The sequence below is a fragment of the Micrasema longulum genome, unplaced genomic scaffold, assembly GCF_059751315.1.
Source record: "Micrasema longulum isolate JH-2025_06_02 unplaced genomic scaffold, ASM5975131v1 h1tg000440l, whole genome shotgun sequence".
Taxonomy (NCBI): Eukaryota; Metazoa; Arthropoda; class Insecta; order Trichoptera; family Brachycentridae; genus Micrasema; species Micrasema longulum.
The window spans coordinates 93,662-365,853 of NW_028277639.1; the positions used below are offsets into that span (position 1 = coordinate 93,662).

The following is a 272,192-nucleotide window of genomic DNA, read 5'->3' on the forward strand; positions in this document are numbered from 1 at the left end:
CATAAATATTTCAGAAGCTTTTTCAAAAGCAGAAAATGAAGCGTTTCCTTTCAGAAATTTGAATAACAAATGGCATCTGAAACGTTTTGTTTTTGAAAATTACGTACTTCTTGAACAAAACTAAAATTTTCCATTCATTTCAATTCCTTTTCATTATCCGAAATTCATTTTTGAAATTATTGTGCGTAAAATTTACGCAAATTCCTGTTGAAGTTTTTTACACAATTTTAGACGGCGGTAGTTATGAATTTAACACGGTATACGATAAATATATATTTTATGAGCTTTACACCCTGAGACACGTAAATAAAAAATTAACCATTTTCGAGATATTTATTTCGGACTGCTAATTCCTGATATTTTTTTAGTGTATAAATATATATTTTATTTTTTCATTATTAATAAAAGAGACCGTTAATATACCGGCAATAGAGGCGATGTCACCGATCCTTCTTTTCTGTGGCCTTCCAACCCTTATTTTGTTTGCCCATGGTCTCCATTTTATTATGCTGAGTGTCTACCTGCCATCATTTTGCCTCGCCAAGTGTCCTGCCAACTGCCATTTCAATTTCGCTGCACGATCCGTGATATCCACGACTCGTTCTTACTCTGTCTCTTAGACATACACTGAGCATCTGTCTTTTCATGGATCGTTGCGTGCATTTGAACTTCTGGCTACTTTTTTGTATTACAGACATGGTTTCTAGTCCGTATGTTATCGCAGGCAATATATTTCTTACTCTGTCTCTTAGACATACACCGATCATCTGTCTTTCTATGGATCGTTGGATGGCATCCACGTGGAAATTTTTTTTCTACCAAAAAGTTTAGTTCATTCATTCATTATTCCCTTTTTACATCTAATGGCCCATAGCACATGCATTTCTACATCAACCGCTGGGTACCTTGTTAATTTTTGTTACATGAAGGTAAGTTTATTATCCTTACCCTTCGGATGCCATTTCAGTGATTATGAAATATTTTAGTTTAAAACATTAAAAAATATATATATTACATGTCAACCATGTTGGAAATTGAACTTTGTTGAATTGAAACATGTTGAAAAAAGACCCCTCGCATGGTAGGCGGACAAAAAAATATTTACACGTCTTTAATAGCTCTCTTTAAAAGTTGATGTTTTCAACATACGCTAGTTAACGTAGTTGTGGTGATTTTAAATCATCAAACTTGTATATTGTGGTGCATTAAATACTGCATAAAAAAAGTCAATGCAGCGTACCTCGATTATCTGTTAAAGGAAGGTAAGATGCTCAATCTTACGTTTCAGGTACCAGTCCACGAACAACGAAATATTTCAGTTTTAAACTGACAAAATGTTTCATGGGAAACTTCCTCAGGCTGCGATACGAGCGCCATCTTTATCGATACATATCGAGGCTTTATAAAGTGAAATTTATATTTGATTACGACAATGTGAATATCTGTGTGAAAATTCTTAATATTTTATTTATTTAATCATACAAATACCAGAAGTCAAACTCAAGGATGGAGTCTAACACAAACTCTGAATTTAGGCAAAGAAGTTTCAGGTTTCTGGGCCCCAAAATATTCAATATGTTACCCGAATATTACAAAATTATGATCCGAATTCAATTAAATAAATTTGAAATAAAATAGTAACTGGATTTAAAACTTACTAAAAAACATTCTAAAATAATAAATAGTATACATATCATATTTTTTTCATAATTAATTAACTCATAAGTAGTCATGTTTTTGTTTATTTTTGCATAAAAATGTCTGCCTTAAAACAGGTTGTACCAAGTTAGGCAGACTAGACATAATCCAGAGAAATCTATTGATTAAGTATGTCTGTATTAGATAAATACATTGTAATTTTTGTTAATAAAGAATTATTATAATTATTATTAAAATACATACATATTACAAAAAAAATACTATAGTAACGTATCCCAAACTCTATGAGGCTCAGGGCCCTGCGTTGAGTTGGGATACAACATAATATAAAGTGGAAGCACGTACATAGTTGAATAATTGCGAAATATAAAAATTAAATATCATTTAATAAACATGCATATATTTCAAAGGGCATCTGGACAACACGCTTAATAGTATATGAATCTATGTAATATCTCGCAGCAGTCTCCTGCAACGGTCTATAGATTTCGTTTTCGAGAATTTAATATCTTTATCCAGAACATTGAACACTCTTGGGGCCACAAAAGAGAAATTTTCCTGAACAAACGTCGTACGTGTTTTTGGAATTAAATAATTTCAATCACGGGAAAACCTTGCACGAGAATTCTGCTGGGATCTACTCTTGTAGCCGCAGGACCAAAAATGTGTCAATGACTCTTTTTAAAAAATTGTCTGATGTCCAGTACCTTCATGAATTGGAAACAATATCTCAGATGGGAAAGTAGAAAGACAACGGAGCATCACTCTTAGAATTAATTTTTGTACGTTTATTAGGGTGTTTACGATAGACGCAGTGCAACCTCCCCATCCAACTATACCATAGGTTGCAACTGACTGGAAAAAAGCTAAATACACAATATCTTTATCGGTAACCTGTAATTAAACATGTCTAGAAAATATAAATCTGTAAATATTATATTTAAAAAAATTAAAAAATACTTTGTAGATAAAGTTGAAGATAAATTTAACTTCCGATTTAGAATACGAGCACAGGATTTGAATCCTGTACCTGAAGTATGGTATGCGTTTGCGTCAACCACTACACCACTTTTCTCGACTAGATTTTTATTTGTATTTTTACCTGAGAGCAGCTATCGAGTCGAGAACATTCGTCCATGATTCTAGTTCTATTTTTGGCAAACATGACAGGTAAGCTATTCAAAAATATCATAAATTTGTACCTATCTGAAATTTATCGGAGAGTAATCGTTGAGTCGAAAAACTCGTCTTAGGTTCTTCTTCTTTTTCACTAATCAAATTTAATTACTATACGAGCTGAACCCGGCAACGTTTTGCTATTGCTAGATTTGAGACAATTGAAAGTTTGATTTCAATTATTGTATTTAAATCAAATGAAATATGTAAACACACATGATTATTTTTGTGTTTCGGATTACATAAATTTTGAGAATATGTGAATGTCAGAGAAATTCGACAAATAGGGATTTGAACATAGTTTTTCTGTATTTTTCTGGCATATGCCTCTCCAATTTTGTGCAAAAAATAGCAACTGAACTTTTAACTGATTATGCCAAATTAAAATCAAAGTTTCGTTGTCCCGTTTTCCATCCTATTGAAATAATTTGATGTGTATTGGTACCTATTTCGTCTTTATTTAAAAAAAAATAATTCTCGTATACCGTACGTCCGGAAACTACAAAACTACAAAAAGTTAAATAAATAGTACTGAAATGCGTTTGTACGAAAAAAAATCAGATAACGTTTCCTCTTTACAGCCTTTTTTCTACTCGTAAGGGGGTCGTGTATTCAAAAAAACTTAAAAACACTGCTCAAGGGAGTTTTTTTAAAAAAAATTTTTTTAAGAAAAATAAATATTTGCGTTCTTATGATTTACCCAAATATTTAATTTTGAGGGCCATTTTCAACGAGTTGTAAATAACCCACTATTAGAAAATAGGAATTAAGTTGGGGTAGAGTAGGATTCGAACCACGGACATTTGGTCCGTGAGTCCGAGACACTGGCCACAGGACCACAACCCGAGTTTTTTCACATTCGTCGATGTTTCTATAGGGATAAAAAACTTTTTTGAAAAGGAAAGGAAAGGAAGTATAGTCATATTTTCTATTTGTTTTATTTTCTATATTTGCTGGTAGTCCTGTTTCCAATCGTAAAAGGGGGGGTTTCTAATTCAGAAGGGGTTGCTACCCCTAGCCTGCCATAAACACGTTTTATTCAAATTGCCAAAGGGACAATCATTGATGGTGAGTGCTCTTAGACTGAGATGACTTTGAGAATAATCCTTCAAAGTCATTATATTATTAGTCATTTGTAAAGCACGGCAAGTCTTCATATTTCATTATATTACTGAAATACCCGAGAGATTCAATTTGAATGTGTTTCATAATTCCGCTGGCCATTTCTTATTAAAAACTTAGATTATTATTGTTACGTGTTTATTGTATATTTAAAATGAATGTTTTTTAATAAAAGCTTTTAATCGATTCGAACAATTAACGAATGTTTTTGATTTTAAGAAGAGAGTATGGAAGTCAAGGCAATTATAATGACAGACTATAGGCCCTAAAAATGCCTAGACAATCCCTTCTCACAATTTCCAGCAAATTGAAAAAAACATCTATAACATTTATATAAGAAGTACTAACTTTAGGGTTTTTAAACAGCTTTGTTTTTATGCATTTTTTAAAAACTAGTTGAGTATACCTTGATAAAGAAGTTTGTGCAGTTTTGAAACCAATTGATAGAAAGAAATAGAATAAATAGTAAAAAGCAAAGTTGTTTTGTGAAAAAAAATCGTTTTCTGAATAGCATTTATTATGTAAATACAAATTATTGTTTTATATAAATAAAACACGAGTGATACTTCAATCCACAAATTTCCACAATGAACTTCCATCAAGAATTTTCACTTACAAACTTACTAGGGATGAAAATATTGAGAAAGATATAAAAATGAGGCTAAATCACGGAAACAGGGTGAATGGTGCAGTGAAATCAACATTGGCAAGCAAATGTTTGCCGCAGGAGGCAAAACTGGCAGTTTACAATGAAGTTCAGGTGGCAACCCTAATGAGTGGGAGCAAAGTATGGAATTTGGAAAGTATTGTTAAATTATATCAAAATGCGATCTCTCAGGCGAATGCGTGGTAAAACGATGTATGATAGGTGCACAAATGTCGAGATTTCGTGCATTATGTAAGACAGGGATTTTTGGCAAAATTGGCGGCCACCGTGGTGTAGGAGGTCAAGTCCCGGTGAGAACACAAAAATTCAATGTGATATTTCTCAAGCCTGGGTGTTCTGTTATGAAATTCACCACAGTAATTGGGTCTTCTGGCCTGTTGTGGTGTAAAAAATAATAATCAAAAAATGGATGCGCGTTGTTTTGGACATGTATGTGGACAAAAAAAACAGCTGAAAGGATCTAGGATGCGAATGTTGATTGATGCAGAAAACTAGGAAGACTGAGAAAGACATGCCACGATTGAATCCTACAAAGAATTTTTTTTATTTGTTTATTTTTCCATACATATATTATTTACATAGAAATATAATGACAAAAATACACTTTAGAAAAATACATCTTAAAATTAAGCTATAACATAAATTGGAAAAAAATGCCCACAAAGACTACAGCGTCTGAGCGTGGGCCATTCCTTTTTTAATTATTAAAAAGTTTATGGCATATAAATATGGTAGGACATGACCATGAAAAGAAAAGAAAAGAAAAATAAAAGAAAAACTTATGCTGATTAACATATGCTGATATTACGAAAACATGATTTATTTACAGTATGCAATAATTATTAATAATTATTAATTAATTTTTTTTTTTTTTTTAAAGAATGTGTCTTTCTGTTCCTTCCACGCTAATCCAAGACCTCAAGATAAGATGGTAATAAATAAGATTGCAAAAAAAATATCAATTTTGGGAAGGATCAGAAGATTTATTTATAAGGACTCCTGCAAAACTATTTACAAAGCAATTATTGAACCACACGTTAACTACTGTAGTAGCATTTTATTTTTATCAAACAAAGAAAACATAGATAAACTAACTGTATTACAAAATAAAGCCTTTAGAATCATTTTGAAAAAAAACATATATACGAGGGTAAAGTCGATGGTAAATGAAATGAAATTATTAACATATAAACAAAGAATATTTTACAATACAATGATATTTGTTCATAAAATTATAAACTCTAATAAAAAAACAGAATTTTGGAAAAAAATTGATCGGAACCAGCATGAACACGATCACAATACTAGAGAAAAGAACAAAATTAGACTTCCATTTAGGAAAAAGGCAAAGTCACAAAATTCAATTGTATTTAAAGCAATTAAAAAGTATTACGAAATGGAAAAAAATATTTATGAAGAAAAAAACATATCAAAATTTAAAATAATGGTCAAGACATATGTGATAAACAATTTATAAATTAAATATATTTTCAATGTTATTATTAGAACACACATAACAATATGTATGATATGTGTGCCCTACTTTAAGATTTAAATAAAAATAAAAAAAACCTACTTTTAACTGTACCAGTGATTTAATGTTTTGTAGTTCCTAAGTTAGAAAATTGAAGCATCTTGGACCAACATGTAAGGAGTGCCTCTGTGCAAACTTAGTTCTACATTCTGGAACTGACAGTACACTATCGGATCTATAACTGATACGATTTAAATTATTACTTAACGATTCCCTATTCAAGTAAACATATTTCAGGCAATTAATAAATATATACTTGAAGATACTATTTGTAATTTTATTTTACAAATAATAATAACAATTAAATATATGTTTTACGATCAATAATTGTTGTTATTGAATATACTCGTATATAACAGTATAATTTTTAGTTATTTTCCTTAGTTTGAAGAATTTAGACTAGTGCGATATATCCAGAGAATTATTTCAGTGTAAGCAGTACATTTTTTTTGCAAACACTGCAAGAAGCATTGGTATATTTTAAGACTCGTTAAGAGTTTTTTTTAAAGATAAGGGTTTAACAATAATTAATCTCCTAGATAATTTAAACGTAGTTATGCAGAAAGCAGTAAAAAAATAGAAAGTGGTGTTATCGGGTGCAGTTAGGTCAATTCTGTGTTCTGCTAAAAACAACCAGACCGCTTTCATACAAAAAAATTTAATAATTACCTTCTGAAAATAACGGCATTTCTCAATTTGCAGAAAACACCCAAAGCACTACAAAAATCTTACAGTACTTTAAAAATCATTAAAACTGGTAAATACGTAATTAGATTCTTGTTTGTAATATGAAAAAAAACTAATGTATTCATTGCTTATCATTTGTCAAAATCAAAAACATTCCAACTGTGTTGTAGATTTGATTATTCACTCGTTTCAAAAAGATGGTTTAATCTCAGTTTCTTTTTGTTTCTCTCAATTGTTATTTTTTTTCAGAAACGTGCTATTATTTCAGTTTCACTTTTCTATGGCTACTTACTTAAATTCGTTAATTTTTTGTATCTACCTGACTTTTTGCTGTTTAAAAAGGTTTATCCTATCCCGAAATATCGAACAATATATAAAAAAAATACTTTTCCAGTAAAATCTAATTCTCTCCTGTACCAACCGCAATTTTCTTTCAGTGTTTTTTTGGAAATAGGTCATAGACGTGAGCGTGGAATTTTTTTTGTATGTTTCGTAAGACGAATAACCTGTGTAAATATTTCTCTTTGCCCACAGAAATTCAGCGTAAAACCTGAAAATATTCCGATGGCTTTTACTAGCACAAACCGTATTACCGTACAGCACAAGATTACTGAAAGGTAAATAACAGAAAATATACATAAATATAGATACATTTAGGAAGAGAAAAATATGTAGAGTAAAATTAATTACGTGGCATTTTATTTATTTCATCAGCGTGCACGGCCCAAATGCTTTTGTAAACATAAATATTAAACATATTATAGGGTTTTTAAAATGACGTAAATATATTGTACTATATTTTAATACTATACTACACATTATACTTAAAATTAAGATAAATTAGTAAGTTAGGAATGACAAAAATAATAATTTGTCATTGTGGTATATAACTAGAGTAAGCATGAGCGTTCGAATTATGATCGGGGGATCGAGGGTGATGATGATGATGATATGATCAGGGGTGTTGCGAGCGTCTCTGGCTACTTTTGAACTTTTGTCTCCTCGTAATTACTAAAATGCCTATATGTACGCAGAGATACTGTACAAATCGTTCTGGAATAGATAGAAAAAGCAATTGTATAACCTTTTACCGGTAAGTAATGTTTTTATCTCAATAAAATACTTATGTAAAAATAGATATTTTAATGTAAAAAACTTTTTTTAATATGTTACCAGTCGTGAGTTATCTATCTCCTGTCTCTGTCCTGCTCAGTTAGTCGGGCATATAGTGAAATGATTAACAAGGGTGACGCGTATGCGGAAAAAAATGACTAGAACTTACAGTAGACCGATGTAAACAGTCCGTGCTTTCTACTGTGCTTCTTATTTTGCTTGTCAAAGTCATCTTGAAATGACGTGACGGTACTTGCTTCCTACGTCGGTCATTTATTTTCCTTTGGAGATGACTTTTAACTCGGATTTGTATGGAGTGTCATTTCTATATATTATATCTCAATTTATGAAATGGCACATTATGTCTAGTAGTCCTGTAGTGAAATGTCACGTTGGGGTCACCAATTATGTAGTGAAATCTTTTGTTAAAATGAAATAATTGGTTTTATTTACCACGGTTTCGTTGCAAGGTTGCGTGAAATTAAATGAAAGATTTACTTACATTGTTCTGAAATTTAATAGACAATACGAGTATGATGAATACAAGATATACAAAGATGTGATTAAATTAACTACGAGACTAAATCAATTAGCCCTGACACGAATTAACGTGACGTGGGTATTTTGTAAGTTTTAGAAAGAAAGAGCAAAAACCAACTGTTGTTAGTGGTAAAAGTGCGGCGAGAGTGGGTGCTTATAGTCCTAACAGGTATTTGGAATTGAACCATATTTAGTAAGTCAGGGGAGTCCAAAATGCCATGCATTCATTTGAAGAAAAACATTAAATCACTCAGATTCAGTCTTCTGGATTAACTTTTCAAATCAAGTGTATTCATTCAAAGTCATAGGAATTTTTTTTAATTAGAATAGACTTGTAATCAATAAAACGCAAGAATTTCCTCTGCATTCTCTCAAGTTTTGACGAATTAACTCTGCAAAATGGGCTCCAGATATTTAAATTGTATTCAAGTAGTATGCTTCTGACAACTGATACATACAAAGTCTTGAAAATTTATATAGATTTAAAAAATTTAATCTTTTTTATTTTGTATTTATTGATTTATTAGGTTAGGAAAAATATTCTTAGTTCATGAGTTTTGGCGCTTTTAAAACCATGTTTTCATTGTTGATTAAAACAATTCAATAAACAATGAACACTGGCATCAACAACCAGGCCCACCAATATATTAACCTAACAAGGCACCAATTGCGGTGAAACGGAAACGTAAATCAGATTCTCTCCGTTCAACGTTCATGCCGGTCGATCGACACAACACAGCCAACTACATTTATCGTGAACATAAATTTAACACGGCTAGATTTCATTCAGTATTATCTGTATCTTTTTTATTATATTAAAATTCTCGCTTTAGTAATTTATTCATTAAATTAGTAAATAAAACCCCATGTAATATGTTAATTAATCTTTTATTTCAATGCACGCAACCTTCTAACAAAACTTCTAAAAAATCTCATTTGGATTTACAGATTAGTTTATATTCTATGTATAGTAATAAAACTTACAAAATTAATAAAAAATAATTGAAAAATATCTGTCGATGAAAGATATTAAATAAAATAAAAATCATAAACAAGATTCGTGAAAATTTTGTAACAGTGCAAAGCACTTAAATACGTAGACATAATATTTATTCAGAAAACCTGTGTGATGTCATAGACGAAAAATATTATATTTCACTAAAAGTATGAACCCTCTCAATACATGTATGTATTGTCACTACTTTCCACCACATTGGTTATTTATCAAACACATTTTGGTTAAAACAACACATTATTCCCCGCAAACAAAATAAAACAAAATCAAATATACTTAACCATATTAATGTTTTATCGCAACATTCGTGACAGTAGATTTACTTTTCACATTTTTAAAAACCATTTTCATTTCTTTATGATCATTATTTTAAAAAAGGAACCTTTTATTCAGGAAACATACAGTTCGATTTACAAAAATTCTAATGGACCAGTGAAGTTTCTATGTTATATTACATGCTAAGTTTATCAATAATTTCATAACTAGAATAGGTAAATGCCAATACAAGAAAAGAAAACGATATATTTTAACTTGCCGAAAGCAGCCTAACCAAGTTCTATTCGTCGTGATGTTTCCACAGATATTTTGTGTTTAAGATAAGTAAGACTTTTCCTCAGAGACATCTCTTCTTTATCACACCGAGAGTGTTCAATATTTTGGAAGGGCGTATTAAGCTCTCAAGGACAAAAACTATTCTCAAAAGAGGAGTTAAGGACTGGATTTTCCTTGAGTGAAAAACTGATAGATGATTTTCCGAATGTTTAAGCTGGCTGTTTACCATATCAATGTGCGATAAATATTTTTTTGAAATTAATATTATGTTTCAGATTCATTAAATATTTGTGGTGATATACTCGTATGTCTGTGTTAACTAATTACTAGTCTCAACTCAAAACATGACTTTTAGTCTTACAGAGTTAGGATTAATGTCTAAAAAAATGTGCAATAAACTGTTTATAAGTAAACAAACAAATAAATAATAAATAGCCGGTTCTATTGTCAATGTCCACTACGTCATGGGTTGGACTCAGAATTTTTATTTTCCCCATATTCATTTCCAAGCCAATCTTAAAGGATGCATCATGGAGGTCATTAATCATTCCTTAAGGTTCGTGTACATCATGACTAATTACACTGGTTAACACGATTTCTGTCCCTTCAACGAAAACCGCTGATCCCGATCGAATATTTTGCGCTAATTTCAGAAACGAAAAAAAAAAACTGGCTCGTTAGGTTTTTGTGGGATTTAAATTTTTACTTAAAGCGACGACAATATCAGCATTGCGTCCAAAACGCTAATCGCCTGCAAATATATCATCATTATCTTTCCGCATCTAATAGTGCTAGGGCACTGCATCGCAGCGAATCTTGATCATTTTTGTTACATGAAGGTAAAATGATCATTATAACGCTTCAGCTACCAGTCCAGGGACTACGAAATATTCTGGAGTAAAAACACAATTTTAAATAAATATTTCATTTCAACCAGTGACGGGAATCTAACCTGAGACCTGCAAGAGATGTCAGGTTCAAACACAGGCAGTTGGCAGATAAACACGCTGACCATAACACCACAAGGTTGATTGCAAATATATGGGATGCTTTACGTCATTACACAGTAAAATGTTTGACTACAAAGTTAATGCTTTAAACATTAATAAAATTATTTTAACTGTCCAAAGACTGTGTCCAACCCCTACTTTGCCCCACTTTTACCACGCGCATGCGTAAAGTCACCGCGTAATGTTACCAGATCGTGAAAAATATAATCATCACACAAATAATAATTATATTTTTAAAAAAAGCTATTTTTCAATTTCAATAAAATTTTATTGTACAAGCGGAAAAATTGATTGACACAACACAGTAGATAAGTTAAGGGTCATTTAATAAGAGTAATTGAATTAATGAACTTTGAACTTAAAAAATTAAACAAATTTTATTTTACATAAAACAAATATTTTTATGTCATGTTTAATGATATTTGATGTTTTAAAGATAGTGTCGGTCAAATGTCCACCATGGCGTTGTTTAATCCGAGACGTTCAATTTTCGTTAGTTCTTTCATTAGATGAGCAAAGTAGCGTAAATAATTTGACTACCCTGGCAACACTAACAAAATGTTTGTTTTCTTTGACAATCTGACAGATGGAAAAATAATTCAGTTTTTAAGTAACGCATTTGCTACTTACACATGCATTTGCTACTTACACATAAAATGTGATCCCATCCTGTTTTTTTAAAATCCCAGCGGTATTTATACACTTTAAAACGACACAACACGGCATAGTTGAATTCAAATCGGGAGATGCGTTAAGAGCGACGTTTACAAAGAAACTAATGGGTCAAAACGTAAAACTACTCTTTCAAGAGTAGTTTAGTCCCCTTCTGTTTGATGCGCGTATGCGGTGTCTGGACTATTCTTAATTCTATGGTTGGGACTAGTGCTTATTAATGTAATTTTGCTCTATTATGGTTATATTGTAATGGATAAATGTAGGTAAGCTGTATTATTATAATGTAAACATTGTAATACATGTACGTTATGTATATTCACACGTGGCAAGTCGGGAATCTGCTTGATATGACTAAAACAGTAAATTAAGAGCAATAATAATAATAATGTAACTGTCCTATGGTCGATAGTGTGATAGTCAAACATTTGAGATAATACAGAAAAAAAAAAGAAATATTCTTACAAAATAAATTAATTACGAAATTTAAAATATGTGTATTAAAACTAAATATATTATTTAATTGTTTAGCTCGGTTCTAGTTTGTAACTTGTGATCTGCTCGTTAAATACTGTGAACTATTTCTATAGTAACTATTGCAACAATAACTTAGATAAAATGGTGGAAAACGAAATAGCGGGAGGCGAATCTCTAGGGATTCAACGATATTATTGAGCGCAGTAGACTGTAATTAAACAAATTGAGTATCCTCGATATAGTCGATATGCGGTATGCAGTGTCAATCAGTCACAACCCCAGCAAATGAGATGGATTATGAAAGGATGCCACTTACCAGGTTCTCGTTCTTGATGGACTTGTCGGATCCGACTTGACACTGGCTATAGTCCTTAAAATATAGCTTGATTAGAATGACAGCTGTCAAACTAATTTCATTAGTGATGGAAAATTACTGATCACTGATCAAATCGATTTTATTAGTTATTTCATGCAATCATGAAACTTTGTTTCCAAAAATTGATATAAAAACGCAAAAACAAGCCTATTATAGTGTGTTTAACACAATTATTCACCAAAAAATGAGACATTTTTACTTTTTTCATGTTCAACATCAAATTAATTATTTTTTTATTCGATCAATTTACATTGATAAATTTGTCCCATCTCTAACGTTTTTGCAAAACGATGTAACCTTGTAAGAACGTCGTTAATAATTTGTTTTTTTTTTTTTTTTTAGTTTTAAAGTTGATTTTATATATTAAGTTTAATTTATGTTTCAAGAATTGTATTAAACAAATAAATTAACACGCCACATACAAATGATTTTTCGTGTCAATATAAATAACTCCTTTAACGTTACTACAAAGTTATGTCGTCAATTTTTCTGAAAACTGTCATTCTAATCATGTTATATTTTAAGGACTATAGAGGCACTAACAAGAGGGCGGGCTCTGGGGATCTGGAGCTCAACACTGGTGGTTGGTGTAAACAAAGTTTTATAATGCGGCACATACGTTCAACGAAAAAAACGCGCGATGTACGGCACGAGGTTTTAATGTGGCGGGTGATCAAAGGATACTGAGGTGGGAAGCGAACAATAATTGTGTGTAAAAGGATGTAGAAGTTGTGACAATACTTGACCCATGCATACTCACATAATTTGCAACCACGAATAAAGGCATATTTCTCTCAAATTTTGCTGATTTGTCGAGAAAAAAAATAGTCCAATTTAATTCATTTATTCAAAAATAACAAATACACTACAAATTTTAATTCAAGGCGTATATTTTATAAAAAGAAAAAAAAATACATAGTTTTTTTATTATTTTATTTTTATAATTCAAATGCAGTTCCACCAAGAAATGTAAATAGAAAAACTTAATCTATATGTGTGTATCTTCTAATATATATTTCTGTTTTTTTAGAACAAAATTTTGACCAATCTCTTATTTTGACCAGTCTGTTTTTCGTTGGCTGGAAGATATTGTTTTTAGCCATAAGCCTGCCAAAGTAGTTATTCTTTGTACTTGAAGTTTTAAAGAAAATAAAACAAATAAATAAAAATATTTAAAAAAGTATATTGTTAAGTGTTCTCGGCACGGGTAAACCCCTGTTAGGTCGCATTTTTATAATTATTCATCTTTGTTTATAATAGAAAAAAATGAATAAATATCATAAAAAAATTAAAAATGATCACTATTTTTTATACTTTTGGTGCTTATTTTTAAATTTGAAAAAAAGACAGACACAATTTACCTAAATAAGTAAAACATTATTATAATATGCTTTTACTCGCGACTTCGCTCACGTGGTTTAAGGGAGAAATTATTTTGGTAATTAATTGTGTATGTCGTTTTTTAATGAGAGTTTTTGTTAATCAATGAGAATTTTCGCCATGAAAGAAATACGATGATTCGGTAGTCTATGGTGACGCAGCATCGTTATTTTGTTCACAATCTAAAATCCTATTACAAAACCAAAACGAAAAGAAAACCAAACTAACCATAGATAAAGCAAGTCACATACAGAAATTTAAAGAATTGAATTTCCATTTCACTATTCACTATTTTTGACAATCCACCTTACCGTTTATTTTTTTAAATAATGTTTTTCATTGTTACTATTTTTCATAATTTTTTAAGTGTGCTTATTTTATTTTCGGATAAAAACTAAGTAATTTATTGTACATTCCTTTTTTGGCTATTCCTGTGCAAAAAATCAAGTCGATCGATTGCTCCGCTAAGACGTGAAGGGCACACAAACCAACACATTTAAGTATTAATAGTATTAAGTAGATACATATAAACAAGGTGTGTTCAGAAAATAACGAGAATTTTTAAAATTCGCGGGTTTGGAGAGTCCGATTGTAATTTTTTTTTTCAATTATGTTGGTATACATGCTCCTGAAGTATGCTAATATTATCAGCTGTATTCATTGTTTACTTTTTCTGTGGCAGCCGCTAAGGTTAGACGTGTTCGGCGTGCTCGGTGATCTTGGCGATCCAGAATGCTGCAACTGAGACGATTGAGCCTTACGTCATATTTGCAAACCTATGTTTCTTTACCTGTTTAAACGTGTTTCAAAAATTCTGCATAGTCATTGACTTTATTTAGTGACACATGAGCAACTTCCATTCGCTGCTGTTTTTGTTCGAAATTTAAAAAAAAAAAAACATATTTGGCTGCCACGCGTTTCATACCCAAAACATTCGAAAAAAAATCATGATATGAGCCAATTAATATGCCAACATTATCAGTAACTTTTGTGATTGTGATAAGGCAATTGTTCATAACCATTTCATTAACTTTTTCCTCGTTTGCATCGGTTGTTGATGTGCTGGGGCGTCCGGGCCGATTGTCATCTTTAACGTCTCCACATCCATCTTGAAAACGCCTAAACCACTCGTAAACTCTTGTTTTACTCATAACAGACTCATTTTAGGTCTTTGTTAACATTTCACACATTTTGATACAAACTCAATGATCCATTTTTTTGAACAAACGAAAATTGCCGAGCTCATAAAAACACCTCGAACATTAGCGGCTACCATAGACAAAGTAAACAATGCATACACCTGAAAATTTTAGCATACTTCAAAGGCATGTACACCAACATAATAAAAAATTGACAATTGGACTCTCGAAACTAGCGAAGTTGAAAAGTTCTCCTTATTTTCTGAACAGACCTCGTATATAATTATTTTTAATACGTATTGTCTTTTTTGGGTGATGTCATGTAGGTTGGACTCGTTCGGGTTTAAGCTTTCAGTGGTTTACAAGATAAAGCTATTATTGTACGGCTTGGAAGAGATCAGTTGAAGAAATAAACTTTTTATACAATACATCACGTACAATATTAAGAATTTTTATTGCACAAAAGGAACTCAGAGAAAAAAAAGGATTATAGATGGGCAAAATGAAAATAGATTTATCACCGATCTAACAAACAAAAAAAGGGTCGTTTTACGATTTTTTAAGTTGAATATATATTATTATAATATAACATGCCTTCATAAGTTGTCTTTAAGCGCTTAAAATGTAAAAATCTCCAGTGGGTACTTGTCTACAAAAATTTATAATTCAAAATACTATTGAATGGAAGATTTGTTGGACATATTGTAAATCAATAATTTTCATTGATAATTTGGCGTTTGCGTGCTAGTAAAATATTTCTGGATACAAAAATAACATCCTTCGGCCTTTGGAAATAATTAATTTCTGATAAAGGGAGCGATTACGGGAAATGCAATTGGAGGGAGATTGTACCACTGCACTGCACCAATGCATTTATTTTAACCCGTACCTCATGGTGCAAGGGTATTGCATTATCGTCTCTAGTAATTTAACATTTATTTTGATGCATAATAAGAACATACAATGTTTACGTTACTGTATATCCTTAGAACTCAAACCACCCTTCTTTGTTTTAACTCTTAAAATAATTGGTGCATTCTTTCTTCGCGTAGCAAAGGATAAATATTTTTTGTATTAAAATCTTGCACAGTTGTACCTACAAATTTTTACTTATATTATCAGTAAAAAATGAAACGCGTCAACGCGTAAACTATTGTATATTGTAACCTTTTCCTTGTGAAGGAAATAAATTAAAGTTTAAAAGAGTTTACGCGAATTCGTCTTTTCAAACCCGCGATCCTCCATTCACAAAATCGCCACCGGTTAGGCTACAACGCTAGAACATGACAGGTCCAAATGGGCTTGAAGCTTACCATATCAATCACAGAAATGAATTTAAGAGAAAAAATGTTTCTATAAATAAATATCATATAAAAACACCGGTCCTTACAGCATATGAATTAAATTACAGTGAACATGATATATTTATTATTGCTGTTAAATTTATGAACTGATTTAAGATACCACTTAAAGTAACCTAGTTGAAAACATTAATTTAATTATTGATGTGAAACATAATCTTGCATAAAAAAATGGCGACGCGTTGAACTCGTACGTAGAAAATATCATCTTGGTCATCATCAGTGGCGCTACAGCCCGTTGTGGGCCCTGGCCTCCTCCAGAATTTGTCTTCATTCGTCCCTGCACCCCGCGGCTCTTCTCCAGTCCGTCAGGCCAATCGCTCTTATGTCACTTTCCACATTATCCAGCCATCTTAATTTTGGTCTGCCTCTGCTTCGTCTGCCTTCCGGAGTGGTATAAATAATCTTTTTCGGGGTGCGGTCATCTTGGTTTGTTGCTTCAATAATTTGTGTTCAGTGCTCCATCTAAAGACATGGGTAATATGGTTTGATTTGTCATCAGATCAAGTTGGTCAATGCTTTCATTAAAAGCATAAGTTTATAGCTCGTAAAGGTCTTTGAAATATTAATGCATTATGTGGCTATGATGACAGTTTCTTGATTCGTTCTTTTTCAAGTGACACAAAATCCATTTTTGTTTCTTTTTAAAATGTTATAATAATTATAATAAATCTTTACAAACCATAATATAAAATGAGTTAAAACAAATTCATTTTGAGACAGAACAATATTTACATAAAGGTATGGTAAAATATAGTTAAAAGACATGATATCGTGGGTATACTGACGAAAAGCTTTGACTCTCAAATCCCTGTTTTGAGAAATCAAGCATTAAAGTTTTGTTCCAATTTGATTATTTTATATCGTATTTATAGTAAGATGTTAAGTGCTTATTTAAGAACATGTTTTTGATTTTTCCGTTTCTAAGTAAATATTAAGTTATTAAAAGTCTTAAGCCTGAATAAAATACCGGGTATACGACTTAACATTAAATTAATTTTTAAAACTACAGATATAGGAAATTTATTATGAATTGGTGTATTTTGCAAGTTTGTAGAGCGTTAAAAACTGTACAAAACTGCATCATTAAGTCAAATCCGCATATTTTCGAGTTAACGTTTTTTGCCAGTATACCCTTAGAGTATATACATCTGTAGAGGGATAGCAAAACATTTTACCAATCCAATGCATGTTGACTGTTATAGCGGACTAATTTTTTACAAAATGTTCTAAATGAAAGAAGGGGAGACAAAAAAAAAATCTGTGGGTACGGTCCTCATTTTTTGTTTTGTAGTTGATTTTAGAATTTTACCATGCTCATTTTTTACGTACGCGGCCAGTATGGCTTCGAACTGTCAAACGCTCTGTCGGTATTTTGATGATTGTTTAACGTATTTAGTGATAATTTCATCAAGTTCACTATCAATTCACTGTTGTCGGCTTCGTGATGTAATGTTTAGCACGTTTACCTACCAAGCAAGAGGTCTCGGGTTCGATTGCGAGATGGTTGATTAGAAATATTTATTTAAAAGAGTATTTTCACAGCAGTATATTTAATAGTCCCTGGACTGGTACTTGAAGTGTAAGAAACAATTATCTTATCTTCATGTAACAAAAAATTATCAAGATACGCTGCGATTGGTGTACCAATGAAGTGTCCTATGCACCATGAGGTGCGGAAAAGGAATGATGATGATGTTTTAATTTAGGCTCCTTGGCCTGTTGCGATAAAAACTATTAAGTGTAAAATATATTTAAATAAATCAAATTTGCAAAATACTTAAAAACTTTTAAATATAATGTGGCTAGGGAGGTATTTATTTTTACTTGTGGGTACTGCCAATTTTTATAGTATAATGTACAATTTTATGAGTAGATTTTTTGCTTATTTGCACAGCGTTTCCATAACCTTTTATCCGTGAAGATTTGTATTGAAAAAACTACAAAATATTGGTAAAAAATCAAATAAAATATACTTTTATCGTCGAACACATTTACCCAATAAAAAACAGACACCAATATTGTATGAAACGTTTTAAAGAAAAATACAGACATGGAATGTTTTCAGCATTTTTGTAGTAATTTATCACTCTATTTAAGTATAGAAAATATTTTTATTTTGTATTTTTATAACAGTTTTATTTGAAAAAATAATTGAACGTAGTCATGCAGAGAGCAGCCAGTCCACACTTTTGGAAAAATGAGATATTAGTGTTATCGAGTGCAGTATAGGTCAATTTTATATTCTGCTAACGAGAGCCAGATCACTTTCATACAAAAAACTGTGATAATCACCTTCTGAAAATAATGTTGATCACAAAAACGGCATTTCTTAATTTGCAGAAAACACCCAGAGTACTAAAAAAATCTAACCCTACTCCAAAATTATTAAAACTGGTCAAATACAAAATATGATTCTTGTTTGAATATAAAAAAACCTAATGTATTCATTGTTTATCATTTGTCAAAGTCTAAAACATTCCAAAGGTGCTATTATTTCAGTTTTACCTTTTTATGGCTGGCCTCTTTTTGTATAACTACGTTCAATAAAAATATAAATTATATGTTATTTTGAAATACAGTATCTTTAATATGTTTGATATTAAAGAAGGTAGAAATATTTATTTCAATATAAATGAAATTTCAAAATTATCTAAAGACAGGTTTGAAAGAGCAAATTTTATTTTCATCAAAATATTTGTAAGTGTAGATGATTTCAATATTATGATACATGAAAATAAATTAAACCTAAATGCTGGTTTATACGAAAATCCCACTAAGCCACCTTTTGGTATGGTGAGATTTTTGTGGCTTGTTTAATGAATCCGAATTCAAATATCTACATATGATTAAAATCTCGTTCAGAAATTTCAGCAATTTTAATATTGTACAGAAATGTTAATTAATAATTAAATCTGTTTTACATTGTAGTATCTACGCTTGTATAAATTTCAAATGAATTATTCAATTTGAAACTGGGAGCAAGGTTACATTATTTTATTGTCAAATTATCTTATTTTCATCCCATGTTTTATAATTCATCAAGAAAGCTTCAGAAAGCTTTAACAAGTTAAGTAAATTTTAATAATAATTGAGTAACTTGTATTTTGGGCAGACAATCTTATCAGGTGAACTTCCAGGTCAAAGCTCCATCTAGAATAATAATATTATACTTAACCCAACTGAATGTATTACAAATTTTAATTATTCTTGAAGTTGATATGAGAAAAGAATTAAATGATAAAATTTTATTAAATTTAAAACCTGCAATAGTTTTAACGAACCAAGAGCGTGTTTCCCTGTTTTGAAATATCCGGAGAAAGACAGTGGCACAAAAAAAAACGCCATTTTACAAGAGAGTTTATTTTTCAGAATTTTAAAATGCAAGGGGTCTAAGAAGTTGCCATTTGAATTACTCGGAATGCAAAAAAAAAACAAAAAAATATTTGATCCTACTTTTGGTCCTCAACCAGAGCTCGAAGTTTTCGAAAAAGTCGTTTTTTTTGCGCTAAACCGGCTGTCATTTTGTATTTAAGTAAGAAAATCAATCCAATTAAATTTAATAATGAGCATTTAAGACTTATTAAATAAGCATCTAAGGGCGTGAGTTGCACTTTGTTTCGTAATAAATGAGTAGCATTGTTTTAATTAGCCATTGTTTTTATCAATATTCGCCATTAGTTCCGCAGAGTGTAAACTTTTTGCATTTTGGTAGTTTTGAAACGTGTTCGAATTTACAGTGTAATTAAGTTATATCTTTACTATCAATAAAATTATTTTATCAATATGGATAATTAACAACATGTTCAAATAGTTATAAATTTCAAACCTCCGTTAAGGGCTTAAAGTAGCATAGAATATTTTTTTAAATAATTTTTACTTTCAATGTGATCCAAAATACAAATGTTCGTAAAAAAGCTGGATCTAACTCACTAGGGAGTTATAAAGACCTTATTTTGTTGCAACAGAAGGAGAAAAAACATTATGGACGTAGTTGATATCAGACAGCAATATTTACTGAGGGCAGTGGTGGTCACTCACACTAACAGGAATACACACCACACACCCACCAGTTTCTTATCAATATGAGACTCGGAGTTTCAGAAGCAATCTGATTTCCCGACAAACGGTTAGAGTGTCTTTAGCACAGAAACAATACTCCTAAATAGGACAAAAGCCATATTATATAATGTCAGAACCATGAAAACGTTGTAATAGCCAAAAGCTAAAGAAGTTACTGACGACTTTTCTCAGTGAAATTGGTCGCAGAGATTCTGAGGGGTTGATGGTGACTGTTAAATAGCCAACACATGTTCGTATTTTAAATGTTATTATGTGTTTTTAGTTTTCTTTATTGATTGAGTTTTTGAATATCCTCATTACTTTTATCCTGTTTTACTATATTTTTAAAAATATGTTTTTTGATATGCAATTATATATTTTTTACTATGTCTTTAACTTTGTATTTTGTTTTTATTACGAATTTCATTGGGTTTTAAATATGTTTTTACTATGTCTTTTACTATGTATTATTTTCTGCGGATAGAAAATATATTCAGGAACATTTTTGCATACCCACTTAATTTTAAAAAATCCATTTTAAACATGTGCCATTTTATCGCTTAAAAGCGCTAAGCACAATGGGGATTTAGAGTAGATACATTCATGATGTTATCGATTTAATTATGTCTATCTTTATAATAACACGCCTGTGCCCACGGCCAATATAATTATAATTATAATTTATGTTTAAAATTTAAATCCAAAGATACAACTTAAACAATCTTTGTGACAACAAATTTATGCAAGGAAAAATACTTACCTTTGGCATATTTTAAATTTTTAAACATAATAAATACAAAATACAAAATTATTGCACTGTGAACACTTTAAAGGTTGAAAATTGCAACCACAATCATACGGATTAAACGGTTTTAACAACATCAACAACATAACTTCTACGAAGAAGTAAATAGTTTATTATAATTGTAGCTAAACAACGAAATAATTTTTTAAAAATTAAGTAAACCCAAATATTTAAAACCATCAACGAATGGCGTTTCAATATACTTGTGAAACGATAAAAATAATAGAAATGCTACTAGTGTGTGAATGTTCTCGCCCAAATGGATAAAGGTTTTTGCTTTTTTACTTTACAATAATCAACAAATTGAATTTTTTTATATATATATTTTTTTTAATTTGCGAGTTGCTTTATTATTTACCTTGCTTATAATAAACAAGGTTTATACTTCAAAAGTGGATTTTTCTGCTATTAAATTTCTTTAAATTGAACTAAACTGTTGAGATCAGGAGGAATATACTCATGTGGGCCAATCAGGAACTTCTCAGCATTTGCTCATGTGGAGAGGAAACTACTTAAAACTCTTCATTAGAAGCCGGCCTGTTGGCAGTAGTCAACAGGCCTTCCGTTCCACAAGAGGAGTGTTCCACATTTTCCCCACTTTTGTTTTTTTTACCAATTGCCTGCTCTATATTGACCATGTATGATACTAACTCTCGTGTGAGTTCTTTATTACATATCGCCGATGGGATGTCGCATAGACCCAAGCTTTTGCATCGCGCCTCCAGCTGTTGTCTTTGAAAGCTGAAAAAGGGGCAATGCATCAACAGATTCATATGTTTAAACATCGACAAAATGGTAAATATACCACAATTGTGCAAAGTGACTGATCATAAGTTCTGTAAATAACAAAAAATACTAGACTTGTCTTTTCATATTCTAAATGAAACCTTTTGACGCTGGGATTGATGGTCATAAAACATAATATAATAATACTTTTGATGTTTGTTTTACGACCAGCCCAATTTTTCGCTTTGTGTGATAAAAAAGAAAAGTCGTAAAAAATATTAATCAAGCCATTCAAACTTGAAATATTTTTAGAATCTATTCGTTCCACCTAGAAAACACAAAATCATTTCCTTAAAAATATGCCGGACGTTATCACTACTAGATGGGATAAAGTAAATTGAACCATTTATTTTTAAATATTTATTCATCCAAAACAGTTGAAACAGTTTCCCAAAAAAATCAACTGTTACCGTGATAAAAAATTGACAAGGCATAAACGTAAAAAACACATACTGCCACAAATTTATCTTGCTACAATAAACTTTATCGTGTTAAAAAATCTCTTGCATGAAAATCGTGAACGTAGTGTCTGAAAAATTAAATAATAAATATGATGAGAGATTTCAAACATAAGCTGCTGTATATTACATTGGAAAACTCTCGAAGACTTAAAAAAAAAATGGACCATAAAATTACGAATATCGTAGATTTTTATACAGGAGCACCTAGCATATTTTAAAATAAAATATTTATTTATTTGACGGACTTACGCAGTCCATTCTAACGATGGTAAATACAATTTCTTATAAATAAATACAGGCAATAAGAAAGTAAAGTACAATTAAATAAAATTAAAGCTAGGACAAAAAAAAATTCAACAATGTTTGAGTATATCCAAATGCTTGCAGACTGGCTGGATTTCCTCCCTAGGGAGTTTATAGTCATATTTAAATTTATTTCAGAGGAAAAATATTTTTGAGAAGGGAATATGGAAGTCTAGGCATTTACAGGGCTTATGACCTGTTATTGGCTGGTTTAAGTGACTACTTTACACACAGTGTAACATTCACCATTCTGCCCATGTTTGAACATCCACATTTCCTCAACTCTTCCATCTGTTGACTTTTGTGAAGTAAAAGTGCGGAAACCTTTATCACGTGGGTGAGATTCATCCGACTGAATTAAATCACCTACTAGGCAACGCCTGAAAACGATTTTCCAATTTTTATACTTCTTCGATTACCAGGTAGTAATTCAACAATGTTTGAGTATGTCCAAATGCTTGCTGACTGGCTGGATTTCCAATGTAAAGTGGCCACTTAAACCAGCCAATGACAGGTCATAAGCCCTGCCTAGACTTCCATATTCCCTTCTCAAAAATGTTTTCCCTCTCTGTTAAAATAAATTTAAAAAAAAAAAAACTACTACCTCAAAACAAGATCTTAGTAATCTATCTTAGTAATTTTCAAAATCTATAAAGACTAACCGCAAAAAGTCCAGATCTTGTCTCGAGTTTACAATACGACACAATCGGGACATCGGTGCATGCGAGCCATAGTTTGTGCTGTGTTGATCGAGGAACAGCACATTTTTATTTCGCAACCGGCGGATTGGAACATTGAATGCCACTTGTTCCAGTAACGATGGTACACCAATTAAGCCATTCAGTAAATTGAACAAAATCATGGAGTCAATGTTATTTCTACGTTTTTATAGACTTGAGATTTTTAACATTGATTCCATTTCTCCGTAAGTGTAGCTTTCCCTCTCAAGGCCAATCATCCATGCTACTTTTTTTAGCGAACGATGTTGATATGAGATAAAAATAAAGTAAATAGCTTTAAAAATAATTTTCATTTATTCTGAACAAAAATAAAGACTTTAAACTCAGAATACAACCCTGACCATAGCGCGACAATGAGCAAATGAATGCGTTTAAGTAATCACAATTAAATAATATATAGATTATACATTAATGATTTGTCACTGTACGATTTCAAGGGAAAAATTATTATGTATGCCGACGACATTGGACTATTCTATAAAAATTAAACAGACTTATTAATAAACAATGACATAAACAAAGACCTAACGTTGTTCACTAAATGGACAAACACAAACTTACTCGATGAAAAAAAAGCAATTTTATTCATTCTTAATCTAGAAAAAAATGTCATAAAGTAAATGCTTACATAAATAATGAATGATTTACTGAAATTGAACATGTTAAATACTTAGGACTAACAATAGACATACAATTGACATGAACAATTTATATCATCAATTTAATTAGCAAAGTGGCGACATTATTGAGTCTTTTTTTAAAAACTAAAAACTTTGTTCCAAAAACGGAAAAAAAATCTAATGTATGAAGCCTATGTAAAAACTAAAATATGTTTTACGCAACCTCTATGGGGAACAGGATATAAATATGACATAAACAGACTACAAAGACAACAAAATAAAAAATTAAAGTTAGTATATGACTTTTCCTATCTAACTGCAACTAGAGAACTTTTTAAACAAACTAAGTAATAAAATATAACTGAACTCTTTCAACTAGAATCATTAAAATTTGTCCATAAATTAGCCACTAATGTAATTTTAGACGAATAACTAAAACTTGTAAAAAAATTTAGTCAATATGAAACGAGAATATCAGAAAAATATCATAGACAACTTTCTAAAACAAGACAAGGACAATCAAGAATGAACCAGGGACTGAAATTATGCAATAAACTACCAGACAAAACTAAACAAAAGACTCAGACAAACTTTTCAAAAGATGTAAAAAATATTATTTTGAACATATATATTTGAGTATGAATGAAAAATGTTTGTATTATTTTTTGTAAAATGAATTTAATAATTCGTAAGGGTTTATCAATAAATTTTCAAATTAAAAAAATATATATACACATATATATTTGTACTTATGACTGCAATCATTAGTAAACGTGTGAATTAGTCAGACTAAAAGCGCTGAAAATGAATACACGACGGCGTTGATTACGAGCGAATTCACGAAAAATATTATTAATTTTATACCAAGATGTGTTAAAATTGTTAAAAGATGAACTAAATAATAAAAAGGATTGTTTCTACCGCCATTTTCGTCAGACACTCGCGATGGTGGGGGTAATCGTTTTTCTTCGGAGATAGCTTGCCCGTCTCTCTGGGTGTTGATGTCTCGGGACAATGTTTTTTCCTACGAATTACGGTTTACACGTGGACAATGGTCGAGTTCTTAAAATGCAAGATTTAAAAAAAGAATAGGTTCCCGATAATAAATGCGTTTCGGGCCTCAGATAAAACCTTGGCAAGCCGAATGCGGCTCGAAGACCACAGGTTGTGTATGGCTGCTAAATCAAGGAGCTGTTAATAATTCACCCAAGTCAAATCGATTCTTTGCGTGTATACTTTCATTTACACAATATTGAAAAATAAAATGTTGACATTTACAACCTTTATATTTTCATTAGGGGATGACAGCGTGAAATAATTGAATTGAAACGAACATGCAACACCACATAATAAAGTAATAAACCTTAATTTTTATTTTACTTAAGGTTTAATCAAATTAACACCGGAAACCATTGTAAGTTTTAAAACTTCTTGCTTTCGTGGTATTTATTGTTCGTAAGCTGGCGCAAACAAAAAAATAATTAAAAATTGTGTTTTATTTAACAGTAAGTTTGTAAATGGGTTAGTGTTTTAATTTTTTTTTACTACACCATTGATTGTTAAGGTATTTTTTTTAAGAATGAAAAAAATAATTGAATCACTGTCACATGATTGAGCATAATCGTTTTACTACTACTACCATAACTCAATTTTGGCAGATAATATGGAGCACCACATACGTCTATCCTGACATACATTTAAAGCTTCTTCCACGTTCATACATCTTGATCTTATCTGATCATATCACGTCTTTCTTGGTCTTTGTCTTAAGATACCGTTCGTTTTCGCCTTATAAATCTGTTTTACTATTTTTTTTATCCCTATACCAATCCCATGGCCTCTTACCTAATCTTATTAATTTTACGTGTCTCAAGTTTGCGCTCAAATGTCAAAAGGTGGAAGACTTAAGAAGTTGCAGTGATCTTTTTCATTTCCCCCTCTCTATGATTACTGAATTAAGATTCTATCTACTGTCCGTGGCCCTGTTATAGGTCCTGTCAGATACACAGATCTGGCGGCTTCCAAAAATAATTTACATGCTTTTCAAAAGTTTTGTAATTATTTCGACGAATGGATCATGTCTTATCAAATTTAATCCCAGTCAGTGATGAATTCACTTCCCTCTTTTCTCAATCTAATGAAGTGCATATTATGTACTTCTGAATTACCTCCTTTCAGCACAAAGATGCTAAAGCTACCATATTACAGAGAACTCCTTCGGGTAGCTTTATTTGGAGACTTATGTCCTTTCACATGCGGTGTACGGTATATGGTGGGCAAGTTGTATCAGATTTGCGCTCAAATGTCAAAAAATGAAAGAGTTAAGGAAGTATGGATGCTTGGATACAGGGAGAATGGTAAAAGTTGCACGGTGTGTAAATTAATCACTTAAACCAGGAATAACAGATCGTAAGGTCTGTAACTAGCTAGACCTTGAAATTCTTTAAAAAAAAATATTTTTCTGTCTATTGTCACTACCCTAGGTAATATTCAGCTATTAAAAAAATATATTTTTCTGAACATTTTATTCCTCAAATATTTTCTTTTAACATGTTGTTTTGCACGAGTAATTAATTTTAGTTTTCTGACATTTTACTGTTATGATTAATTGGTTCTAAACCAAACTAAGTCTTGCTGAAGATGTGCGGTAAGAAATGATGTGAATTGTTGTCAAGTTGTTCCAACTAACTCCCAAAGACTAACTTAGTCAAAGATAGAAAATACTTTACAGTAATGTTGGTACAAATAGTATTTAATCACCACAATACTGTAAATCCACCATCTATCTATCTATCTTTTATCTATATCTATCTCACTATCTCTATATATATATATATATATATATATATATATATATAAAAGTGAATCGTCGTTATTGGTTTCGCAAAATCTCGAAAATGGCTTGACAGATTTATGTGCGGTTTTTTGCAAAATCTTCTAATTTACGTCTTCAAGATTTATAAATAATAACATCTTTAATTATGTTGAGTGAAAAAAAAGTAAGAAGAATATATGTGTTTTTCATCGATTTTCCCGGGTTGCTTTCGACTAAAATGCATTTATTGAAAAATTCGGAGAATGTTGTTTTTTTGACTATTTTAACAGTAATGTTAACACACAACAATTATTTTTAACGGATGCTAAGTTGATAAATTTTCTTACAATTGCAATTACAATTTTTGATGATTATATAAACTTATTTTTAACGGATTTTTAGTGATTCTTTAATAATTTTAACTGAAATTTCATGCATTTTTGAAAAACGGATTCTTACCCAAATACACCACTGTTGGTAAGTAGAGCAGAGTTTGACATTTGCAAAAGCATCCTATATTTGAACAGTTACATTTACAGTTTTGCAATTCAACCGTAAACAAGTACCTATGTATCTACTGAAATTCAATATATGAAAACGAATTATTTTAACTTTTGAAATTCAAATATGAACAAGTACCTACTTACTAATGAAAAGTTACTTGGTTTTTTAACGTTTATCCGATTGGTTTTTACACATTTTCACGACACAACCAAGCATTTTGGTTTCGAATGAAATATCAAGCTTACGTCAAAACCCGGCTTGCGGTTAAATAACAATTAAATACACATAAGGCAAGACTGAGCGTTTGAGCATGAGTTAAGTGTCATAATTTTACAGGGTTCCGGGTGCGTCTTTGTGTATTAACAGGTAGATGGTTTCAATTAAAAACACCAAACCCGTTTTCATGGTTAGATTAAAGCATTTTGAAGTAAACGTATACTTAATAATGTTTAATCTTAAGAAGAAACACGGTCTGACATTTCTTCATTCGAACGTATTCTCGTATTTTCGAATTCGTATTCTCGAATTTATTTCCATATGTTTATTTTGTTATTTTTTTAATATTTTTCATACCCTTTTAATTTGTAGTGTATCGTAATTTTTATTCTGCTTTTGTAAATAATGTTATAGTTTAAAATATAAAAACGTCTTTAAATAAAAATTGTTATGTGCATGTCCCTAAATGAGTTTTTTTTAAAACTGCTTGGGAATATAGTATATAAAGTATTCTTACACTGTATATAATATTCACCAGTTTGAAGATGCCCATTAGAGGGTGAAAGCGCTAATTGGTCAAACAAATAAGTGGACGTATCCCAAGTTTTTAAAAATTAATAATTTACATGTAAATATAAGTTATAGCATCATTACGATGGAATTGCATCAAATAATTTCATTCAAATTTATTGTTTTATAACAATGTAAAGGGTCCAACAAAGACTAATAAGTGTGAGTTTTTTAAGTTATATCTGCTGATTAATTAAAATTCCATCGCTTTTATTTTTTATCCTATTTATTTCTAAAATTTCTAATCTATCTTTTTTTGAACCATTATGTCCTATATGTAAAAAAATTATGTCAAATTAATTAATAACTTATATGTAAATATAAGTTATTACATCATTACGATGAAATTCCACCAATAAATAATTTAAATCAAATTTATTAAGTTAGTTCATAACATCTTAAGAACTAATAAAAAAATTATAATGACATTAATTATTTATTGTGTATGCAGATGATTGGTAGAATTCCATATTACAATTAGTTATCGTGTCCAAAATCCTTTTTATAATAACATTACTGTGAATGTATTATTGTCAGTAATGATTATTAAGGATTTTCTCGCAAAACTTCTACAAAACGTTTCACATCTTTATTTCTTGCTTCTTTCTTGCTTCCTCCAAAAGTTCTTCGATTGGTAATACGGCTTATTCTACGACTTAAGGACCATGAGAATATATGGCGGTGAAAAAGCAAACATCTCTATAATAATGGACAGAATATTGAGAAAGTTTACAGCTTTAAATACTCGGGAGTTCACATAACTGAGGATGGAAGCATCATCAAAGAGTTCGCAATCCGCCTAGGAATTGCTGGAGCAACTTTTAACATGATGCGTGTTGTCTGGAACTCAAGTCTATACTCGGTCAAAACGAAATGCCGATTATTTAACTCTTGTATAATGCCAGTACTCCTATATGGGTGCGAATCTTTGCACCTTACCAAAGCTAAAAACACTAAACTTCTGAGTTTTGAGAGTCAGTGCTAGAGAAGAATATAAAGTATAAGGTGGTTCGGTTTTATAACTAACATTGAAGTCCGAGAACGGACGCAGCAGCCTTCTATAACGAGCGTCGGAGCGAGGATGCGGCGGTGAACCTGACTTGGACATGTGCTACGCATGCCTCAGGAGAACCAAAACCCAAGTTGCCTCTTCTTTAAACCTGCGGGCTCACGCCGTCCTGGAAGACCGTCAAAGACGATCTTTAGACTTTATTTGGCGGAATTAAGGGGGCTGGATTGACGTGGAAAGAGCCAAAAATGCTGCCAGGTGATAAGGTCTCCTGGAGAAAACTGGTGATGTCCACATGCTCCACTAAGGAGCGGATCTGAAAAAGAAGAAGAAAAAGAAAAATAAGAAGAAAAAGCAATAAAAAAAGAAGAAGAAAAAGAAAAATAAGAAGAAAAAGCAATAAAAAAAGAAAAAGAAGAAATGTGTTTTCCTCAATTTGATTTCCGAGCAGAGAAACGGAGAGCGCGTCAACGCGCTTATGATACTTAACCGGTTAAGATGAATTAATTATGAATCATAATTTTATATCATAATGAATTATGATGAATTAACTATGTATCATAAGTTATATTGTTAAGTTTGACCCCATAATGAGCATTTATTGCCATTTATATTTCCGTATCGGAGTGAAAAAATATTGGTTTTCCGTTTGTGAAAAATAACCAGAAAGCATAAGATTGATCCCGTAACTAAATGCAACAGGTGATCGAGATGCGCTGCGTTTAATGTCCCTACGCTGTGCTCTATGCTCAATTCTTCGTCTTCAAATTGTTTCGATGCGCCAGAGCGTTCTGTACCTTCAAAGCATAGAAACCAATTCTTGCATGTTGTTTCCGATAGAGTATGATCGCCGTAAGCCCCCATAAGAATTCTATGAGCTTCAACTACAGATAAAAAAAAAATAGTATTGTTGTAAAATTGTCAAAAAAATTGGCAAGAAATTTAACACGTTTAAAGCTATGAACAAGTATGTTGTTTGCACTTTGGTTGAATAACATATACTGTCGTTTCAAGCCTAATGATTGAGCTTAACGAAGAAGTAAGCTAAATTTCTTGGTGTAAAAAAGCTAAGATAACGCCATTTGTCTGTTAACAACGAGAACTTATTCAAGTCTTTTATGCTAGAGATGGTTCAGAGTCATTTCAGAGGTATCTTTACTTACGGTAGTACGAATACTATCTGTAGTTGTACCCACAATTTATTACGGCTTCAGTCGTTTGGAGAAAAGAAGAAATGCAAATTAGCTAACGTACTTTTTTCCTTTATACGTGGTATTACGATCAAGTCAGGTGTAATATAGAACTTTTTTTTTTATGTTTCTAATGTCTACCTTAGACATTTGCGTCTTAAGCTATTCTATCTTGGTAATGGTAAGGTTGTGCATTATTTAGTGTATTTGAATGACATATTTTGTAATAAACTCTTCTTTCTTAGCTTTCTTTCTCAGGGATCACATCATCTACCCATCTTTTCTGGGGTCGCCCCATTGGTCTATTGTTTGGCCACGGCCCCCATTTCACAACTCCGGCTGTCCATCTCTCGTTTTACCTGTCTCGTGACCCCCCTATTGTCATTTTAATTTAGCGATTCGGTCTGATAAGTCGGCGACCTTTGTTCGGCGTCTGTTCTCTTAATTTCTAATTTTGTCCTTCAGACTTAATGTTAACATTTGCCTTTCTATAGACCGATGTGTACGCTTAAACTTATATATTGTGTTGGCAGTTACTGTCATTGTTTCCACCCCATATGCCACAACCGGGAGGATTCGTGTGTTGAAGAGTTTTCTTTTATGTTTATTGGAACTATTTCATTTTGGAAGATGCGATCGAGTTTACCAAAGCCTGTACAGTCTAGTGCAATTCTTCCAGGTATCTCTGCTATTTGGTCCTTTTTCCTCATTTTGATTCTATGTTGAAGGTATATCTTTAACAGCCTTAATTATTTTGTTGTTTTTCTATTTTTTTTATTTATTAATATAATGAACATAAAACGCATATAATATTAAAGAAAAATTAAATACTATAATTACACGTATATTTAAATAAGAAAAGATTTCTCAAAAATGCTATGTTACTTGTAATAAACTTACAACTGTTAAACTTGTAATTAAACAAAAAAATCGACGAAAAATAATATTTTTTGAACCTAGAAACCTTTATCAATCTAAAAAATGAAAAAACGCCATTGACTCAATCATCAGAAGCCCTTAAAAATACTGTATCCATTCGTTTGAAAGCATTTATTGTATTTTAAAAGGGTAAAACCACGCTTTTGTATATTAGAAGGTTATTGAAGGGTTATAGAGAAGCCTTTCAAAAGAATGGCCTTAGGCCAAAACAATGATTTTAGTACGTAAAATATAAACAATATTGGTAAAACGACTTCAGAGTTAACGATATTAATATTTTAAATATTAAAATTTAGGTTTATCAAACGAACCCAAAGTAATTAGAAGGAGCCTTTTAATTAGGGCTTACAATTTATTAAATATTTTGCCTAGAAGGTAATGAAATTATAATGTATCCTAGAACCAAAATAATTAGTTTCATTTTGATAATACCTTTACCTTTTCAATACTTTTTAGTTTTTGATATTGTTGTTGGTATTTTTCGTCGAAATTTATGTGGTACTAGAATATAAATTTAATTATTAAAAGCTACTAAAGCGTCGACGAATATTTGCAGGACAAGAGAGCTTAGCATTAGATTCGCTATTATTTATTTTAGTTTTTTTATTTAAATTTGTTTGATATTAAATATATAAAAGTCAATTAAATATTGACTAATTATTGATATATCTTAATAATTATAATTTATTTATTGACGATTATAAGAGATTTGATGAATACCAAATAAAGAATAATAATAATCGTGTTGTAGTCCAGTGGTAGCGTCGTAAATTCCAGGTCCTAGTTTTGATATTATTTTTAATAATAATATTTGGCTAATTTACATATGGCCATTTTAGTGGAAATTCGCCTCAAGGGCGCTTTACAATTTTATACGTAAACTTACATTCTAACTAAAATAACATTACATATTATATTTTATGATTTTAAAATCGAAGGTTAGATAAACGGAAGAAGTGAAATTTTAGTTAAGATCTAAGCTGACTGAGACTGTTGATGATTCGCAAGTGTGTAGACAATTGTTTCTAGGGAAAGAGGCCGGCTATGGCAAAAACACGATCTCAGAACAAAGTGTTTGGCAGCGCCGGGTTCTTACAAGTTTGCCTCTGCCTTCGTCAAATGCTAACCTAAAAGTTGATTTTATTTGCCATGTATTTTCAATAACACGAAGGTTAAATAAGTATCTTGGAGCCATTTTATGAAGGGATTCGAATACTGTCCAGCAAAACTAACATTTTATTATCTCTGGGCAAATCTCAACGAAATATGAGAATGTATTTTTACTCCATTAAAAAGCCGTGCTGCCCCATTGCAAACAGACTGAAGTTTATAAGTTTGGTATTATGGGAGAATTGCATAAACTCCATTACAGTAATCCTGAAAGCATTCACAAGAGTTTTTAGAGGAATTTTTCTTCGTACGGAATCGATTTGTCGGAGATGGAAGAAACCTACACAAACCATTTTATTTTCCTAAAAATAAAGAGAACAAACTGAATCTAAATAAACACCCAGTATTTTAACATTAATACTAAGGATACAATCACAACGTGTGATTAAAATAAAAGATCGGTCCTAAAACTTGCTGTCACCTTTTTGTTCTTGTCAGTAAAAGCTTAGTTTTAGATGGATAAAGTTTGAATCTGTTTGATAACATCCAGTTATTGACGGTTTGGATGCATTGAGACACGCGCTTTATTAAATAGTTTATGGACAGCTTTTAAAATAGATTTGTTTATCATCTGCATAGCAGTGAAAAAGTAAACCGAATAAATAAATAATTTTGGACACATCGCTGATAAACAGTGTGAAGAGTATAGGACCAAGCACGGAACCTTGTGGAACACCAGATTTAAGGGGTGAAGATTTTTTACCTGCAACCTAAACTGATTGTTACTTCTGATCCTTGAATCCTTCTCTGCCACAAATTGATTCCAATTTTATTGATGAAGTTATTTACGGTTCAAGTCAACAAATAATGACTAAATAAATATATTTTGGTTATTTGTATGAATTTAAATATAATTTTTATATTAAAAAAATCGTTATTTAGGTAGTGGTTCCAAAGTTGTGACGTTTTGTTTTGCTTTAATTTTGTTGCTCATTTTCTTAATTTGCATGCTTTTATTCCAATTTGTAATTCTCAAGCTTCCAAAATAACACCCTTTTCATAATGAAATATAATAAATAAAAAAATACGCAATATTTTGTAAATAATAGGAAGCGTTAGGAAATTATGATAAACATTATTCACATAGAGTAATGTTTTTGTTCGCTATGATAAATGATAGATCGTCTATATTACGGGAGTATTATCTTCCCAAATCCTAATTATATCATTTCGTCGATGTAATGATTAAGATCGTTAGGAAAATTGCCGTCTTAAGAAAGCATTTCGCAAGAACGAAAATGGCTCCATTTATATGAAGTTGCTTTGTTCTAATTCAAATGAATCCATTATTTTATTAAACAATATATTTCATTGCCTAGTTATTAAGATTAAAATATTTAAATAGAGATATATACAATTTTAGGGAAGGGAACATGTATGTCTTGGCATTTATTGATTTATTTTATTTATTTAACACTTTTTAAACATATAAAGGCGAGCATATTGCCTTAAGACAATTTCTTTCTACCTACCCAAACCGTTCAGTTTGAGAAAATTACAAGTACATGGACAAATTGAATCTTGCAATTTTATACAAAAATTAAGAACAAAGATTAAGAAAATAAAAATACATAACAAATTAACACTATATTATGAAGAGCGGAAAGGGGATGGGAAGGAAAGAAGAAGGATAAAGGAACAACTTAAATATTTAGATAATGACATTTGAATCTTCACTTAAATGTAAATAAAGAAGGGGCGTCTCTAACAATAGTGGGTAGATTATTCCACAATCAAGCAGCTACTACTGAGAAAGAGAAGGCAAGAAAATTAGAGCGATGAAAGGGTATTAAAAGGGTTTTCTTGTTACTAGAACGAAGAGATAGGCCGTGTTGTGATATATGTTGGAAGAGCTCTCTCAAATAAACAGGTGAAGTGGGATTATTTAGAATATTGTGAAGAAGTGATAGAATGTGTATGTTTCTTCTACGCTTGGTACTGAGTCAGTGTAGTTGCGTGCGATATTCGGTTATGTAGTCGAATTTGCGAAGGTCAAAGATATATCGTATGCAAAAATTCGGCAATTGTTTTAATTTATCAAGTAATTCAGAGTTAGCACCTGGATAACATACATCTGCATAGTCAAGTAGTGAAAGAAATAAGCTCTGGACTAATGTTTGCTTAATATTAATTGGCAAGAAATTTTATACTATTTTAAGTGAGTGCAAACTGCCATAAAGTTTACGACTAATTTCGTTAACCTGATCGTGCCATCCTAAATGCTTATGAATGATAACACCTAAGTTTTTGATTGAAGTCATGAATGGAATATCTGTACCATCTATTTTGAAAAGAGGAGGCGTGGAAAAATTCACATTAGAAAACATTTTTTACTACCAACAAGTACAGTTTGGGTTTTTGTTGGATTTATGAGAAGTCCATGTTTTTTTGTCCATGAAGAGATATGCTCGAGTTCAATTGACATTACTTTATATGTTCCAACAATGTCACCGGGTTTAAAATGAATATATAATTGCAAATCATCGGCATACAAATGGTACGAACAGGGGAGGTTTTTTGTTATTGGATTGATAAAAAGGGAAAATAAAAGTGGAGAAAGTACTTCTCCTTGTGGCACACCGGCGGTAAGATCAATACAATCTGAAAAGACATCTGCCATTTTAACGCATTGTCGACGGCCACGTAAATATGTTGAAAACCAATTTATCGAGAATGGAGATAGATTTAAGGACTTAAATACATAGACTTCCAAATTTCCTTCTCAAAAATGTCTTCCCTCTCTATTGCAACAAATTAAGATCTATATAACCCCCTAAGGAGAAAATCCAGCTGGTTTGCGAACGTTTGGACATACTCAAAACATTTTTCTTCATTATTTTCTTATTTGTTACTTTTGGTGCATAAATCAATGAAGTTGTTACCATAAGTTACTACATACTACAAGGCCATGTACTTAAGTAATTATTTCTGGAAATTTCTGGATAACACGAATTCGGTTATGTATAATATAATTACTCTAGAATTGATTAGTTGCTTATATCCCTTATGCTCGCGCACAGGAGTTTGAGCCTTTTTATCGTGGGTATCAATGCTAAATTAGAGCAATTTTTGAGTGTTTAAACTTAATCTTCGAACAAAATAATAATTATCTCTCCATATTTGTATAAATATTTACCTTAATTTATATTTCAAAATAAACCATGAAAATGTATTTAAACAACTATTATTATCAAAATAATTTACACCTCAAAATTGTTTTCTTTAAATAAGCCGCGAGAATATATTTTTCAATATTATCTAAAAAGATTTACCTCTAAACTTTTTTATTTTTTAAAAGCCGCGAGAATACTTTTTGATCTCTTTGAATGAATTCAGATTGAATGATTCGAGAACATACTCGTATATCAATAATATTATTACTATATAATTGATTTATTGCGTCTGTCCCTAAACTCTACGTAACTGTCGGCCACAGCTGACTGTTATTTTTTTTAATAACTTATTCTTCTGTACATGTTATTACATACTTGTATATAACCACTTACCGACTGTTCTATATCTACCGTTTCGAGGACGTACCCATCTTTTCGTCAGGACACTAATTAAACCAACATGCAAAACCCACCATACACATTCACCATAGTTATTGCCAAAAAATATAAAACCAACACGACATGCGCTTTAATAAGCACATGCACTGATAAGAAATAAATTGCACTGATTAGATAATGAATATATTTTATATTGTTTGAGAAACAGTTGAAAAAAAACTCTTATTAAATATTTTCATAATCTAATCAGTGCGATTTTTGTCCTAATTAGTGCATGTGTGTCCTAATCTGTGCATGTGCTTATTAAAATGTATGACATGTTTGTTTTATATTTTTGTGACGGTAAGTGGTTACATAAAAATATTTAATAACATTTAGTAAAATTTTTGACTACAAAGTCAATGTTTTAAATATAAATATTATTATTTTCTATTTAAATTTAGTCGCTTACTAACAAATATTTTTTTAAAGATAAGAAATATTTCTCTAAATTTTGTGAGATTTTTCATTACATTTAGATAACTCCGAATAACAAAAAAAGTGAGGCCTATAGAGACGATATCTCTAAGTGGCTGAGATTCTTATCAACCGAGAGACAAAGAGAATAAAACTGAGGCCAGTAGGGCTGATAGACAATGGCCCGGAAGGCCGATTACATGAAGTCCGAAGGGCCGCATTCTCTAGCATGATATCGACGATAGCCGTCTGTTGCCGGCTAGTGACGATAATTTTTTTTTTTTTTTTCTAATTCTCTATTATTATTTCAGGAAACATCTACTATGAAGAATCATTCAGAAACGTTCGTGGATTTTGATGTATTAAAAGTGATAAAATTTTAACCCAACATTGCAGACCTTTTTTAACAACACGGGTATTAAAATGACCACGGAACAAACGTGGTTATTCCAAAACATGGAATGTCTAAATTGTTCCAACGTTAACAATACTATGGAAATAGATTGTACCGACCAATGGGTGGGTCCTGGAGTGCTCGGATCGCCATATTTTCAAGGTTTTGTGACAGTGATGTATTGCATTATATTCTTAGTGGCGTTGCTCGGAAACGGTGCAGTGTGTTTCATAGTTAGAGCTTTTCCTCGAATGCGTACTGTGACGAATTATTTCATAGCCAATTTGGCTCTGGGAGACATCTTGATGTCGGTTTTCTGCGTGCCGTTTTCGTTCATGTCCCAATTGGTGTTGAATCACTGGCCGTTCGGTGTGACGCTGTGTCGGCTGGTGAACTACTCGCAGGCGGTGTCGGTGCTGGTGAGTGCGTACACCCTGGTGGCCTTGGCCGCCGACCGGTGCAGGGCCATCACTCGCCCGCTGAGGCCCCGCCTGTCCAAGCCGGCGGCTCAGGGGGCCATCGCTGCGGTGTGGACGGGTGCCCTGGCCACGGCGGCGCCGATCCCGATAGTCTCCGCCTTAGTGCGCCCAACCCCGTGGCATGAGGCGTGTCATAGGTGAGTTAAAATTAATATATTAAAAAAAACTGTTAGTACTAATGCAAAAACATTTTTAAAAATAACGTACCTAAAGTCCTTAAAATATAGTTTGATTAGAATGACAGCTGTCAAAGTAATGTCATTAGTGATGGGAAATAACTGATCACTGATCAAATCGATTTTATCAGTTTTTTTATGCAATCATGAAACTCTGTTTCCGGAAATAGTGTATTTTACATAATTATTCACCAAAAAATAAGACATTTATACCTCTTTCATGAACAACATCAAATGAACTATTTTTTTATTCGACCAATTTACATTGATCAATTTGTCCCATCTCTAACGTTTTTGCAAAATGATATAACCTTGTAAGAACGTCGTTAATTGTTTATTTGAGTTTTAAAGCTTATTTTATATATTAATGTTGATTTATGTGTCAAACATTATATTTAAAAAAATAATTAACACGCTAGATACAAATGATTTTTTGTGTCAGTATAAATAACTCCTTAGACGTTTCTACAAAGTTATGTCGTCACTTTTTATGACAAATGTCATTCTAATCAAGCTTTATTTTAAGGACTATAATAATATATTATTTGGTTTGATTACCACATGTGTATTTTATATGTTAACGGGAACAGGAAATCAAAATGATATAAACAGACTACAAAGACAGCAAAAGAAAATATTCAAGTTAGTAAATAACTTCCCTTATCTAACAGCAACTCAAGAATTCATAAGACAAACTTCATTTAACTTTTTAAATTTATTTCAACAGAGAGAGAAAACATTTTTGAGAAGGAAATATGGAAGTCTAGGCATTTACAGGGCTTCATTATCATCATTGGCTGTATAAGTGGCCACTTTACACACATTTCCTCAACTCTTCCATCTGTTGACTTTTGTGAAGTAAAAGAGCTGAAACCTTTATCACGTGGGTGAGATTCATCCGGCTGAACCAAATCCCCCACTAGGCAACGCCTGAAAACAATTTTCCAAATTTTATACTTCTTCTTTTACCAGGTAGTTAATTCAACAGTTGAATTAACTTTTTTAAATAATTCTTAAATTAGCCACTGATGTAATTGTAGACGAAGAACTAAAACTTGAAAAAAAAACTTAGTAAACATGGACACATTTTGGGCCCTAGTGCAGTGCCACGATTTGAATCCGAAGAGGAGATTAGGTGTTATGCAGGCGTTATATCAGCGTTATTTTGGCGGCATTTGGTTTTCATTGAGTAAATATTCAATCTTCCGATAGCCTTCATACTGTTGAATGTGGCGTTTGCTTTGCCTAACCGCACAACCAGTTCTTTTTTAAAGCTGCCAGAGTTCAGATATAGTAGATGTAAAAATTGAAGTCTTCGGAGCCATTTTAGTTCTACTCATTATGTAATCTATACTCTTACATGATTTTTTGCTATTTGAAATACTTGGAAGCACATTGGTTATACTATGTTATAAAGCAAGGGTGGCCAACCCGCGCCCCGCGGGCCGCATGCGGCCCGCTGGGTGTCTGCTAATGGCCCGCGGGGCATATTATGCAAAAAAAAAAGTTATTTCGATGGATAATGTATGTAGCTCCGTTTTCGTATAAATATACACCAAGGGCAATTTAATGGTGTACATAAAACCACCAAAAGAACATTCCATTGTGCATAGTTTGTATCATATCCCATATTAAGTAGTATCTTTCTCGGCCACGTCTTTCTCGGCCTTCCTCGGCTTCTACATCCAGGCACACTTGCACTATAACTCTTTTAGCCGTTCTTTCATCACTCATCCGCTCCACACGACCAAATTATCGTAAGAGCCCTTTCTTAATTTTGTCGATAATGCTTATCTCAGCCTTGCACTCTGCTCTAATTTCGACATTTGTACACCTATCATACATAATCTTACCACATATTCGCCTGAGAGATAGCATTTCGACAACATTCACTCTACTTTCATCCTTCTTTTTTCAACACGACGCTTCACTACCATACATAAGGGTTGGTACCAGAACTCCATTATGTACTGCCAATTTTGCTTCTTCGATAAGTTCTTATTTGCCACTATATATTTTAAGGCACCATTAACTATGTTTCCGGCACTAACCCTTCTCTTCGTCTCTTGTAAACATACTTCCCAAATATACAAATTCTTCAACCTGCTTTAATCTGTCTCCATTTCCTATAATCTAACATACCTACGGTATATAAAATTTATTATATTTTGTTTATTTTTTATGATAATATTTTGGATTGCTATTTTTTGTATTGTAACTCTAATCTAATAAATATATTTGACTCTCATTTTTGTTATATATTCTTAAAAAATGTACATATTTTTTATTTGCATTGAATAATAGAAGAAATTTTGTTGTACGACCCGGTAGGAAATCTCATTTCCAAAATCTGGCCCGGCTGCTGAAAAGGTTGGCCACCCATGTTATAAAGTATACATCGCTCTTGAAATTTTGTTTGAAAGTAGTTCGTATAAGGGTAAATTTAACGATCCGAAACTAAGGGAGAAACACTCTATTCCTTGATAGAAACTTCAATAGATGGGATGTCCAATAAAAAAACAAAACCTAGTAATTAATTGCTGCGAGTACGTACTGGGTTTGGGTACCGTTTTCCTATTCCTTTTATTAATAACTCCTGTAAATTCCTGTCGAATAAAATTCTTGATCTATTGATTTATAAACTGGAAATAAAATGTTGATTTTCAAGGTTGTCAGATTGATCACTTTACTTTCTTTGTAAATAAAATTATGTCGATATGCTACAATCAGAGTACCAATGATGTGCCATAATCACCATTGGCGGTAGTTAGGAAAATGGTGATAAGCAGTGATAACAAAACTGATATTTGTGCGAGTGATGAAATTTTCTTGAAAAAAAAAAATAAAAACAAAAAAAAATGGTTTAGCGCTTTAAAACACGTGAAACAAATTTCAATTGTTCAGCGCGACGGAAAATTGGATATAAACAAAGCTGGAAAAATTAGAGGTTTCGGGTTCTATTCCCAACATTGTTGATAGACATACTTATTCTAAAGGGTGTTTTGACACTAGAATATTTCATAGTCATTTATAAAAAAAAAGAAAAAGAAATGTAAAAATAAATACATGTCAAATATTTTTATACGTCGTACAACTAGATATTTGTTTTTTTTTTTAGTTTTTAAAATTTAATTTTTATATGTATAAAAAACAAATTAATATTTAATTTCTTGGAGGGTTTATTATTTTGTTTCTTTTTATATTTATTTTTTACATTTTTAAAATGGTTGAGAACCCCTGAGCTCTTATCAGGAGACAATAAGTATTATTCCTAGGGTATTTAATATACATTGCAACAATACCAACGAATCAATGATTTATGATTTTTGCTATTTCATTATTTTTATTTTTATTATTTTTCTACCTAAGTATGTTAAGTATTAAAATTCCAAAGTTATTCTATAGAACATTTATAAAACAGCTGTGTAATAATATGTAAAGATATATTTTTATAATATTATTTCATAATTTTGTAACAGAACACTGTATGTTAATTGTATTTATGTTTATGTTTATAAAAGGCATGTGTGCCGTGTATACACTAATAAATAAATAAATAAATAGTCCTTGGACTGGCACCTGAAGCGTGAGACTGATCATATTATCTTTATGTAAAATGATCAGTCTTACCTTCGTGATACCAGCTTGCTTTGAATAGTTGATAGGGTCTCATAGAAATCGTTTATGCACACGTGTTCTTTCAATGGCTGTATAATTTGTGTTTTGTTTCAAAAGCGGCAAACACGTGCCAGTAGGACTTAAATGAGGGCGTGCGGGAACATAATAATAAACAATATATAAACATAGGAACCATTTCATTGTCGAATGATTTATCGCCAAGGTTTGCGAACAAACAACGTGATCGGAGGTCGTTGAGAAAAATGAATGAAAACACATGATTTTTTTTTTATCTCGCTGGGAATGAAACCCAAAACAAGAACAAAGGGTCAAAAGAGGAAATTTTGTTTAATTGTTCAAAACATTGTATATTTGATAGAAGGACTGATGAATTAGACTCGTATTACATGTATCAGAAAAGAATCAAGATTTTTCGCTAGATTCAAACAAATTAATATTATTATTATTTATATCACTACAGAGATGGGTAGAATTTTTGTTTCAAGATTATGGATATTCGAGCGTTTACAGGGCTTATGACCTGTCATAGGTTGGGTTCAAGTGGCCACTTTTATGTAGAATTCTACAACATTCCCCATTCCGCTTATTAGCGAATATCCATATCGGTGACATTTTTGGTTTTAGTATATATGTCATGAAACAGGGAAAGCTTTCGCTAGCGCGTTTGGAGCGCCATCTATGTATTTGATATTGAATATATTGAATATAATATAAATTAATATTATGTTATGTAATTCACTAACTGGGTGAAATCTATGGTCAAATTCATATAAATTAGTACACTTCCTATATTAAAGTATATATTTGAACCAAGATCTGTGCGCGCATCTCACATCTGTGGTACTGTTAACCGTAAACTTCAACTGTCAACGCGTATTTTTTGTTGCTTGCGACAATTTATTTACCCTTGATCTTATTTGTTTTTCTAGATTTATTCATTTCACGCTTGTCTTACTATTCTGAAAAAGCTGAATTTCAATAAGGTTTTTGATCCAAGGTATTTTAAAATCCTGATGTTGATTTTTGATCACATAATAATATAATGTGTTAATATATTATTATAATGTAAGGTGTTGATAGTCGCGACGTCACAAGATAGCTCGTTTTGCCAACCGTTACGCTGCCCGTTATCTGTCATGACACCGAAAACATTTAGGTACTACGCATGCTTACATCCAATGAGGAAAGTTCATTGCTACAGAAAATTGGATATAAAAATGATTTCTTACGTGCGGTAAAAATTTGAGAGTATTTAATTGCGGCGAAGTTTCTCGAAAATGTAAAAATTATAATAAATAAAAATGAACTGCGTCATTAGATCTCCAAAATCAACGGATGATAGATTAGTTGTGATAAATTTTCGGTAACTGGAACCAACTCACCAATCAGGACAACTCACCGAAGATTAATTTTGGTGTCACAGGCGTAGTAATTTCATATTGCTGATAATATTATGATATACAAAAATATTTTTTTTTGTATAAAGTTTATATTTGAAGCACTAACTTTGTGGTTATTCATTATAATAAAATAAATAAAACAACTTTGTTTTTAACCACTAATTTTTATTTTTCACCGACCGGTTTTAAAGCAAACAAGCTTCTTTGTCAAGGTTTACGTAACTTACGTAAACCTTGACAAAGAAGCTTGTTTGAGTTAAAACCGGTAGGTAAAAATAAAAATTAGTGGTTAAAAACAAAGTTGTTTTATTTATTTTATTTTTTATATTTTTTTTGGTTCATTTTATTATTAGTCCATTTACAAATAAAAAAAAAACACGGAACTTGTTCATTTTCAATCCTAGAAATTGCCCCGTGTAAAACGTATTTTTTTTCGTATGTACGTAGTGTCCTAGAGTTTGGTACTCCGATTTGGAATCCTCAATATAATACTTACAAAAATCGCATTGAACGCATTCAAAACTGTTTTCTTAAACAGTTAGATTTCAAAAATAATTTTTCGTTTTCTAGTAGGACTGAGTCCGCTAATTTTTACAAGGTTTAAAATCTCGGAACTCGGCGTATGAAGTTGGATATGAGCTTTTTTTATAAAATTGTTAATAACCTAAATGATAGCCCAGAAATAGTTAGAAGCATTTTATATCGATCCCTTGTTTGTAGAACTCGTCAATCTGTACTCTTCGACATTTCTAACTCAATGACTGATTATATGAAAAATAGCACTCTTCGAATAATTCAGATTACCCATAATAACAGTTTTAGTGACATCGACATATTACACTGTAAATACCATTACCATTTCTTTCAGATCTGTTAAAGACATTTTAAATTTATCTCCTGCTTAACTTTTTACTTTTAATTTTAACTTTAAATTTTATCTTTTGATTTTTACTTATTTATATGTACATCTACTACCTGCATCTAATTATTGTTGGTTGAGATTTTTTACTAAGAAATATATATGTTCATGGAAACTGAAAGAGAGAGGAGGAAGGTAGAGTTGGAGCTATACAATGTCTTTTTCCTTTTACGTACTTTTTTAATATTTTTTTTTTTATTAATTTTTTTTATTTTTTAAATTTAATTATTTTTTTCTCCTTTCCTCCTGCATTAATAATACATTTAATGTGAAATCTGTAATTGGTCTTAATTTTCTAAATTGTTATTTTTTACCCTGTATTTATATAAAAAAAGACGTATGGTGTCTTTAATAAACAAATAAATAAAATAATAAAAAATACTTTTAGAAAATTACCCAAGGTTTAGCACAATAATTATTGTGCAAGTTACTGTACTTGGGCAAGACCTTTTAACATTTTCTGACATATCTAATGCCAGGTTTACAGCGATAAAAGCTTAATGCGTATTTATTGTAAAATTCTTCATAAAAAATGTTTTTACACTACAAATATTAATGCTCTGAGTAGTTTTAGTGTCAAAAAAGGATTTGGGAATAAAATATTTCCTAGAAACATGAGTTTCGCCCTCAGGGTGAGTTGTGAGGGGTGTACACAGGTTCTCCATAACTTGGTAAGTTATTACAGGTTGTGATAACTTATATGTCAAGTCCTCACGTTTCAACGCCTTGCTTAGGTGAATGTCGCCGACGCTGACGCGACGATACTTATAGCAAAAGTTGACTGTACCATTTTTAAAGATTTAAAAAATCCAAAATTGTTTTTTTAAATAAACCATGGTTAAAATTTTAAAAAGTAGCTTGTTAACTTTGCATCCGGGCTAAATCAAAACTATTTTCCTCTGTGAAATAAGTATAACTAAGAACGTCTATTTTAGACTCAATGATAACTCTCCGGTAAAATTTCTGACAAAGGAAATCGAGAGGAAATTGATCCGGCTCGTGGTATTCCGGTAAGCACTGTTTGTAACGCATAAGTGCCTGATGTTATTATTTAAGCGACGATATTATATGAAATGGAGTCAGTATTAAAAATCTCAAGTCTACAAAAACGTTGAAATAACATTGACTCCATATTTATGTTTAATTTACTGAATTGCTTAATTGATGTACCATTGTTACTGGAACAAGTGGCATTCAATGTTCCAATAAGCTGGTTGCGAAATAATAATCTGCTGTTCCTCGATCAACACAGCACAAACTATGACTTGCATGCACCAATGTCCCGATTGTGTCGTATTGTAAACCCGAGACAAGATCTGGACTTTTATGGTGTGAGTTTTTATATATTTTAAAAATCATTAAGATAGACCGGTCTTGAGGTAGTATTTTTTTTTTTGTTCTACCTTTAATTTTATTTATTTGTTATTTATTTATTTGCGCCTGTATTTATTATAAGAAATTGTATTTGCCACTGTTAGAATATACTACATTAGTCTGTTAAATAAATAAATAACAAAGGATCAACATTTACACAAAATTTTACAAATATATTTTGAGGTAGTTTTTTCCTTTTACAGGTTTGATTTATCTGATTTTGTTTATTTGGGATAACAAAAATAAAGAAGCAAATACAAAAAGTAAAAAAAAAAAACATAAAATAAAATCCATGACTGATATCTAGTAGATATATTTAGTATTGTAAAAGAAGAGTCCATAGTTATTTGTAAACGATATAAAATTTCAAGATAAAGACATAGTCAGAATTGTTAAATCGAGAAAAGTACCTAGGAAAACATAGACAGGTTAAAATAATGGGATGGGGAAAAAAGTAATTTCATATTTCACGCTCTTTTTTTTCAACTTAGTATATCTCATTCATTATTGATTACATCTGATCACAAGGATGTAAGTATACACTACAAAAGCTTCTTTGACAGTATTGCGCTTGATTGGTTTATTCGTGAACTATCGAGCGTCGAGTATGGAGGTTTGAAAGGAAGAAATTCGCCATATTTTACATTTTTACTACCTGAAAGAGAAAAAAGCGTCAAAAGCAACCAAAAAAATTTGCGATGTATACGGGGCCGATATTCTTTTGGTTCGTGCTGCACAGCAGTGGTTCGAGCGATTTCATTCTGGTGTGGTGGAGGTGAATAATGCATCAAAATGGTGAATGATACCAAAGAACTTATATACTAGCATTTAATATTTTGTTGCGGATATATTGTGTAGGGATGCAGTGTCAATTATTGTCACAATATTATCAACGAACCCACCTTACCTACCCTACCCCAGAATTCGTTTAGCACCCCCCACAACTAGACCTAGTGTCCATCCACGCGTCATTATTTTGTTAATCGCCGCTATAACTCTCATACGCTCAAATAATTCTAGTAACTCCTTAATCGTATATCGCGATTTGATTTAATTTAACTCTACGACTTTCACTGCCCTTCTCATTGTGAGTTTGGCAAATTATATGGAGGACCTTTGTTGGATATTGTAATTCCTCACGACCATATTGCAAACACAAATGGTAGTAAAAACTCCATTTACTTATATCACAATAGTCTATGTCGATTATAGTAATTTAATAAAAGTAATAGCATTAATTAATGTTAGTAAATATTAGTATACACGTTTTTTCAGGGCCAGACCGTGAAATTTCAGAAGAACATTACTAATAAATCAAAAAGACATTAAAAAAAATTGTAATCTCAAAATGTAGAAAATCCTTAATTTTTTGGACAACCAGTCCCTTCACAAGCCCCTACCCAGAGGAGAGCCTACCCAGCCGTTTCTCTTATCGCTTCGTTGGTCAAATACGTTTTAATCCCATTTTTTTTTGTTGGGGAGGGGTAAGGGTTTGCGGAAGGGATGTTTGTCCTAGAAATGAAAAATTTACTTGATTTTGAGATAATTTCTTTTTTTACAGTGTTTTTGGAAAAAAAATATTTGGATTTTTTTAAAGCTTACCATTAGGAATGTTCCTCTGAAATTTCGCGGTCCGGACCCGAAAAACCGTGTATAATCACTTACCGATCTTTTATATCTATCGGTTTCGAGACGTACCGTTGAAAAAAAAAATTCCCTTAATAAATAATCAAATTTCTTTTTGATTAAAAAATTAAATAATCGCGTAACTTTCAACATCCTCGCCTATTTTTTTTTTCTATCATAAGAAGGTACTTCAGTTCATGTGGCCTCCAAATCATCGAGCCACTCTCGAGTCTACTTCGCACCAAGGAGTTGTAAAGAGTTCTTCGTACGCGGGTATTTTCGAAAACCCTGGCAGTACGTAGAACAAATCCTAACATCTTCAATGCATTACCACCGATTGTCTCCATGTGTTCATGAAATGTCAGTGTTCACAAATCTAACGCCTAGATTTTTAACATTCGATGTTCATATCAGATTCTGGTCATTCATTTTGTAGTGAATAAATAGAGTTTTTTGAGCCCTAGTGTAAGGACGTGACTGAACACTTGGAAACATTAAACCTAAGTTATATTAGATATATCCGCTTGGAGAAGACGAAAATCATCAAAAGTTGTCAACTTTAAGAATAGTTTGAATCATTTGAAAGTCTTAGATAGAGCAAAACGCTAACGAACTAAAGTCAACGAAGGACACGGAGATTTTGGCGTGCTTTAATCATTTTCTGATGAATATATTGCAATTTCTAACCCATACGGAAGTATAGAAATTTTTTACTGCTCGGACTTAAATGTTCATGGACAATATTTTTTTGGGTTCCCCTTTATGTTGATGTCCGATGAAGAAAAAAACTTATAACGAATACCCGGTAAAATATAATCTTTAGTTTGTCGGATCTTAAGCTTCACAATATATTTTAGGACGTCCGGCTTCCGGTTTGAATGCCTGCACTTGATGCGCAAACTCATATGATTTAAACTTGTGCAACAAAAGGACAAAGTATTATTTATTTTCATTATTCTTTTTAATTTACCCCTGCTTCATATGGAAGGCACTATTTGTTAAATTTTAAAAAAATATTTTAATTTTGTATAACCGCTCTGGTTACTGGACTGACTTTTAAAGCGTACGACTATAGGACGGGTACGCGTGAGTTGATTTGAGGTTAAATGAGAAAGATGGATTACAATTAAAGTTATTTATTAAGCAGTTACACGCGAGTTTTATCCTATTATTTTGTACAAAAGGAAGTTATCATAGCAAACACTTGGCGAGGAGCTAGTAGACGGGCGACACAAAATGCCAAGATGAAATGTTTCGAAAAAAAAAATAATTCGATGTACGACGTTAAATAACTTGTCCGAGCTGACGTTGCATTGGATTAAGCGTTGCGGGCCTAAGCGGTGTTCGGCTCTGCCAACCTCACGGCTGTTGGTGTTACCCTCCACAAGACCATCTATGTATGATGCTAATGTTGACTTCAAATCATTTTTTATAAATAAAAAAAGTCTCATTACATTTTGTTGCTTTCCTATGAAAAATATTTTTTCTTTTTGCATAATTTTGCATTTACATGTACAATTATTTATAATCCTTCGTTAATGTGTAAGTACCTTCCGGTAAACCAAGAAAACATATGAATTTAGTTTGTGTTAGCAGACAAACACAGGGTGATTAAACATTTGAACGCACTGTACATTTACGTATAAATTATGTTGGTTTTTAGAATAGGAAAATATCACTTTTATTTTTTTTACATTTTTAAAGTAATAAAGGTCTATGAAGTTCATTAAAAAAAAATATGTTGATTATTAGTAGCATAAAAAATATATTTAAATTTTGAATTTTGAATTCCCGCAAAAACGGTAATTCCATTGGCTACGCTCTTAATACGTCATGATTTATGTTTATTTGTTCCTGACCATTCAAATTTGTTCAGAACATTATCGCGAATCTTGACGTTACAACTACAGTAGTCTTGATTATCCGACCTAAATCGGCCACGGCAAAGTCGGATAACACGGAAAATGATAAAAACAACATTGAAAATGTGTTACATAATTTTATTTGCACATCGAAAACTTTTCAAATATGTACATGAAACATAAACAAACAAGGAGACAATGCGCAACACGTCCTCTCAGCGAAAAAGCGACGTAAGCACTGAGGACTAGGCATGGGTAACTCCGGACACAACTATATCTTCGGATATATATCCCAAAACGAATATATATCATTCCTTCCCTTTCCAGTAAATAAACATATTCTATATCCGAACAACTCCCAACTTCGATGAGTGGAAAGCCAACGCTTGGAGCGGCCGAAGCGAGATATATTTTTGTGAGCGAGGTGGCGCAGCGGCTGAATGGATATATGCGCATCTTGAACATATATCTTTTAATATTTTACCGTTTTTGCTTGTATATGTAGTTTTTAATACTATTTAAATGTTATTTGTGTTTTTTTTTTACTTTTATTGGCTTGTATACATAATTTTAATACGTTTTTGATAAAAAAAAATTAACCTGTATTGGGTGTGCGCATATTTTGTTAATTAAAAAAAATGATTTTATTTTGTACTAGTTCAGTATGTATATATACATACATGTAATTTTTAAACTTTTTCAATTTTCTTTCCCAGATTGCATAATGTAAACATTATGTTGAATTTATTTCCATGCCTAGTATTCTGTTTATTTTGTTATTTTCAAGTATTTTTCATACCCTTTTTAATTTGTAGTATATCATAATTTAAATTTTTCTGCTTTTGTAAATAATATTATAGTTTAAAATATAAAAACGTCTTTAAATAAATTTGTTATCTGTATGTCCCTAAATGAGTTTTTTTTTTTAAAAACTCCTTGGGAATATTGTATATAATTATGTATAATATGTTTTCAATTTAATAAAAAAAAAAAAAAATACTTTGATAAAAGAGGCATGTCAAAAGTCGAAACCGCAACTGGGAGCGTAGCATGTGTGTCGGTTAAAACCGATTCATTTACTGTTTAAATTCAGCCAAACGTTGGTAACAACAATGTTACTCATTCTTAACAATGTTACTTATATAAATATAACGATTGTAATGTAAACAAAAAAATATACTTATTATTTAAATAAATCAATAATTATTATGTATTATTTTATTTTATTTTATTTTATAAACATAAACGGCAAATCTGCACATTTATAATACTAAAATATTTGGCTTAATTTTTTATTATTTTTAAAAACATGAATTTCCTTATACCCAAGATTTATATAAAAAAAAAATAAAACATAAATTATACAAGATTTACATTAAAAAAATAACCTCAAAATTATACAGCATATTCAGAAGAAAGTTTAAATAATAAAACAATCTACAGTAAAACAACAAGAAAATCATAAATACTGTTTCACACAGCTAGGCAAAGTGAACAAAAAACTTTGAATATATATTATGAAATGCATGAATAAATAAATATAATTACCATTCACCATCTTTGAAAAAGTTCAAAAGGTTTGTTCTATAGGAACAATACCCTACACTAAATATATCAGATACGTGGGAATAACTATTGCCGAATTTATGAAGTCTATTTAATACGGCATTACAAGTATACACTGTCCGTGAATTGTTGCTACAAAACGGTGGCACCTGTCTAGTCATTCTTCCAGGCACCCTGAAGCTGATGAGAGATAATATTTCAGTGCAATCCCACATTGAATTTACAGTTTTGAATAAATTCAAAAGGTCTATAATTTTTCTTCTATCGTTAAGTTTTTACAAATTTAATGTTTTTAGTAAAAAATCGTTATTTAAAAATTCATGACTGATTCTAAGTTTAAAATTTATATACCGTAAGAATTTTTTTTGGACTCTTTTAAGAGAATTTTTGGTGACAGTTGTAGTAAAAGGAGTCCATATTGTAGAGTTATACTCTAACTGGCTTCTCACTAATGAAGTATACATCAACTCATGTAACCGTTTAGCTCAATATTTTTGCATAGTCACGAGAAATATTAAAACCGTTCAAGAAAGATATGTATTTAGACAGATAATATCCGGCCTCACTCCGCGGATAGATATATTTACAAGTCGGAGTTACCATCTCAGACATATTCTCGCTCCATAACTCCATACAACTCCCGGATATAGTAAGCGGATATGGATAAGTTAAGCGGATATATCTTATATATCTTTGCTTGGAAGGATATATTATATTTCAGATCTTTTACCGGAGCTACTTAGCCCGTGCCTACTGAGGACTGAGGACTGTTGCCTGGCGCGCGAATATAATGCGTGCAGCCGGGTAAAGGAAAGGGGCATTGCCCCGGTAGGTCGGATAACTCGGAAGGTCGGATAACCAAAGGTCAGATAACCGAGACTCTACAGTATCAAGGCCAAACAGGTTGCGTTTTTCTAGCGACGTATTTAATTTATTTTTTTTAAATCATACATGATGAAAATTCTCCACAATATCCATATTGATTATGAAATACAATTAATTATTCTAAATCCACTTAATATTTTTTTATCAGAATTTGTAGTATGTGATATTTCCCTATTATTAAAATATTTCTAGTGAATTCAATTTTTTATTTATGGTTTGATTTAGGTAGCGGTATGACTTAGTCGACTTTCCCCCAGACGTTTACCTCCCATACAAGTTTAGAGCATGTGGGTGGTATGGACGTAGCTTGAAAACTCCTTAAACGTAGGTTTAACCAGGATTCAAGATTGCAGGTACAAAGGACTTCTAAAACACGTAGGTTAACCAAAGCTTTTGGTGATTTATGGGGCTTCGTAGAAAGCCGATAGTGAATGTATGGACCAATTATATAAATATATAATATTGCTCTAGTAGACGGTTTGTGTATCTGGCCTAGTCTGTATCTAGTTACGTGAATAAATAAGATTCTGGAATTACGATAAATCAAACAGTAAGGAATCAAAAATATGTATTTAAAAAAAAACTGTAACTTTTTTTGTATTTGTGAAAAATCGAGAAAAGCAGTTTGTTATGTATATTTAGCCCGGTTTTATAACATCCGTAAGTAAGCTTGATTATTTTTTTTAAAACTTGTATTTTGTATCATCATCATAATTTACCTGTCAACACTTAGTGGTACAAAGGTGCTGTGTTGGCATTTTAATTATAGCGTATCAAGATGATTTTTGTAATCCGGAAGGTAAGATTTTCAGTCTAACGCTTCAGATACCAGTCTCGGGACAGTGAAATATTGCGGTGATGAATCATCATTTAAACAAATACTCCACGTCGACCATGCTAGGATTCGAACCCGGGACCTTAAGAAAAGTAGGCGGATGCAGGAAATATTATACTATAAAATTTTATGAACGTTCGTAGCGTTGAGTCGTTACAATATCGGTTAAATGGTTACTAATGGATTTGATGTATTACGATCAGTTATCTTTTCAAAAAAGTATTCGACACGGATAGATCCAGCGCGCAAACCGTAAGCACGGGGGAGGGGGAGGCCAGAGTTACCACCAACCTAAAAATTAGGAGCTAGGGTAGTCTGCTTTTGTGCATTAAAATTGTCAATGCTTCAAAATTTCACAAATAAAACCATTTTTTTGTTGTTATTTTACTCTCATAATGATAATTTATATTTAAATATTAGTTACCAATTGAAAAAACTAAGAAGATTTATTGATAAGGACTCTTGCAAAACAATTTACAAAGCAATTATTGAACCACACGTTAACTACTGTAGTAGCATTTTATTTTTACTGTATTACAAAATAAAGCCTTTAGAATCATTTTGAAAAAAAAACAGATACACAAGGGTAAAGTCGATGGTAAATGAAATGAAATTATTAACATATAAACAAAGAATATTTTACAATACAATGATATTTGTTCATAAAATTATAAACTCTAATCAAAAAACAGAATGTTGGAAAAAAATTGATCGGAAACAGCATGAACACGATCACAATACTAGAGAAAAGAACAAAATTGGACTTCCATCTAGGAAAAAGGCAAAGTCACAAAATTCAATTTTATTTAAAGCAATTAAAAATTATTACGAAATGGAAAAAAATATTTATGAAGAAAAAAACATATCAAAATTTAAAATAATGGTCAAGACATATGTGATTAACAATTTATAAATTAAATATATTTGCAATGTTATTATTAGAACACACATAACAATATGTATGATATGTGTGCCCTACTTTAAGATTTAAATAAAATATAAAAAAAAACTTAGCATTTTTTCACTTATTTGTTTGACCAATTAACACTTTCACCTTCTAATGGGCATCTTCAGACTGGTAAATATTATACATTGTAAGTATAATTTATATAAAACTGATAAGTAAAAATAAATAAATGTAAGTGTACCGAGTATGTTTAATTCATAACTTATATTTAAATATAAGTTAGTATATCATTCAAATAAAATTCCATTAAGAATTGTCAGTAAAAACTAAAATCAAATCTATAAGAAAATCGTTGAAAATCGGTAGAATTTCAATCGAATTCGAAAAACTGACAGGGTTGGCAACGCTGGAGAGATCTGATGTTTTGAATGATTTTTATTTTGTTTTAAATTTCGTTCTGCTCTATGAGATTATTTTTTATGCATATATTAATTACCATTATTGCTCTGGGGTATTCTAAGGCCTTCCATCCACCCCCAGCTGTTCCCGGGGAACTGTCAGCTGCGCATAGAGGAAAGTTATAAATATTCCTAAGGAATACAAACTCCATGTAGATTAGGGAGGGGGAGAAGGATATAAGAAAAACACGGAAAAAACAGAGGAAATACAATATTTACGAAAAATTCGCACAAATAACCAAAAAATAACTGTAGGAAAACAGAACAGAGTAAAAATGTTTAATTACCATTGTTTATTTATTTTACACCGTGTTGTACGAGGAAAATATTATTCACTAAGTATTGGCCATGTTTTTTTCGGACAAACGGGAGTTTTTAAATTATTATTCAATACACAGTCCACAATTTTATTTAGGCACGAATATTTTTTTTTAATGTCCCGACTTGTTCTCGGGACTCTCCTATACTAAAATCGATACAATTAAATATTATGACACATCAATATACAAGATACAGAATAACAATTTGTACATGTCAAGAAATACTATGCAGATAAGTTTTTTAATAATACATGGTAGAGCAACGTTAAGATCATGTATCTTACATTAAAATGATTTTTTTGGTAATTTTATAATTCAATTAAGTAATAAAATATAGATATACATATATATTTATATATATATATATATATATATAAATTATAATAATATGGTATAACATATAATTTCATCAACAGATTACTGTTTTTTTTACTGACCGGTTTCAAAGCAAACAAGCTTCTTCATCAAGTTGATGTTTGTGAAGTTAAAGAGATGAAATAATAAACAAACATCAACAGTTGAAATAATTGAGGGAATAAAGATGTTCAAATATAGGCAGAATGATGTATGTTACACATGTTGTAATATGTTAATAAAAACAGTTTCCCCGGGAGTCGAATCCAGTCCTTGTCTACAAAAATTTGGACAAACGTAAAACATTGTTGATAATTAGTGGTTACAAACTTAGTTGTTTTATTTATTTTATTATAATGAATAACCACCACAAAGTTAGTGCTTTAAATATAAATTTATAAAATATTTTTTTTGTTTCGATTAACAATACTTAAAATACATCATTTATTGTTTTAGCATTTACTGTGTGGAAAATAGGTAAAATAAAATTAAAATAAAACACTTTGGAATTTTTTACCCCATTATGTAAAAAACGCAATAGATAAACAAATTATATAACCTTAACTTATTCCTGTGCTCTTTGCTTCTTACCTAGATTCGATTTTGTTGTCAATTTCAACAACTCTGATCTCCAATTTTAAGTTGTTAAATTATGCTCGTATGTGATATAAAATTGCAATCTTTTTATTTTAAGTAAAGTTAAAATACATGTACAAAAATTATTAAGCATCACTATTAAGTTTATTCAAAGATGATATTTATGGCCACACTGATGATTAAACGTCAAATTACGTAAAATAAACAGTTTTATAATTAACCTATTACAACAGAGATGAAGATCATTCTATAGAAGGAAATGTAGAAGTCTAGGCATCCACAGGGATTATGACCTGTCGTTGGCTGGTTTAAGTGGCCACTGAATATTATTAAATATTTGTTAATAGGTACTTATCGACTTTTCGACGTTTAAGTGGCCACGTTATGCAGTGTGTAACATTCACCATTCTACCTGAGTTTGTATATCTAAATAAAAAAATATTGTCTCTTCCATCTGTAGGTTTTTGTGAAGTAAAGCTGAGATCAACATATATCTTTTTTGGGTGATACCGTGAAAGTTGGATTCGTTCTGATGTTTCGGCAACCATTTATTTATTTATTTATTTTTACATAAACGGCATAAATTGCCTTTAACATATATTGAACATAAATATGAAAAAAAAAAATTACATATTTAAAAACAAAACAAAAAAATTATAAAATTGCATAACTATAACAATAGTAAAAAGTACGTAAATACACATAAGCAACCAAAAATATTAACGAAATAAATACATAAATTTGAAAAAACAAAAAAAGCAAAAACATTTTTAAATATAAAGAAAAGTTTAAGAATAATATTGCGAGAGAAAAAAAGAAATCAGACTCGTTTTATAACTATCAAGTCCAGAAACAAATATATCAGCCTTGTCCTCATACTGATTGCCATGTCTATGGAGCCTAGGGATAGGCGAGTGCATGTGATAGTTGGTTCTAGAACTTGCAGAACAAAAATGAGATCTGTGGCGGGTATGTCGACCATGTACACGGAAACACACCAACTCCAGCAAATCTGGACAGTCAATTAATGAATTGATCACCTTAAAAAGTAATATTAGGTCATTGCAGGAGCATTTAGTAAAATATATTTATTTACTAGTAATTTATACCGTGTCGCAGTCGGTAGCAGGCACATTCCGTGTCATTTTTGTAATGTGCAGTGTCGGGAAGCATGTTGAGTTTAATTACCGCCCGTCGTCATTGTTTATGTTATTTTGGAGCTTATTGACGCCTTTATTATTCGTGCACTGTAATTTCTAGGTTTATGTCAAATACCCATGTCTTTGGTTCGAGGGCGAAATGGTGTCCTGTGTCCGCTATTACAGATTTTTCAGAGTGCCCTAGTTCAGACGCTTTTGTACATTCATATTTTTTTTCCTTGCTGCGCGCCCTGTTTGTCCAATGAACATTTTATCACATTTTCGGCAGTTCAGTTTATTTTTTGATCCGTGAGTCCGAGACACTAGCCGGACTGAGAGAGAGACCACAGCCCTATTGATTTACCTACTAGTGTGTAAAAAAAATTCAGCTGGATGAATCTTAATCACACAAAAGTCAACAGATGAAAGAGCTGAGGAAATGCAGATGTTCAAAAATAGGCAGAATGGTACATGTTATACAGTGAATAAAATGGGTACTAAAACCAGCTAATAACAGCTCATAAGTACTGTAAATGTTTAAAATTCAATTTTCATTTTCCATAAACGTTTTTCTCCTCACCGTCAAGTTCATAAATCATATTTATGAAAAATGTTGATATATCAGTCACACGTCTGAAAGTTTAAGAGAAAAAAACTTTATAATATAGCAGTTTGTTCGAATAAATCTTAATGGCCTTAGTTTTCTGTTCAAGTTGTTTGTTAAATCTATTTTCTTTTAGTTTTATTTATGTATTTTTACAACTTTTTACAGCGAGTTCATTAAATTTCAGTCCTTTTGAAGTAAAGTGTAGCATAGGGTACTGCAAAAAACCGATTTGATATTTATTTATTCATTCAAAATTACACTCGTTTAAATATTAATGATCTTTTAAGGCCTTTTGGGCTGTGCCCGAGTCAAGCAATAATAATTAACAATAAAAAATACGCAGTAAAATTAATAAGATTCAATTATAATGACATGTGATGCAATAGAAAAACAATAAACAAAAACAAAGTATAAGTAATGAATAAAACAATGTAAAAAAAATAATCAGATATAAGTATTAAAATCCAAATTTAAAATTGGAACAATAGTATCATTGAAATCAGTAGAAAAATAATATATGTAAAAAAAAAACATAATTGAAATGATAATTGAGTTATGGTTTCTAGAAACTCACTCTATACTTTAATAAGAAATAGGAGTAATAAATAATATGCCAAATAAGAGTGAGTACTAAATTAAATTATACAAGATATATAAAAAAAGCAAATAAAAGTATAAGTATGGAAGGAGAGCAGATTTGTCAATTTTTGCCAATTGCTAATCTCGAACTAAATTAGACATATTAAAAAAAATAATAACTTCATCTACAGTCATACACATAATGATACAACCGTATTATAATTGATACTTAATACTAGACCAAAAAATTATTTCACACTTTCACAATTTACAAATAAAAAAGATAATTCTGATTTGGTTGGCAGACATCGGCAGTAAGGAATCAAATTGTTTTAAAAAGGAATGTGGTCTAAATACTTTGCAATTCCATTGAATTATTTATAAATTTATTATATTTTTATACATTTATGTAAATTTATATATATACATATATATACATACATATATATATAAATATATATATGTACACATGCACGTGATCTGTATATATATTTTTTTCTTTTGGGCTATAATTGTTATTTCTATTTCTTCTATATTACTTTTATTTATGGGAAACATATTCCATAACCACATTTGTCGCAACAAATTGGATTCTAAGAACAGGCATTTGCTTATATAGGAACCGATTGAACCTTAGGTATACAAATATTTCTGGCATGCCGACCCTTCATATACTGAGCCTACTCCAGGTACAAGCAAAAATTGTCGGAGTGTGTTTTGTGCCATTTCGTGAAATATGATATGTTTGTATAAATAAATATATATAAATACAAATAAGACTAAATGTATGATAATAAAACAAAAAAACAAACACCCTATAAAACTTAACCTAATAATTAAAGATGAGCAAATTAAACAAACAGAAAATGTAAAGTACTTGGGTTTGGATGTGGATGAAAAATTAGCATGGACAAAACATATCAAAGCAGTTATAAAAAAACTAGGTTCAATTATTGGAATAATGAGAAGAACAGATGTCTGACAAAAGTACAAAATTAATGATATACAATGCTTTTATACTTCCGCACTTTGTATATGGATTGATAATATGGTCGCAATGTAGTAAACATATGCAAGAATCAATACAAAGAACAATGAATAAAGCACTTAAAGTAATATTTAATTTTAATAAATATACTAGAACTACAGAATTATATAGAATAACAAAAATGCTCAATCTAGAGGAATTGATCTACACCGAAAAAATAAAAATGATATTTAAGATAAAAAACAATAAAATAAAGACAAATATTTAATTTAATTTTAACTACAACATACATAAAATAAATACAAGAGCATCAAATAATTTAACTTGCGAACAACTTAGGACCAACAAAAAAAGAAACAGTTTTTTGTATACAGCAATCAATTTTTACAATTCACTTTCTAATGATCTAAAAAATACACAAAACATGTGCGTACTTAAAAAACACCTAACTAAAACAGTTCTTACAGCCCGTGTGACGAGTGATATGTGATGTTATTTTATTGATTTTTTAAAAAAACTATTGTGTTATTATCTATAATATCCCCTTATACCAGCACTTTTGCTGATTGGGAATATTTCGAACTTATAAAATATGTAATAAAATGTTATATGTAAAATTTAAAAACCTTGTATTTTGTCATAAATAAATAAATAGATAAATAAATAAATAAATAAGTTATATTACACGAGAATCGAATTTGAAAAACAAAAAAATAATGTTTGTACATACAGAATTTCAAAATTGTATTATGTATAAAATTTTGAAGACGTTGCCTTCATCCAGGTTATTTTGAGATGCGGAAGTATCGAGATGTTTTAGGGCCATGTTAACGCGAGTTAAACGTAGACGGAATGAAAAACTTGTTGAACGTTGGAAAAAATGTGTATATACTGTTTGTGACACCTGATTTTTATGATTCGAATCATTTCTATCAAACTTGTATGTTATTATTATTTATATATTATGTAGGTGCATATAATATGTATTTGTATGTTCGTTTTGAATCAACGTTCGCGTATTGTCAAACATTGTTTTATTGTTGACATAATATCGTATTTACTGCATTTTGTGATTACCTACCGTATTGTATGGGACTCGTCGCACAAATACGGTTTGGAAATTTAACATACTTTTAAAAAATACAATTTATAACATTTCTTGATTTAAATTTTAACAAAAAGGTTTCGAACTTTTTACCAAGTTCTTTCTTGTACCATTTTTAATATAATAACAAGTTTTAAACAATTATTTTTTTATACTTACGCACCCACACACACGCACCCTCTCCCTCATTCATTCACACACACACATGAATACAAACGTCACGCACATACAATTACGTAAACACTTTTCTTATATTTTATGTGTCATTGAGTGGATTTTTTTACTTGGCTGTAGTATTGTTAATATTTTTTTACTTATTTTGTTTATGTAATAGCTGTAAAAATCTCAAATAAATAAATATTATATTTTAGTTACATGAAAACTTTAAGTTTTTTTTAAATAGAAATACCTTTCAAAATAATGGTTTTTATTTAATGCGTGTTTTTTTTCTTGAATTGAGCGATTTTTAAAATACATCGTTTGAAAATAGGAAATTTGTATGATTTCCCTTTTTCCGCGTTTCAACCTTAATAATATTTTTTTTGACAGAACTGTAGTTTCATAGATGATAAACATAAAATAAAAATATATATTTTGTTTTAGCGTACTAAATAATATTCTACAGAATCGACAATTGTGTTCTTTAAATATAATAAACGTTAGTAACACTGATAATTAAGTTTATTATTTCACAATAATTTATTATCAACAAACGCTTGGTACAAAGTTTAAATATTTGATCGCGATTTTTTTATGCTTATTTTTTTAAATTTTTTTTTTAGATTAGTTTTAGGGCGCCGAAGTGTAATTTACTAATGCTGTTTTCTCTTGTCAAATGATAAATTTACGCTGCGTTCTGTGTACAGCGTTTACCGCACTTAATGTGGCGTAATCAAAACGATGTTATGAAAATAAGATAAATGCTTTTAGGTTTTTAGTCCTGGTTGGATCCTGATTTATGTTTATCGAGCTATTACGCGGCGCCGAGCCGTGCTTTATTATTTTGTGTCAGGGCATCAGACAACATTTCAGTCCATTTTCCGGGCTCAAATATACATATATTCAAATGCAAAATAATACGTTCATTCCATAATCTTCTGCTTAGCTTTTGTATAAACCTACTGCCCGTATCTACTGAATTGTTGGTGGAGAAATGTTAGTTATAAATATAGATGTTCAAGGAAAGAGAGACTGAGGAGAGGAGAGTAGGGACGGCACTAGCGTATGTCTTCTCCATTTTGTGTATTTTTTATTTATTCTGTATTTTTTTAAGTATTCTTTGATTTTTCCCCTTTCTTTCTGTATTCATAATAAATATTATTATTATTTTATTTTTTTTAATAAAAGAAATATTTGCGTTCTTATGACTTACCCAAATATTTAATTTTGAGGGCCATTTTCAACGAGTTGTAAATAACTCACTATTAGAAAATGGAATCAAGTTGGGGTAGAGTGGGATTCGAACTACGGACCTTTGGTCCGTGAGTCCGAGACACTAGCCACAGGACCACAACCCGATTTATGCTCATAGATTGTCTGGAGCGTTTGCTGAATTAATGCATCCGCTTTATTTTAAATCTCAAAAAGTATGACCATGTATCAGAATTTCGCTTCGAACTTAAGTGGCTTCATATTTAAATTTATTTCAACAGAGAGGGAAAACATTTTTTAGAAGGGAATATGGAAGTCTAGGCATTTACAGGGCTTATGGTCTGTCATTGGCTGGTTTAAGTGGCCATTTTACTCACTGTGTAACATTCACCATTCTGCCCATGTTTGAACATCCACATTTCCTCAACTTTAGATCTGTTTGACTTTTGTAAAGTAAAAGAGCTGAGCTTTAAACAACTCCCTAGGGAGGAAATCCAGCCAGTCTGCAAGCATTTGGACATAATCAAACATTGTTAAGTGGCTTCATTTTTATCAGCGCAAAAACTTTCAATCTCTCTCACTTCTTTACAATATTCTTCACAACCCTTGCGCTCCAAAATATCATACTGCGAATTTCATTTAACTTTCTGATCATGGTGTTTCGTTTTGCTCATCTCAGAAGAGAATACGTTCCATTTTTCGACATAGCACATCATTTTTCGGCTATTCCTTTTATGTTCGAGCTGCTAGACTTTAGAATGAGCTACTTCTTCATATAAAAAATGCACCTTCTTTAGCCTTCTTCAAAAAATGTCTGAAACACTATTATATATCCCCAGAATCTTAAACTCCCTGAATTTTTACTGTTTTTAAAAAATATTTTTGTCCCCTTTTCTTTCCTTGGTTCCTTTTTCTCTTTTCTTCCACACTCATTATCTGATTTCATATTCCTCAGCATTTAATATGTACATAATAAATATTATATATATATATATATAAACCATATTTATGTCTAATTTACTGAATGGCTTAATTGATGTACCATTGTTACTGGAACAAGTGGCATTCAATGTTCCAATCCGCCGGTTGTAAAATAATAATGTGCTGTTCCTTGATAAACACAGCACAAACTATGGCTTGCATGTACCAATGTCCCGATTGTGTCATATTGTAAAGTCGAGACAAGATCTGAACTTTTTTCTTTATAGATTAAACATTAAGATCGACCGGATTTTGTCTTGATGTAGTAATTTTATTTTCTTTTGTCCTAGCTTAAATTTTACTAAGTTGTGTTTAATTTTGTTAGTGCCTGTATTTTTTTATAAGAAATTGGATTAACCATCGTTAGAGTGGACTGCATAAGTCCGTCAAATAAATAAATATATAATGTACTTAAAAAAAAACGTTAATATGTGCAAACCTCATCTTTCAATAATAAAAAAATAGTCGTTGGTTGTTATTGATTACGTTATTGTTATGTTATGTACTATGTACATATTTTGTTTTAAATTTATGGTTTTTTAAAACAAAATTTCAACCATATATACCTTGTGTTTATTGAAAAGGCCGCTATATTTTCATAATAAATAAATAATAATCATACCATTACCTTATTTTGCTATTTACAAATGTTACTGTTTTCAATTGCTCTCATTAATTTTATAATATTTTTGCATTTCTAAAAATAATAAATATAATATAATCTAAGTGGAAAATCATGGTTTAAATTATAAAATCGTTTTATTCCGTCATAATCGTTTTATACACATAACATGACCTTCTGTATATAAAACGATTATGTTATTTCAAAATTTTCTCATATTTTATTTATAATAATATTACATTGTGCGCAGTATATAGTGTGATGTATGCAAACTTGATTCTACACGCCTTCTGGTATATTATAATTTTATGTACGTATGCAAAAAAAATAGTCCAGATTTATATTCTCTTCTTAAAAGGGTTGACTTCTGTTGACTAAATAAATGGTTGATTTATGAAAAGTTTTTATTTATTTATTATTTGAAAAGTGCGACTTTCACAAAAGTGGAATACATTTAACTTAAAGCTACTTAAAAAACCAATCTAAGTACCACAGTTAAGAGAGGCAACGTCTTGTGCTCGGCGTGGAATTAAATATAAACTATAATAAAATTAAAATGTTTAGCCATATAAGATGGTGAAAAGTGAAAACAACATTTAGTTTTGAGTTGCTAACTCAAATAATATAAATAAATATACACAAAATAAAGTAATAAAAAAAGAATTTTAAATTTTAAATGAAATGCTAAAATAATTTTTATTTTTATTTTTTGTGGGCTTTTACACGATAAAAACGAACTTAAAATTAAATATCCGTCTAATCGTATGTATTTAAAAAATCAAAAAAAGTTTCGAATTACTTATGCTTTATAGATATTCATAAATAAATATAAAATATATAGAAAAGAAGGTAGGTACATAATTAAACAGTTTTTGGGAAAAAAAATAGGCATACAGAAGGTATTATTTAAATGTATGTAAGCAAAATACAAAAAGTCAATTTTTGCCGCATTGAAATAATGTGTGTTATTTTGATTTTATCGCCGTAAGAATTTTTAATCTAAAAACGGACAATGGAAAACGAAACAGATCAATTTCTTTATGCCCGTTTCCGAGCCGGTTTAGTCTGAAGATTGAAGAATTAACAAAACAATTCTAGTTAAACCAGGGACGTTGATATTAATTTTAGTTAAACTTACCCTAATATAAATGAAGGAAACAAAATAAAAAGGATAGACGTTAATGTTTATGTGTCTTTAACTAATAATCTTACGGTTCTTAACAAGATCTATATTTCTGTTTAATAAAGACTGGAGAAATATATGCATACAGGGGATAAAATGTGTGTTAAATATTGGAAAAAAAGCGATCAATAAGTATTACTGAAAACCGTTTTCAATTGTGTAAAATAGTATGTGCTGTTTATATTTAACAGGTTTTTAATATTTGTAATTTTATTTTAATGTCCAAAAGGTTTGAAAACTCAAAAACGTTATATCTTAAAACTTCCTTATTGTCATTATTTATCACCCGAATCCCTCAAATATAATTGAGCGACTTCTCTTAAATACAATATTCGAAATAACGCTATATTTGTAAATAAAAACAAATGAATATACGGTTCCCTAAAGGACGATCAACTAATACGCAAAACAAATTATCACCCGCCATTATATAAACATGACCTTCATATAATTACGTATGCTTTTCTAACAAGTAAACACACTTAATTATAATTTAAATTTGTTAATTTAATTCGTAATTAAGTAGAAAATAGCGTCAAGGAAAATATTTCTAGAACATTCCAATTTAGTTCCATTAGAATCAACAATTCCATTGGAAAAGGAACGTAGATTTTTTTATTTTCATACCAGGATGAAACGTTAGCAAATGAATTTATTTTTATTTAGAAATGGACAGTTTATGCTTTTTGTAATATTATCTCCAATCATATTTTCATACAATAGAGACGCCGAGAATAGCTAAGCTTTAATGTAAATGATTCTTTTCAATATTTTGAGTAAGACATTTTTTTAGCCAATTACTGGATTTTCACGCCAATATAGAAGTCTGCCACGACCTTATTAAAATATTTTATTATATAAACGCCCATTAGGCATTTCACATTTTTTTAATATAGTAATAAGTGAAAAGTGACAAAAAATATGAAATATAGTAAATAATCTAATAAGGGAAAAAAAACAGTTTTTCTAATGACATTTCTTATTAGAACTGCATTTTAATTATAATAATAAAAAAAAACATTATGCGCAATTTTTACCAGTGACCGGGTTTTGTCAAGACTGACATGAAATTCGTTATTATGATGAATAAGAACGGTGCAAGGACGCAGCCTTGCCTCACTCCAGTGGAGACCCCGAACCAATCAGTTAAAGAGCTACCAATTCTCACACGACAATTGCTATCTATGTGGAGCGCTTTTATAACAGTATCTTGGGAGGAATACTATACGCATCGAGAATTTTCCAAAGAGATGGTCGATGCGGACTATAAAATGCTTTCTCGTAGTCAATGAAGCAACACGCAAGGTGTTTGAAACAATAGTCACGCAGAAACAATAATTAACAAGGCATTTAGAATGACTGGATATATTATGCGGCTATTTTTTTTTTTATAACTCATATACATTTATAGTGCTATATGTACGTCCCCATTCTAAATATTTTATTGCTGCTTGGTCCCTAAATTTAATATGAATAGAATTGAGAATAGGTGCGAAGGTAAGAATTGAGAATGTTCAAAATATTCCTAAAACAAGTAGAATACAAATTTTATTTGCGTTTCCCAAATTACGCAGCTTCTTTAAAATGTCATAGCCTTGATTCACTAGAACGCATAAAAAAATATCTGCGGCCTGAGTCTGCTTTACGAAAATTGCAAACAGGAAGTTTGATTCCCTAGAACTAATTAATCTACTTGCTTACCGTGTTACTCGACCAACTAGACTCTGATTTTTTCTATATTCCTAACGTTAAAACTAACCATCGGAAACATTCTATCTTATCTCGTAATACAACAGAATTTTGATAGTCAAGATATATTCAATACTCCATATGATAGTTACAGAAAAGAACGAACACGTTTGATTTGGAATAACAGAGAATAAAGGTTTTGTCTCTTTATTTGTCGTCAATAATTCAAATTCAATTTTAAACACTTCATTTTCTTCATTAATCCTACTTCACTCTTCACCGCGTTCTCTCTTTTCCCTTCTCTCTGTCTCTTTGTTTTGCATTTATTTCTCTTATTATAATGATACCAAGATTCTTTCAACTACTCATGTATTAATTGATTAAATGTTCGGTCTAAGCTAGTGGTTCCCAATTAGTTTTTCCTGCTTATCTTAACTTGAATTACTGTAATACTATTTTACGCATGTACCTAGTACCAAGCGACTCTTTCCCTAATTAAAAACCTCACCACAGGCTTCTGATAGATAAATATTTATATGAAATAAAGTTAGATGATTTATATAGAATGTATGATGTTATGCCTGGAAAGTGAATTGGTGATAAACGAAAGTAAGTCAAAAGTAATGGTATTTGAAAGGGAAAGTGAGGTTACTAACTGCAAAATAAATATAAACAACAAATGTTTTAAACAAGAAGAAGAACTCGTGTATTGGAAAGTTTGTTTTTAAGAGATAGAAAAGTAAAAAAATATATTGTAGGGAGAGTGAATGCGGGTAGCAAAATAACGGCGCACTGAGCACAGTAATTGCTAAAAAAATATGTCAATCGAAGCTAAACTGGCAGTGTACAACGGAGTTTTAGTCCTAACACTTATGTTTGGAAGTGAAACATGGAACTGGCAGAAAAAGGATGAAATCCGAGTAAACACGGTTGAAATGTGATCTCTCAGACGAACGTGTGGGAAATCAATGGATGCCAGGGTTATGAATGATGAAATTAGGCTAAGTGTAAATCCCAGGCTGGTATAATTGATAAGATTAAGAAAGGGTCTCTGAGATGGTTTGGTCACGTAGAACGAAAAGATGACGAAAGATTGATAAAACAAGTAAATATGGCAAAAAGGAACGGTAACGTGAGACAAAGACGACCAAAAAAGACGTGGCATGATCAGATAAACCAAATCCTAAAGTCTGGTCCTGTCAAAAGCAGGCAAAACCAAGGGCACGTATGACAAGATGTATAAATGTGGAAGATGTATTCCAGAAATGTATTCCAGATAGACGTGTGTGGCGATTCATTCATTTTGTCTACTCCTACGGGGAAATGGCATGATGGTAGTAGTAGTAATTTATAAAGTGCCGTTATTGTGAATACCATCTCAATTTTCATTTCGGAGCAGGTAATTACCGGTATTTGTAATAACAAAAATGAGAAAATGATAACAGAATTTTTCGGTATTTTCTTCTCTTCCTTTTTTTTTAAAAACAGCTATTTACTTTAACCTATCTTTATTTGACATATGTAAATATGCATATTTGTTACAGATGTAATATTTTTTTATAAATATTGTTTATTATTATTTATTTTGTTCGATGTTTTTGTTCTTTTTTTAAAAATGCAATCTTATTAATTATGCAATTTTTTTGATTAAGACATAATATAAAGAGATAACACTCCATGCAAATCCGAGCTAGAAAGTCGTCCCCAAAGTACAGGGATTGACTAGCGGAGATAGCAAATATCGTCACGTCGACTTTGACAAGCAAAACAAGTAGTTCAGTAAAAAGCACGGACTGTTTACATCAGTCTACTGTAAGTTCTATTCAGTATGTTGCTTCTTTCCGCATACGCGTCACCTTTGTTTGTCGTTTTGTTTTAGGCCTGACTAACTTAGCAGGACGGAGACAGGAGATAATTCGCGAATTGTAACATATTAATAAGACGTTTATTGAAATTAAAATAGCTATTTTAAACAAATATTGATTAAGATAAGAACATTACTTACCGGTGAAAGGTTATATCATCGCTTTTCCAAATCGATTTGTGCAGTATCTTAGAGTTCATAGAGGCATTTTAGTAATTTCGAGGAGAAAAGTAGCCGGCGAAGGCTCGCAACAGACTAATGTCATTTCCATCAAACATGGATCAATTGGCCGCAGATTGAAGGAACATATTCTGAACGCTTATGTCAACTCTAGTTATAAACTGCATCTGTTGTTTGGAATCCTCGATATACAATTTATATATCACAACTAGATAAAATATAGAATAGATTCCTTAAACTTCTGGATCGTAAATCTCTAAAATATTTTGACTCGTATGAAGATTCTTCTTCTTTTCATAGTTTAACTTCCCTTACTAAACGTAGAAGCATTTCTGATCTGTCTTTCCTCTTCAAAATTTTAAACAGTTTTATCGATAGTCCATATCTCTTAGAGCGTATTTTAATCAACTGTCCCGTAAAGGCAACACGACAAGTTCATTTTTTTATAATTCATTGCCCAAAAAAAATTAAAAACTCGTTTATTTATCGTTGCTGCTTCAAATTAAATTTACTTTGTCCCCATTTAGATATTTTTAATACAAACATTTGTGACTTCAAAAAAAAAAACCTTTTGAAACACTGTAAAATAAAACATTTGTCAGTGTGTAATAAGTTTATGTTCCTTTAAATATGTTTATTTTATTTTGATATCAACATTTTTAATTGGTCAAATATATTATGAAAATCCCTCTCTTCCACTCCTCCACTCTATTTCCTCATCCCTTAACCTTCTTTCGTAAGAGAGCTCGTGCTCTTTTTTTTTCTCATGTATTATATAATATATTATTTTTCTCTTTAGTGTGTAACATGTTTTCTAATTATATTTGTGAAAAACTTTAACTGGATGTAAGTACTATTTTGTTGTTTTTCATTAATAAATTAAAAAAATATATACCCCAATGATTTTTTGTTGTATTCTTTTTTTACTGATTTTATTGTAATTATGTAAAAGGTTTATGGAACCTAAAATAAATAAAAAACATTTAAAAAAAAGAAGCAGAAATAATGGATAAAATATTTACAGAGGTTGCCAGTACATTCAATAATTTGCTGAAAGCCATATTTAGTTACAAATTATCAAAAAAGGTTTCAATTCCTTCTTTCCTTACAATAAACAAAAATATTTAGAAAATGGTAGCACAAACACGTATTTTTAATTTGTTTTATCAAATAAACACAATTAAAAGTTTTAAATGAAAAAGTGGATAAGCTTTCAAACACATTTTTTTCGTTACGCAGTAGCCAATTTAAAAGGAAACGCGCCATCAATTTTTTCATACAAACGTATTCCCGTATTTCCCTCTCAATTGTGGCACTATATCAACGATTTTTTTTACACATAAGCTTGTCTCTATTGCTTTGATTTTATAAAAAAAATTGTTTCTTATAGAAACTAGGACCATCCAAATCCCCAACAAAGCGCCCAGTTTTATCTGCCGTTATCTGGCGTACGTTAAACAACTATGATATATAATAATTTTGAAAAAAGGAAAAAGTGCAGACACAATGTTTTTATTTTTATAAATCTACTTTTAAAAAATAACCAAATTGGTTTTGTTTGGGGTTGTGAAAAACGGGGCAGGGAAACGTCGGTTTTGTCAATTTTATTCAGGCAAAATCAGTCCTATGCGCAATTGTCTTTCTAGCACAGCTTTGGAAAGCCATTTGCGAGAGAGTGACGGAAAAACGATGTTCAAATACCTATTCATCAAAATTGTCCGTATCCTCTTCAAAGTTTTTTCCACGTCAGCCTCGGTCGTGATGATGTGGTTTGTGTTAATACAATTACTTTACAATGCTTTTTTGGGTATGCTGTCGAAGATTCACCGGAACCTCATGATAATCGGTTTTGATATAACACGCTATAAATGAGAAATAAAAATATTAAAAAAAACAAACAACCCGAGACCTGTTTACTAATGCGCTGACCACTGCACCTCAGGCCGAGAAAAAGTACATGTATCTTGATTATGTATTACAGAAAGATAAAGTGATCAGTCTTACGCTTCAGGCGCAAATCCAGGGTCAGTGAAATATTGCTGTGTTAAATCACCTTGAAAGCAAATATATCATACTGATCCTCCCAGTAATCGAACTCAGAACCTAGAGCACGGCAGGCGAACACTCCAATCATTACACTTCAAGACGAAGTTTTCTTTACTAGATTTTATTTTTCAGAATTTTTTCCTAAATCAAAAACACTCGTCCAGGATTTTGGTTCTGTTTCACACATATGAGTAAAACACTCATCATCATTTTATTATGGTGCATAGGGCACTGCATTGGTACACCAATCGCAGCGTATCTTGATCATTTTATTTTCTTACATGGAGGTAAGATGATCAGTCTTTCGATTCAGGTGCCAGTTCAGGGACTATGAAATATTCTAGTCTCAAAAGACCCTTTTTAAACAAATATTTCGTATCAAACATATCGGAAATCGAACTCAAGACCTCTTGGATGGTAGACAAACGCGCTGACCATTACACCACGAGGCCGCCCGGACACGCACAATATTATATGTTACATGAGAAAAAATGAAAGCACAAATAAAATACCTTAAAAACCAGAATTTATTCGATCACAAGTTTTTGGTATTTCAAATGTGAAGCATTTTGCTTTACAGGGCGTTATCATTTTTTTAAAATTGTTACTGTGGTTGGAGAATTTACAAAGCGCCATTTTTATAATTATTTCGGCGCTATTTTGTCTTTCTTGTTCAAAATCCCGAAGTAATTCCCTGACGTTGACTTTTCATCTGAGTTTTTGTTTTGAGGAAAAATTAGGAAGTTAAAATTAATGAAATCCATTATTTACAAAAAAATCTAGAAAATCCTCCTTGGCGGAAGTAATAAGAGCCTCTAGTTGAATGAACTTTAAAAGCTTAATATTTAAGGCTTACAAAAAACATCTACGTATTCATTTTGAAACTTTCATACTTATTTTTTTAAATGTCAATATTAAAGGTGTACTGATAGATTAAAAATAACACAGAATTTGTATATTTTTAAAAATGTTTACTTATTCAATAATATGAATATTGAAACCTTCAAAGTAATTAATATCGGATATAAAACAAACATTAATGCAAGCGTTTTTCCAACCCTCGAAATTTTTCAAAATCGCACTTTTTTAAATGGCATTTAATTCCTTCAGCAATTCACTTCAGTTCAGTTTTGTGTCAAAAATCGGCGTTTATTATAATAAAGAATACAGTATTTTCTGTATGTTTAACAGTGAAAAAGGGTACAATAAAGTAAAATCTGATGTATTCCAATGAGGAACTTCAGCTCTACGGGAAATTGGATACAAAAAATGTTTTAAAAATTAGAGTATTTAATCGTAAGGAAAAGTTTTTTGAAAAAGTCCCATGGAGCCAAGTCTGAAAAATACGGTGGCCGGCGGCATCAATGCGGTTTTGTTTTTTGTGTAAAAGGTCGCAAACAATCCGCAAGCGTAAGCAGGCTCCGATTATGATTTTCCCTTTGGAATAATCTTTAAAGTTCGACGAAAACACCAAAACGCGTCTTACGAGGACTACGAGTCCTAAATAGCCGAAAATAGACAGATTAATAAATGTAAACATGTGTACCAATCTAGAAAAAAAAAAATTAAAGTCAATGTATATCGAATACAAAACACAAATGAAAAATATATATACAAAGTAATCCGCAGACAAGTCTCGACTTTGCGGGAACAATAATGCAATAATATGTTTGCTAGATAAAGATATGCCACGAGAAATAAATATTTAAATAAAAATACATTCCTTGTATTTTGTTATCAAACCCCGTCTACCTGCATGTTCATGCAGACAATTTTTAGATAAAACTTGTACGTGTTTTTTATATGCGTGCGTGCTAAGGTTGATACGATGTGTGTACTTGTATTGTTTGAGTCTTGTGAATATATAATAACATAGAAAAGAAATTAAAGTTTAGGATGATTTGTATAAATCTTTACAATGTGATCATAATTAAACCATTTATTTGTTTTGACTCTTTTACTCCCTTTATTTTTTTCCTATCAAACTACAAACTTTCTCTTTATCCCCATGTCTTTGAGGAGCTCCACGTGACAATAATCACGTGTGAGAGTAACTACCAAGACGTTAAAAGGACACGCGGTCTGATTTTCCTCCATACAAGAGTAGTCACGTATTTTCTCCCTGGATTATGGGACTAGAAAAAAATTTTCTTTTTACATACTATATATAATAACCATTGGCGTGTCTCTATCGTTTTTTTTTTTTTAATATAAATAGTTAATTATGGGAACTAAGACCATCCAAAATCAATTATAATCGCCCAGTTTTATCTGTCGTCTTCCGACGTACGTAATATAAAAATGATAACTATTTTTTAAAACCACAAAATATACAAACATAGGACATTTTATTCTGATACTCTTTCTAAAAAAAAACAAGCAAATTAGTTCAGTTTTGAGGTGTGGAAAATAGGAAAGCAAAACAGTGATTTCTAGGCACAGTAAGTCAGAAATGCAGTTGTATTTTTCGTACAGTATCAGGAAGGCGTTGGCGTTGGGAAGAGAGTGACAAAAAACGATGATCAAATTCCTATTTGTCGAAATCCTCTGCCACCGCTTATCCTTTTAAACCGAACTATATAGCTATAACCTCATGGGCTTTTTCCAGTAATACAAACATAAACCTTGTTTAGAACTAACAAAATTCAATGATAAAATTATTAAATAAAAAAAAAATTACTGTCAGCCTCACGATATTCCAATATCCTTATTATATAAATCTAAAAATATTTTATCCGTTAGAGCTTTATTATGGTCCAAGATGGTTTCTCAGCAAGCGTCTCTCTCTGAATATAGAAATAAATTGGAGCTATATAATACTCGGTTCACCAGTGTAGATGGACTAGCTCTCCCTAAATTCAATAATAAATACGGGAAAAGAACACTAAAGCACAATATACTAAAAATTTATAATATGCTCCCATTGATTATTAAATAACAAATAAACTTATCAGGCTCTAGAAAAAGATTTATGTATGCTGAAAATCTGGCTTTTTGAACGTAGTTTATATATTGAAATTTTTTTGTGTTTTTCTTTTTTATTTGGACAATTTTTTTTTTCTACGTGTAACATATTTTCGATGAACATGGGTATACATTTTTTTTCCATGGTAATAAGAGTTTTTATATGTTATAGAATTTAAGAGATAAGATTATGTATATATATTTAAACTTAACTATAAGCACCTGCTGACGAACTGCATTTTATGCAGTTTAGTTGATAATTTGTTTTTTTTTTGTATTTGATAAATAAATAAAAGTACAAAATAAAGGTCTTCGGTTACGTGGAGGGAGCGCTTTCAAATTTCATTCTGCCTATTTTTAAACTGATTTTATCAATGTTTCCACCAGTTAATTTTCGTGAAGCAAAAATCGTTATGTAATTTACAAATTGAATAGTTATACAAATCTCATCTTAAATACTCAAAAGATAAAAGATTTACATGTCTGTTTTTCAATCACTTGAGTTTTTATTTTATGTATGTACAGAATCATTCAAACAAATTACACTTCAAATATAAGACTATTACAACTCAACACCAGCAGTTTTGAGTCGATATTGCAGAAATGTTTTTTTTTTAAAAATATTTACATAGTTAATGAATATCATAAAGTCATATATTGAGATTTGTCACTTTTTAGTATTTATGCTAATTTAAAAAAAAATGTTCATAAGTATGAGTTTGCTCAAAGACATCTCTCATTTATCGCACCGAGAGTGTTCAATATTTTGGAAGAGCGTTTTAAGCTCTCAGGGACAAAAACAATTTTCAAGAAAGTAGAAAGGAATGAATTTTCCTTAGTGGGAGAGGTTTGAGTAGAAAACTCCTTGACGTTGTTTGAGTTTACTATTTACAGCATTAATGTGCCACATATATATGTTTTAAAAAAAATCTTTTTGATCCTGCGTTTGTGGTGATATAAGCCTGTGCCAATTAATTAGTAGTCCCATCTCAACACATGACTTTTAGTCCCATGGAGTTTTTACTTTTGTCTCAAATAATATACAATAAACTTAATTATGTAAGTAAATAAGTAAGAACACAGTATGTCAGTGGTTTTTAAAACATTTAACATGTGTGTATCATATCCACCGTGAGTTTTTGGTTATTAATCTCTGGATATTGTGTTTGATGTTTTAGGATTGATTAGTTTTAAAGGTGTTTCTGAGCTGCAATTTTTTATTATTTCTGAACTGGAACCTAAAGCGTAAGTTTGCTTATCATACTTTTTATAAATCGAAAACAACCCAGATGTGCTGCAATGAAGATGTTCAGTGCTACGGGAAATTGGATAAAAAATGTTATCTTTTACGCGGTAAAAATTAGAGTATTTAATCTTTCGGCGAAAATTCTCAAAAATGTACGAAAAAAATGATTTGTATAAAAATGAACTACATCACAAGTTATTCTTCAGAACCAACCAATAACAGAGTATTGTGATAGATTTCTGATTTCTCGGAAGCCAACTCACTAATTAGTAGAACTCACAACAAGAACGTGTGACGTCGAGGGCTAGTACTAGGGAAATATCACGTTTTTAAAAAACATTTTTAAAGCAATAAAGCCCTTTAAAATACTGTTAATAAAAAAATTAAAAAACTCTTATCATCATTGGCATAAAAATACTTTTAAATTCCCACAAAAACGGTCATTTCACGCCCCTAATACGTGACGATTCATGTTTATTTGTTTCTTGTCATTGAAATGTGTGTAGAACAATTTCACAAATCTTGACGTCACAAAAACCAAGGCCAAACACATCGCGTTTTTCTACGAACGTATGAAAACATTTCTTCACAATATCCATATTGATTTTAAAAGTACAATTAATTATTCAAAATCCATTTCATATATTTTCATCGGTATTTGTAATATGTGATATTTCCCTATTACAAAACTTTAAAAAAATCAGAGCGTTGATAATACAATACATAAAAGTAATTTTTAATAAATAAATATCATGAACTTTTCTGCTCACACAAACTTAAAATACACATTTAATCATATTTACAATTACGATCCGCGTTTCTCAGGGAATATTCGTGTGTTTAAGTTTCGCTCAACGAAGTTTGGCAGAAGATCTAAGGAAAATATTGGCCATTCCGAATTTAATAAACTGCTAGATGAGTTAAAACATGAAAAGTCGAATAGAAAATCCAAAAGTGTTGCAATTAAAAAATATCACTTGAATCTTTTTGAAAGTAATAGCTTTTAATGTAATTTACATAGATGTTGAAAAGTACTGTGTTCAACGTTTCTTACCATTTCGGATGAATTAACTATGTATGATATTATGTTTTGTCATAAAAATGTTTCCTCTTTATGTACGGTCCCATATGAGAATTTTTTAATAACTCTTGGGAGCAAAATATGTACTTTATGTATTATATGTTTTGTTAATACGAGTAATAAAATAAAAAAATGACTTAGTTTGATAGTCTCGTAATAAATAAAAATAATATTTTGATAAAACGCCGAACTTCCTCATTGGAGTACCAAGACATGCCCTTTTCACTACTGGGTGCAATGTATTTAAAGTTATTATTAATAAATTACGAAAAACATTTACGAGAAAGGAATATGGAAATCTAGACATTTACAGGACTTTTGATCTGGCTGATATAAGTGTCCACTTTACATACCGTATACCTTTACCGATCTGCCCATGTTTGAACATTTATATTTATGAAATTTTTGCACGTGTTGAGTTCGTGAAAAAGTCATCAATAGAGACAGTTTTTGTTTGCAGGATTTAAGTCCAATTTTCCCGGTATGCCATTTTTGAGTTGAAACAGTCTCGCATTGAGTCTGCGAAAGAAAACATAAATTTGGTATCCGAGAGTTTTCATCAATCATGCTTGATTTATCTCCCGAGAAGAGATTGAAAAACACTTTATTATTTGGAAATTGCCTGTTTATGAAATCCATTGTACTTCGTTTTTTCAGGTGTTTTACTCCCTTTCTTGTAGCCAATTTATCTTACCAGATAGATTTAGGAATTTAATGTTACTTACGAGTTTTTTTCAGACATGTTAATAGGTATACAATATTTGAAGCACAAACTTTGTGGTTATTTGTTGCAATAAAATTAATGTAAAACAAGTTTTTTTAACTTTAAATAAAATTAATAATATATAAAACAATCTTGCTTTTAACGACTTTTTTTTGTTTTTTCTACCGACCATATTTAAAGCTACATGTATTTAGATTTAATATGAAGTAAACAATTTAAAAATAAAACAGGATAAGATTCATGAGTAACCTTGATAAGCTTTAAAACCTGTAGGTAGAAAAAAGTGGGACCTTAAGAATGGTAGGCGAATGCGCCTACTACTTTACAATGAGGCGGATTTATCTTTACTTGATTTCAATATTCACTTCACTCTCATACCATTTAATTTAAAAGCAGCCACCGAGTCGTAAACACTCATAAAGGGTTTTGTTTGTTTTTTACACACATATCTGTATTTTTTATCTCCCTGGACACAGAGAAAAATGGTAAAAAAGATAGTTAGTATTTTTTAAGGTTTCGGGTCTTTTAATTCAAATAAATCAACAGTAAAAGCACTCCATACACATATCCAAAAACTATTTGTAAGACCGAGGGTCTTCCTATCGGTTTCGCTAATATCAAAAACTTTTTTTTTTAAATAAACGAGTTACTTATTGAAATTTCAATCGATTAAGAATTGCTCATGTCGATATTTGAAACTATTATGAAATTAACATATTACAGCAGAGATGAAGAACATTTTAGAGAAGGTAATATAGAAGTCTAGGCATCTACAGAGTTTATGACCTGTCATTGGCTGGTTTAAGTGGCCACATTACACACTGCGTTACATTTCTGTTGTAATATGGTAATGTAAACAGCTCCCTGGGGAGTTGAAGCCAGTCCATGTCTACAAAAATTTAGACAAACTCAAAATATTGTTTATACAATCACTATCACATCAAGGTTTTAAAAAAATATAAAGGTGGGGTTCTTGAGAATAACTTTTATATTTATAAAAGAATATGGACAAAAAACAAACAATTTTATAAACGTATTATAACAGAGATGAAGAACATTTTAGGGAAGGTAATTTAGAAGTCTAGGCATCTACAGGGTTTATGATTTATTATTGGCTGGTTTAAGTGGCCACTTTACACACTGTAACATTCATAAGCCTTGTAGATGCGTTAACATCTATATTAACTTCTCTAAAATGTTCTTCATCTCTGTTATAATATGTTAATATTAACAGCGCCCCAGGGAGTTTAATCCAGTCTTTGTCTACAAAAATTTGGACAACAACAACAACAACATGTTGTTGACTATTATGAAAAATTTAAACAAAATTATCTATCTAAGATAGATGTTCATGTTGAACTTCTGAGATGCTAGATGAAATTTGAGTAACATGCGTTGAAAATCGTATTCTGATTATGTCACTATGGTTGCATCGTCTGTGTAACATGTGATGTTAACGACAATATCTCCCTTAGTCCTAGATTAACCACTTTGTTAATTCTTGAAAGCGTATTTTTTTATATTAAACTAGTGGACCCTACAAACGTTGTCCTGTCCGAACATTGGCTTACCTGCTTTTAACTGGTTCAGCAAACGTTTTTTCGATAAACTATATACTAAGTGATATTTGACATTTCAATATTTTCGTTTCGTCATTGTGTGATTTGCTGTTGCTCAAAGCAAAACCAAAAAAAGTGAGCAATACCTCGGTATCCTGCGACGATTAGCTAAGGCCCGGTTGTATGATCGTTTGTAAAAGTAAAAAATCAATAGTAATAGTCCAAAATAGAAAAAATGAGTTTTTTCATCCATAGTAACTAAAGGTGGATAGTAAAACTCTTTCAACTTTAGTTAAAAATTCAACCCGCCAATGTTGGCGAGTAAAACGTTAATAGTAGAATAATGAAGATGGTGTCATTTTTTTTATGTTTACCAGTTATCTTTATTTACTCACGTCTCTCAGTATTGTTTTTTATTGTATTTCCGAATACGGAATAGACTATGCTTAATAATGCTTAAGCAATCTCAATCGGAGAGTTCGTTCAACGATGACTTTTTTGACTTAATCGACAAAAAAACTAAAACATTTTGAAAACGATTTGACAATATTTTTACACCAAACCTCAGCCGTTCAATTTTGTGGCAATTTTTTTTCGTTTGTTTTAAATTTGTTTTATTTTTTAAGTTGAAAGTTCATTAATGAAATAACTCTTATTAAACCACCATTTACTTATTTACTCTGCTGTGACAATCAATGTTTCCGCGAGTACAATAAAATTTTAGGGAAATTGAAAATAGTTTTTTTTATCTTTTATTATCTGACATTTATTATCACAAATGTTTTTTTTATTATATTTTTCGTGATCTGGCATTACGCGGTGACTTTGCACATGCGTGCGGCGAAGGTGGGGCAAAGTGGGGGTTTTTTTTTGGACACAGTCCGATGTATTCAAATACAATTTTACGCTTCTTCTGGACTATTATTAATTCTATGATTATATTATGCCTACATTATAATATTTCAGAGCTTGTTAGATTACAGTATTTTTGTTGTCTTTTAATTTTTCTTATCATTCTTGTTTTCAAATAAGATATTAAAATATTGTTTTTCGGTTTTTTGTTTATTGTTGTATTTAGTTGTCAAACTTTATTATTATTTTAAGATTCTGTTGACAATTCAATTTCTATACTTCTTCATGGACCAGGTGGATTTATCAACAATATTTTGAGTTTGGCCAATTTTTTGTAGACAGGGACTGGATTCAACTCCCTGGGGATCTCTAACTATGCTAAAGGAATGTAGTACCATGGAATAAACTCTCTTAAAAATCGAAGAATAATGTTAGACCAGTTATTTTTATACAAATTTTTACACGAAATCTTCTGTTTTACACAGATATGGCGTCAACAAACTCTTCGAAACAATCTACATTACCTAGAATATGCGACTAATATATGACCAATATAACAATAGACTTACCGAGGCTGATATTTTTAATGACAATGTATGTAAATTGAGGTTTAAGTCATAGAATTATTGAGAGAAGCAGATATTTAATTAATTTTACCATTATAAATATATTTTTCATGTCATTTCTTATCTTTTACATTTATTGTATTAAACAGAATTTAAATTATTGTATTAAGTGTAAAAAAATTTTTTGGTGAGTGTCTTACACTAATATACAAAGAAATTGTCAATATTTGTGCACGTACTGTTTGTTTACCCAATAATATAATTAAATAAATTTATTTCTAATTAACGTTTTTCCTCTCTGCCGTAATATGTTAATATTGCTAATTTAATATGTACAAGGTCTATTTCCTCACTCAGAAGAATGAAAACAATTTAACATTTCAATCTAACTTTTTAACTTATTTTCTCAATGCGTTGGTACTGATTTATACGTGAGAGGGAGACATCTTGGGGTGGGTTTCTTCGTAAAGACATCGGATGTGGAAGTCGAGTGGGTACTTCCGCTGACTCGTTCATTTCCGGAATAAATATAAATTGGTTTCTTGATGAGCTAGGACGGGTTTAAGTTGCAATTTCTGTTGCTTTTTAAAAACTGAAACCGGTAATAGGTTCCTAAGTTGAATAAATCACCTTGATGCTGTAATTTTTCTGACAGGCAATTAAAATACATTCGTGCCTTTTTACTCCTTCAGAAATACGATTTGTTTTCATCACTGCCCATTTACTTTGAAAACATCTTCCAGCGGCTTCTCGTGTAAATATAAATCAAACGAAATAATGATAAGGTTTTCAATTATATATTTTTATTTTTTTATTAAAGAGTCTGTATTTAATAAAATTAACATGTTTTTAAATTTATTTTATTTATTGGGAGATTCCAACAGTAATATATGTAAAAAAATATAACATACAGAGGATAAAACCGATGACAGATTTCCACAAAAATACATGAAATACTCCTACAATACATGCAAGTGTATTTATTGTGTATGCATACAATTGGTAGAATTCCATATTTAATTTGGTAATGTATCCAAAATAAAACAAGTTTATTGGATTGTAATTCTACTTTATTTTTTAAAAAATATACAAAGGGTATATTGTGACGCGTTTCGTCTTGTTAGGACATTTTCAAACAAACTAACTTAAATATTTACAAAGTTTCCTTATATACTAAAAATAATTGCTATTTTATGTTTGTGGATTTCTATACAAGCCAAAATAAGTAGACTAATTAAAATTCAATTAGGGTATACTGAGTATATTAGAAGAATATTTTGGTTATATTGGGGAAAAACCTTCCATTATTTAAAAACAAATTTAAAAAACATAATTTTGACCAAATCCGTCCACGGTATACGAAGCATACTTCTGTGATATATTGGGTCACATCCTGCGTGGAGACAAGTATTAAATCCTCTAACTTATACTAACGGGCAAGATTGATTGACAACGTGGACAGTTGTTTCTAAAGCATAACATCTGTGTGTGTCATATCCACACTGAGTTTTTGTTTATAAATCTCTAGATATTATGTTGTTTAATTTTGGTAAAGGATCCAAAATAAAACATGTTTATTGGATTTTAATTCTACTTTATTTTTTTTAATATACAAGAAGGTATATTGTGACGCGTTTCGTCTTGTTAGGGTATTTTCAAACGAACTTAAATATTTACAAAGTTTCCTTATATACTAAAAATAATTGCTGTTTAATGATTGAATATTTCTACGCAAGCTAAGATAGTTTTATTTATTTGGTTTACAAACAATGAAAAAATAATACATAATACACATAATATTGAAACAATATTAAAAAATAGACACTACTTATTTTTCATCAATCACATGTAAACACTAACTTAATACAAATTTTTATAAAATGATCAAAATAAATGAATTGTATATTGAATAATTGATTGAAATATTGAATTCAAATTATTGTAAAAATTGAAATAAAATTGCAAAAATTGTACGAATTAATAATAAAATAAACATGAATAAAATACGTTTTTTGATAAAATTAACAATCAAAATCAAGTTATTTAAAAAAAAACATTCATTAATATAAAACAAATAAAAAAGAAATTAAAAATCATTTGGGGTATAATGAGTATATTTTATTAGTTACATTATGAATACATGGAAAGCCTTCCATTATTTAAAAATATATGTGAGGGTATGACTTTAAAATAAATATAATGATTATAATAATTTTTTGTTAATATTGATTTCATTTATAAGGTTGATATTGAAAAAAATGTTGTTAGAACTTTACATTGGTGATTTATCCATGACTAATAATTGTGTTGCCTTTAATTGCCAAATATCTCCTTATTGTTTTTATTTATATTTTATTTTTACTTTTTATGTTTATTTATATTTGTTTGATTTTTCTTATTATTACTAGTATTGACACATATGTTTAGTTTTTTTCTATTATAAATGGTATATTCTCTTATTTATATATGTTCTTTAATTTTTGTTATTATCGGTATGTTTTCCAATTTATAATAATTATGATTTTTCGATCTCTTTTATTTTAATTAATTAAATTTTTTTACGAAGTGAATTTGAAAAACTAATGAATGAGTCCAGGGTTCTATATGTTCCATTCCAACAAATCAAAATAGCATGGACAAATTTTGAAAATTTATGTTTTTATAATTTATTTTCTAGGTCGACCTTTAAAATTTCTCCAAGTTTCTCTGTTGTTGCCTTTAACACATCATATCTTTTTTCTTACTGAAATATTTTATTACTGCTCATTGCCATATATAAAATGAATCAAAGTTTATTAGTAAACATAACCTCATATTTAACACATTGTGTGATTTTTGTGAAATAGCTGCCTTTTTGCTTATGATGGCAGATTAAGTCGGATCCTGGGACCGAACAATATTATATTATCCGTGTACAAAAGCTGCATTCAAATTTGTAAAATGTAAATAATATTACTTAAGTGATAAAATTGAAAGCTCATGTCTTTTATTATAAACTATTTTTTAACTATGTACTTTTTGCTCCCATTAAATGAACCTACGCTTAATATACTTACAGCTTACTTTGAAATCAAACCCACTTAGTTTTCATAGTAATGGCACTCCTCAGGGAAGAAATTAAGTTATACTTGGTCTGAGTTAGTTAAATGCATGACATAGGGAATATTACTAACAAAGCTAATAAGCTTAAAGCTTAGTGGGGTGCATGGTAGGTATAATAAGATATTCACGACCGAGTGAAAACCTTCCTTTTATGGACCTCATTTTTTTTATAAAGAGAAAATGAGTTTTTTTTTCTTCATACGAACGCAGGCCCGTATTTTCTCCCTAAATTATTGCACTAGAGCAACATTTTTTTTACACGACATATATAATTATCATTGGCGTGTTTTTATCTTTATTTTTCAATAAATTGTTTTTCATGGGACATAAGACCATCCCAAAACCCAAAAAAGTGCCCAGTTTCATCTGCCGTCTTTGGACGTATGGTATACAAATATTAACAAATTACAACAGGGGTGGAGAGTACCTTAAATAAGGGAATATGGAAGTCTAGGCATTTACAGGGCTTGTGACCTGTCATTGGCTGGTTTAAGTGGCCACTTAAACCTGAAACCTTTATTGTTGTGAAGAGATTCATCTGACTGAATTATTACAAATTTTCAATTTTCAAACTTCTTCTTGGACCAGTTGGTTTTATTGGTTTCAGCTCTTTAACTTCACTTAAATCAACAAATGAAAGAATTGAAGTAATGTGGATGTTCAAACATAGGCAAAATGGTGAATGTTACACAGTGTGTAAAGTGGCCACTTAAACCAGCCAATGACAGATCACAAGCTCTGTAAATGCCCAGACTTCCATATTCCCTTATTTAAGGTATTCTCCATCCCTGTTGTAATTTGTTAATCTTAATGACTCCCGAGGGGGTGAAATCCAGTCTTTTGTCTACAAACATTTGGACAAACGCAAATATTGTAAATATGATAAATTTTATATTTGAAGCAATAACTTTGTGGTTATTTATTATAATAAAATAAATAAACATTTTGCATTCCATTCAATGATACATAAGTTAATTAACGTTCCACTAGATGATTCTAATTTGAAAAAAAACTTACTACAGTAAAAAAGATTGCTTATAATAATGGATATAATAATAACTTAATTGATTAAATATACAATTAAAAAAAAAAACGCGAACTTATGAACAAATATTTACATTTTACTCCCACAGTAAATAAAGCAAACCCACCTAAACAATGGAGTTGGATTCTTTTTATAAATGGCATTTTTTCCAAAGAATTATCTAACTCCCTTTCATCAAACATTTAACCTGCTTTCCAAACATATAATAATATAGGAATATTGTAAAAAAAATACAATGATTAAGTCCATAAATAAAATAAATCTGGAATTCACCCTTTAAATTGTAATTATCGCGATTTAATCTACATTGCAAAAGCAAAAAGAAACTTCAATATTAGAGTTAAAGAACAATTAAGGTGCTTAAATAGTGATATTTTTTTCTGAATTTGCAAACAATATGATCGAAAATAATCATAACTTTAATAAAGACACTGGATAAAAAGTGCTTCATGTTGAAAATAAAATATTAAAATAAGACAACTTAGAAATCTTTGAAATTATAAAAGCGATTCTAATAAGAAAAAAAAAATATTTCCAAAAAAACAATATTTCTTTAAGTCCACTTCTGTCTAGCTTCGAAAATATTAATATAAAATTACCACTCTTTTAGGGAAAAAAAGACTTGATTTATTGGCTCCACGTGTGGTATTTAGTGAAAATTGGAAAAAAAATTAGAAAAGAATTTATTAGTTACGTAAACCTTGACAAAGAACCTTGTTTGCTTTGAAACCGGTTATTAAAAAAAATAAAAAAAAATGTGGTTAAAAACAAAGTTGTTTTATTTATTATATTATGATAAATATTTATATTTTTATTCTCATACTCTTTTTTAATCATTATTATCGGATTGTGGTGCTGTGGCAGGTGTTGTGGACTCACGGATCGGAAGTCCGAGGTTCAAACCACACTCTACCCCATCTTGATTTCTATTTTCAGATAGTAAATTATTTACAACTCGTGAAAAATAGTAACCAAAATTGAAATATTTATTCGTGTTCAAACCATTTACATTGCGGTCAAACATTTTGATTATTGTTGAATAATATTTGTCTTTACTTACATTGTTTAAAATATTTAGTTCAATAATTATAAAAATATATAAAAACATAGACGAAGAACATTTTAAAGAAGAGAATACAGAAGTCGACGCATTTACATTAAAATTTAATACTTGTCATAAGCCGGCCCATTTCACACAGTGTAACATTTACTATTATTTATATTTAAAAGTCGTCGTTGACAAACTAAAAATATTGAACGAACTCACAATATTGTTCATATAAAATTTAAAAAAAAAAATTCAGTTTTAGGGTGCGGAAAACGAAACTACGGAACGTTGATTTCGTCAATTTATTTTTGAAAAATCAGTCCATTGTGCAGTTGTCTTTTCCACATTGTATTAGAGAGACATCTGTTTTCGTATATATAATAGAATATGAAAACACTTTTTGATTCTTAACATGTTCAATTAAAGGTTACCGATGAAGACGATTTTAATTTTTGTACAAATAAACACATTTTCACACATAAATATCGAATATATTTTATACCGTCTCAAAATGGATAGATATCAGTCCATTGTGCAGTTGTCTTTTCCACATTGTATTAGGGAGACATCTGTTTTCGTATATATAATAGAATACGAAAACACTTTTTGATTCTTAACATGTTCAATTAAAGGTTACCGACGAAGACGATTTTAATTTTTGTACAAATAAACACATTTTCACACATAAATATCGAATATATTTTATACCGTCTCAAAATGGATAGATAGCGTTTGTAATCGCGGCTCAGATATGTTTATTCCACCCGGCTAAGTTCAATTGATCCAAAACTCATATTCATTTCACTTTGAAATTAATAACGGTATAAAAGGTTTCTCGAAAATATTCTTGGTAATAAATTTTTAGATTAAACTCTATTAAATATTTAGAGCTCCGTAATCGAGAAGCTTATCTGTAATAAAATAGATATTAATTAATCAAATAAGGTTTTATGTATCCGAGTTTGTGTTCGAATTTGTGGTCTTCCTTGCCCTTCAAATTAAATTCACCTTTGGTTAGTAAATATGGCAAAAAAGTTTTAAAAAAAAGTAAATACAAATAGAGAAAAAATAACATTGTTGAAGAAACATTAACCGATAAACTGTATAATTAATTTGTTATTTTTAGTAAAAAAAAATATGTATTTTGAAATACTGGGAAATCAAATATAACAAAACAGTATAAGTATATTTTGCAATAGAGATAAGGAAAAATTAATTAAAAATAAATTGGCAAAGTGGCGACATTATTGAGCATTTTTTTTTTAAATCAAAAATTTTGTTCTGAAAAGGGAAAAAATCCTAATGTACGAAGCCCATGTAAAAACTAAAATATGTTTCATGCAACTACTATGGAGAACAGAAATATTAAAGTTAGTATATGACCAACCCTATTTAACAGCAACTAAAGAACTTTTTAAACAAACTAGGCAATTAAATATAACTAAAGTCTTTAAACAAGAATCCTTAAAGTTTATTCATAAATTTGCTACTGATGTAATTGTAGACAAAGAACTAAAACTTGAAAAAAATTGTACTAAACCTGGACACAATACGAGAATATCAGAAAAATATCATATACAATCTTCTAAAACGAGACAAGGACAGTCGAGACTAATAAACCATGGACTGAAATTATACAATAAACTGCCAGATAAAACTAAGCAAAAGACTCAGACAACCTTCACAAAAGACGTTAAAAATATTATCATTAATAGTAGAATGTGAATTTTAAAAGTAAAAATATTTTGTTAAATGTATGTAACCCGTAAGGGTTTATCAATGAAATTTTGAAAAAAAAAAAAAAACAAAAAAAAGAAAAGGGAATGTCAAAGTCAAGGCACTTACAAAGCTTATGATGCATTGGCTGGCTCAGGCAAATAGGTGGTAAAACTATGCTTGATAGGTGCACAAATGTCGAGATCCGAAAACAATGTAAGGCTGAGACAAGCGTTATCGACAGAATCAAGAAAGGGGTGCTGCGATGGTTTGATGATGGTAGATGTATGAATGTAGAGGATGCGAGGTCTATATGCAAAGACAGATTATATGGCTTTCTAATCTCTCTGCCTACTCCTACGGAGAAACGGCTTGACAGTTTGTTTGGCTGGTTTACAAACTGTGTAACATAAACATTTCTCTCTATGTTTGAACATTTATATTCCATTAGCTGAACCCGGCCATGCTTCACTGTGTCTTTGTCTGATACTAATTATTAGGGGAGTAAATTAAAATAGTCTAACAACTACACATTTACCGAGAAAATACATTGCTAAATGTAATATCTTAATTTGCGTTGCTATGACTATGGTGTAGAATATAAGACAAGAAAATTGTAACTTTAGCTAAAATTGATAAAATGACAGCACTGTGTAGAACTATCATTTAATACTTGTTAACTATGCCAAATTATAAATAAATTTAAAACACATATAATGTTCTGTTTCCATTAGAACTTCCGAATAGAAAGTAGAATATATAGAAACACATTTCTGCTAAAATGCAATGTTCTGTTAAAAAATTGAGTGAATTCATCGATTACTTGTTGACATTTGCGGGCACACATTTACGGAACCTAAATTTATATATAAATTATTAGATTTATAAGGTTTTCCATCTCCATTATTATATTTTATCTGTATTCCTCCCTCGGTGGTGAAATCCAGTCTTTGCCTACAGACATTTGGACAACCTCAAATTTATCACAGATACATTCCTTCGATAAATTAATAATATGTATTACTTTTCAATCAAATAATACGAATCTGTAGATTATATTATTGAGAGTAATGCGATTGTTTAGGTTTAAGATATGTGTACAAGATGCATTTTAAAACTTATATAATAAATAGAAGATTTATTTTTAGTCACTAACATTAATAATTTTTTATTCAACAAATCATCATGTTTGTAAAACAATGCTCCGTGTGATGTTCTTCAACTTTAAATAAGAGAATTCTTTCTGCTTGCCATATAACTTTATAATAAAGATATGAGTCTCGAAGATGTCGCAAAAGCGATGAAACAGGTAACTGGTTTTTCCAAATTTGCGAATTGAAGTATCACACGTCTTTTATTTCTATGATAAAAGACAATGAACCTTCACCAAGAATTTTCGCTTAAAAACTTGAGTGTTTTAAATAAGATAGGTTGAATTTTTTTTATGCTTAATGCCATAACTCGATAAATACTAAAGTATATCCTCGATATTTTGGATAGTTTCATATATTTCTTTTTCTAACCTGGAATATAAAGCTTTTATAAAACCTTTATTGATTTATTTAAACACTTTATATACACAAACAGTTAACATACGTATGCATAAGAGCGGGCATATTGCTCTAAGGAAATTTTTTCATACTTACCCAAACCGTCAATTTGAGAAAATCAGTGGTATATGAACATATTGCTGGTTTATTAATAATTTCTTAACAAAACAAAATATTGATAAAAATGCATATTTTTAAGAAGTAGAAATTGACCAAATATCAACACTATAATATGAAGAGAGGAAGGGGTAAAGAGGGGAGGAAACAGGGAGGCAAAAGGAAAAACTTTAATATTCAGGAAGTAACATTTCATACGTGATTTGCATGTAATTTTGATGAATCCATAACCGAGACGCTACTTCTGTGAAAGATGATAAAATATAATAATATGTGCTTACGTAATAATTAATTGAGTTTTTCTACTGACATTTCTTGGTGGAACTGCATTTTTAATTATAATAATAAAAATACATACATAGTTTAATTCCACTTTTATTTATACATTTTAACCAGTGACCGGGTTTCGTCGTGACCGACATCGTCAGACTGGTGGGAGACTAAACAAAGTTCTATGTTATACAAAAGTGCTAGTAGGGGTTGTACATCACGACTTTATATAATAATAGAAATAAAAGAGTTTAAATAAAAATCATTTAAGTATCAGGTTATAACGATTATATTATAATCAGTTTTGTTTAAATGTATATTATGAAAACTGGTGTAAATTATATAATTTTATGAAGTTTTATAGTGAAAATGTATTTGAATTAAATGTATTTTAATTTAATTAAAACTATAACAGGGCCCGCTGGTTGGTAGTTCCATCAACAGCTATGTCCCCCGGGCCCGAGGTAATTAAGTGGTTTTCTGAAAGCGAAATTCCCGGCAGTTAATTCTTATCGATTAGTTTCATTGTTTGTATTTTAATGGATACAAGAATGGGGAATGAACGTGTGTTACCTGATCGTTTGATATTATTTTATCTTTAAGCGGTTTATTTCTAAAATTTCAAGTTTATTCTATTTTTGACCTTTGCTACATTTGTGAAGGAATAGAACATTTGTATTTTTATCAACAACATGATTTGACTCAAGAAGGTGGGTTATATTTGTAAATTGAATTTTTTTGGGTATTTAATAATGTACATGCTTCCACTTTCCATTACGTTGTATCCTAAGTCAACACAGGGCTCTTGGCCTCGTAGACTTAGAAATACGTTATTATTATTGTTTGTAATATATGAATGAATTGCATGAATATATAAATAAACAGAAAGTCAAAGTCGCATTTTTCACACATCCATCCGTCGTTGTTTTATGACCAAGACAAAAGGTTATATTGTTTTTTCATTAAAATAATTTATTACACATATTTTATTAATATTTGCACGTAACTAATGGAAAATATGAAATGCCTCTTTTATATGAATATTTCTGTTTTTTATTATTATTTTTCTAACGTTTCTGTAGGTTCATTCTTCATGGTTGTGTACAAAAAAAAAAAGCATAATTTATTCGATACCTACATTGTTCTTAAGGCACTTGAGATAAAGATAAGCTTTAATTTTACCTTAGAAACTTAAGCAGAAAATATTATTTTCAATCAATTTAAGACTAAAATATCCTTCATTAGAAGAATATAAACAGGATTGGACGTAGACACCTGCGTCTTTTCTCATCGCCTCATTCATCACGTTCTTTGGTAAAATTCAAGTACTTTCACTCGAAGCTCATAAATTTCAATTTACTCAATTGAGAAAAGTCAGACCCCAAACGCGGATATCAAATGATAGCAAGTAATCAAAATCAAATGAAAGAGTGTAAATTACTGTGCGGCAGTCTATTTATTTCGTAAATGGTAAAATTCAAACACAAATTGTAAAGATCTCCAAAGCAATGAAAATTTCTTTTAAAAATTTTAAAAGAAAAATTCGACTAACAAATCAGCATGGAAAATGTTACCAAAATAACATAAAAATAAAATTGAGAGACCGGCTTGTCAGCAGGTTTTTAAATTTTGAACAGAAATGTCAAAACCAGTTACGTGAATTTAGAAATGGATAAAAATAGTATTAAAAAAATTAACTAACTAAAAATATTCATATTACACAAAAATTTACACAAAAATTGCATGTTGAAAAAACAAATAAAATGGATATAAAAGAGAAGTTCTTATACTTAGAGGATGGGGTCAGTGCTATACAAGCTCCTGACGTCACTGCGACCTGTAAAGATCTATTGCGGTGGATCCCCGTGAATAGTTGTCGCCCTCCAAGCCCAGGTTTATATAAAGCCTGGCTGGCTACTCTGTGAAAGGCGAGTTGTTACGCCACATTAACTCTATGTGCACACACCTATATACAACGGCTTGCCCACCACATACCGCACACCGCATCTGAGGACCCAAGTCTCCTTGGCGGTGCCCACATACACGGAAAATTTACTCGTTGTCAAACAAAAAAAGCTGCCCGAAGGAGCTCTCTAAAATATGGTGGCCTAAGCATCTTTGTGCTGAAATAAAGTAATCTAAAAGTACATAATACATATATACTTCATTGTATTGAGAAAAGAGAAAGGTGAATTCTTCACTGACTGGGATTAAATTGATTGGACACGATCAATTCGTCGAAATGATTACAAAACTTTTTAAAAGCCTTAAATTTTTTTTGAAGGCGACCAGATCTGTATATCTGACAGGACCTATAACAGGGCTACAAATAGTAGCGAGATTCTCCATTCGATAATCATAGAGAAGAAGAAAGGGACAAGACCACAGAATGTGTTCAGAATATTGGTTAGGATATCCGCAGCAGCATGAAGGGAGTCAACAATATTAAAAACAAATAATTTTTGATTAAATTTACCAGACCTGATCAAAACTGCGTAGTCCAGTGATCGAGGATAACTCAAAAAAATTCTAAGCGCTGACGGATTGAAGGAAGAAAAAGAAAGGTAACCCTCCCTGAAGGCGAAGATTCCCATTTACCTATGTATATACATAGCACAATTACAAGGATGAGGCGTTCAAATTTATTTCCTACCTACGGAGTCCTGGTTAAGATGTTGCATTTGCCTACCGTGGGTACCGATATTTGTCCCGGGCCAGAATAACAACTGAACTGAGCATGTGTACATGTGCTTTTTTATATTCTCACCACAATCGTAAAGAATATATTTTTCAATCAATAACAACTATTTAATCCACTATATTGTGTAATTCGTCAAGTGCCCAGCCTTCCTGACGACAAGATCGGATCTGATCCTGACTGCCACGCGACAGAAGTTCCGGACAATAAAGGTGCCAGAACCCAGAATAAGGTAGATGATTGCAGTCATTGTATTTAGGGTTCTGCAGCAAAGTAAATTAAGGATAACGCATCCCGCGAACCAGCAATTCGAGTGTTTATCTGCTAACGGGCAAATGTAAAGTGACCACTAAAACCAGCCAATGACAGATCATAAGCCCTGTAGATGTCGAGACTTCTATATTACCTTCTCTCAAACGTTCTTCATCTCTGTTATAATACGTTAATAAAATTGTATGTATTTTGGCCAAATTCAAATATAAAAGTCTTAAGAACCCTACCTACATAATTTTTTAAAGCCTTGATATGCCAGAGATATGCCCAAAATACGCTTTAATTATTCTGCTTGACAGATTTGGAGATGGACATTGTCATTCCCCTGCTCATGGACATGAATATATAATAAGGGCAAGAAATAATATCACCGTCAATATTATATATATAAATTATAAATATAAATTTACGGACAGTGTCCAATTTAATCAAATTATATAAAACAAAACAATAATAATCTTTTATTATTCTAGTAACAATATTAGAAGGATTACAACAAAGAAAAGCAAAGACGAGTTAATACATTAGACAGGCATTATGGAATCCAGGTCAATTCTACAAATATATAGTTAATTCAGTCTATTTGTTAAAAAAACTCAATTTACAATCAAAATAATTTAGATCTTGATTTTCATTTACAAATTTAATCATTCTAAGTAGAGGCGCATGGAAACCATATTTTTTTTTACTTATTCATATTTTTCTCTTACAAACTATAATAAATAATAAAAATAATGTGTCCTCACTGGGGTTATCCGTGCCGGGAACAGTTAACAATATACTTTTTTGAAATGTTTTAACATTAGAGAATAAACTTAGAAGACTAACTTAATAAACAGAGATAATTAATAAAATATTCATAGTTTTCAAAACTAGGTATATATGTATATCTATATTTTTTATTTTACAAAACGCACAATGAAAATAACAAAAACTTAACATAAGCTATACACTTGTGGAGCGGTTGATTCAATATTGGTTTGGGCAATTAGTCTTATGATGACCGAGGAACAGAAATGATAATGATGACATATACTTAACCCTTACGCTGCTACGCAGTTTTTCAAGAATCTAATCGGAAATCTTATTATTAATACATTTTAATAATATTTTATCGAATACGTTGTTTTCCAAACACACTACTGTTTTAAAAATTAAAAGCAATTCCAAGAAAAATCTTCCATTTCATAAATATCTAATTCAAGCCCAGTGGAGTGAGCAAGATAGACAACTCGTGCCGCCCGCAACACATTCTCGTACAGCGGTTGTAAACCCTTTCTTAATCGAAAATAAAAACAAACAAAAATGATCTCGCACAGCAATCTCAAGGCGCATTGTTTTAATAGTTATTATTGAAACGACAGTATTATGATGGTTTTTTTGTTGATTGCGGGGCAAAATGCCCTTATTATCAAACCTACCACTTCCATCAATGCATGCTAAACAAAATTTGAGTAAAATATATCTTGGATGATTCATATGAACAAGTGACGTCGCTCAAAGTAGTTCATTTTTATTAAAATATTTTATATTATTTTTTATTAATTTTCAAGAAACTTTGCTGTACAATTTGATGTTCGAATTTTTACCGCACGTAAGAAAACATTTTTTGTATTAAATTTTCCGTAGGGCTGAAATAGGTACGAAACTGAATAATAACCCGTCGAATAAGTAATTTTCATGTTTTGAAAATGTTTTATACCACTGACGGTTAAGTGCAACAAGCAGTTCCCGAATTCATTTACCCTTTTGGGGATTATGACGTCAGCATCAGTCTAGTTAGAACTTTATAATAGGGATTAACAACAACGATATATCGTTGCTTAGCAGTCTAAGGGTTAAATGATATTTTAAAAAAACTTGGTAATGACAAGCCATGATTTTTGTTTAATTTGTCATTTGTTTCAATCGGCTTACTTTACTTTTCTTAGGTTTTATATAAAGCACATTCGATACAATTGAATCCTTTCTCGATTACTGTAACATTGGCAGATCGCTTTAAGATGAAAGAGTTTGATGTTTTGTAGGAACCCACTCGTACAGCGTAGGTTTAAACTGAGGAAGTTGGTTAAGCTTAGACGGACGTTTAATCAATTAGTTAGAAAAGGCACTTCAATAATTTATGACATGAACCATAAAAGTTAACGCGCGCCTCGTGGAATAGTGGATAATATGTTTTTCTCATATACGCAGTTATTGGGTTTGATTTCCAATGATTAAATGAGATCATATATTTTTAATTAATTAATTTTATTTTATTAACACAAACGGCAAATCTGCCTTCTACAAACATTTATAATACTAACTTATTTGGCTTAAATTTTTATTATTTTTAAAAACATGAATTTCGTTATACCCAAATTTTATATTAAAAAAAATTAAACCTAAAAATTTTACAAGATTCATATTTAAAAAAATAAGCCAAAAATTAAACAGCATATTCAGTAGAAAATTTAAATAATAAAACCTTCTACAGTAATACAACAAGAAAATCATAAAAGTACTGTTTCAAACAGCTGAGCAAAGTGAACAAAAACTGTATATATTATGAAATGCATGAATAAGTAAATATAATTACCATTCACCATCTTTGAAAAAGTCAAAAGGTTTGTCCTTTAGGAACAATACCCTACACTAAATATCTCACATACGTGGGAATAACTATCGCCGAGTTCATGAAGTCTATTTAATACGGCATTACAAGTATACACTGTCCGTGAATTGTTGCTACAAAACGGTGGCACCTATATAGTCATTCTTTCTGGCACCCTGAAGTTGATGAGAGCTAATAGTTCAGGCCATCCCATATTGAATTTACAATTTTGAATAAATTTAAAAGGTCTATAATTTTTCTTCTTTTGTTAAATTTTAACAAATTTAATGTTATTAGTAAAAAAACGTAATTTAAAAACACATGACTGATTCTTAGTTTAAAATTTATAAACCGTAAGAATTATTTTTGTATTCTTTCAAGAGAATTTTGGTGACTGTTGTAGTAAGGAGTCCATATTGTAGAGTAATACTCTAACTGGCTTCTCACTAATGAAGTATACATCAACTTCAAAGTGCCTATGTTTTTGAATTCCTTAGTCACACGTAACATGAGGCCTAAAATTTGTAGATATTTACTAGTTATATTATTTATGTGCCTAATAAAGGATAATTTTTGATCAAAAACGATACCCAGGTTGCGCACCTCAGAAGTTGAACCTAATTGCATATTACCCATCAAATAATTAAATAAAATTGCGTTTTTTTTCTAAAAACCTCATTATGAGGCATTTTTTGACATTTAGTTGCAGTTTATTAGTTGTGCACCACTGGAACATTTTATCTAAATTACGTTGCAGAGTCACACAATCATTCAATCATAGTACACATAGTGTTAAATTATCAATGTCTTTACAATACTCAAGCTAAAGGTAAAAATATTTGTCTATCAACCTCTTTAATTAAATAATGTGTTTTTAAAACTTAAGTTTAAATTTTAAAATAAAAAAAACACGCATTTAAAAAAAAAACTTTTTCCTACAATACTTGAAGTTCCTTTGTTAAGCAACTTGAATATCTTATTTTATAGTTTTCTTTACCTTATCATAGTACGTATGTGGGTGTATGTGCGTGTGAGTGAGTGTGCATGTGCGTGTATGTGTGTGTATAATTATACATGCCTGCGCACGCATGCCCATTTGTATGCATATTTATATGAACTAATTTGTAAAATAATGTTTTTTATACTTCTATTTATTTTTTATAATATATGTATGTTTTGTCCTAAAAATATTAATTTTATAATCTCACAGCAAGCACAAGAGATTGCCTCATTTTGGTGTGTTATTTCGTTTTGTTTTTATGTCTCTGTAATTTTGCTATATTATGCATTTCTTTTTGTTAAAATGTTGTAACTTTAAATTATTTAAATGAAATAAAATGAATATATAAAAAAAAAATCAATGATAAAAAAATAAAGCCTGAGTGTCGAATGTAGTACTAAAAATCTCTTTACTGTGACTAGTTTTTTTTTTTAAAGAAATAATTGCGTACCCAAATATTTTAATGCGAGGGTTATTTTCAACGAGTTGTAAATAACTCACTGTTAGAAAATGGGAATCAAGTGGAGGTAGAGTGAGATTCAAACCACGGACCCTTGAGCCGTGAGTCCAAGACACTAGCCACGGGACCACAACCTGATTCAATTTTAATTCACAGTTTAATTGAAGTAGTTTATAACTTAAGCTGTATTAATTGAATAATTGGAATGAAGCCTTTGTTTGTATAAAGGGCGTGGGTTAAATGAAATAATCTTTTAAAACAATGATGAAAATAATCTAAATTGATGTTGTTAAATTTATATTAAGTACAATAATGTTAATAGATTTTTGTAACAAGATAATATAAATGAATAAGTTTTTGTTCGTGTAGTTAAAATTTAGTTATAAGGAAAAATGAAAATACCCGACAGAAGCCCTTCATATAATTTAAAATCACGTTTTATGAAATTGAAAGAAATAATGTTTACTTTTAATTTTAAAATGTTCATTTTTGTACAAGCGAAGCCAATAGGTAGGACCCATGGTATTTAAAACGGGTTTTGGGTATGTGAAGGGAGTTTTTTCACTACAAGCTTGAGTCTTTTTTGTTTTATTTTCTACTATAATAGGGAAATCTCACATACTACGAATAAGGATTAAAATATGTCAAATGGATTTAGAACAATTAATTGTATTTTCAAAATCAAAATGGATATTATAGAGAAATGTTTTAATACATAAATGCAAATACATATTTTTTTTAAACACGTCGTTAGAAAAACGCGACATGTTTGGCCATGACAGTTGTGACGTCAAGATTCGTGACAATGTTCTTAACAAATTAAAATGGTCAGGAACAAATAAACATGAATCGTCACATATTAGGGGCGTGGTCAATGGAATGGCCGTTTTTGCGGAAATTCGAAATGGCAAATTTAAAAATATTTTTTGTGCTACTAATAAGTAAGATTTTTTTTATTGGACAGTATTTCGTAGTCTTTTATCACTTTAAAAATGAAAAAAAAAACTATTTACGTATAGTTAATAAAACAATAAACAAGTGACCTGATTCGGGCATAATAATAATAAATAATAATAATCGTGGTTTATTAACAAAAAATAACAATTTCTTTATCTACTACATACACACTTAGGTAATATATTTCTCTGAATCATGTCTAGTCTGCCTAACTAGGTACAACCTGTTTAAAGGCAGACATTTTATGCAAAATAAACAATAACATGACTACCTACTAGTTAATTTATTATACAGTCATTAAAACTGATTTAATTTTTTCAGTTATAGTATAAAAAATATACGGAATTGGTTTCACTAAATGCGATTGAATCATTGTACCGTCACACTCAAAATGCCACATTCAGAAAAAGGTTTTATTTTGGGTATTAATAAAAAATATCATTTACATTTTGGTACAAAAACGAATAAAAATAATTTATTCAGGTCTCGTCATCCCACAATACTTCGGTTAGCAATTTCAACAAGCCAACATTGTCTGCGCAAATTCGGTTTTAATATTATTTCAGAATTTCTCTTTTGCATTTCACGGAGCGCCACTGCCTTTAGTGGTCCTGACACGTCATTAAGAATCTACACCAATCAAGGTGTATTGTCCAGTGGCGTTGCGGTATTCAGGGCTCGGGAATAGCGTAATAATTTTTTGATTGAAAATCTGTCCAATGTTCATGAGGCATAATAAATATGGTAAATTGAATTTAGCTCGTTGATAATAAATTATGGTTAGCGAAAATGCTCTATGGACATATATATGAATTATTTATTTTGTTCGAGTTCTTTTCCTGAGTGGTATTGCATTAGAAATAAGCTGGGTTAACTAGCTTTTATATTAATGGAAAATGTAACTATTTTGGTCAAATTGTCAAAGAGTTGATAACATGGGTAAATAAGTTCGTACAAAATTAATTTTTTAAGCGTATGCATTGGAACGGTTAGAATATTAATGGATCAATTTCAACATTTTTCAACTTTGAGTTTGAAGTTTATATGGGTAAATAAAACAGATTTTTATTTTGTGAGTTAATAGCAGAATAGAAACCTTTCCGTTTTCTTCTTATATTAGAGTACGTGATTGGGAATTTGATAATTGTAACAAAGCGAGAAGATTACGACACAATAGACGACAGATAGCTGACTTCGTGTTTTTATTCAAGCTTTAAATGGCATTGCTGACTGCCCTTATTTACTTAGTATAATTAATTTTAATGTACCCTCTAAATAAACAGAGATTTTCGACCTAGATATAGAAATAAAATGCAGAATTGAGACAGCAAGAGCTGCTTTTAATAAAATGAAATCCCTTTTCTGCAATGCTAATCTCAACTTGAAAATAAGGCAAATATTGGTAAAATGTTATGTGTGGTCTGTATTGTTGTATAGCTGTGAGATTTGGACTCTGAAAGTGAACACTATGAATAGGCTGGAGGCTTTTGAGATGCGGTTGCATCGCAGAATGCTTAAGATATCTTGGACAGACCTGATAACGAACTCAGAAGTCTTAAGTCGAACTAGAACGAACATAGAACTCTTAACCACCATAATATTTAAAAAAAATATATGGCACATCAGTAAACTCAAACATTCCGAAAATCATCGACGAGTTTTCCACTCAAATCCCTTCCACTAAGGAAAATCTAGCTCTTAACTCCTCTCTTGAAAATAATTATTGTCCCTGAGAGCTTAATACGCTCTTCCAAAATGTTAAACACTCTCGGTGCGATACAGAAGAGATGTCTCTGAGCAGAAGTAGTAGGGGTTTTAGGTATGACATAATTCGTGCTCTGGGAAAACCTCGTACGTACGTTTTGCTGCGATCTCTCCTATGCAGAAACATTTTTTTTTTTGTTTTTCAATTTTGATTCTCCAGTAATTTAACTTATGATACATTATATGTATTGTAAATTATAAGTTTGAAATCAATTTAATCTAGTATTAAGAATCGTTTTTATTACAACTGTATTTTAGTGTATATGACTAGATTAAAAAAAAAAAAAGCGATAAAAACGTATTTGACCTACAAAGCGATATGCGCCAGACACGGACAAGGGAAGCGGTTGGGTAGGAGAGGGGTGAGGGTTTGTGGGGGGACTGCTAGTCCAAGAAATCAAAGATTTTTTTCCATTTTGAGAATATATATATATATATATATATTTTTTTAAATAATTTTTTATTAGGATTTTTTTAAAGATTACAGCTTACCCACCACATACCGCACACCGCATCTGAGGACATAAGTCTCCTTGGCGGTGCCCACATACACGGAAAATTTGCTCGTTGTCAAACGAGAAAAGCTGCCTGAAGGAGCTCTCTGAAATCTGGTAGCCTTAGCATCTTTGTGCTGAAAGAAAGTAATCCAGAAGTACATAATATGTACTTCATTGGATTGAGAAGAGAGGGAAGTGAATTCTTCACTGACTGGGATTAAATTGATTGGACATGATCAATTCGCCGAAATGATTACAAAACTTTTTAAAAGCCTTGAAATTCTTTTTAGAAGCCACCAGATCTGTATATCCGACAGGACCTATAACAGGGCCACGGATAGTAGCGAGAAGCTCCATTCGGTAATCATAGAGAAGGGGAAAGGGACAAGACCACAGGATGTGTTCAGAAGATTGGTTGGGATATCCGCAGCAGCACGAAGGAGAGTCAACAATATTAAAAACAAATATTTTTTGATTAAATTTACCATGACCTGATAAAAACTGCGTAGTCCAGTGATCGGGGATAACCCAAGAAGATTCTAGGCGCTGACGGATCGAAGGAAAAAAAAGAAAGGTAACCCTCCCTGAACAGGAAGATTCCCATCGCGATTGCCAAGCATTAAGAAGAGCATTTAAAGTCATTTTTTTAATATTTGATTGAGACATTCGTTCAGTTGGGAGTAGACGGACGCCACCAATAACAGAGGAACGCCTTCTTTTTAGGTGGAAATTTGCAGATCGTCGCTGAACCTCCAGATCTAAAGGAAACAAGCCCGTTAGAACCGGGAGTGCATCCGTTGAGCATGTCCTATATGCTCTAGAAAGAGCCAGAAGAGGTTGCCTTTGTCCGCTTAAAATAATTCGCCTGAAATATTGCAACTCACATCGGTGTTCCCAACAGCCAGCTGCATAGCATACAATACCTAGGAAAATGGATTTATAATAGACCGTTGAAGTTTCAAAAGACAATCCCCAGCTGGCTCTGGCCAAGCGTGCAACTTTGTGGAAAGCCATCTTTCCCAAATTTACGGCTTTCCTAGCATGGGAAGTGTAAGATAAATTTCTTTCAAGGATTACACCAAGGTTTGAAACCGAATTTGACGCTCGAATAGAAGTGCCCATAAATTTGATTGAAGGAGGACACACAAAATTACCTTTTAAAAGTGAGAATTGAGTTTTTTGAGGAGCAAAACTTAGTTTATTTCGAATACCCCAATCGGATACTTTATTTAATGCATTAGCTGCGTCACCCTCCAGAGATCTGCGGCTATTGCCCTCAATCAAAATACATCCATCATCGGCAAAAGCCTGAATCATACATGATGAAGGAAGGGGAAGTTCGAGAAAATCATCAAACAATATATTCCACAAAAGTGGTCCCAAAACAGAGCCTTGAGGACAGCCACATGAAATCTCACGGGATAAAAGTGAACTGCCACCGGGATACACAACGTTTCGATTTGAAAAATAGCTTATTATAATTTTAAACAAGTTTGCAGGTATTTGTCGAAGACGTAGCTTGGAAAGAATCATTGGCCACCAAGCATGGTCGAAGGCACCTGAGATATCAAGTAAAATAATGAGAACATATTTTTTGTTTGAATTATTAACAAAATTGCTTATCGAAATTATAGCATCTTCAGTAGAAATATTGGATCTGAACCCAAATTGCTTAGCGTTTATCGGTTGAGTTACATTTAAGTGAGACTCAAGTCTGTTACATATTAGCCGTTCCAGTATTTTTACCAGAATGGGCAAAAGGGTGATTGGTCTGTACGCTTTAGGATCAGTACTTGGCCGATCGCAGCGCTTAGGAATAATTTTCATCAATCCTGTTTTCCAGCAATCTGGGAAGACACCTTCGGAAAGGGGAAGACACCTTCGGAAAGGTTTTAAAGATTACAATGAAAAATGTTCCTCTGAAATTTCGCAGTCTGGCCCTAAAAAACCGTGTATATTAAGCTGCGTTGTTACAGTATATAATTTATCCCAACTCAATGCCGGATTTTGGTTCCATGGAGTTGGAATTTCGAAAGAATTAGATATTCAACTAAATAAATAAGAAAATCTATTAGGGATATTTATACAATCACAGTATCTTTTTTTTAAAGTTTCAAACAATATTCAATTTGAAATTATTTCATTTAACTTGTGTAACTTATGGTTAGTTAGGTTTGGCTATTAGTTTTGGTTTTGTATTGGGATTTTGGATTTGTGAACAGAACAACGATAGGACGTCGCTGTAGACAAACGGATCGCCGTATTTTTTCATAGCGATAGTTGCAGGACCGGCAGTCGATACATGCTACTTTCTGTGCTGAAACAATAAACCATTTCGTTGGAAACATTATTATTTCTAAACGACAAAGCTAGTTAATTACCTAACCAATTTCTCCCTAATACCACGTGAGCGAAACAGCGGCTAAAAGTTAGTACATACATCAATGCCAGAACAGTGGATATTTTGTGAGTATACAAAGCTTAAGAGGTTATTGGCGGCTTTTCTGAAATTTATCGGGGAGGAAATGTGAGGTTAAAAATAATGAATAGACACGTGGTCTTGTTTCAATTGCTATTTTTTGTTGATTAATTTTTAATTTGAATTTGAATTTTTTTAATGTAAAAACCTTGATTTTTTAAATACAGTTTTTTGTGTTAACTTAAGTTGTATTTCCTTTTTTCAAATTAAGTGAACAAAAGAATAAAAATAAAACACAAAAAAAGTCAATAGTTGCCTATTGTTCTTTATTATTTTGCAACAAATTATTCGATAATGAGCATCTGTGCACTGCGCAAATATCGCGACCAGCTTCAACAGTTTTATTACCCTGATTGAACTTGAACGAAAAGAGGTACCGAAAATGCTTACTTTTGTCTACTCGACATTCCATTTTGAAGGCTTGTAATCAAACGAAATAATATATGTAACGTAAAAAATACACAATATCTCATAGTGCAGAAAAAAATATTTCGAATGACGTATAACTTTTACCATTTTGTTTAACTTTTGGTAATCATTTTTAAATTTTGAATAAAATGCACACAACATATTTTAAAACCCAATATACATGTTTTTTTTATTATAGAAAATAAAAGACGAGTGATACTTCAATCCACAAATTTGGATTATCCAGTATCCGGTTTTATCGCTTTCACGACATCTTCGAGACTGGTGTCTTTATCAAGAAATTAAATGTATTTATACAAAACGGAGATAAGAATAGAGAATTCAAAATTAAATAAAAATAAATTTAAAAAAATAAAATAAAATTTGAGAGTATATGAAATAAAATTATTTTTGTCATAATGATCATTTACAAAGTGTTTCAGGTTAACTAATGAGTTGAGATAATAGTTAACCCAAAACGCTTTGTAAATGATCCTTAAGACAAAATTATTTTTAAAAAAAATACTTTCATATAACTTTGAATTCTCTATCCTTACCTCTGTTTCGTGTAAATACATTGAATTTCTTAAAAAAGATACCAGTCTTGAAGATGTCACGAAAGCGATGAAACCGGATACTGGATATTCCAAATTTGTGGATTGATCTATTATTATATTATTATATCTAAAAAAAAGCAATTTGTTTATTTCTCTAAATTTTTATTGTACACGCAGAAACATTGATTGACACCTAGGTGTCAATCAATGTTTCTGCGTGGATGAATGTTCTTTTGGAGTAGATATGTAAAGGGTCATTTAATAAAAGTAATTGCATTAATGAACTTTGAACTTAAAAAATAAAATAAAAATATTTTTATGTCCGGATGATAATATTTGATGTTTTAAAAATAATCTCAGTCAAATGTCCACCGCGGCGTTGTTTAATCCGAGAAGTCCAATTTTTATTAGTTCTCTCATAAGATGAGCGAAGTAGCGTAAAAAAATTGACTAACCTTGCAACACTAACAAAATGTCCATTTTGTTTTCTTTGACAATCTGACAGATGGAAAAATAATTTAATTTTGCTACTTACCCATAAAATGTGATCCCATTCTGTTTCTTTAAGATCCCAGCAGTATTTCTCTACTTTAAAACGACACAACACGGCATAGTTGAATTCAAATCGGAAGTTACGTACTGAGCGACGTCTTCAAATAAACTAATAGGTCAAAACGTAAAACCACCCGTTTAAGAGTAGTTTAGTCGCTTTCTGTTTGATGCGCGTTTGCGGTTTCTGGACTGTTCTTAATTCTATGCACGTATGATAAGAAAATACTTAAAGGACTCACGGATCAGGGGTCCAAGGTTCAAACCGAACTCTACTAGAAAATAGTCTAGTTGAAAATGGCTTCAAAATTGAAATATTTACAATTGATATAAATAGTTAATTAAATCAGCAAATGATTTGAAAGACGTATTCATCATAGATTTACCTTTTGGTATTCAATGAATAATTTTCGTATTCTAGTGATAAATACGTTTTGAATTTCATTGGAAATAATTTTAGTGTTGCCAAGCGTTTGATAAATCTTTCCCTAGTTGATTCGGCAGTAAATTTCCCGCAAGATACAGTTGACTTCATTTACCGCCAATTTATTTAATACGCAGGGACATTTATGGAAATATTTTATATAAAAATACTCAGAATATGGAATGTTTCGTGTATGTATTTTCCTTTGAATTCTGGTTGACACGCTGAGGTAAACATTGATTTTTTTGTGAAATTATTTTGATAAATACATTTCGTAAATTCTTCGATTGATTATTCACCACGTCATTATTTTGCCATCCGCGCCTATTGGTGGATGGGGCACTGTATTGACCCTCTTTGCAGCGTATCTGATTCATTTTTGTTACATGGTAGGGAAGGGGTTCAGTCTTACGCTTCAGGTCTAGTCTAGGAACAGTGAGATATTGCAGAGTGGATCCACCTTTAGGATAACTTAAAAATGAGCACGTTAGTACATGACAGGAATGTGTTTTTTTGTCTTTGGTTTCTATAGAGTTTTAATCATAGAAAAACAAGAGTGTAATGAAAAAAACCCGTGTCGCCATAATAATTTAAAAGGGAAAAAATATGGTTGATTGGAAGAAATAATATCGTATTATGCAATAACAATATTAAATATAACAGTCCAAAAAATAATATTGAATACTTAAAAAGAATAGAGGATATTTTAAAGAGTTACAAACATAATCTAGAAAACAGAAGAGCAAATAAATATGAAATAAAAATAACAAAGAAAAAAAAGAAAAACAGCCAACAAAAAAGTAAAAATGAATATTTTAAAATATCAATTTTGATTGAACGGCTACTTACACTGTTCAATGGAAAACACATTTACCCAAATATTTCAATTTCGGTAGCCATCCCCAAAGAGTTGTAAATAAGTATAAGAAAATTTAAATCCAGTAAGGGTAGAGTGGGGTTCGATCCCGGACCTCTGATCGGTGAGTCCGCAACACTAGCTACAGGACCACAACCCGATTTATTTTCGTGACGTCATGGAGTCGCCCGAGTAGCGCCTGCTAACGTCTTTTAACAAACACATTTCAGCCACGCCATAAATTTCATATAAAATAATTTCGTGAATTCACTAACTTCATTATCATAACCATTTCATAAATAATTAATTTCTTTTGATTAATTAACAAATTTATTTAATTTAAATGGCATTAAAAAAAATATTTGCCACGAAAAAAAGCCGTATTGTTTTCGATGTATAAATTATTTACAAAATATGAAACTATTAAGTAAATTTCAACCTACTCAATAAAAAATAAATAAATAGGGGAATGAGAATACTCGGACATCGATATATATTCGAACTGCTTTTATCTTCATCTAATGCAACATACCGTGCACCTTTGGCCCGCATGGGTCGGCAATATTAAATATACTACCTAAATCAACACATTTCATGAGATTTTCCAAACTTTTGCGTATAATCTCTTAGGAAATAATTTAAGTTAGCATAAGTCTATTAGTACATGTGAACATTTTGAACAGTAAATAAATATTAAATAAAGCAAACAAATGTAATTACTTATTATCTGTAATATTATTTATATTTAAAGCTTTAGCTTTGTAATTAATATATCTAAGCCCCTCCCATTCCCAAACTCCCTCCCTACCCATTCTCCAACAAACTACTAAATATTATCAACTTCATTTAAGGGCATGTTCGGACATGGTGGTTTTTGTATCCTCTTAACTCTGCATTTAATTTATGTATTTTTAAGTAAATACTACTCGTATGTTTACTAGGGTTATAGTAAAGCTGAAAGTGTATTTTAGTATTCGCATGCTGGTGTAGTGAGTATCCTGACGAAGAGACGGGTACATCTCGAAACCGGTACACATAATAAATCGGTAAGTGGTTGTTTACCAATATTCACTTACATTAGTAATTCTATCTATTCCGGGTAGTTCTGTAATTGAATATATATTATGTATTTAGAATTGGACATACATGTATACATATCTTCACATAGTGTTTTTTTATAGTACGTAACTTTGTTGAACTACCTTATAAAATATAAATAATAAATACGTTTGACCACAATTGGGTAAAAATAATGGTTAACCTTAGGGTGAGCCTAACCCCCCATCAATATTAGGACTTAATAAACCCATTCACGTCAAAGAATTTCAACATTAATCATAATGTTTCGTTTTCGTTTTCATATTCCTAACGAAGCAAACACACTTTTTAATTCCATCGAAAAGGTCCAAATTCCATAATTCCTATTTTAAAAGTCTAATTAAAATTATTAAACTCGGTGAAATTGGTTTGTACTTGAAATAAATACAAAAAGTAATCATGGTTTGGGACGGTTTGATAATATTATTGTTATGTTTAAGTATATTTCTAACTGTAAATATTCCTCATTATCCTTCATTACTTTATCCCTTTTTTCCTAGGTCCCGATTACAAACCCTGTCTTCATCGTTTTATATCGAGACGGTATAAAGTAACATCGATATTTACGTACAAAAATGTGCACATTTGTATGAAAAATCGAAGTATCTTCTTCGGTAACCTGTAATTGAACATGTTTGTAAAAAAAAATGTAAACGCATCCTATTTTTACTTTAAATTAATTTTACTTTAGAGATAAAATTTAACTTTTCATTAGAATACGGTCATGGACGATTAAATTTGACATTAAGGTAACCCTTTTGACATTTATTTCATCTATGACATTACAATTTTATATTTACGTTCGAAAAAACTTTAAATTTTAATACCTATTATGTTTTTGAAAAATTCATTTAAAGAAAAAAACATTTATGATTTGAAACATTCTAAAATGATTGAGAGAGTTTTTTCAAATAAAATTTCTGAGGATGGGTTAAAGGCTATTAGAGTACTGCTCGTATAAGTTTATAGTTTACTCCATACTTTTCCAACACGCCCCATAATTTAATTATATCTACTTCATCATATGCTTTTAGCAAATCACAAATACGCAGAAAAGTTTCTGATATTGTGCCAAAAACTTATCCGTTAGCAAAAATTTGATCCGTGCATCCACGTCAACTCATAAAGGCTCCTTGCACGTCCCACATTTTTTATTTTATCACCTTTTTTACTCTCTCAATTATGATTTTCCCCTACAGTTTACCGACAGAACTTAGAAGACTGATCGTCTTATCCCTTTCCCTTATATAAAGGCACGACAACTGCCATTATTTAATCCAAAGGCTTATGCCCTTTCTCTACGCAAATATTGAAAAGTCTGTGTAGCCATGTGCCCCCGATCTGGCCACCACTTTTCAGATATTCCATAATACATGTTTTTTTAAAAATGGAATCCTCCCTAACTCAGCCTGAATACCTGTCTGTCTGTTTTAAATAACTTTTCTGACACTTGTTTAATTGAAATATAATGTATTGTATCTCTTTCGACTTGTTAAAAAACAAGTCGAATGTTTAAACTAAATTATACGTAAGATGATATTTAGTTTTATATCAATATTTTTGGACCCCCGTATTTAATAGCTTTACGTGTCATATAAGGCGAAGGTACTCTAAAAAAATTGATTTTGTTTGCCTTGGAAATGGGATGTTTGATCACTGATTTTGGTTTATTACCTTTATGAGTCCAATCACCATTGTTGCAAAGTTCAAGATCAATGGCGCGTGATAACTACTTTTAACTACAGTGTGGACTTTATCAATGATTTTTTCACTGTATAATATTTACCAGTCTAAAAATGTTCATTGGAGGGTAAAATCACTTATTGCTCTACTAAATAAGTGGAATTGTACCCAGTATTTTTATTTTTAAATTAATAATAAATATAAATATAAGTGTTTTTTATAAAATAACATTAATGAAGGGTTATTAAACATTCGAGAGCACTGTACGTGAATGATGTCTTCTCAGATTACAATTTTTTTCACATTACACATCACACTTCGATAAAAAACAATATAATTCAATTGGTCCAGAGTAAAATTATTTTTATTTTAAATAACTGCACATATAAGTAGTAAAGCAAGAGGTTTTTTCGAAAAATATATACATACTAATAAATGTATTACTTTGTACAATTGGTACATATGTTGTTCATATTCATAGGTAAAAAATTACTTTATTCTTGTTTATTTATAAATATATCAACGGTGGAAAAGAAAAAGTTACTAAGCAATGTGTAGCAACTCAAAAGAATAGCCAAAGAAAGTTTATTTTTTATTTTTAGTAAAAAAAATAATATAAATTAATATACTTACGGCCGTTTTGTTAAAACCAACACAAAAATACAGTAACAAATGGTATTATACGTATATTACAATAAAAAAGTAAAATTAATTGATGTAACGCTATTTTATTAAGACAAACGTTTTATACAAAAAAAGGCAGTAAAAAAATGATATTATGCGTATCTTACAATAAAAAACACAATATAAAAAATTTTTTGATCATTCTATAAACAAAAACATTTTGTGCAAAAATACGATGGCAATTATTTGTACTATACGGGATTACACGTATCTTACAGTAAAAAAATATTTATTTATTTACACACATAAGTTTATTGTACATTATTTGAGACCTAAGTCCCAACTCTATGGGACTAAGAGTCCTGTGTTGAGATGGGGCGAGCAATTATTAGTTGACACAGACACATGAGTAAATCACCACAAATAAAGTATAAGAGGAATAAAAAATAATTTTATAAAAAATACATATATGGCACATCAATATGGTAAACAGTAAACTCAAACATTCTGAAAATCATCAAAGAGTTTCCTACTCAAATCCCTCCCACTAAGTAAAATCCAGTCCTTAACTCCTTTCTTGAAAATAGTTTTTGTCCTTAAAAGCCCGCTCTTCCAAAATATTGAACACTCTCGGTGCGATAAATGAGAGATGTTTCTGAGAAAAAGTCGTACGGGTTTTGGGTATGACAAAATTCATGCTCTGGGAAAACCTCGTACGGACATTTTGCTGAGACCTCTCCGTATTGTTCGACCAGAAGTATGTAAGTGTTTCTTTTAGGTACGGTTGTCTCATATCCAGCACCTTCATGTTAACAGTATAAAATATGACAAAATTCAATCGAACGACTAAATATATTTATAGGTTTTTTAAAAAAATATTTAAGAATCATGAAAACAAACCTGCAAAAGATAAATAAAAAACAGAGAAACATTTAGCGCATTGAGTTTATTTCAATTTTGCATTTTGCAATGTTAAATAAACAACCAGGCTAAACAGTTTTCGATGCAATTTTATTCTAATTACATAAATTCAAAAAATGTACTAACTGAAATAGAAATGTCTAAAATATGCAGGTTTATTATTGACTTCTTTAAAAACGTTAATTTTAAACAAGTTGATGGATGCAAAAAACGAGGAACATCGAGAAATGTATGGTTTGACCAAATATAACAAATTCTTGAATATACACGTGTCAAAAGTTGTAATAGTTGGCGTCAGTGCATGAGAAAATGTATGAAAGTAAAGAAGGCAGGGTTTAAATGAAAAGACAAAGGGAAATGGCTTTAACATTTTTTTGTTTGAAAATGCTTTTTTTTGTGAAAAAAAACCGTCCAAATTATTCCAAATCTTTCTTGTGAACGAACACCATCATTAGGAAAAATGAACCTTTTCAAAAATATGACAAATTTCTTTTCGTTTTTCTTTAAGTTGGTTCAACGAATAACACATTATTATTTTCAGTTTCGGCTTTTCGTTAGTTCCTTATAAGTTCTTTTTAATGTGTTTTTAATACTGAAAGCATTTACCTTCCGCTGGCCGACCCAAAATAAGCATTCGTTGCTTGATGTTTGAGTATATAATTATTATTATTTGTATAGTGTTTGCGAGTTTCTGAGCAACTCGATCGTTGATTGTGTAATTTTGTGATAAAAAAACATATATGTTTAAGTAAGAAAATGGGACTGCCAAAATACACTCAGTTCGACAGTTTTTTGAGAATGTTCAAATGATTGAAAACAAGTTAGGATTTAAGGTTCACATTTGTACCCATTTCCGATAAATGTTATAAAAAACATATGTCGTTCAATTGAATGGGAAAAAAATATTTTTCGTACTGATTTCCATATTTCAACACTTTCACTTCAGAACGTTGGAAACTGGACGAAAGTTAAATTACCTATTGCATAAAATATTGTTAACGGTAAATTGGAAAACGCTTGCTGTTTGAGTAATAAAAAAAATAGTGTTTCTAATGGCAATAGTCTGCTCTGTAGTATAGTTGTCAACACTTTAGTCTACTATGCAAGAGGTCTCGGGTTCGATTCCCGACATGGTTGACATGAAATATTTATTTGAAAATGTGTTTTTACACTAGAATATTTCATAGTCCCTAGACTGCTCATCTTACCTTAATGTAACAAAAATGATCAAGATACGTCACGATTGGTGTACCAATGCAGTACCCTATGTACCATTTGGTGCGGAAATGGAATGATAATTAATTGCTATAACTTAAGAAACCTAAAAACGTTCAAGATGGATTAATTAAAGAATCTTAAAGTCAAGCAGCTGATGACATGAAAGATTGCAGATCGGGACAAAATTTTGTAACTAAATTAATTGAATTGGGTTTGTTATGGTAAATATTATTAAAAATGTATCCAAGATAGCGCAGATTGTATTTTATTTATACTGGATAACTTCTATAGCGCCATTTTCGTGAGATCACTTCAAGAGTATAAGAGTATTGATAGCCCAGAAATTAACATTTTTGAAAGTGGATTGTTTAGGTTTAAGAAGTGTTTACAAGATACGTTTTTAGATTAATGAGTTAATTTTTACAATAATTTAATTTTTTAAGCATTTACCTACGAGTAATTGGTAAAAAATATGTAGTGTCTTTTTTATTGAATATTTCTGTATTTGATTATTTTTCATTGTTTATTGAGCAAATAAACAAATAAATACAAACTATTTTTTTTGCTACTTGTACCTAGATGGTAACCTTCCATTAATTTTTTATTAAGTGAACATTTTTACACGATATTAATACTTAAAAAGTATTATTTTTTACTTTTACTATTATATTATTGAATACTTTGCACGTTTCGCATGTGTATCTATTTTCTATGGCTTTTAATTTATTTATTTAAATCTAAAAGTACAAAAAATAAGTATTTTGGCGGACTAATCGCTAAAATCAGTATCTTCCAGCTAACCGAAAAAAAAGAATGGTCAAAAGAAGAGTTGTTCATGAATATGTACTAAAAAATAAAATATGTATATCAAAATATACATACATGAAAAAACCTAATAAATTAACAAATAACACTGTATTAAGTACATTTTGTTGTACATATTCAAGGATGAGAGGTGTGGAATTAGGTAATGAGTTTGGAAGGAGGGAGAAAGTGGAACTTGGTAAAGAAAATTAATTAAAAGAAGAAAGGTCGGGGTGTTAAGGATATAATACATAAAGGTTTTGGCATTTCTTGAAGGTGGCTAAATACGAGCATTTTTAAAATGAAGAGGTAGCTCATTCCAATATCAACCTCATTTTCAGTATAAAACGAATTGCAAAATAAGCAGAAAGATAGATAGATTAATGATACAAAAAAAAAATACGTGTAAAAGAAAACAAAAATTTTAACGGTGTGGAGTTTTGTCGCAGTTTCCAGAGGAATAAGAAAAAAACTACGAAAAGGTCAGTCCATTCATTCCAATTTCTTATTATTCATTTGCGCTGTGACATTAACAAAATTTAATATATCCGCTTTCATGAACCAGCTCACGCTTCGCCAATTGTTTTAAAAGGAATATAACAGAGATTAAGAGCATTAATTTTTGTGGTGTAATATTCTCACGAGCAGTATGAATAATTATTAAACAAATACTGGATTTCGACAAAAAACTAGTAGTTCACCCCCTGTGTATCCTTTCGGAGAATTGTCGCCATAATTGTATTTATAATGAAGGTGTAATGAAATATTATGTAATCTGTATTGTTATAGATGACACAATATTACACACAAGCCGGGGAAGGGTAGCGACGGCGCGGCGCCAACGTCGAAATGGCGCCGTTTATGTCTGCGACGAATATACAATGATTTTTTGAGATTTTCCGACGAATTCACCTTTTAGTGTTTTTTCGCCTATTAAAACTCCCGTTAAAAAATATTAACTAAAATCGGTTGGAGAAAACTGCACCATAAAAAAGTTAATTTAAAGATTTTAACGTTAAATTATTGTTGCGTTTTCGTTTTTAAATTAATATTTTTTGAATAGCTCATTTTATCCATTTTAAAACATTTAAATATTGTTAACTTTTTTTGAATTAATTTGGTGCAAAAAGCCCTCAATGGATAAAATTAAAATTTGTAAACAATAATTTGAGTTTGTCAAAACGTTTGTATATAAAGACTGGATTTAACTCCCCAGGGAATAGGGAAATATCACATACTACGAATACCAAAAAAATATGTGAAATGGATGTAGAAAAATAAATTGTATTTTCAGTATCAATTGGATTTTGTAAAGAAATGGTTTCATACATAATCAAATTGTTAAATACATTTCTACCAAAACGCGACATTTGACGTCAAGATTAGTGACGATGTTCTGTATCAATTTAAATGGTCACAAGCAATGTTCAAAATTTAACCGAATCGTGACGAGTTAGGGGCGTGGCCAATGCAATGGATCGTTTTTGAGGGAATTTAAAATGATACATTTAAGAATATGTATTGTGTTCCTTAGAAATGCAAAAAAAAAAATTCTTACGCGACAGTATTTCATAAACCCTTTTTAAATTTAAAATTGGAAAAAAAATAATCGTGAAATTTTCTTTTTATTTAGATTAACATATTACAACAGTGATGGATATATCAAAGTCTAGGCATTTAGAGGTTTCAGGTCTTTAACTAGACAAAAATCAACAGATGGAAGAATTATAAAAATACAGATTTTCAAACGTAGGGAGAATTATAAATGTTACATAATGTGTAAAGTGGCCACTTAAACCAGCCAATGACATGAAATACGCCCTTTAAATACCTACACTCCTATATTCCCTTTTCTAAAATGTTCTCCATCTTTGTCGTAATACGTTCATCTTAATTTGTGAGATCACCAGCATGCTGGCACTGGGGGATAAGTGAGTAACAATATGCCTTTCATCGATCGATTTAAAGAAAACGGTACTCAAACGAAGCAAACCATCACGCCGTTTCCGCATAGGGGTAGGTAGAGATGATCGATGGCCATATAACGTTGCCTTTGCCTACAGACATCGCTTCCTCTACTGGATAAATCTTTTTATGCTCGCTCTCCGATTATTTCGACTTTTGACATATTCATCTTCAAGTATTTGATAGATTTGGTAGAACCATGTCTTTCTAGGTCATCTTCATTTTCTGCATCCATCAATATTCACACAGCAAATCCTTTTTTGGCCGTTATTTTGCTGTCCATTTGCTCTACATGTCCAAATCATTTGGTTTGCAGTATACTATATTTTGTTGTTTTATATTCTCTGTGTACTGTGAAGTACAATAAAGTATTACGTAGAGCTAATACAAAAAGATTACTATTCACCACCGTTAAGCTCCGTAAGATTTTATATTTTGGCCATGTGTTGAGAGATGATAAATATGCCATACTTCTGCTTGTCATGAACAGGAAGATCGAGGCACGTAGAGGGGTTGGAGGAAAACTGCCTTCCTGGCTTCGAAACATCCGAGCATGGACCAGGATTAGAACCGTGGAGGAGCTGTTTCGCACTGCTAAGGATAGGGAAGTTTTCTCTTTCTCCCAGGTGGTCATTAACGTCGGGAGACCCAACATGACACGTAAAGAAGAAGAAAAGCCAATATGTAAAAAGCAGAAAATGCCGCTAATTTCGATAAAAATAAAATAAAACCACTGAACTCCGTTCGCTAATCCATTACAATAGTAATATAACCGTAATATTATATTGCATTTAGGGGCTATTACGGTTTTATACGAGGCATATCCAGAAAGTAAGAGTACTCAATTTGGGTATTTTATTTTAAAAAAATATAAAAAATACAAATTAAATAAAATTCATTAATAAAATAAATAAAAGCTCAATCAACCGCCGCCTGTGTAACACTTCAAGATTTAATAATTTTATTATAAGAATTCCAGATCAAATATAGCTAAATCCTAATACGAAAGATCAATTAGTAAACGCCACCTCCCTATATGTGTTTCTGACATGCGTTTTGTACGTTTCTCGTGGAAGAATACCAAACAAATGTATGTTCTTCACATTTCCGGTCAATCTTATGGACCCTTTTGCGAAAGGAGGGCCGTATTTACAGGGATTGTAGAGACTTAAAGCTGTATTATTTGGATCAGTAAATAGGTCAGAGAATAGATCAGGTGTTGACTCGCAAATATTGTATTGTGTGATATACAATATCGTGTTTGTGTCCGGTCAGATAAAGAATACAGTGATCCACACCACCTTTCATATTTTAATCTACGACCTGAAACTACATAAAATTTATTTTTTGATGGATTATTTTTAATAGTTTTTAGTTCATTGAGAAGATTATTATAATTTTTTACACCTTTGAAGACAAAGCTATTTTGACAACGATTTGTGTGGAATTTAGGAATTTTAATATTATGTTGGTATCTAAGTGACTTATTCATCTCAAATTGTTTTATTTTTTCTTTTTTTATAAATTTGTGTAATAGAATTTATTTTATTAATAGTGTCTACTGTATGAACCTTTCATATTTTATATAGACTTTGCGTATTGAATGTTAATTAATAAAAACAGTGTAAAAATACTCCCAAACACATAAAAAAAATTTGAATATTTAATTTTTATTAAATAGGTACCTAGAATAGTTTTTTCATTGTTAAATATTAAAAGTAAAAAGTGATAGATTATAAAATTCTGATATGAAAAGTCAGCTTTATTTAAGTTAATTGTTAGTGATTTGTGAATGAATAAAAACTTTTATTCTCAATCTACCGCCCCTGAAAAGCTCTGAAATTTTAGAATGGAAAGAACCTTAATGATTTCTTATCTGGTCAAAGCTTCGAGGAAACCAATGTCGCCAAAGAGGAAATTTCTTTAGAAGCCTTTCTTTTCCCACATTTCTGTCATTATTCCGTTAATGACGGGAATTACTTTTGCCGTGGAAGCTTCCTTTTTTGTTCGAGCCACTAAACTTGTTAGAGAAAGGTTAAATTGAGTACCATTCCAGTCGGAATATTTATCCACAACTTCTGTTTGAACGCTTTAACTTTAAGTCATTTAACTAGTTTTCCACTGAGTTAAATTTGCCGGCAATTTTTATCATTGTTGTTTAATAACTTTTCTTTAGTCTCAAATCACAAAACCACCAGAGAACACCCATTTGTATTTTAACAAAATAATAAACTTAAAATTAACAAAAAAACAACAGAGATGGAGAATACCTTAAATAAGGGAATATGGAAGTCAAGGCATTTACAGGGCTTATGACCTGTCTTTGGCTGGTTTAAGTGGCCACTTTACATTCAAAATAGAGTAAAATAATACAATTAAAACTAAAGAATAGTAATTTACTTTAATATATTTTAAATATAAGAAAAAATAAATAATAGACACATATATAAATAGTGTGTGCTCATAAATGTAATCAAAACAAGATAAAAAATAAATGAAACAAAGTAAAGTAAATCGAGAATTTCAATTCATATCTACAGAAAAAAAAAAAATAATAATAAGAAAATTAAAAGTACATATTAAAATTAAGATCTAAAAAATGTAAATGAAATAAGAAAGTAATACTTGTACATTTATTTGGTATATTTATCACCTCCTCTCTATGATTTCCGAGTGGAGTTTCTCGCTTCTATCCGCGGCCCTGTTATAGGTCCTGTCGGATAAACAGATCAAGTGGCTTTCAAAAAAAATTTCAAGGCTTTTAAAAAATTTTGTAATCATTGCGGAGAATTGATCATGTCCAATCAATTTAATCCCAGTCCAAGAAGAATTGAGTCCCCCTTTTTTCAATTCAATGAAGTACATATTATGTAAATCTGGACTACCTTCTTTCAGCACAAATATGCTAAGGCTACAAGATTATAGAAAAATCCTTCGGGCGGCTTTTTTTTTTTTTTTCGCACCACAACAGGCCAGGAGGCCCAATTACAGTGGCGAATTACATATCACAGAACACCCAGGCTTGAGAAAAATCACTTTTTTTTTGTGTTCTCACCGGGAATCGAACCCGGAACCTTCCGTGCGTGAGTCAAGCGTCTTGACCGCTACACCACGGAGGCCGCCTTTTCTCGTTCAGCAACGAGCAACTTTTCCGTGTATTTGAGCGCCGCCAAGGAGTCTTATGACCTCATATACGGTGTGCGGTATGTAGTGAACAAGCTGGGATACTTATCAGTCTCATCTTCAGGAACGTCTTTTCATTCATAAAGCATTTAAAATACATCATTTTTTTAATAAACGTATTTTAAAACAACCTTTTTAAACACAATTTTCATATGTTCAATACTGTTTGTTAAAATATATCCGATTTGAATCAAATTGGGGCGGGGGCTGCGGTATGGCGTAGGCGCTCTTAGGGTCGCTTTCAGGAATTTCATGCATACCAAAACAGGAAGAATTCACTGGGGAATAAACAGTGAAATAGGAAATTCAGGCAAAGCATTCAACATTTATTTTGTTTGATCACCAAAACAAATTGCTATAAATAAATCCTAATTTAATTACATGAAATTATTGACCTACATTCCTTAATTAATTTACATGGTTTTTTTGTAAAAAATAAATATTTGCGTTTTTATGATTTACCCAAATATTAAAATTTTAAGGGACCATTTTCAACGAGTTGTACAAAACTCACGATAAGAAAATGGAAACCAGGTTGTAGTAGAGCGGGGTGCAAACCTTCGACCTATGCTTCGTGAGTCCACGACACTAGCCACTAAACCACAACCCGATTCATTAAAAAAAGCACCTTTCTTGTAATGTGAACGTAAACATCTAGTATTAAAAAAAATGGATGTTCTAAGATTGATTATTATAATTCCCCCTTTCGAACCCAGCGATGCATAGGACACTGTATTGATAAATTAAATGCAGCGTAGTTAAACCATTTTGTACATGAATGTAATGTGATCAGGCTATCTTCACCCTTTTAAGCTCTCAAAAATCAATAGTTGTCTATGTGATGACGAGACACTCCAAGATGTCCCTCATTTGTTGATGCATTGTCCCATTTTCATCTCAGAGCAAATACAGCTAGAGACGCGATGCATAAGTCTGGATGAAGATCTAGAAGATATCGTAACATTAATAAGTCATTAAGACTTATGGCATGAGGTAATATCATACACGGTAAAAATAGTAAAGGTAATTGCTGAAATAATTAAAAATAGGACCCAAAATGCCGAACGCTCTCAAAGTGGAGCGGAAGGTCTGCTGATGTCTGTCAATAGTCCGGCTTCTCCTGAATGAGTTTTCTGTGTTTTCTTATTCTTAAAGCAAATGCGGAGAAGTTCCTTAAGAAGGCCACAGCCGATTATCCCACCAGATCCTCACACTATAGTCAGAGTAATTAGAAGGAACATACCTTTTGCATTTTATGTAAGCTTTGTACATAATAGGCAAGGCAGAAAATAAGTAACTCCTGTATAAATAAAATATTCTTAAAATGTGATCAGTTTTACGCTTCAGTTACCAGTCCAGTAATAATTAAATATTGCAGACCGAGAAGCTTTATAAAATCTATATTTAACATCCATTCTATAAGGAATCGAACTCAGTAATTCAAGAATACGGCAAACAAGTCAACTACCACACAACAAAGTGGACACATCTCCACTTAATTTCTACGCATAACTGTATTCTTTATCCGCCTGAATAAATATAAATTTTGTTACCAATAGCAAAAATTGTACAGACAAAATAGTTTTTTTTTAAAAACGAATTAAATATTAATTTATCCATTAATGGACGTGGATTTTTCCTTAATTTATCATCAAATTAGCTTACCTATATACTAATATTTCTCCATTTCAATAATCAAACATGATTTTAATCTTATTAACCGTCGTAATATATTTATTTGGTCGGATATATTTGAAAACCAAAAGTACTCATACATCATTATACCGACGCGACGCTGGAAAAAAAAGTTGACAAGTGGCATGTACCAACTTTACAGAAGAGTCAATCAAAGTTTTTGTTTTTTTTTAAATTAATAAAAACATCTTATACACACGTATTATTAAGAAATGATTTCCACACAGTTAAAATACAAATTTAAAATACGAGATTCGTTATCAACTAATGAAAAATAATCTTCAATTGGCTCTTTCGTAAAGTTGCTACATGTCAAATTGATTTTAAAATAAAACATTTTGTAATTTTTTACCACCTACGAGTTTTATATAATAACTCTTCTAGTTTCAGGTATTCTAAATTGAAATTTTAAAATTATTAAACTGAAGTTTTGTTTATATTAATACCTGATGATGGGTAATTCAGAGTACCTGAAACGAGCAGTGCTATTTTATTAAACTCCTTTGTGGATTAAATTGTTTTATTTGAAATAAATTTAAAAAAAATTTCCACGACATATCGCTTGGTATTTTTTTCTTTTCCAGTGTTGATGTGTTTGAAAAATTCTAGTACAATTAATTTGTTTTAATTGAACAGTGGGTAACTTTAAAAATAACATAAATAAATCTTGATTTTCTCAAATTTACGTGTTAGGTCATCAGTGTTTACACTTAGGTGCAAATATATGCCGCCAATACAACCTCTGCATAACACCTATTTTCCTCTACGGTTGCGAATCGTGGTACTTTGCTAGGGCTCAAAACATTAAAATATTGACTTTTAAGAATAGGTGTCTCATAATAGGTCGCCATATACTACGGATACCTCCTGAGAGCTTTGACCAAGCTTGCCTACTTTACAAGGCATCAGGTTCTCGGAGTCCCGGACGTCCACTACTGACTGTTCATCGGCAGCCTTTGGCTTGAGAACTTTGGGACGAGAATCTGACTTGAGAGGACGCACATGAGCTAGCAGCCGATAGAGATGCATAAAGGCTTTCTGTGGACGCCATATGCTCCAACTAGGGAGCGGACATAGAATAATGACATATATGTAAACGTCTATAAATAGGTATTATGGTACATGTATATATTGTATATACAAAGTTAAGCTTTTTCTCTTATCGATGCATATAAGGTAATAAAGGGCAGCACCGGATGGTAAGGTAAAACCGGATACGGGATATCGTGATGAATATTTAACGTGGGTGAATTTCAGAATTCAATTTTTTGGCCATGAAAAAGGCAAGCTGAATATTTCCAAACATTAATAATGACTATGCTTACTACTTTCTTAGTTGGTAAAATAATCATACATATAACCCTTTCTTTAGTATATTTATGTGTGTTAACCAACCCTGATAGATATGTCTGATAACCCCGAAGTGTGGCACCCGTGAAAAAGTTTTCTGAAACAGTGTGATTTGTTGAATAATTACATTATTTATTTTTATTACAGTTATAAGTAGACAGTTTGCTTGCCCACCGCATTCCGCACATACACCGCACCTGAGGACATAAGTCTCCTTGGAGGAGCCACATTCACGGAAAAATTACTCGTTGAACGAGAAAAACTGCCCGAAACAGCTCTCAGTAATCTGATTGCAGTAAAGTGGTGTTTACAGTTCTGCTGTTTACCTTTATGTATATACAGCCAACTAACGAGTTTTGAGGGGCTATAGATAAAAAACGGTACAACTTAGAGAAACGCGATTTATTTCCTTCAAATTAGTGAAAAGACAAAATTTTTACCATGCTGTATTTTGAAAATTATGTCAACAAGATAGTAGTCGTTAGCAACAATGCATTGAATGAAATCTCTAAAGTTTTCGCATGATTTTTTACATTTTTGAAAATTATGAAAATGAAAATTTTGTTCATTTACAGTTCCCGAGAAATGAAAACGGGCCTCGTCGCTGAAGCATTTCATGACAGCGATATAAGTGGTTTGCGTAATCAATGACACTCAGTTCTTCGACAATTAACAGAAATATGAAACGACTAATCTGCACAAAAAACTCTCCTCAATGAGCGGTTTGACATTCCTAAAAGAACGGCGTGCTTCCAAGCTGAGCGTTTTGGTGACCGCTCAATTGCTGTTCTAACCAACTGCACATTTTTGCGAGTTCTAACCGTTCTGGTTGCTTCGCGTCCACCCTTTTTTAGGGTATTTCCAGTATCTTCCAATTGTCGAATCCAAAATTTGATCATGATAGCAGATGTTATGGAAACGGCGCGCAAAATGCCGAAGTCCTTTGCATAGCGATCACTGAATCGTTATTTTCGTAAAACGCGCGCACAACGAAACTTTGATGAACTGCAGTTTAAATCATTGTAACAGATAAAAACAAAACAATGGTGGAAACACAATTAGATCTTTTGCATCTGCCTATCCTTATCTCAGCCTAGCAGTGACCTCTTAAAACTCGTCAGTCGGCTCCGCGGCACCCCGTGCTCCAGTTTGTGGTGTGGGGGCTGATGTCCACCTACACATATACACTTGTATACAACATAATGAGCTAATAAGGGTAACCTTTTCTCCTCAGGAGTATCTGTCGCGAGGAGTGGCCTCTCCCAGAGCAGCAGTACTACTACTCCATGGCTCTCATGGCGCTCCAGTTTGTGGTGCCATTAGGTGTATTGGTATTCACCTACACACGCATAGCGATAGCAGTATGGGGTGAAAGACCACCAGGAGAAGCAGAAAACTCCAGGGATAAAAGGATGGCAAAATCGAAACGAAAGGTAAGAATCTCAATTTTTTTAAATGCAATTTCCCAATCAAAAGTGTTTTATGCGCGTTTTATGAAGAAACGTTTGATTATTCAAAATAAAAATACTGCGAATATTAAAACAGTTGTGAAAAAATAATCTTTAGTAAAATTTTTGAAACACTCATACATAAAAACAACAATAACAAATTGATAATGATATAAAAAATCCTCGTCATTTCTCTATTCGACCCCAGTGGAGCATAGAACGCTGTATTGGTACTCCGATCACAACGTATTTGAAACAGCTTTATTGCGAGGAAGGTAAGTTGATGTGTGATCTGTCTTACGCTTCATGTGCCATTCCAGAGACCACCTAATATTTCAGTGTAGAACTATATTTAAAACTTGTATATCACATATCCTACCAGGAATCAAACCCGGAGTCATAATCATGATAAACGAAAGAGTCAAGCACTACACTACAAGGTAGACTTATCTCTTGAATTCCTTTTCAGGATTTTTACATATTTAGTCAAAAACACTCGTACATCACTGCTATTCCGAACGCTCTAGCACCCGTAGAAAACTTATTTTGTATGTAAACACTTGAGATGAAAACTTTTTCTAAGGTCGCAAGAGCATTTGGAAAAGGGCATAAAGGGAATAAAAACTAAACAAATAAATATAAATCAACTTGTTCAAATGGAACCTTTAAAATTTATTCATTAGTTAGCAACTAATTTTATTGTAGGCAAAGAACTAAAACTTGAAATAAATTGTAATTAACATGCACAGGGCACCAGAATATCAGAACAATACCAAATATCCCAAAACAAGGCAAGGATAATCAAGACTAATAAATCAGGGACTGAAATTATACAATAAACTACCATATAAAACTAAACAAAAGACTCAGACTAACGTTTCAAAAAGTGTAAAAATATAATTAACAACCACTCTTTCATCGTTACTCTTTATTTTATCATTCCCAACCTTCTACCATTGCTTTTTTTGCTATAGTAGGCTGGGGAGGTTGCGGGGCGTCTATCACGAAGCCTCGAATAAATGTACAAAATGATACTTCGATGTCCTAACTTTCCCATTTGAGACATTGTTTCAATTTTTACGGGACATTAGAGATTTTTTTAAAAGAGGCATTGACACATTTCTGGTCATGAGATTACAAGAGGAGATCCCAGCAGAATGCTCGTGCGTGGTTTTCTTGTAATTTGAATTATTCAATACCAAAAACACGTACGACTTTTGCCCAGAGGAATGCCTTTTTTGTGACCCCGTGAGTGTTTTATGTCCTAGATAAATATATTAAGTTCTCCAAAACGAAAGTCATTTTAAGGAGAAATGAACAAGTTTGGAATTCGTCTAAGGGAAAAGAAAACTACTGCGAGGTAATGCATAGATTGTTTATACTGTTAGGCGCGTTGTCCGGATGTTCATGATTTAATTTTTATTTTCGCTATTGTTTAAAAATATGCATGCTTTCACTTTCCATTACGTTGTATCCCAACACAACACAGGAGTTTTGGCCTGATTGAGTTAGGGATACGTTATTTTTTTTTTTATATCCATGTATATTTTTTTTTTCAGTAATAAATTTTATGAATGGTGCTTGGTTTTTTAATTCTGCATAAATCTACTTTTATACATCTAGTAAATGTTATAAGTGTAACTCTTCAATTAAAGAGACTAACTCTTGTGCTTGGAGAGTGACTTACACTGTTGTAATTATTTATTTATTAGAGTTTATATAATTTTAAATATTCGAGTACATGAGAAAAAAAACATGGGATAAATAAAGAAAAACAGAAAATAATAAAACATTCACACTAATTAAAATTTAATGCAGTTTTTACACGTGTTTAAAATTTTTTTTTGATGTGCGTTAAATTTATTTATGGATATATTAGTTTTAATAGTTTTTAGTTCATTGAGGAGATTATTGTAATTTTTGACACCTTTAAAGACAAAGCTATTTTGACCATGACTTGTGTGGAATTTAGGGATTTTAATATTGTTTTTGTATCTGAGTGACCTTTTCATCTCAAATCCTTTTATTTTTTCTTCTTTATAAATTTGTAAAATGGAATTTATTTTATAAATAGTGTCCACTGTATGAACTTTAAATAATGAACAATTGAATTTGTATGAATAAAACAAAATAAAAAATGTTCTATCGGAGTGTGGGAATTACAGAGCTATCAGTCTTCTGAGCGCTGTCGGCAAAATGTATGGAAGAATACTGATAGAAAGAGTAAGAAACGTGACCAAGGAGAAAGTTTGGGATGTACAGAGTGGATTTATGAATGGTAGAGGATGTATGGATCAAATATTTGCATTACGCAATATGACAGAAAAGTTTTTGGCGAAAAACCAGAAGCTTTTTTGCGCTTTTGTTGATTTGCAAAAAGCATTTGATCGAGTTGATAGGAAAAAATTATGGATGGTTCTATCGGAGTATGGAGTGAGTGACAACCTTGTCCGCGCTATTGCTTCCTTGTACAAAGATAGTGTAGCGTGTGTAAGGGTAAATGGGTCATTAACTTCCTGGTTTGACATCCCTAAAGGAGTCAAACAGGGATGTGTAATGTCACCGTGGTTATTCAACATATACATGGATAAATGTATGAGAGAATTGAAAAGTATGGATGTGGGAGCGAAAATGAGTAATCTTACTGTCAGTTGCCTTCTGTACGCCGATGACGCAGTCCTCCTAGCTGACAGCGAAGAGGAACTGCAATCCTTGGTTACAAAGGTTTACGAAGTGTGCAAGGAGAGTGATTTGCTAATGAATGTGCAAAAGTCGAACGTCATGGTCTTTGAAAGAAATGTAACTATGACTGAATGTAAGATTGTAGTAAATGGAGATAGTTTGAAACAGGTCGAAGAATTTGTATATCTGGGTAGTATGTTTACTAGAGATGGAAATATGGACAAGGATATTGAAAGGAGGGTTAGTGCCGGTAACAGAGTTAATGGTGCCTTAAAGTCTGTCGTAGCAAATAAGTGTTTATCGCAAGAGGCTAAATTAGCAGTTCATAATGGAGTTCTGGTACCAACCCTAATGTATGGAAGCGAAGCTTGGAGTTGGAAAAAAAGGGACGAAAGTAGACTGAATGCTGTTGAAATGCGATCCCTCAGGCGAATGTGCGGAAAAACAATGTATGATAGGTGCCCTAATGTCGAAATTAGAGCAGAATGCAAGGCTGAGTTAAGCATTATCGACAAAATTAAGAAAGGTCTTTTGCGATGGTTCGGTCATGTGGAGCGAATGAATGATGAAAGAACGGCTAAAAAGATTTATGATGCGAATGTGTCTGGTTGTAGAAGTCGAGGAAGGCCGAGAAAGACATGGCATGATCAAGTACAACAAATTCTTGAAAGTGGTCATGTGAAAAGTCGGAATAATCGACGTGCGTGCATGAGAAGATGTATGAATGTGAAGGAAGCAAAGGAAGTGTGCCAGGACAGAGTGGTGTGGCGTTCTATCCTCTCTGCCTACCCCTCTGGGGAAATGGCGTGATGGTTAGTTAGTTAGTTAGTTAGTCTATCGTTATATTTGAGGAAAAGCGTTAAACAATTTGTAAAACATCTTTGTCTTTCCCAATGAAAATAAAACAATCTAAATATTGTTAGTTAACTTCTGAAAGAGGATTTTTTGCGTAATAATGGATTTTAATTATATTTATCACAATAATTCTAAGAAGGACAGCAAAACTCCAAAGCCGATTGTCAACTTATTGTATAAAAGTAATTAAGAATAAAGGTAAAGGTAAAGGTAAATGAACTCAAAGGTAAAATATTTATGTGTCAAGTTTTAAAGAAAAAGAAAAAAAAATCGTTGATATTTTAAAGAATATTCTTTTAAAATTTTTCATTTACCTCGCTAAATATCAAAGGGAAATTTAAGTTATTGGACATTTAAGATATTAAACATAACATACATTGAAAGAATTGTTTTCTTTTAATGAAAACTTTTGATATACCCAGATTATAAAAACAATAAAACGCTTTGCACTTACAGGCAATATACTTTTATTTTTTTTTTTTTTTTTTTTTATTTATTGGGGATATCAACAGTAATACATGTAACAAAAATATAACAAATAACATATACAGAGAATAAAACCAATGACAGATATCCACAGAAATACATTAAATACACGTACAATACATACTAGTGTGTTTGTATGAGTGTAAGTGAGTGAGAGGGTGGGTGAGTGGGTGTTATATTGGAATGAGGGTGTCAAGTGTCGAAAATATAAATATAAAATATTAAGAATTAGAGATAAAATTTAATAAAATAAAATAAGATAAAATAAGACTTTATTATTGAAACTAAATATAAGACAAAAAAGTATGTTTTAAGACGCGCATATTAAATGTTATTTTTTTACAATCAAATGGATCAATAAGAGGAAAGTTCAAATTATATTCACTAGCAAAACGTATAAGTGGAGAGTTCTGGGCATAGTTAGTACGAACTGTTGGCACATGAAATAGAGAGCTCGACGTGTGACGGGTGCGGTAGCCGGGGACATTTAATGATAACTCCGACAAAAGAGCCGGACTATCAAGGCGTCCACTGAGTATGTCATGAAGCACCCCTATGTCCAACAGTAGATGGCGATCTTCTAAAGTAAGCAAGCGGTGTTTTTTGCAGGAAGACATATAATTGAGATCGGTATACCTGCATCTCCAGTTAAGATGTCTAAGAAATGTGCATTGAATTTTCTCAAACTTTTCTTGACGTGACATATTTTGGAGACCAAACAGAAGAGGCATACTCGAGCAAACTGCGAACACGAGCAAAGTAGACCATTTTAATACACGCGATATCTTTAAATACCTGACATGAACGAAGTACAAAACCAAGGTTTCTATGTGCACGGGTCAGTATGTCATCGAAGTGATTCTCAAATGTAAGTTTGCTATCAAGAACAACACCCAGATCGCGTACGGTATCAACTCTCTGAACAGGTCTCTGAACTTAACTATAGAAGCACTATATCTGAATTATGCCATTTATATAAATTATGATAGAATAAAAATGAGTCTTTTCACTTATCTCAAAAATTAATTTTAATGTCCCTGATTTTGCGTGACAAGAAATAAATATTGATTCCATTTGCTAGTATGTAACACTAACTGTGCACAAAACTTTTTCCTCTAAAGTTCTTGCTTAAACCATAAAGATTTTTTTTCATCTATTGATATATTTAACATGCCCCTTAATTGGTTTAAAAATAAATGAAGACTCATTCAATCTGGCTGCGATACGCTTCCACTTGTTTTTGATGATGCTCACGCTTACACATAACTGAACACTTACTCCCACACAAATACACACAAACACACCCTTTTGCTGTACCATAATTTAATATTTATGATTTTTATTTAGAAACTTTCCTGGTCTGTCTTAAAACCGTGTCTTTATTATAGCATTTAATCATTGTTGACTATATGTTTCTGTAAATAAATAAATAAATAAAAACTGTTTTTAGACAAAAGAATTTTACAGTTTCCAGTATTTAGAGACAATCATCGAGGTGACAAAAGCGCATTCTACCACCCTAACCTTAAAGTTATTTATTTATTTGACTTTTTGTACATAATGTTATTTGTACATTGGCGGGCTTATTGCCAAACGGCAATTTCTTCCGACCAACCAATAAAATAAAAGTTTTATTTTTATAATTCAAGTTACAGAACATATTCAATAGAAAAAAAAAAGATTAAAAAGTTAAAAATATATAAAAATAGAAATAAACGTATTTGTTTATAAATTACCTTAAATTAAAACTATTACTCAATGGGAAAAAGGAAAAAAGAGGAAAGAGGAAAAAATAAAGGAGGAGAGATTAAGGAAGAGAAAGGAGATGTTTCTTCAGACGTGATTTAAACAGAGATAATGTAGTAACATTTTTGATGGTGGATGGAAGATGATTCCACAGTCGAGCCGCATGGACACTATATGAGTTAGAGAAGAAAGAAGATTTGTGTATCTGTATTAAGAGAGTGCCTTGAGAATGAGAACGAAGAGGTAAACCATGAACTGATAAGCGTTGAAATTTTTCACGCAGGTATATAGGAGCGTTAGGACTATGAAGTACATTGAACAGAAGTGAGAGTTATCTATTTTATAAGATAAGAAATGCGATCTCTCAGGCGAATGTGTGGTAAAACGATGCATTATCATATTGTATATACACCTATTGGTGCACAAACATCGAGATTCATGAACTATGCAAGGCTGAGACAGGCATTATCGACAGAATCAAGAAACGGGTGCTGAGTTGGTTCGGACATGTAGAGCGAATAAACAGCGAAAGAACGGCTAGAAAGGTCAACGAAGCGAATGTTGATGGAATCTTTCAAATACTTGAAGATGGACGTGTCAAGTGTAGCAATAGTCGGCGTGCGCGAGTGAGAAGATGAATGAATGTAGAGAAAGCGAGGTCTGTATTCAAAGACAGTGGGATGTGGCGTTTTATTCTCTCTGCCTACCCTTACGGGGAAACGGCGTGATGGTTTGTTAGTTGCTGTTTGTGTTACATATGTATTTCCTTCACCGTGAGTTTAATAAGTCTAGAAAAAGGATAAATATTTTTTCACAATTTTTCAGGGTTTTGTAGGGTATTTTTCATAATTTCCTCCCTATCTTATCATTCCCGCCTGCTGACAAGCCCCTAAAATAGAGGCTTAGCGAGTTGTTTCCTTAAAAATGTTTTTTCATAGCGTCGGTGAACCTAAAATAATTAATTTTTATTCCTGGAGTTTGTGGTGTATTTTTCACAACTTTGTTTCCATATCCCGTATTTCCTACCCGCTGACGAGTCTCTAAAATAGCGGTTTAGTGGGTTTTTCATTTAAATATTTTTTTTTATTTCATCGACGAGCTTAAATTTACTTATCTATATTCCTTCGTTAATTATATTTACGAAGGCTTTTCTGTCCACAGTAAATGTTTGAATATTGTTCTTATTTGCCAATATTGACCTAGCCCCTGAAGTGTAAGACTGATTACCTTACCTGCCATGTAACAAACAAACATATGATCCATAGATCCTTAGAATTGATTTGTCAATGCACGGCCCTATGCACCACTATGATTTTTGAAAGATTAAGATGATTCAAATATTGTCCTTATTTCTTACTTGTGATGTCATTTTTCCCTCCTCGTTTTTTAACTGGGTTGATCATCATAGAACTAAATAAAATAAATAAAAAACTAAAAATCTGTTTATTTTTGTGTTCAGCGCGTGTTTACGAATAATTAGTTAAATACGGTTGAATTTAAAAAATAGTGAGAACTAATTTGGGTATGTACCAAGTTAAACTAAAACTATTTGAATAACTGATTAAACTTTATAATTTGATTGTAGTTGTTGTAAAGTCTAAGGCTACTGAGTTTCTGTATCTTTGTTCTATGAAGACGCCACAAAAAGTATTGAGAAACTTAAGTTTGGTTTTTGAGAATACACAACCTTATTTTACAGCAATATCGAGTAGTCTGAGAAAGCGGTTTGGTGAGTTTATCAAAGTATCAAAGGCACTGCATCAAAGTTTCATAGAATCGATCCGTGCATTGACCAGTATAATATCAATTGTAAAAAAATTAACTTATTTCAATTCAATTAAATTCAACTAAATTCAAATAATATATTTGAAATAATAATTACAAACTAAAATTTAATTCGTCCATATTTTAAAAAGACAAAAAATATAAAAAGAGACTCTTGTCGAAATAGTAGGAGAATCCTGCTCCGGCAAACCTCTTCAGATGGAGACAGATCAAAATCTAGAGCAATGGTGTTCAGCATAGTGGTAGCCCTTCCAACGGCAGGTTGGTCTTGTATATTGGAATATGAAACAATCTATGCTGTCGCTGTTTTAGGTATAGGGAACACATAATCCAATGCTCCTCATAATCTCAAAATTATCGATCATTCCGCGAAATAATTGATAAAAATGTGTAGTCAAATACACATTCCTTCTAGTCTCGTATCTTGCGCATTTGTACAAATATACAAATAAGTCAACGTTTGAAAATTAATTATGACATTAAATAGTTGAATACGCAACTGATAAACGGATGGTATTAGGTAATGATATAATGATATGATATAATAAGCGAGAGGAAATTTCATAGACAGAAGAGCCATAAATGCGTATGGAGAGAGGACCAGGGCGTATATACTCCCTCGCATAGTAAAGAGACTCCCGGACGAAATAAAGAATAGTGATATGAATAAAAACAAAGTAAAATTGGTTTTAAAAATCTTTTTCTTAAATTCTAAGTTTAGTCTGTAAAAAAAATAAATAAAATATAAAAAAATGAGGAAACCAAACAATTTAAAACAGGGTCAAAAAAAGTGTTTGTTTATTATTTTTCATATATTTCGTTATCAAAAAAGACTTGATTTATTTGTATTTAATTTTTTTAAAACTTTTATTTTATTGTTATTTTTAAGATTTAAAAAAAAATATTTTAAGTAAACATTATTATATTGTGTTACAAAAATGTTTAAAAAGAGAAATCCCTGCAAAAAAACTGCTTTTGCAGTTTGGCGGGAATTGAAAAAAATGTTTAGAATTTAAAAAAGAAAAATAAATAAGAAAAATAAAATAAAAAAAAATATGTTAAGCTACAAAATCGAAAAAAAGAACTAGTGTCAGAATAACGTCCAAAATCATCCAAAAGTGATATTCTTACTTTGAAAATCCGTTTTTTTATTTTTTTTATTTTTTTTATTTTTTTAATATTTTTTATATGGGAGTTGCATTATTTTTTACCTTTCTTATAATATACTAGTTTTATGTCAAAAATAGGATTTTTCTTCTATTATATTACTTTATTTTAGTTAACTGTTGGTATCAGAAAGGATATTCTAATGTGGACCAATCAGATACTTTTCAGCATTTGCTCATGTGGAGAGGAAACCACTCAAAACTCTTCAAGAGAAGGCCTGTTGACAGTAGTCAATACGCCTTCCGTTCCACGAGAAGAGTGTTCGGCATTTTGTTCCCTACTTTGGTTTATTTTACCAATTGCCTGCACTATATTGATCATGTATGATACTACGTTTCGTGTGAGTTATTTGTTACCTATCACCGGTGGAATGCCACAAAAATCTTCACCCAGGCTTCTGCATCGCGCCTCCAGTTGTTGTCTTTGAAAGCTGAAAAAGGGGCAATGCATCAATAGGCAATGGACATCTTAAAGAGTTTCATCGTCGCATAGGCAGCTGTCGATTTCGGAGAGCTTGAAGCGATGCAGGTAGCTCATGAACCCACCATGACCCATAAGAATCTGGGTGAGCTCGTATCCAGCTTTCTGCATTCTCCTGAATTCGTAGGCATAAAAAATTGTAGTTGTTGAAAATATTAGACCATGCAACTAAACTAAAAACAATGTAACACTGCTTTAAGATGCTTAACGTCAATACGTATGCCAAATAAAGATCAATATGTGGCTAACGTGATTACTATTTTACAAAAATGTGTTAATCCCGCAAAAGACGCTTTCTTTCCCCAAATTGCCGACAAGTTTTGTTTATTACAAACGCAATTGACGTTTTGTAATGAAAAGATTCACTTCGGAAATAAATTCTAAGTTATATTTAACGTTTGGTCACGATCACGAAGCTTTTATTTCAATTTCATCCCTTTTTTTACTCAACATTTTTCATCACAATTAAATATATACTATTGATAATTTACACTAAAAAAATGGATTTACACAAATTTTGTTTTGAAGAAACGTTGTTTAAAGCATTTTTGCGTTATTGTTTTTATATTAAGGTGTTATGTAAACACGTGTTTTCTCACTTTTTGTTAAATTTTTATGTTATATTTTTATAAATATAAAAATTTCAGCATCCCTTTTTTGTTCTATTAAGTACTTGTTTTATATCAAATTTAAAAGCCAAGCATAAATAATCATATTTTAAAAAATGAACCTGACGTATACAATAAATTATTTCAGTTTGAGACTGGTGAGGCTTGATTTGATCTTTATCTTTTTGTCATTTAAAATGGTTGTATTTCTTTTTAAAAACAAAAAAATAGATTTCACCCCTGCCGTTCTAATTTTTAACCTTAGTTTTTATTTGAGAATCGACGTACGAAAGTTTGGCCCAAACTTTAAAATATGTAATCTGACTGTCGAAAAGTAATTATATTTTAGTTGTCTTAAACCTTTATGTATATTTTTTAAACGAAATACATTTAAAAAATATGGTTTAAAAAAAAAAAACGTTTATCTGTTTCTTTTAATCGATTTAAAATGGTAAAATCGTATAATTTCTTCATGTTTCGTGCGTTTTAAATGACTTCACGCAGTTTTAAAGCATTTTTGGATAACATTATCCAAATTAGAGAAATCAATACATGACTATTTTTCCGTACATTATTTATAAACATATCTCTAACTAGAATATGTTATTTAAAGACATAAATGACTTGCTTTTCTTGATTTTGTTGAGTGTACTCTTGCTCAGATATACTCATTTTTCGTGAGTTTTAAAAGACGTAACGCATTTTCTTCACGCAGCATTAACGCATTTTTGCATAACATCATACAAATTAGAAACATTAATGAATAACCGTTTTTCTGTTCACTATTTTCCAAAAACATATCTCTAGTTGGGATATGTTAGGTAAACACATTAATAGCTTGCCTATGTTTCAAACTAACGAATTTACGAAGCAAAACTAACTCTGTGTAACAGTTGCAAGTTGTGATGTAGTATCGCCCTGTTCACGTCATAAATAAACTAGAATAGAACAACCGACTGACCAGAATTGCATAGTTCAAACCAGTGTTTTTTAACCTTTTCGAATACGTGACCCCTTTACGAGTTATCCGGTGACTCCCTAGGACCTCAATTTTATTATAATACTCGTATTTCAGTGATTTTAACGATGACGTATTAGATTTTTTTTAACGATGACGTATTAGATAATATGAATCATTTATCTGAATGGTGAAAAATAATAAGTTATTTTATAATATTTATAAGTATTAAGTAATTAGATTCTACAGAGGTAACAATAAAATAGTGTTTAATTACACTTTACACAATGAAGCTTTCGAATCAGTAAAATAATCAGTGATTTAGAAGTAACATTCGAACTGATGAACTTTCTTAAACATATTTCAAATGTCAGAGATAAAGGTATGAGAATATTAGGTTTCGTACTGAGAATGTCCAATAATTTTGATAGTATACAAACTCTTAAAACTATTTACATAATGTTTAGTTTTATGCTTTTTTTTTACTAAAAATAAGAATACATATATGATACATTTCAATTACAATCTACTTTTATAATAGTATAACTGTAATTTTCAAAAAAAAAAGACTAGCTCTTGTGCTTAGAGAGTGACATACACTGTTATATTTATTTAGTAATTTGAAGTAACATAATTTCGAAAAAAACATGAGAAAAAAAATAATATACGAAGTAAAAAGAAAAACAGAAAATAATAATACTAATTTTAAAAAATGCTGTTTTTACTCGGGTTCAATAAATTTTCTAAAATTTACTTTGATATTTTACTGATACATCAATTGATTTTAGTTATTTTTAGTTTATTAGGGAGATTATTGTAATTTTTATTGCTTTTAAAACAAAACTATTATGACCGTGACTTATGTGGAATTAAAGAATTTAGATATTATTTTGGTATCCAAGTGACTTGTTTATCTCAAATTAATTTAATTTATTTTGTAAATAGTTTCTATTGTATGAATTTTAAATAATTTATTAGGATTTTCCGTGTTGAATGTTAAGGATTTCTTCAAAACTTAAATAATTATTTTTTGTACTGGTTTAATATATTGGCATATGTACCACCCCCCGCAACAATGTTACTGTATAAAATAGTCAACTCTATTTGGTTACTTAAAAGCTGTACAATTTATAAGGTTTCATGTACTTCTAGATGATGTAGGTTTTGCAGTGCAGATGAGGAAACACCCATTCACATTTTATGTGAATGTCATGTTTTACATCATAAAAGGAGCCTCATCCTCGGCGGACCACTGTTTAAACCCGGGGATGTAAAAGAGCTCGCCCCTTACCAAAAAAACATTTTACTTTACGGATCTGAGCTTGCAGGGGGAGATTTAGCAAAATGTAAACTCTCGCCTTCCACACAGTAGCCAGGTTCTTTATAGACCTCGGCTTGGAGGGTGAGAACTATTCACGGGAACCCATCACAATAGATATTCGCAGTTCGCAGTGACGTCATGAGCTTGCATACCACTGACCACCACCACTAAAAATAAGAATAGGACTAAGGTTTCATGTACCACAAAGGCGTACAAGGCAACAAATGTCATTTCTGGAACAAAACTGCCGAACCAACGTCAATTATAATAATGTTATTTAAATTTATAATAATGGAATATTGTTGATATTTTCGACACATGTAATTAACAAATCAAAAAATGTCTGAAATCTCACTTTTTACTTTTAATTTACGTTAATCGTATTTAGTTTTCTCCTCATATACAAGTGTCTTTTGTCCCATTTCTTTATTTTTATTTTCCATTTAAATATTTGTTCCCCAATTTTTTTTTATTTATAAAATGTAATTTGTTTGTTTTATATCACGTGTACGTATGTAGTAGGTGTATTACTGCGTACGATAAAAACAGCGGTATTCTGTATAAAAATATATATATATGGACATATATTAATTAATTAATTAAGTACAACCGAAAATCACGGGTCTATATATTTTATAAAATTTGCTGCCGATGGCTTTAGGTGGCGAAAATTTAATTCACGATAAAATCGATATAACTTTCATTATTCGAATGCTGTAAAAATCACTTTGACTTTTTTGTATTTTGCTTACACTTCAATAATAGCTAGGGTTGAATTTTTTTTTACTACAGCTGTTATAATTTTTGAAATACATTTAATGATGTACCCACGTACTTTTACATGGTGTTTTACATGTAAGCATAACGTAATTCAATACTGTAATTTTTTTAAATTAAATAAGTACCTACATATTGACTTTTTATAGAATAAAAATTTGAATGTCGATTTTGTAGGTACAAAGAGAAAAGTAAAATATTATGAATATAACAGCGTTGGAGTGGGAAGCTTTTAATTACAGGGGGTCATTTGTCGCATCGTACTTATGTTTGTAATTCACGTATGAGAATTAACGATATCTACATTATTGGACATAAAAACTAAAAAAAAAATACATAAAATTATAAAATAATATAATTAGGTAAGTATTTGCGTTTCTAAAATAGAACTATGATTTATTTGACGAATTCTCAAAAAATAATTAGGCACATCCTTCAAAAGTATTGTATTTTTATTAAAGTACAGGACCTAACTTGAATAATTGTTTTTTAATTTTAACTTACTTTCGACCGCAACCCCCCAAGTAAGGCTTTGCGCCTTCTTTGGGGGTCGCGACCGACAGGGTAAAAAACACTGGTTTAAACCGCATATCCCCAACCTTTTTAGGACAAGTATAACAAACAACCAGCTCCTTTTTTATGTAATATCTACACCAATCAGCGTCTTTTGCGTGATGCGTTAAAATAAAAACTGTAAAATCTGAGAAAAAATAAGGAAATCAGTCATATTATAACAGAGATAAAGCAAATATTAGAGAAGGAAATATAGAAGTCTAGGATAAATATCAAACGCATAAATAAAGGTTACAGCTTTTTAACTTGACAACAATCAATAGCTGTAAAAATCGAAGAAATATGGATGTTCAAACATAGGCAGAATGATCAATGTTATACATTGTAAAATGGCCACTAAACCACCCAGTGATAGGTCAAAATCACCGTTGTTATATGTTGATGTTCTAAAATGTTTTGAATACGGTTGATTTTTTATTTTTGGCGGCCGAAACATTTTTTATTTTGAATCTTAAAATAGGCACACATAAATATATTCTAATGTGTGCTCTAATAATATCAAAGAACATTTATTTTATCATTACACTAAACAGTACTGAACGTGTATTCAAGAAACATTTTTTTGTCGTGGTGAAGGAATGCACCCTCAACGTATTTACTCTCATCAGGGGCGAAATCATATTTCCTCAGTTGAGAACCAGAGCTTTCAGCTGTACATACTTTGCAGAGCGTAGAAAAACAATGGTCCTACGTGATATCATGTCTTTATGCTTCAGCGCTTGCGAGAAAAAGCTCACGTTCTCTTCGGAAGAAAAAAAAATAGATTTATTGGTCTAGTAATTTCAGTTTTGTCAGAAAATCTAAATTAGAAAAAGCAACTTCGATGGCACTTTATTGGGTTACGCAATTGAAAATAGCAATAATGATAAACATTATAAAATTCTTACTTTCAAAGGAGAAAAAATATTTTAATTTATTTAATGAAACGCAGATAAGGCTTAAACAATAAAGAGATGCCAACAAAATAAATAAAAAGGATTACGAACAATAAAAGGTTGCAGTTATTCCTCCTACACTATACATTTTTTTAACCAAGACTTAGTACGGAGGAGCAGAACAAGGAGAAGATCCTGGAGGGATCACGTCGATATAATGGACAGCTACAGAATCCCCTAAACCGTAACCCATGAAATCTCAGCTGGTCGCCGTCTGTCTCGAAGACCACCAAATAGATGGAATAACAGCTGGAACTCAACGTCTCAAAAATCACCCTCTAGCCAATAACTGATCAACCTATCTAAACAGAGAAAAAGAAGCGTGGTTAATCGGTTGTTGGTAAGTCTTGACTACTCTTGGTCTTGGCAAAATAACGTGAAAAGGTTGCTCTGTACAAACTGTTACAGGATAGCCGACATGATATTTCGTTTTTTTATTTTTATTTTTTATTATTAAGTGTTTTTTTAAACATTTTTTTTTGCACCACAACAGGCCAGGAGGCCTAATTACAGTGGTGAATTACATCACAGAGCACCCAGGCTTGAGAAAAATGACATTTTATTTTTGTGTTCTCACCGGGAATCGAACCCGGAACCTTCCGTGCGTGAGTCAAGCGTCTTGACCACTACACCACGGAGGCCGCCGAGGTCATATAGAGGTCATATGTAATGTAAATAAATAAATATATACTTTTTATAAATGAAATAAATCGCTAAACACGAGGGTGAAAAAGAGAGGATATAGAAGGAAGTTATGAAAAATAAACCACAGCACCGAAACCATTTGAGAAATAAATATTTCTTGGATTTTTATCAACTGGCGAGAATCGAACCCGTGACGCTAGTTTCACAGTTAGCCGCCTAACAAACTGCGTCAAGGGGCTTGTCTAGTTAAAAAGATATTTTAAAAAACGTACGACGAAACTTACTAATGAATTCAATTTTTACAGTCTGTTAACAGTGATCAGAATTACCCTTCAAGTGCCAGGCTAGAAAAAAAGATATAAAGCAGCTTATGGAACCTCGGAAAATTAAATTTTCAAGTCCACTCTCACAGGAATCGAACTCGAGATCTCATGTATGGTAGGCGACCGCGTCAACTTTTCTCCATTTTTTTTTCGATTTCCTTTTCAGGATTACCCGAGAGAAGGCACTGAGTCGAAATCCTATTCCAGGTTCTATTTCATTTACAAAACTTTGTTTTTCATCCATCTGGATACAGACTGACTAACCATCGATAAATATTAATGTTTTTTTTTTTTTTTTTTTAAATTTATAAATCATATAACACAAAGTATTTTACAAGTATAATACGTTGAATTACATTCCCAAGAGTTACAAAAACTCAATTTGGGACATACATAATATTAGCATTTAGAAAATAACACAAATTGAGAACAACAAAGAAACAAAGCAAGTTTAGCACCTTTATAACTAAATATAGTCTGTTGCGAGCAGTCCCCGGCTACTTTTGAACTTTTTTCTCCTCGCGATTACTAAAATGCGTATACGTACGCTAAGGTGCTGTAAAAATCGTCCTGAAAAAGCGATGGTTTAACCTTTTACGGGTAAATAATGTTTTTATCTTAATCAATACTTGTTTAAAATGGCTGTTTTGAATTTTAATGTCAAAAACGTCTGATTATTATGTTACCAATTCGTGAGTTATTTCCTGTCTCTGTCCTGCTTAGTTAGTAAGGCGTTTAGTCAAAAGCGGAAGCAATATGCGAAAGGGAGTGACAAACTGAATAAAACTTAACGTACTACGTTTTTCTTGCCAAATTCGACGTAATATGACGCGACGACACTTGCTCCCCCGCTAGTCATTCCCTTTCCTTTGAAGACGACTTTTTAGCTCGGATGATTTGTATAAAAAATATATTAATATATTATATTGGGTAAACAAGCAGTATGTACAGAAATATTGACAACTTCTTTGTATATTTGTATGGGACGCTCATGAACACACCAAAATTGTTTACACTTAAGACAACAATTTAAATTAAGTTTAATATAATGAATGTAAAAAATAATAAATATTTGTTATATTAAAGTATTGCATATGCATAAAATAATGAAATTAATTAAATATCTGCTATTCTCAATATTTCTATGATTTATGACTGAAATTTACATACATTGTCATAAAAAATATCAGCCTCGGAAAATGTATTGTTTTATTGCTCGTATATTCTAGTTATTGTATATTGTTGTAACTGTCAATTATTTATTTGTATTTTTACTTTTTTGTGCACGGCACCTGCGTACATGCTTAAAAACTGCCTTCGACTTCTACGCTTTCGGTACCTACTCTAAAGATTAATGGTGTGGATACAGCGTTCAGTATTTCTGGAGTTTCCCTTACCTCTTTAAAGGTTTTTAACGCCTTGAAATGATTAAGAGCCTTCAAACCCGAAAAGTTCAGAACGTGCTCATAATCTATGGAAACTATCGATCAAAGAGAAATTGTATTTTAAAGATTTGATAAAACGGTTCATTAGCATAATATTAATAACCTTTTTTGATAAATAATATAAAATGATTTTGAAAAAAGTAAACAGAGGCTAGAATTTTAACCACATTGTATACGTTACGTAGCTGAAATATCTTTTAAAAAAAATTTACCTTAAAAATATTTATTTTAAACACGGGAAAGTTAAATCACAATCATCCATGAGCTCTATGGAAGTAGGAGATGGTTTATGTACGAGGGCCCTAGAGGTGATTTTTACGAAAATGACTATAAAAATCACTCATAGTAATAACAATGTAATATTAAATACTGATACTAGCGGACCCGACAGACGTTGTCCTGCCCGAACGTTAGCTTGCCTGCTATTAGCTTGAACAAAGACTTTTAATTTATAAGTAGGTACCTTAGTACTTGTTTGTGATTAAATTCCAAAACTAAAAATTGTTAGTATTGAATTTAAGTAGGTACCTAGGTACTTCTTTATGGTTGAATTATTTTTTCAAATATGCCATTCTTTTTGCAAACGTCAAACTCCGGTCTTCTCACCAACAGAGTGGTGTACTTAAGTAGGAATACGATTTTTGAAAATGTATTGAATTTAATGTTATTTTAGTATTACCAAACATCCGGTAAAAAAAAAATGGGAATTGTAAGGAATTTAAGAAAAGAAACTGATTGGAATCCAAAAAAAGCGAATGTTGTTTATAAACATTAAAAAAAAAACTTTTAATTTACACAAAAAAATAACATCTTTCCATTTTTTTGTAAATGTATTCTCTTCGAATGTAACCCCGGTAGATTGATGAAAAAAACGTTTATGCTCCTAACTTCTTTTTTACACATTAGATTGGAAATTAAAAATATATACGTACCCGCACAGCGCAAAGATCTATATTTATCTGAAAACCGCACATAAATCGGTTAAGCTGTTTAAGAGGAGTTCGGTGACATCACGCGTACAGAGGAATTATATAAATAAAGATATTCCATTCTCTGTAAAATCAAAACATTATTACAATACCTCATAAACAAGTTGAAAATACTTATTTTATTTATTATCAATTTGAATTGAGAAAAAAAAAACCCAATCTAAAAGCTAAGACAAACAAACAAACAAACCACTAGGTCATTTTCGCGTTGGGGCAGGCAGAGATTATAAAATGCCATAAAACTTTGCCTTTGCACCTTGCTTCCTCGACATTTAAACATCTTCTTATGCACGCACACTTATTATCCTGACTTTTGACAAGTCCATTTTTAAGTATTTGTTGATTTAGTCATGCCATGTCTTTCTCTGTCTTCCTTGTTTTCTGTATCCACCAACTGTCGCAGCCTTTGTTTCATTTTTATGAGGCTGTTACTGTTATATAGTCAGGAATGTATTTAAAAAAGACATAAAATAAAAATAAAAAAAGTATAAATTACATCCAATATATCTGGATTAATTCAAAAGCGAAAATAACAACAAATATAAATAATGAAGACGAAGAAAAAAAAAACAAAGGGATGCATAAAATATATACATATATGGTAGTAAAGATAACAAAATCGCATTTTTTTCCTATCAATTCTTAGGTAGAATAAATAAAGATTATGGAATAAAAACTATGCATAAAATATACTGTTCATTAATTAAATGTAGAAAAGGCAAAAAATGATAAGATACATAGTAAATAATTAATAGATATTTTCATAATAAGTCAACTTCATGTATATTATAAGAGATGAAAGGATCGCTAATAAAATATTGATAATATCACTTAATATTATTTTTTGAGACTTTATAATTACAGGTAAAGAAAGATAAAATGATGTCATTATGATTGATATTAGTAGCTAAGTATTTTTAGATTCTTGGAAAACTAATAGAAGCCATAAAAGTATTACTTTATGAATGTTTAGAAGAGGAAAAAAACAGATGATTGGCAAAATACAGAAATCAAATTATTATTAAAAATAGGTGATAGCAACAATCTCAAAAATCATAGATCAATCAGTCTATTGTCACCTTTATAAATTGTCAACTAAAATTATAACAAACCAAATAACACAAACACTTGATGCCTATTAACCTGTAGAACAAGCAGGTTTTCGCAAAGGCTTTGGAACCAGAGACCATATCTCATCAATTTGATATACTTATGGAAAAGTCAACTGATTATAACATAAAACTGCATTTAGCATTTATAGACTATTGAAAATCGTTTGACTCAGTTGAAAAGTGGGAAAAAAAGTGACTAGAAATAAAAAATAATGCGTGCAACGATCCAAGGAAAGACAAATGCTTGTTATATGTCTAAGAGACGGAATAAGAAACAAAAAAGTGTGTCGTGGATATCATGGATCAAGCAGCGAAATTCAAGTGGCAGTGGGCAGGACACTTGGCGAGGTAAAATGATGGCATTTGGAGACCCAGAATAATAAAGTGAAGACCATAGGCAAACAAAAAACTGTTGGAAGGCCACATAAAAGATGGGTCGGTGACATTGCCTCGATTGCTGGTAAAACAAATATGATGAAAACGTGTGATAGGAAGGAATGCAGACGTTTGGAAGAGGTCTTTATCTAGCAGTAGAGAGATAAGGCTGAAAAATAAAGAAAGAAAGTAGTATTAATAATTTCTATAACCATGTAAAAAATTTAGAAAAATAATAAGAAAGAATACAGATATAAGTAATTAAAAGTTACTTAATTAAAATCAACATAGTAGTATTTAGATATTTCAATTTGAAATTGTTTTATTAAATATGTCTTTGTCATTTGAAAATGCGTTTTAGTCATTTCTTCATCGTCCATTTGCTCTACATGTATAAAAAAAACGCGGAACTCCTTTCTAAATTTTGTCGCGAATGCTTATTTTGTCATGATCGTAGAACAACGACGGATGTGAGAAAAATACGATATTGACTTTCTTTTATATTTAATCTTAGAAAGGTTTTATAAAGGCTTTAATTCCAGGTTTGAAAAAATGAAATATCTAAAACCCAAGTATAAAAAGATATTATTTTGTATCAATCTAGCAGTGACAAGAATTGTCAAATAATTTTTAAACCTTTAAGGCTCTCATGTAAAGTTAAAGAAAATCACATGCGTCGTTGTTTTACGATCATGATGATTTCAGCTTTCGATATAATGCACAGATCTCGACATTTTGCGCACCTACCGAATATATAGTTTTACCAAACTTTTGCCTGGGAGTTTATATTACGACAGCAGTCAGCTTACTTTCATCCTTGTTTTTCCGACTCCACATTGCACCTTCATATGTATGAATATTAACCCTTATGTACGGGTATAAAGATAAATATAGATATAATAATCTTGTACCAAACACAAATAAATAAGTTATTGACGTCCTCAGGCGAGGGATACAGACCCGCGTGTATTAATTTTGTTCAGCGAACTCTACGTATTGTTTATTTACTGGAAACTTACAGAACTTAAAACTTGTAGATATACCGACTCCTAGAATGCATTTTGGCCAAAAGGGATTATATAGTTCCCATGTAACTAATATTCAGTTGAAATTCACACTGTTTACGTAAACGATATTTCATTCTTCTTCTTCTTCACGTGTCATGTCGGGTCCCCCCGACGTTGACGATAACTTGGGAGAAAACTTCTCTATCCTGAGCAGTGCGAAACAGTTCCTCCACAGTTCTAATCCTGGTCCATGCTCGGATGTTTCCAAGCCTGGAAAGCTGTTTTCTTCCGACCCCTCTACGTTCCTCGATCTTCTCCTTCATGACAAGCTGAAGTATGGCATATTTATCACCTCTCAACACATGGCCAAAATATGAAATCTTACGGAGCTTAACAGTGGTGAATAGTTCTCTATTAGTATTGGCTCTACGTAATACTTCATTGTTGGTTATCATATCCACCTTTCAATTGCTTCAAGGCGGTTTATAATTTTGACGTTTCCGTTTCCCAGGCTCCATCTTTCTTTTTACGTAAGTCGTTCTAGGAGATATCAAGATGCAGTTGCACATTCGCAGTCAGTCGATGCAAGTCATCGAAGCTCGTGAAGATGAGACCATTGCATTGATATTTCTATAGAGCATGTTTTTATTACTAGGTCAAATATAAACATTCCTTTAAACAATCTTTACAGTCTTAGAATAACTATTCAAGAAACTATTTAAATGTACATGGTCATGGCAAGATCTTGACAGACACGGCAAGTATCTTATCTTTAATCCAGGAGTGGTAACACCGCTCGCTTCTTGAATGCTTGCCTTTGCTGTAGAAACACATCAACAGTACTGTTTAATAAGATTTTGTCAATTATTCTCAGGATTTTTGGCAGAGGTGAGAAGAATCTGACGATGGTTATAAAATTTCTTACGGCAAAGACAGCATTGGTATGCAAGTCGCGGTGAGGTACATAAGGTAGGATATCATGAGCATCTTTATAGTTGGATATTATGTTGTACAAGAATATTAAACCAGCCATAATCATTTTGAATCCTAAACAGCAAACTACGAATTTTTACTATTATAATGGAATATAAAAAAATGGGTTAAATTAAAGCATATTTTACTATTGATTAAAGGGAAATTATTTTTCAAAGCCTTCGTTATGTTAAACTTTTCCATATTTTTTTATTTTTTTTGCACAACAGGCCAGGAGGCCAAATTACAGTGGTGAATTACATCACAAAACACCCAGGCTTAAGAAAAATCACATTGAATTTTTTTGTGTTCTCACCGGGAATCGAACCCGGAACCTTCCGTGTGTAAGTCAAACGTCTTGATCACTACACCACGGAGGCCATATTTGTCATTTTAAATGTAAGATTTTAACTCTTGGATCTAAATTAAAGTCATGCTTAAAATTAACAAGCAAGTAACTGTACGTCTCGAAACCGGTAAATATAGAAAAGTCGGTAAGTGGTTATGAACAATTAATTCTAAATATTTATTAAAAAACCGTATATTAATAAGTAATCAAAATTATTTTTTGTAGTTCTGTGGTGGGCTACACCAACAGCCGTGAGGTTGGCAGGTCCGAACTCTGCTTTGGCCCGCAACGCGTAGTCCGCTGCAACGTCATCCTGGACGAGGCTCTTAAACGCCATACATCGAAAGTACTCGACACATTTTATCTTGACAATTCGTGTTGCCTGGCCATCAGTTCTCCGCCGGTGCTCGCTATTGTAAATTCCTTCTGTACGAAATAATTGGATGTAACTCGTGTGTAATTACTTAATAAATAACATCAATTGTAATCCATCTTTTTCATTTCACCTTAAATTAACTTACGCGCACACATCCTATAGTAGATTGAATAATTAAATGTTTGTTTTTTGTTCAGTTTTCAATAATGTACTATCTTAAAAAATAACAACGTCTTTTTTTTAAAGTGTAGTTACTGAAATATTTATTAAAACGGTTGAAAACGAAACAATTGAAAAAATTTAAGATGGTCCTTTCTGCCACTTGACTACCAAATTATTGTGTTACAACTTAATAATTCGTAATGAGCGCTTCTCACGTTACTTAACGTTAAAAGGATCTCTGGATTTGGAAGCTTTGTCGGGGAAATAATCTTCTTAGCTCGTTTAATCAAATAACCATTTCCATTTCCCGTCTTCCTGTTTGTTCGTCAGGTAAATTGACTTTGGGAAAAGCTCTGTATTATGGAGGAACCAACATCAATAAGTGTTATTAAAGGAATCAGAATTCCCCGTGAAACAATAATTGAGATTAGATTATTTCAACAAGATGTTCAAACACCGCCATCGTTTAACTATAACCATCCAAATGTGAATTATGTGCTATTACATAAAAACGGTTCTATAACCTACAAAGATAATATTTTTGAAAAAGGAATATGGAAGTATAGGCATTAACAGGTCTAATGATCTGTCGTCAGCTGATTTTAGTGATCCCTTTTTTCCCTGTTTAACATTTTTAAATGTTTTTCATATCTGTTTTTCAATACATGTGCCAGCCAGGATTTGTATACGGTACCACCGGTTTCATGTACCAATAAGTAAAACATCGTATGTTAAAAACCCTTTTTTCGTAGAACTTTTTCAATGTACAATACAAAATTTAAAAATATAGATTACACAAACATCACTCTGTCAGATTTAAAATTTACACTAAAAATGTATTATGTAACTTAGTAGACATTATAATAATAAATATGTACATCTCCCCTCCCCTCCTTATCCTCTCTTCAAGCATTCTTGTCCTTATCCCGCCCAATTTACAGTAACTTAATGTTCTTAAAATAAATATTCAAAAAATCTTTGATTATTGAGTACATGAAAATAACATTTTTATATGTATAAATTGTATGTATTTATTTGATATGTAATATATTTTCTTTACTAATTTTGTATATTATGTGGAAATCAGTTATTAGTTCTGAGTTTATACACTATATCTGTTTGTTTACTAAAAATATGTATGTAGAACTGTTGATTTCCCAAATAAAATAAATAAATAAAATAAAATATCCGATATATATGTCAATTCTTATAACTTTTTAAAATGTGGAATCCAGCATTTTTTTACAAACTAAACATTTTGAAAATCGGAATTTGAAAAATTTAAATCGGGTTATGGTCCCGTGGCTAGTGTTCTGGACTCACGGATCAGAGGTCCGAGGTTCGAACCCTACTCTACTCCTACTTGATTTCCATCAGTTTCTAATAGTGAGTTATTTGCAAGTCGTTGAAAATGACCACCAAAACAATATTTGGGTATATTATAAGAACTTTTGTACTTCCTTTTTTAAAAAAATATTCATATGTATATAATTTATTAAACTATAACAGTCCTAAGTCGAAATCTATGAAGTTCAAAGTAAGGATGCCATTTTTATCAGTAACTGCCACTAAGTCCGAAACCGTTAAGATTTAAAATTCCATATTTTTTCTTAAAATGCCATTGGGAATTCTTATTTTAATAAGTATTTTGAGATGGTAAATGGCAAGTGTAATTTATTGACCTAATCGCAGGACTTGAGTCTTAAATCACTTTAACATGTCATGTTATCATTTTAATGCTTAATAGCCATGACTGGTATACAGAAGTCGAGATTTCAAATAATGAAAGACAAGTTTTAAAAACTTGGTCCGACAGTAATTTACTCGCAATTAATTCAGAAAAAGCATACTTCATTTAATGTACAAAAACATAATAAAATAACACGTGAAATAAAAATATCTATCTATGATTTGTGCTCAATATTTAAAAAAACTTTGGTGAATTAATTGATCAGAAAATGGAATGGCATTATTATATATATATATATATATATATATATAAACCAATTAGTAAAAAAAATGCATATAACATATTTATGTGATTCAGAAATATATTAAATTTAGACAATATAAAAAAATGGATTCTTCTGTTCCCTTACTACTCCAGTATGGAATTATTGGGTGTGGAGGAGCATATAATAATGAACCCCAATACATTTTAAATTTTTGTATAAAGTTATAGGATTTTTATAATTTTATACAAAATAATATGTCTATGTACTTGTGATTTTCTCAAACTGAAAGGTTTGGGTAGGTTAGAGGAAATTGCCTTAAGGCAATTTGCCTACCCCTATATGTTAATAAATTGTTTATGTATTTAAAGTGTTAAATAAATAAATAAAATGAACCGACTGAACCCTTTAAAAGCAGTAGAGAGTAATAAAAAAATGAATTTTCTCAACAAAAACACTTAATTCATTTTCCCGAGTTCCTAACGTAGGCAATATTTATAAAAAAATAGATTTTTCAGTTGATCGAAGAAGAAAAAATTCAACACAAAGACATCTTTGCGAATTTCAAATAATTTCAACTTCCAAAAATGTCGTACTAAACAACTCCATTAAAATATGTTTGTTTAGGCATAAAAAGGCTTTAATAGCTTCCCTGAACAAATGAGAAAATTAAATACATAAATTAAATATAAAGGACACCTATAATGCTTCATTATATAATATAAAAAAGACTCAGGAAAAATGACAATGTTTTATATCGTGGGCATACAAAGAAAAGTGGCCAAGTCAGAATTCTTGTTTGTTGGCAAATCAAGATTGAACATAATCACAGACAAATAGTTTTGCTGTCTAGTAAACTTTCGATTTTAAATTTCTTTTGCTTTGAATAGAAAAAAAACTAGCAATGTATTGTGTAAGTGTGGAAGTATTTAATTTTGTCAATATTTTTACAACTAATAAACAAAATATTACATAAAAATAGGTCAATATTCCTAAAACTAAATAAAGAGTTAGCGCACTTAGTTGTTTTGTCAGTCTTCAAAATCTAGCAGTAAAATTTTACGAAAAAATCGCAAATTAAATGATTAAGCCATTTATTTTTTATTATATGAATTATAATCTTACACGATTAATACGATATTTTTATTAATTAAATAATTATCATATTTGTATCGATAACTCAGTGTAAGTCCCTTTCCAAACACAAAAACTTATTTCTTGGGCTAATCGAGTTAGGAAAACGTTATTATTTTTTTGTTATATGTATGATTTAATAAATAAATAAATATGGAGAAGAAAGCATAAAATAATATCTCATACTTACGTACGAAATAAATTTAACGAATGTAGCGTAATCATTCTAGTACATATTTTATTAAATAACAAAAATCCTTTTATTTATTTGAAATACGCTGTGGTTATTCATTTCAATAAAATAAATATAACAATTTTTGTTTTTAACCACTTATTTTTTTATGTTTCTACCAATCGGTTTCCAAGCTAAACAAGTTTTTTTTTCAAGGTATACGTAATTAATGAACTCTACCATATTATAAAAATGTAAAAGTTTTTCATGTTGAAAATAAAGTATTAAAATTAGACAACTTGGAAATTTTAGAAATTAAATAGCGCTACATGATAAAAAAAAAAAAATAATCAAATAAACAATATTACTTTTAGTCCACTCCTGTTTAGTTTTGTACGAATCCATCTCACATTACAAGACAAAAAGACTTGATTTATTACTTCTATACACACTAACTGATATAATAAAATAAGATATAATTCATTAGTTAAGTATACCTTAAAAAATATGCATGTGTAGCTTTAAAACCGGTCGGTAGAAAAAATTAAAATTAAGTGGTTAAATACAAAGTTGTTTTATTAAAATAAATAAACATTTTTTTACTTGACTCGTTAGAAACATACAAAATACAACTAGCATTTTTTTTTAATTTCGTTTAAGAAAAAGTAAAAGGTATTTTCGGCGTTGTCTAGTAGGTGAAATAATTCAGTCGTATAAACTCACTCGCTTCAACAAAGGGAAAAATCCTAAGGGGCTACAGCTTTCATGACAGTTGTCCTCGTGGGAGAGAGTTCCAAGTGGGGAGAGGAATTAAGGTCATTTTCAATTTCCCCTGCTGTCAGCAATTTGAGATCCGTTCTAGGCAATAAGTATTTCGGATGTTTTGATTTTTTTTTTGTTTACGTTCAGAAAATGTCCACCTTCTGCATAGTCCTTAAGACAATCGTAGGGCATGCGCAGTCGGCACTGGTTTCCAGACGAATCCGATATAATTACAAGCATTCATGCAACTTGAATCTGGTCCGCATACTATGAAAGTCAAAAGTAAAAAAACTAAAAACTAAATTATTAAAATGTCGATCGTTCAGAAACAAGTACCGATTCAATAATTACAAAAAGCGAGAAGACATAATATAATGAAAGACTCTTTGAAAAATATTCGACAGATTGTTTATTAAAATTGGAGTATTAAATTGTACGGCGAAGTTTCTAGAAAACGTATGAATTTTTTTTTATAAATATAAACGAATTACTTTGAACGACGTGACTAATTTTTCTGAATTTTATTTATTTCTTTAATGCACAAAATAGACAATTTTATCATAGACCACAATTATAATTTTTTTATGTCCCGACTTGTTAGAAAATTCCGTGTTAAGTCGGGACTTCTCTATATATAAAACAAAAACACTTATTAACATATTAAACAATTTACAAAATAATAATAGAAAAATATAAATAATTAAAATTTATACATGTCAAAAAATGGAATGCAGAAATGTTATAAAATAATACATGGCAGTGTGTCATTAATAGTTAATAGCAATTTTATAATTCAATTCAGTAATTAATTGTTATTAAAAAATAAATACAAAATAATACAATAAAGCAATAATAGTAACACATCTTCATATATGGTAAGATATGTAATTTAAAAACATAATTATAAAATGAAAACGTATATTTACAAATAATAATGCATCACTATTAAGTTTATTCAAAGATGATATACATATATACATACGTATATGGATAATAATGAAGATAGCATCGATATTATATATTTATTCCCGAAGCAATCTTATACAGTGGTCTCTACCCCTCAATAAAATCCAATTATGTATCTTTAACTTAAATATAGACATTGTTTTGGAGAACTTAATATGTCCATCCAAGACGTTGAACACTCCTGGAGCTATGTATGAAAAATGTCTCCGAGCAAACATCGTACGAGTTCTCGGTATTAAGTAGTTTAGGTTACGCGAAAACCTCGTACGGGCATTCTGTTGGGACCTCCTTCCGTAGTCGCCTCACCAGAAAATGGTCAATACTTTCTTGATATAAGTTTGACGGATATCAAGTACCTTTAATAATTGAAATAGTGATTCAGATGGGTAAATCGGAGGACACCGAAGCATAACTCTAAGAATTAGTTTTTGCGCCTTGATTGTTCATGACAATTGTCGAGCAACCTCCCCAGCCAATTATGCCGTAGGCAGCCACCGATTGGAAAAGCGCAAATGAGACATTTTTGAGAATGCTAACGTCCAGAATGTTTGGATCTTGGATTCAGGATGAGTGAGCTAAAGACGTGACACAGTTTTCTTAATTTAGATACCAGAGACTGAACCTAATTAAGCAGTTATGAGTGTAGTGATAGATTTCTGATTTACGGGAATCCAATTCACCAATCAGCAGAACTCAACGAAGAGAACTACTGACGTCGCAAGTGGAGTGATTTTAAAAATTACAAAACTTTTAAATCATAGTATCGTACGACATATACAAATATTACAAAAAATTGGCCATATTATTATAACTGTTAACAGGACACAAAAATTGTTTGATTATATTTTTAGTTTTCTATTTAAAGGAGTATTTATTAAATCAATTGTTTATCCATTATTAATAAATTAAATTTATTTTTAATGTTTAGTTTAGAAAAAGGAACATTAACTAAACGATGTAACATTGAATGGAATGCGGAATGTTTTTAGGAAGTAAGGTGGTTGGATGAGTTATCAATGACGATGTATCTCGAAACTGGTAGACATATAAAAGTCGGTAAGTTAGTATATGCAAATATTAAACAACATTTGGTAAAATGTTTGACCACAAAGGTAATGTTTTCAATATTATAAATAACTGACTAAATATACAAACTGATAATATCTACAAAATTCATTACGAAAGCACTTTGACGATGTAACCTGCCAATCTGAAATATTTTGAAAACCGAGGTTAAGATAACGTGGTATATTTGACTAAAACTAAAGTAGAGTTCCGTGTTCAACACTAAATTTAAGAACCTGACCCACATTATAATATGATGAGATATGAGCTCCCACGAGTGCCCCACACAATGCCAAAACGCTACCCACAGAGGGTGGTATCGGACGGTAAGGGATGCTTTCGTCGTGATTACCCTTCGGGGTTGAATAATTGACCTCAAAACTCTCCCAAACTTCATCGCCAGGGTTTATTTTGACCCGGCTTTCTCAGTTTTTTGTTATTAATTTCACCTATAATACTGATAATTTAGAGTGCCTGACCAACAACAAACTTTGTTTAACAAACTAAAAATCCGTTACGCTGTTTCCCCGTAAGGGTAGAAAGAGAGGATAGTGTCCTTGCTTACAGACATCGCTTCCGCTATAGTCATACATCTTCTCATGCACGTCCATCTTCAAGTATTTGTTGAATTTGGTCGTGATGAATTAGATAAGTTTTACATATCGCAGCGCCATTAAAAATAATCAACTGATATATTCTAAAAATAAATAAGGGATTTTAAAAAAATTTGACAAGAGAAAATTCTGGAGTTTCTTATTTTTATATAGTGTTTTGTATTTATATTTGTTTACATGCTATTCGTGCGTGTTGTTTTATTTTTAAATTTTTTTGATTCTTTAAATTATTTTACTTTTAATAACAACACGATTTCATATTAAAATTTATGAGGAACATATTTGTTCAGATTAATATGAAATATTTCGAGGCATTCCATTTTATTTTCTTAAAATACGTAATTGTACAGTTTAAATCCTTCGTACAACTCATTGTACAAGGGATTATAACCGTAAAACTCATTTTGAGACATCGTTTATCTCCTGATCGCTAATTTTTATTTTTTTTATTTCTAGTTTTGTATGTATGGTATTGTTGATTAAATATTATCATATTTTTTGTTCAATTAAAAACCCCAATTTCATTTGTTGCTTTAATTAACGAAACTTAGTTTTTTTTATGCATTCTTTCAACGTTAGAATGTATTTTTTTTTCATTATTATCCTCACTGCATTACTTTACTATGTAAGGGAAAACCACCATGAAAAGATTTTTTTTTATCTTATTGCTTTAAATTCTCCATACACTGTTTCGAAAACAAAGTATGAAGTTTTGTAGAATATTCATTACTTCTTTAATTCTTAAAGTGAATTTAAAATTCTCTTGTTAGATTCTAGGTTATGGATAATTTCATAAAACTTAGGAAATGTTCGCTTCAAGGGTTGTGTACAATTAAGAAAACACTGTTTCTATGAAGAGAACAGCCACATACGTTCAACTTAATGCGGAACTATATTTGTCTATCTTTACTTCATTTGACACGTTCTGGAAATAAATGACAATTTAATGAAAATACCACTTTATATCAAGAAAAAAATATTATGAAAATGAATAAGAACATGTTACATTGATAAACAAAAATATAAAAATAGGCAGCTGGCTTAAAAAACATTTATGACAAAAAAGTTAAATTTTCCCATTGACACTATTGACTGCAAATTTGATAATGGAGCCATTTTTTTCAACTGTAATAATAATCTTCATTGCAAATATGGCATACAGTGTTGCCAGTTTTATCAGGGGCGCAATCTATTAGGGTTTGAAGGGTATGGGAAGAATCTGATGAATCGTCGTGTACAGAAATTTGTCTATTTTATGACGTAGATTTTTAATATTTTTGCCGTGCGGCGCCGTATTATGTTTTTTTGCTTGATCATTTTTTACCATAAGTCCGATTGTCTGTTTTCCTTTATTTGTTTTTTTTTCCTTTTTTTTCAATATCTTTCTTGATCAACGTATCTTTTTCTGGTGTATCCGCAATAGTCGATTTTCCTTTTTGTGGTCCTCCTTTTTTCGTATTTTTTCTTGGGGGTGCTTTGGATATGGTCTAATAATATGAAGAGAAATTATTCAGAGTTGTTAACGACTCTCAGAACTGTTCGATACAACTATAGCCATTAGACTTACACTCGTACAAGATTCAACTGACCCAGGAACTAAAAGTTCTTGACCACAAACACCGCCGTTTATTCGCTGACTAGACTTCGAATCGTTTGGAAGACGACCCCAATTTTTGCCTTAAAATCATTTTTAGCGACGAGGCGTATTTTTGGATAAATGGCTGGGTTAACAAGCAAAATAGCCATATATAGAACAACACCAACCAACGCGAGGTCCACCAGGTGATAATGCATCCTCGAAAAGTTACCGTTTGGTGTGGATTTTGGTCCGGCAATAAAAGTTTCAGCTTTTTAACTTCACTAAAATCAGCAGAAAAAGAAATATGGATGTTTAAACATAAACAAAATGGCAAATGTTTAACAGAATGTAAAGTGGCCACTTGAACTAGCCAACAACTGGTCATAAGCCCTGTAAATACCTAGACTGCCACATTCCCTCCTCTAAAATGTTCTCCATCTCTTTAGTAATTTGTTATCTTAATGACTCCATAGGAGGTGAAATCCAGCCTCTTTGTCTACAAGCATTTGGACAAACTCAAAATATTGTAATAAAATAAAATGGTCCAAGAATAAGTCTAAACATTTGAAAATAGTTTTTAAGCGTTGCCTAGTATGTGAAATAATTCGATCAAAAGAATCCCTTCACAGCAATAAAGGCTTCAACTCTTTAACTTCATTAACAAATTACAACAGGGACGGAGAAACCTCACTTAAATCAACAAATGGAAGAATTAAAGAAATATGGATGTTCAAACATAGGCAAAATGGTGAATGTTACACAGTGTGTAAAGTGGCCGCTTAAACCAGCCAACGACAGGTCATAGGCATAAAAATAAAGTATATTATGAAAGTTTCAAGCATTAATTTCAAAATGATTATTCTTGACATTCCATCTACTCTTTTTTTAAATAATGTTGCTCATTGTTAATATATTATATTATATTTGTTAAATTACGCTTTTTTCATTCGGGATGAAAAATAAGTATTTTATTTTACTTCTCACCTCTCCTGCTTTGCAAAAATATATGTCGATACGTTGAGACGTGAAGGAAATGCACAATCAAACAGACTTTTGCACTTATAATGCACACTTGGCGTAATATTTATTAAGTCACTTATTTAGAGTTTTTTTTCGCATTTTTTTAGACATATTTTTTTTTTTTGCACCACAACAGGCCAGGAGGCCTAATTACAGTGGTGAATTACATCACAGAGCACCCAGGCTTGAGAAAAATCACATTTTTATTTTTTGTTTTCTCACCGGGAATCGAATCCGGAACCTTCCGTGCGTGAGTCAAGCGTCTTGACCACTGCACCACGGAGGCCGCATAATTTCCCTAATTAGTCCTAATTTCATGGAACCATAAACCCTGTGTTGAGCCAAGACGAGTAATTAGTTAATACAGACATACAAGTATATCACCACAAATATTATACAGGATCAGAAGCATAATAATAGTTTTTAAAATATATGTGGCATTTCAATATGGTAAACAGGAAACTCAAACATTTGATTCGCATTTAATAAAAAAAAAAGATTGTTTTGTATTCAGAAAATCATCAAGGAGCTTCTTACTCAAATCCCTCCCGCTTAGGAAAATCCAGTACTTAACTCCTCGCTTGAAAACAACTTTTGTCCATTTTTTTCCCTTTTTAAAAATTTATTTTTCAAAAATATTTACAAAATAGTCTTAAATTAAAGTCCTGCTGAGCTGGATACAAACAACTCGGCAGCAGGTTCTTATAAATTGCTTCGATTATTCATACTTAACCTACATTAATAATAATTTTACTTGAAAAACATTACGTATTACATTATCAAAAATTTAAAACTATCACTAATGCAAAAAAAAAAATTCTATGAACCATAATTTGAAAATATGTCTAACTTCTGTATTTAACTCAGATTTAATATTGTTTGGTGACATGTAAAATATTTTAGGTATACTGTATTGCAGTGTCCTTTTGACATATTAATTGCAATATCTAGGAACGGCTGGCCCGGCCCTTCTATACTAGTAAACCTGGTGTTGAAATCATGCACCAACTTGTGTTTATACTCGGAGTGCGACGCATGCTGACAAATTAAGTTGTACCAAAGTAGAGCCTTAACTGATAATTTATTTACAGATTTAAACATCAATACAACAACAACACAACAAACCATCACGCCGTTTCCCCGAAGAGATAGGCAGAGAGGATAGAACGCCATATCACTCTATCTTGGCATACATATCTCGCTTCCTTTACATTCATACATCTTCTCATGCACGCACGCCGATTATTCCTACTTTTGACATGTCCATCTTCAAGTATTTGATAGACTTGATCGTGCCATGTCTTTCTCGGTCTTCCTCGTTTTCTGCATCCATGAACATTCGCATCGTAGATCCTTTTAGCCGTTCTTTTGCTGTCTATTCGCTCTACATGTCCAAACCAACGCAGCACCCCTTTCTTGATTCTGTCGATAATGCACGTCTCAGCCTTACACACTTCACGGATCTCGACATTTGTGCACCTACCATACATCGTTTTACCACACATTCGCCTGAGGGATCGAAATTTGACAGCATTCAACCTACTTTCACATCTATCATTTATACATCAATGATATTTAAATATTGTGTCACTGTATATATATATATATACATCTTTATGTAGTAGCAATTTGATCATAGAATTTTGCAAAGCTTGAATAAAATTGATATTAGTTTCACTTGATTACCCTCACGAAGTTATAGCGTATCGTGTAATTGATTCAGAGAGATATAAATAAATAATTTGTAAAGTATTAACAGGGACATAATATTTTAATATCAACATTATATTACTTATTGCTCTTAATCGCTTACACAATTTTCTTATATGTACATCCCTTGAACGCTCGTCTAAAATATTGAACACTCTTGGTGCGATAAAGGAGAGATGTTTCTGAGCAAAAGTCAAACGAGGTGTGGGTATGACATAATTCGTGCTCTGGAAAATCCTCGTATGAACATTTTTTAAAGATTTCTCCTTATTGTTCGATCAGAAGTGTGTATGTGCTTATTTTAGGTACAGTTGTCTCATATCCAGCATCTTCATGTTTTGGAGCAACAGTTCTGACAGGTATGTTAGAGGGCGCCGGATTATTATTCTCAATAATCATTTCTGTGAAATTATAAGTCTTTAAGATGGAGGCCGCACTACCCCCCCAGCCAACTATTCCATACAATAAAAGCATCCACCCCTTTCCCGAAACTGTTCATAAAATCTTGAGTCTTTCTTCAGTTTCGCATATCAATTTCATTTTTTTTTTTAAACTAATTAAGCGAAAATTTAATATTTCTTTACAATCAAACCGCGAAAATAACAAAACAAATAAACTTTAAAAACTTTCATTGTACCCCTCACTGCAGTATTGTCAGTTTGTGATCAATCAAATACACATGGTCAGCACAATCACCTTTTTCTAATTTCCCAGTATTATAGTGGAGGAATACAGTGTTAGTTCCAAATTGAGACCGCGGCCGCACGCTCCAGATCCCGCATCGGAAAGGAAGAAGAACGTAGTAATACAAACAAATCAATCAAACGACATGAAACCCAAATACATATAGGAAACATCAGAATAATTTGCCCTATACAACATGAACTTAATCAACAGAAGAAAAACAATACGTATCTATAACAAATCACAGTGGAACATCAAATTATCAAGACACTACCGGCAAAATCCTAACACAGATTCTAACATGATCTCTATCGAACTCAGGCGAAATTACTTTTCGTCATAGTACTATATAGTACTAACTATTCCATAGATTGCAGTGGATTGAAACAGAGCAAAGTGCACACCTGTGAGAGAGCCAATATCAAGAATGTCTCCAAGAGAGCAAAATAGATGGCACAGTTTTCTCAACCTAGAATTCAGCGGCTGGACCTGAGCCTCCCATCGCAAACTCCTATAAATGATAACACGATGATGAGGTGTTTTATGGAATCCACCCGTTGCAGAAGTTGGTATGCTTCATCAGAGTAAATTCCTAGACGAAGCGTATTGTTTGGTAGAGTAGGTACTGTTATTTATACAAAATGCCAGGTATTTCGTTATTTTATGTATCCATTTTTATGCAAAAAATTGTTTCTTTTATCAAATTCTTTTTTCCAAATAATTACCTGAACGTGTCTGTAGACAAATCCGTTAATAATATAACCGTATTGCGGCAAACACTGGCTTAGTGATTTCAGGTCTATATAATCTCAAGCCTTTATACGTTGTACATTTTACGAGGTTGAAAAAAATAAGATCGTTCTTTATTACTTTTGCCATAAAAATGTTCTTTTACTCTGAGTCAATAGAAATCGGTACAATATGTCGTACTTTGAGTTTCCTTTTGGACATGTAATAGAAAAATACACATTTGCTGTCTTGTTTATTTGACAAAATAAAATGAAACAAAGATGTAAGAATTCATGTATATTTTTACCATCAACGCGTGTTAAGTGAAGTTATTTGAATTGTAAAATAGATTTATATTATAGTAGTCTTATTATAGTAGTTATATAGAAGTCTAGGCATCTACAGGGCTTATGACCTATCAATGGCTGGTTTATGTAGTCACTTTACACACTGTGTAACATTTACCATTCTGTCCATATTTAAACATCTATATTCCTTCAATTTTTTCATCTGTTGATGTTTGTGAAGTTAAAGAGCTGAAACCTTTATTTATGCGGGCGGAATTATTTCACCTACATACTAGGCAACGCCTGAAAATATTATTTTTTCAATTTCTATACTTCTTCATTGACCAGGTAGATTATCAACAATATTTTGAGTTTGTCCAAATTTTTTTATAGACAAAGACTGGATTCAACTCCCTGGGGAGCTGTTTATATTAACATATTACAACAGAGATGAAGAATGTTTAAGAGAAGTAGCAGTAGTAGTAATATGTATGTGTAATAATTCAATTAGATGAATTTCACCCGCATAAATAAAGGTTTCAGCTCTTTAACTTCACAAACATCAACAGATGAAAGAATTGAAGGAATATAGATGTTCAAATATAGGCAGAATGGTGAATGTTACACAGTGTGTAAAGTGGCCACTTAAACCAGCCATTGACAGGTCATATTCCTTGTAGATGACTAGACTTCTATATTACCTTCTCTTAAATGTTCTTCATCTCTGTTGTAATATTTTAATATAAACAGCTCCCCAGGGAGTTGAATCCAGTCCTTATCTACAAAAATTTGGACAAACTCAAAATATTGTTTATAAAATATATGTTCTTACAACTCTGAGACACTTTCATTTTATTTATTCTTAATTATGAAAGTCTGTGCAAAATAACTCCTGAGATTATTTCGACCTGTGTAGATCAGTAAGTCTTTTGTGACTTGTGACGCATATTGGTAAATAAATTATGGTTTTTCAAGTTTTAAAAGAGCAGGGCTGCTGTGTAGAGAGCTACTATTGCTAAATCTCCTTTTCCAAGCCCGTTGCATTTTTTTTGTTTTGTAAAAAAGTGTAACAAAATAATATAAGACATTATTATAGTCTATAAAATATAGCTTGATTAGAATGACAGCTGTCAAACTAATTTCATTAGAGATGGGAAATTACTGATCACTTATCAAATCGGTTTTATTGGCCTATCGCGGCCTCCGTGGTGTAGTGGTCAAGACGCTTGACTCACAGACGGAAGGTTCCGGGTTCGATTCCCGGTGAGAACACAAAAATTAAATGTGATTTTTCTCAAGCCTGGGTGTTTTGTGATGTAATTCACCACTGTAATTGGGCCTCCTGGCCTGTTGTGGTGCAAAAAAAAAAAAAAAAAAAAAAACATACAATTTTCTTTAAAAATATTAGTTATTTCATGCAATCATGAAACTCTGTTTCCGAAAAATGAAATAAAAAACGCAAAAACAAGCCTATAATAGTGTATTTAACACAATTATTCACCAAAAAATGTGACATTTATACTTTTTTCATGAACAACATCAAATAAATAATTCTTTTATTCGATCAATTTACATTAATCAATTTGCCCCATTTCTAACGTTTTTGCAAAATGATATAACCTTGTAAAAACGTCGTTGATAATTAGGTTTATTTTAGTTTTCTTTTAGTTTTAAAGCTGATTTGATACATTAATGTTGATTCATGTTTCAAACATTGTATAAAAAAAATAAATTAACACGCCAGATACAAATGATTTTTAGTGTCAGTATAAATAACTCCTTTGGCGTTGCTACAAAGTTATGTCGTCACTTTTTCTGACAACTGTCATTCTAATCATGTTACATTTTAAGGACTATAGGTGATGTTTCTAACTTAAATGATATGTACGGCCCGTTGTTTTGCTGTAATCTGAAGCTAACCTAATGGTCAATAATCGTAGAATATTTTTTTACGTATGGGCAACTCTATTAAGTTATTAATATCAATTATAGACTAATTCTTACTAACAATAGTTTGATGTACTTAAGTTTTGTATAAATTTCAAAAGATGTAATCTGCCGATCGAAAAGAGAGTATGGTTTGGTTACACAAGAATTGAAAGTTTATTTTATACCTTAAAAATTGTATGTTTATTTAATACTTATTTTTTTAAGAGCGCGATTTTGAAAGAACGGCGTTTTAAAATGACAAATCGTATGATTTCCTTACTTTTCATCGGTTGGAATCTTCAGCACAAGCGCTCGTTGGTCAAAAAATAAAACTTAACCAACGAATTTGATTAATTAAAAATTAGACAAAATCATTAAAAATGGAGTCTTGTTAAGTGTCCTAAGCACGGGTTGCCCCAATGAAGACATAATATTTTAATTGTTTAATATTGTAAATAATTCAACAAATTTTTTTTATTTATATCTAGACTTTCATATCCCTTCCTCAAAAATATTTTTCCTCTTTTTCGCAACAAATTTGATCTTTTTGTTTCTGAACTAACACAAAATCCATAATTATTTAATTATTAAAAAAAAAAAATACTTGTGCCTTAAGTGTATTCCACAAAAAAATAAGTAGGAAGAAGAGAGTTCGTTTTGTTTTTTTTTAATGTTTTCCTAGATTGATTACATACTTTGCCCTTTTTGAATTAGGAATCAAGATAACTCGATGTTAATCACTATTAGATTGGGAAAGGTAAACAAGAAAATTAATTTCTAAAAATACTTGAAGATCAATTTTCTGACTTAACCTGATTTCAATATCTTTAAATATAAAAATGAAATAAAAAGTATTTAATTAAATTGTTTATTAAAAACCAAAATAGATCAAGAGTGCTCGGGAAAAAACGGTGGATAGAAAACGGTAGACGGAGATGCTGACGAAGACCAAAAAAACACGTTACATTTTAGTTCATTTTTTTTTAAACGCAGACATTTTAAAACTTGGAATATTAGGCGTGCGTACATAAATGTAGAGGAAGTGAAATATATATCACTCAACAGGTAGAAAAAACATGCAATTCCAATAAAATATGAACATGAGTATCATGAGTATTCCAAAAAGGTCACTTTACATGCTGAAAAAAATGACATTTTTGAAGTCGTTTTATTTACCGCCAGAGTAGTTTTATTTATAGCATTAGGGCCAATTTTTTGCGTCATGAGTGTGCAAAAAAACATTCCACATAATTAGCATATTACAACAGAGATGAAGAACATTCAAGAGAAGGTAATATGGAAGTCTAGGCATCTACAGGGCTTATGACCTGTTAATGGCTGGTTTAAGTGGACACTTTACACACTGTGTAACATTCCCTATTCTGCCCATATTTGAACATCTATATTCCTTCAATTATTTAATCTGTTGATGTTTGTGAATTAAAAGAGCTTTATTACGAGAAGGTAATATAGAAGTCTAGGCATCTACAGGGCTTATGACCTGTCAATGGCTCTGTTGTGGGCTTATGACCTGTCAACGCCCGTCTCATCTATGTTGTAGTATGTTAATATAAACAGCTCCCCAGGGAGTTGAATCCAGTCCGTGTCCACAAAAATTTGGACAAACTTAAAATATTGTTGATTCCACATAATGTTGACAGCAATACATTGCTTCACTACAAACGATTGTCAAAACTTTGAATGCAATTTATAGTAAAAGTTGTGTTTAGCACATGCGTCATTGTTGTATTGGGTGAACGTAAAGTAAATAAAAAATTGAATGATGATTTATCCACTTTACCTACTCTCACAGGGAGACGACTGATGAGTGATCAGTAGCTAGTTAGTTAATTAGTTGAAATAAAAATAGTTTTAATGAAAATTCGAATGCTTTAATTTCCGATTCACCCTTTTCCGACGAATTTACAGAAGTTTTCAATTCCTCGAAGCTCTGAAGTTTTCATACCCTGGTTGGTTTGCTTTAATTAAACCTTTTGAAATACTAAACTGTTTACCTGAAAATTACATTTCTTTTGAAGGTAACAAGCTTAGAGGTCATCCACTTACAAAAAATTGTATCAGTTTTTTACTTTGAAACAATGCTACCCACTCTTTATACATACTCTTGCTGAGATATCTTGTGTGGAGGGACAGCTCCTTTGGTTATCCTAAATGCGGGATACTATAGAACCTTTGGATATAGACTAATAGAAATTGTATATCCAGTCCTACCTCTGCATTCATATAGAAGGTTATAGTTGGACCAAGCTCAGTTCGACAAGCAGAATCCTTTAGTTGCAGGAGGGTGTGTGTGGGTTCACAAGCACCGATGATCTCGTCAATGAGGTTTAAAAATATTAATGATGAGGTGAATTGCAAGACTTCCTCTGAACATCAAATGAAACACAAATGATTAAAATTTATTTATACACAAGTATATCAGCACAAGCCGTGAAGATTACCTTAATTAGTGAAATTTAGAATAAAAGTAGCAACACAGTAATGTGATTATTTATCGACAATAAACATCAAAGGGTTGTTGTACACATTTAACGTTTACCCAGATAAGTTGGTACTGTTATTAATAGTAAGGATTATAAATATGATCTTACTATAGGTCTTCAGAAACTTGACCATCAATTAAAGTAAAATGACCTATGGTATAATTTTAGGTATTGTAATGAACCGTGAATATTAATATAAGTTACCAGAAACTTGACCGTCAATTTAAGTAAAATGACCTATGAAATAATTAAAGGTATTGTTATGAGCCGTGAAAATTATGATTACAATCTTAATATAAGTTACTAGAAACTTGACCATCAATTTAAGTAAAATGACCTATGCTATAATTTTATGTATTGTAATGAACCGTGAATATTATGATTACAATCTTAATATCAGTTACCAGAAACTTGACCGTCAATTTAATTAAAATGACCTATGAAACAATTAAAGGTACTGTTATGAGCCATGAAAATTATGATTACAATCTTAATATAAGTTACCAGAAACTTGACCGTCAATTTTAGTAAAATGACCTATGAAACAATTAAAGGTACTGTTATGAGCCGTGAAAATTATGATTACAATCTTAATATAAAATATAAATAAAAGATTATAAGATATAAGAATAAAATAAAATATAATAATAAGATAATAAGAATAAAAGTAGCAACACAGTAATGTGATTATTTATCGACAATAAACATCGAAGGGTTGTTGTACATATTTGACGTTTACCCAGATAAGTTGGTATTGTTATTAATAGTAAGGATTATAAATATGATCTTACTATAGGTCTTCAGAAACTTGACCATCAATTAAAGTAAAATGACCTATGCTATAATTTTAGGTATTGTAATGAACCGTGAATATTATTAGTACAATATTAATATAAGTTACCAGAAACTTGACCGTCAATTTAAGTTAAACGACCCATGAAATAATTAAAGGTATTGTTATGAGCCGTGAAAATTATGATTACAATCTTAATATAAGTTACCAGAAACTTGACCATCAATTTAAGTAAAATGACCTATGCTATAATTTTATGTATTGTAATGAACCGTGAATATTATGATTACAATCTTAATATCAGTTACCAGAAACTTGACCGTCAATTTAATTAAAATGACCTATGAAACAATTAAAGGTACTGTTATGAGCCATGAAAATTATGATTACAATCTTAATATAAGTTACCAGAAACTTGACCGTCAATTTTAGTAAAATGACCTATGAAACAATTAAAGGTACTGTTATGAGCCGTGAAAATTATGATTACAATCTTAATATTAGTTACCAGAAACTTGACCGTCAATTTAAGTTAAACGACCCATGAAATAATTAAAGGAATTGTTATGAGCCGTGAAAATTATAATTATAATCTTAATATATGTAACCAGAAACTTGACAACCAATTTAAGTAAAATTACATATGCAATAATTATAAACCTATATGAAATGATACGGTTTGAGATTTCACAATTCTAAGCGTAATTTCAATTGATATGGGTATCTGCGCCAAAAGGAGACGAGTAAGTAAGACTTTGTAATTATACTCACGTGTACAGTTTTGTGCGCACTTTTATGCACGCCATTTTTTTTGTTAAAATAAATAAATCGCTAGAGAAACAGGCGTGAAGGTTGTTATGTAGTAGATTTACATAACTTTCTTACAGATCTAACCTACCTATATATATATATTAGTATAGATTTAATACGTAAAATTAAGAAATAGTTTGACTCAAGGGGAATATTAGTACAAAAATATTAAAATTATGGTCACCTTGTCTATGAAACCAGGGACATGTTTGCTGAGACAGCTTTATGGTCAAAGGAAATAATAACTCACAATGAAATATAGCTGCCAGATGTTCAAATGTACAAGAGTTTACCATAGTGAGGATCTGTTCCTTTTTGCATTCCGCCAACATCAGTCACCTCACAGGAGTTCCACGAATTATGCTCACAAATAAAGGAAGTGGGCGTAACCATAACTCAACATATTTTAAAATGGACCACAAATAGATCTTATTGGCTTACTTAGGGGTAGAATCTTAGCGGCCATTTTAAGTATGCATTATCTTGTCTCTCATTGGACATTTAATGTTACACTAAGACAGTTACAGGTCTAGCTCTTGCTATTGGCCACTCACACTGTCAAGCGTAATATGTTATTAATTAAATGCTATAAAAGCGAAAACTTTAATTTTAGAAGACATTCTTCTAGATCACGCCAAATCATTCTGCATCATTCTAAGTGATTCTAAGTCATTCTAGTTCTTTCTAAGTCGTTCTAAAGCATTCTAAGGCATTCTAAGTCCTTTTACTTCGGTTTGTGTCAGTAGATCAATCTTGTCGAATCGCGGACTTATTCCCGCTGAATAGTTCGGATTCCATCATTTTGAAGATGGACAAAATCTTATCCCTCCAAATAATTGCTAAGGGCGGAATGAATTAATTAAATATTATTTTCTCCGCCAGCAATTAATTGCCATCGATTCCGTCGCCTAGAGACGGGAGGCAGGGATCGTAGTTATCGCTGTCTAAATAAGAACCCGAGCGGTAAATTAATTTTATGGATAATTGCCGACGCGTAATTGTGCAATAAATCCGTCAACAAAGTTACGAGTGCTAGAGCCAGTGCCCAGCCGTCCCCAGACCATGGAGACTGCATAATCGACCTGGAGCCCCACTCCAGTTCTAGCCAGGAAAACTACAGTCAGCCGTGAGTCCTTTTTTGTCTTCCAAACAATTTCTTTTCGGGGCAATATGATTTGATAGTTTAGATTAGCTGTGGCAATTATTTAGCTCGCAGGGATTGACCTCCCCGGCATGTATTCGTATTTTTTATTATAACAGCTGTAATCTTAAGCCTAATTTTAGTTGGTTGCCTAAATATACATGCTCCACCAGAGCTTATCTTAAACTGAATTTTATTTCTTATTTACCACCTAATTGTTATACCTCGGACACGTGAAATCAAACCTGTGGGAAAGCAAGGCAGAATATGATGAAGGGGTCAAAAGTCACGCCCGGAGATTTATCCGACGGAGCCTAAAGCCGAGGTCCACCTCAACAAGGTACCTCGGAGTTGCTGTAGTGTGTTTCAGGTAGGGAGAAATGGAGTAGTAATGCTCGCGACGCGTAAAACAAACACGAAAAAAACATCACGCCGTTTCCCCGTAAGGGTAGGCAGAGAAGATAGAATGCCACATCACTCGACTTTTGACAATATGTCCATATTCAAGTATTTGTTAGATTTGGTCATGCCATGTCTTTCTCGGTCTTCCTCTATTTCTCCATCCATCAACATTCGCATTGTAAATATTCTTAGCCGTTCTTTCGCCGTCTATTCGTTCAACATGTCCAAACCAGCGCAGAGCTCCTTTCTTGATTTTGTCGATATTGCTTACATAATGTACGGATCTCAAAATCTGTCGTGTATAGTTTTACCACACATTCGCCCGAGAGATCACATTTCTAAAGCATTCAGCTTACTTTCATCCTCGTTTTTCCAAGCCCATACTTCGCTCCCATACACCAGGGTCGGGACCAGGACTCCATCGTGAACTGCTAATTTTGTCTCTTACGAAAAAATCAAACGAAAAGTCAGACAGTAGTAGGCAAGGAGTGAACACAACCTTGAGTGTTACCTGTATCAGGTAAATAGGTTTACCTACGTAATCATTGAAAGAAACTGCACTACTTTTAGAACATTTGAAATAATAATTATTTCTGTGACATTGATTAGTAAGCCTTATAAGACGATGACGGAAAGTCCTAAGTGACAGGCGAGGCTTGTCGCATCCTCGAGTGTTACGAGTTTCGAGTGTTACGAGTTTCGAGTGTTACGAGTTTTGAGTGTTACGAGTTTCGAGTGTTACGAGTTTTGAGTGTTACGAGTTTCGAGTGTTACGAGTTTCGAGTATTACGAGTTTCGAGTGTTACGAGCTTCGAGTGTTACGAGTTTCGAGTGTTACGAGCTTCGAGTGTTACGAGCTTCGAGTGTTACGAGCTTCGAGTGTTACGAGTTACAAGTGTTAGGGTGTGAATACCCTTGTGATTGTATTTGAGCTGATTTGTGTGTTAAATGATTGTGCTGCTCAACCCTTTTAAACTGTTTTCAATTGTGATTTATGTGACATTGCGGAATTTTGATAATCATGTTATCTTTAAGAAACTCTGTCTTTTTCCTCGTTCGAATATTACCCGAGATTGGCGAGACCATCGACGCGAGAATCCTGCACCAGCTGGCGTAAACCACCTAATAAACATTTGTTCGTCTCTACAAAACATTTGTTCGTCCCCAGGTAGAATACTGAACTCCTATTTGGTCACCTTACTATAATGTAAGTATTAATAGCCTAGAAAGGGTCCAACAAAAATTTTTTAAGCAGGTCGACTACCGGTTAAACATTAACTTTTCTAATCATGCTGAAAGTATGCAGTACCATGGAATAAACTCTCTTAAAAATCGAAGAATAATGTTGGACCAGTTATTTTTATTCAAATTAATAAATAATAAAATTGATTCTCCTAACCAGTAGGTTACTTAGAAGAAAGTAGAGTAGAAAGACTTCCATTCCGTGTGCCATCTAGACCGACAAGACAAAATCTTTTGTTTTACACTGAAAACGCGTCAACAAACTATTTTAAACAATCTACAATACCTAGAATATGCGACCAATATAACAATATATTTACCGAGGCTGATATTTTTTGTGACAATGTATGTAAATTTAGGTCAAAAATTATTGAAATTTTGAGAGAAGCAGACATTTAACATTTTATTTATATATTTTTTCATTTCGTTTCTTTTACATTTATTATACTGAACATAATTTAAATTATTGTATTAAGTGTAAACAATTTTTTTGGTGTGTGCATGAGTTTCTTACTCTAATATACAAAGAAATTGGCAATATATGTGTACATACTGTTTGTTTACCTAATAAAATAAATAAATAAATAAATAAATAAATAAATAAATAAATAAATAAATAAATAAATAAATAAATAAATAAATAAATAAATAAATAAATAAATAAATAAATAAATAAATAAATAAATAAATAAATAAATAAATAAATAAATAAATAAATAAATAAATAAATAAATAAATAAATAAATAAATAAATAAATAAATAAATAAATAAATAAATAAATAAATAAATAAATAAATAAATAAATAAATAAATAAATAAATAAATAAATAAATAAATAAATAAATAAATAAATAAATAAATAAATAAATAAATAAATAAATAAACAAATAAACAAATAAATAAAAAAATAAATAAATAAATAAAAAATTAGCAATTAATTCATGTTGACCCTCCCAGGAATCAAATCCAGGACCTCAAGCAAGGTAGGCGAACGAAACTAGTAAAGACGATACCTGAGTTTGAAATCTATTTTCCGTGACTGGAATGTTCTGGTCAGCTTCTAGCTACGACGCTGATTCTGGCCTTAATGACAATCCGGCTGCGACATAGCTATACACATTCCAGTAGCACCCCCCACACATGCCTTCACCCTAACTCTCTGTCTATTTTTCACAGTTATAAGCACTTTCTAGTTATATTAAGCTCGTATTACATGCGGCAGAAAATGGTTCAAGATCTTGCGCAAGATATTTTTCAATTTTATGTACCTAAAGGAGAACTTACACACTTCTGGTCGAACAATAAAAAGAGGACACCAAAAATAAAATAAAATACTTAAACTTATTAAAATAGCATTATATCAATTCATTAGTTAACCCATAGAAAATTTGTTGATAATGATCCTTAAGATAAAAATAACTTTATTTAATTTACTTACATATAACTTTGAATTATGTATCCTTACCTCTGTTCTGTATAAATACATTTAACTTTTTAATAAAGATACCAGTCTCGAAGATGTCGCGAAAGCGATGAAACCGGTCACTGGATATTCCAAATTTGTAAGTATCACTCGTGTTTTATTTATATAATAAATTACAATGAACTTCCATCAAGAATTTTCACTGACAAACTTAAATGTTTTAATAAAAAGAGGTCTCAGCAAAATGTCCGTACGAGGTTTTCCCAGAGCATGAATTATGTCATACCCAAAACCCGTATGACTTTAGCTCAGAAACGTTTCTCATTTATCGCACCGAGAGTGTTCAATATTTAGGAAGAGCGTATTAAGCTCTCAAGGACAAAAACTATTTTCAAGAAAGTAGTTAAGGACTGGATTTTCTTTAGTGGGAAGGATTCGAGTAGGAAACTTCTTGATGATTTTCCGAATGTTTGAGTTTACTATTTATCATATTGATGTATCATATATTTATCTATATATTATTTATGTTTCTGATCCTATATTTGTGGTGATTTACTCATGTATCTGTGTCAACTAATTGCTAGTCCCATCTCAACGCAGGACCTTTAATCCTATGGAGTAAGGACTTACGTCTCAAATAATGTACAATAAACTTATGTATGTAAATTAATAAATATTTTCTTTTGTGTGTCAAATTTTGGGTCACTCGATTTGCAGTTTTACAAGATGGAGTTTAAAATTGAAAATTGCTTGCTTAGCATTGAGAGTGGGTAATTGTTTTACAGTGAACATCACCATAGGTGTGCGATGCGCCGCAGATCTTGGTTCAAATACTTGCTGAAAAATAGGACGCGTTCCAATATTTCACCCAATTTATATATTTAATTTCATAAAACCAACACAGTCATATTAATAAACAATACATACCTACAGAATAATGAAAAAAATGACAAGACCAATTACTGGTTTCACATAGGAACAACCATAAAAAACAAAACGCACAGTTAGCTAGGAGTAAAAGGAAGTGGGATGAGGAAAAATAAGAGAAAATGGAAGAAGAAAGAGTAGGTAAATTTAAAACATTGCAAAAATAAATAAAAATGAATGTAAATATACACGTAAACATATATACGCAAATGATACAACATATATTCATGCATACATACATATACACTCATTAATATATATATGCATACACAAATAAACATACAAACATACGCGTACTTATGTATAATTAATAACAAAAGAAAGAAAACTAAAAATAAAAATAACAACTAAAAGTTTTTCTCTTGTGACGTCTCCATAGCAATTTAAAGATGTTTTTTTGAAAAAATATTTTGTTTCGTTGAAAAGATCTATCGCGCTAAAGTTAAGGTTAGGTTGTAATTACAATATTCATTGGGTCAGATCTTGCACAAGATCTTGTACCATTTTCTGACCCATGTAATACGAGCTTCACACGTGTTCCCGAAAATTGGCGATTGCCGAAAAGAAGCCATTTTTCATCACTCGTAACAATACAACCTAAAAAATGGTTCGCTTCTGTGTCGTGACGCTGACGGCCGGGACATTAGAGACGCCCACCATTGCCCAAAACTAATTTAAAATCCTCTCTTCTCTCATGCTTCATGGGATTCATTTGTTTCAGGAATTTCGATCCAAGTTGATATTTAACCTCTTCCAGTTATTGTGATGCTGTTAGGCTTAGATTGCTCTCACCCGCATAAATAAAGGTTTCAGCTCTTTAACTTCACAAACATCAACAGATGAAAGAATTGAAGGAATATAGATGTTCAAATACAGGCAGAATGGTGAATGTTACACAGTGTGTAAAGTGGCCACTTAAACCAGCCATTGACAGGTCGTAAGCCCTGTAGATGCCTGGACTTCTATATTACCTTCTTTTAAATGTTCTTCATCTCTGTTGTAATATGTTAATATAAACAGCTCCCCGGGGAGTTGAATCCAGTCCTTGTCTACAAAAATTTGGACAAACTCAAAATATCATTTATAAATTACCTGGTCCATGAAGAAGTATAGAAATTGAGAAAATAATATTTTCAGGCGTTGCCTAGTATGTAGGTGAAATAATTCAATTAGATTAATCTTACCCGCATAAATAAAGGTTTCAGCTCTTTAACTTCACAAACATCAACAGATGAAAGAATTGAAGGAATATAGATGTTCAAATACAGGCAGAATGGTGAATGTTACACAGTGTGTAAAGTGGCCACTTAAACCAGCCATTGACAGGTCATAAGCCCTGTAGATGCCTAGACTTCTATATTACCTTCTCTTATATGTTCTTCATCTCTGTTGTAATATGTTAATATAAACAGCTCCCCAGGGAGTTGAATCCAGTCCTTGTCTACAAAAATTTGGACAAACTCAAAATATTGTCTTTAATCCTACAATGCCCAATGTAGACAATCTGCTATATACCCCCTTTTTTAGTTTTCAAAGACCACAGCTGCAGGCGCGATGCAGAAGCCTGGATAAAGATCTTTGCGTCATTCTATCGGAGATAGGTAACAAAAAACTCACACGAGAGGTAGTATCATACATGAATAATATAGTGCAGGCAATTGGTAAAATAAACCAAAGTAGGGAAGAAAATGCCGAACAATCCTGTAGTGGAATGGAAGGCCTGTTGACTACTGCCAAAAGCCTCGCTTCTCTTGAAGAGTTTTACGAGAAGAGAAGGTATTCAAAATTATATTCAGAATTTTAAAGTATTAATCTAGATTGAAAATCGTTGCTATCTTTTTTGTAAAAATATAAGAATAAAAAATGCGAAAGTTATTTTTTTAAGCCTGCAGAGAACATAGGCTGGAATTTCCATTATTTTAGAGAAAGAAGAAATTTAAAATTAAACCGATTCACGATAAAAAGTGATTTTAAAAGAATTGAAGTTTTTCACACGCATAATGTGAATCTTAGATCTTTTTACCATTTCATTGAAGTCGTGTGTTGTCATCTGTGATAAACTTTTTATTACATTCCCAATATTGATCGTGAATGGAACGAAATTCAAATTCAAATTGAAATTCTACACCAAAACAAATGAGCAACAAATAATTTCAAAATTGTTATACTTCGATTGACAAATTTAATTAAAAGTGAATGTATTCAATATATTGGTTGCTACTAGAAATATATGAAAAAGACCAAAATTTAATGTTCTCAAAATACATCGCAGTAAATTTAAAAATGATATTACCAACACATTTTATTCAAATTTAATGTCTAGACAATTTAACTGATTTGAAATTTTTTGGAAATGTGAAAAAATATATTTCAAACGCGACATAGGTACTTAATACTATATTTTTATTAATATTTATTGCTAAATGTTATAAATTATTTGTAAATAACCACTTACCGACTTTTCTATGTCTACCGGTTTCGAGACGTACCCGTCTCTTCGTCAGGACACCAATTAAACCAACACGCAAACCAACATGCAAAACCCACTATACACCTTCACTATAGTTGTTGCACAAAAATATAAAAGTAACACGACATGCATTTTAATAAGTTGTATAGTGGGTGAAGGTGTATAGTGGGTTTTGCATGTTGGTTTAATTGGTGTCCTGACGAAGAGACGGGTACGTCTCGAAACCGGTAGACAGAAAAGTCGGTAAGTGGTTATATACAAATATTTAATAACATTTAGTAAAATGTTTGACCACAAAGTATAAGCTTTAAATATTCATAATAATATTTATTTTACTTAACATGGCTATCATTTCATATTAAAATCGTCTTTGTGGAAACAAATAATTATGATTACAAATTTACTTGCATTCAAGACAAGTGATTTCACAGTCAACCCCCCAAATTTGAAGTTACCAATGACCGTTTTCACCTCTTTCGCAACATCTTTCAATCTGGTTTTTTACTGTGGCGAGCAACAACCATAAGCCGTAAAGTTACCGGGCTTAAATCCTACTTTGGTCAACGACGCGTAGTTCGCTGCAACTTCAGTCTGCACGATTCTAAATAGCACCGCAAATCGACAGAATTCGTTACTTTTTATCTGGACAGTTTGTATCATCAGTGTTTGCTATTGTAAATTCCTTCTGTACAAAATATAGGATGTAACCAGTGTGTAACTTTACTTAATAAATCACTTCAGTGTAATCCGGGAATATCTTTTTTATTATCACCAAAAATTATCTTCCGCGCATTCATCCTTTAAATGGTGACCCCGACGTGATTTACGTTATTCCTTTTGTACGAAATAAATGTTACGAAGTGTGCAAAAGAGCCACTTAAACCAGCCAATGATCGGTCATAAGCCCTGTAGATGCCTAGACTTATAAATCTCCCTATTTTTTTTTTTTTGTATCTCTTTTGTTATATTTTATAATTACTGTTTTATTTTGAATTTCGTATCGTTACTGTTGCATAAATACGTTGTTTTAAACGGAAAACCCACTAAACCTCTATTATAGAGACTTGTCAGCAGGTAAGAATAAAACACGGAAAAAAGTCCTATAAAAAAACACCAAAACATCCAGACCAGTTTTTCATTTTTTTTTTTCTTTTTTTAAATAAATATTTGCGTTCATATTTATTCGCAATTTACAAAAATATATTTTGGGGGCCATTTTTAACGAGATATAAATATCGAACTATAAAAAATTGGTAATCAAGTTGCGGCAGAGTGGGATTCGAACCAAGGACCTCTGATTCATGAGTCCGCGACACTACTACGATACCACAAATCGATTCAAAATTTTTCTTGCAACTGGCGGCAATCGAGCCCGCAACACCAGTTTTACAGTTGGCCTTCTAACCAACTGCGCCACGGCGCTTGTCTTGAATTTTATAATATGATACAAGTCCCGAAGATGTCGCGGGAGCGATGAAGCCGGTTACTAGTTATTCCAAATTTGTGAGTTGAACTACTACATGTCTTTTATTTATATAAAAAAAGATTATTGCGTTGAAATTGACAGATACTTTAAAAAATAGAACATGGAAGTTTACGCATTTTTAAAATATTTTTTTTTAATTCATTTATATTTTTTGCTTCCAAAATAAAATTAATAATAAAAATAATGTGACCTCACTGGGGTTTCCCGTGCCGAGGACACTTAACAATATACTTTTTAAAAATTATATTTGAGAATAAACAGAGAAGACTAACTTTAAAAAAAACGAAGATAATTAGCAAATAATCAGACAGTTTAAAAAACAAGGTATTTATGTACATCTGTATTATTTATATTACAAAACACACAATGAAAATAACCTTCTAATGCCCAAATTTTCAAATTAAATTAAAAACATATTTTTATGTTTGTTTTTTGCAAATACTAGGAAAAATTATGAAAAAAAAGGTAATTTTTTTGAGTTTAATTTCGTATTTTAGTTTATGTGGACAATATGCTACATCGGGCATAATAATGTTAAAAAATACAAAAATGTAAGGAAAATAAGATATAACGATTCTTATGAACATTTTTTTATATAATAATAAAAGTTGCGCAAGCAATTATAACTACAAATCTTAAAAAAAAACAAACAAACGACCTTTTGAACTTTAGCTAAATTACACTTTTATTAAAATATGTGTAACTGACTTTTTGTTTAAAATTTTATTAAAAATTTTTACCCTGGTGGACTTTCAAAACATATATATAATGGATAGTATAAATTCAATAAATTGAACTAGTCGCTGAGTGATAAACATGTTTGAAATCACTTTTATACATCGATTATCGTTATATAGCAGTTTTTTTTGTACGTGGGAGTTGCTTTATTATTAACTTGTTTAAAATATACAAGGTTTAGATTTTAAAAAGTGAATTTTTCTGCAATTAAATTTAAATTGCAATTGTTGGGATCAGGAGTGATATACTTGTGTGGGCCAACCAGGAACTTCTTATCGTTTGCTAATGTGGAGAGGAAACCACTTAAAACTCTTCAGGAGAAGCGAGGCTTTTGGCAGCAGTCAACAGGCCTTGCATTCCACAAGAGGCGTGTTCGGCATTTAGTTCCCTACTTTGGTTTATTTTACCAATTGCCTGCACAATATTGATCATGTATGATACTACCTAACGTGTGAGTTTTTTTGTTACCTATCTCCGATGGAATGACGCAAAGATCTTCATCCAGGCTTCTGCATCGCGCCTGCAGCTGTGGTCTTTGAAAACTAAAAAAGGGGGTATAAAGCAGATTGTCTACATTGGGCATTGTAGGATTAAAGGGCTGATATATTTTCTTCCTAATATAAACTTTTATATTTTCGTCTTCAAGAGGTTATTCACTTATGTTGAAATAACATCCTACTGGAATAAATCTAGTATTTGTCAACTAAGATTCAACACACATTCAAAATACTCGTATGACATAATTTGTGTCAGTAAATTAATTAGGTTTTACCTCTACTATAAACAAAGAACATAATTATTTTTCTTGTGATCTTTCCATTTAAGGCAATGCTTGCCTATTAATCAAGTTTGACAAATTAGGCAATCTATCTCGAGCACCTCAAATTGATAAATGATGTGGTTTGGATACAATTTTCAGAATGATAAAGCATATCAGTTATCCACTACAATTTTAAGTCAAAACTAAAGCTAAATAAATAAGATTACACTTTTGGTTATATTTATTTCAATAAAAAAATTGATTTTCAGTAAAATAAAATGTGTAATTTGAAAAATAAAATAAAATATGTAATTTTAAAAATAAAATAATCTTCCTGTGGTCAATCATCTCAATGTAAGTAAATATTTGGCATCGAATTTTTTGACCATATTTTAATTTTGTCCAAATTTTTGTAGACAAGGACTGTTTTCAACTCCCTGGGAAGCTGTTAACATTAACATATTACAACAGAGATGAAAAACATTTTAGGGAAGGTAATATAGCCAATGACAGGTCATAAGCCCTGTAGATGGTCTAGACTTCTATATTACCTTCTCGAACTCAAAATATTATTGATAAATCCACCTGGTCCATGAAGAAGTATAGAAATTGAAAAAAAAAACAGTTTCAGGCGTTGCCTTGTATGTAGGTGAAATAATTCAATTAGATAAATCTCACCCGCATAAAAAAGGGTTCAGCTCTTTAACTTCACAAACATCAACAGATAAAAGAATTGAAGAAATGTTTATATACGGTCAGAATGGTGAATGTTACACAGTGTGTAAAGTGGCCACTTAAACCAGCCAATGACAGGTCATAAACCTTATAGACGGCTAGAATTCTATATTACCTCTTTAAAATATTGTTCATCTCTGTTGTAATATGCTAATAGAATTTTTGGGTGATTCCTACACGGAAATCCAAAATCCAAATCTACACGATTGGATTTGTTTCGACATTTTGGCTGCCGTTGAAAGAACCGTCTTCAGGGTAAACTAACAGAGTGAGTTTTATTTTATCCTGAAATTAAATGAAAATTGAGAGGAAAATATTTTTGAGAAAGGAATATATAAGTCTGGGTATTTACAGGCATTATAAACTGTCATTGGCAGGTTTAAGAGGGCACTTTTAACACTAAAAAAATCATTTTTCTGCCTAAATCTGTATTTTCTCTCTCTGTTGCAATAAATTTCAATCTTAATAACGCTGTTGAGCGAAAATCAGCAATTTTTACAAATATTTGTAGAAATTCAAAACATTAAAAAATATTTTGTAACTTCGCATGGCGGCCATTTTGGCTTAAAATGGTCAAATAAAACATAATATTGAGTCCTAGAAGTTAACCATCAGTTCAACAAATTAATGTTTACTTTATAAAATTATTAATACAAACTGTTAAGTAGTTCAGTGGGTTTTTTTTATTTTTTATATGTTATTAGACTATCAAACTAAGCCAAATAAAATAAATAAATAAAATATATATCGTACCATCACAATATGTAAATATATAAATTTTTGTAATTGCACTATCTTTGACGTCACGAGTTCAAATCAGTGACTTTACCAGGCATTTAAAAATAGAACCCCGCACCCTTCAAAACACGCTAAATATGGTAACGTGGAAATCGGAAATCTATCACAACTGTATGGACTCCGTGTAATAGTTCACACCAATATACGCTTGAAAGAGTTAAAAATATTTTTTTAAGATATGTTAATTTTAAACTTGGAATCACATGTGAGTTTATTTTAATTTATTAACTATGACTTCCTATTAAATACTTTGAACTTGTTGAAATTAACTAATAGAAGAAAAATTATAGATTTGTTGAATTAATTTGAGATTGTCAACTTTACATGGGCCTGCCCAAATCTATTAGCGCTCATTAACTTCAAAGTACCTGGACGAATGAATCGTCAAGTACCATTCGCGAACGGTATACTCGTATATTGCTACTCTGAATCGACTTCATGTACTCGGCAATAACTATTCTGATGTTGCTGATATGCACTTAGAAGGTTGCAAAAATTCTTACCCATTAATACTAAATGCACCCTTGTATAAGAATTACTACTACCCATTCTAGATTACGCTGCTGTTTCCATGACTGATTTAAGCTGTGAGCAACTAGATAAACTTGAACGACTTCAGAATACATGCATAAGGTACATTTTTGGTCTTAGGAAATATGACCACATTTCTGATTATCGTAGGCAACTGAAATGGCTCAAAATTAGACAGCGGAGAGACTATCACTTCTGTTCAATGTACTTCATAGTCCTAACGCTCCTATATACCTGCGTGAAAAATTTCAACGATTATCAGTTCATGGTTTATCTCTTCGTTCTAATTCTCAAGACACTCTCTTAATACCCATCCAGAATTCCTCTTTCTTCTCTAACTCATATAGTGTCCATGTGGCTCGACTGTGGAATCATCTCCCATCCACCATCAAAGATGTTACTACATTATCTCTGTTTAAATCACATCTGAAGAAACATCTCCTTTCTCTTCCTCCATCTCTCCTTTCCTATTTCCTCTTTTTTCCCTTTTTCCATTAAGTAATAGTTTTGATTTAAGGTAATTTATAAACAAATACGTTTATTTCTATTTTTATATATCTTTAGCTTTTTAATATTGTTTTTCTATTGGAAATGTTCTGTAACTTAAACTATAAAAATAAAGCTTTTATTTTATTGGTTGGTTGGAAGAAATTGCCATTTGGAAATAAGCCCACTAATGTACAAATAACATTATGAACAAAAAGTTAAATAAATCAATAAAATATTCAAAATAAAGTAGACTTTATATAAATCAACACTTTTTAATTATTTCAAAGATAGTGAATTTTATCTGACATTTGTCAACCTATAGTTATGTACCTTTATTATATTTTTAAAAACATAATTGCTTTCTCTTTCCTTTTTCTAGTTTTTGTATATTTTTGCGAAGATATTTCATTGAGAATTAAGTTAGCGTGTTCATTGAATGAAACCATTGTGTTATAATATGCACATATAAACTTTTTATGCTTTTTTTCCCACTGTTTATCTACTGTATATTATTTTGTGGGGACCAGAGAGTGAGAGACGAGGATGTGTTGTCTATGGTCAATTATTATAGAGAGGCTGATCAGGGTCAGGACAGGATTTGCTGCACATAATCTGAGTCTTTTTTGTATTAATATTAAGACCCAGAAGAGTTGAGTTTTCCTGCAGTGTGTCAACAATTTCCTGAAAATCACCCACAGACTTTTCAAAAAGGACTGCATCATCTGCATATTCCAAGTCGCACAACTTTAGGGGGAGTTCACTTCCATACCTCGATCAGGTGTTATTGATTTGCATAAGATAAAATCCATCAGAATGAGAAATAGTATTCACTTAAAAATATTCTTTGTTCAATCTCTGTATTTTTGTGTGTAATAAACCAAAAATTTTAAGTAACTTAAATTATTTTATTTATTTTTTCTTTGAGGTTAAATCCGTTAAATCCATTAAATCCTTTCAATCATACGTTTTACATAAACTAACAAATAGCTACTATCTAGTAGAGTATAATAAAATACCACTACAATTTGAAGTGTTTATTTCTACACAAATGTATTTTTTGTAAAGTAAAAGGCACTACGTACCGTGTATATCGATAAATAAATAAACGCACAATTGGTTGGTTATTTGAAACATGCGTTGACCCGAACCTGTGAGGTTTTAAATAAGTTCATATTTATAAACGTATTTTAATTACTTTTTGAGAAACTTTGCAATATAATTAAATGCTCTAACTTTTACCGCTCGTAAGAAAACATTTTTTATATTAAATTTTCCATAACACATAACTTCCCCATTGCTGAAAAAACGTATTAATTGTAACAAAAAACGAACATACAGAAATTTATATTTATATTAAAAAAATATATTAATATATTTTTTATCATAAAAATTTACATTTGAAGCACTAACTTTGTGGCTATTCATATCACTTCACACTAATCAATTTTAGAAGAACAACATGACAAATATATTTAACATATTACAGCAGAGATGAAGAACATATTAGAGAAGGTAATATAGAAGTCTAAGCATCTACAGAGCTTATGGCCTATCATTGGCTGGTTTAAGTGGCCACTTTACAACACTGTTTAACATTCAACTGTGCAATATCTGCCCATATTTGAACATCCATATTCCTTCAATTATTTCATCTTTTGATGTTTATGAAATCAAAGAGCTGAAAATTTTATATATGCGGGTGAGATTCATCTAATTGAATTATTTCACCTACACACTAGGCAACGCGTGAATTTTTTTTTTTTTCAATTTCTGTACTTCTTCATGGATCATCAAAATCAACAGATGAAATAATTGAAGGAATATGGATGTTCATATATGGGCAGAATGGTGAACGTTACACAATGTAAAGTGGCCACTTAAACTAGCCAATGATAGGGCATAGGCCCGGTAGATGCCTAGACTTCTATATTACCTTCTCTAAAATGTTCTTTATCTCTGTTGTAATATGTTAATGTTAACAGCTCCTCAGGGAGTTGAATCCCGTCCTTGTCTAAAAAAATTTGGACAAACTCAAAATATTGTTGTTAAATATATTTATATTATTAGCTCCATAGGTTCGATGTAATATTTACTCGATAATATTTAGTAATCACGGTTTAACATAAAATAGCTTTTGTTGCTTTGAAACCGGTCGGAAGAAAAAAAAAGTTGTTGAAAACAAAGATGTTTTAATATTTGTTTTATTTTTTAGAATTTTGTTTCCATCAAAACTCAAAAGCGGGTGTTTTAAAAAATCCTTGATCGTATTTAATATCAGTAACAGTCACTCGGATTTACTAATTTATTCGTTTGATCAATCTCGAATTTTGTGTTGACCAAAGTGCGCCGTTTCGACAAAATAACGATGACATTCAGTGACGCACATATTAATTTGTTTGATGACAAAACTCACAATAAACCGTTGAATTTCAACGAAATTCGCTAATTGGCGGTTACAGGGTTCCTTGCTTATTTTTCAAAATAAGCAAGGCATCAATTTCAATGCAAAATAATTTTTACCTATTTAGTATTTTTCATATCACGTTCACACAAACCTTTACAGTAGTCGGCGCTTGATTGTGTAATAATCTACCCACTAATGTAAGAGACACCCCTTTTTTTATTAATCAATTCCATAGTGCATAGGGCACTGTATTGGAACACCAATCGCAGCGTATCTTGATCATGTATGTCACACGAAGGCTCGATGATCAGTTATACGCTGCAGATACCAGTCCAGGTACAATGAAATATTCTTGTGTAAAAACACTTATTCAAGTAAATACTTAATTCCAACCACGTCAGGAATCGAACCCGAGACCTCTGTATGGTAAGCAAATGCGCTGACCATTACACCACGAGGCCGACAAACTATATTATAGCTACAAATCATTATTTTCATTTGCATTAATTAAAATTTTACATTATGTTACAAACAAAGGCATACCAATTAAGAAAATATTCATTGAAAAAAAATAAAAATAATCTTACAATTTTTTTATTTTTTTTCAAAAATTTACCCCTGCTTTTATTATTTTCAATAAGTAGAAAAATCCATCCTATCTTACCCCCTCCACATAGCCAATTTTGAGTTACTCCAAATGTTTATCGACAAAATACTGGATTTAACCCCCTAGATTATGATTTACAAGTTACAAGCTTTTGTACAAATATCAAATAAAACCAACTAGTCAAAGAAGAAGTTTAAAAATTGGAAAATTGTTTTTAGGCGTTGCCTAGTATGTGAAATAATTCGATCAGATAAATTTTTCCAGAACAATAAAGGTTTCATCTCTTAAACTTCACTAAAATCAACAGATGGAGGAATTAAGAAATATGGATGTTCAAACATAGGCAAAATGGTGAATTGTGCCATTTAAATTGGCAATCAACCAATGACAGGTCATAAACCCTGTAAATGCCTAGACTTCCATAGTTCCTTCTCAAAAATATTATCTATCCCTATTGCAATTTGCTAATCTACTCTTTAGGTTTGATGAATTTGTTTATCAATTCTGCAATTTCTAAGACATTTGAACTACTTATTAAAATGCAAGGCATGTTGGTTTAATATTTTTGTGCAACGACTTTGGTATAGGTGTGTAGTGGGTTTTGCATGTTAGTTTAATTGGTGTCCTGGCGAAGAGACGAGTACGTCTCGAAGTCGGTAGTAAAAAAGTCGGTAAGTGGTTATACAGGGTGTTCAATAAACCCTGTCACATCCGAAACCATGATGATCAGTATGAGCAAGAAGACATATTGGCACATAAAAATATTTTTTTAGAACGAATAAAATTTAAAAAAATAAAATATCAAAAAAAGCAAATGGTTACTTACTTCTGCAGGGGAGAAGCAAGGAGAGGGAGAAGGGAACCTGACACTTTATTATATTAAAAACCACAATTATGAAACGAAGGGTACAGAATGTAATAGATATATGTAAAAAAAAAGTACGAAAAATAAATTTTTTGAATTTTAAAACCTCTCGGATATTTAAATAAACTAAATGTCATTAAATATTTGTATATAGGTGTTCTTTAAACCCTGTCATATCCGAAACTACGATGATCAGTATGGGCAAGAAGACATATAAGCATATTAAAAAAAATATTTAGAACAAAGATTTTTTTTAAAAATAAATAATTAAAAAAACAAATGGTTGCTTACTTCTGCAGGGGAGAAGTAAGAACACATAAAAAAAAGTTATTTTTCTCAAGCCTGAGTGTTCTGTGATGGTGATGTAATTCACCAATGTAATTGGGCCTCCTGGCCTGTTGTGGTGCAAAAAAAAGTACTATTCTATCTTTTATTGCTTTGTATTGTATTTTTTAAAATTATGTTGTTTACATACTCATGTTTCAAGCATTATGGGCGTGAAAAAATAATAAAATAAATAAATAAAAATAAATAAATTTTCTTGAAGGAGAAAACTTCAATGAAAACTTAGTGTCCATGGACATAATCAGTGTTGAATTACTACCTGGTAAAAGAAGAAGTATCAAAATTGAAAAATTGTTTTCAGGCGTTGCCTAGTAGGTGATTTGTTTCAGCCGGATGAATTTCACCCACGTCATAAAGGTTTCAGCTCTTTTACTTCACAAAAGTCAACAGTTGGAAGAGTTGAGGAAATGTGGATGTTCAAACATGGGCAGAATGGTGAATGTTACACAGTGTGTAAAGTGGCCACATAAACCAGCCCAAGACAGGTCATAAGCCCAGTAAATGCCTAGACTTCCATATTCCCTTCTCAAAAATGTTTTCTTTCTGTGTTGAAATAAACTTATACTTTTATTTATATTGTTGTTGTTAATTTTAAAATTGTATAATACATTATTTTCATTTAAAGCATGTAACGTTAACGTACAATATTTTTTATTAAATGATATTTTCACAATTTTTTACATTTATTTTCTCTACCCAATACATTGAAGGACTTATTTTAAAACACATCGTAATGTATTTATTCAAATATGTATCATAAAAACAGCATTTCTCTGATGAGAATTTTCATGTCTTCACACGTTTATTTCTAGATGGAATATTCCGAAAATCAAAGTATGTAAATTCCCCAATAAAAGCAACATCGAATATCCACCTCGGTGAGCACATCTTAAAAGCATTTTCTTTGCAAGTTTCCCCACAAAAACGATTGGCAGACAAAATGGTGTCATCGCCGCAAATGGAAATGACACCTTAGAAGTACTTTCTATTTCGTTTAAGTACTGTTATGAATAAAAAAAAGAGTATATTGATTCGGTTTAAATGTCAACACAAACTCTAAAACATTTTGATTTTACTGAAAAATTCAATGTGTATAGGTGTTTAAAATGTAATCATTTTTGAGTTATAACAGTATGGTATACTCCATATTATGTATCTTTTTCGGGTGATACCGTGTATGTTGGATTTGATCCGATGTTTCAGCTACCATTTCAGGAGCCATCTTCAGTGAAAACTGTGTGTTTTATAGAGAAATGTATGTGTTTGTGTACTAGTAATTTGTACCGTGTCACAGTCAGCAGTAGGCACATTTCTAGTTTTGTAGGAAAGAATAATTATGTTTATGTACTAGTAATTTGTACCGTGTCGCAGTCGGCAGTAGGCACATTTCTATTCGTTTTTGTCATATGTAGTGCTAGGAACCATGTTGAATTTAATTTAAGCCCGTCGTCTTTGTTCATATTATTTGGATGTCTGTGTATTTCAACTGTGTTCAGACTGTGTTCAGACTGTGACACGGTACAAATGACTAGTACATAAACACATACATTTCTCTATAAAACACACAGTTTTCCCTGAAGATGGCTCCTGCAATGGTAGCCAAAACGTCGGATCAAATCCAACATACACGGTATTACCCAAAAAAGATACATAATATTGATAACAGTGACTGTGAAAACCTTCGCACCTATAGTATACTCCCTTTGTCAAAGAGACTGAAATTACTGAAAAAATATTACAAGTTTTGAATGTTTATAAATCATTGAACTTAGATAATAAGAAGAGTTTTTTTGTCGTGATAGAACTTTCGATGGACAATGTTTTTTGTCATACTTGTATCAACCGCCTTTGGTAAAAAGCAATAAAATGTATTTGCTCCAAAAGTATTTATTGATTTATTGCCAAATATAAAAGACTCAAAATGTAAAACAAATTTTAAAATGAGAATAACTGCACATATAAATGGTGTGGCAAGATTTTTTTTTATGAAAAATATATGTAAATCAAAAAACGTTATACTTTATATACTTATTACACGTATTGTTTATATTTTTATGTATTTCATTGCTTTGTATTTCTTTTTTATTATATTTTATACTATATTATTCTTTAAAAATATTTTGAGTTTGTCCAAATTTTGATAGACAAGGACTGGATTTAACTCCTTGGGGAGCTGTTTATATTAAAATATTTCAACAGAGATGAAGAACATTTAAAATAAGGTAATATAGAAGTCTAGGCATCTACAGGGCTTATGACCTGTCAATGGCTGGTTTAAGTGGCCACTTTACACACAGTGTAACATTCCCCATTCTGCCCATATTCGAACATCTATATTTCTTCAATTCTTTCATCTGTTGATGTTTGTGAAGTTAAAGAGTTGAAACCTTTATTTATGCGGGTGAGATTCATCGAATTAAATTATTTTACCTACATAATTGGCAACGCCTGAAAATCTTCAATTTCTATACTTCTTCATAGACCAGGTGAATTTATCAACAATATTTTAAGTTTATCCAAATTTTTGTAGACAAGGACTGGATTCTACTGTCTGGGGAGCTGTTTATATTAACATATAATAACAGAGATGAAAAACATTTAAAAGAAGGTAAAGGAGAAGTCTAGGCATCAACAGGGCTTATGACCTGCCAATGGCTGATTTAAGTGGCCACTTTACACACTGTGTACCATTCACCATTCTGCCCATATTCGAACATCTATATTCCTTCAATTCTTTCATTCGTTGATGTTTGTGAAATTAAATAGCTGAAATCTTTATTTATGCGGGTGCGATTCATCTAATTGAATTATTTCACCTACATACTAGGCAACGCCTGAACACTTAAACCATTGACAGTTCTTAAGCCCTGTAGAAGCCTAGACTTCTATATTTTCCTTTTTTTAATGTTCCTTATCTCTGCTGTAATATGTTACTATATTATTTATGTTTAAGTAACATTTATTCTTGGCACATATATATACTTTATATTTGTATAATAACGATTTTTGATTTCTTACATTTGATTGGCTAGGCATTTATAATTAAATAGTTTTAGTTTTTTTATGTTATTGTTTTATTAGCATAGGACTATTTATGCTCTAAAAGATAAAAAATCTCCATCTTAGAACAGGCTGAGCCATGTTAGATAGAAACTATCATAAACAGAGAACACTCCGTTTTCATTTTATATTAATTAGTTTTATATAGATTGCCTGTTATTAAATATGTTTACTGGCTTTATGCAGCAAATTTATTAAATTTAAAAAAAAATGCTAACGATGAAGTGTTTTTTTAACATACCTATAATACTCATATCAAAAACAGAACGCCTAGCGATGGCTTCCAAAAATATTTTCAAGAATTTTTAAATATTTTGTTGTACTAACTATTTATTTATTTATTCATTCATTCAAAATTACACTCGTTTACATATTTGTGAAATTATTAAGGCTTTTTAGGCTATACCCGTTTTAAACCATAATAATTAACAAAAAAAAATCAAATTAATAAAATTACAATAACATGTGATGCTATAGAATAACTATTCAGAAAAACAAAGTATAAATTATAAACAATTAAATTCAACAATGTTTGAGTTCGTCCAAATGCTTGCAGACTGGCTGAATTTTCTCCCTAGGGAGTTATTCATTTTTAATTTATTTCATCAAAGGGGAAAAACATTTTCGAGAAGGGAATATGGAAGTCTAGGTATTTACAGGGCTTATGACCTGTCATTGGCTGGTTTAAGTGGCCAGTATACACACTGTGTAACATCCACATTTCCTCAACTCTTCCATCTGTTAACAATTAGCATAGACTTCCATATTCCTTTCTCAAAAATGTTTTCCCTCTCTTTTGCGGCAACTTACGTATATTACAACTGAGAAAAGGGTTCAGCTCTTTAACTTCACAAACATCAACAGATGAAAGAATTGAAGAAATGTTTTTATACGGTCAGAATGGTGAATGTTACACAGTGTGTATAGTGGCCACCTTAACCAGCCAATGACAGGTCATAAGCCCTGTAAATGCCTAGACTTCCATATTCCCTTCTCAAAAATGTTTTCTCTCGCTGTTGAAATAAATTTAATTTAATTCTATTTCATTCCATTCCATTTAATTCCATTCCAATTTGGGCGTTAATAAATGAATAAGTAATAATACACCAAGTCATTGAAACAAAAGGCATAATAGTACTACACACGTGCGTTTCCAGAAACTATCTACTAGCCAGCGGGCCACATGGCGACGATATCTACCTACTGTCTACAAAAACTTCTCTTCGGACATCTATCTCCCTTTGTTAACCATGGAGTTGAAATAGTGTTTGATTTATTTAGTTTTTTATTGCTTACTTCTTGGTATGAACACTTGACCAATTTACTACTATACTCTATTTTTTATAAATTTATTGATATTGTTTTAACTTTGCTGGAATTCCTCTCATCCATGCGCTTTGTAGCTGCACGATGATTGGTTATCTAGCTTTAATATATCAACTTTAAAATACCTTAATTTTGTAAACGGGGTCTAGAATTCCAATCGTCTATGCGCTTAGTAGCAGCAAGGCGTGTTGTAATCTTACTCCTTTTTACTATTCATATTATTATTATTTTGTAATACACTAAATTTATTGGTCAATTTTTAAAATGTGTAAATGGGGGCTAAATTTCTAACTGTCTATGCGCTCTGTAGCTGCAAGACGTCTTGTAATCTAGCTCCTATCTATTATAATTTTTGATTGATCTTAATTGAAAACGAGGAACTAGAATCCCAACCGTCCATGCGCTCTGTAGCTGCAAGACGTACTGGGATATTTATTAATTGTACAGCGCCCTTGAGATGATTTTCACAAAAATGGCGCTTTATAAATTATCCAACTTTATATATATATATATATATAAGATGTTTAATTGGACTATTGGGCACATTGAAAACGATACATTTGACAGCATCGGAAAGATTATTTACAACTTAATACACAAAAACCAGATTGTATATTGTTCTTCTATCGCTCATATGAAATAGATTCAATGTATACGAGAGAAGATCACAGCTTATATTTTCTCACGGTAAATGCGTTTTAAAATTTATGAACAGGAGACATTTATGTTGAATTTTTTCAATTTTGTTACAATGGGTAGCAATGAGAGGTGACCAAATGAAAAATTGTATTTAAACGAATTGACTTAAACCAAAAACCAATATATTTTTAAAAATAATAATATTGATTTAAAATCTTCTGTGGTTTCAAGACAAATCCAAAAAAGCCTTCCTGATATTTTATATACATAAACAAAGACTGGGGAATAATTTTAGTAATGGAATCTGACATTAATGATTTTTCAAAAAACTTCCACATCTCAACAACTTTTAAAGATTTTTTATTTGTTTTAATTCGTATAATTTATTTTAGTGCTTTCCAGTACTTATAAATTACGCAGATAAGGAATACCCGCGCTATGCCAGCAGGTATAAACTACTGTACATCCAAAGAAGCTAAGGCTACATATTATTCCCTAGTCTTTGTTGATATATATGTCGTCAAAAAAAAGTTAAATTAGCCACTGAATTGATTGGCTAGGCGGTTCACTAAATGCCGGCATTCAACTGAATGGCGAGGCCGTTCGTTAAATGAACGTTTAACAAAAAGGTTAAACGTCGCATAGCCTTTTTAATTTCAATAGATCAATTTCGACAAAATATCTTTCTTGAAGTTTTATCTTGCAACTGACGGGAATCGAACCCGCGACGCTAGTTTCACTGATAGCTGTCTTATCAACTGCGCCACGGTTAATGTAAAATTAGGTTAGGTTAGGTATGGATAGGTTGGGTAACGTTTAATATATTTAAAAAAAATATGTATTTGACTTAATCCTTAATGTAACTTTATAATTAATTCATGACTTAAATTAATATGTTACAATGTTTAAATAAGTATGTCCAAATGCTTGCAGGCTGGCTGGATTTTCTCCTTAGGGAGTTATTTATATTAAAATTTGTTTCAACAGAGAGGGAAAACATTTTTGAGGAGTGAATAAAAAGCAATTAAAAAGTATTAGGAAATGGAAGAAAATATTTATGAAGAAAAAAACATATAAAAATTTAAAATAATGGTCAAGACATATGTGATAAACAATTTATAAATTAAATATATTTGCAATGTTATTATTAGAACACACATAACAATATGTATGATATGTGTGCCCTACTTTAAGATTTAAATAAAAATAATAAAAAAAAGAATATGGAAGTATAAAAATTGGAAAATTGTTTTCAGGCGTTGCTTAATAGGTGATTTGGTTCAGCCGGATGAATTTCACCCACGCGATAAAGGTTTCAGCTCTTTCACTTCACAAAAATTAACAGATGGAAGAGCTGAGGAAATGTGGATGTTCAAACATGAGCAGAAAGGTGAATGTTACACAGTGTGTAAGGTGGCCACTTAAACCAGTCATTGACAGGTCATAAGACCTAGACAAAGAACCTGTTTCTTTATTATTAAACTTAACCCAAGCTATTCTAACCTAATCTGGTGTCTTTTGGTTCAGCCTTTCCCAAAGGGCTAGTTTACAATCAGCCAACATGTTGAACGTTGAGTTATCTTAATTCAACAAATTGACTATTTAGGTTAATGCCGGCATTTAATGAACAGCCTAGCCGCTTCGTTGAGTGGCTGATTTAACAATTTGGCGGTGACATATATATTTACTCATTTCAATTTATATTTATAGAGTACTTCCCTTTGGTCAGCATCATCATCATTCCATGTCCGCACCAAATGGTGCATAAGGCACTGCATTAAAACACCAGTCGCAGCGTACCTTGATTATTTTTGTTACTTGAAGGTAAGATGATCAGTCTTACGCTTCAAGTACCAGTCCGGGGACCATGAAATATTCTAGGGGGAAAACATCCGTTTAAATAAATATTTCATCAACCATGGCGGGAATAGAACCCGAGACCTCTTAAATGGTAGGCAAACGCGCTGACCATTACACCATGAGGTCAAGGCACCTTTAGTTCCCATGCAAAATCCTTTATTTTTGAAATCTCTCATTCACTATTAAAGACGTTTCTAAAGAAACTTTTTTATTTGCATATTTTATTTAATTTGAGAAAACAACAACATTACAGATAATACATGTATGCATAAATTAAATTACAATTTTATTAGGCACTAGCGGACCAAAATACTTTTCACCGATAAGTAGGTACCTAGGTTCTTGTTTATGGTTTAACTCCAAAGCATAAAATAATTAATTTTCAAGTAAAGAATTATTTTTGCAAATGACAAACTCGGCTCTTCTCACCAACAGGGGTGCACTTTATTTATAAATGCTATTTTCAAAAATGTATTGAATGTCAGTTAATATGATTTTAGTACTACCAAAAATCCAGTAAAAAAAAAATGGGAAGAAATTATAAAAAATGTAAGGAAAGAATCTGATCGAGATCCATAAAAAGCGAATGTTGTTATAAACATTCAAAAACAAATTTTTTTTAAATAAAAAAAACAACGCACTTCCATTTTTTTTTTATTATGCATTCTCGTCCAATGCAACCCTGGTTGGTCGATGAAAAAAGATTTATGCTTTTAACTTTTTTACGGATTCGATTGAAAAATTTAATATCTACGAACAGGTGCAGCGCAAAGATCTACATTTCACTGAAAATCACACGTAAATAGGTTAAGACGTTTTGGAGGAGTTCAGTGACATTGCACGTACAGAAGAATGATATATATAAAGATTTACAGTAAAACGATATGTGGTGAAACGTTGTTTGGAAGAAAGTGGGAAGAAATAAGAAATAAGCCAGCCAATGGATAAATAAACGTATATAAAAGCAGAAAAAATAAAATAAAACTATGCAACGATGTCATTTTGAAGAGGGTAGATACTTAAAATATCCATTACTGAAGCATTTTGGGACTTTGTAGAGCTCGAAGCTTGCGTTTGTATTCCCAGAACTCATTAAGTGGAAGTACCTACGTATGTTTGTTAAACATATTATAATGTACGGGATCTCTTGAAATGTAATAAGGTTGTGCAACTCTTAATGAGACTGCAGTCCTTAGTGCTTTTAAACCGCCCTAACGTGACTGCCAGTGCTTACGTGTTTTAGCATAAAAGTATTTAATTATGATGATGACGTTAACTTTACTTCACGGATATGATTCGGTCTGCTCAGGTAATGCCAAATGGGTTTGTTTGTATAAATACACTCAAAGTATGATCAATATTTGACTTGCCATGATTGCCATCATTTATATATATATAAGTCTACAAACGTTATCCTTGTTCCACGAAGATAGCAAGCAGCATTTCATATGAAAAGCGAGGTTGAATACTGAATACTGAATTTGCGTGTTAAAAGCATTACTCGTTATACCAGAGATAGGTTCTTTTAAATCCAATTGCCATTGCATATTGTCACGGTTGAACATTATGCAAAATGCTTATAAATGCTCTGAAATACTCGAATCAGTACACCATATAAAATATTTAGGAATAATTATTGATAAATATTTTAAATGGACAGAACACATCAAATGTATAGCACAAAAAATTAGAAAACTTTCCCATATTTTCAAGTCGACAATCGTCGTAACATTTAGTAATAGTAATAGTCGTAACATTTTACTCCTAATTTAACTCAAACATTTTTATTTAGTTTTATTTATTTATTAGTGTGTACACGGCAAAAATGCCTTTTATAAAAATAAACATCAATACATTTAACATAACAGTGTTCTATTACAAAATTATAAAATAATTTAATAAAAATATATCGATACATATTCGTATTACACAGTTGTTTTATACATTATTCTATAAATCAACTTTGGGATTGAAATAGTTGACACACTAAGGTAAAAAAAATAAAAATAATAATAATAAAAACAAAAATAACGCAGTTTATTCGAAATAGCAAAAATCATAAATCATTGATTTTATGTAACTCAATTATAAATTATGGCATAAAAGGATGGAGAGGCACTAATAAATCAATAATAAAACCTGTCGAATCTGCTCAAAAATAAATAATTGAAATAATTTTATAAAAGCCCTTCAGGTACCCCAGCGTCAAGTTAAATGAGGAATTTGAGATCTTGAATATAGTAAAATTATACATTTTTAGAATAATAATGTTTGCGAAAGCAAAGTATTCTACCAAATCCCAAAAGGAACACCAGAACTACCGGAAGTCAAACTAGAGGACGAGTCACGGGGTCTACCACAAACTCTGAATTCGGGCAAAGAAATTTAAGGTTTCTGGGCCCCAAAATATTATATATGTTACCCGAACATTGCAAAACCTTGACCCAGATTCAATAAAATAAATTTGTACAAAATTGGTTACTGGGTTTAGGTAGAGAAAAAATGGAAAATTTACTCAAAAACGTTCCTAAATAATAAATGGTATAAATTAATATTGTAAAATTGTTCAATAAATTAACTAGTAAGTAGTCATGATATGGTTTATTTGGCATAAAATGTCTGCCTTAAAACAGGTTGTACCTAGTTAGGCAGACTAGACATGATCCAGAGAAATCTATTACCTAAGTATGTATGTAGTAGATAAATAAATTGTTATTTTTTATGAATAAACCATGATCATTATTATGATTATTATTATTAAACATACGACTTTCAAAATTTCTAATTCAGATAAATGAACACTCTTATTTTTCATAATGTTAACAGTCTGATAAGGATAGAGAAAACTTTTTACACACTTCAAGGTATTTCACGCCACGTTTTATTTTACAAATGGTTGCCATTTTTTCGCAAATTGAAACACTCCGCTTGTTTGTCGTCATGTTTACAATTCAAGGGTAAGATTTTAATTTGTTTGACATCACTTATTTCTAATGCTCATTATGCATTGACCATAGAGAACAAAAAAAAAACATTGAAAGATCCTACGAAATAAAGATGTCATTAATAAACTACAAAAGAAGTTGTAAATTGTAATGAGGTGCCGAGCCTGTGCTTTACAAAGCATGGATTTTTTCCACTCAATTTCATCTACTCGTATATGTGTGATACTTTGTCAATGTTGTCGGCAAAAACACTAATTAGATACGTAGACACTTACATAGTATCAAAAACGTAAACCGATCCCAACGCCCACTGGCATCGGTAATAAGTTAGTCCCCCATTTGAATTTTATGATGATGTTTTTAAACTATTGAAGAGTTTTTGCTCAACTGTTGACAATATTTTTGTTCGGTATGTCCGAGAAAAAGCTCGTTATAAAAGTGAATAGATGTATGAAGAAAACCACAAACTAAAATGTCAACTAATGTTTACTCATTATATCCGAGATCTCGCTATTTCTGTGATTTTCATACGACTGTATTTATCCTGACATCAGTGTTTTGCTGAATAAAACTATTAGTTTATTAATTTTTCTATTCCGTCTTACAAAATCTTTCTTCATAGAACACGCAGAAAACTTTTATTTCCTATAGACATTTTACTAGATACATTTGATGAATCTGCCAATTATAATAAGTTTCTGATATTTAAGTTCCCACAAAGTGGTTTTTGTTTAGGTAAATAAAATAGGGCACTAAAATCCCCAAATTTCTTATGGGAAACGAAAGATTTGTTGGTGTCCATCAACATTCTGACGTCTCTTCCAACGTTTCCAACGCCTTGCCTTTCAAATAATAATTGGGAGTATTTCTTAAAAAGGGTCATTGAATACCAAAATCGCAACGTTACTAAATTACCTGTACTATAGGATTTAAAGCAGAATGCAGAAAAGATGGAATATCCTTAACAGATATTTACATTTTTGTTAAAAGTAGTTATCACGCGTCATTTTTCTTGGACTTATTGGATGGTTATTGGACTCAAAAGGTAATAAATCAAAATCAGTGATCGAACATTTTCCCATTTCCGAGATAAACAATAAAAAAAATCCAAATACCTTAGCTTTGTATATGACACGTAAGACTATTAAATACAGGGATCCAAATATATATTTTTTAAATATATACTGTAGGATATGCAAAGAAAATCATTGTTCATCAGAATCTAGGTTAAAAGTGAAAATTAAGTGTGAGTGTAACGATTACATATACGAAAAGTGCTGAGAATGAAAAAATAACAATAATTTATAAAAATAGTATATAAATGTAATTAAAAATAATAAATTAATGGGGTATATTTTTTCAAATTTCTTCCGAAAATTGAAAATGTTTTGTTCTCTGCAATATTTTTCGTTTTCACCTTATTGTTGTGATGAAATGTAAAATTCAAATCTACATAATATAGTTATATAGTTTATTAACGTTGATCATTAATATATAGTTTAATGATATAAGATATAAGTTAATATTAAGACATTCATATATAAAAATATTTGTACCATTTTTACACCAAATAATAATAAAAAAAATCATTTGAAAAGGCGTCAAAATTTCATAGTCACTGAGTTAGAACTTGAAGTGATAGATTTATATCTTGTCTCATAAAATGAAAAGTCAAAAATGTTTGATGATACGTTGCGATTGGAGTACCAATGAAGTGCCCTATGCATCCGTAAATGGAGATACGGGAATGATAAATTTCACAAAATAAAATATTTAAGTAAAATTAACTAAACCGTTTTCGATTTGAGGTCTTTTGACGATGTTTAATATAAGGCGCTATGTACTGACGCAACGCTATATACTGCGTCCTTAAAATAGGCCTTGTATACCACCCCCAGCTGTGACTACAGCGCAATATTCTCCCTTGTTCCAAATACCGAACAAACTGAGGCTTTTCATCAGTCATTTCCAGGGTAACCATACGGAATGTTGGTCAACATAACAATGTCTTTTTCGGATACGTAGACAACTTATTGTAATGTGACATTACTTTGATTCTTTCATATCCTTTAAAAAGAAAGTAAATTTCAATATTTCGTACGAAGAATCTATGACCTACTTGCTGTTTTGTTTAAAATAAATAGTAATTACATAACAATGTTTGATTATGTCCAAATGCTTGCAGACTGGCTGGATTTCCTCCCTAGGGAGTTGTTCATATTTAAATTTATTTCAACAGAGAGGGAAACATTTTTGAAAAGGGAATATGGAAGTCTAGGCAATTACAGGGCTTATGACCTGTCATTGGCTGGTTTAAGTGGCCACTTTACACACTGTGTAACATTCACCATTCTGCCCATGTTTGAACATCCACATTTCCTCAACTCTTCCATCTGTTGACTTTTGTGAAGTGAAAGAGCTGAAACCTTTATCACGTGGGTGAGATTCATCCGGCTGAACCAAATCACCTACTAGGCAACGCCTGAAAACAATTTTCCAATTTTAATACTTCTTCTTTTACCAGGTAGTAATTCAACAACGTTTGATTATGTCCAAATGCTTGCAGACTGGCTGGATTTCCTCCCTAGGGAGTTGTTCATATTTAAAAGTAATTACATATGCTACACTCCATATTAGAAATAATAATTATAGTTATAAAATATATATGATAAAATAAAAACTATACACGCATAGTTACACACATAATCAAATTAAAAAAATAAAAGAGTCATTTAAATTAAAATCAAATAATATGACGACGGAATTTGAATGATAATTGAAATAAGGCTTTAAATGGATAAATTGAAGTAATTAATTATACTTTCAACATTGTAAAAACGTTTTCCGAATATGCCCTGGCACTAGCACATATTGCCTGTCTGAGCGGATACTGAATACAGTTATGTTTATTGAACGGAATCAGAGTCCTGGATGAGTGTTTTTGATTCGATAGCTAATATCCGGTGAAAATCTTTAAAACATACTCGTAGCGTAGTGAATGACGCGTTTGCCTTTTGTATTTAAGGTCTCATTCGCTTTCTGGGAAGATCGACATGAAATATTTCGCTGTTCCGGGGCGGCGTCTGAAGCGATCACCTAATCATGTGAGAGGTGATAGAGATACGCTAGATTTAGGTGAACTAAGCTGTGCCCTATGCACTCTCAGGTGACTGATACTCGACCAATTTTTTAAATTTGTTTTTTCAAAAAACGTTTTTCGAAAAAAAAAAAGATTTTTGTTCTATTTTTTACCAGATAATTATGGTCACCTTAGTTATTTGTCACAGGCGTAGTTAGACGAAATGTCAATCAAATGTTGAATGTTACTATACGAATACGAATTATTATAAAAATATCTAAGCAGATAACAAAAAATAAAAATTAAACAAGCAATCGCGCTGCTTCTCCGCAGGGGTAAGCAGAGAGGATAGAACGCCATATGGTTCTCACTTTTTATACAGACCTCGGTTTCTCTACATTCGTATGTTATATTCTCATACACGCAAGCTGATTATTCCGATAGACAACGAGATATAACATGACTTGACGTACAATGTATTATGCAGTTTTACATATGTTTAGTATTATGATTGACCTTATCAAAAGCTTTACATAAATCTGTATATATGGCATTAACTTCATATTTTTATGAAAACACATAAAATTTTATAATTTTTTTTACACAAAATTAAAAAAAAACATACTAAAAAAAACTTTGCTTTATTTTTATAATTTATTTATATAAATCATTTTATTTTTATAAACGCTTTTCGTTTCTTAAACTTATGAAAAAACTTTTTTACTTTTAAATAGATCAATAATAATAATGTAATACGGTGATAAAAAACCTTTTTTTTACTTTGCTGGTTACGACGAAATTCTTATTTTTCACGTGTTTAAGTACAAATACTCAGTCTCTTGCGTGGTTGCTTGCGCGAAAAGGCTTAATTTGGAATTAAAAAAATATTTTAATAATTAAATTAGAGCGAGTTTTATTGATCACTTTTTGTCTTCACATATATGTATTTGCGCAGAAACATACATATACATGTAAATGTACCTGTGTAAATATACCAATCTCCTGATTCAAGCATAAATGTAAATGTATATCCGTAGTTTGGCTACCCTTGTATATCGATATCTTTAGGCTTTGGCGAATGTCTCCAGCTATGCGTAAAGCTGTCATATACGGATCAAAAACTGGTCAGAGAACTAATAGATTTTGACTAGAAACTGATTTGGAAAATATTGTATCGTGTAAAACACAAATTGGTTGAATTTTGTATAGAAATAATGCTCAATTCAAGACTACGTTTTAATTTTTATAAAATTATATCTTATATTGTAATTTTTATTTTCTGCGCGCGCAATCTAACATTGTTTTAAAATTAGAAAAATGTTAGCCATTTTATTTTTGAGACGAAAGAATCCGAAAAATTTTTATCGTTTTTTTTATCCAAAATTTTACTCTTCATATACAAAATCAGCGCGCGCGGACTGCTCGGTTTAAAGTACATGGGTATTTATTGCGGTTTATTTATTAACGTGGCAAAATGATGGCAGGCGGGTACTCGGCATAATAAGATGGAGACCATGGGCAAACGCAAGAGGTGTTGGAAGGCTACAAAAAAGGTATAGTAATCGACGACACAGTTTCGATGGAACATGAATAATAAAAGTGGAGACGTTTGGAAGACGCCTTTATCTAGTAGTGAAGAGAACAAGTCTAAAGAAAAATGAAGAAGAATGGTGCGTGTCCACATTATAAATTCAAATCAGAAAGTGAACCGTCCTATACAGAGAACACGAGGTAATAATGAGCATTTTTAAAATCATTTTCCTATGCGCAACTAGTGGTACGTACAGCACTGCATGTGTACTCAAGAAGCGTCTCTTGATAATTTAATATATCATGAAGAGAAGATAATCGGTCTTATGCTTCAGATCAACAGTCAAAGATGTATGAAATATTATAAACATTGAAAGCCCCATCCACTTTCTTGGATCAGTTTTAGAGGTTTTATGGGCTTTTTAGATTAGCAAATTACCTGCCCCTGTTATTTTCAGAGTATCTATCTGTTTACATAGTAACTTTATAGTCACCATCACTCCAATTCTTGCAATAATGACGGTGATAGACTCTGTTACTTCATGATGGAGGGATAGTGACTGCTCTGGTTTGCCCGACCGGACTTGATTCTCCCATTCCACTATAAAATATAATGACAATAATAACCTTTTTAATAATGCATTTTATGCCAATCTTTAAGGGATCGAAGCCATGACCTCAGGTATGGTAGGTTAAACCGCTAATTGAACTACGAGACGGACTTATTAAAGTGTGTCATCAAGGGTTCTGATCACTGGCGGCTCCTGACCGAAAACATTGGCAGTGCATTTCTTTACATTTTGTCAACTTGTAACTTGCATATTAAGTTCAATAATATTATAACAATATGACAAGTCTGACGTGATAAACGGGCAATAGTATGACAAATGATAGCCCGCGCATCGGAACCAAGAACGCTAAATTCGCCTAACATTCTACGCACGTTATGGGATACTAAATCAACTAAATTCGTACTAATATCATGTCAGTACGCATGTTCAAAGTGACATTGCAAACGCACTTTAAACTTCAAAAATGCGCATGCGTTGGCAATGCCCGGAGTATATATGTTATCTTCTCCCTCTAACGCACGATTCACCAGTATGAAGCGTTGTCTATCTCCCTCAAATGACGATCTTAGGAGAAATCACGTATTTCATACAAATTTAGGGTAAAGAATTGTGCAAAACAAAACATGCACAGGGACGATTGCGCATGCGTAGACAAGATGTGAAAATGTCCGCTAGAGTCGATCTCGCTAGATCTTTTGGCGCTAGTATTGAATATTATAGATGTTTACGAGTATAATATTGCAAAGAATCCCCGTTTTTTTGTAGCTACCTATAACATATTTTTACAATCAATAAAATTACTTATTTGTTTGCATATATTTTTACTTGGCAGTGCACTGCACTTATGCACACCGCCTTTGGTTCTGATCTCACTATCTACACGACTTCTTCTAAGTTCGTTAGTTAAAATGCGTGGTGAAAGTTTAATGTAATTTATTATAAAAATAAAAGATGAGTGATACTCACCGCAATAATATGTGTATTTAAACTCATTTAAATAACATTATCTATACTCTTGTACATATTTACCCCGGAACTTTTTGGAAAAAGGTCCCCCAGACAGAAATAATTCAATTTAATGCCTATTATATGTGTTTTGTTCCGAGTTGAGGTCCTGTGGCTAGTGTCGCAGACTAACGGATGAGAGGTCCGAGGTTTGAACCTTACTCTAACATTACTTGATTCCCATTTTCTAATACTGATTTATTATAGATATAAAAGACGAGTAATACTTTAATCAACCGATTTGGAATATCCAGTGACCGGTTTCATTGCAACCTATTAGTTTCCCCGAAAATTTTTAATACGATCCTTAAGACAAAATAATTTTATTTAATTTACTTTCATAAAATTTTGAATTATCTATCCTTACCTCTGTCTTGTATAAATACACTCCTCTTCTACAATTCCTTAATAAAGATACCAGTCTCGAAGGTGTCGTGAAAACGATGAAACCGGTCACTGGATATTCCAAATTTGTGGATTAAAGTATCGCTCGTCTTTTTTTTTCTGTAATAAATTAATATGAACTTCCATCAAGAGTTTTCACTTACAAACTTAAATGTTTGAATACTGATTTGTTTATAATTCTATGAAAATAGCAACTTAAATGGAAATAATTGGGTAAATCATAAAAACGCAAATATATATTTTTTTATCATTTTCGATTTTGTATCGTTACGGTTTTTTTACAATTAAAATGTGGGTATTTTGCTGGTTGATGCAGGGCTGGAGCTCCTACCCCAATGGGAGATTGACAGAAGGAACGATGTTGATGCGTTTTTATTACATGGCGAATAAATTATGATATACGTTATGTCACGCGAGTGTCACGGTGAAGATATATGCTGGACTAACTGACGTTACCACGCCCTATGGTCTCTTTATAGACCACGTTCTTTTGTTCTTCATATTTCCATGGTGAAAACGAAGTTAATGTAGTTCAGGACATTGCTCCTATGCAGACGGGCGTCTTTTGTGCAGTACTGTTGCTCTCGCAGAATATGTTGTATTGTATTCAATATAAAATGCTGACTTGCTTCTTTGGTCGTTGCTGTTTATTTAAGGTGAAATCATTGCACGTGTGTGTGTCATCAATCAATTTACTAAAACTCCTAAAAACATAAACACTGAATATTGCAATAACGAATTAAATCAATAAGATATTTAAGTATCACTTGTTTCTTGTCTCTATAATAAATAACAAGACTAAACTTCTTGCTTAGAATTCTGTTTCTTGGCATTTTCCATTTGAGTGTTCTGATCCGTGTAAAACGCCCATAAGTCTGAAGGGACGCCGACAAGATTTACATATCATGAATACTACAAATGGATTGCTTCTGGGGAGTTTTACGGATTTTCATTAACAGTTAAACAGGCGGGTCATTTTGGAAAATAGGCCCCAGTCGGGATTCTAGAGATTTCCAAATCTGCTTGTGAAACATAACTTCACAGAACTTCCATATTTCCCTTAAATCAAAAATCATTTTGGTGTAACTTTACTGATGGAACCCCGAGATAAGTTGATATTTCGGAAAATGTATTCAGGGCACACAGTTTATAATGAATAATCAAGATTGTGCAGATAATCTAAATGTAAACTTCCGAAAATAAAATGGTTGTCTGTTTTGTTTAATTCCCTGGGGCTATGATGTCACATTAAAAAAACACATTATACCGGTGTTTCAGGGCCGGGACGCAAAATTTCAGAGCAACATTCTCCATGGTAAACTTTTTTAAAATCCTATTTTTTTTTTTTAAAAACTCTTTTTTTAAAAACATTAAAAAAAATATTATTTGAAAATTTAGTGTATCTTTAATTTCTTGGGCTACCGTTTCTTCTACATTACATACCCCTACCCCTCCGCTATAAAAAAAAAGAGATAAAAAAACCAAAAAAATAGAGATAAAAAAACGTATTTGACCAACAAAGCTATAAAAAATAGAGATTAAAAATCGTATTTGACCAACAAAGCTATAAAAAATAAAGATTAAAAAACGTATTTGACCAACAAAGCAATATGTACCAGAGGCGGTCAAGGGAATCGGGTGAGTAAGAGAGGGGTAAGGGTTTCTGGAAGGGATGTTAGTCCGGAAAATCAAGAATTGACTCCATTTTGAGATGAAAATACACCATTGAAAATACGCCTTTACTGAGAGAGAAAATTCTACACAACTCATATGTAGTTATTTTGCTACTAATTACTTATTGATTTTTATTTATTTTTTGCACCACAACAGGCCAGAAGGCCCAATTACAGTGGTGAATTACATCACAAAACACCCAGGCTTCAGAAAACACACATTTTAATTTTTGTGTTCCCACCGGGAATCGAACCCGGAACCTTCCGTGTGTGAGTCAAGCGTTTGACCACTACACCAGGGCGGTCACCACAAATGATGTCATCAACTCGCTGAATGTTACGCGGAGTCACTGCAGTCAACGGCCTGCTGCTCCACTTTTTCGTTACAGCGACAAACCCATCGCTGACATCTGCTGTTGCATTACCGTACACGTTACAGTCTTTCATGAATGCGAATGGGCGTTTCACCTTCTGCATTTAAGAATTCAATCACAGAATGCTGTCAAATATTGATGTTGGCCATTTTTCGAGCGACTGCAGTGCTGCCACGGTTGACGTAAATATAAACTACTGAAGTAGATTGAAGAAGAAGGTTTGAAAAATAGCGCCAAATTTAAATTTTTTGATTAACTGACTTTATTTAAGTAGAAAAAAATAGAAGGCATTAATTTTTTACTGACTGTCGTATATTTGAAGTGGTTGAAAAAAAACTTGATAAAGACAATCAGACAGTGAAGTTGCTAAGAAAAAGGCCCAAGTAGGGCTAAAGTACATTTTCGCAAATAATCAAGTTCCATTATGCTTAAAAAGATAAATCCATGAATTATTGATTGATTTGGTGTTTATTTTGTAGAACTCCATATTCAAACTTATAATATAAGAAATCAAACACTGATTTGAGTCTATTGAACACTTTATTTAATTTTTACAAATATGAAAACAAAAATTTCGTGACAACTGTTTCTCCTTATTAGGGCAGACATTCGTTTGAAAAGGCCGTTTATATTATTAGTTTCAAGTATATGAATCTTGTAAATTGCCAATGACAATGTCTGTGACACAAAAAAGTTACCAAAAACTAAAATGCACAATATATGGAAAGATAGAAAGACAAATGCTCGGTGATGTCTGAGAGTTAATAAGAAATTAATAAATAAGGCGCCAAACCGGAGTCGTAGACATCATGATTCGTACAGCAAAATTAAAATAGTTGTCGTTAGGACACTTGGCGAGACAGAACAATGAGTGTCTATGCTGGACACCCAGTCACAAAGTGGAGACCACGAGCAAGCAAAAGAGGTACGGGAAGGACAGAAAAAAAGGGCTGACGACATTGCCTCGATAGCCGGAAAAACATAAATGAAAAAAGCGGAAGATAGTAACGAGTGGAAATGTTTGGAAAAGGCCAAAAAGGAGAACAAGGCTAAATAAAAATAATAAGTTTATTAATACTTTTGTTTTATCTTTCGGAAAAATAATGTGTCCGATTTGAATAAGAGCTGGGCCTCAATATGTACATGAGTAATTTTTCTAGAAGGTTTTAGGTACGTCAGAAGATAAGCCTCTTACCTCTGTCAACAGAATAAGGACGTGAAGGGTAGATTAAAGGGTTTATCGGATTTCAGTATGTAAAGGGTTTACTTCAAATGTACACATTTCATACTTCTCTTTAAGCATTTTTTAGGCTTTTAATGAACATGTAAAGAGTTTTCTTTTGTGAGAATTAGATAAAATTAATTTGATTGTAGCATGTTAATATTTTAATCATTGATGTCTCAAAAACAAAATATCTATGTTTTAATACTACAATTAGACGTCAACCAAATCAGAACTTGAAATACGTTTACCGACATAACATAAAGTGCTCTAAATATAAAATAAATACATTACGCTTATATATTATGTGTTTGTTTCACAAGGTGAACCAAACTTAAAATATCTAGGCATCATTATGCATACTTGGTGCATTAGACACTGATACGCACTTTAATTGCAGCGTATCCGAATCATTTTTGTTACACACAAGGATGGTTTATCAGTCTTACGCTTCAGGTCCCAGTCATGGAACAGTTAAATATTGCAGTTTAATAACAATATGTTATGTTGATTTGCGAGTGCGGATTATAAAGAAAATCGTGGATAAGATTTGAAATATTTATTACTAGAAGTTACACCATATATAACTTTTTAAAAGTAATTCACAACACTGGCCATGGGCTCTGCGCCTAGGCGAGACAAAATATCGAGAAGAGATGCAGCGAGTGATGTCCTTTCGAGTGTCATATAAAACCTCATTTAGAGTGAAGTTAGGTTCGTATCAGGTTTGCCAACTGAAAAAGGCATTTCAGTGTTGGCAACCTGATAATGTTTATTCAAGTACTTCGCTCTCCTCCACATCATTAAAATCAATATTTTACATTCACCCTGTGAAAAAAAAACCCAGAAACTTTAACATGGTAAAGCAACGCGTTAACCACTATACTACAAGGTGGACTTACGTACAATATATTTCCCCTTTCAGGATTTTTATCTGGAAGTAGGCACCGAGTAGAAAAAACTTTTCGTTATTTTCAATTGTCTTTAGCATAATTAAATTTTCTGGATGAAAATGTATATATTTATCAATGTTTGAGTATGTCAAAATGCTTGCAGACTGGCTGGATTTCCTCCTTCAGGAGTTATTCATATTAAAATTTATTTCAACAGAGAGGGAAAACATTTTTGAGAAGGGAATATGGAAGTCTAGGCATAAACAGGGCTTATGGCTGGTTTAACTCTTAAGGTTGGAAATTCAACCAGTTTCCAAGCATTTGGACATACTCAAACATTGTCTAACTAACTATCTGGTAAAATAAGAAGTATATAAATTGGAAAATTGTTTTCAAGCGTTGCCTAGTAGGTGATTTGGTTCACCCGGATGAATCTTACCCGCGTGATAAAGGTTTCAGCTTTTTTACTTCACAAAAGTCAACAGATGGAAGAGTTGAGGAAATGCGGATGTTCAAACTTGGGCAGAATGGTGAATGATACACACTGTGTAAAGCGGCCACTCAAACTAGCCAATGACAGGACATCAGCCCTGTAAATACCTAGACTTCCATGTTTCCTTTTCAAAAATGTTTTCCCTCTCTGTTGAAATAAGTTAAAATATATATTTGTATACAAATTTAAAACCTCTTGTCGGTAACCTGTAATTGAACATGCTTAAAAAAATCATACCAATATACACTCTTATGCGGTCAGAAAATTAGTTTTTTTTTTGCACCACAACAGGCCAGGAGGCCCAATCATAGTGGTGAATTACATCACAGAACAGGCTTAAGAAAAATCACATTTAATGTTTGTGTTCTCTCTTTATTTGGAACCTTCCGAGTGTGAGTCAAGCATCTTTACCACTACAACACGGAGGCCGCTATTCTACGGTCTTAAATGGTTTCGCTCTGACAAAGTTCAAGAGAATATTTATTTCTCTCGATGTAAAAATATAAATTTAAGATCGTATTGTGAAAGCAGATAAATGTCATACCATACATTGAAAAACCTTAAAATTTATACGAAGGAAAGATTCGAACCATTATTATATAATTAAACAGAAAACTTTGATAATTAACAAACACTTCACTTACAAACATTCAATACGTACATATGTACTAGTTTCAAATGTCAAGGATCTGGGCGTTAGATTTGTGAGCACCGTGATATCTTATGAACACATAGAGACAATCAGTGGTAATGCTTTGAAGATGTTAGGATTTGTTGAAAATACCCGCGTACTGATAACTCTTTACAACTCCTTGGTGCGAAGTAGACTCGAGAGTGGCTCGATGATTTGGGGGCCACATGAACTGAAGTACTCTCTTATGATAGAGAAAATCCAAAATAAGTTTCTGAGATATCTCTACATGAGAGAGTGCGGGTAATATCCTTGGCTCAACCCGACCGAGTTTCTCCAGAGTATGCTTGGCTACAACAGTTTAGAGACTAGAAGGAATGTATATTTGACTACACATTTTTATCGATTGTTGCGCGGTATGATCGATAATTCTGAGATTATGATGAGCATTGGTTTGTATGTTCCTGATAATTACCTAAGACAGCGTTAGCATAGATTGTTTCATATTCCGATATACAGGACCAACCTGCCTATGGCTATGCCTGTTGGAAGGGCTACCGCTATGCTGAACACCGTCGCTCTAGATATTAATCTATTCCATGTATCCGAAGGGGTTTTCCGGAACAGGATTCTCCTACTACTTTGACATGAGTCTCTTTCATGTATTTTTTTCTTTTTTATAATATGTACGTATTGAATATATGTTTGTTATGTATATGTCATATTTAAAATAAATAAATTGAATTGAATATCTACCAGCACCACATTGCAAACATAATGCATATTTTTTATTTTGCATTCATTTAAATTGCATCAACTATAAACTTAATGTACCCACAGAAAATATTAACTACGATTATTAAATAGCAAATGGCACATCGGAGGTCCCAAAATTAACTTGTATTATCAACATAAAAGTGCCGGTTCGAAATACTCGGCAGCTAATGTTATTTTTTTAATCTCCTGTTAGTCATATTTATAATTGAAATTCAGGAATACCTGGACTACGCCGCACAGACGTCGAATTCGACAACTGAAGTGGAAAAAAAAAATGATTTAGAAATCCATTTTCTAAATAAACGCAGTTGTAGAACATTACCGTTTATCAATTAAACATATTTGTTATGGGAGATACTATATAAACATAAAATAATTGTTTTATTGCGCAATCAGAATGTAAACAAAACGGGCAATATATAAAAGAAAAAAATGGAACTGAAAAAATGTACCTAAAGTTGTTGCAACAGATAATGAAAAAAATTTTGAAAAAAAATATGGAAGTCAAGGCATTTACAGGGTTAATGACCTGTCATTGGCTCGTTATATTACCCAACTGGCGCACCAGTTAATATAACGAGTATGGTAATATATATGTGTATTTTGTTTGTTTTTATCGTTACAATATGTTGTTTTGAGAAAATCATTATCTTAGGCTTAATATACTTTATTAAATTTAAAATTAAAATACATTTTAAAAAAATACGCCCAACAAAACAATAGTAGAAAAAAAGAACAATCATGAACATTTTTAAAGATCTAAGAAAAAAATAGTTAAATTCCATGCAGTAATGATTTGTGTCATGACGTTAATCACTAAGATTGTCGCTCATTTTGAATAAACTTAAATCACTAATGCAGGAAAGCCAAAAGAAAAATGCATATTATTATTATTATACAGGACCTCAAAACATTTTTTTTTACTAGAAATATGGATAGTGTGATTTAGATAGTTACTGCATTTATTTATTTGACACTTTATATACATACATAATAAATATACATATAAGGGCGGGCATATTGCCTTAAGGAAATTTCTTCCTATCTACCCAAACCGTTCAGCTTGAGAAAATTATAAATACATGCATTCACAACTCAATACAGCCCAAATGTAAGAAAGATCATTAATGATGGAAAGGCTTCTATTATAGGGTAAATATTCCAAAGGCTATCAATTAATCTGTATAAAATGTCACAATATTATTTTTTATTTCCTAAATGATTTTTTTAGGTACATCCATAGAATAATACATTTTTATGTGTCTGTGTGTGTACCACATGTGTATGCATATTTATATACGTCGCCATATACCTATGTGGGTAAATTTCATTATTTTAACTTTATATTGTCTCTTTTAGTCTTTCTAATGTTATATTAACTACATTTAACTACTTTTAGTCTTTCTAATGTTATATTAACTACATTTAACTACTTTTAGTCTTTCTAATGTTATATTAACAACATTTATATACTTTTGTTTTACTGCTGCACTTGAATGATTGCCAATAAACGTTAAAGCCTATAGGGCTTGTCAATAAATAAAAGAATTGAATTAAATTTTTTAGGGTCTTTAACTTACTTGTTGCAAGAGGAAAAATTAGCAGTTCACAATGGAGTCCTGATTCCGAATCTGATGTATGGAAGCGAATTATTGACTTGCTGAATATGTCGAAATGCGATCTCTCAGGCAAATGTGTGGTAAAACTATGTACGATGGATGCGTAAATGTCGAGATCCGGACATTATATAATGCTGAGATAGGCGTGAAACAATGAATATGACTATTTAATAGGAGGGTGAAGTGCCTGACATCATGTCCTGTGTAGATCTATGGTGAAAGGTCCCCGTAAATGAAATCTTGCTCTCCAATCTCAAGTCTTTGAAAAGCTGAACGGACGTCGAGTGTTCTAATACTCATCTATTACAAAATATCCTCTTCCAAGTCTAAGTCTTATAGTATCGGCCTATTATTACTATTTTTAATCATTTGTTTCTTCCTTAACTTATATTACAATAATTATTACATAAAATAATATTTATACTAAATTTAATAACATATCTATTTACATCATCTTATTTATTTATACATCTGCACAATGGGCATTGTCAAGGATGTATTTATACATGGAAAATTATTAGTATGGGAGCGAAGTATGGACTTGGAAAAACAGGGATGAAAGTAGGCTGAATGCTGTCGAAATGCGATCTCTCAGGCGAATATGTGGTAAAACTATGTACGATAGATGCACAAATGTTGAGATCCGTACATTATGTAAGACTGAGACAAGCATTATCGACAAAATCAAGAAAGGAGCTCAGCGCTGTTTGTACTTGTAGAACGAATAGACAGCAAAAGAACGGATAAAAGTATTTACAATAATGTTGATGGATGCGGAAATAGAGGAAAATCGAGAAAGACATGGCATGACCAAATCCTACAAATACTCGACGATGGACATGCAAAAAGTCGGAATAATCGGCGCGTGCGCATGATAAGATGTTTGAATGTTGAGGAAGCGAGATCTGTAAGCAAAGACAGAGTGATGTGGCGTTCTATCTTCTCTGCGTAGGCAGAAGAAGGGTAGCCTTACTGCGAAACGGCGTGATGGTGTGTTGTTGTAGTTGTGAACTTTTTTAGGGCCTTACTTATTATGGGAATACCATCCTAATTACAGTGGTAGAATACCATTCTTATTATGGCGATACAATTATACCTAGGCTTAACTTTATACCAGTTTTATTAGTCAGGCCTTTAGACACTATGCATTTGATCATAATGAAATCGTAGGGTAGAAAATTTTATTCTTGCCTAACGCCAACCGTAAATGGTTAGCAATAATAGAAATTTGATTGAAATCAATCTAGAAAGTGGCATTGTTTCTTAAACATAGTACACTTCAATCTTGTTTATGTCGTGAAATAGCAAGAAGCTCGTGTTATCTGTTGGTTGATCAATCTTATTAAAAACATACTAAATCTTCAGATTTGTCACATTTAAATAAACACTTAGTAAAGTTTTTTTATTTTTTTTTATTGAATATTTTTTTTTTTACAAAATACATTTTTGAAATACAAAATAGGTAAATATACAGAACATCTTATATATAACGTTTCTACCTCTCTAATAAAGTAGATACTTGTGTTTAGAGAGGGAGTTCGTTTCACATTTTTTTTTTTTTTTATAAACAAAGTAAATTAAAATTCAAATTAAAAATAAACATGGTAAATTAAAAATAAAAAATAAACATTCTTTGGTATGGAGTCTAGTAAGGGGTGAGTCTTAAATGTTTTTTAATTTTAGTTTTAAAAGTTTGATAATTTTTTATAGATTTTAAGTTTTCCGGAAGTTTTTTAAAGTTTTTTTTACCTATGTACGTATAATAAATAAAGTATAAATAATAAAAATAAACCAATCATTGGGGGTGGGAAAATTCAGATTTAAATTTGCCGCAACAGAGAGAGAAAACATTTTCGAGAAGGGAATACGGAAACATTTTAGCAAAATAATATCTCAATAACTCTCTAGGGAGGAAATCCAACCTGTCTACAAACTTTTTATCATACCACAATGGATGGACCACAACACATCTATTCAGTACTCTCTCATGGACGTTACCATGTTTGTCGTCATTTTTATCAAATCTTTTACTTGTAACAAAATGTGGAATAAATAATAATATCTACGTCCAAAGCTGATCCTTCTGTCTACGCTTTGACTGGTGTAGGGACTCCTCGACACACTACCCACCAACACCTACTGGGATGACCCCGACGTGATTACATGTGATATATCGTCATTAGGTCTTGCAAAGAATATAGAACGATATCCTCAGTATCTGCTTAAATTTTGAGTAGATTAATGCCCCTTGATCTAAAGATAAAAGAACTTGCAGAAGTTTATGACGTTAAAAACAGCCTCACTATACAGGATCTGCCAAATGATAGATATTACCAGGGAACCGGGAACTTTTCTCTAACCACATCCTGCTGAACGCTACCAAATTGATCTTGGCTACAATGACAAAACTTTACCGGAATGGTGTAAAGAGAGTTAAGAATATTTACTGATGACAGTCTCTTAAACGGTAAGGTAGGTGCAGCATTTGCACCCCTTGATGGCATTAGAGAGTTGCCGGCAAGAAAGCTGAAAATTGATGATTTCTGCTCTGTTTTTCAGGCGAAAATATTTGCAATCAGAGATGCTCTAGTTTATGCTTTAAAGAAACCACCAAACCGGTGGAAGCAAATAACGATTTTAACCGATTGTAAATCAAGGGTCAGAGCAATAGCTGATCAAAATTCAGTCAACCCTCTTATTACGGACATTCATACAGATATACACAAACTAAAATCCAGATCACAGAATGTGTATATCGGATGGATAAGAAGCCACTGCGGAATTCAAGGCAATGAAAAAGCAGATGGCTCGAGAAGCTACTCTCAAGACAGCTCACGATTTTGCCAGATTTCTATTAAATTTTGCCGAAAAAAAATTTTGAAGCAGAACTCTTAAGCTTTGGAATGATCGGTATTTAAGTGAAACTTCTGGACAGGTAACTAAAATATTTTTTCCAACAATCTGTCTTGCTCTCGATTTTCTACGAACCGACTCAAATCCTTACAGGCCACGGAGGTTTTATGAGCTATCTTTACCGTTTTAAGCTCTCAAAAATCAAAAGCTGTCCATGTGATGATGAGACACCCCGAGATGTCCCTCATTTGTTGATGCATTGTCCCATTTCCAGTTAGAGCAAATGCAGCTAGAGGCACGATGTAAAAGTCTGGATGAGGATCTAGAGGATATTGTAACAGTAATAAATTTTAAGGATTTATCGCATAAGGTGATATCATACATGGTAAAAATAGTAAAGGTAATTGTTGAAATAAATAAATATAGAACACAAAATGTCAAACGCTCTTGAAATGGAACGAAAGGTCTGTTGGTGCCTGTCAATAGCCCGGCTTCTCCTGAATGAGTTTTCTGTGGTTTCCTCTTCTTAAATCAAATGCGGAGAAGTTCTTTAACAGCCGATTATCCCACTAGATTCTCACACTATAGTCAGAGTAATGAGAAGGAACATACCTTTTGCAGTAAATATGGGCCTTGTTCATAATAAACGAGGCAAAAAAATTGAGTGACTCGTATATAACAAAATTAAAAAATACCCGATGTGATTAAAAAATTATCGAAATTGTTTTGTAGCGTTGCCTATAAGTAAAATGGTTCAGCCGGATGAACTTTACCCACACCCCACACGATAAAGGTTTTAGGTCTTTTACTTCACAAAAGTCAACAGATGGAAGAGTTGAGGAAATGTGGATGCTTAAACATGATCAGAAAAATGAATGTTACGCAGTGTGTTGTCATGGTACTAGCTAAACCGGCACCATGCCTAACCTTTTGCGAAAATGCAAAATAAATTCACATCTGCCAAGATTGCCAGAGACAAAACGAAAACCATAAACGCGTGGACAAACCAGAGATAAAATGGCGATGCTGCGGAAGCGCGTGCGGTTTCGCGGGCCATGAGACGGATGAAATCCGGGAAGGCTATCATAAAGTCCATTAAAAACCAAAATCGTGAGTTATATAATTTTTACATCATAATTCAAATTCAGATCTGGCACGATAACTGATGATCTTGTTTATTTTCTAATAGGGTTCTTTCTGGCTAACCAACCCACCCGAATAATGCCACAACCTTTAATATTACTTGTTGGAATAAAATATTAAATTATCTCGGATTACAACCAAATATAATAATGTTCACCGCTATGAAGAAAATGTTTCTAACCCTGTTTTAAATGTGCTTATCGGAACGTTTGTACATTTAATTATTAATGGACGAACAGCTCGCCAGAAAATTCATGTAAAATATGTAAATATGTAGATGAAATGGAATTTTCTACGTCAATCGATATATAACACATATTTCTACAGGAAGCTACGAAAATGATTTAAGTTCAAACAAAAACGAAACGGAATGCGTATGTTTAGCTACAATTAATTAAATGTAAATGTTTAAATAATTATTCTTGTCTTAATTAAAAATGTGTGTTCGGGAAATTCGGAGTAGCGTTGCTAATTTCCCTCAAGTAAAAATCAGTAGATTCTGAAAAATAAATCGGTAGATTATTTATCAGACCAATTGTATTGGGCAAAATTTATAGATAAAACAAATTCAATATTGTAATTTTACCACATAAAAAAATGATTGAAAATCGGTAGAATTTCAATGGAATTCGGTAGATTGCCTCCAAGCTTGATAGATCTACCGGAAAATCGGTAGAGTTGCTAAAGCTAATCCGGAGTGAGTTTAAACTTCTTATATTCTAGTATTTAGGATATAATTCCAAATGAAGAGTGGTAAATTTATTATGCTTTTTATCAAAGATGCTATTCAAATGAAAAAAATAGCTCAGTAATATAAAGTTCAATAAATTTTAGCAAACTATATTTTGAGTTTGAACAACTAGGGATTTATAATACAGTACAACAGAGATTTAGAACACTTTACAGAAATAAATATTGGAATGTTTAAGTTGCCATTTTACATAATGTTTAACAATTTACCTTTTGCCTATGTTTAAACTTCCATATTTCATTAATTTTCCATCTGTTGGTTTTTGTAATGTTGACAGGTCATAAAACCCTGTACATGCAAAGATTTTCATAGATTTGCGGATAACAACGTATCCTGATTATAAATATAAATTTGAAATCAATAGTATATTCTCATGTCAAAATTTGTATTATCAAATGTTTATTGTACTCAAATATGTAAAAAGTATATTCTAAAATTATTAGATTGAATCAATTTAACCATACTCAACTTGTCAAATGTAATCCTCGGCATGATTTTTCTGTTGTTTTTCCAACCATATAATCAATAAGATCAAAAATGTAAAATCAGACCGTTTTTCTGCCTCTAGTGGTCTTCCACAAGGCAGTCACCTTGGGCCTGTTCTGTTTCTAATTTTCGTAAATGACATTACATTTCGAAGTTTAGCTTTTTGCAGACTAAATTAATATATTTTCAAAAAATATCGGACATTAATCATTGTGAAACTCTGCAATCAAATATTATTAATTTGTATAATTAGTAGTAAAATAATTATTTCTTAATATTAAAAAATGACACTCTGCCGCAACAGGAATCCTATCGTTTTCACGTATAAAATAAATTCTTCGCCATTAGAAAAAGTTACAGAGATGACAGACTTAGGTATTCTTTTTGACGAAAAACTGAGTTTTATTAAACATATACAAAACATTACAAATAAGAGCATGAGAACCTTGGGATTTCTGCTGCGAACAATACGGGATTTTGAGTCTATAAAAATAATAAAAACATTGTTCATTACCCTAGTGCGTAGTCAACTCGAGTATATCTCAGTTATATGGTCACCGTATTACAGGGTTCATGTTTAGGACATCGAAAGAGTTCAGCATAATTTTTTGCGTTTTATCAATTTTAAATTAAGTATACCGATTGAATACATAAATTACACATACTTAAATGATTATTTAAACATCCAAACATTAGAAAACAGACGAAAATTAAATGACTTGCTCTTTTTGTTTAAAATAATAATATCAATGTTCGATTGTTGTAAACTTATCAATTTGATTAATGTACGAGTGCCTGTAGCTCAATCACAAATAACTATCGATGTGCTTAAATACATGCTAAGCATTTAAGCGATCACATTGAACAATAATGAACATGCTTAAGTTATCGCGGCCATAAGTCAACGCTCGTGTCGGTTTGTTTTTTGTTTTCCTCGTACATAAATTGCAAAGTTCATTGGCGAAAAATCGGCGTTTACCATAAAAAATAATACAATACATTTCATTTGCAAAATAATAAGGAATATCTAGTACAAAAAAGTGAAAATTAAATTACAATTTCTATGGCGAGTGATTTTCTTAACATTTGGCTTGCCAATGCAATAAATAGCATGATCAATAATAAATAAATAAATAAAAATAGCAGTTTTGGAATATTTTCCATATTTACAACGGTGAAATTCAAATATGTGATTGCGCGGAAGGATTATACGTCGCGAATAGTGAATATTTTGACATTTTATATCAGGTGTTCTTGGATATTCCACTGTGAACGCAAATACGATAAACAACCATGTTAAATGATTGTTTTCACGTCGCTTATTAGCACGTCCATAGTTATTTATGATTGAGCTACTGGTCGAGTTACCTGATGTAATTCTCTGTTCTACTGCGGTCCATCATCGACCAATTATAGCGCGAATTCACCAGTAATGCGGATGCATGTACTCGCGAACCAATATGCTAACAACATCGATGTCTTTTACGTGAGTCTTGTAAATTTAAAATATCAATGTATATGTTCCATATCGAATAGAACTAAATATTCTGTTCATATTGTATTTTATAACATTATGTACATAGCTGCTTTAAAACTTTAACTGCATTTCTTTTGCTTATTTAAAAATTTAAAAAATATATATGTTAATATACATATTTTTTTTTTTAAAACCAACTAAACTTATAAACACAGTTCTATAATTGATTACTTTATATTGTGTTTTTTTTTATTTACGTTTTTAATACACTCATATTTTATATAACTTCCATGTATGTAAAAGCCTTATGGGCGTGAAAAATTAATAAAATAAATATAAATAAGTTCCATACGGAAATAACTCAAATTTTTCGGGTTTGGAGTAAGTGATGCTAGTTGGTAAAGAAACGCTCCTTTTTCGTATATTTCAATAAAGAAATAATTCGAATTTGTATTTTTTTGGTCTTAAAATCGGATAATTCCTCATGGAATAATAATTAAATCAGCACACTCTTAATTCAATAGAGAAACATGTAAAATGTTTCTTATTGAACCAACATGAGATGTACCCATTTACAGTTCAATAGGGAAACATTTGACACGCTTCTCCTTTTGAACACTTTAGTCCCTTACTGTACACAAAAAGCTTTAGGAATTCTATGGAAACAAATAAAACTTCAGGATTGATTGGATTATGAAAGCATTCGCCTCTTTCCCGAAACTGTTCATAAAAACCTGTGTCTTTCTTCAGTTTCGCAAATCACTATCAATTTTTTAAAAACTAATAAAGCAAAAATGTAATATTTCTTCACAATCAAACCGTGGAAATGACAAAACAAAGAAACTTTAAACGCTTTCATTGTACCCCTCACTGCAGTATTGTCAATTTGTGATCAATCAAATACACATGGTCAGTACAGTCACCTTTTTCTAATTACCCAGTATGACAGCGAAAGTATACAGGGAATAATAATTTAACGTACAACGTCATACATACGACACTAGGGATAAAATAATGATAAAATTACCAATGAGGAGAAAAAGAAAGTCTCAAAACTTATCATACAAGGGATTTGAACTCTACAACGAGTTGCCTGAAGAAATTAAAGAAACGAAAAGCCTCTTAAATAACTATTCTTAATTCAATGCTCAAAACATTTCAAATTAATTTGAAAAAATATGTTACTCCGAAATTTTTATTCGGAATTGTCATATTATTAAAAGTTTATATTACTTCTAAAGATGCCATGAACTAAATGGACAAAGCATGAATCTTCCTTTTCAGTTATATCCTTGGACTGTTGTGTTAATTTAAGTCAGATAAATTAAGAAATAAAAGCAGTTTTATGTGTCTTACATTATTTTGAAAAAAATGGAGAACATACGAGTACAATGAGGAATTCCACTGTAATAAGCGTACTATTTAACTAAGCAAAATTATATGTAAATATATATATTTTTTTGTGCGTTATTTACAAAGATATTATTTTTTAAAGTTACATTTATCAAATACCGCGCTAAAAGTATGTTAAATTTCAAAACCGTATTCTGAAAAAAGATTAAAGCATTTTATTTTAAAATTTAACTGATACACATCGAATGAATAAAGTGCGACGAGTCCTATACAATACGGTAGGTAACCACAAAATGCAGTAAATACGAAATAATGACAACAATAAATAAGGTTTAAATAATGACACCATAAATTATCATATGAATGTACTCGTATATTTTATTGGTTTGTGGTAAAAGAAAAAAAATAAACTGAAATTAAAAATACCCATTGCTTCTTTGTTCGTCGGGAAATATGAATGTGACAAGATACAAAATGTTTCATACAAAGGAAGGCAAATAATTTATCAAAGTAATAAAGCTCAAGAGATTGTCGTTGTGTGCCGTCCCCATATTACTCAAATTATTTTGATTCGTGCGCACACTTTTCTTAAAGTTCATGGTAAATAAATTAATGTTAAATTTTTAAGCTTTTAAAATGGATATAAAATACATATATATAAATATATTCATATAATCCAAGGGGATGAAGAATACAGTTTGTGTGTGAAATAAAACATGAACCTTGGACGAGTGTTTTGACTATGACGATGGCTGCTCTTAGGTAAAAGTTTTTAATAAGGAAATCGAGTCGAGATCAGTCTACTTTGCTGCATGGTAAATAGTTGGCGCGTTTTTCTACTGTTCTTGAAGTCATGGTTTCAATCCCTAGCAGGGTGGAAGAGAAATATTTATTGTAAAGGTTTTTGGAATCGCAATATTTATTTTTTTCTGAACGCACTGCACATAAAACGCAACTTACCTTTATGTAACCGATAGTTGAATTACGCTGCATTTGGTTTAACTATACCGTGCCCTATGCACCACTGGGGATAAAAAGGGTGTAAAATTCTTCCAACACTAAAAGTTTAATTTTGCTATAAAGAATTTTCATTTTCTCCCATTTTGTCTCAAATTGCATTTATTCCACCCCTTGCTCTGATTCGCTATTTTTCCTAACATTTTGTAAACATTACTAAAAGGACTAATGCCTTGTTAATTCCTTCCCGGAGTATTTTCTCGAGCAGAGGCATAGTCATAGTCCTTCTTCAAATACATTGATACCCAATTAATTCTTAATAGCGTACACTTTAAATTTATGAATAATTTTGTTAAATAATATTTGGCAAATAGAATGAATAACATGTTTCCACATAATATTAAATAAAGGATAATATTTTGAGTTTGCCCAGATTTTTGTAGACATGGACTGGATTCAACTCCCTGGGGAGCTGTTAATATTGACATATTATAACACATCTCACCCGCATAAATAAAGGTTTCGGCTCTTTAACTCCACAAGCATCAACAGATGAAAGAATTGAAGGAATGTAGATGTTTATATATGGGCAGAATTGTAAATGTTACACAGTGTGTAAAGTGGCCACTTAAACCAGCCAATGACAAGTCATAAGCCCTGTAGATGCCTTGTCTTCTATCTTACCATCTTTAAAATGTTCTTCATATCTATTATAATATGTTAACTAAATAAAGGACTTCATGAATACTTTTAGAGAAGGGTGTTTTTTTATGTTTTTAACCTTGGCCCAATAAAATTAGTTGTAAAATTTTAATTCTACGTTTTTAATGTAACTTTAAGCGCTGTTAACACTGAAAATGATTGTCATTGAATTCGCAATTAGGTTTAAAAACAAAATTATTTCAGCATGTCCAAATCACCGATTATTATTGTCGCACATTGAAAATTTTATAATTACAAATTGTATTTTCAAAATCACTATGGAAATTGTAGAGAAATATTTTCATACACAACCTTAAAAAAATTGTTTTAAAAAAAGACTTCTTAAAAACAAGGAATCTTTGGAATTGACAATTGTGACGTCAAGGTTCGTGACGATGTTCTATTTTAATTTACGCGGTCACAAACAAAGTTCTAAATTAAACCGAATTATGACGTTTTAGGGGCGCGGCTAATACAATAAACCGTTTTCAGGGGAATTAAAAAAAAAATTAAAACATATTTATTATGCTACTAATGCACACAAATTTTTTTTTTACTAGACAATATTTTATGAACCCTTAATAATTTTTAATTAAATAAAAGGTTTTTTCACCTTTTTCCAATTATAATTATTTCCCCATATAATAATAATTGAAAAAAGGTGGGTGGAGGTTTCGTACAAGAAATTTATTTACTTAAAGGTAGTTTATTACACAGTTTTTGAGACATAAGTCCCAACTCCAAACAAAACATTTTGTCACATGGAATATTTGAATTTCGAAAACATTTTCCGGGTGAGATTTATTTGAGATATTTGAGGCTTTTTTTAGATTACGGTTCATTTTAATAATACGAGTATATGAGTGGTGTTTTCGGTAGGCGTGCCAAGTTATAAAAGAGCTTAATAATAACTTAAAACGTTATTTTTTTTCTATTAAAAAATGTAATAGAATGGTTTAAATTGTTGTATTTGACGAAACAGTAAAAAAACCTGACTTCTTTCTTAGGTATTCAAGGTTCAAACTTATTTTTTATTTTAATATGAAATATCAACCTTATATTGGTTTTGATACATTTTTTCCTCTGTTCATATTTCTTTGATGACTTTGTGCTCATTAAACTTTGGTTTTAATGAAATAAGTATGCACATTTGTGTCATATTTTCAGTGACACAAATAGTAAAAGATGGTCTCAGTAATATAAGTAGACTCATTTCTTTCATTCATTGAGCGATACAATTAGTATCAGTTGGTTCTAGTAGCATAAATATACCTATTTCTATCCCATCTTTAATGGTTCAAGTAGCATATCTGGAAATTATATTATTTGTTCGATTCGTTCAATTTGTTAAATTTGTGTAATATTTGTGCAATTTGTATTGAACATGTAATTAATAAATCCTTTAAACTCCTTGAATTTATTAACAGAAGCACAACTGACTTCAAAAATATCAATAGCCTTAAAACTCTCTTCTCTTCCTTAGTTCGCCCGCACCTAGAGTATTCCTCTGTAATCTGGTCTCCATATGTTCACATCAAGAATATTGAATCAGTTCAACATCGATTTTTGAGAAAGATAGGCTGGAGATTGGGCTTATTCAGATACCAATATCCGTATAACGAGTTAGAAACTACTTTAAATATAACTTCTCTTCAAGACTGTCAAAATAAATCCAACCCTTTAGTCCTATTTAAAATTCTCAACTCACTCTTTGATGCGCCTGAACTACTGAGCTCAATAAAATTAAATAACCCAACTAGACACCTCAGACAAAACTTACTTTTTTATACCGGTAACCATAGAACTAACTATGCTTTTCATTCCCCTATGCCCAGAATTTTTAGGTCTGCCAACAAACATACCAGTCTTGATTTCTTTGATAACAAGTTGTCTTCTTTCAAACGATCACTGAATCAAATTCAATTATAAACACCTCTCTCCCGCTTCCACTTCCACAAAGTCTACTATATACCATTGAGTCTTTCTACTTTTTTATAATAATTTTCTATATCTAAATATGTCCTTAAAAACGCCCATTGGGTGTTTATATAAATAAACAAATTTGTACAAATTACTTAAATCTTGTTACACAAATAAAGTTATCAGTAAATAATTACCCATTTTACAAAATATGAGTTCTGCTCATATTTTCAACAACATCGTTCTGGATATTGATCTGTTCCATGTATCCAAAAGGGTTTTCCAGAGCAAGATTCTCCTACTATTTTGACAAAAGAATCTTTGTGTATTTCATTATTTTTTTATTATAAAGTCTTGAATTTAAGTTTGTGATGTACTCGTATATTTTATTTGAAATTCATGATTAAATTGAAGTAAGTTCTCCGTCTCTGTTGTGATATGTCAGTCTTAATTACTCCTTAAGGGGTTAAATCTATTTCAAGCATCTGGACAAATTCAAGATAGAGAAGACATAGGCTGGTTAAAGTGGCCGTTTTCAACACATCCATTAATCATTTACCATTCTGAAACATTTAAGTTTGTAAGTGAAAACTCTTAATGGAAGTTCATTGTGATTCATTATAGAAATAAATTAACCATTCTGCCTATGTTTTAACATTGATATTCTTTCTATTGATTTTTCGAGTTACGAGCTGAGATTTACATTGATGCGGGTGAGATTTGATGGTGATACCAGACCCCTACGACTGAACTGTTCAAAAAAACATACCAATTGAGACGTTGCAAATTATACACAAAATTGCACTGGGAAACATACATTTATTTATTTATACTTTTACAATGTTTGTATTACTTTTTTTATACAGAATAATGTTCCCTCACTGGGGTGTCCCTTGCCGAGGGAAAAAAATAACAATAAGTAAAGCATGTCTCAAATTAATTATTTAACAAAGTTAACATAAAAATAAAATAAAAACGTAAATTATCTAATTAACCTAATTATCATTAACAGAATAAGCAATATAAACTAAAATAACCATTAAAAAACATGACGATGACATATGATTTGGTCTTTCATTTTTTTGAATATATTGTATACTATTATTGTTTTGCCCTTGTTTGTCTTTGCTAAATAGTTTTATGTTCTTTTTGTTCAGTTTCTTGCATTTATGTTTCTTCATGTAACTGTTGTAATTGGCTTAGGCCGTATATATATAATAAATAAATAAATAAATAACGTTGACCAAAAATGCCGACATATGTACGCAAATTTTATACCACACAACAACACTACCACATTAAAAAAGCTAAGAAAAACTTAGGACAGTCAAAAATACTATACAATTGAGTTAAACACTACAAAGACTTACCCTACCACTTGAAAAAATACGCTGGAGACAAATAAAAAATAAACCCGAAAAAGCACATGATACTTATTTACCAGACGAGACATAACATGACTAGACTTAGCTAACGGTTTTCAAAATATATTTTTTTAATTGAAAAAAAAAACACGAAAACGCTGAAAAAAAAATTAAAGAAACGAATATAAATGCATCTACTGAGACTAGAGTTAGGATAGTACAACCCTATGGTGGTACAGAAAATTAGTAATAAGACTCGGTACGGTTGACTGATGTTTATTATAAATAACTAATATTACTGAGATTAGAGAGCGACTGTTTACTAGAAGAGACAATCTTGAATGACTCGCCAAGTTGTGCGGGTATGCAGACGACTGTAGATATATTGTTGTTACCAACATTATACCTACATTCCTTACTGACAGTAAACTGAAATTCCGATTTTTCTTATTGCTCTCCCTCAAAATTTATAAAAAGTGACATATCTTATTTATATAGCTATCTTTTCGCTTAAATTATCTTCATGTTAAAGTAACCTAATAGTCTCTGCTTCGAGTAAAAAGTACATACCTGGTACATTCTGCTTTCACATTATGCAAATATTTACTTTGCATATTTTACGCAAAACATTACTCATTTTCTCGCTAACTCTCACAAAAGAACAAATTGAAAGCTTAAGTAGATGGTTGGCTTTTAAGAAGAATTTCATGTTTTTTTTTCATCAGAATTCAACTTTTTTTTAAAACCTTAAACGTTATTTTTTTGCTTAAATATCCAAATTAATACCTAAACGAGTTGTTTCATGAATATCTACTCATTAAAAATGTGTTAGACTTCAAGAATTATAGTTAAGTAAAGTCGTTAAGTTTTTTTTAAAATTATATTGAAAACATATTAAACATAATTATATACAATATTCCCAAGGAGTTTTTAAAAAAAAACTCATTTAGGGACATACAGATAATAATTTTTTTAGAGACGTTTTTAAATTTTAAACTATAATATTATTTAACAAAAGCAGAAAAATTAAAATTATGATATACTACAAATTAAAAAGGGTATGAAAAATACTTGAAAATAACAGAATAAACAGAATACTAGGCATGGAAATAAATTCAAAATAATGTTTACATTATGCAATCTGGGAAAGAAAATTGAAAAAGTTTAAAAATTACGTGGATGTATATATACATACTGAACTAGTACAAAATAAAATCATTTTTTTTAATTAACAAAATATGCGCACACCCAATACAGGTTAATTTTTTTTATCAAAAACGTTGAAAAAATTGAAATTATGTATACAAGCCAAAAAAAGTATATAAAAAGAAAAAAACACAAATAACATTTAAATAGTATTAAAAATTACATATACAAGCAAAAACGGTGAAATATTAAAAGGTATATGTTCAAAATGCGCATTCTCTATAAACTAACATTATTTATTCAAAGTACTTCTGGAAAAAATAATTCTTCAATTCGCACGTCCTGTTTCTATATTTTGAAATAGGTACTTTAAATTTTTGTGGCAATTTATTAAATTCCTTGAAACCTACATATGTATTGTAAAGATCTAGTACCAAACTTCGTAGACTTCACAGATCCAATATATATATTGTTTTTTGATCGAGTACTGTACCGATGGATGTCTCCAATGAAAGCTGGCTTTATGTTACTGTGCATTGAGTCGAGAGTAGTATTAATGATAGTGTCAGTTATCTCGAAATAGGAAAGCATGTTAATTGCTATATTTTATTAGTATTATCAATGGTCTAATCAGACTATGCTTATTTTATTGAGAAACTTCGTTCTAGTCCCAACACTTATGTATGGAAGTGAAACATGGAACTAGCAGAAGAAGGAAAAGAGCCGAGTGAACGCGGTCGAAATGCGATCTCTTAGACGAATGTGTGACAGGGTTACGAATGATGAAATCAGGCAAGAGTGTAAATCGGAGTCAGGTTTAATTGACAATATTAAAAAATGGGTCTCTAAGATGGTTTAGTCATGTAGAACGAATGAATGGTGAAAGAATGGTAAAACAAGTATGTTATAGTAATGTTAACAAATTACAACAGGGATGGAGAATACCTTTAATAAGGGAATATGGAAGTCTAGGCATTTACAGGGCTTATGATCTGTCATTGGCTCCATTTGTTTATTTTAGTGAAGTTAAAGAGCTAAAATCAACAAATGGAAGAATTGAAGAAATATGGATGTTCAAACATGGGCGAAATGGTGAATGTTACACAGTGTGTAAAGTGGCCACTTAAACCAGCCAATGACAGGTCATAAGCCCTGTAAATGCCTAGACTTCCATATTCCCTCATTTAAGGTATTCTTCATCCCTGTTGTAATTTGTTAATCTTACTGACTCTCGAGGGGGTGAAATCCAGTCTTTTGTCTACGAACATTTGGACAAACTAAAATATTATAGTAATGTGTTATATAATTTTTTGGTTATTTTTTTTATAAATCTTGAGTAAATGGGGTTTATATTTTTTAAAAAATACTAAGCCAAATATATAAGTATTATAAATTTTTGTAAAAGGCAGATTTTTCGTTTATGTTGATAAAATAATGTCAGAAATTAACGTGATGCGTGGACGACCAGGGAAAACGTGTGATCAGATAAACTAAAATCTTAAGTCTAGTCATGTTAAAAGCAGGCAGAACCAAAGGGCATGTATGACAAGATGTATGAATGTGGAAGAAGCTAGAAATGTATGCCAGGATAGACGTGTGTTGCGGTCCATTCTCTTTGCCTACGGCGTGATGGTAGTAGTAGTAATATATAATATTGATAGACCTGTCAGCCTTTATAATTTTTAGAACAATAATAGAATAAAAATGCTATGCTGAGGATGGAGTTGGCAACATTTTTAATATGACATGTATTAGTCGAGGTCAGTCAAAGAAATTGTTGTTCGGTGTAGAAAGACGTAAGTTGATTTTTAGTTTTACTGGTAATGACTAAGGATTTAGTTTTTTTTATTTTTATTGTTATTTTAAAATCAGGAAGTAGGGTTCACATAAGCATATTCTTGTATGTGCTCTAATAAGAATAATATTGTAAATACATAAATCTCATTTACAAATAGTTTTTAAAATATTAAATATGGGAGAGTATGTAATATTTTTCGAATAAAGTTATGATTAATGTAGGTTAATTATGAAAAATCAAAGCAATATATAAGAACCTGCTGACAAATTGTACGCTTACAATTCAGCAGGTTGTTGTTTTGAAGACTATTGTGTAAATATTTTTGAAAAAAAAACACACGTGTCCTAAGTTTTCAAATTCAAATTTAAAACTGTTTATTTTTTTTTATTTTACATTTGTTGTTTTACATTATGTATTAATTTAAATTCCCTTTAAATTTTAATTATAAAAACGGAAAGACTAACAAAATAAAAAAAAATAAAATAAGCGATAGTATTGATGATCAAAATAACAGATTTAAAAATATATATTTTTTTAGATGTATTACCAGTAAAAACTAAAAAATATGTATGCATACTTTAACTACTCATCATTGCTATTGTATATATAACTAAATTTAAATTGTCGAAATAAATATATAAATATGTAACAATAAATAGAAAAATAAAAAAAAACCCTGACCATGTTCTTTTTGGGTTTTAACTTATTGAGAGATAAATCTCTTCACCAATGTTCCGAAAATCCATTTCTCTCTAAACTTTGCATCCCTTCTGTCATCCCTTACCCCAGACATAGTTTATCATGTTGGTAAATATATCAATGAAAACGGTATTGATTTTTACTCGGCCTCGTAGTGTAATGGTCAGCGCGTTTGCCTACCATGCAAGAGTATTTCATAAAACCTAGACTGGTACCTGAAGCGTACGACCGATCATGCCTTTTTAAAAATCAAATACGCTGCTATTGGTGTACCAATGCAGTGTTCTATGCACCAGTAGGTGCGGAAAGGGAATGACGATGAAGGTTGGTTTTTAACAAAATAGTTATTCAATGATATTTACTTGTTTATAACGGCAGACAATTGAAAGCCTTGAAAGAAAATTGTTTATAAAATAAAAATAAAAACATTAAAAAATATTTTGTTACGTAATATAATACAAGAATATTAAAAAGGAAATGAATGAAAAAGCAATAGAAATGGTAAGGAAAAATGACTTGATAATAAATTATGGTAGCAGATCTATGGATAATATTTTTTTCTCGACGTACCAAAACTGGATAGGTAAATCATTCACATTGTAATTGATTATATAAATAAAAGACGAGTGATACTGCAGTTTCAAAGATTTCGCGAAAGCGATGAAACCGGTCACTGGATATTCTAAATTTGTGGATTAAAGTATCACTCGTCTTTTATTTATATAATAAATTACAAGGAACTTCCATCAAGAATTTTCACTAACAAACTTAAACATTCACATTGTGCTTGCCAAACTAATATTCACATAATGTAGCACAACTAGTGACGAAGCGGATAGTGGTTTGGCCGGATTCCGGATATTCAAAGAGTCCCTAAGCCGGACAGTCAGATATTCACCCATTATCTCTTAATTTTATTGGATTTGGATAATTTCACCTATTGCGCTTTATTTTTTCACAAAAATATATTTTTAAATAGAATAATATACATCTTTTTATTCGCCAGTTGATTTTTTTTTCTAGAGTGCATAATAAAAACGGACAAACATTTTTATACAAAAAGGTAAATTAAAAAATAACAAAGGAAATAAAAAAAATGCAGTCAGGAATACAACATATTAAACTCTTGTATGGCTGTGATGTTACACTAGCGGACATACAATACAAAACTTGATATATCTCTCTTATTTTTTTAAATGATGAAGTCGTATTTTTTTCTTCAAACGGACATTTTCACACCAGATTTGGAAAGTAAAATTTGTAAAACCATGTTGGATGATAATACAAAAAATATTTTTCCTTGCTACGCGAAGAATTAATGTCCGCTAATTCAGCAACACATCTGTATAAGAGAGAGCACGAAGATAGAACTCATAATAAGGAAGACAGAGACGCTATTCTGTGGCGGGTGTTTTGTAAAACAGATTCAGATGACAGTGATGGGGGACGCACGCGCGTAATATAAGCGGCGTATTCATGTTTTTTTTTTTCTAAAACAAGGCTTAATTAAATGTTTATTTACATAAATTATGGAAAAGGAATTATTAAACAGTATGTCTCCATGTGTTTTTTTCAAATGTCTGAACTTTAGGATATTCCGTCTTTTACTGGTGTAGTGGTAACACGATGTTACATCACCGCGCGCAAAGGGATTATTTACTACAGTATTTTAAGAGTTAAGAAAGAAGCAAAAAGATATTCATAAGTTTTAATTTTTTTGACATTTAAATCATATTTAAGTTTTTTTATTTTAAAATTAAGGAAAAATGTTTTGTTTTTTTTTCAATGTATTTTTTTACAGTACTTGAAATTCTTTTGTTAAGTTACTTTTAAACTTTATTTTATAATTTTCTTCACCATGTTAAAGTATGTATGTGGGTGAATGTATATGTATATGCGCGTGTGAATGAGTTTGCGTGTGCGTGTATGTGTGGATATTTATATATGCGTCCGCACGCATGCGCATTTGCACGGATATGTTTTATACTTGTACTTGAATGTTTTATATATCTTCATTTATTTTTGAAATATATGTGTATTTTGTAATTAAATTAATAATATTGTAATCCCACAGCAAGCACAAGAGGTTGCTTCTTTTTTGGTGTGGTATTTCGTTTCGTTTTTGTTTCTGCACTTTTGCTTTATTATGTTTTTATTTTTGTTAACATGTTATAACTTTTTTATAATATCAAATAAATGAAAAAAATCTAATTTTTTTGAAAACCCCGTTTTCGAAAACCCCGTTTTTTCATTTGTTTAATAATTTATATGTGACACTATAAAAAATTAATAAAAATAAAAATATACAAATTACTGTAAGACGTCAATCACCATTATGTTCACAAGAATTGTTTTTTCTTGTACGTTATGGGAAACTTAATGTAAATATTATATGTGTAAAATTAAAATAAAAAAAAGCATTTAGTAGTAATATTGTATACTACTTTTTTTTATCTGTAAAAACTTAACTTAATATATTATATTATATTCACTGTATACCTTTAAGACTGAAAAAGCACACATTATGATAAAACTGTAAATACTTTTCAATATCATTATAAAATACATAATTTACTGCCTTAGAACGGGGAAGCTATCCCTAGTTTAGATGAACCAACAGCAAAAATAAAAAATATGTATGCTTACTTTTACTACTGAATTAATTTTTTGTATAAATAATTACTTGTATATTGCTGTAATAAATATGTAAAATAATAAAAAAAATAAAAAATAATAACGATAAAGGTTTTAACAAAACGACAAATTTAATGAACCAACCAAGTACCTATTAAAGTTGTTTGTAATGTGTGTTTTGGACTAAAAACTGACATACAACGAGCATATAGATAATACAGTAAATAAATCACTGAAATTACTTGGCTTCATTAACAGAATATCCTCTGATTTTACTCATGTCCGTACAATCAAAACTCTTTATTGCTCAACTGTTCGCCCTCTTCTAAAATATGCCTCCGTGGTCTGGTCTCCATTCTATGTCAATCGCATAAATCACATTGAATCAGTCCAACATCGCTTGCTTCGAAAAATAGCGTGGATGCTCGGACTAGAGAGAGATAATTATTCTTATGCTGAAATAGAGTCAATGTTAAATATTTCTAGTCTACAAAAACGTAGAACTAATATTGACTCCATATATATGTTCGGCATACTAAATGGTATAATCGATGTTCCATCATTACTGGGACAAGTAAAATTCAATATTCCGACTCGTAGATTGAGAAACAATGAAGTACTGTTCATCGATCAGCATAGAACAAACTATGGCCTATATTCTCCAATGACCCGTCTTTGTCGTATTGTTAACTCAAGACAAGATCTGGACTTTTTTGGTTAAAGTTTACAACGATTTAAACGAGCACTAAATAAATAGTCCAGATCTTGTCTCGATGTCCCTTATGTTTGTCAATGCTTCTTTCTCTTTTTTTAAATGTTTTAAACTATTCTTTTATTGTAATATTTAAACCTTTTAATTTGTATACATGGACAATGTCCGTTAATAAATAAATAATTAAATAAATAAATAAATAATGGAATGATAAAGTAGAGGCTTGTGCTTAAATGGTAATTTCTTTCTTTCAGATGATCAAAATGATGCTGACTGTCGTTATAGTGTTCACAGTGTGCTGGCTACCCTTGAATATACTTATTGTAAGTACAAAACCACCCAATATTTACATCTTACAAAGGGTTTTATCGATAACAAGCCAATAGACGTAGTGATGAGAAAAATAAATTGAGGGTTAAAAAGCAAACTTAAAAATCTCAATTGAAGGAGTTACTGAGATATTTACGAAAACTTAAAAAAAATAATACGGAAATATCACCCTTTTTTACATTTTAATTAATAAAAGTCTAAATAGTACTGTCAAGTAAAAAAAAAAAAAAAAATAATTTGTAATTTTGAATTTTCGCAAAAACGATCACTCCATTAGCCACGCCCCTAATACGTCACGATTCATGTTTATTTGTTCCTGGCCATTGAAATTTGTTCACAACATTATCACGAATCTTGAAGTCACAACAACCAAGGCCAAACACGTCGCGTTTTTCTGTAAACATATTTATATTATATATATTTTTTTACATTTATGTATTTAAAAAAACTTTTCTCCACAATATCCATATTGATTTAGAAAGTATTTTTATCAGTTTTCGTCGTATGTGATATTTCCCTATTGTGAGATTCATAAGTATGCTTCACCAACTCAATGGAGAATGCTAAGTTTTCAGTGTCTAGTAGTATAATTGAAATATGTTTTTGCAAGATTTAGAGACGGTTTTGAATTACGCTGTTTTTAAGGTAGGTAGGTTTTTATATATAATTTGTTTTGGGATCAATAGCTAATTTTTTGTTTTTGTTAGAGATTTCTAATTTTGCTTTGAATACCATTTATGTATAACAAAATGGTGTTTAGTTGCTTCGTAAATAATATTTGTTTAAAAAAGTTATCATTTGCGCTTATGCATCTTCTCTCTCTCTTATTGATGATAAATTTTACTTTAAGAAAAAACTCTAACCTATATTGAAATATTAACATGTTACAACAGTGATGAAGAATATTTTAAGGAAATATAAGTCGTTAGGCGGTTTACGTGGCCACTTTCCACATTGTGTAACATTCACCATTTGTGCCTTGGTTTGAACATCCATACTTCTTAGTTTTTTCCAATTGTTGATTTTTGTGTAGATTAGTGATTTTTTATCATTATGAATGTATTTTTTTAGTAATGCATGCATCATTCATCATTATTCCCTTTCCGCACCTAATGCTGCATAGGGCAATGCATTGATACACCAATCACAGCGGATTTTGATCATTTTTGTTGCAAGAAGGTAAGATGATCAGTCTTTCGATTCAGGTACCAGTCCAGGGACTATGAAATATTCTAGTGTAAAAACACCTTTTTTAATAAATATTTCATGCCAATCATGTCGGTAATCGAATCAGGGACCTCTTGCATGGTAGGCAAACGCGCTGGCCATTACACCATGAGGCCGACAATTGTTGCATGCAGTTTCTGAAAAACGTGTGATGACCTTTTAATGCGATTTTTACTGTTTTAATTATTATTATATCATATTTTTTATTGTTTGTAAACCAATTAAATTATTGATTTTAATTTATTCCATTATTTATTTTATTGGTTACACAATTCACATCACTTTATTCGAAATATTTGATCTAAAGTAATATATTTAAGTTTACTGCCTGTTATTTCAAAATAAATGGCTAGGCATATTGTTTGAAGATTTTGTTGATATTATTATCGTCAAAGAAAAACAAATTAGACCATTATTTTATAATAAATCTGTTTACCTGTTTATACTGATACAAATAAAAAGATATTCAACATTTTGTACGTAAAACAAGGGAAAAACGTATATATATATCGTTATCATTATTATTTCTTTACCATAGTTATCTGATAGTTAACGAGACCATATGTCCCGTTTTGAACGATATCGTCCCGTTTTTGGTAGCATTTCGAGGTGTCCCTAAGCACAGCATCGCCTAGTACCGTGGCGATGACGGCATATCTAGCGGGCTGGAGTCTGGAGTGCTCTAGAAACAGAATAATTTTATCACATTACAACAGAGAATCCAGTAGTTCAATTACAAATAACTATCGACGTGCTTGAAAACATGCTAAGCATTTGAGCGAACACAATGAACAATAATGAACATGCTTAAGTTATCGCAGTCGTAAGTCAACGCGTTTGTAATCTCTATGTCAACGCTCGTGTCGGTTTGTTTTTTGTTTTCCTTGTAAATGAATACAGTTCATTGGCAAAAAATCGGCATTTACGATAAAAAATCATACAAAGTATTGCATTTGCAAAATAGTAAGGAGTATCAATAAAAAAAAAGTTAAAATTAAATTACAATTACCATGGCGACTGCTTTTCTTGACATTTGGCTTGCCAACCGCCGACTAAATGCAATAAATAACATGATAAATAATAAATACATAAATAAAATAGCAGTTTTGGAATATTTTCCATATTTACACCGGTGAAACTCAAATATATGATTACGCAGCAGGATTATACGTCGCGGAACGTAAATATTTTGACATTTAATATTAGGTGTTCACGGATGTTCCATTGTGATCGCGAATACGTTAAACGTCCATGGTGAAAAATTGTTATCACGTCGCTTATTAGCACGTCGATAATTATTTGTAATTGAGCTACAGGCTTCAAATAAGTAAATCATTGTAAAAGTTGATCTAATTATTTTTAATATTCGCTTATTATTTTTTTGTAGAGTGATTGTATGTTATCTAACTCAAATAATATTAATTATAATATTTAGCTGATTTACATAGCGCCATTTTTGTAAAAAATCACCTCTAGGGCGCTTTACAATTGTATATCTAAACTCACATTCTAACTAAACTTAAGTGATACATTATATTTCTTGATTTAAAATTGAGGGTATGATAGTTTAAAGAAGTGGGATTTTAGTTGGGATCTGAACTGACTGGGACTGTAGATGATTCGTAAGTTTGAAGGCAATTGGTTCCAGGCAGAGGGGCCGGCGGCGGCAAAAGCACGATCTCCAAATCTAGTGTTTGGGGAGCGCCGGATTTCAACAAGTTTTCCTCTTCCTGAATCAAATGCTGACCTAAGAGTAGATTTTCTTTGACATGTGTTTTCCCTAATACAAAGGTCCGATAGGTATTTTGGAGCCATTTCATGAAGGGATTTGAATACTGTCCAGCACAGCTTGTATTTTATTCTCTCTTGGCTTTTTAACCAGTGCAAATCTCGAAGATGTTGTGAGATGTGAGAATATTTTTTTACTCCCGTAATAAGCCTTGCTGCTGCATTGAAAACAGATTGAAGTTTATAAGTTTGATGTTTTTGAGAGATTTGCGTATACTCCATTACACTAATCTAGACGCAAAACGACATAAGCATTTACAAGAGCTTTAGTTGCATCTATAGGAATATTTCTCCGCACGGATTTGATCTGTCGGAGATGGAAGAAACCAGCACTTTTCTTGGCCTCAAAGAGGTAGGAAAACGTGTTTTTTTTGGTAATATTATGTATTTTTGCATGATAAATAAATAAAAAATTAAGGAACATAAAAGTCACATCTTTTTCCTTTCAAATGTATCTTAAACTTAATACTGAACCATCCGTTGATCGCGTTCCCGGCGAAAGCGGATTCGTTATAACGCGACATTTTTCGCAACGTAGTGACGTTCCAATTCTTAGATGGGAAGGGGGTCAGTGCTTTGCAAGCTCCTGACGTCACTACGACCTGTGAAAGTTTATTGTGACGAAAAATCTAAAAATAATCAAAATGATTCAAAATGGTGGTAAAATTGCTGTTGCATGTGGGAATTTTAAATTACCCGAGTCTACAGTGCGATCAATTGAAAAAAAGGCGAAGATAAATGGTTTTAAAAGCAAGCAATGGTTGGTTTGATCAGTTTAAATAATTATCAATCTTAAAATTTAATTAAAATCAGCTGAAAAATATCCGAAGGAGTTCTCTGAAAAATCCCCCGTTGATCGCAAAACTTCGCTTATCGCGGCCGTGTCCAGAACGCATCCCCCGCAATCAACGGGAATTACATAAATATTTTGAGGATTCTTTAATAGCACAAAGTTTTGAATGCTTCATTCTACTTTGAAGTATTTAGGGCGAGAGCCCAAGTTTGAAACAGTAGATAGTAGAGTGTTTGGCTTTTTGTAAGTAGGATTGTTTTTGTTGCAGATTCTATGGAGTATCAACGTTAACGACACGTCATGGGATAGTTGGGAACCTTTACCGTATGTATGGTTTGCCTTCCACTGGCTCGCCATGTCACACTCATGTTACAACCCCATTATTTACTGCTACATGAACGCCAGATTCCGTTACGGCTTCATACAGGTTAGTAGTGAATCATGTAACAAATTAGTCAGTAGTACCTCATATAACTAACTAACTATGGAGAATCAACGTTGACGACACTTCATGGGATAGTTAAGAACCTTTACCGTATGTATGGTTTGCCTTCCACTGGCTCGCCATGTCACACTCGTGTTACAACCCCATTATTTACTGCTACACGAACGCCAGATTCCGTTACGGCTTCATACAGGTTAGTAGTGATTCGTGTAACAAATTAGTCAGTAGTACCTCATATAACTAACTAACTATGGAGAATCAACGTTGACGACACCTCATGGGATAGTTAAGAACCTTTACCGTATGTATGGTTTGCCTTCCACTGGCTCGCCATGTCACACTCGTGTTACAACCCCATTATTTACTGCTACACGAACGCCAGATTCCGTTACGGCTTCATACAGGTTAGTAGTGATTCATATAACAAATTAGTCAGTCGTAACTCATATATCTAACTAACTATGGAGAATCAACGTTGACGACACCTCATAGGATAGTTGGGAACCTTTACCGCATGTATGGTTTGCCTTCCACTGGCTCGCCATGTCACACTCATGTTACAACCCCATTATTTACTGCTACATGAATGCCGGATTCCGTTATGGCTTCATACAGGTTAGTAGTGATTCATGAAATAAATTAGTCAGTAGTACCTCATATAACTAACTAACTATGGAGAATCAACGTTGACCACACCTCATGGGATAGTTGGGAACCTTTACCGTATGTATGGTTTGCCTTCCACTAGCTCGCCATGTCACATTCATGTTACAACCCCATTATTTACCGCTACATGAACGCCAGATTCCGTTACGGCTTCATACAGGTTAGTAGTGATTCATGTAACAAATTAGTCAGTAGTACCTCATATAACTAACTAACTATGGAGAATCAACGTTAACGACACCTCATGGGATAGTTGGGAACCTTTACCGTATGTATGGTTTGCCTTTCACTGACTCGCCATGTCACACTCGTCACATCAGACATGTGTTCGACTGAACCAATTCACTTAGTAGGCAACGCCTGAAAATAATTTTCCAATTTTGATCAACAATGTTTTGAGTACGTCCAAATGTTTTCAGACTGGCTGGATTTCCTCCCAGGGGAGTTATTTAAATCAAAATTTGTTGCAACAGAGAGGGAAAACATCAAAAGGGAATATAAGAATCCAAGTAAATTCTTTTTAATTTTTTTTTTTTTATATATTCAAAATAATGTAGGTACAAAAGTAAAAAAAATCTAGATCGCGCCAAACTAATAATAAATAAAAGTTTATCGGCGCGTTTCTAATATATTTTTTTCCGAATGATAAATTATCACAAAATTAAAAAAAAACACTAAAAATTAAACAACACAAATATATTTGGACTGGATAAACACAACTTTACACCTTGAAGTTTTGATTCTTGATGAAGAAATCCTTCAATCGTTTGCTTCCTTTAATGTCTGGTTAACTCCCTAAAGAGAAAATTTAGCCAGTCTGCAAATATTTGGACATACTCAAAACATCGTTGAACTACAAAACCTTGTCATTCGACGTTTTTCACAATCACAAATGTTTTTCTGATGTCCACTGGGTTGTGCTTGATCAGTGGACGACATTTCGCCAAGTTCTTCTGCAATTTTCCGTTCTAGGCATCGCTTCAAAGTTCACGTTATTAGCTCTGGCGAAACCAAGCATCAGACAGCTTCTTCGATACTTCTTTTGCGAGTGACTGTCGGACATAGGTTATATGTTGTTGTTCATAGCATTATGTACACCGATGGCTACAAGAAAAATGGACAAGCGGGTGCGGGGCAGGGGCGAACCGTGTATCGAAGCAATTATGCGCAGCTTACCATTATATTTGACTAACCATTATAATGTTTTATTTTAACTTTATTTACAGAAAAACAAATAAACAATAAACATTTATTTTAAATCATTTCCACCGTTTGTATTTTTATCCTAATATAAATATCAATTTTAATAAAGCGCGCCCAGCGCCTGCGGTGAGCCAAGAAACTAGCCGATTATTCCAGCCTTTTTTTTATACAAATAAGTGTACTATATTTTTAATGTATTTACCCCAGTGCGGGTTTTTTTTCCTAGATTAAACATGCAGATTACACAAATTATTTGAAGATTCTTGATTTGAAAAACAGCATTTCAAACATTGTTTCTTAAGAACTATTTTTCTTTGAGATGGTACTCTCGACATAAGACTATTTTTTAATTTTTTTTTAATGAATTATATATTAAAGTAATGTGTAATATATCTATGTAATATAATATAATCACGGAATTACATCGTTTGAATTGATTTCGTGGATGAGAGTTTTTGTATCACACAGAACCATAGAAAAATATCAATTTATAGAATATATATTACATTATATTATGTATCTTCCACGTCGGTACAGATAAATGATATATTTTTTATAGCTTACCTGTAAATAAAATTACCATTCACCACTGGTGCGGGGATACATGGGGTTAGGTCCGGGCGCACAACTGAAGCAAAAAAAAATAAATTCATTAAAATTAAATAACTTTGCTTTCCTATGCACCACCGTTATTTTTTCTAATTTAATAACCAACTAGTTTCTGGAAAACACTATGCTTTCTTCAAAGTTAATTACAAACTAAAATAATATGAATACAATTTACACAGTTAGAGCCAACTGTGTAAATTTCATTTGTATTATTTTAGTTTGTAAATAACCCCGAGGAGGCAGTGTGTTTTGCGGAAACTAGTTGGTTATTTATTTTATTAATTTATTTCACATAAAACTTTTTTTTTTCTATACGAACACCTTACTGAGCATAACCCGTGTCGAGGCACTCATTTGCATTATTTTAATATTATGTTTTAGTACATATTAAATAAATATAATATCATAAATAACAATGATTGGATATGAACATAAACTTTATAAAGTTATTATTCAGTTATAAAAAATAATGTTGCAAGTAAGAAAACAACGTAGTTTATTTAAATATAATAAATGTTCCATAAAGTAAGCGCTTCAAACATTGAAAATCAAAATGTTGTTACTTAGATGACATTTTGGTTCTTTTACCCAGATCGTACTAAATTTAAAAAGGATCTTTCCAAACAACTCCCAAGAAGAGCTTTAGTATCTTGAGTAGTTACGAAAGCTACAAGTTACTACTTGAGATGATAAAGTAATAATCATTTTTTTATTAAATCATTACTATCGTCATATTACATCCGTTCTAAGAGTCCTCTCCATAACATTTAGATTGAGTAAAATATACCATTAATAAAATAAAATTACCTCTACAACACTCTAAAGGATTGGGTCGAAGAACGTGAGAAGCAACCCAAAAGACGCAAAAGATAGATAGTTCCGAATTTGTTTTGTCTCTTCAATGAAGTAAAATTGTGACAAAAAATTCAATGTTGAACGCATAGAAAAAGGAAATTTATTTGCTTCGTTTATTTTATTATGGACATTTGTGTAAGTACACTATTATTTTTAAGCCTTTTTTCATAAGATAGTCTTGTATTAAAAATTTTATCAACAATATATCTGTACCTCAGAGGCAGACGGATGCAAATCCAGAATTTGATGAAAAGACATTTCGATAATCGTATCCAGTTTATGATCATGTCCATTGATTTCAAAGAAATGTAAGTCTTTAAATTTGTTTCACCAGAGAGGGAAAACATTTTTGAAAAGGGAATATGGAAGTCTATTCATTAACAGGGCTTATGACCTGTCATTGGCTGGTTTAAGTGGCCACTTTACACACTGTGAAACATTCATTTTTATCAACAATATATCTGTACCTCAGAGGCAGACGGATGCAAATCCAGAATTGGATGAAAAGACATTTCAATTTTCGTATCCAGTTTATGATCATGTCCATTGATTTCAAAGAAATGTAAGTCTTTAAATTTGTTTCACCAGAGAGGGAAAACATTTTTGAAAAGGGAATATGGAAGTCTATTCATTAACAGGGCTTATGACCTGTCATTGGCTGGTTTAAGTGGCCACTTTACACACTGTGTAACATTCACCATTCTGCCCATGTTTGAACATCAACATTTCCTCAACTCTTCCATCTGTTGACTTTTGTGAAGTAAAAGTGCTGAAACCTTTGTCACGTGGGTGAGATTCATCCGGCTGAACCAAATCACCTACTAGGCAACGCTTGAAAACAATTTTCCAATTTTTCTACTTCCTTATTTACCAGGTAGTTAATTTAACAATGTTTGAGCATGTCCAAAAAATGCTTGCAGATTTCCTCCCTAAGGAGTAAAACCAGCCAATGACAGGTCATAAGTACAGTAAATGTCTAGACTTCCATATTCCCTTCTCAAAAATGTTTTCTCTCTCTGTTGAAATAAATTTTAATTTGAATAACTCCCCAGGGAGGAAATCCAGCCAGTCTGTAAGCATTTGGACATAGTCAAAAAATGTAAGTCTTATAATGAATGCACCAATGTATTAAGATACTGAATATACAAATGGATGTTATAAATTATTTTTAATCACTCAGATAAAGTAGATTCTTTAGGCTTGTGTTGAACATTTGTCGTTTGGATTTGTATCCGCTTGCCTCTGAAGTACAGATATATTATATTCAAGTACACGCTAGATTTTTGTGTTTATCACGGAATTTTTTTATTAAAAATAACGTTATATTGCAATGAAACCAAGTCTTTCATGTTGGTTGAAATGCATTTTCTACCCTTTCTCTACCTAATAATAAAAAAACTTACAGCGACAGTGTAGTTTGATAGCTTCAACTAATTAATTACTAACTGCTTCAGATTTCATTCGTACTTTACTGTTCGTAATCAAAGTATGAATTGACGTTTCAATAAAGTTAATCCTGAGACTTTTACTTTTACTAAAAACGCGCACTGTTTTTTTTATTACGGGTTAAATTCAGCTTTTTTACTAAAACTCAAACGGTAGAAAAACAAAACAAAGTATCGTAATAAAGAAGTAATAAAAATGTAATTAATAAAATTACGATTCTCTGACTTAGGACAAAATATTATTTATGTAATGCTAGAGCCGTGGAAATGTTGAAAGAGCCTCAAGTTAAATGGGTTATTGACTACTAACCTAAGTGAAATTGGTCGCGGATAGTTTGAGAGAGATAATCTGATTATGGCTGATATTGGCCAATGATGATGATGGTTGATAGTTTAAAACATAGTAGAAAACACATTAAAAAAACATAGCAAAAATGTAGTAAAAGACACAGTAAAAAACATATTTGAAAACTCAGTAAAATACACAGTAAAAACAAAATACACAGTTAAAGATATTTTTTTTTTTCAATTACTTTTTAATTCAATTACTTTTCTTATATCCAATTATTATTTTTTTCTTTTTTACTATGTAAAGTTTTACTTTTTATTTTGCATGGGAGTATGCTTCTTATTGTTTCTACATGTATACAAAAAAGCGTTGTATATCTTTTAAATTTTTACGCACTATGTTTTTACTTACCTGTATATTTTTTGTAAATGCCCCTTGGGCGTATTGTAAAATTAAATAAATAAATAAAAGTAAAAAAAAAGTCAAACAAGAACATGTGTTGGCCATTTTACAGCTACCATCATCATAACCCATTATAACTCTTATATATTATGTATTTATATGTAGGTACAAATTAATGATATTTTTTTGTAGATTACCTCTTAAAAAAATCACCGCTCGCCACTGATATGCTTATAGAAATATAAATAAAATAATAAATATCTAACAAAAAAAACATAAAAACATTTGTCTTATCAACTAGCTGCGGGAACGATAGGTATGCGATTATTTTCAGAAATTGTATAAAAACAATACAAAGTTATCATTCCCACTAAAATCAAATTACTCGGGAACCGGAGAAAATTCCATCTAAAATAAAATAAAAGCCTAAGATTATTTTCATTCTTCGAGTAAACCTTTCAGCATTCACTAGATCATTATTTTTTTCCATTGACATAAGCAATGTACAGAAAATTACATTTCAGTTGGCGAAGTAAAAATAAATGATTGAAACACAGAGATACCCACACTCCCACACTGATCACGTCTTATAAAAAATCGATTAATATTGATGCCTTACCACATTTGCTGAAGGGTATTCGATTTCATAACAAAGCATTCAAGACTACCCCTTTTTTTACAAATAATGTTTGGTAACATTAGACAAAATACACAGATTTAATTGTATTTATTTTTATTATTATTAAGTGGCTATTCTCGTTTTATACATTTCACCGAATTGAATATTGAGAAAAATGTAATATAACTAAATTAGTTGTACCAAGACAAAGTTGGACCCAGCAGCAAAAGCGCCAAGTCATAAATTAATAATCTATGGCCTGGATACATCAGGCCAATGTAAGATTTTATATTTTTTTTGCCACCATTTTGTAGAGGGTTTATGTCAGGCTAAAAACTTGTATATTGAATTATGTTATACACACAGTGTGTTTCATAATGTTTTTTAAAATAATACTTAACGTTAGTGAATATTTGTATTTGAAGAAGAAATTTCTTCGGTTTCTCTACATGAGGGAGTGCGGATATTATCCATGGCTTTATCCCACTGAGTTTCTCCAGGGTATGCTTGGTTACAGCAGTTTGAAGACTAGAAGGAATGTGTATTTAACAACGCACTTCTTTCGATTGTTGTGCGGTATTATTGACAACCCTGAAATTATGCGGAGCATCAGCTTTTATGTTCCTGATAATTACCTTAGACAGCGTCAACATAGACTGTTTCACATTCCAATATACAGGACCAACCTGCCAATGGTTATGCCTGTTGGAAGGACTATCTCTATGTTGAACAATATCACTTTGGACATTGACATTTTTCACGTCTCTGAGGGAGTTTTTCGTTACAAGATTCTCTTACTTTTTTAACATATTATTCTTTGGATATTATGTATACTAATGTGTTTTTTTACATATACCTAATTTTACCTAATTATTTATATACGTATGAATTAAGATATTTTATTTTGTAATGTACATATATATGAATAAATAAATGATAAATAAAATAATAAGTTATAGGCAGTATTTAACCACTTACTGGCTTTTGATGTCTACCAGTTTCGAGACGTTCTCGTCTCTTCGAAAGGACAATCACTACACCAACATGCAATTGCTAAAATACACAATACACCTTTACCATCACCGTAGTATACAAAGTATTTACAAAAAAATACATACATAAATTACACGCAGAGTTAAAAGAGATGCAAACACCACCATGCCTGAACATGCACTAAAATTAAGTTAATAATATTTAGCGATATATTTATAGGGGTTGAGATTAAAGAGGAGCCAAGGGGTTGAACTTTTCACGACTGATTAATTTTTAAATAAAAAAGTGGGCCATATTGAAAAGATATTTGATTTCTTTTTAATGTGAAATACCACCATGTTGTTTAATTTGAGTCATTTTTTTATTATTTAAATGTAAAAATTTAACTCCTTTATCCCTTTTATTATGATTGGCAAACTATAAAAAAATATTATTATTTAAACATCTTATGTGTTCTTTAATGCGAATATTAAAGCTACATGACATTTCCCAATATACCTTGATGGACACGTATTGCGTTGTAATTGGTACACCCTGTGCATGTTTAGGCCAGGTTCGGATGTGGTGGTGTTTGCATTCCCTTTAACTCTGCACGTAATTTACTCTTGGGAAACCCGCAATATTTATATTTTTTTAAAACCGTTATTAACATTATTACGTGAATATGAACATATATCGCACTCCTAAAAGTGTAGTGTCACAAATGCCAAACAGCAACTTTTCAGGAGAGCGCATCAAAGTTTTGTAATATTGTACTTTTTGTATCTTTGAACATACTTGCGCCACAGAAGAATAAACTGTTTGACATAAACTACTTGACTAAAATTGAGACCTTAAAAATTGTGCACAAAATAACACTGGGAAACATACAAGACGACGACATAATATCAGTCAAAAATGCTGACATACACAAATATAACACCAGACAACAACAACAACAACAACAACACTATCATATTGAAAAAGCAAAGACAAACACAGGACAGTCAAAAATACTACATAATGGACTTAAACACTACAACGACCTACCTTACTATTTGAAAACTTTTACTGGAGACAAATTTAAAATCAATCTGAAAAAGCACATGATGACTGAACTAACTAGACTAGACGAAACATAAAATGACTAGACAATATTAAATTTTTAATGTAACCCTCACGGGTTTTTTAAAATTGTAAATAAATATAAAAAAAATAAAATTAAATGAAAACAGTTAAACAAAAAAAGAAATGGATTCAATCACAATTTTTAGCAAATAACTAGTTAAGTTAACTACTATTAATCCCTAATAAGTAGGTAAGTAGTGCCAGTATTCCACTGATCAATTCAAATCACATTCTTCAAAAAAAAAACAGATTCCAATAGTAATGGGCGTATTTTTGAAGAATCAGTCCTTTTTTGCAGCAAGACAGTAGTTTTCCTTTTTTTTTTGGAAATCTTGATCTGTAATTAAACTGGTTTGGTTTTTGCTCTCCATGAGTACTGTAGAAAGATAGAAGTAAAAGAAAAACTATATTATAATGATAAAATTAAATTCGCTTTTATTTTCCATGTTTACATAAACATAGACTAAACTGGAATTATGATATTGCGCAATCAAGATAATTTTTGTGTCTAAATAGTTTCATGGGCTCTTGTTACAGCTCATTGCATACATTTTTTTATAAAAACGATATTTACGGCCCATGTAGCTATTAACGCACAAAATGTCTCTTGTGGCTCGTGACATCTCAAGCACGGATAGAGTAATGGTGCCTTGTAACCCTTTAATATTTAGTTTTATAGTGGTTATCATCTAGTATAATTTCACTAAACTGATTCATGGTGCCAATTGTTTTTTTTTTTTTAAATATCACTTAATCTTTAAACTTTATTGTCAAATAAAAAATGTAAAAAGGGGCAAGATTTCTTATTGTCTATGCGCTCTGTAGCTGCAAGACGTGCTGTAATCTAGCTCCTGTATATCATAATTGGAGACGAGGAACAAGAATCCCAACCGTCCATGCGCTCTGTAGCTGCAAGACGTAGTGGGATATTTATTGTACAGCGCCCTTGAGGTGATTTTCACAAAAACGGCGCTATATAAATTATCCAAATATAAATAAATAAATATCTCAATAGTAAAACAGCATCAAGGAGCCATGTGACTGTTTAACTTACGATAGCAACTGAGATGGGTCCCTATAATTGTCTTCTGCTAGAAAAAACATGGCTGTTCCCGCCGGTGGCGCGATGTAACTATTTTTTGAAATGCCATCTCTGGGCGATTTCTCGAAATGGACTTGTTAAAATTTTTCTATTAGAAAGAGCAAAAAATGAACAAAATGATCGCATTTTGGCAGTTGTACTACTACTCATTTAAGGGTGCGATATGTTGCATTTTTTTTATTTATAAACAGAATACAAATTTCGGTTTGAAAGCAGTGTCATAAAAAGCAAAATATTATTTTATGTGGGTTGCTGGGTGATGATGAATGGGGATTATTTTTTGTGGCAATTTTTTGCTGCCATTATTTAAATATATTATAGAGCGCTTTAAACTTGGAAAGGAAATGAGTAACCATTAATAAAAACTATTTTAATGCATGTATTAAAAACTGATTACACAATTATTTGACATAACAGAAGGGACATCATTGTGCTCGATAAAAATAAATTACGTACACACGTTTACGTTGCAAATAATTAGTTTTTTAAATCAAAATATGCAATTCCTTTGGCTGATGATATTACAGAGCCGCAACGAAAACGTCATGTTAAAAAATACTGGAATATCAACAATAACGACGCTAATTAAGACGCTTGACTCACGCACGGAAAGTTCCGGGTTCGATTCCCGGTGAGAACACAAAAAAATAATTGTGAGTTTTCTCAAGCCTGAGTATTTTGTGTTGTAATTCACTACTGTAATTGAGCCCCCTGGCCTGTTGTGGTGCTAAAAAAATATTTAAAAAATATATTTTATTTAAAAAATAATACACGAGAGGTTAGTTGATTTCTTGTGATAGTAATAATATTGGCCTAACAATCCTGTGTATTTCTGTTGTTTATTCATCCGAGTAACTAACTGACATAATATTTATTATTTTCGATAGAAAAATAACGATGTATCGTATTGGTTGTCTTCGGTCTCTTAAAAGGTTTCCAATAAGATAACATATTGGTAGAACGTTAAAAAATAACTGAAGGTATTTTCGAATACTTTATTCACTCTCATTTATTATAAATCGACGATTGACTTCACCGTCATCACTATTTCCCTATCCGCACCCGATGGTGCATAGGGCACTGCATTGGGGCGTATGTAGATCATGTTTGTAACGCGAAAGGTAATGTGATCGGTATAACACTTCGCACCCGTCTGATGGCAACACGATGCGTCTATTATACGAGTACATGCGTCGCTTTGCCTCAATATGGCTTAAAATGTAATTTTTTAAAAATGTTTTTTTTTTAATTAGTAAGGAAAAACAACAGTTGTTATATAAAAATACAAAACAAAAAAATAGTATATTTCACAAATATAATGAGAGAGCATGTCACACAGTAAAGAGATTTTTTTTTTACATGAGAGAAAAAAAAGCTCGTAAGAAGGTTAAGGGATGAAGAAATAGAGTGGAGAAGTCGAGGAGAGGGATTTTTATAATATAGTTGATCAATTCAAAATGTTGATATCATAATAAAATAAACATATTTAAAGGAACGTAAACTTATTACACACTGACAAATGTTTAATTTTGTAGTGTTTCAAAAAGTTTTTTTTTTTGGTCATAAAATTTTGTATTAAAAATATCTGAATGGGGACAAAGTAAATTAAATTTGAAACAGCTACGATAAATAAACGAGTTTTGAAGATATTTTTTATGGGTAAGGCCCTTTGAGATCTACCAAACGGAATTTAAGTTTTTTTTTAAAGCGTAACTGTAGAAAAGTTCTGATTAAAATGTCAAATATTTTGAAGGCGATTATCTCAAATCGAGCTTTTTTGAGATGCAGCGTTTTGCCGTAAGACGGGAGTTCAGGTAACAGTCCAAGAACTAAAAAATATTTCCATATTACAAAAGAGACGAAGAACATTTTACAGAAGGTAATATATAGAAGTCTACGCATCTACAGGGCTTATGACCTGTCATTGGCTGATTTAAGTGGCCACTTTACACACTGTGTAACATTCACCATTCTACCCATATTTGAACATCCATATTCCTTTAATTTTTTCATTTGTTGATGTTTGAACCCTTTATTTTTGCCAGTGAGACTCATCTAATTGAATTATTTCACCTACATACTAGGCAACGCCTGCAAATATATATTTTTTCAATTTCTTTACTTCTTCATGTACCAGGTAGATTTATCAACAATATGTTGAGTTTGTCCAATTTTTTTAAGGCAAGGACTGAATTTAACTCCCTGGGTAGCTGTTAACATTAACATATTACCACAAAGGAGTTGAATCCAGTTCTTTTTTTCGAAAATTTGGACAAACTCAAAGCATTGTGAAAAAATATTCCAGTGAGATCATTAATTGATTGATCTTAATTTCTAGTAAAATATTAAATTAGTTATAATAATCAGCTAGAGTAGATTTCTTTCTGAAAAAAATTGATAAATTTTTATTGTATCTTTAAGCGTTTGGGCAAACTTAAAATAGAGAAAAGGTAAAAATCAGACTACTATTTAGGAAAGGCAAAGTCACAAAATTATCTTTTGTTTAAGGGAGAAACTAATTTTATGATATGAAATTTTAGGTTAAGGAGACATGTGTTTTAAACAATTTAAAAATGAAATATTGCAGAATATATTTATGTGTCCTTTTTTAAAATTCAAAATAAAATAAAAAAATTCTGAAGATATCATACGGACAGATCCAGAAAAAGTTTCGTTGAACAGTTTTTGTCTGTGACGCTTTCATTCTTAAGCCGGGAAGTCTTATTTATTTACCTATAAAGTTTAACTAGGCCACCTTACGCAATACTAGAAAGTTTTGCTCGAGTTGTAATTACTTCAGTAGCAATATTTCTCCACTAAGTTTCAATTAAGCAATTTGACGGTGAACTTGCGCATCGGAGGTTGAAAAATCTCTTGCTGTGAATTTTCCGTAAAATTTCCGAATGCCTTTTAAAAGTGCTTACGCTGTCAAAAGCCGTAATTGAATCTTTAAAGAATTCCAAACAAAGTCGTGTTTACTTTTGTACCATCAAGGTTTCACAGTATTCCGTCACAATTCCACTATAAATTAATTTGACAGATTCTGTTACATTGGAAAATTCCAGTTCCTTATATGTAACAAAGTGATGTACGAGTATTATATTTGTTGAGGCATTTTTTTAGAAATTCTCTAAAACGCTATTATTCGAGGCGTGGCGGAAAAGTAATGAGACAGATTTTTTATTTACAAAAGTTTTTTTTTTCAAACATCAATGTTATCCCCTTCAAAGTAGTTCCCATGAACAACTACACACCAGTGGAGACGTTGTTCTCACTGTTGGTAGCAGCGCTGGAAGTCTTCAACCGGTATGGTCTTAAGCATGTCTGTTACACTCTTTTGCATATTTTCTAAAGTCCCGAAACGACGTCCATTGAGGACATTTTTCAGTTTAGGGAAAAATAAGAAGTCAAAGAGACTGAGGTCAGGTGAATAGGGGGGCTGGGGAACCACAAGAATACTTTTAGAGGTCAAAAACTCTGTTATGGAGAGGGCAGTGAGACATGGGGCGTTGTCATGATGGAACATCCATTTGCCTGCAATGTCTGGTCTCACGCGAATGACCCTTTTTCTGAGCCTTTCAAGGACGTCTTTATAAAAAACTTGGTTTACAGTTTGTTCTGGAGAAACAAATTCTTTATAGACGATTCCCCTTCTGTCAAAAAAACAAATCAGGATCGATTTGCTTTTCGATTTGCTCATTCGAGCTTTCTTTGGTCGAGGAGAGTTTGCAGTGTGCCATTCCTCATTTTGCCTCTTGGTCTCAGGATCTTATCTTATTATATTAAAAAATCCATGATTTGTCACCTGTGATCACACAACTAAAGAAATCTTGAAAACTCCCTAGGGAGGAAATCCAGTCGGTCTGCAAGCATTTGAAAAAAACTGAAACATTGTTGAATTACTACCTGGTAAAAGAAGAAGTATAAAAATTGGAAAATTGTTTTCAGGCGTTGCCTAGTAGGTGATTTGGTTTAGCCGAATGAATCTCACCTACGTGATAAAGGTTTCAGCTCTTTTACTTCCCAAAAGTCAACAGACGGAAGAGTTGAGGAAATGTGGATGTTGAAACATGGGCAGAATGGTAAATATTACAGTGTGGCCATTTAAACCAGCCAATGACAGGTCATAAGCCCTGTAAATGCCTAGACTTCCAAATTTCTTTCTCAATAATGTTTTTCCTCTCGGTTGAAGTAAATTTAAATACTCCTACACATTATGTTCAGAAATAAGTCATATTTTTGCTCTTATACATTTCACTCTATATGATGAAATATTTATTTTAGAAGCGTAGGTACGGTATATCTTCAAGTTTTGCTGCGCATTTGCTATGTTGTCAGAACTGTCAATTTTGAACAAACGGCAAAAAACCGAACGGGACACTTCGCGTCAAAAAAATGCTAACGTGGGACCAAAACTTTTGGGAAGAGCGGTCTCTAATCCCGTAACGAAGCCATCTCGAACCAGAAATGTGAGCTCTAACCAATTAGTGGGGCGTCAAATCTTGACGTAAGTCCGTAGTTTTTAATTTTTCTAAAACGCAATACTTCAAAATAGGTTTTCTGACATGTTTTTGTGATTTTTCTGTTCGAACTGGTGCCACAATTCAACTCCTGGGATCGTTTTCCTACCACGTGAAATCACGTTATATATAATTCCTCTGTTCGTGTGATGTCACTGAATTTCTAATAAACGGCTTAATCGATTTGCATGCGGTTTTCAGAGAAATGTAGATCTTTGCGCTGCGCGTGTTCGTAGATATTTAAATTTTCAATCCAATATGTAAAAAATAAGTTAGTAGCATAAATGTTTTATTCAACGATCTACCAGGGTTGCATTCGAGGAGAATGCAGATACAAAAATGAAAGGATGTTGTTTTTTTGTGTTTAAAACAAGTTTGTTTTTGAATGTTTACAAACAACATTTGCTTTTTATGGATTCCAGATTCTTTCCTTTCACTCCTTATAATGTCTTCCTATTTATTTCTTTGAAATGGATTTTTGGTAATACTGAAATAATATTGACATTCAATTCATTTTAAAAGATCGTATTTTTTTTATTTATTTAATTTTACAATACGCCCAAAGGGCATTTACAAAAAAATATACAGGTAAGTACAAACATAGTGCGTAAAAATTTAAAAGATAAACAATGCTTTTTTGTATACATTTAGAAACAATAAGAAGCATACTGCCATGCAAAATAAAAAGTGAAACTTTACATAGTAAAAAAGAAAAAAAAAATGGATATAATAAAAGTTATTGAATTAAAAAGCAAATTGTTAATAACATGTACAGAATTCAAACAAAAAAATAAATACATTTTCAAATACTTATAAGTATAAAAAAAATGGTATCAACAAATTATTGTTAAAAACAAATAATGAAAATTAGTTAACAGTAAGTATATATGTGAAAATAATATAATATACGGTACACAAAAATATTTGATAAATTAATATCAGAAAGAGATAAGATAATAATAATACACATCAAAAACAGAGAAAGAATTGTATTGAAAATAAAGTTTTATTACGACATTAATAATTTGTTTCAAACAGTGCAATTAAGAACGTTTTAAAATTGATAATTGTCGTATTAAAAATGTCTATTTCACAAGTAAATTTGTTGGCTAAGGAATGTAAACGCGGAATCGGAGAGTGTCGTGCATAGTTAGTACCCACGTATGTACTCATTAATAAAGTGCACCCCTGTTGGCGAGAAGGGCCGAAATTGACATTTGCAAAAAGAATTCCATATGTGAAAATGAATTATTTTTAGTTTTGGAATCCAATCATAAACAAGTACTTAGGTACCAGCTTATAATGAAAAGTCTTTTTCCAAGGTAATGGCCGGCAAAACAACGTTCTGGCATGACAACGTCTGTCGGGTTCGCTAGTTCATTTATATTATTTGGATTACATTCCCGTATATCGTATTGATAATTAGTATACAAATATCAGTTATCATTGCATTGAGCGTGATGCGAGGTGGAGGCAAATGGAGGCGTGATGGTAGAATGTTGGACATTGCGAATACTTGGAAAGCATTCACGTTACACAACTCCGCCCTAAAGTATTGCTGGGCGGAAGACGATCAAATTAGCGAGGAATATACTTTCACCATCAGGGGTGCTATTCCGACCCGCTCTCGCGGCACAAGAAAACAGTTTTCTCGTGTATTTTGTATGTAAATTCACGAGATAATACGGCCGAGAGAGCGTTTGGAGTACCAGCGAGGGAGTAAAAAAATAAATTCAGTTTTACAGTTGTATTTCATCTGTGTATTAAATTTTCATATTGAATGTTAAATTCATTACAGTACCAACGTCATAAGAATTTAAATTCTGTCTACTTGCACGTTTTTTTTTAGATAATTTAGAAATTCTGTTTGGTAAATTGGCAAAATTATTCTAGATCTTCTTTATTGATGCGAGGTATTTTGTTTAAATAGTTTCTTGGTGAAATTTCCATTTATTTATTCTAATGGTCAGAACATAGATCTTTGTAATATTTTATGAGTTGAATATTCTATAAATTGTATGCAAATAATTATTTTATAATAACCTGTACCAACAAAACGCAAGCGAATGTTAACATTTTGTGAAAGTAGTATTATTTTATCAAACTAAAGGTATGTGCATTGTGCGATTCACTAGTATCTTTTGATTTAAATTCTTCCTTTGTTTAGAGACAACTTGAAATTATTTTATCATATGTTTGTGACTTCTTTTCTATAAATAATTGTCATCTAAAAGTTAGTTTATACATCGGGGGTTAAGGGTCATAAGGGCGAAACTACAAAAACACAGTTTTGAGATAAATGATAGAACAGTTTTCAAAAAATAATACTGTCTTTTAAGGGTAACAAATAAAGAAAATAAAAAATACAGTTAATAGAGCATAAAATGTTTTAGAGACAAACATATGAAACTACGCTTTCGTCTATATGACCCTAACTTGCGCTTACATTAGTAAATTAACAAAATGATGTAAAAGGTGTTTTATTCTTCTGACTTTAAACAAAACGCTTCATTTGTAGTTTCACACAAATTTATCTAAGTAACTACTTATCGGATGAGTTTCATCTTTTTGTCACTAACAGGATATTTTGTTTGGATATCAGATTAGTACTTAACACAAAACAGCATTTTTTGTAGTTTCGCCCTTATGACCCTAAGCCCCCGACATGATCTTGCAAATCTAGAATCTTTATTTAAACTGCATCAAATGAAGCGTTAGCGTGATTTACAAATTTGGAAGTTTACTTTGGATTTTAAAGATAATTATGTTTAATTATAAACCGTTATTTACAACAAAAAAAAAAAATTTCGAAAATCCCGAAGGTCAGCAATTGAGTATTTGAGATATCTTCTCATGGATATTGTTTAGAAGGTGAAATTGGTAATTCTTTATTAAATTTGCCTACTCCTAGGCGACTTCTCCTATTAGTGGGGTCTTATTTGCTATTGACTGGTCTAGGCGGTGAACACGAAGTAGGAATCATCCATCTAGTATTCTTATGTATTTTATTTACATATTTATTTTTCCCCCTAGATTCTCAAACTTTGCATTTTATATATTTTTTCTTTATTTCATTATAATCACCCTTTTGGGAGTTCTTGAATCGAGACCCTTTGTTATAGCCCGCTAGAAGACAAAATTTTTAAGTGTCTGGGACTAATTTGATATTTGTGGGGTATCTTATGAAAGAAAAGCCTTTTAATTATTGATTCTTACTCAACTGGCAATCTATACCATGTAGGTGATCCTATGAGCATGGGTAGGAAAGGCAAGTTTATGTGTTACAATGTCACTAAGATTAATGACAAACTTCAATGTACTCCACCGTAATTTGCATACCTAAGCTATATTTGCTGTATAAAAACTTTAGAACCAGCATCAGACTCTTTTTACATACGAGTATATCCTGAGAATCTTCAAAACACTGAAAAAATATCTCAAAACAACGTTGTCGATGTGTTCCTAATAAATATGGGCGTTTCGGTTATTTAAAAAGCAGTAACAGAAACTGTTTCAAAATAAACTGTTACTAAAAACTGTTTCAAAATTACAGATTATAAGAGCAGTGAAGGCCAAACATCTAGTGCAAGCAACTGCTAGAACAGTTATCAAAAAAATAATTTAACTGTTACTTGTTACGAGCCACGCTTGCTCTAAACAGTTATTTAAGAAGCAGTATCACGTACCGTGACTAGTTTCTCATTTTAATGGGAAAGGGGGTGGCAAAAAGTGTTAAGTGGCCACTTAAACTAGCCAATGACAGGTTATACGCTCTGTAAATGCCTAGACTTTCAGATTCCCTTTTCTAATATGTTCGGTTTCCCTGTTGTAATTTGTTAATCATAACGACTGCCTAAGGGGTGAATTCCAGTCTTTTATCTACAAACAATTGGATAAACTCAAAATATTGTGATTATATATTAGTATTTTCTTAAACAGTAAAGATAAAATCCAATAAATTCATTTAATATAATGTTTACGCCAAATAAAAAAAAAATACTACTAGTGAAATTACAAAAAACATTAAAAACTTCGTAGGTTTTACACAGCGATAGGAAATAAATATCTCGCCCAGTAAAATATATAATTTTGACTTTAATAATAAAAATGCGTATATACATTGTTTTATTCCACTTTTATACATAATTTTGACTGACAACAAACATAATTATTATAAATACAAACAAACAAATTTTAAATAAAAGTAGAATAAAACTTTAAACGTATTTTTATAATAACAATTAAAATGCAGTGCCACCAAGAAACGTCAAGAGAAAAACTAAATCAATATAAAATTTTGCTTTCATTATTCAAGAAAGTTGTATGTTGGTACCTACACATAATGTTTTACATTATGATGGTTTTATAATTTAAAAAATAGCATATTTTTTATTAAAATGATTGAATTTCTTACAGAAATAAATACTTTTTCAGATAAAGTAACTGTTGTCGAAATGTGAGTTATTTTAAAGGTAGGCAATATTCGTATTAAGATGGGTTTTGGAATAATATAGCTAATGGGTAGGTAAAGACTGAATTAATAAAATAAACCCAAAAGTTATTTGTATAATGGTGATGTTTGTCAAACTTTAAATTTAAATACGATCACTTATATGAGTCGTCGTGTTAAGTCCAGTAGATTTCATTAGTTCTAATCCACTTATGTCAATCAAACCTGACCGAGTGGATTCAGAGATTCTTAAACTGTGTATAAATAAATAAATTACAAAAAAAGTCAATGTAAAAAACTACATTTTCGTAAGTAAGAATTTCAACAAAGGCGAAGAAACTTTTTAAATATGAAAAATGGCAGTACAGGCTTTTATAGAGTAAAAAATTTTAGATCGGTTGGTTTAGTGAACAAACAGTTGAACATCAATTATTTTGCACATTTTTGAACTTCTTTTATCGGTCTCACTAGGAAATAAATCGCTTTCAAAATAATAAAATTTTCCTGAATCTGAATGAAGATTATCACTAATACCCTTACAGGGCATTGCAGATTAAATAAACACCTTTCTAGAATGAAAATTTCTAAAACATGTAAAAGTGGATTCTACAATATTAATGTGATGCTTTATATCAAAGTCGGCCTCGTGGTGTAGTGGTTGGCATGTTTGCCTACCATGCGAGAGGTCTCGGGTTCGATTCCCGACATGATTGGCATTAAATATTAATTGGAAAAGGTGTTTTTGCACTGGAATACTTCATAGTCCCTGGACTGGAACCCGAAGCGAAAGACTGATTATCTTACCATCATGTTACAAAAATGATCAAGAAACACTGAGATTGGTGTACCAATTCAGTGCCCTATGTACCATTAGGTGCAGAAAAAGGATAATGATGATAATATCACGTATCACATTAAAGAAGTTTCTGAGATATCTCCTCATGAGAGAGTGCGGGTATTATCCTTGGCTCTACCCGACCGAGTTTCTCCAGGGTATGCTTGGCTACAACAGTTTAGAGACTAGAAGGAATGTGTATTTAAGTACCTATTTTTATCGATTGTTGCGCGGTGTGATCGATAATTCTGAGATTATGATGAGCATTGGTTTGTATGTTCCTGATAATTACCTTAGACAGCGTCAGCATAGATTGTTTCATATTCCGATGAACAGGACCAACCTGTCTATGGTTATGCCTGTTGGAAGGGCTACCGCTATGCTGAACATCATTGCTCTGGATATTGATCTGTTACATGTATCCGAAGGGGTTTTCCAGAGCAGGATTCTCCTACTACTTTGACATGAGTCTCTTTCATTTATTTTTTTCTATTTTATAATATGTACGTATTGAATATATGTAATGTATATGTTATATTTAAATAAATGAATTGAATTGAATCACGAAAGTCGCTGCATCCTTAGGGTACCACTGTATTTATTTGATTTTTGTAGATAATGTAAAGTGTACATTGGTGAGCTTATTGCCAAATGACAATGTCTTCCAACCAACCATTATAATTAAAGTTTTATTTGCTACAACACATGTTTAATAGAAAATAAAATAAAATGTTACACATATAGAAAACTAAAAGTAACTGTATTTGTATATAAATTACTCAATGGTAAAACGGAATAAAGGGGAAAGAGGAAAGAGGAAAGAGGAAAGAGGAAAGAGGAAAGAGGAAAGAGGAAAGAGGAAAGAGGAAAGAGGAAAGAGGAAAGGGAAAGAGGAAAGAGGAAAGAGGAAAGAGGAAAGAGGAAAGAGGAAAGAGGAAAGAGGAAATAGGAAAGAGGAAAGAGGAAAGAGGAAAGAGGAAAGAGGAATGAGGAAAGAGGAAAGAGGAAAGAGGAAAGAGGAAAGAGGAAAGAGGAAAGAGGAAAGAGGAAAGAGGAAAGAGGAAAGAGGAAAGAGGAAAGAGGAAAGAGGAAAGAGGAAAGAGGAAAGAGGAAAGAGGAAAGAGGAAAGAGGAAAGAGGAAAGAGGAAAGAGGAAAGAGGAAAGAGGAAAGAGGAAAGAGGAAAGAGGAAAGAGGAAAGAGGAAAGAGGAAAGAGGAAAGAGGAAAGAGGAAAGAGGAAAGAGGAAAGAGGAAAGAGGAAAGAGGAAAGAAGGAGAGATTAAGGAAGAGAAAGAAGATGTTTCTTCAGACATGAGTAAAACAGAGATACTTTAGTAACATCTTTGATAGTGGATGACAGATGATGTGGAGTCAAGACGTAGAAATTATATGAGTTAGAGCATAAAGAGGAATTGCGGATGGGTATTAAGAGTGTGCTTTGAGAAATGTTTAAACATAGGCAGAATGGTGAATGTTACAAAGCGTGTCAAGGGGCAATGACAGGTCATAAGCCCCGTAAAAGCATATAGTCCATAGTCCCTCAAAAATGTTTTCCCTGTCTGATGCAACAAATTGAAAATACTTTTCCGTCTTTGGTGGAGATTTCTAAGTTTGCTTTTAATACCCTCCTATAGCATCAGTCGGATAAGTAGTGGTGTTCAACAATTATCTTACGTAAGGAAACCTTTTTTGAGGATTCTTCACAAAATACCTTTTAAGGCGTATTTAATTGAGAACTTCAGTAAAATGGAGCCACGAGAAGGACCGCTCAATTTGCTAAAGTAAAGAGATCATCAACAATACCTTCATTACGAAGGCCTGAACCTAATCCTATTAAGTAAAAAGCTACTTTTATATGTATCCATAATACCCCACAGTACGCAATAGCCTACTTTAATGTAATTTTATTTAAATTTTCAAGGTAAGTTTTACTTTAAGACGAAATAAATTAAATGATCTTTTATCCGTCAGTTTGAGGGTTAAGTGAAAAAGTAAATGATTTCGTTAAAGGCGTTTTGGATAGGTTAAAATTTCAATTCGGTATTATCGCCAGTAAGGATTATTGGTTATAGCTTATTCTACATAATATGATTGAAAATAGTTCTAAAGGTGAAATGATAGAGTATTTTTAGTAAGGTAAACTTTTATAAAAAATTCTCACGTACCTAAGCTTTATAAATTTTACGTTTAAAATATTTTTTATATTCTGGAATTCATCAACACTCTTTGGCGATGCTAACAGACATTTCGGACAGGATTGCGACGTTTATTATTATCCTCCTATATCATTTTCCTCCTGGCAGTATGTCCCATTTACTTGGGTCCAGCCTTCCTAGTCTTTAGTCTACACGTCAGACTAACAGGTTTGTTGATTTGTTTGTTTTGATTGATTGATTTGTTACCATCTGGCACCATGACAGTAACCCTTCTGGCTAACTAGGGCTTAGGATGCCATTGTTCACTATTGTTTCTCGGCTACCATCCTCAACATAACGTCCTGTCTGACGCCGCTGTCTGCCAACAGCCCATAGCCCGAAGTATATCCGTGCGGCCTGAAAGAAGATTTGTGCCCCTTCCGCCTGTTCCACCGTACTGACGCACTTCATCTCCGCCATCACAGCCGTTAAGGTCTTCACCCGTAGACCCGGGCAAGTGATCGCATTGTACTCCACAGTCCTGGGTCCTCAGTCAAACTTAGCCACCTAAACACTTCGGTCTACTGAAGGGAAAGGTGCTCACCCCTGCAAGGTGGACGCGATGAATGAGCATTCCTCCAGTGAGAACTTAGAAGGTGACTCAGTCCCCCAGGAGCCGGGTTATAGGCATGATGAAATTCGGAATTAAAAAAAAATCTCTTTATTAAACCTACATGTTAAAGTTTGTAATAATGAATTGCTTGAATTGTAATTTATTTATTTATTCGGGGAAAAAAACAACAGTTTTTACATATCTGGCATACAGAAAATAATAATATATTCTTTATAATATATTCTTTATATCTTATTGTCTTAAGGGTATACAATGTTTTAGGTATGTGCACGGGTGTCTTACACTAATTTACAAAAACTGACAATATATTTTGTACATACTGTTTGTTTACCCCGTAAAGTAAATAAATAAATAATATATCCTCCTTTCTTCTTTTATTTTTATTCTATTTTCCTATTGAGTACTAGTATTGATTTAAGGCAATTCATGTTCAAATATTGTTATTTTTATTATTATTTTTATTTTTAATTTCTACTTAATATGCCTTTAAACTCAAATGGCATAAATAACCTTGTATTTTATTGATCGGTTGGATGATATTTCCATTTGGCAATAAACCCGCCAATGCACAATTTCAATTTAATGTGAAAAGTTAAATGAAAAAAAAATAGTATTAAAAGAACATTTCAGCATTTATGGAAAAAAAAAAAAAAGTTGCTGAAACCATTCAGTTTATTAACAAATAGTTTTTCAAAATATTAACTTGGAACGCGCACGGTACAATCCTTCAGCATTCCGATTCAATTAAAAGTTTTAAAATTAATTTTGACAGTTTCAATTAATTAAGTCAAGTTTGGAAGAGTCAGTGAAATTAAAACGAGTAAGTTTGTTCCAACAGGTGGCGGCCAAGGTTCCTTGCCTCCGGGGCTGCTTGGGGCGGGCTGCCCACCGCGCTGCAAGGGCGGACCTACACAATGGAGTATCAGGTGATATAAATTTTGAACTTTACCGCTAGTGTGATGTAAGCTTTACCATTTAAATATGATTTGAGTCCATTTCAGATGATGTGAAGTAACTCATTGTTTATATATTTCTGTAACAGTTTCATCAAAAAACATTTTTTCCTAGTTTTTTTATATACGAAACATCCATGTTAATTAATAATTAGTAACAAAGAATAAAATAACTTAGAGAGTTGAAAAATTGAATACAAAAACTTGACCATGTTGTCAGTCGCAATGGTCTCATTTATTATCACGAGGAGAAACAATACATGTACTATTGTAGATTTGTGGAAGTCACAACATTTGGGAAAATAATGTTACAGTGTGCAAAGTTCCACGTTAATATACTCGTAGTTCCCAGTCAAAGGTTTAAAATCATGAAAAAAATAATTGTGCGGAAGTAAGTCCCCTTTATAGTATACAAATTGATGCATTTGCCCATTATTTACAAATTTTTGGTTTGATTCTTGACAGAGCAGATGTGAAAATTCAGTTTTTAAGTTAAATAGTTCGACACTGTAATATTTCATTCATGTAATTGCAATTTAGTCACAAGAAAGAAATAAAAATTCCGACATTAGTTTATCATACAATTTGCCAATAATCGATATCATTGTTATCAATCTCCAGTCCCATGACGTTGGCTAAAAACACAATGTAATTGACTACATGCTCAACAGCCACTGTCTCTTACCCTTTTAACAAATTTGGGTTCAACAACGCTGTCCAGCCAAAGTTTCGTCTAAGGTTTTACAATCCGGGACTTCCCTGTATTCTTGTTGTGTAAAACGGGCCATTCTTTTACACTTTGTTTTGCTCGTTTTGTGAATAAGTTGTTATAAGACGTGCCGTTAAGCGAGGTTTCACTGTTTTTTTTAATGCCCCCGTACCTACAAAGTTTGAATAAAGTCAAGTGAGTATATAAAATAGGACGTGAACATGAACGTTTTTCGAAATACTTTTATCTGGATACTAGATTTAATACCCAATTGATTTTTTTCAACTTGATATGTCAACAGAGTAGATCATTTCATTCGCCACAACACTGGGCACATGGAACCCCAGGTGACAGGCTTACTAACACAGAGGCGCAACACGGCACCAACGATTTAGAAACTAAATTCAGACTCTCCCGGCCAACATTGATTCCGGTTGCCTTCAAAACGACGTTGCTACTCACTTATAACATTTAAAATAAAATTGTTTCAATTTCCATGGTTAGATTCTAACGGTTTTGTACGATATTAATTAGTTGTATTTTTATTCAATTATTGTCAAATAAGTTGTAGGTAAATAAAACTCCAGGCAAAATATTCAAGTTGATTTTTTTATTTTATACACGCCACCTTGCAACAAAATATTGGTTAAATCATAATTCTATACAATTATTATAACCATAAGATACAGATGTTACAGGTTTAATCATATTTGTTTTATTGAAGGTGGTTTTGTAATATTAAGTACTTTAAAACCAAAAGGTACCTTACTCCAAAATTGTATCTTTTATCCACCAAGATACGAAAAACAGATGTCGAGGCGACGAGGGTTGGCGAACAATTGCGTAATTATTGCCTAAAACATTTTCTCCACCAATTAAAATTTGATGTTCTCAAAAATTTCAACGATGTATTTCAAAGTAAAGTGCACCGACGCAACGTAATCTCGTTTAAATTTTTTATGAATCTTTTGAAAAGATACTTGAGAAATCTCTTGCTTTGAGCGTCTTATCGATCACTTCAGCAATCAGCAATTTCTAGCAACCAACCATGATCCTATCAGGTTAAGTGTCTCTTTAGTCTATTGAGGTTTTGCCTTCATTACACTCTGTCAGTAGGTTCATACTGAGGTACTCAGACCATGCGGTAATGGAGGCATGTTTATAGAAAATATACAGGATGATTATTTGCACTGACGCGTAATTATGCCTATTAATAATATAGAGATTTTAAAAATGCTAATGGTATTATTTTTTACTTCATAATATCTCTTTCGGATTTTGGTTATTACTTGGTGTATCGCTTCTACCCTAGTTAGAGATCCACAGAAGACACGAGGTTGCTGTTTGAATGCGGATTTATTACATGGTGAATAAATTGAGTTGCGCGAGTGTAACGGCCATGAAGAGTTGAGGAGACTTCACTTGAACTACATGCTAGAACTGTGTGACTGCGTTGAACTGGATTGACTGAACTAAACTGCTGGGCCTATGGTCTCTTAATGGTCTCTCTCTCTTCTTCCTTTGTTATTCATCTCTCCATGGTAGGGACGATGTTAATGTACTGCAGAACGTTGATTTCGCGTTTCGCAGAATGTAATGAACTGAATTGAATGGAAAATGCTGACTTGCTTCTTGAAGTCATGACTATATTTTAAGTGAAATTATTTAGCACGTGTGGGTGTGTCATCGATCATGACTATGAACCCCACATGCCTTTTATCAAAATATGCCTTCGCCGCGCTACTAGGCGCTACCGTCAGAAGATTATTTTTTTTAAGTGATTTTTTTATTTGTTCCGTTCGTTGATCATTTCCTAAAAACAGGACATTTTAAAGTTCCATAGCTGTGCTTAGGAACAACAGAACAGACTACCTTAAAATGAAACGGTCACGTTATAAAAAATTGGTTGTGGTCCTGTGGCTAGTGTCTCGGACTCACAGACCAAAAGTCTGTGGTTCGAATCCCATTCTACCCCAACTTGATTCCCATTTTCTAATAGTGAGCTATTTACAACTCATTGAAAATGGCCCTCAAAATGAAATATTTGGGTCAATCATAAGAATGCAAATATTTCTTTTAAATTTTTTTTTAAAAAAACAGGACGTTAGGTTAATGAGATCACTTTAAAAACTCCAATATTTACTGCTCAGCTATTCATGTATTATCGTATATTTATTTATGTAAACGCCCATAGGACTTTTTGTATGTTTAAATACAGTAATAAGTTATTATTTTTAAAGTTAGAACTGATAATTCAGTAAACAATAAATGAACAAATTACAACAGATATTACAAACATTTTTCAGAATGAAATTAGAAACTATAGGCATTTGGCATAGCGCCCTTGATGTGATTTTTACAAAAAATGGTGCTTCATAAATTATCCTAAATAAATGAATACAGGGCTTATGGCCTATCATTGGCTGGTTTGAGTAGACACTTTATATACTGTGTAAACATTTGCTAATTTTTTTTATTCTTCCATCTTTTGATTTTAGTGAAGTCAAAAAGCTTGTTGCTCTAAAGAAATTAATCTGGCTCAACTATTTAAATCTCCAAATATTGTTGAAAATAATATATGATTAAACATGACTAATAAACATTAAAAAAATAATCAAATAACGTCTAGGATTAAGGTTGTTGAGAGTTGGAGCTCCTACCTTAGTTAAAGATTGACAGAAGAAACGAGGTTGGTATTCAATGCGTTTCTAAATAAGTCATTAATAATGATAAAAATAATGGTTTACTAACAAAAAAATACGAATTCTTTATCTACTACATACATACTTATGTAATAGATTTCTTTGGATTATGTCTAGTCTGCCTAACTAGGTACAACCTGTTTTAAGGCAGACATTTCTATGCAAAAATAAACAATAACATGACTACCTACTAGTTAATTTATCATAAAGTTATACAATATAATATATAGACAATTTATTCTTTCAGAATGTTTTTTAGTAAGTTTTTTTTTTTCTCTACCTTAATCCAGTAAACCTTTTTTTTATAAATTTATTTAATTGAATTTGGGTCATGGTTTTGTAATGTTCGGGTAATATGATAAATATTTTGGGGCCCAGAAACCTGAAATTTCTTTGCCCAAATTCAGAGTTTGTGGTTGATCCTATGACCCATCCTTTAGTTTGACTTCTGGTAGTGTGGGAGTGTTCCTTTTGGGATTCGGTAAAATAATTTGCTTTCACAAAAATAATTATTTTAGATATATATAATTGCCTTATATCGAATATATCAAATTCCTCGAACATCTTGACGCTGGGGTACCTGAAGGGCTTTTTAAAATTATTTTAATAATATTTATTTTTATTTTAATAATATATTTACCAAAAATTCTGACTATCAAAAATATAATACCAAACAAAACACACATCAAAGCAAAGATAAATGCGGGACAGTAAAAATACTATACAATAGATTTAAACAATACAATGATTTACCCGACTCGGTTGAAAAATTATATTGGAGATGAATTTCACATCAACATTAAGAAACACATAACGAGTTAACTAAACAGACGATATATAACAAACAAATAAATTATTATAAAAAATAAATGAAACCACTTTGTTTTTAACCACTAATTTTTATTTTTCACCGACCGGTTTCAAAGCAAACAAGCTTCTTTGTCAAGGTTTACGTAACTAATGAATTGATTCCTTTTTATTTTATTTCTATCATGTTCACTAAATACTACACGTGGACCCAATAAATCAAGTAGTTTTTTATTACACGGGTGGTAATTTGATATCATTATTTTCGAAGTAAACCAGGAGAGGACTAAAAGAGATATTGTTTATTTGGTTATTAATTATTGTTTTCTTATTATGAATTGTTTTCTTATTATGACAAAGAAGCTTGTTTGCTTTAAAACCGGTTGGTGAAAAATAAAAATTAGTGGTTAAAAACAAAGTTGTTTTATTTATTTTATAATATTGAATAACCACAAAGTTAGTGCTTCAAATATAAACTTTATACAATAAATTATTAATCAATATATTTTTATAAATAATACATGTTTTTTTATTCTAATACAAATCTTCTCTTATGCATCAAGTAAATGTTAAAACTGCAACTCTCCAAAAAAAGAGACTAGCTTTTGCGCTTGGAGAGTGACTAACACTGTTACAGTTATTTATTTATTAGAATTTATATAATTTTGATAAAACGAGTAAATGAGAAAAAATAAATAAATTAGTACATAAAAAGAAAAACAGAAAATAATAAAACATTAATACTAATTAAACAGAATGCAGTTTTTACACCGGTCAAAAAAAATTCTTGAAATTTACTTTGATTTTATTTATTGACATATTAGTTTTAATAGTTTTTAGTTCATTGGGGAGATTATTGTATTTTGTGAAACCTTTAAAAAAAATGAAAATATTAACTGAAAAATAAAAAATAAGAATAATCATTAAATAAACAGCCTGTAACTTATTGCGATTTGAACCAATTTATTCAAGGAATTCAGACAGTCATCAATCATTTGTGATATTGAAATTGTGATGACGAGATATTCAATAACCGACTGACATTTCTTGTTCAGGTAATGCGACTTTGATGACTGAGTTCCTGTAATGCATACAGGATGTTTAGAAATAAAGGCGATTATTATTTTGTACATGGAATTTATTAATATTATTTTCACCTTGTCAGAACAGCAAGAACCACACAGGAATCTAAATACTGAACTGAGGAGTGCTCACTTGCGGAGTTATTTCAGAAAGACGAAACTTTAAGAAATCGTAGCGCTTTTAATACGATATATTAAAAATAAAAATAAAAAATATTTTGGCTTAGTTAAATAGTCTATTAATAAATAAAAAAGTATTTTAAAAAACCAGTGAACTTCCTTATTACAAACTTATTTTTTAAGTTCTGCGCTATTATGAGAAGAAAGAAGAATTCGTGGATTTGGGAGGTATGTTTACTAGGGATGGAAAGACCGAGAAAGATATTGAAAGGAGGGTGAGTGCGGAAAACAGGGTGATCGGTGCACTAAAATCTACTTTGGCAAAGAAATGTTTATCGCAGGAGGCTAAACTAGCAGTTCACAGTGGAGTTCTAGTGCCAACTCTAATGTATGCGAGTGAAGTATGGAATTGGAAAAATTATGATAAAAGTAGGTTAAACGCTGTTGAAGTGCGATCTCTCCGGCGAATGTGTGATAAAACGATGTATGATAGGTGCACAAATGTCGGGATCCGTGAACTGTGTAAGGCTGAGACATGCATTATTGACAGAATCAAGAAAGGGGTGCCGCGTTGGTTTGGAAATGTATAGCGGATGGACAACAAAAGAACGGCTAACAGGATCTGCGTTGCGAATGTTGATGGATGCAGAAAACGAAGAAGGCCGAGAAAGATGCCACGATCAAGTCCATCAAATACTTGAAGATGGACATGTCAAAAGTAGGAACAATCGGCGTGCGTGCATGAGAAGATGTATGAATGTAGAGGAAGCAAGGTCTGTATGCAAAGATAGAGTGATATGGGGTTCTATTATCTCTGCCTACTCCTACGGGGAAACGGTTTGTTTGTTTGAAAATTTCATATTATACATAATATTACAAAAAAAAAAAAAAAAATATATTACGCCAAATATGTTAGTATTATAAATGTTTGTAAAAGGCAGATTTGCCGTTTATGTTAATAAAATAAAATAAATACCAGCTAAATAATATGTGTTTGTATTAAAAATTACATTTTATCATCATCGTTCCCTTTCCGTACCTAATAGTGTACAGGGCACTGGATTGGTACACCAATCGTAGCATATCTCAATCAATTTTGTTACATGAAGGTAAGGTAAACAGTCTTACGCTTCAGGTACCAGTCCCGGGACTAAGAAAAATTCTATTGTGGAAACACCCCTTCAAATAAATATTTCATATCAATAGGAAATTGAAACCAAGACCTTTTGCATGGTAGACAAACGCGCTGACTATTACACCAGAGAAAAAAATACGTTTATTCCAAAATCTTTGCCCACAATGTTCACTGAAATATATTATGAAAAATAAATATAAGTGGGGAAATATGAGAGGTAAAATGTATAGGAAATAATGACTCGGTAGAATTCACAGTAGACGATTTTCGGCTACGAGTATATTTGGCGGAAAGTAGGGACGCGATTGACATGGACGGAGGCGAGAGTGCTGGCTGGCGATCGGGCCTCCTGGAGGCGTCTGGTGACGTCCAAATGCTCCATTAAATAGCGGACGTGAAAAAAAAGACAATTTGAAAATAATCGTATGCTTATTCGTTTAAAACAATGACGAATAAAAATAGACACGTTACGAGCACGAAGAATATAATATTTCAGATCGTGGGCTTTCCAACAGAGATAGCGCCCTTGAGGTTTTGTACAAAAATGGCGCATTATAAATTATCCAACTAGAACAGAATATCGTCAGCCTAACTTGAAAAAGCTTGTAAGTCAAAAACTTGCTTTGGTTCAAGGAAGAATAAATACAGTTTTTACTTCAGTATCGATTAGTAAAGACGTTATTTGAAATATTTATTTGTACATTTTATTATATTTACATTTTTTCAGTTAAAAATGTTGCCCGGCTTACAAGGGTACATACCCCGTTCCAAGCTAGGCAATTACATCTAAATACTTTACAAAATACTTTTTTTTTTTAATGCATCATCGTATATACATGAAAAAAAAAACGCATAGAAAAATGAACTACTTTGAACTAAATCACAAGTTTCTGCTAAACAACTAACCAACTACAGCTTGGGTAGAGTAACCTGTGACGTCACGGGCATGGTGATTTCAAAATCACGAATCTTTAAAAAAACATTGCAATGATAATACGATACATAAACAATGTATTAGTTTGACAACCTTTTAACAGATAAAAATAATAATTATGTCGTCATAGTTTGAAAAGTATTGTTATTTTTGAAATCATGAATCTGTTCATGCTCATAAAATAAAACTGAATAAAACAACTCAAATTGATTGATAAATAAATAACCAAAAATATACCTTGAAAGTTTTCTATTTTTAACGATAATAATACATCCCTTTTTGATTCAACGATAAATATTAATTAGTGTCAAAAACTAGTTTGTAGCTTTAAAAAACATGGTAAAAATGTAGTAAAAGAAACAGTAAAAAACAAATTTAGAAACCCATTAAAATATACAGTAAAAACAAAAATACAAGTTCAATATATAATAGTAAAAAGAAATGTATATTTATTTTTTTAATTTTTATTTTTATTTAAATCTTAAAGTAGGGCACACATATCATACATATTGTTATGTGTGTTCTAATAATAACATTGCAAATATATTTAATTTATAAATTGTTTATCACATATGTCTTGACCATTATTTTAAATTTTGATATGTTTTTTTCTTCATAAATATTTTTTTCCATTTCGTAATACTTTTTAATTGCTTTAAATAAAATTGAATTTTGTGACTTTGCCTTTTTCCTAAATGGAAGTCTAATTTTGTTCTTTTCTCGTATTGTGATCGTGTTCATGCTGGTTCCGATCAATTATATTATTATATTATATTACAGTATAGAAACATTCAACTTCTTCGATAATTTGGTTTGATAGAAATGCAACACTAGCTGATATTTGTCAAAATTGGTACAATTTATCTCATTATTCCACATACAGATCAATAACTCTATTTAAATTTTTAAAAGAAATATCTGTACATTTTTCGCAATAATTGCAGTGCAATTATTTTTTTTTTCATTACACGCGACGTGTATATTTCTGCTCAGTATCGCATCTCAATATGATGAAAGTCCGTTGAAAAGAAGGCCCGTAAACCTAGGAATTGCAATATTTTATATTCTATATTATTAAATTACATTCCTGTTTCTACTAGAGATGTGAAGAAGTCTCAAATGCCGACTGCTTCTGCTTTTCTTAATTATGTTTTACGGTTCCCCAATGTGCGATTATTTGTATATGTACAAGAAAATACCGTATTGTGTTGTTTGAAAAAAGTTCTGTGGACTCAGTGTTAGAGACATCCACCGTCCTTGGCGAGTGAAATGTGAATGATTCGACATTTTTTGTAATCTGGTTTTTTGTATGAAGGATTTTTACACCTTTAAAACAGCGACAATTTACACGACATAATGACCCAACAAAACTTATTATTAAAAAAAAGAGATATTGAGAAGAATATTTAAGCATAACGATAAACTAAAAAATATTTACAAAAAAGTTCAATACCTATTTAAACTTTGACTGTTTTCAGTGATTTAATGATTTTCGAGAATTTTTTTCACTAACTTATAAGATAAAAATAAAAAACAAATGATATTTAACCCTAGAAAAATACTTAAATTTTGACAACGTATTTTTTTAATTTGGCTAGGGTAACTACAAGTACTTGAAATATCGCATCAAAATAGAACAATTTAGCAGTTTTCAGGCCACTCCCTCTTAATGTTTTTTTTCCTTTGTTTCTAGGAATCAACATGACGGAGACTTCTCTCCATCGAGTGAATACTTGCACGACATACATCAGCATGAGGAGACGCGCAGTCAGGTGTTCTTGTTCTCCATCTATCAAGCCTGCCGCGTCTCCGAACTGCTCTCCTCGAAGCAACTGCTCCAGAAGCACCTGCTCATCTTCCGTCTCCCCGTCCAAGACAACGAGACACTCCGTCGCAGAGTGCATTCATTCGAGAACAGCGAGCGGCATCACTTGCGGATCTGATCATTGCGTCAACAGGATAAACAGCAAAAATTCCTCCACCACTTTTCTTCCGATCCCCGAGTCCCATGACCACGGGACAGAATGCGGTGAGAGGAGAAATAGTCGGTCATCTTTATCTCCTAACTCATGCATCCAGGAGTCTTTCGCTCATGCAAGAGGAAGGTGTCACTCTACTAGTCCCAATAGAAGTCGTGGCTCCGGTAGGAACGGGGGTTCAGCATCATCGCGAGATAGAGGAAGCCCTGTTAGAGCAGCCAGTCTCTTAACTTCTCAAGGAACTATCGGTTCTTTGGATAGAAGACATGTCAAGTATTTAGAAGACCAACTTTAGACAAAGAGAATTCAGTAAGTTATTGAGAATGAGAACTAGCTAGTATTAATCAATATCTGCATTAATTAATACCGAGAGAATATTATGCATTCCACAAAAAAAACATTAACGTTAATCAACGTTAGCTTAATTCGATATGGAAAAAAAATCTAGATAGTAAAAATAATGCGTGAAATATAAATTTGTGAGAAAAAAATATGTGAAATCTCTTGAACAACTATTGATTGAACAATGTAAATAATTTTGGACACTGCATGATTTAACTTTAATACAAGAAAAAGAAGAACTGTTTAGGTTCTTGATTTGGTTAAATATAAAAGGATTGTTCCTAATTTGTATCAAGTATCCGAAACCCTCTGTTATAATAATCCACATTAGTTGAGGAAAACAACCATAGATATTAATATATTGAATTTTTTTACTGACATTTCTTGGTGGAACTGCATTTTAATTATAATAATAAAAATATGTATATAGTTTTATTCCACTTTTATTTATATTTTTTTTAAATATTTTTTTTTACCAGTGACCGGGTTTCGTCGTGACCGACGTCGTCAGACTGGAATCAGTCGGACGTTTATAAAAAAAAATGTAAATAAAAGTGGAATAAAACTATATACGTAATTTTATTATTATAAAAAACCATAGATATAATTTTGTTTTTTTTCCTGTTAAAAAAATACATATTATTTTGCCATTCCATTCCTTATCTTTATTGTATTCAATGAGTTAATATGAAATAATATTTTTGTTCAATTGAAAAACACTAAACTGCAATTTTAGTTAAAAATTCTTCTTAAGTATTATAAATTAATACCACCGAAGATATAACAACATTATGAAAAAAATGCCAAAGTTTTATTTTTTACAAGATTAAGTTTTAATATTACGTAAATGTGATAAAATATTAATATTACCCACTTGTTTACGAACAAATGTATAAATAAATCATCAAAAATAATCGCATGCATATACCGCTTTTATATCAAATTCCTAATCATTGTATACAAATCACAAAAATGACCACACTACCATTTAACCAACCTCCCAATAGCGTGATAAATACTTTTATGCTAATCATAAAATCAGGCTATTAATGAAATATTTTGCGTCACTCATTTTTAATATGCTGTTAAACACGACATTGTTATATTACTTCGAATATTAAAATATCTCTATTTATTGGGAGGTTGATTGCTTAATAAGACTTTGTAAATAATTGTACCGTGTATCCAGATTTTAATAAATAAAATATCTGTGATGTAAATTTAACAGATTTTTCTTTCGTTTATGTCTTGTTTATATTTTGAATTTGCCGCAGTTTTAACGCTGGATTTTACTCCACAGATTGTTTTTTTATTTATTTACAGTGCATTTTGCAATATAAAATATGACAGTACAAACAAAAACACTAAGCAATACAAGACACAGATAATTTAAAATAAACAAGAAGAACTGTAAAAAATATGTATCAATATACAAAACATCTAAAGAAGTCGATATGTCGTCGCCGTTCGGGCAAAAGTCACCAACCCTACTGTTCATCGATCAGCATAGAACAAACTATGGCCTTTATTCTCCAATGACCTTTGACATTTGACAGTTGACATTGACATTTGTCGTATTGTTAACTCAAAACAAATTCGGACTTTTTTGGTTTAAGTTTACAGCGATTTAAAGAAGCACTAAATAAATAGTACAGATTTTGTCTTGACGCCCGATATTTGTCAATGCTTATTTTCATATTTTTTTAAAAATGTTTTTAATTATTTTTTTATTCTTATATTGAAGCCCTATAAATTATATAAATGGTCAATGTCCATTAATAAATAAATAAATAATGCCAAAGAACATCGCAATTCGAAAGTTTGGAGACCAAGGAAAAATCAAATGTTTATGTTTTGGAGGTTTTATGTAAACAATATAATTCATCAACATATTACAACAGAGATGAAGAACATAAGGGAGAAGATTTATATTATAGTAGTCTTATTTTAGTAGTTATATAGAAGTCTGGGCATCTACAGGGCTTATAACCTGTCATTGGCTGGTTTAAGTGGCCACTTTACACACTGTGTAACATTCACCATTCTGCCCATATTTGAACATCTATATTCCTTAAATTATTTAATCTGTTGATGTTTGTGAAGTTAAAGAGCTGAAACCTTTGTTTAAGCGGGTGAGATTCATCTAATTGTATTATTTCACCTACATACTAGGCAACGCCTGAAAATTTTATTTTTTCAATTTATATACTTCTTCATGGACCAGGTGGATTTATCAACAATGACAATTTAATGATTTTCATTGATATTTTTTTTTTCTGATACACTGAAAAATATCTGGAAGGTTTTTTAATGAGGATGGCATAAAATTTATCAACTAACATTTTCTTATTTATAATCTGGATAATCTCAAGCTATTAAAGTTAGTGAAACGAAAGGAACATTGGAAATACATATCATAATGTTGTGGCATAGAATTAAGAATAGTCCAGAAGGAGCGTAGAATCATATTTGAACACATCGGACTGTGTCCAATAATTCACTTAGACACACTTTCGCCGCGCGCATACTTGAAGTCACCGAGTAATATTGCTAGATCGCGAAGAATAGAACCACGATTGACACAATAGAAGGGTCATTTTATAAGAGTAATTGAATTTATGAACTTTGAATTTAAAATATAAAACAAATTTTATTTTACATAAAACGGATATTTTTATATTACGTTAAATAATATTTTATGTTTTAAAGATAATGTCACCACGGCGTTGTTTAATCCGAGGTTCACTTTCATCATTTCTCTTATTATATGAGCAAAGTAGGGTAAACATTTTTACTACTCTGGTAACACTAACAAAATTTCCATTTTGTTTCTTCGACAATCTGACAGATGGAAAAATAATTCAATATATAAGTAATGCATTTGTGACAAACATTTCATTTGATAATTACACATGAAATGTGATTGCATCCTGTTTCCTTAAGATCCTAGCAGTATTTCTACACTTTAAAAGGACACAACACGGTATGGTTAAATTTGCATCAGGAGTTGCGTATTGAGCGACGTCTACAAAGAAGCTAATGGGTCAAAACGTAAACCTACTCATTTATGAGTCGCCTTCTGTTTGATGTGCGTATGCGGTTTGTGGACTATTCTTAATTCTATGTGTTGGGCTGGATATCATTTTTTATTTGAATAAATATTTTTCAATGTGTTTTCAAAGAGTTTTAATACATAATAATATAATGTCAAATAGTAAAAAACAAATAGTTCGGATTTACCCATTTTTTTTCTAAGTTACCTTGCTAAATCAAAAACTATATTTTTTTTCGTCTGTCTTATAAATGTCTTGTAAATGTCTTATAAAACTGTCATTTTTAGGATTAGTGACTTGCCTTAACCGTTAATGTAGAACATCATAAAATATTTATAAAGTTATGATTTTAATTCCCAGAGAAGTCTCAAGAAACTCAAGTGAGTTAAAAATATGAATATGGTAGATACATTTATTCCTAGTCTGTGTGTAAGTGGTAAAGGAGTGACAAACATAGTTGGATTGAATACAATAATATAATTTATCTATTTGTACGTGTAAGTACATTAATTAATAATTAATCCAAAAGTTCGCAACAATCGAATTAAAAATTAATTATCTTTATATTACATACAAAAATGAATCGCCGTTGTTAGTCTCGCAAAAACTCGAAAATGCCTGACATATTTACGTGAGGTTTTTCACAAAATTTTCTAATTTACAACCTCAAGGTTTTAAAAAATAACATCTTCAATATGTTAAGTGGGAAAAAAGCAAGCAGCATATATGTGTTTTTCATCAATTTTCCAGGGTTGCAAATGACTAAAATGCATGTATTGAAAAATTCGGAGGATGTTATTTTTTTGTATATCAGAAATGTTTCTAATTTTAAGTTTATAAACATCAATTATTTTTTAATTGATACTGAATTTATTTATTTCCTTACTTAATAAGTTAAAAAACTTATTTTTAGTCATGTTTAAATAATGTTAACTGACATTTGATACATTTTTGAAAAACGGATTCTTACACAAAATGCACCACTGTTGGTGAGTAGCGCAGAGTTCGACATTTTCAAAAAGAATTCTAGATTTTGAAATGAATTATTTTATGTTTTGGAATTCAACCAGTAACAAATACCTGGGTATTTAATTAAATTAAATATTGAAATGTTTAAATAATTTAGTTTTGAAATTCAATCATAAACAAGTACCTACGTAACTACTTATCGATGAAAAGTATTTTCCCTTTATCCGGACAGTTTTTTCACGCTTTTACGACACAGTAATTTTTCATTTCGGTTGGTTTCGAATTAAATGTCAAGATCACATCAAAACCCGACTGGCGGTTGAAGAATGACTAAATTCGCGTTTAGTATGTGTTAAGGTCATTATTTTAGAATGCTAAGGGTAAAACGTGATCTTACTTCTCGTCATTAACACGTATTACCGTATTTTATCCATGGATTATGGCGCTAGAGTAGCGGTTTTGCACGATTTTTATTTGAGCACGACGAAGCCTCTTAGCCAATCACATGAGGAGATAAAACGAAAACTAACCTTTATTACGAATATAGAAATAGCCCCAAAAAGTCCGAAACGAATAACGTGTGTCCTTATTTACGGAAAAAACGTTTGTTTAACCAGCTAATAGCAAGCAAGCTAACATTCGGGTAGGATAACGTCTGTCAGGTCCGCTAGTTTATAAAATACAAACATATTAAATCTGTTGAAAATCTCAAACATTTTCATTAAACACATTAAACATTTTTATGTAGATTTTGTAAAAAAGGGACCATATAGTAGAGTTGTATTTTAACTGGCTTCTAACTCAGGATATATTACATAAAAGTTTCATTACTTTGGCTGATTTAAAATCCTCCATTGTTTTAAAAATAAAACCCAAACTTTTCATACTTTGAGAAGCAATTTTATATGGTTTTTAAAGTCAACATAGAGGAAAAAAAATTTTGAGAAAAAAAATTTGGAAATCTAGGCAATTTTCAGGGATAACGTCCTGTCATTGGATGGTTCAAATGGTTTCTTTTACACAATGTGTAACATTTACAATGTTGCCAATGTTTAGAACATCCACATTCCCTTTACTTTTCCAACTGTTGGCTTTTGTGAAGTGAAGGAGCTGGTTGAGCCGATAATTTGTTTTGATGTATTTTAGCCAGAAAAATCATGTGTACGTAAATACTGGCTAATTTTGGTTTTGTGAGGTTGCTACATCTGCCGGGTCATTTGTTGGTTTGGCTATACTGTTTGGCCCGCGAGTGCTTTTCGTTTTTTCGACTGAATGTTACGCACGCTTTTTTGAATTGGCAAAAGTATTTCGCTATTTTTACCGTAAAAGTTATTTTAACTTCGCCTAAACTCGCACAACGCCGCAAACATTTCATCATCCATCGCCGTTCATCATTATCCGCCGCCTCCGGAAAAAATTGTGTGCCTGCAGTGTTGCAGATCAAAAATTTCTCTGATTGCGTGAGCTGATTGCCGACAAGAAGGTAGTCTCAACAACATGTTAGTCAGTGTTATGACATGTAGATTTTATCTGGTTCGAGTACACATTTAGTAAATTGTTGACTGCATAATCCATTGTCAGCTCACATTGTGAGTTTGGAGAAATTAATTTAACTGTCCGTTATCATGAATTTCTTTTTAAAACGCAAAGGTGAATCTATTTACATGATTCACCAAGAGCTGAAAGCTTTTTTGATGTGGATGAGATTCATTTGACCGAATTCGGCAGTCAGATGGCAAAAGGGATTATCTTATTTTATATTTCATTTGCTAGAAACTTAAACCAGCTAATAGAAGTCAAAACCTCTTTGTAAAAGCCTTGGCTTCGATATTCCATTCAGAAAAATGTTTTCCCTCTCTGTTGCATTATATTTTTTAATTTAAAGTTTAATGTTTATTTAGTAATAAAACAATCGAATTTCATTTTAAACCGTCAGAACAAACTTCAGCCTTATGAATTAAATAACGTTTTATCAATCTAATGACCCTAAGCCCCCTTTTGTGAGAGTACAGATAACAATAAAAATAAGTTGGGCAATTACATTCATTAAATAACAATAAGACGTTGTAAAGGCGCTCATTGTTTGCGGATTGTGAATCCAAAAGCCCAAAGAATTTCTTATTTAGCGAGAAAAACTTTAGATTACTTTATACTTCCTAAATAAAAATCAATGGTGGGTTTAATTTGTAACATTGCCAGGAAGAAATTGCTTCAAGTGTGAAAAAACATATCATTTGATTGAAAGTTGACAGAAAATTATATATAAAATGTTGACATGCCAATAAAAAGGCTATTTATACAGACCTATCCACCCCCGATGGAAAATAGGACACCGTATTTATTTATTATTATAACAAACGGCCGTAGCCGATTTGTACAAAATTAAAGTTAAATACAAAGTTAAATAATAGAAAGAAAACAAAAGTAAAAAATTACTATTAAAAAATAGTTAACCTCAATATAAGTAATGCATCGTAAAAAAATAATAAAAGATTTATATTAACATATTACAACAGATATCAAGAACATTTAAGACAAGGTAATATGGAAGTCTGGGCGTCTACAGGACTTATGACCTGTCAATGGCTGGTTTGAGTGGCCACTTTACACACTGTGTAACATTCACCATTCTGCCTGTATTTGAACATCTATATTCCTTCAATTATTTCATCTGTTGATTTTTGTGAAGTTAAAGAGCTGAAACCTTTATTTATGCGGGTGAGATTCATCTAATTGAATTATTTTACCTACATACTAGGCAACGCCTGAAAATATTATTTTTTCAATTTCTATACTTCTTCATGGACCAGGTAATTTATCAAAAATATTTTGAGTTTCTCCAATTTTTTGTAGACAAGGACTGGATTCAACTGTAATATGTTAATATAAACAGCTCTCCAGGGAGTTGAATCCAGTCCTTGTCTACAAAAATTTGGACAAACTGAAAATATTGCTAAAAGATTTATAGTAAAACAGTGAAATATTGAAGAAAAGTACTAAAAAAGATATGCATTTAAGGTTTGTAAATCGTACCCACATTATTAGGCACACAAATTTAGCAAAAATAAAAATAAATAGACATTTATATTATACAGACAATCTCTGGTTCATCGGTTATTGTTCTGATTATTCTTACGCACCAGTCCGGGGAAAAAAAATCGGGTTGTGGTCCCGTGGCTAGTGTCTCGGACTCACAGACCAAAGGTCCGTGGTTCGAATCCCACTCTACCCCAACTTGATTCCATTTTCTAATATTGAGTTATTTACAACTCGTTGAAAATGGCCCTCAAAATTAAATATTTTGGTAAATCATAAGAACGCAAATATTTCTTTTTTTTTAAAATAAAATATTGTAGTGTGAAACCACCTTTTAAACCAATATTTAATATAAGCCTTGCCGGGAATTAAACCTGGGACCTTGACCGATTCATAACAAGAGTTCCACATGGAACTCATAAAAACATTGGCATTAGATCAGTCATATTTAATTGTTTTGTGACAATGTTCATGTTAATTATAAGTTTGAAATTATTTGTAGAATAGTATTAAATATTTTATTATATAATAACTGCATCATTGTGTACATGACTGTAGATTTTAAAGTGAAAAAAAAATTAAAGTAAATCAATACAAGAAGGTTGAAGATGAGGAGAAAAACAGAGGAAAGAAAAAATGATTTTCACAACAGAATTGACTAATTCGAAATTCTCTTATTATGAAAAAAATAAACGTATCTAAATGTCTATACATTAATTATACATTGATAAGCATCTCATTTGAAAGTATAAAAATAAAAAAAATTAAAAAAATCATAAAAAAAAAAAATTTACATTATTTTTTTTTACTTTTTGCTGATGATGTGGTGATCTTTTAACATAGAATCACGCGGGAAAAATATCCATGAACTTTCTGGCATCCGAGTATTTTTTGAGAAATATTGTCTTTCGTACTAAGCTACTTAGTAACGTAAAACTTCTGTGGACATTGGAGGTACTAAACCAAACACAACCCGGTCAATTTATCGGATTTCTACTTTGGATATACACGATAAAGTCACTAGGCTGACTGTATTATGTACATCGAAAATAAAATAAATATTTAATTTGGAGCACTAACTTTTTTTTATTCAACAAAATTGTTACATTTTTTTTGGTTATTTAAAATTTTATCTTGCTCACGCCAATCTATATTACGTTTTTTTTGTAATATGATCTTTGTAAAAGCTCAATTGTTACTCACGCCAATCTATATTATGTTTTTTTGTAATATGATCTTTGTAAAAGCTCAATTGTTACTCACGCCAATCTATATTATGTTTTTTTTGTAATATGATCTTTGTAAAAGCTCAATTGTTACTCACGCCAATCTATATTATGTTTTTTTTGTAATATGATCTTTGTAAAAGCTCAATTGTTACTCACGCCAATCTATATTATGTTTTTTTGTAATATGATCTTTGTAAAAGCTCAATTGTTAATGACAAGTTAAGGTGGTTTGTGGTCCCGTGGATAGTGTCGCGGACTCCGGATCAGACGGTCCGAGATTTGAACCCCGCTCTACCACAACTTGATTCACACTTTCAAACACAATTATTTAAGACTAAAAAAAATGGCTTTAAAACTGCTTTATTATTATTATTATTCCCAAAAACATAAATATGCATTTTTATAAAACATATTAAAAGATTATTTTTTTTATACTGAAATATTCCCTTTTTTTCTTCGTAATAAAATTACTCCAAATGAATTATTTCCGATGGTGTAGTTTTACAAAAAAAAAACAATTATCTGATTATCTTCTACCCCGTTTTCCGAAATAAGTTTATTAGAAACACGTGATTCATATTTATTTTAGTAAGAACACTGAAATTTAGACAGACTAGCAAAAGTGTATTAAAACAAAACATTTTCATGGAAATAACTTCATTTTAGATTTAAATAAAAGGTTTTATCCTCGTAGTAGACCCCTAATAACTCTGGAAAAAAACAAATGAGCTGGTTTTGGTGTAAAATGTTAAACTCGACAAACTTTATAAGCCAAGGTAAATTTTAAAATGGGATTATTGAAAATAATTTTTAAAAGACATAAATCTTCATAATTAATGTTTTTTTAATTTAAATAAATTAAAATTAAATGTTAACAAAACTAAATATATGAATATAGGAAACAAAAGAATAGAAATTACACCATCAATTGTACTAGAAAATGAAAAACTTAATGAAGTCACTGAAATGAAATATTTAGGTGTAATGTTGGATTCAAAACTTACATTTCACCAAAACGCTAAGATGGTAATAAATAAGATTGCAAAAAAAATATCAATTTTGGGAAGGATCAGAAGATTTATTGATAAGGACTCTTGCAAAACTATTTACAAAGCAATTATTGAACCACACGTTAACTACTGTAGTAGCATTTTATTTTTATCAAACAAAGAAAACATAGATAAACTAACTGTACTACAAAATAAAGCCTTTAGAATCATTTTGAAAAAAAACAGATACACGAGGATTAAGTCGATGGTAAATGAAATGAAATTATTAACATATAAACAAAGAATATTTTACAATACAATGATATTTGTTCATAAAATTATAAACTCTAATAAAAAACAGAATTTTGGAAAAAAATTGATCGGAACCAGCATGAACACGATCACAATACTAGAGAAAAGAACAAAATTAGACTTCCATTTAGGAAAAAGGCAAAGTCACAAAATTCAATTTTATTTAAAGCAATTAAAAAGTATTACGAAATGGAAAAAAATATTTATGAAGAAAAAAACATATCAAAATTTAAAATAATGGTCAAGACATATGTGATAAACAATTTATAAATTAAATATATTTGCAATGTTATTATTAGAACACACATAACAATATGTGTGCCCTACTTTAAGATTTAAATAAATAAAAAAATGTACTTAATTCAACAATCATAATAGATACCTATCTAAAAAAATAATTAAGTAACCACACCGAAAAACACATATTTCAGTTTTCAAGTAATCAGTGTATTGAAATAATTATTTTAGGTTACATAATTATACCTAGTTAAATGCAGAATTGAAGCTGCAAAATATGTTTTTGACAAAATGAAATCCCTCTTCGACAATGATAATTGAAACTCGAATATAAGGCAAAGATTGGTAAAGTGTTATGTGTGGTCTGTATTGTTGTATAGCTGTGAGACTTGGACTCTAAAGGTGAACCTTATAAACAGGTTCGAGGCTTTTGAGATGTGGTTGCATCGCAGAGTGCTTAAGATCTCTTGGACAGACCTGATAACGAACTCAGAAGTCTAAAGTCGAGCTAGAACGAATAAAAAACTCTAAACCACCATAAAAGTTCGTAAATTTTCGTATCTGGGGCATATAATGCGGGGAGAAAAGTACCACTTGCTTAATTTAATTTTGAAGGGCTAGATTGAGGGTCACCGAGGGGCGGGAAGAAGACAGATGCCCTAGCTGAGAACATACGAGACTGGGCTGGTTAAAGGACTGTGGAGCAGATTTTCTGTCAGCACAGAATAGAGAGAAAGAGAGCCAGAGCGATTGCCAACGTTGAGGATACCTGAGAGGGCACTAAAAGAAGAAGAAGATTATGCCTAAGCCTATTGACTTCGTGGAATTTCAAGATCAAGTTTAAAATAAACGAACGGAAAACTTAGTTTATTTAGATTATAATTTACCTCCATTAACGAATATAAACTTTCAAAACTAGTAGGGTTTAACCCTTTATTGGAGAGTGGCAAATATTTATATCCTTTTTTATAAAAAATGTTTTTGATTTAAGTAGCTATTTATTTGCCATTGTCTAACTGAAAGTTAAGCTATCAGAAAAATTATATTTGTGAAATCAGCAAAAGGTAAGCACCGATATAACTTACATTTATTGGAATATACGTTATCATCCACATAACAATGGAATTCTATTGATAATTTGTCAATAAATATCACAAAGGAATAATAGTTTTTTTTTTATAAGTATCTGTTTATCCTGTTTTATAGTTAAGCAACTGTAAAATTTCGAACTTGAATCTTGGTAAGATAAATAATAGTTTTTTACATATTTTGGCAAAAACAATTGGGTTAATTAGTTAATTTTGTAAATTAAGGTATTCTGAAAAGCGGAGTAAAATTTATTAGAACATTAAATAAAGACTGCGCCATTTTCTTCTTAAGTTTTCGCCTGTCCAGTTTCCTCTTAAAACAAATCGTATTTCAACAAATAAAACAAGAAAGATTTATGGAAAAGCTGGTGTTATTAACTGGAATTAAAGGGAGGCTACTGAATAAGGGGTACTTAAAAAGAAATGTTAAAAATTACTCTAAAAGCTTGGTTTTACCGCGTTTAAAATAATTCTTAATTACAATGGATTAATAAAAACAACGTAAAAAATCAAACAAAAAAATGAGAATAAAAACAATTTTTAAAAAGTTAAGCGATTGAAAAAGGTCAGAATGGTTTATTTTCATGTTATTTTTTTCGATGCAACGCAGAAATTATTTAAGATAAAACTATTTTTAGCTTAACTTTCTGTGGTGCAACTGGATTTTTTTAAAGCCGCATCTCTAAACAGAAGTGTCGGAGATTTTTGTAACTGAGAAGAAAAATAGAAGCTGGTTCACCACACTTTTCCAGGAACATTGCAACAATGACTGCGAACTGACAATGGTATTCAGAACGAGCGGATGTAATGTGAACACAGGACAAAGAGGCGAAGAATTTTGCAATACTCACTGGAAAAAAATCCATAGCAATGGTTTTATATATTCACTGCTGGCTTTGCGATTTTCAAAAATAAAATGCCATAAAAAATATCAATGTTTTTCATACAACTCATTCTTTTAACAAACCTGTCCGTTTCATAGCCAATAGATACTAATTTAAATTGTATTTGTAAGCCACGCGAGCATTGAGGTAAAAATTTAAGCGCGGGTACGATAGGTATATAAATATTTATTTTTAAAAAACACTGCAATATTTCATTCTCCCTGGGACTGATACCTGAAGTGTAAGACTGGTCATCTTACCTATATGTAACAAAAACAATGATCGTGATACGCGACCATTTCGGTGCCCCGTGATTAATCAAAAAAATTCTAGGCTTACCGGCCTCTTAAGGCGAGGCGGAAAGCGTTTTATTCTCTTGTTGATTTGGGCAAGCTTGGCATGTGGCATAGTGGCAAGATGGCCTGAAGAAAGTAGAAAAGTACCTGTGTGAGGAACATGCAACAGCCACTTACATAATTAATGATCAATCAGTGAGAGTGACGGGTTTCCGGCTACCCAGGTACCTAGTCAGAAATATAACCCATTTAATACATTACGCAACGGACAAGAACGCAAAAATAATCATAAATATTAAAATATAAATCATATTTTCGTAGGTATTTGCTGTTTTTTCTCTTTAGATTGTACGGTATGAGTATTTTTATGTATAATATTATATAGCACATATATCGAGATATATGAAAAATAGGTAAATTGAAACTTCAAATGTGAAAATAGGAAATTTACAAAATATTATAAAAACATAAAATTACAACGTTTAGAAGTAACTTGAAAAACAATAGAAAAAAGAACTAAGAAATATAATAACGTTATTAACTATTGAAAATATGTTGCGTAATATATTTATTTATTTATTTTTATACGTTATATATGTACATAAACAATTATACATATAAGGGCGGGTATATTGCCTTAAGGCAATTTCTTCCTACTTACCCAAACCCTTCAGTTTGAGAAAATTATAAGTACATGGACTTATTTTAACAGAATACAACTTTATATAACAGTTGAAAACAAAAATTAACTAAAAAAATTACACTTTACTAAAAAGAGAGGAGGGGTGATGGGATGGTAAAAAAAAGGAGAAAGGAACAACTCAAACATTAAAATAGTGACATTTCCATCTTGGTTTAAATGTAAATAAAGAAGTCCCTAACATGAGATGAGATGTTAAGGATCTGGGCGTTAAATTTGTTAGCGCTCTGACATTTCATGAACACATAGAGACATTCAGTGGTAATGCATTGAAGATGTTAGGATTTGTTCTGCGTACTGCCAGGGTTTTCGAAAATACCCGCGTACTGAGAACTCTTTACAACTCATCGGTGCAAAGTAGACTCGAGAGTGGCTCGATGATTTGGGGGCCACATTAACTGAAGTACTCTCTTATGATAGAGAAAATGCAAAAGAAGTTTCCGAAAACTGTCTACATGAGAGAGTGCGGGAATTATCCTTGGCTCTACCCGACCCAGTTTCTCCAGTGTATACCTGGCTCCAAAAGTTTAAAAACTAGAAGGAATGTGTATTTGACTACACATTTTTATCGATTGTTGCGCGGTATGATCGATAATTCTGAGATTAAGATGAGCATTGGTTTGTATGTTCCTGATAATTACCTAAGACAGCGTCAGCATAGATTGTTTCATATTCTGTTACGCCTGTTAGAAGGACTACCGCTATGCTGAACAACATCGCTCTGGATGTTGATCTGTTCTATGTATCTGAAGGGGTTTTCCACAGCAAGATTCTCCTACTACTTTGACAAGAGACTCTTTATGTATTTTTTGTATTTTTATAATATAGTCTTGAATTTTAGTTTGCAATGTATATTTTATTTTAAATTAATAAATTGAATTCAAGTTAATTCTCCGTCTCTGTTGTGATATGTCAATCTTAATTACTCACTAGGGGGTTAAATCCATTAAAAGCATTTGGAGAAATTCAAAATTGTAGTCACCATTCAAAATAAAAACGCACTTTTTAATGACAGGAACGTAAAAGTATTGGCATTTAATCAGAAGAACATGGCTTTTAATCAGACATAGGCTGGTTAAATTGGCCGTTTTCAACACATACATATACTATTCTAAAACATTAAGGTTTGTAAGTAAAAAATTTTGATGGAAGTTCATTGTAATTTATTATAGAAATAAATTAACCAAGACAAATTAGACAAACCTGCCTATGGTTATGCGTGTTGGAAGGGCTACCGCTATGCTAAACAACATCGCTCTGGATATTGATCTGTTCCATGTATCCGAAGGGGTTTTCCGGAGCAGGATTCTCCTACTACTTTGACATGAGCCTCTTTCATGTATTTTTTTTCTTTTTTATAATATGTACGTATTGAATATATGTTTGTAATGTATATGTTATATTTAAAATAAATGAATTGAATTGAATCGAAAAATTGAATGAGGGGGTAGATTATTTCGCAATCGAGCAGCCACAGCTGTGATTGAGAAGGCATGTAAATTAGAGCGGTGATGGGGTATTAAAATAGTTCTTTTGTTATTAGAGCGAAGAGATAGTCCATGTTGTGGTAAGAGGTTGGAAGAGCTCTCTCAGATAAATAGGCGAAGTCAAATTATTCAAATATTGTGAAGAAGTTAAAGAATTTGAATGTTTCTTCCATGCCTGATACTGAGCCAGTGTAGTTGCGTGCGATATTTGGTTATGTAGTCGAATTTGTGAAGATCAAAGATATATCGAATACAAACATTCTGTAATCGTTCCAA

General features: G+C 31.4%; 1 protein-coding gene across 1 annotated transcript; it reads left to right on the top strand.

Moving 5' to 3' along the window:
• The first annotated feature begins 36,949 nt into the window (after nucleotides 1-36,949).
• Nucleotides 36,950-225,643, top strand: LOC148281534 (RYamide receptor-like). Its single transcript, XM_088226575.1, has 5 exons — nucleotides 36,950-37,648; nucleotides 117,914-118,112; nucleotides 220,682-220,750; nucleotides 224,834-224,992; nucleotides 225,503-225,643. Exons 1-5 carry the CDS (start codon nucleotides 37,062-37,064, stop codon nucleotides 225,641-225,643), a joined length of 1,155 nt encoding a protein of 384 aa, XP_088082701.1. The 5' UTR covers nucleotides 36,950-37,061.
• The last annotated feature ends 46,549 nt before the right edge of the window (nucleotides 225,644-272,192 follow it).

Bases quoted from the DNA above. Each gene is read 5' to 3' on its own strand.
- LOC148281534 (XM_088226575.1), top strand. From the start codon at position 37,062: ATGACCACGGAACAAACGTGGTTATTCCAAAACATGGAATGTCTAAAT. The intron at 118,113-220,681 runs GTAAGAATCTCA...TCTTTCTTTCAG, and splicing joins TGGCAAAATCGAAACGAAAG to ATGATCAAAATGATGCTGAC. The intron at 220,751-224,833 runs GTAAGTACAAAA...TTTTTGTTGCAG, and splicing joins TACCCTTGAATATACTTATT to ATTCTATGGAGTATCAACGT.